The sequence below is a fragment of the Lagopus muta genome, chromosome 10 (assembly GCF_023343835.1).
Source record: "Lagopus muta isolate bLagMut1 chromosome 10, bLagMut1 primary, whole genome shotgun sequence".
Taxonomy (NCBI): domain Eukaryota; kingdom Metazoa; phylum Chordata; class Aves; order Galliformes; family Phasianidae; genus Lagopus; species Lagopus muta.
This window is the reverse complement of record NC_064442.1, coordinates 9,760,016-10,048,373: the sequence shown is the minus strand read 5'-3', so window position 1 is coordinate 10,048,373 and position 288,358 is coordinate 9,760,016. Positions and strand designations below refer to the sequence as shown.

Below are 288,358 nucleotides of genomic sequence, written 5' to 3'. Positions count from 1 at the left end.
AGGAGGTGTACCATCTTTAGGATCATTTTTGTGGCCCTCCTCCTGATGCCCTTTAACAGGCCCCCACTTCTCCTGTACTGAGGACTCCACATCTAGATGCAGTACTCCAGATATGGTCCCACCAGTGCAAAGTAGAGGGGCAGAATCACCATCCTTAACCAGCTGGCCACACTTCCTTTGATGCAGTCCAGGATATGTTTAGTTTTCTGGGCTGTGAGGTTATGTTGCTCTCATATCTAGCTTACCATCCACCAGTACCTGTAAGTCCTTTTCCTTAAGGCTGTCTCAATCTTTTCATCCCTTGTATTGATAGAGGGAGTTGCTGCAACCATATTTGCACTTTGATTTGTCGAATTTCATGACACTCACCTTGGGCCCACTGCTCAAGACTGTCTAGGTCTCTCTGGATGGCACCCCATCCCTCAGGCATGTTGGCTGCACCACACAGCACAATGTCATCCACAAACTAGCTGAAGGAGCATTCAATCCTATTGTCAGCGTCACTGATGAAAATATTAACAGCACTGGTCTCAGTACTGAGCCCATGAAGGACTCATCACTGATTTCAATCCAGACACTGAGCCATTAGTCATCACTTTCTGGGTGCAATTTTGCAACTAGTTTCATGTTCATTGGGCAGTCCAGCCACCAAATCCTTATCTTTCCAATTTGGAAAGGACATTGTGAGGGACAGTGTTCAAGGCCTTAAGTGAAGGTAGATGGTATCAGTGACTTTTTCCTTGACCACTGATGCAGTTATGCCATCACAGAAGGCCACTAGGTTGACCAGACAGGACTTGCCATTGGTGAAGCCATGCAAGTTTGCTGGCAGCATTCATTATTTTCTTTTCAGCTCTACTGATAACCACAGAACATGAAAAAAATTAAAGATGTTCAGACTCTGAATTTTACATAAAAGTAATGACAGCAAAAGTCAAAGAATACTGAGAAGACAAGGTGTCAGACAGCTCAGCAATTCTCTGCCAGCAAGATCAGCAGCCAACCTCGCCCAAATCCACAAGCTGCTGTGATACACAGGCTCCACACTGCTGAAAGACACAGAGCCAGCCTCTACAAAGCATCAGACACAACAACCTAATTGGCTCACCCTGCACCTCCCATGAGCATTTAGCTCATGGAAAACACAAAGCGCAGGGGTTTGAGATGAATGCTGGTTGGTACATCCAAGGCTCGTACCGTCTGAGAAACAGAAATCAGTGCAACAAGGCAGGGACAGCATAACAAGGCTTCATACCACAAAATGAAGCTTGTCCAAGACTATGGCAACACTCCCCCAGTAAGAAATCAACTGGGCGTTCTTAGGGGACCTGGCTGTCAGACTCCCAGGTAAGTTAATTGAAGGAGGAAGAAGTACTAAGTAAATGACACTGCTCTCCTAACCTTTAACTGAACCTCTTATACTTATTCATTGTCTTGTTCACAGCTTTAATGCAATGAGAACACACTTCTTCCAGAGTTGCTCCTTTCACGGAGCAATAGGATGTATATGCTTTTGAGACATTTCCCACGGAGAGTGACCTGAAAAGCATACAAGTCACACAGTGAAAGAGAAGCCTAGACTGTACAAGTCCTGGCACACAGCCTCTTTCTTTTCCAGCTCCTGGCTGCAGTGTTTACAGCACAACACTTCCTGAGACCAAAGGTTCTTCCTTGCTCCTTGCTGATCTGAAACAACAAACACTAGAAGTCACCCATCACTCAAGGGTCCCAAATGAATCATATTCAACCTTGCTATTTCCACTCTACGCTAAGGAAGCATACCATGTATGAGTCCAATTTAAGTAATCACAACAGCCTGGTACAGAACCTGCAGCAGCTCCAGTCAAATCACACAGCCTTCCCAGCCTCAGCACGCTCCCATCAACAATCAGACGCAGAGGTCTCAAAACAGGCAGCAACACGGCACTGGGAGGCTGAACTGCCACTTATCTCTGCCCTTACTTATTTATTTTTAAAGCCAACAGCCAAACAGGGCCTGCTGGAGTCAGCTGAAGGAAACTCGCCCAGCTGGGAAGGCTCACACGCGGCTGCATTGAGTTAAGTTCAGAAATTTACAAAGCCTGGGCTACTTCCAGGGGAGCAACGGCTGCTTTCTACAGCCAGCACAGGGAGCTCGAGAGGCAGAAGGGCTGTGCTGCCTGCATTGTTTTGCATTTAATAGATGGTTTGTTATTTTGGTGGTGAAGGAATTCAAGCCGCGTTATAGGCACAAAGCCAAGGACTCTCTTGGGCTTTCTCCCTTTATGTTTTTTGTTGCACAACAACTCAAATAAACTGAAAGCCCCAGAGACATTGCTGTGCCTCCCATGAAGTTCTTCCCCAGCTCCACAGTCCCCGGTCCTGCCATAGTGCACGGGACAGCTTTGGGAAAAGCTACAGTGCTCAACTATCAGCACGTTTCCAGGGCTGGAAGGGAGGTGAAAATATCAGTTGAAATACCACTCACGCATGTTTCTCTGTTCGTATAACCACTGCAGTCCTTACGTTCAACCACAGGTTGTTCTTTTATTTTTTTTTTCATTTGTTGAAGCCTACTTCGCCATTCTCTTTCTATCTTTGCAGTGACTTGTTCTTTCTACCAAAGAAAAGAAAAAATGATTTAGGACAACCTCCTCATTGACTGAATATAAATAGAATTTCACTGGCATTTAATAACAATAACAAAAAATAGCTTAGACCAATAATCTTGCCTGACAGCTGAACACCAAAATCACACCCTGTGAGCAAAGAGTTTCTTCCTTGCAAGACAGGGCTCTACACTGCTGAAGAGCATCACAACCTAAACCCCTCGAGGCACATCTTAGCATCCCTGACACTCCTTCACTCCCCTGCACCCTCCCAATTACACCTCCCTCTATGCTTTTATTAAAGGAATTTATTTTTCTTCCTCCTTCTGGCTTGCCTCCATTGGGAAGCATACAGAACAGGCTTTCATGAGATGACTGAACCAAACAGTATAGAAAGCAGAACCATTCACCCTCAGATTGAGGTAGATAACTTTCTTTTGAAAAAGATTAATTAAAATGAATGTCTGCATAAGTTTATCATACATTTAAGTCCTCCTCCTGAAAATAAATAAATTCATCAAATTAAATCAACGGAAAACTTGGAATTCCCTGTGATAAGCTGATTCTTCTTGTTCCTTCTCCCAGTGGACTTTGGGTAATGAAACTTCCTTTTCAGCCTGCTCTTTGTTTTCTTGCTGCAGTTGCCTCTTTTTATTATTTTGGTAATAGAATTGCTGCATTTCTCCTTAGGCTCACTCCTCAGAAGGTTAAGATAATCTTCCTTGTCTTCTAGAAGCTCATCATAGTGGCAGGCAAAAATGAATAATAATAATAGATTCTTTTAAACTTGTTTTTAAGAAAAGGATAATAATTGGAAGTATATATATGCATAAACCTACCATACATGCATACATACAAATTCTCCTGAAAATAAATAAATTAATCAAATTAAGTCAATAAAAAAACTTGAAATTATGTGGTACAAACTCCACATAATAACAATCATCTATTTAAGTAAAGAAACCAAACCAGTCTACAGTTATAGCATTCTTCCAGGCATAACCAATTGTTCCAGTACAAAGCAGTGAGAGCTCATGAGACACATGGTATGCTCCTTTGCTCCTTTGCTCCTTTGAGTTTGTCCACTGATTTTGGCAACAACATTTTGACTGAAGATTTAGACCACATAAGAAGGGTGACTTTAAGGCTTAACACTAGAAGTTATTAATAGATGTTCCTCTATTACTCTTTAATAACTGCAAAGTGTTGCCTTTGGTTTTTCCAAAAATTGAAAAAAAAGAAGAAATATACTGCAGTGGAAATATACAAACAGTATCACTTGGAGTCCCCTTTCAAAACTGAGATTTTTTTTTTACCATAATTTTTTCTTTCTGGGGTTTTACATCATCAAGGTGGAAGTACTGCAGATGAATAGCAGAGCACATTGCCTACATTAAAACTACTTCTTTAGTGAATTTCAAGAACATTTAGTGTGCTGTCATCCATGAACAGTTCTTACTCGTACACGATTGCTTACACAAACTTACATTTTGACTATCAGTTATCACAAGATGATCATTCTACTTTCCATCTGGCTTCCAAAGCCAATGTGATCTAGAGAGAAACAAGAAGTTTAGTTATGGTACTTAGGTTAAAAAAAAACAAAAACAAAAAAACCTACTGAAGCCCACTTCATCAAACTAAGTAGTATCTACTTTGTTTCTCAAGAAGCCCCAAACACACTGCTAGTGGCAGTACAGCACCCCTTTTACTTAGATTGCTCTCATACGCCCAACTAGCTGAGATTTGGTTCCATTCTCAAAAGCACAACTTAAGCACTAATCGAGCAAAAAGCCTTCCTGCTTTTCAGTCTCACGAATGCTAGTCTGAATGCTCAGAGAGCTGGTCTTCACTGATCCTCCAAGGGCTGCTGCTACTGAAATAGAACAAGGTGTTACCTGCTTTGCAAATGAATGCATACTACCTCCTTCAAAGATAGGCAGGCACAGATGAAACAGACTGCCTGCACAAAAATCATGGTTTTATTTCTGCACTGAAAAGACATCATTTGTTTACAACACTGGAATTCACTGAAGAGATTTACACCACATAATGCTTATAAGACTACAGTTACTAACCTAAACAATTTTTCCTGGCAGCCTCTTTTTAAGAAATGAACCACACCAGAAAGAAGTAAGGGAAAATTTACCAGATAGATGTGTCATAGGGTGGACAGCTTTGCAAGAATAATCTGCAAACTTACTATGCTGAGATTCCTCCCTAAATAGCACGCAAGAAAGGTACTGAACATTCAAAACCTGCTCTCAAGAATCTGCATTAAAACCCAGATGAGAACACACAACTCTGTTTTACTACACAGAAGTCATCACTTAAATGATTCATTGTCTGTGTTCAGGAAAGTCATCAAGCAACTGGACCCAAACAGAGAATAATGCTACCATTTCCAGTTCATCAGCCCCAAAGCAAGATAACCAGCATTCAAGATCATTGTACATACAAGCATGGAGTGAAGTTAGTATTGCAAGCAAAAAATATATACTCTAAGAACTGTAGTTACAAAGGGGATATTCTGCATCAGTACCCCCATCTCACTTGTTCTTACAGATGGCAGGAGTGAAGCACATTAAGTAGATCTCCCAAGGGAGATGACTTAGAAAGAAAGAAAGAACATTTAATATACTGCTTTTGGCAACACCAATCTCTTTCAGGTCAAATACGCCATTCCACAGAAAGAAAGCAGCTAAGCATGAAATACGTGTTAGGTGCACCTGAGCAGAAAATCTGTCCAGTGTTCACTGGTGTGTAAGAAACAAGCAGGTCATGTTATATAACAACTCCTTGGCTTGGAACTATGTTTCAAACTTTGCTGAGGGCAAAAACAACTGTTTCAGACTGCTTGATTGCACTTACTAGTTCATATGGACTTGATAGGCAATATGTACAGTGGCAAATTAATAAACAATTTCAATTCAATAAATTAACAACATAAACTTAAGGAATTAACAACTTAAATTAAGGAATTTAATTTTCTTATGAAAACGTATAGCAGACTGTTGTGGTTTAACCCAGCAGGTGGCTAAAGCACCACAGTCCTCCGCTCGCTCCCCCGCCTTCCCAGTGGGAACCAAAGAACATTTAACTGCTGAGAACTCACAGCTTTTGTGCTTTATAGAGATTTTCAGGGCTGATAGAAACTTATACAGTGCTTTGAAACTGTCAGGAGCACATCTGAATCACTGCACCAAAATAAGATGACTTCATTTGTTCTGAAATTGTTGCCATCTTTGAGACAACAGGAGCACTTTGGAGGTATCATTTATTCAGGATCAAGAAGCAAAGCTATAAAAGGAACAAAAAACCAACATCTTCAGTTTGCTGACATACACTGTGTTCCAGAGCAGTTTAACCTGCCCTTCAAAAAGTTACTCAGTTCTTTTTGTCTACAGAAGTTATTTTAAGAAACAAAGACAACAACAGTAACCAAAATAAATAAAGATGACTTATCAACTGACTTGTACCAATTCCCACACAGAATGCAGCTCTTCTCTCAAATTTTCAGAGGCTTTGATATGTGGCCACATGCACAGCTTCTTGTACATCCCAGTAGTCCTTTCTGGCTTCTCTATTTGACGACTCAAGAACTACACAATGTATTCAGTTATTACTTGCAGCATTGGTACCCCAGTCCCATTCTTCTCTATCCTGTCAAAGCACGTGTTCATTGGAGCAAAAACATCAGCTGCTCACGTTAAATACTTTTTCAGTTTTTCAGTTGCAACACAACTTAATTGTACACAATTAAGACACAAAAGGCCCCTCTGGTGCCAGCAGAGGGTCATCTCCTGCCATCCCCAGCGCTCCAACACCTCCTCCAGCAGTCACCAAAGGTTTCAATTCCACAATATGGAATGTTTTGGTATACACCCATTGCCTCTTGTCACACCGTTAGGCCTAAGAGGAGCCTGGCTCAGTCTTCTTTCCATCCTCCCTTTACACACACTGATGAAATGATCCTTGAGCCTTCTCCTCTCCAGGTTAAGTGGCCCACTTCCCAGATTTTCACCACCAAAGAGATGCAGTTCTCAGCTCCCTACACTTATAACCCTACTTCCACACACGTGTGGGCATGATCTCTCTGCACAATAATTATTTCACTACAATTATTTCATTGCTTGTTCCCCATTGTGAATAAAAGCACAAAGTTTTCATCAGAGAAGAAACTTCTGGAACTGATACTAGATCCCCCACCACATTTGCAATAGCATGTTCACAAGTTGTACAGTCAGTGATCTACCATGCATTTCTGTAAATATTTGTCTTAACATTAATCTCTAGAAAGTGATTCCTTAATCACCATAATCAATTCCTTAGAGCTCGGGGAGGTTACCTAGCATGAATATCAACCCATAAGAAACAACTCTGTACATTCACATTAAACACTTTTGCAAATTCCCTATAAGAAACAGAAATAGAAGGAATTTCTTCGTGAAAAGCCACACTATATTCTTCTAGATATTAAACATATGCAATTTATAATCTGAATTCAAGAAGGGGGCCTCATTCTTTTATAAAATAAAATAACTAGATTTTCAAATGAAAGACAGTTGATGCTTTGATAACGATAATACTTTAAAAAAAAAAAAACATGTGGAAAAACATCTCAGCAGATTCAGAGCTCTCTGAAGCTGTCAGTGCAACAAAGGATACAACAAACATTAGGTTAGCAAGGAGCATGGTTATTTTGCAGATGCATACTTTCTTCACCCAGCAAAGGTTTCTGGACTAGCCCAAGGAATGGGTTAATCTGATAAAGTGGTTTAAACACCTGTTCAAGCACCACTTAAGCAGAGTTTAAGCATTTCGGTTTTTTTAGGAGTTTCTTTGTTGTTAATAAATCTCGTGCTATTTGGGGGAAATGTTTAAGCAAACCAAAAAAGCCACTCAGTATTGAAAAAAGAACCTCCCCATAGGTTTAAAGGGCAACCAGAAAAAACTTTCACCCTGCACGCAAGGCCACAGTCATTTCCTCAGCTTAGAGATGGGAATTTGGACCTCAAACAACCACAGCTCATGTTTGTGTAGGCACAAGCCATCTCTCGTGGCCTCATTTCGCTCCCACTGACGATGACAAACCCCTCCTTCACCAAAGGGGAAGTGGGGCTGCATTTATGGGCAACATTGAAGGTCACCAAGAAATTTAGAGCTCTCATTTGACCACCTGACCAAGCCTCCAGTCACAAAACAGTCCTGCTGACCATTTTGCCATTTCAGGCCAGCTGGCCTGAAATACAAACAAGCAGCACATTTTTTTTAAAGGGAGCTAAATGTTTTTCTCCCTAAGATTCCTCCTGGATCTCACACTCAAACACTGACAAGATTCTGAGATTAGGCAGTGCTCTTTGACTGTGAGAGATCAAATAAGAGCATTCTTATAACAGCTAAACGCTGCTACACGTGAAATGTATACACACCTCTTATGAGGAAAATATTCAGCCCTTTTCTACTGCTGCTGACATCGCAGAATAACGACAGGCTAAGTAGACCATCTTGGTTTGTTTTTTTTTACTGTGTTCTGTATTACTGTTGATGTGAATTGCTGACCAAAAACCAGGCAATTAATTGCAACAAGCATTAACTACACTAGGCAAGCAACACAAATAAAGCCAATAAAGCAAACAATATAATGTTTGTTTTTCGTTACAGTATCCCTGGAAATTAAAATTGTACCCCAAGAAAAACAGTGCATTTCATGGTGCTCTTAAATTCAAACAGGCTCCTAAAGCCAAGCTTTTAAACCATCAAGAAAAGAATTACAACACTTCCATTTAAAATTTGCAGCTATTTAAGGAACATCTGCAACATGTGGTTACCTTCATCTGTATCTTCCTCTGCCCAGTACAAAAAACAATCTGTTTTTTGCTGCATTCAAAAAAAAGTAATTGAAATTTCATTTCTGATAATATAAGTATTTATACTTATTATGAAGACATACACAGGTCTAGAGGGTGTCCTTCAAAATAGGTTAGTCAATTGAAAAACTCATTTCAAACAACACCTCTCATTGAGCTCTGAAGGAATATTCATAACCGTTTCAAATGATTACTACAAGCAACAGTAGGTTTGTTTTATATAAACACTGTACACTTAAGTTAATATAAAAATATATTATTTTTAATAAAAGTACATAATACACTATAAACAGCTATGAAAGCACTGTTACAGAGGTAAACAAAAGTCTACGTTAATATTTCAAGTGATTGCATAGAATTCCTTCATGCAAGTCTAAACTGTAACATTGGTCATGAAATGGACCCAGTAAAACGGGGTCATTTCCTTTCTTCACACTCACATTTATACTCACTTGAAAGGGAAGAAAATGTGTTATCACTGATATAGGTTCCAGTTGGGTTTTTTTTATTTTGTTTTTTATTTTAAGTGGGCTATCAGAATCAGAGCTTTGCTGAAGAGACTGGGGATCCCATGCCATTCTTTTCAAAGTATTGCTGCAGCATTTTTCTGTATTTCAGATTGGCAGCATATTAGTTTGTGTGTTAGCAGAATTTGATTTGTCAGACCCAAGAGATGAAATATGATCTGAGTTTGACCTCACTTGATCTCTACTGTAAACTATAGTGCTGTTTTTTAATTGAGATTCTTGACATTGCCATTAGTGAGTTCTTTCCAAGTACCACCAAAATTTTCACGTCCTTCACAGCACACACTCTGCCTCTGTTCATTGGTAGTGGGCTTTTCTTCAAGATACACTGCAGACTTATCAGAACCGCCCAGATGCAAACTTCCACTCGCAGAACTCCATTCACTGCAGCTTCCTTCATCCCTCTCAGGAGTTCTGGCAAAATCAAAGTCCTGAATTCTTTCATATGCGGTTTGCCAGGTCCCACGTGAGAGGACACATTTATCATCTTTCAAGGTTGTTCTTTCATTTTTACTCTTAAGCATGTGATGAGCTGACCCTGAGATGGCAGGGCCATTTTCAAGTCTAGCTGCATCTACATTTTCTAACTGTCCTTGACAAACAAATGAAGGGACGTTTGGATTTGCAAAATTACTAGTTGCACACAAGAGTTCTTTGTCTACATTTACGACATGGCTGTATTTTTCTTCCCTTCCACCTACATTTGGAAGAATCTTTGACAGTCCATCTCTTCCAGCATTAACAAGATGTTTATAGGTATTCCTATTCTGAATATGTGAAGAATCTGTTTCATGAAGCATATGTTGTGCCTCAGTCTGTCTTGCATCAAATTGTCGTCTCAAGTCACGTGGTATGTATTTCTGAACAACTTTATCATTAGCTTCTTCAGGTGTATTTTTGCCACAAGATTTGCTTTCCATATTGTTTGGCCTAGTTTGAGACAGGCAATCTCTTTTTGAGAATTCTACTCCAGTAGGCAGGTCAGAATTTAACAGCAGAGCTAGAAGAGTTGAGAAGGAAATGGATCAAATAAAAGAAAATTAACAACGAAAGATTAAAGAAAATAATAAATGAGGGAGGAGGTATTGGCCCTTTTAAAATATAGGTCAAACATTCTCAAAATAAGCAGCCTATGTTTACACATCCATTCACAAGCTCGTAAATACTCAGTACCTCCCTAAGCACCTGATTTTGGTTACTATGTGCATTACATCTATGTGGTGAAGAAGAAAATAAATACATAACCCAACATACCTGAGCAGGTAGTTTTGCACTGCAATGTGTGTCGAAGAGGTGTTTCAAGTCCTTTAGCCATTGTAACAAGCTTGCTGGCAGCATTCATTATTTTCTTTTCAGCTCTAACGATAACCAGAGAACATGAAAAAAAATAAAGATGTCCAGACTCTGCATTTTCCATAAAAGTAACGACAGCAGAAGTTGAAGAACAGTGAGAAGACAAGGTGTCAGACAGCTCAGCAATGCTCTGCCAGCAAGATCAGCAGCGACTCCACACCCGTCTCATCAGATCAGGCCAGACTAACACTTGTGCCAACATGGGATGAACAATGCTACTGGACAAACAATGCTACACTCAAGTTGACAGAACTCTTTCAAAACCAAAAGATATCCAGTCATGCTGGAGCTTACCCTTCCTGTTTCCCATTATCAGTAAGAAGCTGTTGAAGACATGTCAAGTAGTACTTCCGCATTTTCCGTGCCGTCTCCTGGCGCTCTCTGAGAACCTCTGACTTAATCATTGCAGCAGCTCTCTCCTTACTTTCACGGATGTAACACAGCATATCACCTACAGAAACATACTGCATAAGGGACAGCTCTGCCACAGAGGGGAGAGACAGGAAAATACCACCAAAAGGATTGCTGAGTAGACCTGAAGCAAGGGCCCACGTTTACCAGCCAACCTCCCGCCCAAATCCACAAGCTGCTGTGATACACAGGCTCCACACTGCTGAAAGACACAGAGCCAGCCTCTACAAAGCATCAGACACAACAACCCAATTGGCTCACCCTGCACCTCCATCAGCTTTAGCTCATGGAAAACACAAAGTGCAGGGGTTTGAGACGAATGCTGGTTGGTACATCCAAGGCTCGTACCATCTGAGAAACAGAAATCAGTGCAACAAGGCAGGGACAGCATAACAAGGCTTCATACCACACAATGAAGCCTGTCCCAGACTATTGCAACATTCCCCCCAGTAAGAAATCAACTGGGCGTTCTTAGGTGACCTGGCTGTCAGATTCCCAGGCTGAGTTAATAGAAGGAGGAAAAAGTACCAAGTAAATGATTTTGGTCTCCCAACCTTTTAACTGAACCTCTTGTACTTACTCTTTATCTTGCTCACAGACTTAATGTACTGTGCACGCATTTCTTCCAGCCCTTTCACAGAGCCACAGGATGAACAGGCTTTTGAGACACTTCCCTTGGATAGCAACCTGAAAATAATACAAGCCACACAGCCTAAGAGCAGCCTAGACCTTACAAATATCACCTTGTCCACATTGCTTTTTGAAATACCTTGGAGATGTGCCCATGTCTTTCAGTTTAGCCTTCATCTCAGTGTTTTCTGCAATTAGAGATTCCACAAGCTTCTCGTTTTCTAGAAAAGCCAGTAATGAACCATAAAACAATGTACTTTCCCACATTCAAGCAGAGTTCAACATAAAACATCACAAACTGCTGCCTTAATGTAGAAGACCCAAATGTCAACAAGCATCACCAGTAAACAATCAGCTGCACCAGAGACAAGCATGCAGGAATCAAACACAGCACATTTTGCAGAAGTCTAAATAAATGAACACACTGGACTTAGCCTGAGCAAAACATCAACATGCAAGGCCCAAAGCAAAGACTCAATTTACATCCATGAGAGCAATGGTTTCCACTTTATTTTGTTAAAGCATGCATGCATACACCATTACATCCACTGAAAACTGTATTGAGCAAGAAAGGAGGTAAATGCGGTCAGTCAGGCCAAGACATTCACAACTTTCTATTCTGACTCAGCATCCTTACCTTGGACCTGCTCTGACATTGCTCTCTGCTTCCTTACAGAGAGATGAAGACGTTTGTGAGCAGTCTCCAACTCTCTTTTCAAGTCCTGGCACACAGCCTCTTTCTTTTCCAGCTCCTGGCTGCAGTGTTTACAGCACAACACTTCCTGAGACCAAAGGTTCTTCCTTGCTCCTTGCTGATCTGAAACAACAAACACTAGAAGTCACCCATCACTCAAGGGTCCCAAATGAATCATATTCAACCTTGCTATTTCCACTCTACGCTAAGGAAGCATACCATGTATGAGTCCAATTTAAGTAATCACAACAGCCTGGTACAGAACCTGCAGCAGCTCCAGTCAAATCACACAGCCTTCCCAGCCTCAGCACGCTCCCATCAACAATCAGACGCAGAGGTCTCAAAACAGGCAGCAACACGGCACTGGGAGGCTGAACTGCCACTTATCTCTGCCCTTACTTATTTATTTTTAAAGCCAACAGCCAAACAGGGCCTGCTGGAGTCAGCTGAAGGAAACTCGCCCAGCTGGGAAGGCTCACACGCGGCTGCATTGAGTTAAGTTCAGAAATTTACAAAGCCTGGGCTACTTCCAGGGGAGCAACGGCTGCTTTCTACAGCCAGCACAGGGAGCTCGAGAGGCAGAAGGGCTGTGCTGCCTGCATTGTTTTGCATTTAATAGATGGTTTGTTATTTTGGTGGTGAAGGAATTCAAGCCGCGTTATAGGCACAAAGCCAAGGACTCTCTTGGGCTTTCTCCCTTTATGTTTTTTGTTGCACAACAACTCAAATAAACTGAAAGCCCCAGAGACATTGCTGTGCCTCCCATGAAGTTCTTCCCCAGCTCCGCAGCCCCCGGTCCTGCTATAGTGCACGGGACAGCTTTGGGAAAGCTACAGTGCTCAACTATCAGCACGTTTCAAGGGCTGGGAGGGAGATGGGAGCAGGGAGGAGGAGGAGAGAAGCATCACCTAGGGGATTCACATTTCCTCAGCAACTAAACCCTTCCTCAAGAGAACTGGAGAAACTACCTTGCCAGGTGAAGAATCATTCCTGACACAACAGTGCCCTTGATGCAAAGGCACAATTCCTTGTATTGCCTGACAGCTTAGATTTTGAGCTTCAAAGCTCTGCCTTAATACTTACCTGCTCCAAGATACCATTTGCTCCACATCCTGCTCACCAGGCTCAGCGCTGGCTTGCATACAGACTTTTATGCACCAAAGGTGAAATTGTTCCTCTGTCTACAACCTTACTATCAGACCAACTGTATCTCCCTCTACCATCCAAATGTTCACAAGTTCAAGCCTATCAAGCCTAACTGGATAACATACAGCTCTGTCAGAGTGAAAACAAACTCAATACCTCCATCTGTCCCACTTTTATGCCGTCTCTTCAGCCTTCTTTGTGTTTCTGATTGCTGTCCAATGTTGTAAAAAGGGGATCTTGCTATGTTCCCAGTTTCTCCATCACCTCCTTGCATGCAGGAGCAGGCTTCTTTATTTGCATTATTCAGTACCTTTTCATTTTTCTGCAATCGAAAGAACACTGTCTGAAAATCCAACAAAGAGCCAAACAATGCGTTCCACAACATACTACTTATTAAAGCTAGGATGAAGATGAACAAGCAACCCAAAGGACTGTATTAGCTCTGATTCTTGCATCCCAGCTGTATGTCTTGAACTAGAACTGAAGAGAGCAGCTTGAATAGCGATGGAAACAGGTACTTCTGCATAGAGAATGGTTACTAAGTGTAATTCCCTGCAATAGCAGTACCTGATAACACCCAGAGTTTGACTTTGGAACACCAGTTGAGTCAGAACAGAATATTAAAGAGTCTACAGAAGGCATAGCAGTGGATATCTTTTCAGGAAGCTAAAAAGTACAGACAGGGCTCTGATCAGATGAGATGTACACTTTTAAATTTGGTTTATGTTTATATTAGCTTGACTTTCCCCGAGGGCAGTTAAAAACACTAGCCAGAAGTATGCCACTGCATCCCTGAAGATGAGTTAATGAGTAGAAATGTGATATCCAATCGCTACTGTACAGTTGTGGGTTCCAATGAACTGTAGAGGAATGCCTCCATTTATTTGCCTATCCGCTCTGACACACAGAAAGAAATTCCTGATTCACAGTACTATAAACCTAAGAAACCACTATGAGTTTTTTAAGATGCTCCTAACTTAAGAGTGTGGATGTATGTCCTTAACTGATCAACATGGGCATTAAAAAAAATAAATAAAAGAATCACACTCCTAATCTGGTTGTATTCTACTACAAACACTGAGAATCTCACAACCATACCTTATCATATCCCCTAAATTGCTGGCCATAGATTTAGCCCTCTCTCAGAGTTCTAAAGAACTTGTTACAAATGACTGCAAACGATGGATTCTCCATTTCTCTGGATCAGGTGGATTTTACATAGTGAGGGAAAATGGGTACGAATCACCCATCTGTTTTCTCACATCTCTTCTCCAGCCATTATTTACAATTCCCTGAAATATTACCTCTTTCCACTCTTGCTCATGCTTTTCCAGAATTTTGTAAACTGTCCTTCTGTAGGCCTTTTGTAGGCATGCCTTCAGTTTGTCCTTGCAATGATGATTTAATTCAACAGGAGCATCAGAAATCCTCTCCTCCCAGGAATGCTGACTATAGGTGCTTTTAACTAGCTCTTCATGGACTTCTCTCAACAAACACTCAAGCTCAAGCTGAGTCTTCTCCTCGTAACGATTAATTTCATCCTGAAGTCTTTTTGTTTCCTGAGCCTCCCAGTCTCGCTGCTTTTGGTCCAGTAACATCTTCATTTCTGCCTCCTTCTGAGCAGAGAGATCATTCACCTGCTTTGCAAAATCCTCCTTTGTTGTTGCAAGTACCTCTTTAATCTTATTTCTGTGGTCATCTAAGAATGATCGGTAGTCTCTCTCATTTTGCTCTTGTATTTGTGCAATTTCTTCTTGCTTTTCTTTGTTCCACTGAGCACGGGCTTTCGCCACTGCTGCTTTGATAGTCACAGGGATTTCTTCTTCCTTTAGCTCTAACTCTTTCTTGAGAGAAACTACCTTTTCCTCAAGTTCTCTAACTATTGATCCAGATTTCTCTGGATTCTCACGCTCATTCTTCCATTTTTCTTCATCAGGAGAGAAAGCCAAAGCCAACTAGTTAACAAGTAAAATAGAGTCATTATAAATATATATATGGCATATATATATATTATATAGCTACACACACACATATATAAAATATACAGAACATATATAGTTCACTGAAAAGTTCCTACAGCCTTTAATAAAAACATCATTATTAATGCAAAAATAGAAAAAAATATCAAGGCAGTGCTATACTAGAAACATCATTCCTTAGTGATTCCCTACATACATGCATTCATCCATTCTATACAAGATTTGGAAATCCTGTTCAGAACTACTAATTTTCTGCTACCAGCTTTCAAGCAGTTTCTGTCTGTTCCCTTTTTTGCTTTTCTTGTTCTGTCTCTAGATTTACCTTGTACTCTTTGAGGTCTGTTAATTCCTGCAGCGACCTGGCACGTGCTTGGGTTAAAGCTGCCTCAACCTATGAAAAGATTAAAAACAAGAGTTCAGTTGGGACTGCTTATGTTTAAAGAAAGTAATACAATCAGACCAGCTGCATCTAATGGATCTCCACTCCAGATGCAAAAGAAGATACCAAAATGATGAGGATTAAACTTCTTTCCATTCAAACGGTGTAAACAAAATTTAGCTTTCCTCAGTTATGTTCAAAATTCCTGCAAAGCTCAACCAGCTGTGTCAAGTGATACGTAAAAAATTAGAGATAGAGAAAAAGCTATATGATTCTAATTATTATTTCTAATATAATAAGTATCAACTACTGAGCTTGAAAAAAAATCAGAGGAAAAGCATATTTTCTTAAAAAAATAAATAAATAAATAAAATTTGAGGTGACCCAGTGGCACAAACAACTAGACCCATTCAGCATATTGGCACCTGAGAGTCACACAAACTCCAGGCAAACAGGACAGTCATTTGTTACCTGGCTGGCAAGACGTTTACGGTATTTACTTTCGAGTTTTATTTCAAGTTCTTTTAAGGCCTCTTCAGAGGCCCTTTTTTCTTTCAGAGCCTTCTGGATCTGCAGCTTCTGATCCTCAACAATCCTTGCTAACTCGTCAGTTGAAGCATCATTCACACATGTTACTCTATCTGTTTGACTGCTGCAGTCCCTACATTCAAACACAGTTTTTTTAACTTCTTCCAGCCTACTTTGCCATTCTCTTTCTATCTTCGCAATGACGTCTTCCTTCTTCTAAGAAAAAAAAAAAATAACATATATGTGTAGACAGATAGATTTAAGACATTCTTCCCCATCATATAAATAGAATTTCAATAGTATTTAACAAATACAGCATTGCTGAAGAGCATCAAAACCTAAACCCTCAGAAGGGCACCTTAGCTGGACCCCTCATCCCCCGCCTTTCTCCTGCACCCTCCAAATTACACCTCCACTGTGCATTTGGTACAGAAGGAGTTGTTTATTTTTCTTCCTTCTTCTACCTAGCCTCCATGGGGAAAGACGTGTAACAGACTTCCATAGGAGGACTGAGCCCAACAGAACAGAAAGCTGAACTTTTGACCCTCAGATTAGGGTAGAAAACTCCAGTATGTTACAGCTGTGATTACATGCTGCAGTGTTACTTCATAAAGCCTAATTTTCCAAAGATCACAATCAGCTGTAAAACCGACTGACTTCAGAGGCTTCTGAAACAACAGCTCCTCATCAACCACTTCAAATGCCAGAAGAGCAACACATAAGACTACCACATATACATATACTCTTTCTCCAAAAAATAAAGAAATTCATCCAGTTAAATCAACAAAAAACAGGAATCCCAGTATAAGCTTCTCACCTCTTTTTCTTCCTTTTCCCAGTGCACTTTGGCAAATGCAACTTCCTTCTCAATCTGCATTTCTTTTTCTTTCTGCCACTGCCTCTTTGCTTCAGCAATAGAATTACTGTATCTCTCCTCAAGCTCACTTCTCAGAATTCTAAGTGATTCTTCTTTTTCTTCTAAAAGCTGTTTCTTGAGCTAGGACAAAAACCACCAGTAATTAATAACAATAATAATAAAATAGAACAGTTAAAGCAAGCCTTCACCTGTGAACGATCTGTCTTTAGGAGCCAATATTTTGGGGAAGGACAACTACATGAAAAGGAGTAGCTGCAGGAAGAGTTACCAGTACTGTATTTTAAACCAAGTCTCTGCCCTGAACCCTCACAAAGTTGGAATACACAATAGTGGATTTATCTTAAAAATACTTTAATATGATATGATGCAATAATACCTTATCTTCTTTCATCTGCTGCTCACGTGCAAACATTTGTCTTAAAGTAGTTTCCAAGGTGTCCTTCTCACCACACACTGCTATGTAACATTCCTTCACTGTGGTCATCTCTCTGTTCAGCTCCTCTATGGTAGCCCTTCACAGTACAAATCACACATTAGCAATCCATTTTTAAACTCACAGGATATAACTGCTTTGAAAGAGCATTTCAAAAAGCACAAAGGGCCAGACATGAAGCACAAATGTTTCACAGCATTGAAAAAACTGAAAATGCTTACTTCAGCTGTGAGACTGTCTCTTCATAACTTTGAATAAGCTGCTGTTTTTCTGCAGCATACCTCTGCATCATGTCTTTCTCAAACTGGGCTTTTGTATCCTCATGGTGTTGCTGATATGTTCTTTCACACCTATGATTTCAAAAAAGGAAAACACTGCCTATGTGAGGAATCCTCTTCAAAATGGGGTTCAGCTTTTGTTTCAGAACAAAGAAGCTACATTTCCAAAGCAGACTCTCCTCACGACCACACGCAGGATCAAAGTTCACAAAAGAAACTAAACAGTGTTAATGGACTTAACCTGTCAATGGCTTCTTGTTTATCCTCATCAAATTCTTGAACCATCTTTCTCATCTGACAGCAGAGATCCTGGTTTGAGCTTTTCAGTTTTTCCTCGTTTTCTTTCAGTTCTTCAATAGTCAAAGCATGGCTCTGCACAAAAAGGAGTCAAGTAGCAGGTGAGTTTTAAGGCATAATTGCAGGTTTGGGGGTTTTTTTTGTTGTTGTTGTTGGTTGGGTTTTTTTTGTTTGTTTTTTAATAGGAATGCGAAGCATTTTTGTCTCACCTGAACTTCTCTAAGCAAAGTTTCATTTGCCTTTCTGAGTCTCAAAACTTCTTCCTTAAGATTATCAGAATCTAACAGACTGGCCACCAAAGCATCGTTTTGATTTGTCACTGGCTAAAAAATAAAATTAAGATGATAACTTTCAAAGGTACGCACACTCTAGAAACAGATTCCTTAAAAAGAATTACAGAGTTACAACTGTATTTTACTTACAGAAAGCAAAACCAAGCAAGGACAGTACAGCAGTGCAATAACGGTATCACTGTTACTCTTTAGAAGTTTCATAATGCTATTCCTAAAAGTAGGTACTCGACATTGTGTTTGTTAGCTGACTGCTGTTATCCAGCTGAGAGACTACACCCCTGAAGCAAACCATATTTCTGTCCCACATCCAGGTCAGAACACACGGATTACAAAAGTGCATGTTACAACTCCAATCACATCACAATTTGAAGTTAATCATGTGGTCAAGAGACACACAACATTAAAGAGATTTTTCATGGATCACAGATTTGTCTGAGTTGGAAAGGGCCTTTAAAAATCTAGTCCAATCCCTGCCATAGACAAGGATACTTCCCACAAAGTCAGCCCCATCTAACCTGACCTTGAATACTTCCAGCAACGAGGCACCCCCAACTTTTGAGCAACTTGTTCCAGTGCCTTGCAACCATCATAAAGCAAAGAATCTTTTTCCTTATATGTAACTTAAATCTATTATTTTCTCAACTCAAAACATTATCCGTTATCCCATCACTAGGTGTCCTTGCAAAAATCTCTTCACCTTTCTTATATGCAACACTTACGTACTGAGAGGCTGCAACATATTCTCCTTGGAGCCTTCCTTTCTCTAGACTTAACCCCAGCTCTCTCAGCCTTTTTTTAAAGAGAAGCTCCAGACACAAGTCCTCCAGCTCTGAACACTTCTGTGGCCCACTCTAACAGGTCTATGCCTTTCTTGTGCTCCAGGTCCCAGAGCTGGATGCAACTGTCCCCCACTGAAGGTGGGGACTTACAATGGTAAAGTAGATTGGGAACAATCACCTTTCCTCAGCCTGCTGGCCGTGCCTCCTTTTATGCAGCCCATGAAAGGACTGATCAAATTAGAGAGCGAATGCTATGAGAAAGCAATTTGTTTGACATCCCATCAATTATACCACCACTATCAGGCAAGTAAATTATTGTATCAGAGCTCACTTAAAAAGACATATTCTGCCCAAGTTATGCTACTCAGTTTCTTTCTTTCTCACCACAGATACAAAACAAGGTATCACCAAAACAACAATATTTCCCTTAAGATCAAAGGCAAATCTACTTAATTACTATGAATTGCTACATAACTTTCATTATTTTTTTGTCTCGTTTTTATAAGAAATTTTAATGTTGCTTTGATTTACTAAACAACAGTACAAATTACAAGCACTTGAAAAATATGTGAAAGAACAAACCTCCAAATCTTTTGATGCTTTTTCTGCTTTCAACAACTGCTTGAATTCTTCTAACTTCTTCTGGCAATCTTTAAGATCATTTTGTAATTGAGTAATCTGGTTTCTCTTCATTTTATTACTGCTCAATAAGCGTTCCAGTTCAGCTTTTAATTCTACAATAATTTCATCTTTAGAAAGTTCTTTATCCATGTCTCTGTTCTGTATTATACTATTAGGGAGAACATAACCAGTTCAGTATTCAGAAGACAAAACACTTATCCAGAAGTCAGTCTTAGCAAGAAGAGCAAATGATACTACCACAAATACAGAAGTTCAGCTCTAAGGGATAAGAGCAAAAAGGATGTGAGAACATGAACACAAAAGCCTCATGCTTTTTCATTAAGCTGCAATTAACGTACACGAAACACCTTCATTCTGCTGTTTCTCCCAGAAGATCCATTCTCACATGACACAAAGTACTTCAGGATGACTTGCTATAGAGAAAGCATGAGCATGAAGTAGTCACATGGAATCTTTGAGCAAAACCATGCACACAATCCATACAATTGGTAAAATAGCTATCAGCGAGCATAACAGAAGCAGGAAAACAGAATTTTTCCACTTTTATGTCTGCCTGTTGTCGAGGAATTCAGTGGCACTCCGTATGCAGATCAGTTACTCAAGTATATTGCTACATTCCCTAAGACATATTTCAGATTTTACAAGAAGATTTAATGAAGCAGAGTTCAAGTCCTGAAGAACACAAGGCCAGTCTCCCATGCCATGCAACAGACTGCTTCTTAAGCATCACAAGTGAAAACACTCCTTACTTTGTTGCACATGTTAAACGCTTTCTGCTGAACTCTCATGGCAATTGATTAAAAGAAAAATCACTCCAGAAACACCAAAAGGAATCACACTCAAGGAACAATAACGTAGTCCTTAGGAAACCTAAGTATGCATTAAGCAGTGATGAGGCATTCAACATACACTTTGAATTCAAATTCCTATTTCCCCAGTTACCTGAGGATACAAGCAGTATCTATCACAAATAAAAATAGGAAGTAAAAAATTGAATTTACACATTGCTTGTGTAAGTTATGGAAGATTTCAGATTTTTTTTTCCAATAAGAATTACTCAGTACCTGCAGAACCTTGAGTTATTCATGGTGACTTTTTTAATCCCCAAATCTACACAGGAATCACTGAGGTTCGCTTGCAGCTCTCCACCTGCGTCACTCAAAAATACTCCAAGTTTGGCAGCAGATTCATACAAAGTTATTTCTTCCTTCAGTTCCATTAATTCATCCTTAAAAGAACAGACGAAAAAATAATAGAGCAGAGAAACTCTAAGTAAATGTATCAAGACTATGATTCTTACAAAGAAAACAAATACATGGAGTTATTCTTTCTATACACCAGTTGTATTTTCTTGAGCGTTCTATTTTTTTTTTTTTCCTTTTTAACACCCACCATTTTGATAGCAAAGCATAACACACAACAACTACAAATTAATCAGTTAATGTTTTCTGTTGCTCAGTACATTCTATTGATCTTACAGTTCATACATGAAATTAAATATTACTACTTCTTTCCTTGTGATGCCCCGTTGTTCATTTTACCATACAAAGAGCATACACAGTTCATACTCTAGTACCTGTTAGGGTTCCTTGCTTTAAGATGATAGATCTAAAGAGATCACTTACTGAACTGGAAACACAGACGCCCAGTGGTATTTAAGAGGACTCCTTAGTATTTCTCCTTGATGGCACATCAAAAAATTTCAGAAAATAAAACCCACAATCTTCCCTACAGGCCAACTTATGACATTCCCAACACACTGAATTTATGTGCTTCCTTTTCCACGAGCAGGTCAGACGCACGATGTCAGACTTGTACCTACATACACACAGGTATATGTACGAAACCACCAGCCTGTCAGCTACAATGCTCACCCCTCTAAAATCAAAACCTAATTAAATGTGAAATATTTAATAACAGAAATTAACCTGCAAAGCCTTGTTCAGGTTATTGCTTATCATGTGCGCAGACTGAGCTTGTTGCAACTGAAACCGTAACTGATTTGCCTCCTGTATGGAGCCTATTGCAGGGAAGAAAAACAAACAGAAAAACAGCAAAGCATAGATATGAAAGAAAGACCATGTGATCTAAACAAAACAAAACACAAACAAAAAAAAAACCCACAAAGAACAACAGCAAGAATACTCACTGCACCAAACAGGTGAACTTGGGCTACTACTGATCTCCAATTTAAGTGACAATTTGAATTCAACTTTGGGAACTACGCTGACTTAATTTTTTCAATTTTTATTGTAGCTGTAAAACAAATACCATGAGAAGCAAGATGTGCCAAAGGTTTGCTTTCTGTGTAGCTCATTAGAATTAAAAAAAAAAAAAAAAAAAAAAACCACACACAAAACTGTGCAAAGTGAGCAGGAACAGGACAGCGTTGGAAAACTTTTGGCTCCTCCAGAGATAAGGAACTTTGTTCTAAGAGTTTGCCAATTTATTATTGGTGTAAGGCTTTTGATGAATAAGGCATGGAGGAAAAAGTCATGATGGTATTCCAGCTGGCAGTTAAACTCTTAAAAATTGTTTATATAGTTTCTACATTATACACAGCTAATAGGTTTTTTCTCCTCCTCCATCCTCACCACCATGCTCTCTCTGGACAGACTTTTCTTCCAGATTACCACAGTTCTCAAGCAGAACATACACTTAAATCCAGGATCTGGTAAGAAAGGCATTTCAGTAAGTTATGTTGTCCTTTCCTAGAAAGCAAACAACTATTAAAACACTTCCATATCTACTGGGAGCCACAAGACATACACATAACGAGCAGAAAATTCTATACACTGTTCCTACTGATAGAAATTGTCCAGAAGCAGTCTCCAGCTGCAAGAAAACTTCTTAAACATTTGCATTTAGCATAGCAATTTATACTGAGTTTTTTATTGTACAACAGTAAAGCTCTGCTTCATAAAGACCTAACTAGTGAAAACCATGAGCATGGCTGCTCATGCTGAAACTTCCCAAGAATTAAAAGCTTCAGTTCTGCAACTACTATTTTTTTTTTACACCAGCTTTTATTTATTTCAACTACAGAATTTGTGAATAGACATCTATGCCAAATGAAACTTGAAAAGGCACATGAGAAAAATGAATAAATAGATTTTAACAGCACAAAATAACATCTACCCAAGCTTCCACTGATTTAACAGTGGATATGTTTTAAACGTGCTTGACAGTACAAGGTACTAAGCATGTAAAGGCTGAAATTGCCAGGCACAAGCTGACAGATCAGCTACTATTGACCAATTCATGTCAGATAACACTAAAGTATTCTTAAAATACTTTTAAATGAGGAAAGCATCTGTGGTAGCATAACATTTGTTTAGTAGTCCACTATACATTCAGCTTGATGTTGAGCACCGACTTGCAACGGCATGCTTTAGTTGTTTGTGTACGGGAAGATATGGTGTGAGGAAAAGACTGACCTGTTTGCAGTAAGTTTGCACACTGCTTCTGGCTTTCCTCAAGACTTCTTGTCAATCGATTTATTATTTCAGTTTTTTCACATTTGGTTTCTTCCAGCATTTTTTCAAGTTCCTTAACACGCTCTCCTAGATTTTGGCAAAGCTCTTTCTAGGAAGAAGAATTGTTTTTATTCATGCAACAAACACTGAACCATCCAAAATAAGTGACAAGTGACCTCTGAGAGCAACTAAGTTTCCACAAAGAAACGGTAAGCATACCCATGTAAGAACAAACATGGATGCAAACTGTCCTGTGCTTCCTAGAGCAGTGTGTTCTTAGCACGTCAGATAGGCCCTGTGATTAGTGACATGTACTTAGTTCTCAGCCCAAGCTTAAGTCAACAGAGCTTAAGCCAAGCCAGTAAGTTTCAATGCAGTGTAAAACAAGAAATGTAGCTTTTCATGTGATAGGAAGCCCTCCATATGGCAACACTTAGCTAGGTGTAAAGATGAGGTATTGTACCTCCTTTCAACTTATCTTTTTTTAAAACCAGAGCTCACTATAAGCAGTTAACTATAAGTTAACTATAAGATAGTTAACTTTCCAAATGCACAGCCCATTTTCGTGCATTTTTATGTTAAGATTCAAAACTACAGGCATAGAATGAAAGTTCTTTAATTCTATTTTCTTTATACGAAAGAAGACAATTTATCAGTGTCCGACTAGAGTGCATTGTTTGAATACACAAGGGCAGTAATACCTATTTTATTATGCTGGCTTACAGCAGAGGCAGATGTTGGTGATATGGCAGCTGAGGTTGAAACTCCCTGCCAGTATTCCATTACATTTTGTTATCATGTGACAGATGGCAGCTGAGGGGCAGCATGGCAAAATGGCATCTGATGTGGAAGAACATACAAAGCAAAGGTGTGTCACTGAGTTTCTCCATGTAGGAGAAAAATAAAATAAAATAAAAAATCACAGCCAATGACATCCACTGACACTGGCTTAACATTTACGGAGAACAAACAGTGGATGTGAGATCAGTGAGTGCTGCATTTCAGCAGTAGCAACAGTGACACGAAAGACAAGCCATGATCTGGATGGCCACGCGTAGCTGTCACATCACAAAACAAGGAGTATCTCCATCAGCACAAGACAGTGGTTTACAACCAGGGAACTGTAAACAGAAGTGAACAAAGGCACTGGAATCAAAGGTGGGAATATTAGAATACTGCAGTTTGTGCCTGGAAGGTCCTGTGAATGCTCACACAGGAACAGAAAAAAAAACAAAATATGCAAGTTTGTCAAGACCTACTGAATCAATATGAAGCTGAAGGTGACATCATTACCAGTGATGATACATACATGGTGTCACCACTGCAAGCTAGACTCAAAACAGCAGTCCATGGCTGGGGGAGATCTGAATTCCCCATCAAAGAAAAGGTCTGAGTTGCAGCACTTAGCAGGTTAAGTAATACACACTCTCTTTTGGGATAGGAAAAGGGTAATCATTCTGGATTTCTCAGAATCTGGACAAAGCACCAAATCAGATCAAAAATCATAGCACTGAGTAAGCTGAAGCCTTCAAGCTGGAGCCACACAGAGGAAAAAGAAGAAAAACTTTCCCTTGCAACATGATAACAGGAGGGCCCATTCAAATTTGAAGTTGGTTGAGCACATTGCCAATCTTGGCTACACTGTCCTACCACACTCACCACATAATCTGGGCTTGGCACCTTCCAGCTTCCATATGGTCAGGCCAATGAAGGACTACGTGGGTAACATTTTCCTAGCAATGATGCCATCATAGCATCTGTGAAACAGTGAGTCACCTTCATTGGAACAGATTTTTACAAGCACAACATGTATTTGCAGGCAGTTCATCACCTGCAAAAATGCATAGCTAATGGTGGTAACTATGCTGAAAAATAGCATTTGGTAGCTGAGAATTTGCTCTATCAAATTGTTGTTGTGCTCTTTGTATCTGCTGTAGTTTCTATGGAAATAAGCAGGAGACATTACTTTCAGAGCAACCTGCGCATTTCATGGCATGACAGACTGTTACTGTGTATCAGATAACCACATGTTGCATGATTATAAAACCCAGTCTAAGTAGTGCTTCTCTTTCCCAGATTTCCCAGGTACTCAACTCAAGAGAAGACTATGCGTAGAAATAATGTTCAGGAGGGACATTAAGACAATGAACTCTTGCCTCCTCTGGTAAAGCAACCTTCTTTGCATCTGCTATATAGGCCATTATAACTTCTAACTGTTTAGTGATGTTTATAAACACAGATCACACAGGCTTCATAACACTGAGACTTGCACAGTATTTTCTTCCTCTTTAGCTAATACCTTCCACATGGAGCTCTTCAGATTATAAATCCAGAGCATTCAGAAGAGTACTCAGTACCCTATAATAATTTCTCACCTGCTCTTGTAGTGCAGATTTTGTAGTATCAAGTTTCTGCTCTAATGATAGTACTTGCTTCTCATGCTTCTGCTTGAGTGCTGTAACAACAGCATCGTGCTGCTCTCTGGCTCGCTGAAGAGTGTCTGATCGCTGAAGTTCTAACAGCTGCTTCTGCATGCTTTCCATGGCTACTTCTGCCACCCTGGATTGCTTCAATATCTGTAGGAATAGTATTAGAGTAGCTCACAAACATTTTACCTTTGCTCCAATATTCTGTGTGTCAATTCAGTTCTTTTCTGCAAGAGTTGCTAAAATTCTTGTTGCTGCCTGGATTTTAATACAAACTATTTTTCCACCAATACACCCCATTGGTTCACCTGCAATCATCACGCACTGCGTGCCAGGAGACTGGCACTTCCTTTTAATGTGACTGCACTACAAATATTCTGTAAAGATCTTTCACAATAAACAGTTTAATAATGTGTACAGTACCTGCTCCTCATTGGTAGTAAGAGTCTGAATTTGAGTTTCAAGTGCCTTTATTTGGCCTTCAAGGTACACTTCCCGTTCTTTTCCATTCTGATAGAGTTTTTGAGATTCATGAAGACTAACAGCCAAACCATCCTTTTCACCTTGAGAGAGAAGAACAATAATTGCGTGATACTAAGTCAAAGCATCAGAACAAACAAGTTGTTAGATATGGATAAAATCTAAAATCTGATATCAGTACAATATTTTACCTGTGACCATTGAAAGCTGATGGCTCAGATACCTAATCTGCTGTGCACTCTTTTCTAGCTTTTCATTAAGTTCTTCCACTCGTCTCTCTCGTGCTTTATTTAGAGCTTTAAGTTGAAGAATCTGCATATTCTCTGAAGAATCTGCCAGAATTTCAAACAGAGCGTACCAACAAGTTAGGGCAGTCAATTAAACAGGTTGGGATCATAAGCAATTCTTGACACAATATATAGCTTTTCCATAAAGAGCCAAATCCATTGTTAGTTCAGAGAAGTGCATTATTTTCTATCCATGTTTGAGTCACATTACTCAAATAGCTCTGTTGGTTTTGAACTCCACTGCTCAGAGCAAAATAAAACATGTTTATGATCAACATCTGATATGTATAACCTGCTGTTGATTTCCAGCGGACTTTTAACACAAGCTTCAATTCTGTTTCAAGTCTACATAAAAACTGCTTACTTTCTTCATTGCCTGAGAACTCATGCTGCAAATCTTCATACGCTTCGTTTCTTCTCATTCCTTCTTGGGTTACTGGAATTTTTTTATGAACGTCATTTTGGTAAGGTTTATACATCACTTTGTAAGATTCTGCTGACTGGCCACTAACAACTTCAGATGTAACAAACGGCTGCTGTGACAATATATAAGAATAAAGAAATGAGAGCTACAAATGTAGATTCCTCAATTAAAATAATTTTCCTTTTTGTTTTACTGGTTGATATCAAGAAGAGGTTTAGCATCTCCTCTTCTCATTTACAGGATCCTATACAGGATATCATTCAACTGTGATAGAAACCGTAACAGAGGCTTCTGCTTTAGCCTTCAATTTCAAGTGAGTAAACACATGCTTCAGTGCACCGCATTCATTCCTCCTCATGGATTTCTGGCTAGCCAACAATGAGGAAAAAATTGTAATGTGGATATATGAAAACTCTGATGTTTAACACTTTCCTGTTTTAATATGCAAAATTGATTACAGAAACCTTATATCATTGTTTCAACTGATAATAACAGATTAAAAGCATCTGGAAATATTACTATCAGCAGCTAAAGCCTGTGAAAATTTTCACCAAGTCAGAAAAATACATCAGCTTCTAAAATACCTTAAGATGTTCCTTTGGAGCATCGGGAAAGTTTATTATTTGATTCTGTTGACTGTTAAATTCTGGATTATGGCCATTAGTGTATGGTCTGAAGTTCTCAGGAAGATGATATAAATTGCTCTGCTGGTAGCAACCTGGAGCATTAAATCCATCTCTATCAAGATAGACGTCATCTGGATCTTCTTGATTGTTCTGTCCAGAGTAATCTTCTTTCACATCGTATAAATGTTTCATCTGATCGCTGTTATGCAAGCCATTCCAATTCTTGGCATGTTTTTCAACATGGTCATTTTGCTGGTCACACAAGAATTGGTCAGGGTACAGATTTTGTCCTTGCTCATAACCCTATAAATGAATAAGAGAATTAACATTTGCTCTCTGAAAACTCAAATTTTTTCTTTCCAACTCTCAAGGGAGAACTATTTCAAATGAAAAGCAGAGCATGCTGCCTATGGTAGAACTACTTCTCTAGTGAATTTAAAGAATATTTAGTATGTAATCATCCACAAGTAGTCTCTATTCATTATATCGCAGTTTACACAAACTTACATTTTGAGCATCACTTATCAATAGATGATCATTCCACCTTCCATCTGGCTTTCGAGCTTCCTGTGACCTAGAAAAAGACAAGAAGGTGCTTAAAAAAAAAAAAAAAAGAAAGAAAAGAAACACGAACACAACAACAAAAGCTCACTTCATTAAATTAAGAGGTGCCCCAACCATACTGCAGTACAGCAGGTCTTTTACTTAAATTGCTTTCTGTACACCTCCTTAATAGGGTGTATGGTGATAGAACAAGTGGAAATAGCTTCAAGTTCAAAGAGGGTAGATTAATGTTGGATATAAGGAAAAAGTATTTTACAGTGAGACTGGTGAGGCACTGGAACAGGTTGGCTGTAGATGTGGTGGATGTCCCATCCCTGGAGAGACCAAACTGATCTAGCTGTGCATGCCCCCATTCATTGTAGGACAGTTGCACTAGATGATTTTTAAAGGGCCTTTCCATCTCTAAGAATTCTACGATCAGCCGAGATTTGGTTCTATTTTCAAAAGCACGACTTAAAAAATAATTAAAAAAATGTAGTACAAAAAGCCTTACTGCTCCTCAGTCTCATGAATGCTAGAGTCCGAATAGCTGGAGAGCTGGTCTCCACTGTCATCCAGCATATCATGGGGAAGGTCTGTCAACAGCTGTTGCAACTGAAACAGAACAAACCAACACACATTCAACTCAAATTTGGCAGACATATATTAAATAAGCTGCTAGCACAAAATCCTGTTTTTTTTTTCCTTCATTGAAAAGAAGTCACTCGTTCACAGCACAGGAATTCACAGACTTACACCCCACAAGGCTTCACAGACTACTGATTAACCTAGTGATCTTTCTAGCAAATTTTTTGGTGCAGACTTTTCCTAACAAGAGATAAGTGAAAGGTCACCATGTAGATGTGGCGAATAAGGAATGAGGAAGTGGTTCTTCATTTCTTTTCTTAGATTATCAGATTACAGCTGTTGCCAAGTAATTACAATGCATGAAAAAGCTATGAACAATGCAAAAAGGAGGTGACAGCAGCTTTTAGCATCCTATCTACTGCCTGGGCAAGAGATGATCAAGGCCTTCCAGCCTCTACACATAACATTACAGAGCTCATTAGGTGCATCATCTTCTTATCTCTTCAATTTTTACATCACTCTTGCAAAACACAGCCCACGCTGTTCTACGTTCTCTTTATAAGAGTAAAACGTAAATTAATAAAAAGGACAATAAACGGTGGGATACTAGTTACACAAGCCTTCAGATAACTTTTTTCTAACCTCTTGCTCTCTCGCATAGTCCTCTTGGTCATAGTCTTCATCTTCATGCTGAGTCTGCAGAGCCCCACTATCAAAGTCGAGGGACATTGTGCTCTAACAGTATTTTCCAGTACCCAGGGAAACCTTTCACAAAACAGGAAAGTATCACACGTGATGAAAAGGAAATAAATATATTCCAAAAAGCTCCTGAATTAAGGAGCCAAACAGACGAATGTCTTTCTGAAAGTTACACTGCACGTTAGATGTATCATTCACTTGAATTTGTTTTCCAGTATGAGCGATACTTATTTCTAAGAATTCACTATTTAAAGCCAATTAAATAGTTTAATTTGAACCCGAGCGCTTTTATCACGAAGTTACTATAATTAAGATACTCTTGCTTCGCTTATTCCTAGGCACGGATCGCGCTCTGCTCCAAGCAGAAGCACACTACAGCTCGGCGAAGGCTGGCTCCAGGTGAAAGCGCTTCGCGGCGAGACCCAGTAACCTCAGCATCACTCCGCAGTGGCTCGGGCCCCGAGGCGCTGTTCCGCCCCGCAGGCCGGCCTCATCCCGAGGCCCGGCTCTCCCTCAGCGCGGCGCCGGCGCCCCGCAGCCACGTGCAGCGGGAAGAGCCTCCCTGCCGGCCTCCGGGAGAAGCGAAAGAGGCCGAACAGCGGACCCGGCCGCCGCCACTCACCTGAGGCGCGGGGAGAGACGACGTCCGCCTCCCCTCCGACACAACGACAGCGGCCCCGCCGCTTTTCCGCATGACAACCGAACGTGCGCCCGCCGCTCTGACAGACAGCCGCGCGCGCCAACCAGCAGCCGGAGCAGCGCCGGATCGCGGCGCAGGAAGAGACGAGCGGCCTCCGCGCACCGCCTCGCCCCGCCTCGCCCCGCCCCAGACGCGCTCGGCTGCGCTGCAGACCCGCCGGTCTGATTGTTTGAAAGCAGGCGCGCGTGGCCGCGGGAAAGGGTCTGGCGCGCTGATTGGCTAAGCGACCGACCAATTGGCTGCGGCCTGTTTGCGGAGGGGCGGGCTTTTTCCGGAGATGGGGGAGTGCGCGCGCACGGCAGGCGGGCAAGCGGGCGGGCAGCGGCGCCATTTCGCAGCGGGACGTGGCCGTTGCCCGGCAACAGCGCGGTGGCGTCATCAGAGCGGTGCCCTCGTGACGTCACAGCCCGACGGCGCGACGTTCCATGATGGCGACCACGTCATGGTGCGAGCTGGCGGCAGAGCATAAGCATTTCTCACCGTAGGGCGTGTTTTGAGGGGCTGCTGTCACCCCACTCGTCACACAGCTGCCACATGCTGACCCTTTGTTCCCTTCGCCGTGCTGTGCTGGCAAGGTGGCAATGGCACAAGATGTCTGCATTGTCACCTGAAGCCCTGGAGGAGCACAGCCAAAAAGTGGCTGCGCTCAGGGGGCTGTGTCACATGGAGTCACACGGCCTCCAGGCCTGGCCACAATCTATCTAAAAAAAACAAGTTTCTGTGAGCTCACAAACTCCTTATGCAGAATAGCCTGCAGCAAACATCCAAAATAAATTTAAAAAAAAAACCCCACTTTTTTCAAACAATGACCGCTTTGTTCAGCAATGAGGAAAATATGTAATAGCTCCATCTGGTGACACTCAGCCTTAGCTGTGAAAAGTCCAACAGCTGAAAATGGGAGCTGGGTTTGGGGAGAGGCATCTCAGTCATTTCTTGTAGTATTTTTATTGATGGAAGCAAGCAGATACGTGTATTAATGTGTTTCAGTGAAATTTATAGACACTTTGAAATGGAATTAACATGCTAAGCCTTGTAAATGGGGCTTTATAGGCAACATTAGCTGTTTTTCCCAAGGGTGCTAGTAACCATTACAGCAGAGATTAACCAATGCTTACAATTTCCTCAGTATTTCCACTAGTAGTTTTAAATGAAGTCTAAATGAAGTTATTTTAAAAAGAAGTCTGTGTGTGCCAAAAGTTCAGAGTAACCTTCTCAAGATGGATGTTTTGGAAAAGTTTCCACAATTCAGATATTTTTTAATTTGGCATAACTGCATGGGAGATGCCATAATTTACAGGAGGCGATCCACAGAGGAGATAAGCAGTTAATAAGCAAGTAGAGGCACATAGGTGTTAGAAACTGAAAACCAAATTCCTGGTTCCACTCCAGAAAAAACGGATGCAACCCACGGAGGAACCCACAGTGCAGCAGTGGATGTGGCCTGAAGGAGGCTGCAGCCCATGGAGAGCCCATGTGGGATTAGTTCAGGAAGGACTGCATCCCACAGGAGAGACCTCATGCTACAGCAGGGGCAGAGAGTGGGGAAGAAAGAGTAGCAAAGACAAAGTGTTACGGGCTTATCACCGCCCCTGTTCCTCTGTGCCATTCAGGAAGAAGGAGGGTAGAAGGGGTGGATGGTGTTTTTGCCTTGATTTTAGTTCTCGCTTCTACAGTCTGTTATTAATAGACAACAGACTGCATCAATTGCCCTTACGCTGAGTCTGTTTTGCCCACTATAGTAATAGGTGAGTGATCTCCCTGTCCTTATCTCAACCCACAAACCCTTTCTCTATCATATATTTCACTCTCCCATTCTGTTAAGGAGTACTTAGCTGTGATCAGTGTTAAATCAATCACTACACTGTTGCAACACTACCCAGTTAATTCACTCTTCTTTCCCTTTTCCTTCATAGTTTTGCTTCATACACAAAAGATTCAGGAGCAACAAAATAAAGATTCTGGTCTTACTTTTGTTTCAGTTTGTGGTATTCATAGAGCAAGACTTTGTTATACAGTGTTCCAAATGTCACATACACACTCTGGATGTTTTTGCACTGGTAAAGTGAAAACTGATGGAGTGAAAAAGTTCTTAAGTCAGTATTTTGAGTGCCAAATTAATACAACTTTGAACTCAAGCTATCCCAACTCAAAACAGTATTATTCTAGTCACCAGTAGCTGTGATTTTTGTTATGAAACAGAGTTCAGCACATTTGCTTTCTGTGACCTGTCAGAAAATTCACCTTTGATGAAAACATCAAAGTCACCTTATGCAGGTCTTCCTGTCCCCTTGGCATACCACAGAAGTAGCTATTTTTGCTTCAGTTTGATCAGTGAACTCACATCAAGCATTTTACACTGTATGAAGTTCGGTAAGACCTAAGAATAGGAAGGAAACTATGCAGGCATTTACTATCCCAAACTTAGAGTTTCTGTCCACCTGACCTTGCGCTGGTACAAAACTTTAGCAAGAATTTCTGTTAGGGACCTTTTTCTTTTTTTTTTTTTTTTTTTTTTTCTTTTTTAATGCCAGAGTATTATCCAAGGAGATCGGGCACCAATATTTTAAAGCTTCTCACCTCTTCAGTTATATGTAATATCATGTTGTTCTCAAGGAATGAGGCATATTTTGTGCCTGTTTAGCTGAGGAAGAGTAAAGCTGATTATGGACTGCTCTAAATGTGGCTCTTTACATCATATTCTCTAAGAAAGCTTATGTCCTCAATTTTTTTTTTTTAGTCCAAATGACTCCTTTTGTTTTCCAGAGGACAGAGCTCTTACTATACTGTCCCATTTACCATGAAGATAATTTTTTCTTAATAGTCAAATATTTTCTTCTGCTAATTGGTCAAAAACTGTCTACCTGACAGAACTATGTTGGTAGGCTAGGAGACAGAGAATGTCCCTGCCAGTGCCAGAAGACATTACTTATCTTAAACGTACAACTTTCTCAGGCTATTACCTGGACTTTCAGTCTAATTTCCCAGATCTTTCTTCCCTTTTTTTCAGTTACCTACTAAATCAGTTTCTTCAACAGGAAGCCCAAGAAACTTCTGTGAACTGGGAATATACGAGTGTTTGTATTTAGATTATTTATTGTGACCAAACAATGGATAATTTTCCTTTAAAAGACTTTAGGAACAATTGGACTCTACGTGAATAAAGAGAAAATCATATATTGTTTTGGAAAGAATACTGAATAAGGGCACATGCACAGTTCAAACAGTCTTTTAAATAGTTTCCTCTCAAAATGTATCATTAGTTTTGTTCAGCTTTTTTAGCTTGTAAACAGCTATGTAATCAATGAAAATATATTTAGCCTACTTTTAAAAAGAGATTACTCTGGTATTAATTGGTAATAATAGTAAAATTTTATGCAAGACAAAAATATTAGGATCTAGCATGCTTGCCCCTTAGTAAGTTCTATTCCAAAATTATATTACACGTATCAATTTCAACTTTGTAAATATTGCATAATCTCAGTCTTTGAGTTGTCAGTGATAAAAAATAATCAAGAAACCATACAATCTTTTTGTATTGTGAACACCATTCATTTCAAACATTACTTGCTAGTAAAGTGCTGTTACAAGCAAAATGAGATTGTTAGTGTCTATCGAAAGCAGGTGATATTTTAGTAATATTCAAATTGCATTTGTTTTGGCAAATAGCGAAAAGGTTAGACATGTTTGTTTAACCATCCAAAACTAATTCAGTATAAATAATATTGGTTTCCAATAACTCTAACCTAAAAGGCACGTACTAATGTTCCAGTGGTTCATTCAAGTGAGCTTTTACATGTAGAGGTTTGATTGTGCTTTTAAATAGTTACTGATCCAGTATGACCTTGAAAGTGACATCTGTGCATGTCTAAAATATCCTCTCACAAATGAATCTCACACTCTGAAGGTGTAATTTTGTTAAGATTATATATATCTATATAACTATGCTTATTGATCTCTATAGATCTACATAGATATACACATATACATATATTCATATATACACACACACAAAAGGATATCTTCTGGAACAGCAGTAGAAAGTGCAGTCTATTCCTTTTGAATTGTCTTCGTAATATGAAGTTTTATAATAGTCAATGAAGTTTCCAGGTACAAATTGTCTTGGGGTTTGTGAGATCCAAGGGATTATTTGTGATAATGCAAGTGTCCCATATTACTCTCTTTCCTTACAGGCTGCTTCAAGCTCACTTCACTTCCAGAAGAGATGATTGGCAAATTATTTTCCATGTGATATTGAATAAGGTGACCCACGCTATCAAATATATGGTCTTTGGTTCTCACCTGATGAAAGAAGCAAAAGATTGTATTTAAGGTTATACTGTGCCTGTAAGTGGTTGGATGCAAGCCTATTCCATTGAAGTCAAAATGCATTTAAGCCACTGAACTCAATGGAGCAGCATCATTAGGCTGTAGACAGCAATTCAGACCTATCCTCTGACTTATCGAGAGACTGAATGTATAGAACTGGGCTGATTCTGCTAAAGGGAACAAAATAAACCTTTTTTTTTTTTTCCTCCACAGGAAGGAGGCATTTTTCCCTAATTCCTACTAAGAATTTATTTTTTGATTTATGCCTCATTTGAGGATTTTCACTTAACAGTGCTCTTTTAGCTCCAAGCAGAAAAAAGCAGAGTTCAGCTGACATCAAGCCAGCTCTATATTTTCTGTATCTAGAAGTACATTACCAACCAACTTCATTATTTAATGTTAGGGTTATTTTTCTAGCAATATACTGATGACTCAAAGGATACGTTAAGTGTGCACTAATTATCAGCACCTGGACTACAGCAATATTTAAGTACCTCAATTCTATTTCCATGGTGCTTCAGCACTTATAAGTTCTTGAACTTTAAAAGCTACTGAAGTCACCCGCTGGCTCAATTTAAATTAACTTGAAGGGAATCAGATTAATTCCATGTCCAGGAAATCATTTTGCAGTGAAATCGCTGAGCAGCTCTCAGGTTTCCATATATGAAATGTTCATACCTTGCCCTCAGGATCCACCAAGAGAAGATGCTTTGCTTGCCCTCCCTGAAGTCCACTGAGGACATACTGACCAGGTGATGATGTGCTCTCTCGCACCAAAAAATCCCCATCGTTGACTAAGAGGCTCTCTGCTGCTTTCCTGTTTAATTTGCCATGGTAACAATCTTCATTCCTTAGCTGTTGTTTTATTTGTGGCAGAACACAGAGACCAGCTGTGTTGCTTGTGGCACTCTGCTGCACAGTTTCTGGTAACTCTGAAATGAAAGGGAACATACTGAACACTTCTCCTAGAACTTTATCCTAAAAGGAAGAGGGAGACTATTTCTATAGCTTTTAAAAAAATCTAATGATTCAGTCTTGAAGCTGTGATCAAACCAACCTTGCAGACTGCAATAGTATTCAAACATGAATGCACACAATCCTCAAGAGCATTCGGTAAAATTACCATATGATCTCCTCCCATATTTTAGATGGATAAACATTGGGTTGCTAGGCAACAGGGTTTGGAAAACATGCATTTTTCTGATGCTCCACTGTTTTGGTTTTGTATTTCTTTGGTTCTATTAAAGTCAAATCTTCCCTGTTAAAAAAAAAATAATAAAATCAATCTGTTCTTTTTAGCCTTTAAGATCTAGTCTTTCCTTCTTCCTTAACAAGCTCTGAAGAGGTTGTCAAGGCTCATAGGGAGAATCATGTTGAGTGGCTCCAGCTATGTGCAGGAATGTAAGACAACATGGCCAATGTAGCCAGAAGGATTACAGCATGATGCATCTGCTGTGAAAAAACGAACAATTACTGAATGTACTAACAAAACTGGGTGGTTTGGGATATAGCCAGTCAGACTGCAAATGATTCACAAGCAACATTTTTCTAAGGAAAATAAAAAGGATACCACTTCTTCAATGAAATTGTGCAACTCAAGGGTCCTCAGGATATAGTCAGTTCCTTTTAGAGCATAATGCATGCCTGGGTTAGAAATGTCTCAATGGTTACAGATTTCCTTTACAGTGGATATGATCCAGCCCTCAGCCCCCTCGTTTGTGTGTGGAGCCAACAATGACAGAAAACACTCAGTAGGAAACCATAAGATGTGATTAAATAAAGTATTTCCAATAATGAGGATAATCAGCAGCAACTACATAGCCACCTAATGGATATCCACCTCTTGCAGTCTTTAAATCAAGACTTAGTTGGTCATACATTAAATAGATAGTACTGATCAAACAATCTGCTTTAGATGCTGTTGGATGAGATTCAGTGGTCAGATCACTTGTGCAAGAATTGGGAAAAGGCGGTCCTCATGTTCCTGCTTTGACCTTGCATGCTTATTGCCTGTGAAGCAAAAGCATTTGAGGTCATTTCCAGCTTAGAGTGGGTGAGATATGAGTGTACATGAGAGCCCTCTTCCTTGAGCACAGTATAATCCCAAGTATCTTAGAGACTTGTTCATTACCAGCTGAGGAAAATGTGATGCTATTCACTGTCACCAATCAAGATTATTACAGAAGATGGAAGATTATTCCACATACTCATTGTCTGTACTTTTCACCTTCAACCTCCTTTGTCTTGAATTTAAGAAACAAACAAACAAAAAAACAACAAACAAAACCCACTAGGAAGGACTGCACCCCTACTTCCTATATTTCTTATGAGGAAACCAAACTCTTTCTCCATGCACATGGCTGCCAAGTCCCCTCTTTTCAAAGCTTAGAAAGACGCAGTATCACAAGAAGAACCTACTTGTGTGACTCAGTGGGCTGCCAGGGATCTGCGTTGCTGCTGTACCCCGGGCTGTACAGACTGCAGATTGCAGGGCCTGCGTGTTGATGTAACACGGATCATCAAAAAGATCTGTTCTGTAGGCAGACTTCAGTAATGTTGCATCTTTCTTTGTCTTCTGTGATCTTTCACCACAACAACCTGCAATTAGTGTACAGTCTGCACAGATGCCTTTTTGTTTATTATTATTTCTAAACTCAAGTTAAAATAACCGCAAAAAAATGGAATATGAATGTTGCTGTTCTTGTATATCCCATGAAAGTCCTTTGTAAGGAAAACAAAAATTGGCAGATGAATTGTTTTTTTCCTATGGCACAAGGTACGCTATTCAAAGTTAGAATGAAATTTTCAAAGATGTTCCACACTGGCTCAGTTCTGCTTCAGTTAATGTCAGCACTAAATCCCCTGCTGATTGAAAAGAAATTAATACATATGACTCTACAGAGACACAAGCTGTATGCATTGTTTGTTGCAAAGTCCTTTCCTTCCCCTCTGTACCACAAGCTTTGTGGGAAACTGAACAATTCTCTCTTGCTATTCTGGTGGAGCAGAGAATGGGGAAGTCAGTGCTTTTGTGGCACTGCATGGAGAGCCAAAGCCACATCTGTCAGGTTAGAATCCCAGCCTAGAAACAAGTTAACAGAATATTCCCTGCAGGACATGAAAATAATGCCACTTCAGCTAGCCAAATAGCACACATATTTTTGCTCTTTAGCAAACATTTTAGTCAGAGATCTATTCATTTATTCTTTTATTTGTTCACCCTCTTGTTGCTAGAATCATTTGGTTCTCCTTTCCTTAAATCAGCAATAACACAAGGAATTGAACCATCCTCCTTCAACAGTGTAACCTGTCTCTTTATTGCAGTGCAGGTGGGTATTCAAGAAGAATGTCACCAAGCAGTAGAAGAGATGAGCTGGGGAAACACACTCAGGGCATCGGATGTAGCAAGTAAAGGCCAGAAGGGGATGGAGGGTAGTGATCCGCTGGGGCACCAGAGAGCAGGTTTCTCCAAAGCGGGACTGATACGGGCCACAGAGCTCCCCAAGGAGAGGGATGGGCACAGTTAAACAGACAACCCAGACTGGAATCCAGGCCACAGACTCCACTGGAACAGAAATTCAGTATTTGTAGGGGGAAGGGATATTTTCAGAGACTGTTAAAGCAAAGAAATATCCTCCTTCTTCAAGGCATATGAAAGAGAATTAAACAACAGAGAGCTACTGTACAGTGTCATGGCAAGTAAAATGAGTAATTCTGCCAGCAGACACAACAACGGATTAGTGCCCTTCTGAAAATCTGTAAGGCTTTCTTGTCTGCCCTTCATCTAGGAAACCAGAAGTGACCTACTCAGTGACCACTTTTCAACACTGTATTGAAAGCAAAGGGGCATCCCTTACAGCCAGACTGCTTTGGTTACTTCATGCATATGCATGTGAAAGAAAACAGAGCACATACCCATGGTTTTGTTTTCTTCTGGGCAGTTTTCATATACATTGATGGATGTTGGGCTGCCTGTCTGCAAAGAAATTGTAAAAATGGTCACATACAATAGTTTCTTGGAAACCTCACATAATGTTATAACATCTGTGCACCAGTTAACTGGCATCCAGGTAACTGAATTCTTCATAAAAAGACCAAAAAACTTTCCCATCTCCTAAGATAATATTTTACCCCATGGAAAGAAGGCAAGTGCAATTACATGTTGCAGGATAATTCCCTGTGACTCTGGAGAGCTGTAGAAACAAACTCAGGGTTGTGGAGACTACCAGGCCTACAGCAAGGATTTAAGATAACACTGGAAAACAGATGGAGCACAGGACAGAGCCTGGCAATAGCTGCCTCCAGAGACAAACCACACCTGGGAACAGCAGCCTCCTGAGCAACACCTACCAGCTGCCAGGAGGCCTGTTTGAACGTGCACCCTGTAAGCAAAGATGGTGCCTGCTTCACTGGATGGAGAAATGCTGGTGTTTCCAAGAACAGACAGAGCGGACTTTGAAGTCTGTACAGCAAGTCTGAACTCTGCTGGTTTTACTCCTAATGGTTTTCTATTCCTGACTACCTCAAGCAAAAGCCTTTTTTTTTTTTCCTACCATTTTTTGTAGCTACTGCAGCTCAATGGAGTCTCATCAAAAATTCCAGACTTAACTAGTGCTGCATATACACTGCAGTCAGCTAATATCATATGTATAGGTTGTAGAGCATAATAGATGGGAGGAAATATTTACTGGATCATAGAACTGAGAGTCAGGAAGTCCCAGATTTTGTAAATGTTCTCCTAGACAAGCCATTCAGGTCTGTATCTATTTCCTTCTCACAGAGAACAAGTTAACAAGGGGATATTACTCCATCTCCTAAAAGTACTCTAAGGACAAACCAGTTAATCTTCTGAAAGTGCTTTGGGACTCAATTATGTACTAAGCATGATTAAATCTCGCCTAAAAAAAACCCTTTCCCAGCATAGTCAGAACCTGGTTCTGATGTTAACACCAATGCTTTACACCACAGTAACACTTTATTATTCATTCCCATAACAGGCAGTGAATAGTTCTATCAGAAGATATACTTACCAAGCAGTGCTGCTTTTTGCACTGTATAAAACAGCCAGACCTTTGGTCTGTTGGCACTTTCATTCGCATGTCTAATACTCCACCAGTGGGAGGCTCTTTCCCTGGAATTTCATTGTAATATTCATGATCCTCCCTCTCCTGTAAATTCCCAGCTGATCCATCAGCACTCACTGCCTCACTGAAACAAATGTGGAAATAAAAGCAACTGATGTTATCAACTGCTTTCTAGTGTAGGCAAACATCCCAAGTGTTCATGCATCACACAGTGCACAGATCAGCCATACAAAGGTCGTAACAGAGATTGGGCCTCAACTGTCAGAATTGTTTACTTTAATTCTCTCCAAATTGAAAATGGAATCACCATGGTTCAGGCTTCAGGGGGATTGTCTTGGCACTAGACAGCCCAGATCCCTGGGATACCAATGTGCTGTTCACAAAGGTATCCAAAATGTCGACCATAAGAATGATTCTTCTGGCTTCTCGTCTCAACTATATAAATCTAGGGATGGGGGCAGGAGTGGGGGGTGACACGACTTACAAAAGAAAATTAAAACCTCATGTGGCATTTAGGAAGACAAGCCTGCAACTGTTTGAGAAAAACAAACATTGCTACAAAAAAATGTAGTCATCCTAAATGGAATGCACTCTGATTTTAATAATCAGAAACAATACGACTATTCAGCTTCAGCTTGAAGAAAACAGTGAATGACATGAAGGATGGTACCCAATGTTTTTCTTGAGCTAGAACAGAATCATGATAGCTTAAATGTACAGCTGATACACTGCAAAATAACTAGGTGCTTCCTGTACTGTCTCCGGTCCCGAAATAAAAAGCTCATCTCAAATCTTACTTCTCTGTTTAACAAGAATATAATTGGATAAAAGACCTCGAGCAGGAAAGAGATAAAGTTCAAGTAGTTGATTACGTGATATGCAGTGCAAGTATTTGATTATGTGATTCATAGTAGTTGGAGGTGGGTGACTCATTCACACAGCAATATCCGAGTTCTGTCTGAGGACCATTCTCCAAGACTGGCTGCGGTTTCAGCTCAAGGAGGGAATTTAATTAGCATCTTCCATTTCTCCTTTCTGTGATTTACTCCTGGCATAACTTCTCAGAGTTTCATAGCAAAGACTCTTCCTGCGGCTATTGTCTCCAGGGTAAACTGAGTATTAGCAGTGGAATGCCAAGAAACACTATATGACAAAATAAATATAACCTGGAGGTGGTACTGCTGCCAAGGAATAAAACCAATTTTACTGCATTGTTTCAGGCACTGTACCAGTGACACTGCCTGCACACTGATTCTGGTTTTCAGGAAGCAGCTAGGTGGTTTTACAGCTTTATCTGTTTCTGAGAGGTAGCAAGGGATCAAATTCTGCATCAATAAAGGAAAAATATGGCTCCTTAGAGAGAGCCATATGTCAGACCAAGAACTGTGCGTCCAGTGCACTGGAAACGGGGAACTGCAATCTGAAAGTTAACCTAAGTCCCACAGTATGAGCAATGGGCTGAAGACAAGACTTCATACTTTAAAACACTGGTGGTGGCTGGGTTGATTTCAGCATACGAGGCTGACTCAACTCGCAGCAGGTGGGACTGCAGGTCTCTGCCAGGCCACGAGCAGAAGAGCGGAGAGGTGAATTACAACTGCTTGCATCCCCAGCACAGACTTCCCACAGCTGCAGTAAGCTTAAATTTGGCACAGCTCAGGACTGAGCTCAGCGTGCACCAGATTTATAGAGCAAAACTTCTCCACTTCATTTACCCTGCCCAAGTAAGGACAGGATAATTTGAACATTTGTCCCATTTCCTTGCATCACTTGAAATACAACAGTTTTAACTAAGCACCTGTACAAATGTCACTGGAAACAGTGCCATTCACTGGAATAAGCTGATGTTACTCTACTACTCTATGTACACAGAGTATGTATTACAGTTAGCATACATTCAGAATGCATCACCTAGACATCTTATTTATGGATCATTCTTTGGAGTACAATTGTTCTCTGAGAAGTACTGAATAGAAGAAAACTGTCAGTGAAGTCAGTGACTGAGAACATGCTGACCTTTCATTAGAAGTCACCAGGCTGGATGGGTTCTTCAGGTACTGTTTGAACCGGAGCTCAAAAGCCTGCCCTATGGTGTTTATCACCTCCTGTGCCACCCCATTGGGACACTCCAGTATGTGGCATGCTGCAAAGAGACACTTTGCTTTAATTAGGTAAATGTCCTTTATATTAAAAAAGAAAAAAAATATATATCAATCTCTATTCTTTAGAGCAGAAAAGTTGAGCATGAGACTATCTAGGCAGCCTTAGGGCATTAGTCAGGACTGAGATTTTTCAACATGCAAAGGATGTTGCTCTGAATATATTTAAGGCATGATATCAACTCAATGAAAGAAACTCCACTTATGATTCCTGCACAGAACACCCCTGTATCTCCTCCTCAGGCAAGGTAGAACCCCTTTTGTCTGTGCTGGGAAAGACTCTGTCCCAGTGCAGAGCCAGCAGCTGACACAAGTTTAGTCTGACCTACAGATCCCCACTTAATGGCACAAAGAATTTAGAGCCACAGCCTGCATGCAAACTGTCACCCCTATCCACACAGCAAAGTTAGAAATTGTATAGAATCTTGAGCTGCTCAGTAACTCTCATCACAAAACTCAAGCAAGTCCTTGGAACAGATAAAGCAATCGTAAAGACATACATAATGATTTGAAAATTTCTTCCATACCTCTCTGATTAACAGGATCTTTTGCTACATATGCAACATAGTCCGTTGTATCCTTCAGCAAAGAAGAAAACAAATGTTTTTAAAGTTATCATTATGAACGACCTTATCACCATAACAAAGCAACTCAGTACACAGAGAGATATTCTTAGCTTTAAAAATAGGTTTCAGAAAGTGTGGAGGTGCTGCACAAGGGGGTAAGGGAAAGATCAGCGATGCAGTGGTGGATATTGACACAGTAACTGTGCAGAAATGCTTGTTCTTGTGATAAATGCAGGAGACCATTTCATGTTCTTTGGGTTTCCAGTAAACTGTGTTTTCATACTCTGCAAGGGAGAAGAAACTCAGCTGGTGCCTCATCAGAGGCATCAGGGCAACGTGACTTCCAGCCACATCTTTTAGCTGGAACAGCCCTCATTGATGTCCATGGAACACTTAAAAGTGTGAAAAGGCTGCAGAGACCATGTAATAATTTCACCATTTGTGGCATTGAGATTGACTTCCAAAGGCATCTTAGAGAAAAGATGATATTTAAAATATCACAGAAGGCAAGAGGGATTCCATCTCAACCACTGCTGCCTATGTCAGTGTGGTTAACATCAGGTTAAACTACTCCGGATCTGAAGGCCACTGCTGAGATCAGACAACCTCAGTATAATCAGTTGTCTGTTACAGATTCTCTTCACAGCTAGTGCCGAAATAGTAATCACTTTCTCCTGTGAAACTGAAACGGGATCTGAAATAGACAGATTAACATTTCTAGTCATATTGCAAAAGCAAAGAGTCGCTTGATAATTCAACATTACAGTAACAACGGTGAGGTAATGAATAACATTCTTTTAATTATTAAAGATGCATTTTGTTATTTTGGATCTTTATGGGGATGGGGAAAACACAATTGGCAGCTTAAAGGCAGAGCTCTCTTGGGGAAAGATGCAGTCAGCTGGCAGGAAACAAAGGCCCCATTTGCAATATGCACAAGAACATCCATTTAATAATTCACAATGAATGACACAGGAGGCACATCTTAGGGTCAGCAGATCTTGTCCTAGATCATTCAAAAAGAAAAAATCTCCCAAGGTAATATCATTAAAGCAAAGAAAGCTAAATATTTCTCTTGCACTTAGAAAACTCAATTTCCTTTCTTTTCCTCCCAGGTTTTTCTTAAGGTTTATAAATATTTTATGATATTTTACTTTTAAAATAAATTAGGTCTTGACTGTAACTGGAAAACTGAAGCAACTGGAGCAGTACCTGCTATTTTTATACCTTTACAACACTTAAGTGTCTGCATGGATGACTTTGCTTTAAAACAAAGCCCCCTCCAGAACAGAATCCTGCCATTCCTTAACAGTGCAGAGCAACACAGAACTGTGCTCAGACCTTGAAAATAGGGACAGTTGGAGAGACATGTCCTATGGAAAATACAGCTGGAAATATATCCCTGCCTGAATTATGCTGAGACGTGACATAAAGACAGACTCAAGACAGCCAGCTTCTAGGGCACGGTACATACTTCAGAGATAGGACAGTTCAAGGATATATATATATATATATATATAAACTATTTAACTATAAAGAAAACTGGACTTTGAAATGAAGCTTTGTGATGCTCAGCACGACAGCACGGCAGCACTTGGAGCTACCAGGAAGGGTCTGCAAAGCCGAAGGACTGTAATGCGCAGTGCAGTGTGTTAGGGTAGCATGAGCACCTCATGGTGAAAGTCAGACCTCTCAAAACGCCTTGGTTGTTAGCGGGATCCTTTAAGGATCTAATTCTTTGGCACCAGCTCCATGCAGTGCCTCCCCGCTGGGCGCAGGACTGGCAGCGCAGAGCCTGCACAATGTTCCATCCCCACATCCCTGCTTCGCCCCCCAGCTCCAGGAAGCTCCTGCTCTCAAGCAGCTCGGGCAAAACCTCACCAGCAGCTGGGCTCCTTACATCACCCCATGGCCCTCCACCCACCACACAGGGCTGATTCTCAGCTATTTTCCCCTGCCTGGTCATAAATCCAAAGAGGCAAATCTGTCATTTTCCAGTCAAAGCTAGATCTGGCTTCTACTCCTTTGTTTCATAACACAAGAACAAGGAGACATTTATCAAAACTGAAAGGCAGAAAATTCCAAACTGATTAAAAAAAATACAGTTTTCATAACACATAGAGTGTGAAATTCAGAACGCTGGGAACTTGCTGACGCTGGAGAAGGGAATAGGACATGTTTATGAATGACAAATTCCTCACAATAATTTCAATGAAAGATTTGGAAGAGGAAAGAAAACTTCTTGCATGATAACATCAGTGAGTTCATAACTATTACAGTGGGAGAAAACCCCATATCTGCAAGAAAAATAATGTCATGTCCATCTTATAGGAGCTTTGTTTATCTGAAATTCATCTAAAATTTAGAGAGGCTGATGCTGACCTCTTCTGTAACACAGCATTGGATTACAGGGACCTCAGAACTGATGCAACTCCCACGTTCATATATTCTTATTTTCAGGTTCCCAAGTCTGTGGTCTTGTGAGTGACCCTAGTCTCACTGATGGTCAGTGGGAACAATAACTCTACCTAACTATCAAATCCCCACTGAACCTCCATTCAAAAACTCCTGTGCCAGACTCCCTGCCTATTTTAGACTCCTGGTCATGATGCAGAAGCATGGCATACTCTGTTAGTGCTTAATGAAGTAAAGTATTTGCAGGTATTTCTATTCTCATAATAATTTCATATACCTGCAGAACTCTTACAAATCAATACTTACTGGGTCACCTCCAGAAGCAAATGAGATGGACTGCATGTGATGGTTGGCAATAATCTGAAAAGCATGACAAATTAGTTAAACATGCTCACGTGCATTTAGAAAACAGCAGAGCAAGCAATTCAGTTCATGACAACCCCATCTATTAATAAACCATGGGCGTATCATTTGTGAAGGAAAAAGCTTAAAATAGGAATATTTTTGGAGACTATCCATTCATGTCTGATAATATCTAGATCCTGAAAGGGTTTTTGAATGAATTCAGACACCGTTTCTAACCTTGTGAGTACACAGCTGCCTACATGAGAGTTTCATAGAAGAATAATGGAAGATACTAAATGCATTCATAAATTCCTGAGAAATTAATTCAGTTCAAAATGACCAGTAGTTAGTCTTATTTAAATGCACAGCATATATAACAGTGGCATTTTTACAAACAGTGCCCACTGATGCTCAGACCATCTTCTCTCCCAGCACTAGCACCACACTGTTATGTGATAGGACTTTTGCTAGCCAGATCAAGCGCAAACTTTGTTTAAAACACTCCCTCATCTCTGGAGACAGGCTGTTTTTTTATTATAAAATCAAGTGCAAAAGATTATGCAAGTGGGAATACAATGAAACATGGTGGCAGTGCAGGAATGGAACAAACGGGATTTTTCAGCTTGGAAAGGCCTAGTAATGAAAGACCTAGAAGAATTTCAAGACAGTCCTCCGAACACCTGTGTGCATGCTAACAGGACACGTCAGTACACTTGGAAAGAGATCTGTCTGTCCAGATTTTAGTCCTGTAGCAGAAAAGGAAGAGCTGAGAGGGCCAGACTTCAGCTGCCAGCTCCCAAAGCTTCCTCCAGTATAGAGAAGCCCTTTGCTGCTTGCTGCAGCTGAAAGGAAGGGAGACCTCAAGCCATAGGCCCTCCCAGCCCAGGAAAGCCACAGGAGCTTCCCAGCGCTCAGGACAGCATCAAGTCAGTGCAACAGGTCCTCAGAGCCAGTGAGCTGGAACTACCTCCCTGCTGCTCCCCTGCTGCAGCTTGTAAGGAAACCCACTGCTGGCCTGGCAGAGACCACGCTGGAGCTGAAGGAGGAATTTGGTGGGCAGCACAAAGCTCCTGGACTCATCTGCCAAAGGAACGGGCTCCAGTTCCAGAGCACAACCAGACTCCCAGGACTGTGCCCCAGCAGAGCCCAGGGAATCTACACAGTACAACTGATGATGCACATATATTACCCAGCTGTAATGTAGCTTTGAACAATAGCAAAGCTAAGCTCTAACTCATTATTTATATATATATATTTTTTACTCTAGGATTGTCAGAAACCCTAGTGAAGATTAGCACCTTGTTTACTAGGCACTGTACAGAGAATGACAGAGAGAGAAACACTTTGCCACGTGCTCAGAGATCCCTGGATACAAAAGACACCATCACAAACAAAAAGGGCATATGTCACATCTTGAATTACCCCAAAATATTCTTATTTTAAAAGTCAGCTTCAACAGGTGTGCATGGGAAGACAATGGGTGCTGCTTTCTGCTCAAGCACCCTGCATATCTTTCAGATGTCACAAAAAGAGGAGAATATGGTAGCAAGGATAGAAAGACCCTGGTTTACACATAGCCTACCTGCTGCGTGTCAGTGTTAATCAGTGTGAGGCTGTTTGTTGAAATGGTCAGCTTTATGTTCACACCAGAAAACTGAAGGTTACTTTTGCCAAGTACAGAAGACAGAAATTTAACCGGAGGCTTTAAACACAGAAACAAAAGAAAGACATTGTCAGCTGGCTTGGCTAGCAGCAGAAGTATATCAGAATCAAGTAGAATTTTACAGCATCTTATTGAGAATGTAATGGGAACAAGGATAACAGCTTGATTATGACAAATAGACCTTCTGACAAACATCAGCTTTGAATCACACTTGATTAAATGCTTTTTACGTCAATAATGGGGAAAAGAAGTGTTAAAGAAACAAAATCCCAGAAAGTTACATATTATAGCTAGCTAAGGAGTTCAGAACAACTAATTTTCCCAGTGAACTCTGCTTCATTTTCTGAGGATGAAATGTTCCTTATTAATCAGGAAATTTTTCATGTATTCATTCTTCAGGAGTGTGTTTGCTCATTCTGAGCTCCACACTTACTGAAGGAAACCAATAACTTCCCCTCAACACTGCCCCACAGCAGCCACTTCCACTGCCCCTCTCTGCATGCCAGCGGTTAAGCAAACGACAGGCCCATTCAACACTGCTTTTCTCCTTATTTGCAATACAAATAACCACCAGGTAGCCTTCTGACGAATGAGCTCCCTTTCGTTATCCAAAAGGCCTCCTACACTTTAGCGATCAGAACCTTAAAACTCAGAAACCGCTGAGCACTGTAGAGGTTGGCAGGAGCAGAGCTTTAACCCTGGAGAGAGGAAGGTCTTGCACAGCCCTGCCCCCAGAACGCAGCAGGCTAAGCTCTGCAGCACACTCAGGTGAACTGGCGCTCACTAACTCCAGCACAGGCTGAACCTCGCTGGGGAATCATGTATCCAGCTTATCAGAAGCAGATACAGAAGAGCAATTGTTCAGCTGAAGCGGTACTTACCTTCCGCTTTTTTATCGCTCCATTTGTACCTGATACGGCTTCACACAGTCGGCTTATTGCTTCCCTACAAACAGAAAAACACAGCACAAGCTGTTGGATCATTTAACATGCATCAGCTGTAACTGGGCCAGCAACCTTGTGATTTATTGCTGTAATTCCACTTAGAAACACTTAAATCTTCTGGAAAGTCTTTCACAGTTGTTTTTCCTTCTTTCTCCCTCCCAGCGTTAAAAAGAAAAACCTATTTAATGAAACACAATAATTCACCAGCCTGCTTTGGATTCATTCCTTTTCTTCATAAAATATACGAGTGTCACCTAATGACAATTCTTTGTTCCTAAATAAATAAATAAAACCAGCTAACCACAACGAAACTCAAAGGACCTCGTGCCTTCGAGTCCTTTCTCTCAGGAAGGCTGGCAGGCAGCATTCCTACCTGCCTTAATCCATCTTTGTTAGAACAGCAGGGGTGTGCTGAGTGAGCCCAGCTGGGTGCCCTTATGGGCTTTCTGGTGCTGGGGGGGGGGGGGGGGGGGGGTTCTCTTTATTAAAAAAAAAAAAAAGAAAGAAAGAAATCACAGAAGCAATGTTTCACCTGCACTTCAGCAAATTTCCCACAGTTTATATCACAAGGACATTCTTGCTGCCCAGCCTACGCTGTTTGGGAGTTATGATTGAACATTTCCCAGTTCTGCCCTTGCTAGGTGTGACAGTTCTTCCAGCATTTGATATCTAGGCTGTGCAGAGCATGTCTCTTTGCCAAGCTGTGATATCCTTGGCCAAACTGCGGGTTAGACAGCTACACACACAGCAAAGAAAATGCTTTGAGTGTCGCTGCCAGCAGTGCTGTATCCCTCTGGGCAGGAGATTTTTCTCTGGGAATGCTGCACAGACCTCCTCTCTTTTCAAGGTGCACGGTTTGCTCAGCTGAAGCTGGATTGCAAAGCTGCTTCTCTTAGGCAAGGGGTTCTGTCGTAGTGCTTTGTAATGCCACAGCTCACAGGGGAGGTTAGGAGGTTCAGCTTCTCGACATTTTTGCAAATCAGAGGTCCTAGTTCACCTCTAGCAGCTATTTCCCAAATCAGGTGTCCTATCCCAGCCACTCAGTAACCTCTATAGACGCTTCTCACCTCAGAAAGCAGAAATGTAAGGCAGAATGCATTGATGGGCTGTATCAAACACAGCTATATTTCTCACTGAATGTAACTGTTACAAGCTGCATCTCTTTTCCTGGCTTCAACAAAGCAAGTTCTGATGTATGGTCAGCCAGGTGATGCTTCCCACAGAGCGGCCTCCTGAGGGCAGTTAGCACAGCAGCTGGGAAAAAATCTTTTACTGGCAGCCATCAACTTTTCCCTGACTTACAGTCATTGTTTGGAAACCAGTGGAAAAATGGTGACCAACGGGGTTGGGGTGTGTTCAGCAGATTTCCTTAACATTCCTGGACATCCTGGAGATGAGGGAAGGTCAGCATGCCATGGATTCCAGGATCCAACCTGACAGTCTTATCTCAATAACCCAGCAATCACAGATGTTGCTGGGGCAAGTTTTCCATGTGCTATCCCTGCAGGATGTCCTGGAGACACTGAGCCACGCTGGCAGGCAGTGGGCCAGGTAGGCCCCATGCTGCAGGATGGCTGGAGCAGGTGGGCTGCCAGCACCCGTAGCTAAAGCACTGGACAGCACTGATGTTAAAAGGAGGCTTCCTGTCAGAGAAGGTCCTGAGAAATGAAACCTGGAGCCTGTCAAGTGTACAAACAGCAATCTGAGTGAAAGCAGTCAGGAGGAAGAGCAGCATCGCAGTGGACTGCATGAGATAGATCAGATTCAGTTTACAAACACAACCTTTTAAGCACAGCCTCTTTTTTTATCTTTTTAAAACAAAGCACTTTCCCCTGCACAACTGAAAATATGAAGTGAAATCCTGACATCTCTCCTGTTTAGCTTGGTGATATTATTTTGATGGCAGAAAGGGCAAAACTAACCGAAACAGGAATGGCACCCTGCAGGATGATCTTGCAGATTCCAATGATCTATTTGGAAAATGAAAGCTCATCTTCTCATTCAATATTAAAGGAGATTAAAATCAGAGACAAGACATTAAGGCTACCTGGGGCCTTCAAGTCTAGCTCTACCTAGAAAGAAAACCAGAAACTGAACAAACTAGAAGAACAGAGAAGTGTTCTATTGTGGTGACAAAAGAGTTCCCCAACACTTCAAGCATCCTGCATGGAGTACTCAGTTGCAGACAAAGCTGTCAGCAGCAGATCCCATTCTGGTACAAGCACATCTTGTGACTGCCCACTTCACCCCTCTGCTATGCAATTGTTCAACAAACAGGAACAAAAAACAGGCAAATCATTTCTAATTAAGTTTCTATTTCCTCTCTTTCCTAGGGGAAATCATCTTCTCACAGCTGTTCCTTGCTTCATATCATCAGATGGCTTTTCAGATGACTTAATAGACCTTCTCATATATTATTTTAAAGGTGAAAAGCAGGCATTTGATAACACCTTGCTGATAGACCTGAACATCTCTAATTTTCGGTCACTTCCATGGGGCAGGTAGAACCTGCACCATATATTAGGAAGAAAAGAAACTCTGGGAATATCCATGATGAAACTGGATTTACTGTATCCATGCCTTCTTCCTGGAAGCACGCTCTTAATTCATTCTTACAGCCGTTCACTGTCAGTCACTCGCTTGGGCAAGTCTTCTAGATCTGCCAGACAGCAAATACCTTTGTAGGTCTCACAGTTAACCTATGGATGAAAATGCAGCTCTGTGGCTTCTGGGATTTGCTTCTCCATTTTCCATTTGCCAACGAGAGGCAGCAGCAGCAAATGTGGCCTTATTATTCCAATCATGTTGCTGTTGTTCCTTTCTCTCCTCCTTGTCACACATCCCAAGGCAAAGCACTTTGGATTGTTTGTTTTCCTTTAAATCACACAGGCTGAGATAACTCCACTGGTGCACTCTGCAGCAGCTCCTCTCACCTTTGGGAGCCTCAGAACTAAATGGGGAAAGCCATGAGGAATTTAAATCGGTTTAGTTCAAGGCAAATCTTGCCCCTCAACAACTCGGCAACTTCTGCCATTTGAAGTGAGGTCCCTGCCTGCCAGTCCAGCAGTGTCCATGCAATTACACACACTGACCACTGGCAGCTGACACAGTTTTTGTTTCCATAGTGAATGGGAGAGATTTGGGTCAGCTCCTGCGCTGCACACCTGTGGGGCTGAGCCATGGAGCCCCGTGCAGCCAGCCGGTGCTGCAGGGAGAGCAGAAGGAAGTTGTGGTGTCTCAGCAGCCAGCAGCAAGGTGGGCAATGAGAGGTGACAAAGACAGCCCCCTTTTGGCACCTGTGAGCCTTTAGGTCATCTCAGCAGTATACTCAAACTCAGATTTCGTCCTCTAGGGCTGCACTGCTACAACAAGCCCTGCCGCAGAGGAGGCACTGGTGCTGACAGAGAGGCACTTTGTTGATTGTTTCCCCAAATGAGAGCAAAAGAAGAGCAAGGGGCTGATGTAAGCGAGCAAGCATGCTGCTGGAGATCTGCTTTTAAGCATCGAGGCCTCTGCCTACACCATTGAACAGAAAGGGATTGTGTGTCTCAACAAAGTTGAAATTAATCTTCCAAACAAAGTCAGCTTTCTTCAAGCACCCATCCCACCAGTCCTTTGCAATGCCCCTCGCCCCAGCCATGTTGCCTGGCCATTGCCAAGTTGGAGAGCTATTGCCTGGACCTGGGATACAGAATCCCTTTTCCCATACATGCCTAGATACAATCACTGAGCTTGATTTAACATAAGTGGGAGGTGGGAAAGAGAAAAAGAACTGAAGGGCCCCGGCAAGGGGAGGGCATGCTGGGCTCTGGGCAGGCATGGGATGGACAGGAAGACACCTCCACAGCACAGGGGCTCTAGTCCCACTGCTTCATCAGAATGCAAATGACCCATGCTGTACTACAGCTGGTGCAGAAGGGACTTTCTTAAACTGACCTTCCTTCCACATCACTTTCAAATAGAGCATGGCTCTTTGTTTAGTGAAATGCCGTCAGAGTAAAAATATGTTTTTATCCCCTGTAAAAATAACACAGATTATTAAAATGGAATCATTTCAAATAACTCCTTCACTGTTGTGTTGTGGAGGGCATCCATACAGTGACTTGTCTGGGAGAACAATGGGAGAATAATCAGAGTTATTGTCACCCAGTCAGGACATAATCGACCGAACTTTAAAGCTAGCATGCACACAGCCCTTCAACAGGCAGTCTGCAAACAGCTTAAGTTTTGAATTTCTCATACACAAAAGAGTCTCCCAAGGTCAGCAGTGGCATGGGGTTTTTTTTAGGTGGTGGAACTATTTCCATTGTTAACTCCTCACATAGCCTTGGTTAACAAAACCTTAAATTTGGCACCATTTGGGCCAAATTTAAGTTGGCAATTTCTCTTTAGGTAATAATTCATATTCAGTATTTTTCAGATAGTCTGACCAAAGCTCTGTCAGTGTAGCAACGTGCACAGACCTGGCCTTGCAAATGGGAGGTAACCTCACTTCTTGGCTGGTGCTGTTGAAGAACACAATGCATGTGTCCGAATCTACCAAACTGATTTATCTGTGCAGAAAGTCTACTGTGTTTCTCCTTTGGGTTGGTAAACTATATTTGTATCTCAGGCACTTCTTCACATACACATTCAGGAACGGTGCTTGTGCTGACTAAATGTAAACAACTGCTGACTTTGAATCTACAACAAATCTGACTGCTTTAGAGTGCAGTATATAAGCATTTAAGGAGTCAAGTTGTGCAGATTCTTCCTTTTAGCTGATAAGTCCGGGAGACAACAGGTAGATGTTTAACACTTATCTCGTCATGCACCTTTCCTGCCTCCAGACTCTTTGATATGAGCACTTGAAGAAGCAAAAGAGCATCTGTAAATCATCTGCCAGCAGGAAGGAAGAGCCAGGCAGCCACAGGAACCCTAAACCACACTTCTGGCATCCTCAGCATGAGCTGAGCCAGAAAAAAAGGCTGAGGAGGAGAGAACATGGACACAGCTGGGCAAAAATTCTCTGCAAAGACCATTTGGGGCCGGAGAGCAGGGAGCTCTGCTGCAGGACCACGAGTGCATTCGAGCAGCCCCTTTGGAAAGGCACTTGTGCTTCCTCATAGACACAAGGACTCTGCATACAGGGCAAAACTAAAGGTAAAAATAAAGCGGATTGTTCTCTTCTGGACCTGCCAACAATCAATTGTGAGACGACCTCACTACATGGAGGGACCCACGGCACCTTGCATCAGGTGTGAAGCAGGGAGAAGGCAGCAGAAGACAAGCCTGAAGCGCCCAGGCTGTGCCTTGGCCACAGCAGCAGCACGGCTGTGGCACAGCCTGCATGTTCACCTCGTGCCCCAGGTGAGCCCAGGCTCCTGGCCCAGCTGCCAATACCAAGCACCAGGTGTGCCTGTACCATGCTGCGACTGCAGGGCGATTCTCTCTGCATCCAGAACAAGGGCTGGGCAATAAATTCAGCCTGTGGCTGAAACAATCAGTTTCACAATGGAAACAGCCTATTGTAATGACCACGTAATTCAAGTCATTGCTTGGGAAAAAGCAAAGCAAACCATGCAAACTTCTATTCAAAAGAGTCTGAGGGTTTGGCACGCAGCAGTGGCTTTATACAGAAATAAGTGCTCAGGCTTTTCTTTCTCGTGCTGAATTCCCATTCAGGAGTGCCTACCTGGTGACTTGTGTTCGTGTGCCAAAGTCCAGGGACCTCATTGACTGCAGCACTTCAATACAGCCCATGTACTGTGGAGAACAAAAAGAGACAAAGGATGGCTATGTTAATACCTGCAGAACAGCTGAGAGGAGGTCAGAAAAGAAAGCAAGTGTGATTTCAGCCCACTGAATTTACGCAGAACTACAATCTATGTGGAAAATCAAATCAGCCGTTCCAAAGCAGCTTCATAAATAGATGAAGGTTTACTGAAAAGTGTGCAGAACAGCAAGGAAGATACCAGCAATTCCAACAACACAGCACAAAAAAGAGATGAAGCCCTCGGGGGACACAAAATCCAATCCTTCCTCTTTCCTAACTCTGCTCATTGTCACTGATTAACTTGTGCCACTGAGCCGGGAGGAACGCATCGATGCTGCAGCGAAATTCCCCCATGTGCAGAGAACACCTGCAGGACTGCTGCACTCAGGGGCCTTGGAGCAGTGGGAGGCATTACCAGGCATGAGGAAAACCACCGGCCCCCTGCTGCTGCAGGTCTGATGACAAATATCCAACCTCTGCAGAAGATGGAGGAGGCAGAGTTGCAATTCAAGCTCTTAGCAACAGCTCTTTAAGAGCCTGCACCACAAAGTGACTGCCTTAAATTAGAGGCTGAGTCCCACCTTTCTGTTGTATGGGGCACAGCTGAGGGCTTTTTCTATACTTATTTGGGATTTATGTAGGACAAATTTTCAGAAACATCAAGACTTGGATGATCTGTGACCATACAGAACCCTCTGACATTTTGCACAAACCTACGGAACATTTTCATCTCGATGAAGTGCACCAGGCTAACTCCAGCCACTGAGCTTACTTCTCTCCAAAACATTTTACCCATTCCTTTATCATTTCTGCTGATAGCCATCCCTCCGCTATTCAGATGCAGATCTTGCCAGCTTCCCACCTGGCATCCCCTGTTTGACACTGCAACAGTCACCTGGGAACGGAGCATCCTGCAACAGCCCGGCCCCACTGAGCCCTCCCGCATGGAGTCACAGCCTCTGGGATCCATCACAGAGAGCCCCAGGCAGGGGCTGCATGCCCTGTGCCCTCATTTTGCACGGACAGAAGCAGCACTGTGTGCAGAGAAAGGCACTGGCCTGTCTGTGAATGGATTCTCCTGCAGTGCTCAGGAATGCAGGTGCCTGCTCCAGCTTCAGAGACCTCCAGAAATGACTGTGTTAAAAAGAGAACGTGTGCGCGCAGTCAAGCAGGGATTCCACAACAATGGTATTATATCCCTGTTTTGGTTTCTTTCCAAATAGCAATGCAACCCTTGGGAGAACTCCAGAATTAGGTCAGAGCCCTGGAAGGACATCAATAAGAATCTGAAGGGTTTGCAGAACTGCTTCCCTAATGAACATTTAATGACTTTGTAAAGGACTCTGAGAGCTATCTTACTTGTTAAAGATATTCCTGCTTAACGGGAACAAAGCAAACGTGGAAGATATGCCTCAAGCCTCAGCTCACAGCACGGCAGAGACCTCTGGTCCTACAGGATAAGGTCAAGCATTCTGTGAGCTGGCTGGGTGCCCCTCGATCCTTGAGAACAGCAAGACTTAGAGGAGGAGGTGAGTCATGCACTGATAAGCGAGTCCCTGCTGCATCCTGAGCAGATGCGTGGGAAGCTGCTCTAAGCAAAGATGAAAAATCAATATTAGGTTTTTGCATAAGTGACCCTGAGTGAAGCTCAACTTATCAATGATTCACAAAAGGCCTTCTTTTTTTTTTTTTCTTCCTTTCTTTAAAAGCCTGAGTAAGGAAGTGCATTAACACAGTACCTCACTGCATCCCTCATTTATTTTATCTGAATGAGCACGGTCTGTAGGGCTGAACCCCCACATCCCTGGGCAGGGGGAAGCAGTGGGGCTGGGGAGGAGGACATCGGGGTCACGGAGCTGCGAAGAAGCCCAGGGAGCACTCAGAAGGAACAATGGGATGCTGGAAGCCTGGTAGAGAAAACAAAAGATATCTCCAAGGAAGAAAAAAAGTAGTGAAAATTACACAAGGATGATTAACCCCTCCATTGAAGAAAACACCAACGCAGAACAGAGCCAGCTGCTAAGGACCTGACCTCACTGATGAGGGTGGATGCTGAACCCACAGATGTCTTGCCCAGTTCCTGTAGCAGTGACGCATGGCAAAGCGTGCCCCCATCTCCCTGCAGCAGGATGGGGAGCGGCTGTCCTGCGGGAGCCCGGTCCCATAGCATCCAAAGGGAGGGAGAGCTGGGGATGGATTCTGCTTTCTTACACTGCCGGGGCTGGGAGAGAAGGCTGCTTACTAAAGATGCACATCTTTTCACATCCCTCTGCAAGAGATGATGGAGAGTGACTGCAGACAGGATGAGGGACTGCGTGGGAGGAGATGTGAATGCACCCGGCAGGGCTCGCGTGAATAAGCTTTTGAGGCACCCTCTAACACAGCCCCACGTCTCATTGCATTCCTTCCCACAACACAGTGAGTGGCTCCAGCTTCAATGACAGCCAGTGATTCACCAGGAACAGCGATACAGCTCATGGAGCTCCTAATTAAACAATACAGCTGCAGCCTCACGATTTGACTTATTAGTTAACAGGCATTAACTCATGCTTAATGCCAAGGGCAGCTCCTACAGACCCCACAGCCATCGAACAAAGGATCCAGGTGGCAGGATTTGCTAGTAGAAGCAATGCTGCTGCTACACAGCCTCTAACCAAAGGCATGTTAGATGCTGCTCGGATTCCCTAAAAACATGACAGTTACCTGGGCAAAAAAAAAAAAAGAGAAAAAAAAAAACATTTAAAAAAATCACAAGCAGCAGTATTGTGTGCAAATGAGGGTGTCAGGAATCCTTCTCCCATCCAAGCACTTAATTTTCCCAGCACCTGCTTTAACAAGGCACTTTTGAAGTAAGGGGAAAAGATTTCTGAGCCTCCCACCCCTCTTTCCTCCGGGGCTGCCAGGTGGGGAGCGGGGAGCTCTGCTTTGATTGCTGTGAATAACACCTTGATGGATGGGGCCGGGAGGGGAAAGCAGCACACGCATGCAGCAGCCATGAGCACGTGGCACCTACACACCACGGCAGGGCCTGAGAGCACAGGCAGAACAGCCTGGAAAACAGTCTGGGTTTTGCTAAATAGAAAATTTCCAGGGAGGGTTTGACCCTTTCATTTGTGAGTTTTCAATTTTTAATGCCCCATCCCTGGAGGCGTTCAAGGCCAGGCTGGATGTGGCTCTGGGCAGCCTGGTCTGGTGGTTGGCGACCCTGTGCACAGCAGGGGGGGTTGAAACTAGATGGTCATTGTGGTCCTTTTTAACCCAGGCCATTCTGTGATTAAACAAGTATTGAGGAGAAAAAAAAAAGCAACTAACAGGGAAAAGCTCCTGATTTTATGTATATATATACAGACATATGTACACAAACACATTTTCAATGAGTGTATACACACAAACATATACACATGCACACTTTCCCTTTCTTTTCAGTTTTGATCTGAAAAGCCCATCCCACACCACTGCAGCAGGACAAGGGCTGTGGCAGATTCGGTTCAAAGAGAACCCAAAGCAGCACCTGCAGCTGTAGCACACGTGAGCAGCCCACAGAGAACCACTACCCTAAGGCAGAGGTGGTGACAGCTGTGGGATGAGGGCTGCCCAGCACCCCGAGCCCTGCTCACCCCTCACAGCTGTGGCTCTGCAGCCACGAACCACCAGAGCTGATCTCCTTCCTGCCAGAGAAGTGCAAGAACAGCCGGGCCTTCACTCTATTCTTAAAGATAGCGGTACAGAGATAAGCTCTGTCCTGGCTCCTGCTTCAGTATTGCTACTTGGGCTCTTTGATATTCACACAGGCAGGCTGGAGAAGCAGGCAGGTAGGGGGCTCAGCATCTTGCACAGTCCAGGTGATGTGAGACACACGTGGCACCTCCAGCTGCTGTGCACAGCTGCAGTCACACCACAGGGCACACAGGGAATCCCACTGCTAGCACCTCTTGAAGCAACACCTGACAGATAATTTCTGCCTCCTTCCAATTTATGGGTGACAAGTTTTGATGTAAACTTCTTATCACTTCAGCAATTACTGTCTTTCTGAAATACCTGGTCAAAAAGCCACCGGGTTTGGACACAGCACATCAGGATGTGTCTCAGCGGTGCTCCTGTAGTCCTGGGTCTCCTACAGCAACAGAGCTGCAGAAGGACATCTCCCTGTTGTGCTGGGAGGCCCCTAATAGTCAGCCCTTCAAAGATGTTTTCTTGGGAAACAGCCTGACCTCCACAGCAGGAAAATGCACTGGAACAGTACCTGGGGAGCAGCAGAAGGGGACAGCCCCTTCACCACTTCTCTGGACCTTCCTGTCACGCTGGGCCTTGGTTTTGCTTCTCCTTTTCCTTTCTGGTTGGTGTGGTTCCCAGCAGGTAACACTTCACTGCCTCTGCCCACGAGCCCATACAGGACCTGGGAAATCCCCCTATCAAGGGGCATCCTGCAGCCCTGCAGGGACCTCAGAGCCTTGGCTGTGACTGACACCATACAACAAGCAGGTGCCACAGGCCATGCACAGTGACACCACAACACCAGCACACTGCCCACCAGCACTGGGAGCCCCAGCAGGCATTGTGCTGTCATGCCATGTACCACCTGTGTGCCCATTAACCCAGTGAGCCACTGCTGGTGCCAAAGTACCAAGTGCCCTTATAGGAAGCCAAGCACAAGAGGACAGGCACAAGGGTAGCTCAGAGAACCCCAGCCAGTACAAGCTCCCTCCTACTGCTGCCTTTAACAAGTCAAATGAAGATGACTGCACTCTGATTTCCATTTCCACAGCTGATGACCTGACTGACACCCACCCCACAGCTCCCACAGCCAAAGACCTCACCCACAGTAGCTTGCCTGCTGGGGAAGGGTGGGCACAGCCACGGCCCCATTTTGTTCTTCTCCCTTCTGATGTGCAATGTCAGAGGTTCAGAGTGTGGAGAAGGAAGCAATGGCCATTGGCTTTCCACCTGGCAAGGTCTGGGCACAGAAGTTAAAGATCCAGAGAGGAAAAATGGAAAACAAGAAAGCTCCCGAGTGTGACATGGGTGGAAGAAGCAAAGCCTTGAGCCCAGGGACTCATCCAGCAGCACGGTCCCCACAGCCAGCAACTGCTGACAGCAGCCAGCACCAACAGTGACAGCACAGTGTGAGAAACACCCAGAGCAGCTGTGGTTGGGTGTCCTCTGGAGGAACAGGCAGTGCTCTCTGTGCCCAGAGCAGTGGTTGCAGCCCAGCAGCACAAGTGGAGGGCAGCCTCGGCATCCTGCACCATGCAGAAAGGGCTGCAGGGCCAATGCTGGGCCCAGCACTGACAGATGTCACAGTGTGAGCCAGCACCTGCCTGGCACCAGAGCTGCTGGGAAGGACAGGACCTTGCCACAGTCCTTCCCCCCCAACACACATTTCAGAGTGACCTCATTTACAGCACAGCTCAGCTGTGCTTCCCCAAGAGCCTAAGGACAGCCTGTATGGCAACTGATGTTGTCTACCTCTGGGGATAGCTGTGCTCCTTTTAACTCCCTCGGGCCCTCAGCACAGCCCTACATCCATCATTAAACAGCAGACACACAGGGTTTGTCTCAGACCAGAGACTGACCAGTACAGCCTGCAGACCCCTGTGCCAGCGCCCGGTCCTCACGCTCAGTACTCACCCTCACACCGTAGCTTGTGCCCGGCTCCTCCGCACTCTCCCCGCTGGGCACGAGGCTGCCTCCCAACCTGCCCACCGCCTCTGCCGCTCCCCGCCCAGCGCAGCCGCCCGCGGGCCTCGCGGTCAGGTGTGGCCCCTCCGTGCCGGGCTGAGGGTACGAGGCCGAGAGGCAGCCGAGCTCAGGCGAGGAGGGGCCGCCAGGGACGGTGACGCACTCAGTCAGTTTGGTCCTCGGCACCTCCTTGCTCCCCAGGCAGAAGCTCTTCAGGCCGGGCAGAGCGGAGGGGTTGGCGAGTTTAATGTTGGCCATGCGCGGGATCAGCGCGCACAGCGTGGTGCAGGTGTCCTGCGGACCCAGCGGGACGTCCTCTGCCAGCAGGCTGGGTGCTGAAGGGTGGGAGGAGGAGGAGGAGGAACCTTTGATGTTTTGCGGCCCTTCGTCCAGAGACGTTACGGAGTCGTTCCTGAAGCGGCTGTACTTGGCCCTGTGCAGCATCCCCGGGTGTCGCAGCAGCCCCACGTACAGGACGTGTGCACAGAGGCTCTGCGGGCCGCGCTCTCTCATAGCCCTGGCAGATCGGTAACCGGAGCCTTGGGCACAAATCGCCTTTGTGAATAAATCAGACGGAAAGCAGGCAAGTCAAACAACGTTAAAAATGGAAACCTGACAGAGATTTCTGCCGACTCCCTCCCAAGCAGCGTATTTTCCTCGATGCGGGAGGCTTCCAGCCGCACGGCCGGCCGGCATTCTCCGTGCAGTCCCACGGGCAGCGGCAGCCCACGCCCAGGAATGCCACCCGAGCCCCTGTCCCCCCCTGACGCCACACACCGGGCGCTCACGGCCGGGATGTCACCGCCAGGTACTGGCCGCAGCGACGGCCCGAGCGCGATCCGGCCAGGGCAGAGCAGAGCACAGCAGGCGAGCCCCGCGCTCAGCCGCACCTCCAGAGCATCCCGAGCCCCGCCAGGTGCGCGGCTCTCGGTGCCGTCATCCTCAGCTGCCCCCGCGCCGCACCGCTCCTGCCCGCACACGCGTAAAGCAGAGCCCTCCCAGCCCGCAGCAGCTCTCAGCCTCGGGCTCGCCAATTCTTGCTCCAAAATCCTTCAGCGCCGGACCGCCGCGGGCTCGGTTCAGCCCCGCGCACGCCGTACCCTCGGCACACAGCAGCGCCCGAGCCGCTCCCGCCACGCCGAGCCCTGGGCGCCGCCGCCGCCGCCGCCGCCTTTTATGAATGAAGTTTTTTTTTTGTGAATGAGCCTCAGCGCGTGCAGGCGGGCAGCGCCGTGAATGGCGCTCGGCGGGCGGCCGCGGCCCGGCGGCCCCCGGGGTGCTCCCGGCAGCCAATCGCCGCCCGCCGCCGGCTCACGCGCCCTCAGCGCGCGAGTGCGGGGGGGCGCGGGGCGGGAGCGCGGCGGGGTCGCGCGCGCCGGGACTCCGCATCTCCTGCGGCGCGCGGAACGCTCCCGTTGCTCCCGTTGCTCCCGTTGCTCCCGTTGCTCCCGTTGCTCCGCTCCGTGCGCGGGACTCGGAGCGGCGGCGCCTTTGGGAGCGGCGCTGCACCTGCAGCCCTGACCTGAGGGCCTCCGGACGGTGCTGCCCCGAAGTCGGTGAGAGGGGCGAAAGGACGCCCCTTCGGGGGTAGGGCGGGAGGGGACGTTTGGAAGGAAAAGAACAACACGACGGCTCGTCCATCACCAGCAGCCCCAGAGCTGTAGCCCAGGCACTGCACGGCCGCAGCACCAGCAGCCCCGCTGAGCTCTCGGGACCCCAGCTGCAGGCAGCGGCGTGGCGCGGGAAGGGTTTTTTTGCTTACGGCAGTAGGATGCACATACAAGCATGAGAACAGAACCAGCAAAGAGCGGCATTGTCCGAGGAACATTAGCCAGGGAGGGGGTGGAGGGCAAAAGAAAAATGCCTTTGTTGATTAAAAAGCTAATTTTCTCAGAGCTACAAACAAGATTTCTGCTGAAGATGCTGGGAATCCAAGCTCCAGCCACCCCAAGAACAAAGCGCCTTTAAGCACTGGCACAAGCAAGTCTCCAGAAACCGGGCCTCTGCCTTGTGTGAGGCCCACACGAAGCCCGTGGGCGCTGCTCACGCTTGGTCTGCCTGCCTGCATTGCTCAGGGCCTCCAGGTGCCCGCAGCCTTCTGACCCCCTCCCACCGTGCTGCACTGCGGGGGAGCTGCCCCACACCCACTCTCATGGGGCTTGGAGGCAGCAGCTCGGTGCTGCTTCTGAGCTGGGCCTGCACAGCAGAGCTCTGCACCTCCCTCAGAACATATGGAGCAAATGGAGGATTCCCCCCACCCCATATAAATAGCAGCGGCAGCGTTAATTCATGCAGACGTGCACTGAGCACACTGCACACATCCCCCTTGACACGCATGGCTGCAGGCAGAAAGGAGCGAGCCCAGCACTGCTTACAGCCAGGTGGGAGAAGCTGCAGGCAGCCCTGCAATGTGCTTCTGTGCGTCCCCATGGTGCCCTGCAGCCAGCGACCACGACCTGGCTCCAGATCTGCAGCAGGAGGGAAGCAAAGGCAAAGCTCAGCTGAGCCCAAAAAAGCCTCAAGCTCAATCCCTGCAGAATTCCCCTCCCTATGAACAGGTTTCAGCAGCACAGAACTACAGTCAGCTTGAAAGGAAGTTGGAAATTATCACGCTGTTATGACATCAGGGGGCTCAGCATCTGTATGCCAGCATGCAGGGAACATCACCTACTTCACATAGCTTAGAAGTGTTTTTCCAGAGGGCAATGCACTGGCACACATTTGGGCAGAACAAACACAGCAGCACCACTGGGCCACCCTGCGCTGCCTTTCTCAGAGCCCCCAGGCTGGGCACTGTGCTGCCATAGTGAATCCAAAAGGAAGCTGTGGCACAGGGTCAGTTTTATTGCCTTTTACTGTGAATGTGATCCATCCCTCCACCAGCAGCAGCGCTCCTCCATGGGCTCAGCCTAGTTCTTGTTACCTGCAGCTTCACCTCACCACCTCTAAGAGCCCTCGCAGTGAAGGGGCAGTGACCCCTCAGCTTCAGCTGAAAGAACCACACTGGAGCTGACATTGCAAACCACAGGCATTGCAGCCCCCTCCTTGCCCCTCTCCATTCCCACACCATGAAGGGCAATGGTGGCTGCATGCAGTGTGCTTTGGGTCAGGCCTTTTCAGCCATCACTGATGAAGACCCATCAGCACAAACCCACCCTTTGAGAGCTCCCACTGCTGCAAGCACATTTGCACCTAAGGCCTTCAGCGCATCACTGACAATTTTTTTTTGCAGTGGTTGTTCTGCTTTATGCACAGCAGTGCAAAGTGTAATCCCCACTATAGTGTCATTAAAAATAACCATCAGTAGAAGCTGCCAAACATTTCTTAAATGGGGACAGAGAGGGAGAAGTCAGTGAGGCTTTATGGCGATTAACTTTGTTATTTCCATAGTACAAGTTACACAGGTTTCCAAAGTCTGTCTCGGGTTGAGAAGATGCATGCAGAACTCAGGTTTGACGAGCGATTCTGAGAGCAGCAATGCTTGCTGTCTAATGTTTGTCACAGCAGCACTTTCAAGAGAGGACAACTGCAGAAGCAGAACTGAAAGAGGAGGCGAAGGCACAGAAATAGAAAACTCAAAATTACAGGATGAAGCCGTGTCCTTTCTGAATCGCTACAAATATTCTCACCCGTAGGAGTTGCAAAACCAGCTAATGACACCGTTAGCAGCGGAAGCGTGAGCAGTGCCAGTGAGTCACTGCAGAACAGGGCAAGGTGCTCCAGCGCCCTGCTGCTTCCCAAGGTAATACAGCACACGGAGAGGGCAGCAAAGGGAGGCGACTCCAATTCTCAGAATGCGTGAAACCCTAATTTTGAGGGGGGGATGACAGCGGTTCATTCCTCTTAAGTAGAATGTTACTTTCACCACAATATCCCAGACCTACATCAGCCTGATGATCTCTGCAGGACGGCAGGTTCTTCTGTATTACGTTTCTCTGGTTATTGCACAGGATGCTGTGTGACAGAACAGAACTGAGCACTGTGCTGGGGGAAATCCCCCGCTCACACACCACACAGAGCTGGGAGCCAGGGCTGCTGCTCTGCCACCCCAACCTGAGCTCAGGAGAACCCAGTTGCAAAAAGACACATCACCCAAAGCCGTCAATTTCTACAATCATTTTTATTAGTTATGGAAGAATCCCCACTAGTATTTACATAGTGCAAAAAAGCTGTTATTACTCCAAAAAGTACGGTAGACAGAACAGTTATCCTTCATACAGCAAAAAAAAGAAATGGAACAAACCCCTTCATATTGTATTTCATAATTTTTCTACTGCTTTAACCTAAGTATTACCATAAATCTTTTAAGACATCAAAGATTAAACAGCTTTCCTAATTAGACTATTTAAAAGTAAAATATATGAACTATTGAACATTGAGAAGGTGGGCTGTGCCAACTGGGTTTCTATTTTCACTGTTACCATTCATTGGAGTGGAAGCTTGGGGTTGAACATTCTTACATTTCCTTACATAGGCAGGGAGGGGCAGAGCCCTCTGTTACGTATTTTTATGGCTTGCATCTGCTGGTTTTTGTTCCATCAACATATCACCACGTCTCGTCTCGACATGGCAAACACTGAAACCAATTCAGTGGTTCCATTAGTTGGCACAACTTCACAGAAAATACTTAGTGACAGTTTCAGCAAACAGCAGCTTCTCAAACAATAATACTTTTTACAAACGTGTTTAAGGTAACGCCATTAAATGTAAGCTCGTGTTAAAGAACCAGACAGAACCACACTGTGTAAGCTCCCTCCCACCCAAATGAGCATAAGGACACCTCTTACCTTTACCATAAGAATACCAACAAGTGCATCTTTGAACATTTTCTGTAACTTTTAACACACAGGTCAATACCCTCAGTCACTGGCAGCAGTGCTCTTCAGTGTGTGCTGACAGGATCAGGTCCTGAACCTCTGCCATTTTCACTTGGCCCAACTAAGGACAAAAGCTCTTCAGTATTTTCCCTTTCACGTATTTGCAATCCACATTTCACGTCAAGAGATACTTGAAGTATTTATATAAATAGGTTGCAGACATAGCTGTCTCTATCAGCTTTAAAGATCCCTACCCCTACCACAGATAAGTCATTTTTGATTTTACCAGATAAATTAAGTGGTGAAGTCATCTCCATAAAGAATGCCTTCAGAAAAGTAGATTCATTTTCTGGATAATCATATCCACAACAAAAATATCTACATGCCTATACCTACAGAAACACCTTCTCTTGGGAACCATAACAGCCTGTATAATAAACTGTGTACTTGTATACCAAATAGAAATTCAGCTACTTTAAAAAAAAAAAAGTCATGGTACAGTAAAACATTTTTATGCTTTTTTTTTTTTTCCCATTCCGGTGGTAATAAAAATCAAAGTTACCACAGTGAGATACTATTCTCAAGTGCTTCGAAGTGGTAAGGAACTTCCCTAAACTCAGATGCAAATGGATCACTCCCAAAGGAACTGCAGTTTCACTCCCCATTATTGCTCATTCCCGGCTTATCAAAAAGGAAGCACTAGGGCCAGTTTCCTTTGCACCTTCTGTTCGCTCCTCCAAGGGTGATCTGCCACACTGAAAGAGACTAGTTCCTTATTTGCTGGCAAGTTAAGAGATATTAGAAGTGCTATGTCACCTTCAAGAACTATTAAATCTGTAGCAAAATTGCAGTTAAGTAGTGGGCTGAATATTACAAGTTTTTTTTTTTTTAATATATATATAAATGTCAAAAAATCTTAAAATGACAGTCCAAGTTCAAAAAGACATACAAAAAGATGCATTTGATGCTAATACTTCAAGATCAAAAGTCATTTGAATCACTGGCACTGAAAAAGCAAATGGAAAAGTTACAAACATCTTTTTTTCTCTTCTGATGTTCTGTTCTGCCCTCAGTGAATACACTGATCCCAGCTGATGCTGAGGCGTGCTTACACATCCAAGGGCAAGTTTTGCTTGTCAGCAGTTCAAACACCTATCATTTCCTAAAGCAAGAACTCTTTGCAAACATACAGACAGAAGTCTGCCATACAGAGAGTGAGAAGTTTAACATTCAGGAGGCGTCAATCCTCAGTCTTTGTTTTCCTACAAAATGCCTGTTCTAGTATCTAGGAAGATTACATTAAGGAACTAAGAACACGACAGAACAGCCACTTGTCCAAGCAGCTCTCTACACTGCTTATGTACATAGCATTTGCTATGCCAGTATCTATCAAAGCTTTATTTACATAACACACAGATTCCATTCTTCTCATTAGCATTCAAAAACCCAGGGGCAGACCATTTCTAAACCCAGAGCCTTTTTTTCCCAGTGCAACTCAAGATGCCAGCACTACTACTACTACTACAAGCGCTGGTCCCACGTTGATGAGTGTAGAACACCCAACTAGGCCAACTACTTTTGTTTTTTTCCTTCAGCTACTCCAGAGGGTTTTTTTTTTTTTTTAAATGCATTCTGATACAAGTGATGAAGAAAAATGAAGTGGAATTAAAGCGTATTCACACAAGTTACTCTTTGGCTACTCTTGTAGTGAAGCTCCCGCTGCTGGCAGTTTCAGTACATCTCTTGCCAATTTAAGACAAAGATGAAAAACTCTCCTTGCATGCAAGGTTTGAACATACTCCAATTTGAAATAGAGTCATCATCAGTTAACAAATTTCACAGAAAATCTCTACAAACGTATGGTTCAAGGTGGGGGGTGCTTCCTTCTTGTACCTCAGAGCCACTGAAACACCTCCCCAGACTGCAGAGCACTTCCCCTTTTCCTGGGATAGCTACTTCCTTTTCTACTCCAGAGGTCAACTCCTAAGGCTGCCACAAATGAGAACAGGCAGAAAGGGGTCCCATTTGGAGTACAAACTGTGAAGATCCATCCTGAATTCAGCAAGAAGGCGGCCAGGATCAAAGCATGCAGATGAGCTTATCAGTAAACTGAGCCACTGCATTATTTACACTTGCTGTTAAATAATTTTTCTTCCTTTTTGTGATGTTACATAGGTTACAATATGCAGAAACGGCTTTCCTGAGGTAAGTCAGAGGAGAAAAAGGAAGTCATCAGTTTACTGAAATCTCTGGATAGGGATTACAGTTAGTGATCCACTCTACGGTTTGGCAGACAGCAATTGCGGAGAGCATGGGCAATTTTCCTTTCCTGTTCTTATGCAATATTGCCAATTTGTAAATAAAATAATAATAAATACAGTAGTTACATCCCTCTAGCTCAAAGTTGTTCTGAAATCCAAAGTTGGCATAGCTTATCGTAATCATTTCATCTAATCAGCAGCTTTGTAACGATGCTTTCGCCAAGGCTGACAAAGAACTTGCATTTATGTCAGCATAAGAACCACATACAGATTTTCTCTTTACTTTCCATAAAGACTACAGATGGGTTTTTTCCAGCTTTTTTTTTTTTTTTTTTTTTTTGAAAACCAACACCTAAATCCTGCTTCTATTTCTAGACAGTTTCTAGACAGAACTAGAAAAAAAAAGTCACAGCCAAATACACTGCCATGCCTGGCATAACACCAGTGAGAAGCACTGGTAACTTGTCAGTCTTAAAATGCATGTTATCTCTTTGAGAATGAGCTAAATGGTCACATAAAAGAACTCTGCTTAAAACTGGTCAGTTGTAAGAAGTTTCCTTTTACAAGACGTCGAGTGATTACTTACCAAAAGATTTTCCACACTGTTTCTATTCTGGGAAATAGAGAGTGATTAAAACCTAAGCTCATTTTTAAATCAAACAAGTAACAGACAGCTACGAAAATATTGTGAATTAAATAAGCACTAAATGTTTAACAGTGCAAAATGTTGAGATGAAGCATACAGATAATGGCTGCAACTTTTACAACAGTTTTAATACAATTTCTAAAAAGTTCCTGAGTTCCTGCTGATTTTCACGGCATGTAGATGGAATCTGAATGCTCCTTGTTCAAAGAGCCGCAGATGGTGGGCTTATGCTGAACGTTACTTGCATGCTTATCATTTGTCCATTCCTCACTATCACCAGCTGGATCGACCTGCTCAGAAGTCTCTATTTCTTCCTCCTCGCTTTGTTCTGCATTGTCTTCTTCAGCACCACTGAGGGTCTTCCCAAGCTGAAGAGTCTCCATAGTTCTCTGGGTCTCCGAAACCCAAGATTCAATTCTGCTATTAAGCTGAACCTCTACAGAAATTGGTTCGTGGGCATAATCCTCATCATCTTCCTCATCTTCCTCGTCCTCCTCTTCCAGCATTCCTGGTACAAGAGTACTGGTGGTACTGATCATGGAGGAATTCAGAATATCTCTGCAGCTGCCATCCAGTGATCCTGTCTCCGTACTCTGCTGTGAGGCCCATTCCAGATTGTCATCTGGTTTCACCTCTTCTTTCTCACCTGGTGTGGCTTTTCCAAGATTTGTTGCTGAGGTAGTGCTGGTTGTAGCCAAGGGTGGCTGTTTATTAGGGGTAGATTTTGCAATTTGACCACTGCCAGCTTTTTCTGGTACTGCAGTCTTGGATGAGGATTCTCTCTCGTTTTCAGAGGTTTCTAACCCATCTGATGTCTCTACCATATTTCTCCAGTTAGTTTCTACAAGTTTCAAAAGAAATTTGTGTAGGAAACAGATTAATATATATATATATATTTAATACAATTATTTTTTCCAAACATTCTGGCTTAAATAGCAATTGGAAACAATCATTTTAAATATTATTCTGCATTTTCTATAAAAATTTTAACCAGAAAAATCAGTTTTGTTTAGTACAGTCTTACTACCAGGCTTTTCCATGCAAGTTGAGCAAAACTTGAAAATCTACCTCCACCAATGCAAGTTAGTTAATTCTAACACTTAAGAAGAGTGGAACTTACAGTTGTTATTTCCTGTATTGCTTAGGAGAAATGACTTACAAAATGAATCAATTTTAGTATTATCCCTGACAGCTGTAGACTAGATGAAGAAATGCTGTATTTTTAGCTGCATTTTCCTTTAAGTAGCATTTGGAAATCTCCAGCTTCTGGTTACAGAAGTAATTTTCCTTTTTTTAAACTTACCATATTCTTTTTCGTTCACTTCAGATATGGGTTCAGAAATAACGCTACAGAATGAGATAGCACTTGCTGCAGAGGGATTACGAGAATGACCCATGTGATGAGGAGCCTTCTTGACATTCTTCAGGGCTTCTTCTGCCTGCTCCTGTTCCATTGCAGCAACCATATCTCTGTATGCTTTCCTGGCCTCTTCAGTCAGTGATACCAGCTTATTAAATAAATCCTGAGTATGAAGACAGGGTGGGTTTTTTGGTTACTTTTTTTCCCCTTTTTCAAATAAATCAAGTTTCTGCTTTTAATCAACAGTATGCCACATAACGAAGCTTAAGCCTTCTAACACCAAACACCTTTACTTCAACCAAGAACTGGCTCTGCATTAAATATAAACACCGTTGCCCATTTACAAGGCTTTCGGATGTCCTTATTTGAAATTACTGCTTTCTTTACAACCTTCCAGAGAATTTCATGTGGTCTTTTAAGTCTACAGGAAATTTACAGAGGTGTCATGGAAAAGCATTTCAATACATTGGCCTTTCAGATATGAGGAAAAAAAAGCTGAATTTCAAAAGAACAGGACTTAAAAGAGATCAGGCCAAGGCCTCTATCAAACATGTTAGATGTGTTGCTCTCTATGCTAAAATAATTCTCAACTATAAGGAATGTAACTGTTCACTCCAGCCCTATACCAAGTGAATTACTCACCTCAGCACCTGAGTAGTTGAAGATACCCACTACACTGACAGGAACCAGCTTGTTCACACAACGACCAAGAGCTTTACGTCCAAGAGCAAAGACAAATGGAATTTCCTGTTCCCGTGCCATGGCTATTACATTATACAGAGCTTCATCCAATCCACCTTGAAGAAAGAAATTTAACAAGTATCCAGTCAAAAGTCACAGCATGGTGACACGTTCTGTAACCCAACTTTAACTGAAATTAGCCAGTAAAACTTCGAGAAACACTATCATAAACTACTGTGTACTACAGGATAAGCTGTAATCTGAGTGCAGCCAGTGAGCACACATCAGGGTGCTTCTGTTGTCACAGCTCTCTTACTGAACAGAGCTTTGCTCTTCTGGTACCTCAGAAAGCTTCTATTTGTGTTTCTGGTAGTGGCAAAAGTGTCTTGATGGCTAAAGTATTTCCTTTAGAGCAATACACATTCCTCTTAAGTAATCCTCCTTAAAAGGACCCAGAGCTCAAGATTTCAAGTATACCATAGACACACTGGAATCAAGTTGAAGTCTACTGTACACATTATCCGCTCATCTTCAGCTTGTTTTACTCCTCATGGAGAAGTTTATTTCCAGAACAGAAGATTAAGAGAATAAAATAAATATAGACTGGCAATTACACAATTGATTCTAAAGTGTTACATCATGGTACAGCAACTGAAAAGCGGCACTAACCTTGCTAATCAGTGCTATGCAGTGACACAAGAAAACCATAAATAAAATGAGTTAGAGACATCACTTGTTTCTATCATTCATACCTTTTGATTGGATTTTTTCACAGTTGGGAGATATAATTACACACTTGATCTTGTTTAGCTTCATATGCTTAGTAACCTCACGCAATCCCATCACCAGCCTTCTCCTTGCTTTAGCTCTCATGGGATCTTTTTGATAAATTCGTTCCTGGAAGCTGACAAGCTCTTGCAATAACAGAGTCACACATTCATCAATTTCTTTACTCAGAACTTGGTTACAGTATCTGTCGATTCAAGAGACATCAAATATTAGCATTGCACATACACAGTTTCCACTGAGTCTTTCTTACTAAAGAACTGTATTACTTCAAGATACTTGAAGGAAAAATAAAAGAAGCTATTTGAAGTTGTTAAAAGGGACTAGAAAAAAAAAAAAAAGACTGCATATGCGAAGTTTAAGTAGTACCTTGAAAAAATAATTATTTTTTCTAGTAACATCAGCAAGAGGATTATCTAAAAGTGCATAGAAAAACTCCAGGAAGTGCCACAAACAATCACTCTTTTCCTTAATTTAATGATCTTAAAAATAAAGTTAGTAAACAACATAGGAAGAACAAACATTACAGTATTTTCAACATCTGTAAATATTGCTTCTCTTTTCCATCCACAAAGCATACCCAGCCCTCCTTTAAAAAATTTCTCAGGATTGCTTTCATCTAGTTTTTGTTCCAGCAAAGTAAATCCATGTGTGTATGCATACACAATACACATCCACGCGTGCATGCATATATTTACACACCCAAAACACACATAGCTATCCATCTACAGGAAGACAAAGGGGCAAGAAAATACTTGCACAGGCTGAATAAAGGCTAGTTTATGTTCATTCACTAAATCTATCCACACTTAAAAATGAAGGGGACATAAAGTGCAAAACTTGAATTCAAAAATGCAGTGCTCTTACTCTCTGAATCTCTTGCTGTGAATTTTGGTTATTGCAGAAGATGCCATTGGACTGCCTATCCCAGAACTAGCAGGTGAGCCTTGGGACACCGGGGTCATGCAGTATGGAGAATTCTGACTTGCTGGTGAGAGTGAAGTATCACTGGGCATACTTAGCCCTGTTTCTGAAAGACAGGTTTGAAATACAAAGACATTTTCATGTAAAAGAAACAGCTTTACAATTCTTAGGTGCCTCTCTCACTCTCTCCAAATTATAATCTGAAAACACTGAACAATATTTTTCCCTGGAAGAGTAATTGAAATGAGGCAACATGACATAAGCACACAGACACTCAGCACCAGCTCTGAAGCAGTACACTGGAGTCTTTGTAGACACCTTCCCTCCCATCGCCAAAAATCTCCTCACATCAAGAACAAGAAAATTCCTCAGGGCATTCCAGCTGCTTACAACTATTGCAGCAAACTGACAGTCCAGATACTGCAGTTTATTGACAAATGTTTTCTGTACACAAGAAAACTATATATTTTTAACTAGTTTGCAAATAAAACCTAAAACAAATGTAATAAACATAGCATCATTTATTAACGATGCTAATTAATCCCACAGGTTTCAAATATCCACTCTAGCTAAATGAGGTTAGGTTAGTCATGGTACAGGGGGGGAAAGCAGGAGCAGAAGGAAGAGACACTGACCTTCTTGAGAGGCCAGCTCCTGAGACTGATCAGTAGGCAGGCTTATATGAACTTCTTTCTGCTCATCAGATCCCAAAATGCTATGATCTACTGATAATCGGCCTTTCTTCTCTTCTCTCTCTTTCAAAATGATCTAGGAACAAAACCAACAGCATCTAGAAATGATGACCTTTAACGAAAAACAGCCATTTGACTGACCAGAGCACAAAATAATCAATGTGTTTCAAACTTCCCTATTCATACCAGGATAAACAAACATTAAATCATTTAAGTTCCCTCATGGATCACAAGCAGTATTTTATTCTAGCATTTTACAGACTGTATACTCCATACTCCCATACTTCCACATAAGCAGTGCTTTCAACAATTTTTATCGTTAAATACTTGTACAGCTTCTTTCTGGGTATGTGATACTAAGAACTCCTAATTCCCATTTCTTGTAGAGACATCTTATGCAAGAGTAAGAAGTGTCTTTACGAAGCACCACTGTAACAGACAGAATCCTCTCTTTTAAATAAAAAAACATGCAAAGATAACAAGGGCAGTATATCTGTGGTGCTTACAACAAACAAGACAAAGGCTTTAATAACAGATGCTTAAAAACATTCCTGGACAGGTATCTGTCATTTACTTGAGTTTGAAGTTCACAGCTAACTCAGGAGAGAAAAGGAAGAAAAAGATCAAAAAAAAAAAAACAAAAAAAAAACCAGAAACCTATATGCAACTTAGCCACAACCAACCGTGTATAACACAGCTTTATCAGATGCTAACTACTCATGTTATAGGGTGGTCTTGAAAAAGTTGCTTGCTCTGCTACAGGTCTTCATCATTTCCAATTATTTTTTTTCTGTCTTTTATTTCAGGGCTAGTTTTTGTATTTTGCCTTTTAATTTCAGCATATACTTCATTCTCCCTGTATGCACCTATTCTGCATGCACACATACATAAAGAAACAATTAGTTCCACATTCACTCAAAAAAAACATGTTTTGCTTCAAGTTAGACACCCACTGCTAAAAAACCAACAAAAACCAACAAAAACCAACAAAAACCAACAAAAACCAACAAAAACCAACAAAAACCAACAACAAAAAAAAACAGGGTAGGGAAATTTAGCTCTGCATAGTACACTACAACATAGGATTCAGCAACACGGAAACTATGCAAGTGTTTCCATCTGTTATAATGCTTATAGTTAAAAAAAATCCTTGAAATCCCTATTGAGATAAGTTTGCATGCCCTCAACTAGCTCCAGGGCTAGAAAAGTTATGTACTAATGCACTACATGCCTCAATCAAGGTATCAGTGTAACAAGAAACAGAGAGAAAAAGTCACGATTCCTTACCCTACTGTTATGATCACTAGTTCTTGGGTAAGAAAATAGCAGTTCTTACTTAGTGTGTTCTGATTCTGCACTCAATGGCTGATTGTTTACCTTTTTAAGTGCTGTAGGGCGTTTCAGTTTCGAAATCTCTCTCTCTTTTCCTCTTTTCACTTTTGGAGCAGTTGAATCTAAAGGATTAAGGCAGCCCATAGATGGCTGCCCCTTTGTTAAAGACTTTCTGTTGGCAGACTCTTTGGTATGAAAGGGAGCAGCACTGCCAACTAAAAATGAGAAAGATGTTAGTTTCACTAGAAGACATGTCAGATTTCGTTCAACAGTGCTTTCAGAATTTCCACCGATGAATTCTTAAAAGTACACTTTCCTTCCTTGGAAAAAAACAGTTTATAATGACAGGAAAATGACATCATTTGATATTGTCACTTCCAGATGGTTTTAAGCTTTCTTCAGTTTAGCCTCATGTTTTCGGAAGTTACGGATTCCAGGAAAATAACTACTTGATAACACTGATAACGGATCTCTCAAATGACTACATGTAACATCACAGTAGTAAGATAAATTGCAACTATTTATCCAAACAGTACATTTTCCTTCTGCTAACTAAGCTTTCAGAGACTTAGTTAACTGAAGGATAAAACAGATGAGCACAGCATGAAATTATCTTCTGTTTCTCACAGAACACAATAAATATTGTCTCCAATGAAAATGTCAGCCATTCTTTGTTGAGCTGCTCAATATAACTTCACTGACTTTAATTAACGTTTGAACGCAGATGAAACTCAAAGCAGGTAAATGAAGCAATGCACATGGTAACTGTGCACTACAATGGACTCCAGGATGTCTGCTACTGCTCAGGAGTGAGATTCAGGGGTTACAATAGACGACTATGAAAAATGTCAGTTCTGCACTCAGCAGCAAGCTGAGAAAAAGCTATTTTTGTGTTAAGCGTTGACAGGAAAAGCATTCTTAAGAACAATCACATTTTAAATTTACAGTGTCACAAAATGCATTTAGTGATAGAAATACCTGTGTATGAAAGAGGTCTGGTGTTGGTGATCTGACGAGCTTTCATTGCTTGCTGCTGCTTTTCAAGAGCTGCTAACATGTCCCCTAGATCTAACTGAACAGGAGTCTTGCTCTTCTTTCCAGCAGCTTTTGATAAAGCCTCCTGTAGGATGAACATCACATGCTGATAAATAAACAGCACCTGCAAAATTGTCTTCGAAAAGAAATTCTTGCTTTTACGGAAGGAGGCAGCTGCTAAAAGATACTCCTATCAACTGCATGCAGGGGAGAAGGGCAGAAAACCACATACCTGGAGTTTTTTCTGTTCCATGCTTATCTCTGAATACTCCTGAGCTGTTGCGAGTGCTGCTGCCAAGGCCTTCTTCTTCTGACTTTTGGCACGCTTTGGTACAGAAGTTGTAATGGGAATTGGAGTCTGGACTATATTGATTGGAGAATTCTCTGGTAAGTCATCTAACTGGAACGTTAAAACAGCGCATACAACACAATTAAAGACCTTTCTCTTCAAGACCACAGAAAGCATTAACAAGCTAGAAGCCAAATGAGTAATTATTTTTATCATCAGTAAGATTCAATAATTAAATACATCTAGATGACCCAAGTAAGGTAAGAAAATAAATCTTAGGTAATTATTTTTGATAGGAAAAATACTATAATTTTTCCAGTTATCTTCTGGCTACTTTGCAGTCTGATTGCTAAATGAGGGCGATTTTTTTCTCCACTCAAAACATTTCATGAGGACTTGCTTTTCATGGACAGCAGCCAAATAGGTTAAGTAGTTTACACAGAGGTGTGAAACAAAACGTTTAAGTAGATCACATGAAAAGCACATCCGCAACACTTACTTCTACAGTCTCAATGTAGATGTTTAGCTTATTTTCCTTTCAGAATAACCTATTCAAACTAATTCCTTCAGGAAACTGAAACACTATGTATTTGCAGATTTAACAATTCCACATCAATGCAAGTCCCTCAAGTCAAAGAATAGCTAGGATGTAATCCAGGCATTAATATAAATAAACCCATATAACCCTCAAAATCTATCTCAGGAATCCTTTGGCATGTACTATTCACTCAAGATTTAGCACACAATTTCACAAAAGCAAAAAAACTTATAAGAAACAATCAATGAAATGGAGAAGTGTTCAAACACATCATACAGTCTCTCTCATTAACAATCTCATCAACAGATAAGAAGCCAGCAGTCTTTTTACGATGGGTTCTACACTCCATTTAATTCACATTTTTTACACACCTAAAGCCAGCAATGCAAATATGCTCAGAAGATCACAATTTAGACATTGCATAAGTTTGTATCTTTTTAAAATAGATCTCTATTACTATTACAGTATTTCGTTTCAAAACAACTTCTGCTAATTTAAGAATAATTTGCTTTGTTTTAGAAGAATCACTTACTACTTTGGGTGAAATCTTCTGCTGGATGTTACTACTTTTGCTGTTGCCATTGTCACTATTTAGTTCTGGAAACTCATCTTCATCCTAAATAGTAAAAAATAATAATAAGAGCACAGAAGAAGTCATCACATTAAAGTATCAATTGAAATACCTGAAAGGACAACAGCAAGTTTAATGCTGAAGATCCACGTAAACTAGATGTGCTTGAGACTAACACAGAAAATGACAGAAAAAGTTAAAACAGTTCTGTATCTGTATAACCATTTTTTAAGAAATTATTTATCACCTCTTCAAATAAGTTCTGCTATATTTAGAAAGGAAAAAAGTCACAGGACAGTAGTTTTTATTTGCAGGCCAAAACAAAGTTTAGCAGCTTCTCCCATTTGATAACATCACTTGTTCTACATTTATCTCACTAATGCATTGACAGTTTTCATACAACGCTACCTCAAAATACAGAGGCTCAGGACTCTGCTCTGCTCTACTCGACTGACTCGTAGTTAGAGGCTTCTCATGTCGTTTCTGCAAATTCTGTCTCCTTTCTGAAGATGTGCTGTGGCCTCTGCATCTGAAACCAGACTACAAAATAATGAACGGGGTTGGTATTATGCAGTTTCAGCTTTTCAATATGTGTGCATGCATGTAGGACATTCATATTTGTTAATTAGCAATGAAGAAGGCATAGTTTATATGGAATTATACTTAACAAGCTGACTATTTTAAACATTAAAAAAAGCATTCTACAGATAGCATTAATCTATTCTAAAATTCATTGTTTTCATATTACAAGAAAGAAAATACTTAAATTCACATTTACCTGTGAACTATTTCTTTGCTCAGCTTGTCTTCCACCTCTAATAAACGTCTGTGTTTTTTCAATCCAAGGCTTCTTTTGAATTGCCTGGGAATTTACGTTAGTCCAACTTACACCAGCTGAAAGGAAAGTGCCAGCTATAAAAAAAATGAATCGCTATCACAGAGTACATCGTAGTGACATGCATGGAACCAGAGCCAGGAACTCCAATTTGATACAAATACAGTTCTTCGTGTAGTTCTAAATTCCTTACAACATTCATTTCTGTAGCTATTTACAGAAGTTACCTGAGTCACTTTTATGGAAGAGTCACACAACAATATTCAACTGAAGATATTCAAACTGTCATTATCAGCAAGCAGTCAGATAAAGGAAATACTGAATGCACATCCACAACAATTTCGGTCCAGCCATAAACAACTGCCACTAGCATTACCCACAACTACTAATCACATCTGTTCCTGCCCTTAATGTATGAGTGCTTCTCAAATAGAGTTCTTTACTTCTCAATGAAGAGCAATGCCATTACCATCCATACAAAAACTGAAGTCCAGAGTAAGGAAGTATGAAAATAAAGTACAATAGAAGCACAGCCTGGTGTGAATGCTTCCATTGTAAGCCCTGGATTTTTTTCTTCCTTTGAAGAGAGAGATTTTGATAAACTATTAGTAATAGCTACTTACACACTTCCATTCAACAAATCAACAAGGGAGTATTGATGAGAATGATGGATATCACAAAGACAAATCTTCTAAAGTGTCTGATGAGTTACAGCAGAGTCCTGGAAGCAGACCATTCCCAACAAGACAAAGTAAAAATAAAACACACACAGCTCACTACAAAAATGCTTACTTGTATTTATTGATGGCTCTACAACCTGAAAAGGAAAAAAAAAAACAATTGTTTTAGTAGCCTTCTTTTTGGTCTGCAGGATACAAATATAGTTAAATTACCCAGTTATGTTTACATACATTCATTGCACAAGAATCTGCATTTCTTGAAGTCACAGCTGCAGCCTGGTTATTGCCGTGCTTAGGACTACAGTAGCCACTATCACTGTCAATGTCTGCTTCGCTTGCGCCCTGCTCACTAGAGGACTCCGCAGCAGGGTGAGAAGCTCTTCTGCGTCTGCCTTTTGACTTCCAAAGCATCGTAGAGGCACTCTCAGAAAGTGACTTGTTAGCTATATCTAAAGGAAAGTCTGTGACACAGATTTAACAAAGTAATTAGTTAATAAGACACAAAAAGTCCACGTGATAAGAACAAAAGGAAAAAAAAAAGTCCTCGCACTTGACAAAAAATTCCTTTTAATATTAATGACATCACCTTTTTTTCTAAATATATATATCTATCTAGATGCATATATCTATGCATCTAGATCCAACTCCCTCAATAAGATAAAGGTGTTGTTGGCAATAGCAACATCTCTGCAGGAATACCACATCATTGCAACACTGTACTCTGACAGACTGAAAAGGTTTCTGCAAATACCAGCGGCCTTGAACTGCAAAGATCTCTCTCAGAAGCTACCTCTTAAAAGAAGATGGACCAGTTTCAGAAAGATCATAGCCGAAATGTAGTTCTAGTTATTTTGCACTCCCTTCCCCCCAAAAACAAACAAAAAAGGAGTTACCTGTTTGCTGTGATGCATCAACCAACAAAACAATCTTTGATCTGTTCTCAGGACCTGATGAACTTGTCTCCTTCTGAGTGGCTACATTTTTCACTGGAGGACGTTTACTTTTTATGTGCATCTGTAACTGCTGCTGCTGTTTTAAAAGATTAGCCAAGCACACACATAAGCCTATATAAGCCATATACTATTTGACTTCATAGTTGTAATCAAGTTAAACAAAGTTCCAGTGCTCCTTCCAGAAGCCACATATTTGAAGACAAGGGGTTAAAGGAGATATTCATAAATTACTTGTATCAATCTCATACACTGCATTTATTAATCTTTTCAAAGCATTTTCCTGCGTGAACTTTTTTTTTTTTGCTACTTCCACATCCTAACAAAAGGAAAAAGTATGAATATATTCCGTTCTCTCGGGACATAATTCAGACCAAACTAGCAGAGACAGTGGGAACTCCCCATATTACACTTACAGGTTTTAAGCTCACCATGTATTTTAGCCCCAAAATATCTCTGTGTGCAGCTACACAACACTCCAGTTAACATCTTTTCCACCCACCTTCCCTTCCATTGATATACTTCCATACCTGCTCTTGCTCAAATGAGAAGCATGTTTCTGTGCAGGTGCTTTTATTTATAGTTTTATTTTTGCCATTAAAACAAAAACCAGACTGTGCCAAGCTTACTTTTGGTATGATTGGTCCCCTGTTACTGCTTCTGCTTCGCTGGGTGGATATTGGGAAGACCTGGCCCGATGGGTTGGGACGCTCGGTGCACTCTGTAGTAACTGTATTCACAGCATTTGCTGTTTGAAATGGTGCTGAATAGGGGGGAGGAAAAGGATGATAGAAACCCATGACCTGAGCACAGGGTGCTGGCATCAGCTGATAGTATGTGTATTCTGTAGAAACAGGTGGTTGGGCAGGTATTATAGGATAAGCAAGGTACGGTCCTGCAGGATTTGGGTTGGGTTGCTGCCATCTGATGTCATTGTTATATAATGGAAACTGTCTGTAAAAATTCAAAAGGAAAGAAAAAAAGATTGTTCAGTAAGTTTTTCCCTGTCAAGAAAATTCTGCACATCAGAAAACCACCACTCTTAGGAAAAAAAGCCAAAACCATTACATAGACCATTAGTTTTTAGTAACTGAACTTAAATCTTAAAGATTCCAATTAAGTGATGTTCAAATCTCCGATTACACTAATGAGTAAAAACGTAGAAATAGTTTTGTTTCTCTTGTCACGTGCAAATTTATTCCTAATGTTAAATTTAGAAATTAGGGGTGGGCATTTCTCTTGAGAAATTCTTGGAACCAACTACAAACTAAGTTTTTTCAGCATCTCAGAGAATAAGCAACTTCAGAAGCAAGCTTCCACAGGTAAGCTAGCAGAAAGATGACAGTGACATGCCTGTTAGCAGGGCCTGAATATTTGACCCTGAATAAAAGGAAGCAGTCAATTCATCCTTGCTCAAAATGCCTATGAAAATGCAGGCCTTAAGAAACACCTGTAAAAGCCAGCTTCTATTTGAGAAGCTTACTAATAAAATGAAGTGTGGGTATTTCTTCCAGTGTTTATTTGAGATACAGCATACCACAAGAGCACTCCCAGGGAAGCTCTAAGCCCAGTTACTGTCCCTCTCTTCACACCCGAAGAAACCAGGAGAGCATCAACAGAGAATGCCCAAATACTACAGAAAGCAAATGACAGGTAAAGAGCCAGGGTAGTTTTACAGATTTGTTGTGGGCAGTTGTTAAAGGATTCTTTTTGTTCTTACCTAGGCAAACGCAGCAGTACTACAGAGTGCTACCCTAAGCAAACATTGACTACATTTATCAACATCAACTAACAAATACATGTGTATTCACATAATGAGCACAAAATAAAGAACATTACAATTGTGTATTTAACCAAAAACCTTCGGGCTAGAGTGATGAGATCCTAAACTCAATGTATTATAACCAGTTATTCAGGAAACTGGATACAGCTACACTGAGTGCAACAGTGTCAGGTGTTCCCTCATAGCAGGATACGCGTTGCACACCTAGAGCCTTGCTTCAGAAGCAGAGATTCAAACACGAATCTCCTGACTGCCTGGGAAGGCAGCAGACAGAAGATTTGTATCAAAACCCTGCAGCAAGTGAAAAGAGCAAAGAACACCAACTGAGGAAAGCAAAAGGAAGCAAACAAGCAAAAAACATTTCATCCTTACTAATGAGCGGAGGGGAGATTAAGTGCAGCAAACAATGAGTATACAAGCAGTTGTTAAAATTCCAAACTCATTCAGAATTTTTCTTCCATTAAAACCACAACCACATGTATTACCTATTGGATTGATTTTCCTGTACAAATGGATAGCAAGTGATCAGGTAGCTGGGGATAGGAGTTGCTTCCACGCCATTAACTCCTCCGCTGTCACTAGGAAGCGCCATCGGGATCATTAGTGTTTCTGGACCCTTCTTTTGAGGAATAAATGGTTCTACTTCAGCTGACAGCTTGACATTCTGAAGAAAGAGAAAGCATTGTAATTAAATACAGAATTAAATCATTTAGGAAAATTAAGTTTTTAATTAAGAGATTCATAAAGTTGTGTGGCAATCATCACAAACAGCAGGCAAAAGGGCGACAAGGCTACAAGCCTTCTGCAGTCAACTGAAAGAGGTGGAGAACAGTTGGTAAGTGGTTGTTGGATCCTTCCAGTCATAGGCTGTAACACAAATCAACATCTAGCATTTATATTAACCTTTACAAAGTGCTGTACAAACACCAATTAATTTAAAAGGAACTGAAGTTCTGATCTTGCAGAGGAAATGCTAGTCTGAACACAGAAAGAAAGAGACTTGCACTGTAGGTGGAGCACAGTTGTGTAGGCTAGCATAATTGAATTCAACATATGGAAGATGTAGTAATGCCTGGTGTGCACTACCAAACTGACCATGTTCCCAGGCAATTATAGAACAGATTTTTTAGCCACCATAGGTTTACTGCTAAAATAGATGGAACGTGTGTGGGGTTTTCTTCTGTGATACACCATCTGCACAATTTTAACATATTTTAAAGTGTTAGAAATATGATCACATTTTGTCATGATAAGAGAATTAAAGACTGCTTAGAAATAAGTTTTAAACTGTGCTCTCAAAGGAAAAGACCACCCCCAGCCCCAAAGGCATCCTTAGCAGCTTGTATAGCTTTTTTACCCACGGCTTTGGTCTGGTAATAGATTAGCTGGGCCCTACCTTTCAACAATGACAAACGCTCCATTCAGTCAGCTAAAGAAGCCCTACTCTGAGATGCAGATCCACTACAACCTGAAATTCCACCTTCTACATTTAGCCAGAACTGATCTAACTTTCCAAACTTTTCAGCTTCAATTCCCTTGTCTCACACTAGTTGCCAAGTCCTTTGGTTCCAAAGCAGGCAAAGACTCCACAGCTGTTTCTTTCTTTTGTCCAGGAAACTATTCCAAAAGCCACACACAGTCTGTAAGAGGACATGCTCTTGTTTTAAAAGAGGTGAACCCTGAAGGTTTGATGTGCAGTGGACAATCTTCTGTCCTTGTCACTATTTGTTCAACGCCCTCAAAATCAGGTAGACAACACTTCTGAAAACACCATGACAAGTAGTCACAACTACCTTGTGATCCTGAGTTCACACCTTCGCTTTGTCAATCCCACAATCCATCTGAAGACATTTCTGTTACTGCCCAGAATCTCCACGTAATAGCTTCTTTTACAATTTACTTTTGAAATAAAACACACGTGCAAATCACATGCTTCCTTTATCAGCATGGGGTGAGGAAGTAGGGAGAAGCTGGAAGGGGAAAGTCCAAAAGCATTTTGAAACTGCAGTTGTCCACTGTCAGTGAGGAAGCTATTCTTTTTCTTGATGAACAGGCTCTTTTAACACATCAGACTGAACAGGAAAGACTCCCAGCTTAAACATTTGTTCGAGCAACAGTGAAGTCAAGACACTTCAATAGAAGAAAGTTTAATTAATCAGTAAAAGATAGAAAATCATAACTAACAAAATGACTAAGAACCTGCGTTGCACTGTAATTTACCAAACAAATGAGCAGAAAACCAGCAGTCACTTAATTACTTGGTTGTCACAAAGAGAAGTGGGAAGAAGTTTGCACAGTAAATGCTCTAGGGCTTCACTTAAGTATTAAAACTTACTCTTAAGTCATCATAACTGCCAGTACTTGGTGCACCATTTTTATTATATTGAAATATTTTCTATATGTGTACATGTAAAACTTAATTGCAACATGCGATGTCTGAATTCCCTGCTCATTTCAGAAGAATTCTGCTCATTGAATTCGGTTAAACTCCATTTGACACCCAATGCTACGTGACCGCAGTCCGTAAGAGCCACCTAATGACTTGCTTTTTAATATGCATTTGATGCCTGTCGAAAAAGTTTGGTTCTATTTCTGCATCTGCCTGTTTATTTTATCCTTCCATTGTCAAATTGCTCATTTATAGTTCTTCCATGAGATTTTATGTAGTTTTAGTTCAAATTTCACCATTAGCTAGTTCCTGTATACACCAATTCACTTATCTGCAGAGCCACGAGGCAACTCCCAGGCATAGAAGTGCCCTGCTCTACCCAGGGTTCCCTCTCAGGCCTTGGGCTTATCACTGAGCTCAGTGACTCACGTACCCACCTGTGAAATTCCAAGTCATCTGCTTCAACACAGCATCACAGGACTATATATATATATATATATGTGTATATATATATATACACACACACACATATATATATACACACATACATAGAAAAATCAACTGTTTTCAAACAGTGATCATGTGGTAAGTGACTGAAATACCAACACTCTGAAAATGAGGAGATTTTTTCCATGACATGTAAAGATTGCCCTGCAGAACTGTTTGCAATAGAACTGTGGGCTGACCTACAAAACCAGGCTGCAGAAGTGTTAAAGCAACACGCTAAGGCTGTCTCACCCATACAAGATTCAAGAGCATAAGCAGGATGAGCTCTGCAGAAATACAGAACTCTTACAAGGCACTGAAAGCTCTCAGACAACTACACCTAACCCACTGGTCGGTGCCTCCCAGCTACATGCTGACTGAACTTTGGCCAGAACACCAACTATAAACCACTACAGAACTGACTAGGAGAACAGTCAAAACATCTGATATTTGTGATGCAGGTGGTACAAGATTCTCTATTTTAAGGAGCTTCCCAGTCTGCTCTTTCCCTACATTGTTTTGGCAGACTGATGTGGAAATATGAGAAAAATGGCTGGTATTTAATAACGATTCCCTCGTAGAGCTCTCTTAGTAAAGTGATCTTTGTGATAACAAATCTTACCATCATTGTTACTCTCACAAGGGAGTAGTCTTTCACATTTCATTTTTAACAGTACTTGACAAGTGATCAGCACAGGAGCTGAATGACTCCACCAGCAATGCTGCCACAGCAAAGGCATTTCTTGCCAATTGGCAAAGATCAACCCCACCTGTTAAGGTACTGAGTTTTGATCAGAGGCTTTAAATTATGCTGAGATTGCAGACTTCTTGATTATTCTAGCTGTAGTATTTTCAAGACAATACATTATCCAAACTGCTCCTGCAAAATTCAAAAAGTTACCTTAGTTTTCCAACTACCTCTGATAAGATGTATTTATTTCTTTATATCTTTCCAGTAAATATAGAATTCTCTCTTTTCAAATTTCCTCAAGAGCGACGGGGAGAAAGATTTGGGTATTTCATAAGTAAACAAATCTAGCAAAACAAAGTTACTTTGCTCCTTCCATGAAACACTGAGATAGAAGGACTAGAAGGATAACTTCAGTGTTTCCTTCCCTGTTGCCCTCTCTCTCAAACAGGTAATGATTAACTATTGCTATGATAGAGCAATTCGTTACTATATTTTCTGTACAGCTTATAAAGTATTGATCTTGATTATAGTACCAAGATAAAGAATATCCTGTAGCCACAAACAGGTAAGGGTGCATTTGAAAGTTAATACCCTTTTTTGTCTACAGAACTTCCACAGTGTGTTAAAGTAATCCAAACAGACCAGAAGTCTCTTACATGCATTATACTATTAGCCCTTTTCTGGCACAATCTGTACGTGCAGACTTGTTGATTACATCAACATTTTTAAGATGCTTCCTTTATCTTGCTGAAGTAACTGTTTTTTTAATTTTGCACTTATGCTGCAGACTATGTATATTAGCAAAATAGCAATCTCAGCCTTAATAAGGTGCTTCAAAAATCCTGCAAGCATAGAATAGACCAGACTCCTTTCTGAAGTGGCATGTTGTTTCAGAGGTAAACCTAAGCAAACGAGCCAAAGAGCACGGAGATGTGTAGTACAGCAGCTCCTCAAAGATGGCAGTCACACTGCACAGAGCAGCAAGTGCACATGAACAGAACCCTGCAGGACTGATCACAGAGCTGACCTGCAGTCAAGAGCAACAAAAGGTACTGACAAGAAAGACGCTGAACGCTAACAAGCTCTTGGTAATCTTTACAACAGAACACTTGTGATGCTATTTAATGCTATGATTGCTTCCTGGCCATTCACCCTGCAGCCAATAGAAATCAGCACTTCGCCACTGACAACAGCGAACACGGAGCTGGGCCCTACATAGTTAATATCAAAAAAAGTATGTTTTGATCAGGCAATCCAAAGGCAAACATTGCAAGACCTAATTTTACACTGGCATGCAACTTTGTCATGTTTATTCAACCTTCTACATCATGAAATTGAACAAAGCTTTATCGAAACTGACCTTTGATAACAACTTGTTTCAGCATGACTTAAATTCATATTTAGAATCCTCAGATTTTCAGCCACTTGCCTATGAACAGAAACACATTCCTTCAAAAGAAACCAGGACTCACACAGAAGTCTCTTTTGTAGACATCCCTAGCTTTAATTTGCAAGATGCTCTGCACTGTCTCATTACATATTTCGGTCCAACAATTACAACTCTTTCAAGACAGCATATATACTGAAGAGACCCTTTGTTTCCTATATAAAAGCTACTGTAGTCATCAACAGCTGCAAAGACAGAGGATGACACAAGCAGGAACAGACTGGTAAACTTTGTTCTATAGTTATAGCACTGTATGTTTAATCTTAGAAAAGTTTTTGTTCATTGTATTTAATGCCATTCAGCACTCCACATTAAATGGGAGCGCTGTCAGCTTGCTCTCTTACTGCAGAACACTTGGGTATCTATGTTACCATTTACAGGGTGAGAAAATAGACACAGATGCTGCATTTCAGTGGGCTAGAACGAAATCAGCTGTTTCACTGCCACAAAGTCTGGAAACTAGAAGTCTCATCACAAACAAGATAAAAAGCAGTGCTCAAATAACTGCTTCTAAAAACCCCATTTCTTAATTTTAGACCTCAAAATCCAACAGTACTACACCAGGTGACATTTCATCTATTTTAGATAAACTTTACCAATATGGAAGTCATTGTTTCTATAATTAGCTGCTTCTAAGTGGCAGATGATTCAGGAATGGTAAATATGCAGTCTGACTGGAAACACCAGCAGCGCCGTTTAACAGCACGCACCATTCCATCCAGCCTTATTTAAACACAGTAATTTTGATCCAACACTTCAAGCAAATACACCATCGAGTTGGTCTTTCCCCTTTCTCTTAGCTCCCATACACAATTCTCTTTCCTTTCACAAAAGAAAATACCCTATATTCAGAAACAACAAACTATTAAGAACTAATATTTTAATGGCACAACAGCACAAGTTAGCTTTTGTATCATTCAATAACAGAATATTCTAGGGGGAAAAAAAAAGTGGAAAAAACTCAAATGCAGTATTTGTAGTCACAAAGCTTGTCCAAAAGATAAAAAGCTATAAACAGGATCCTCTTCTCTTATCATACTTACAGCACTTGACAGTGCACATCAGCTTCTGAATTCACACTATCAACGTGAAGTGGGAGTATGAGTGCCTTGCAGTCTGCACACTGGAGGTGTCAGAGCAAACCACTCACCTGCCTGCTTCCTCACCACCACAAAACAGTCAGCGAGAAACATTTGTGATCAGAATACTCAGAAGACCTTCATGTATCACAGCATTAATATTTTAAATGCATTGCAAAACACATTCTGTAATAAAACAAAAGCCTTAGTAAAATCCAAATTCTTCTGTACTTTCAAGGTTCAAGAGAAAGAAACGTGCAAACCTAGGACCTGGGAAAACAGATCTTTTTCAGTCTGCTGACACTTGAAAAGTCTGCCATGAATAAGAATCAGAATAAAATAGGATAAAGAACACACAGATCTAGATCAACTACCACAGCAAGCACTTTATCAGGCCAACTGTTGAACAGTCGAGAATAGCAGAGGCAAGCACACCGGGCAGTATTTAAGCAACAGCAATACAAAACACAGGTACTTGATTTTGCAACTTCATCTAATTTCTCAACCGCATTAAAGAACCAAACGCCTTAATCACAGGGCTAGACAAGTGCCTAGCTCTTACAACGAGGCACAGCAGTACCCTGCAGAGGAGAAGTGGATTCTCTACCATGACCAGCTCAATAGAAAGACTGCTGAAGGTCACATACTGCATTTTCTCTCACACAGAGAAAGCCTACACTTAATCACTTCTCATCCACTTCTAAACAGAACAAGCTTCAGATCACAATAAATACTACTATAAATTTTTTGAGGGTTTATTTTTTTTAATGTTTTCTTCTCTATTAGCTGCCAAAAGATCACTAGGCACATCACAACAAGCAAAGCCACACCAGAGTGAAGGTAACAAATGTCAAGAGCAGTGCTCAGTGATGCTATTTACTCGTACAGGTGCCCACATGTTTTTGGTGCATGATGTCTCATCCGGATTTACTCATCCAGCACCCAAAACTGTTCAAATACTTTTCCCACCAAAGGCGCCTGCAATCCTCCCTTACTCTTGAAGTACTAATTTCTACCATAGCATGGTATTCCTACCTACCCATGTTCTAATTCCACAGTAATTATTCCTATCATCAGGAACAGTTACTTTACTGTGGTTGAGTGAGTAATCTGGGGGAAAGAGAAGAAGAGAATTAGAAAAACTGTTATTATGCTGTGATATTCATTTATCAGATGTCACACAATATAGATGCTGAAAGTACACCAAATAGAAGAAATCACAGAACAGCCCCCAAACTGATGCAACCTCACCCGCCAGTTACACTGATTATGGAGATTACAATCTATCTCACTGCACTAAAGATAAAAACTCAAAGCATTTAGAAATCTCTTAACTTGCTACTGCATTATTAGGAGAAAAAAGCAACAAGGCAGTTGAGCCATTTTAGAAACTTAACAGCTATTAATTTGCCTGTCTAGAAGCCTTAGTAGTGGACAACGAACAGAGCTAGATGTGCTGCAAGCAGAATGAACAAGATGATGGTTCCTGCTTCAGAGAGCTCAAGTTGAGGTACTGCAGTTAAGATAACTACACCATCAGATCCAGCACCTTACACTGTAATAGCTCATGAAAAATGAGAATAACTATTTCCATCAAATAAAAAGAATGGTTTGATTGTGACACGAGTATAAACCTTACAGTAATGGGGCAAGAAAGAGTTCGAGCAACAGGGAATAAATATTTCACAACTCTGCCACAGTCCTAGTTACGGTGGAACCAGAAAGGAAAAAAGTACAAGAGATGAATTAAGTAAAGGAAAAAAGTACAACAGATGAATTAAGTAATGTATTGTTTTCTACATTTTAGATCATTAAGACAACACACTGAGAGTCATACCATACTTTAGACGCAAGAACAAAATGAAGAGTATTGTATCTGTACAGTGCTCTATTCTAAGCTCATGTTATTTACTTAACTCACTCTACTACTAGAAATCCCTGGATTTCTAGCAAGGCACAAAGTGACAAAAAAGGAACACGTGAATTCAAAATAAGAATTTCCAAAACATTCTGCTGAACCTGGAGCTGAGAATTACAACGAGGCCACAAAGGAGGGCAGCGCTCACTTCAGAGGGATCATTCAGATCTGCCTCCTGACCATGGAAGCTCTCACTGTGTGCACGTAAACAACCACACAGACACCTGTGTTCCAGCACAGCCTTTTATATAGTTAAGAGTAACACAGAGCAATTACTTGGAGAAGAGCAAGTTCACTATTACAGAAAAGAGAAAAAGGTGATTTCCAGAATTAGTATGCCCAAATCTCTCGCTCTCAGCAACCCCTAGCACTAAAAACTTCAGCCATTTCCATCACTCCAACAAGTGCCAGGTCGCACACACCGCAAAGTTCCCCAAGTCCCTTCTGGTGAGCACACAGCCTCGAACCACCCCTCACAACCGCAATTATTCCACAAGCTTGAAACTGAGTATACCTATAGAAACCTGAGGGAGAGGCCCAAAATAGAGGGCACGGCCCCTCACGAACACCAAGGGGCGAATCCCACAGCGCTAGACGTAACGCGGGCAGAGCCAGCCCGAGATACAGAGGCTGAAGAGGGCACAGCCCCACGCCTCCCGCAGGCCGGCGCCCAGCCCCGGGCCGGCAGGGCAAAGGGCCGCGCCACAGCCGCTCCCAGCCGCAGGCCGGACGGGGGGCTCCGCCAGGGGGGACCGCCGTCCCCTCTCGACCCGCACCCCCGTCAGCCGCTGCCAGTCTCCGCAGGCCGCGGGCCGCGCCCCGTCCCCGCGCACGGCAGCCCGGGTCAGCACCGGCCAGGCCCGACAGCAGGCAGTCGCCGCTCCCTCCCGCCCGTCGCTGCCCCACTCAGCGTCGCAGCCGCCACCTCTTCCACCGCGGTTGTTTACGGCCCCCCAGCGCCGAGCCCGCCCCCCGCACCTTGTCGGCTTTGTCCATGGCTCCAGCTGGGCTGGGCGGCGGCTCTAATAAGGGCGGCGGAGGCTCCCAGCTGCCTCCTCCATTGCGCTCGCTCCCCGCACCGGGATCGCCGCGTTCCCGCACACGCCCAGGGCGGCGCTGGCACCGCGCGCAGCTATCACGGAAACCGAGCCCGGCTACGCCACGGCCGGGGGCGGGGAGGGGAGGGGGGACGGGGGACGGCGGCGGGGCGAGGGAGGAGGGGAGGGATCATCTGGGACGGAAGCCGGGCGGGCCCAAGCCGCGTCGAACGCCTGCTCGGCAGAGCTGTCCTTGAAATTATCTAGAGCGATGAAGGAAAAAAAAAAAAAAATACAAAACCCTACCATCAATTTAGAGGGAAAAACGTTAAAAATGTGGCACGGGGATGGGCTGTGAAACAGGCACACCGGAGTTGGGCTCACCTCAGCCCGGCCTGACATCAGCCGACCCGAGGCTCCCAGATGTCGGCAGGGCTCCTAGTCGGAGCCAGGCGCTCCAGGCGAGAATGGCACCCGGTCCCGGTCTAGCCTGGCACAGGCAGCTGCTGGAGTGGGCTGCGCAGCTGCCACATCACTACCTTTGCACAGGGAAATTCGAGGATGCCCATCTTTGGGCTTGTGTGATATTTATTTTGCTTGATTTCTACCTGAGTAGTCCTGAGCCATGGGACTGCATTCACCTGCCTACTGACCCACAGAGGATGGGAAGCAAGTTCAGCCTCACAGAGCACCTGAGGGATTGCACAGTGCAATCACACTCGTGGGCTCGGCCTCACCACTGTGCTGCTGCCTGGGGTTTAGTGAAGGCCAAGCATTGTTTGTTCCTTTACTGCTTTGTTTCTGGTGTTTTTATTGAATCCAGAAGGGAATTGAGTAATAGACTCAGTGCCTATGTAAAAGAGAAAACACAAGGGGTAGTCTGAGTGCTTCCAGTTAAAGTACATTTACAAAGTGTACTGATGCAAGAACCAGGCTTCTGACTGAGCTGGGTTCTGGTGAGAAATAAACAGTATAGGCAAGAGGATAAGCAAGAAAGCCTGTGTCTTAGTTTGACAGAATTAAAACTGAAACCACCGCTGTCTCTACAGAACGATCTTGGTAGAGCTTCTACAGCCTTTCCCAATTTCTGCTCAGTATGCAGTGTAACAATTTGTTAGACTTCATAGAAGTTTATTTGTTGGATTAGTCCATGTAATCTCTTTATATATAGTGGTGCTCCATTAGAACTTTCTGACATGGAATTTTGAAGATGGCTGTTACACTGCAAGGTAACATCTCATCTTGCAAACTGATTACATGAATATAGAACTTGCACAGAGACTGGCAGTGCCTTATGTGCTATTTCATAACAGCAGGATTGCTGTGTGTTACTTTCGCCTGGATGCCTGTAACATTACTTCGGTTCTGTGCATTAAGTCTTCATGGGGCTGCAGCCAACAAAATAATAATTCCTGTGGATCACTGGGGAAATGCAAAATTGTAGTCCCAATGAAATGTAACCACAGAATTTCTGTCCACTTCAGTGAACCCAGTGTTTTACCACAGATGAAGAGAACAAGATGGCTGCTCCTGACCTAAAACTGCTATAGAAGCTGCAGCACTCGTACAGTGGGTTTGCAATTCCATGTCTCAGCACTTTCCTTGATGAGATTAATAGAAGTCTTCATCCACAGATACCAGCTGTACACAGCTGACCAACAGGAACTGGTAGCATGCAATGGGCTTCAGCAGAATGAACACTTGTTCCTAACCTTAGGAAGCCATTTGAGTCACGATGTTATGCTCCCAGGGGCTTTTGCACAATGGCATTTATTTCAACACAAGAAGTCTGGAAAGTAAAACTAGGGATTAAGCTGGTTTTATCAAGAACTTTCAGCTGATGCAATTGAACATCATTTCATCAGTCACTCATGAACTTACATATGAGATGTAAATCTACAGGATAAATAAATAATTATGAAACATCAAGTAAGCCACCTAATCCTTAATCTCCACAAATCAAACAATGACTGAAGTGTATTTTATTCCCAATAAAAGAATGTGCTTCGCTTATTTTTGCAAAATTGTATTGACTTACTTAAAACCTAGTCACTTTTCATCTCCTGAGTAATGTGGGAGAACTGTGAGCCGGCCTGGAAAGAAAACAGTGAAAAAATCCCACTGGAACTAGTGTAACAATTGTCTTCTTGTATTGGTACACCAGCATTTTGGCGTGGAATGCAGCTTGATTTGTCTAAATTGGTGCTGACCATGGAATATATATTATGACATTTGTTTAAGATACTTGCTGTATTTTTTAAAAATAATGACTCTTTATGGCAAGGCTGTTCTTTATAAAATCCTTCTTTTGTTCCCAAGACACATACCAACAGAAAGGTCACACTTGAAAAGGCTGTTATGCATACTTGAACAACAGTAACAAGAAGTTCTAAGATCTAAATTGGGCAGTGATTAAATAGACATCAAATCTACAAAATCTATACAACATACATAGAACAGAAGGTTATGCTGGCTGACCTAAGTGGCCACTTGAACTCAAGTCTCCCATAAAAATTAACTCTGTATTATCACCCAAAAGAAAAACATGTGAAAGCGCTTAGAACCAGTTATGTTTGATCCTCTGTCCACAGCTATTACAACTACACCAGGCTGCTATCTGGTTACACCATCATCATCTTGATCAAGCGTTGTGTAAGTGTACTCAACATTGTTACAGTCTGTAAAGAAGCAAATAAAAACAAAACAAAAGACAACAAAAAAACCCTCAACCAACCTAGCAGCCAAATAAAATAACAGCTTAACACACCAGTAACTGCAGTAGCTGCTTTTGAATATTCAGTTCTATGGGTCTAGTTCTCAAATGTGTCAATTTCTAAGCAATTATTGCTATTTTTATTGCAACGTGGAAGAAATAGTTGGGAAGCAAAAATGCTTTAATCTAGTGGGTGCTCACTGCAGCTTGGTAATAAATTATTAGGTTTATTGCTACATCTGCAGGATGAAGTTATCCTTCCTGAATATGGTGGAGAACACCAACCAAAATGAAGACAATCTCAGTAGACAAAAATAATTCAACAAGGAAGTCTAAACCAGAATACCTTAGCAGTATGGAAAGGCACATGATAATGACTGTCTGAATCAAGATCACAGAACTGTAAGCAAGTCTAACAGCATGCATTTGGTCACTCATGCTCCCCACTTACATAGGGTTTATTTACATCCAGTGGATAGAAAGTCCTACAGAATGTTTTAGGATGCAATTAAGCAAATCTCAGTGAAATCAAGGCAACTTCTTATACTGAAAGCTGAATCCATGTGCAAACTTAATTGCACGGTAAAGTACGAAATAAAGGTTGCTCAATAACACCCTTCCACCTCCGTGGTCTCAGCAGGCTCAGCCTGAGCTCTGCAGCAGCATGACAGCAACACCAAGTGCAACCAACACTGGGTTTGGAGGATGCCACTGGAAGAAGAAGGGGAAAGGCAGTAGGAATGAAGCTGACTCCAAAATGATACAGCTTTACTAGCTCTACTGGACTGGAACTACAGTGTTCAGAAAAATTACTGAGGAAGACTAACACACAAAAAACAAACAAAAACAAACAAACAAATAACTTGGCAAACAAAACATTTGCATCTCACATGGGGAGATAAAACATGTCACATCCTGCACAGGCAGCCAAAGGCAAACAGAGCAGGGAATGCTTTGAAACCAAAGTGGGAAGGTGAGCTGGGAGCTCGTCTGCAGTCTGAGAATGACAACTCTGATAGCAACATGCAATTGCTTCCTGGCAGCAGTCAGAGTGAGCACAGCACTCCTACCAAGCTGCAAGGTGGCATCGGAGCCAACCAGGATAGATCCTGCCTTGCAATTCTTTGTGGCACAGCCAGAAAGGAATTAGTCTTCACTCTTGCCATAAGGCTTATAGTTATTACATCTAAACTTTAGTGCTAAATATGCAATTATTATACTGCAGTTGTAGTTTGCAATCTACCTTCGCACTGATTTAGAAGTATTTAAGGAGGCAATAATTCTTTTTTAAAGATCTTTATTAACACAGCTATTCAGCCATAACGTAGTATTTTTTAAAATCCAGTTCTCTAGTTTAGGTACATTCTGGCCCTGAAATGGTATGTTTAGCAATTTGAAAATGGAGTAACAGCTGAACTTTTCTAAGTCAGTATTGACACATATCTAAGGAAATTTAGCTCAGGTAATTGCTGTATGTCTACAAAAGCCTGTGGTACTGTCCAGAATGGTATCATTTTACTGTTAATGCAAACACCATTCCTGCTCAAACAAATTGGTTCAGCTTCTCCTCCAAGCCAAAAAAAATGTGAAAATACAATTTTCAAATAAAATTTACAGCTGACTGTTTCTGGGTAATTACAAGAATGACAGTACTAACAGACTTCAATCCAAATACCTTTGTTATATTATTCTGCCAGGTGCATTTCAGCTGCCTTGTCTTTTTTTCTTTCTTTCTTTTCTTTTTTGTTGTTGTTCAATAAGCTTCTAAGCCTACTCAATGTGAAAAGAAATTAAAATCCTCACCACATCACAGTTTCAGATCCAACTCAGAAGAGAACCTTAAGATAAGAATTGAATGAATTCCTTCAAAGTACGTTTGCTAAATATTAATAAAAATAATCTAACGTGCATGCAGATACAGCACCCAGATCCTCTAGGATTTCATTTGCATGACGCTCAGTTTTAATGCATAAGTTGCCAGCAACTCAAATGAGGGGTTTATACGCACAGCTTAAGCACTATTGTAATCTTTTATAAAAGAACATCAGCATTTTCTTTTGCAAATAGATAGTTATTGGCACTAGCTAAGGCACCGGTTTATCTTGTACCAACAGCAAGATGTATATAAAACCATCCAAAATTGTGACAATTAATGATGTTTGCAGAAATTTAATAACTGGAACTGAGACTAGAGATTGCAGTGAGGCCACCAGGTGAACATGCAGTGCAACCTTTCTCAAAAAAAACCAAAAACAACAAACAAACAAACAAACAGTTTTTCACCTTCTTGCTTTCAATTGTTTGTTCAGTTTTCCCAAGGAGGTGGAAATTACATCAGAGACAGATCTACCACATGGGCTATGGCAGCTGCTAGCACTTACTGTTGTAGCTTCATGACAAGACAACCCCTCCCCCGATACTCCCAAAGATAAGTTTCATCTGTGAGGCTAACAATGACGTGAACATAAAAAGACACAGACTATATAAGCCTTCATTGTGTCTGGAGCACATATGCAAAGTAAGAGCTGAACTATGAGCGCCTGTAACAATTTATTAGAGGTAGACTGATATTCTTCACTTTAAAAACACATTTAGCTCTCACTGTTCAAGCTAGCAGTCCTTCACTAGATAGCCTAGTCCTACTATAATTAATATTTCATAAGCAAAACCTTACAAAAGGCAACTAACTGCCTCCACAGTACATACCTGGGATGATAAGTTACACCACTTAAAACAGACAAAGGTGGGAATACTTGCTTTAAAAAAAAAAACAAAAACTAAATTAAGCACTGTTCTTTTTTTCTTCTCTCCCTTGGAGGAGAGGAGAGTGGTTTTTCCTACAGTAAGGGTGGCAGGAAATGGCAGAGAAAGGAGACATGCTGAAATAGCTGTTGAGGTTCCCTGTCCCAATGGGAAGAAGCAGCTTACTAAGCTGCCTATCCATATGAAAGCCTCTGGATCTGGGCCCAGGACTTTCAGAGGATGATGTTGACCGCCTGTATCACTTACTGTGAAGCATTATACACCAATTTGATTTTGCCAAGTTCAAGTTGGCACTGCCAGATCTTAGTGGAATTTTCAAAAAAAACCTGTTACACATCACAGCACTGTAAGGAAGCACAGTACAAACAACATCCTTCAGTAAATGTTACCTATGGATTTTATGAAGGTAAAAATCTTTGTTCCTGCTTAAAAACCTAAACTCAATTTACATTCATGTTTTAAGTGGGTAAATTAGAAACATGGATTTGTAAAAAAATGCATCAGTGAAGGAGAAATCCAAGATCTAGCACCATGCTATTCATGCAACACGTTAAGTTTTAATGTGTAAACACAAGAAAAAAAAGAAACCACTCACTTTGACAACTACAAAGCAAAATAATTTTCTAAGGGAAGTAACTATCCTTCAAATGAAAGTTACTTTTATCCCATTTAATTGTATGCTGTTACAATTTAAGTCCTGCTCTAGAACATTTAGTTTAATCATGCTGTCTTGCACATACGTGATGGACATGTCATTATAGGAGCTTTGTTTTTTGGTGCTAATTGCTTTATTTACATATTTTTCCTTCCACTGTATTGATGACTGTATGTGGTACTGCTTTGTGAAAGACTATATCTTACCCTTAGCTTTAAACAGGAGGACTCGATGTTATCTCAGACAACACTAAACAAGCTGCCACAGGAAGAGAGGTTGATGTGGCAAACACTACAGCTCAGTATTTTAATGGATGAACCTCAAATTTTAGGACGCGAGGCATGTGTCTACATGTTGTAGGACTTCAATAGACTACAGTAAAATCAAATAGTTGGGAAATAATGTATTCTCTTATTACCAAGTTTACTGTACTGGGTTCCCTCAGAGTGTCTTTTTGTATACACTGAATTTGGTCAGAGATCACTGATTGGGAAACAAGATAACAATGTCTTAGAGAGCGACAATCTCTTTGAAATTGTTACCCTTTGATAAGGGCAACAAAGCTTGTGAAGGGTCTGCACAAAAGTCTTATGAGGAGCAGCTGAGGGAACTGGGATTGCTGAGTCTGGAGAACAGGTGGCTGAAGGGAGTTGTTACTGCTCTCTACCACTCCCAGAAAGAAGGCTATGGTGAGGTGGGGGTCAGCCTCTTTTCCCAGGTAACTAGCATCAGGACGAGAGGGAATGGCCTCAAGTTGTGTCGAGTGAGGTTCAAATTAGATATTAGGAAGAACTTCTTCTCAGAAAGAGTGGTTTGGCATTGGAACAGGCTGCCTAAGGAAGCAGTGGAGTCACCATTCCTGGAGGTGTTTAAAGGAAATGATAGATGTACTCAGGGACATGGTTTAATGGGCAATACTGGTGGCAGGGGGACAGTTGGACTAGATCTTGGAGATCTTTTCTAACCTTAGTGATTCTACAATTCTATAATCAGTCTGCATTTCTATTCCCAGGGTACTGCCTGGAAAACTTGTATTCTTAAATACACCAAAATTAAAAAAGACCAGATTTTTGGTCAATGCCAAATTAATGCTCACCAACATCAACCAGACAGAAATAATATTTGGAATATTGCAAGATAAAAGTCAGTTAACTTAGACTGCTAAATGCCAGTTTTTGAACTTCTTAGTATTTATGTTTAGCTACTTCAAGGAAAAAAATAAACAGCACAGACACCAAAGTTTAGACTTAAATTCTTCATACTGTCCTTTGTCAGGTGAAAAGATGAAAATGAAGCAATCCATCTTCCTTTAAAAATAACAAAAGTAAAATCAAGTATAATGAAAGCACATCAAGAAACAAACTGTACAATCTCTGAACTGCACTGTTTATTTTGCTGCTTGAAACCTAAGTGACAGTATGCCACTGATTATGGGGTTTCTTCTAAACCTTTACTACACTGCAGGTACAGAAATATACGGACACATTTTTGGAGAATTGACATTTTTCAAAATGCAGCAAACATTTCAATTTATACATGAGAAAAGGAAGTGTTCAAAAGGGTATGCATTTCAAGTTATTGCAGGTTATTTCTGTGAGAATTTCTGCAAGTAAAACATGTTTTAAATTTAACCAACAGTAATGTGTCAGTGTATTTAAAATCATGACAAAAATCTTCTCTCTGGTCATTAACTGCCCTTTGACAAATTACTAGGATGTTGTATGTTTAGGGCAAGATGTCAATACAGCATAAATCCCGTGGCATTTTGGTTTTCTTCTGGAGATTAAAGCTGTTTTTTTCTTGGGATAAATGCAGCAGCAAAACACAAACCAGCTGATCAAAAAAGCACTTCTGCCATAACTCCAATAATTTCAGGGCACACCAACCGACAGTAGTTTTGCCATTCCCAGTTCTTTTAAGGTTTACATCACTGCACTGTTGCCTTAAGTACGTTTGTAAAAGCTTGTTTTCTGTTAGGCCAGTTTGCTGACTACAGCCTGGTTGAGAGAATTTAGTTGGTTGGTCCATTTATCTAACGCAGTATACCGTGCACCACCTCTCTTCTGATGATCCAGTTCTAGGAGCTGGTTGACTTGATCGATTCGGCCATGTATAGTGCTACAAGGGAACAAATAAACAGCCACAGTCACTAATGCACACAGCAATAGGAGCTGTCAATAATCAAGAGGTAAAGCAAGAGGTCTTCTTACGTAAGAGGGAGACACTGCCTATTTAGCTGTCATTATGGCTAGAAAGCAAATTAAGTCACTGAGCAATTAATTCATTGGACAACCTGCCTAGCCATATAAAGTTCTTTTGGCTCACAAATTACAAATATACTTCGCTTGTAAATCAAGCAAACCAGTAAAGTCAGCATCATTACCTTCTGGCTTAAGAGTCAAACAGTCTTGTTATAAAGCACAGAAATGCTGTTTTACTGCTTCTTATATACTTTGATTATTTCAAAGATCAGTAAACAAGAAAAAGAATACATACTTATCCAATATGCACTGCACAAGCAAGCTTTCCACATCAGCTACATCTATGTTTAATTCCTAAAAAAAAAAAAAAAAAAAAGAAGAAAAAAAAATGCCATTCTGTTTTGCAACATTAAATCCTTCCAGTGTTTATTTACATGTATATAATTTGGTTAGATTTCTGTTTCTTACTGTTTGAAAAAAATAATTCACCAGTGATCTGTCAAGCAAAAGATCTCCAGCCAAAATGAACATGGCCAACAATCTAGAGATCAGTAACCTCTCATAAAAGGCTGAAGAGGATAAAGAAAAAAATTTGGAAGCTTCAGAACAGTTCCTTTGTTGTATTTAAAATAAATACTTTTTTTGTTTTGTTTTAGATTTTGTTCTTTAGTGGTTAGAAAATGAAATCAATAGTTCCAGACTTATAATTTGTTTACTCTGTTACCACAGTTCTCTAACTTTCACTAAAGATATTTGAAAATTATCTCCTGAACCAGAGAGATTAAAACTTGGATTTTTATATCCATAAAATTTCGTAATTATGCAAATCTAACATTTTATATTTCTCTTCAGAAATGTTCTTTTCTACACCAAGTAGAACACAGTTATTGTGTACCATAGAAATATATCATGGTGCACATTATAAAAAGCATTGGGAAGATGCCTAAAATTTACACTTTCACACTACAAAGCTGCCAGCAATACATCAGTATGACAATACAGTTTACATTATAGTTTAGATGTTCTATTCCTGGATACACTGTATTTAAGTGTTTTTATTCATAATTAATAATTTACTTAAGCAAATACAAGGCTCCACTGACACATACCTTAGAAATAAAAGGAATATGTATTCTTGTGTAAGGCTTAATTAATTTTATAAGCACTTGTGTTCTGATGTTTCGCAAAAGCTCTGTAAGAAAAAACAGAAGTATAATAACATCAGTACCTATTAAATGAAGATACAATGAAGAAAGAAGGCCTAAATACTGCAATGTAGGTGGTAGGTTGCAGGAAAGCACAGCAAACTAAAGATCCTTTTTTCTCAGGGGGCAGCATGGCAATACATAACTCTAGCACGTATAGATAGAGCTGAAAATTCTTTAAACAGGGAGCAATATATTCCTTGGTTAAAACTAGAATTATTCAAACTAACTGTATGTCTGCCCCTCTAATTTGTGGCTGTATTGTTTACAAAGTAAGAAGAGGCAAGCTTAAGGCTCTGAAATGGAAGCCTGCATACATTTAACTTCACGAGTACATTCATATTTTAAGTCCAAGGTCAGAGCCAAATGGTATCACTACAATGAGGAGCAAAAGAATGATAAAACATAGCCTGTATGAAGTGACTGACTGTGGATAGGTACAATACCACAGTCAATGTTAAAGAAAGCTTGTATAAAATGAAAGCAGGAATTATCACTGTAAATTAACAGAAGCTAGATGGATCCTTAGCTAACTGGTAAACATGAGGACTTTTTATATGATATTACTGAACACAAGATTATGTTTCTCAATAAAACAGAAAATACTAAAATAACAACAAAAGGTTCATAAACTCTGTAACTATGAACATGCAGTCCATATCACTACAGACTAAAGAAAATGAATATCTTTTTCCCTGTGTATCACTAGTAGACTACATGTAAAGGGTGAAACTCAGATTCCCTCCAGTCCTTGAATTCTATTGTCCTCCTTTTTTTGTCTGCCAGTTCTGTTAGACTCCTTTCTTAAGCATTCATTTCTCTTATCTCACCGAGTTTTCCTACAAGACTTTGAAGTTCACCAGTAGCCTGTACATAACAGCAGTAGACGTGTTATATTTAGTTTCCTCTGCTGTTTGCCATGTTCTCTTTTACAAACAAGAAGTGCAAGAAAACCAGGTCTTCAGATTTAACTCTTTCTCTCGAGTAGCTATCCAGCTAATTGATCTGGCAATACCAGAATTAGTTCTACTCTTCATGAAAAGAGCAGTGAGTTGAGACTGGACACTGTGTTCCAGGGGAGAGGCTTTTAAAAATCTCAGATATGTGGCAAATGCAGAGGGTAACTTTTGTTTATCATGTGAATAGAACTAACAGCCATGTGCTAGTGCACTTTGGTTTTCTTTAAATATAGATAACTATGCATTCAACCATTGTTTTCAACATACACCTGGATGCACGTTGATCCTGATCAATATCAAGCTTGGAAACAGTAAAGGAATTATCTATTGTCTATTGAGTAGCAATAACAAAGAATTCTCATTCTGTTGAAGAGAAAGTAAACCATAACCAAGAAATAACAATAATAAAAACAGTAATTAAAAAAAAAAAAAAAAGAACTGAAATAGCCTGCAAAAATACCTTCAATATGTTCCCTTATGAAGGGATCATCCATGATGTTGCTGTGATTTGTTTTCAGAATCTTCTCAAATTCAGTAATGTCGTTATTCTGATAGGCACTTCAGAAAAAGTGAGAGATTAAGTTAATATTTTTGAAATTAAAACCAGACTCATTAAGGCTTCATTCTTCTTAAAATAATAATAATAATAATAAGTATTAAGCACTGGTGAAAAACAACTACATTCAGAATCTTTATAAGGAAAAAAATATTTCAAGATGAAATGCTCCAGAAATGACCTTTCTCTATTTTCAGTTGTTAGCATTTACAAAACTTCACTAAGAACATTTAGTTCTTCTGTAAGTGTACTCTGTTTTCCAAATTGTTATACTTGAAAACAAAATAAACAGAAAACCCTGAAGTCTAAAACCAGCCAATTTTGGACAGCATAATTACTTGAAATTTGGCTTAATGAATCCTTATATTATGTAAAATCAACAACAACAAAATAAGTAAAGAGATTCCAGTTTGATTTTTTTTTATTTTTTATTTTTTAATTCTTCCTAGAATGTCTTCATTAAATTGAATTCTAAAAATACTGGAAGACAGAAGAAATGTCTGACTTATCAGGACTAATCATCACTAATTTTTGGCATATTACTGTTTAGATTCTTACGTATAGTGAATTTTCAGTTTAATTGCTCAATCTTGTTATTCGAGAAAAGGTTACAAAAACAATGTGGATTCAGACACCAATTATTGTTCAGTAGAGGCATCTCAGCATCATTTAAAGGTAGGAGTTATAACCACCAAAACAACATTTTTCTTGGAACATAATCATCTTACAATCCAAATCTATCATCTTTTCTTAAAGGAACATCTTTTCTTAACTGCAACTGGGACTGCCCACTCAAACAATGAAACTTAATTAAGCAACAGGCTAGCAGCATTTAGCCTGAAAGACAAACTGATGGATACAGGTTTTCAATTTCTGCTTTGGATCTCCACCAAACATTTTATGAACAAATTCTATTCATGTTCTCTGTACATTTTCAAATGGTAAGAATTGACCCAAAAAGCCACCCCTTATTATCATGAAAAGGGACAACATAAAAACCGGTGACATTCAAGGTGGAACTTCAGTAGTTTATGAAGAGTCATGAGTAGACTGGACTGTATCACATGAAACCAGTAACTGCACTTCAAAATTAAATGGTATCTCAGTTAAGCATATTCTATTGCTTCTTTCAAAAGTCTCTTTTTACCATATGTAACACATTCAAGTTACCAATGTAGAGTACAAGAAGAATTAAAAACATAATTGTAGTGCTTGGAAATGATTTTTATCTTCTGCACATTTCTTATCTTAATTGCATTATTAAGTTTATAAAAGCAATTATACTCAAATGTCAAGATAAAAGATAAAAATTAGGAATATGAATAAAATCAGTTTGGGTAAGGCCATCTGGAGTTCCTTCTGTCTCAAACTCACACAAAACTATGAAAGCAAAGTAGAAAAGACACGTCTGAAGTGGAATTAATGGAAACATTCCCTTAACGAATTGCCAAACCATTTACTTATCATTATGTTAATAATGGATGAATATCCTCACTTTCAGAAATGATTTGTATGCATACACTGGTGCAGCACCACAGCAATATCACAGCAAGGTGATACGAGACTATTTCAAAATGCGAGCAAGCATCACTTCTTACAAATAAAGGTGGGAAGCTTTCCTATGTGGTGCTTTCTTTTTCTTATTATTTGATAAGGCAAAGAGCAGATGGAACAAGTTAGCTTCATATAGCACAGTACACAAAGGCTGCCTCAGTTCAATTTATTTTCCGTGATGATGTCAATACCCTCAGAGTTCTCAGTTGGCAGCTGTCTCTAAGAGGTAAAGAGGCACGCTTTTGATCTTCATGTGCATTTAAAGGATGCTGGAGAACACCTGAAAAATTCATTTCATATTCCTAAATTATGAATGTCCTTTAGTAATCACAAAACATCCAGGCATCCACTTATTCTACTGGCTTTAGTGTGAGATGTCAATCACCTCGGTTTATCACAAAGTCAGCCACGCCTGGAATTCAAATCACAGCACTAGGCAACAAAACTTTAAAGGAATTTGCCATTGCAGAAGAAAACTCAACTTAGCAGAAGATAAGAGCATGTTTCCATATTCCTACCTGGTACAGTACAGGTATCTAGGTATGTCATGGCAAACAAAAGTTGGTTTTAAAAAAAAATAAAAAATAATAATAATCACAACCACAACCAACCAACCTACAAGTACTTGTCCAATAACTGTTATAAGTGTTAGCTGTACAAAGAAAAGCCACCATTTAAAAAATTATTCCATTGCTGTCTGGATACTACAGGTGTTTTTTTTCTTTTCTCTGGAAAAATTAAAATCTTACCTTACTAAATTCGTCATTGCTAGAATCTCTGGATCATTTTTGTATGGTTTAGCCTACACAGAACAGAAAGCAAAACATGGATGTTCAGATTTTAAATATTTTTTTCCACTGTCGTCTTTTGGATAATATTCCTACAAAGTCAGAAAAGAAAAAGAAAAGACAAAAAGAAAAAAAGAGGCAATAAACCTGAATGATTTAATCATATCTCTTGAAGTACCTCCTGAGAATCAAACGGATTTATTCCAGACTTCATCAGCATGTTTGCCAAGACCAAGTATTTTAAGCAAGTGGTTCTTCTGGGGCTCCCTGATTCATCATAATTCTTGAATGCTTCAAAAAAATCAGTATGTGCCTTTTCAAACTCTCCTTCTCTTAAGTGCATTTTGCCTCCACATTCTGAAAAGAAAACAGAGATGAAAAGAAAAAGGAACACTCTGTGCTTGTTGCTGACTGCAATAATTGTACTCAAGAGTTCCCCACTATTTCTAAATAGATTACTGAAATATTTTCAGGAGTCTTTTCATTCTCCAAAAAATCACTAGGAAAAAAACCCAAACACTAGAGCCTTCACATAAAGCTTTGCCATTTGAACAAACATCTTCTAAAGAAGAAAAATACAAAACCAACCCACACCATCAATCTAAAAGAACCCTAATCCTCACAGCCAGTAATTATTTTAACTTTATGTTAAAATATTATAAAAATTGAATTTATTTCGACTTTAAAGGTAATGTACTTCCTGTATTTCTGGAATTTTCTCAATATGTTGAGCAAAACTGTACAGGAAAATTGAGAAACACTTCATTTCCCTTCATCTCTGAAGTACCCACTACTACCAGATTGCCTGCTCAACAGTAAGGGAGAAGGCACACCAGCACTGTGGAGAAAGTTGTTTTTCTTTTTTTCAAAGACACACAGAAGAATTTCACTGTAATTCACCTTTACTGATAGTACCACTTTCAAACACATCTTCAAGTTCTTCAGCTTCTGACAAATCTTAGTGGGGCAAGGCACTGCACGAATTTATTAAAGGTGACTACAGCATTAGCAACCCGCCAAGCCCTCTGCCTTTGTCCTTTGTTGTCTGCCATCAGTTCAAACAGATCAGGTCTTCCCATGTTCTTCTATTGCTTCATTCCTACCCTCAGTGTAGCCAACTGTCCTGCCTGGCTGAACAGTGCATCTGGTGCTTGGGCACTAGAGCAGCAAAGCTGGAAGTCCTACAGAAGGCAGTATTAAACGAGACCGGAGTCACAGCACTTGTAGTTCTTTATTCCCATTGGGTTTGCCTAACTACCAACCTACAGGATCCCTCTTCTTTCTAGTTCAAGCTGAGAAAATACTAATTATCAGATTCTCATTACACTAATCTGCAACAAGTTAAATGAAAGATTCACTTGCCTCTGATAACTCCCATGATCAGTGGATGAGGAATAGCTGACTTGATGTGCAATGACTGTTCGTATAGTGCTTTAAGTTTTTTGTTATTTTTCTGTGCTGTATACATTTGAATTTCCAAAGCATAAATTTCCAATAGTTGAGTACCTTTTTTTAGATCATCTTCCCCATCATCAGTCTAGGATAGATTAAGCAATAAATAATGTGAAGTTTTCAGGGAACAGCAATTTCAATTTTATACTAATAGAAAACTCATTAGTAAATACTGTCAGTAATTCTCTGACACAAAGATTTGCCTAGAAATTTGAAATACTGATATGAACACATACATAAAAAAAACTAATACTGAAGGAAGTTATAGCTGGCTGAATTCCGATGCTTTTGCTTTATAAAAAGCCAGTATTTTTGTTTAACTGTTTTTCTTATCACAAATTAGTTCCCGAGTTCTGCTCTTCATTCTTTTCCTCTTTTCTTAAAACAAACAAAAAAAAACAACGAACAGACAAACACACCACAACACTCAGTTCAGTATACAAATGCAATGATTGATACAAATAAATAAATTCTTCTACCGCCTGTAACAGAACCGTTTAACAGATCTTTATAACCTATTTTCCAGGCTACAGGAAGAAAGGGGGACAAACAGGCAGAGCAGGCTGATGGCTGTCTTTATTTTTCCCCCCTTCCAAATCAGAAAGTAACTGCTGTAGTTTCATACTGCATTGAAGCTCGTTTGGAATCTTCACTATATTTGAAACTAAACATCTATGGTTTTAGATTATTCCTATGTGCTTCTTCTTACATCTGACTAAAATGAAATTTAATCAGTAGTAGTTGTGAATTGCTTTTTAAAAATCATCCTTAAGTAAAGAATGAAACATTTTTCTCACTTTTAGTTAATATTATTACACAGATAGCAAATGAGAACAAGCACAGTATTTCTTTTCTCTGTACTAAAAAAGCTCAGCAACACATCTCAAATGCCAACAAAAGATATACTAAAAAATAAAAAAAAATAAGAAAACCAATGCTGTTTACCAAGCTACAGTGATTAGAGTATAAAGGTACCTGGCATGACTGATGCAGCTGGCGTAAAATCTTTTGTAACTTCCCATATTCTTCTCGTTCTAAATATAATTTGCCAAGCTGTAATAAAAAAAAGTTAAAGTACTAAGATCTATTAAGATTTCATAATTATTGTATAAGTTTAGCTGAGGGTATCACAAAGAAAAGCAAAAAAAAAAAAAGTTACTTATTTTACCTTTGTATTTGTCTTAAACCACAATCTATCGTTCTTAGCATCTTTCAGAGCTTCAAGTGTTGTTTCATAGAATTCCTGAAGCAAATCCATCTGACATAAAAAATCAGAATTCTATAATTGTAAACAGCAAATTTGTACCTGTTAATAAAGTTAATCTGATCAAACTAAAACTGCATGCTTGAACTTCAAAATCAGAAAGATCTGCATCTTACTGAATTGTAAAGAGCTTCTTAAATAACAAAACTAAGTCAACTTGCTTTCATTATATCAAATAAATAACATTAGGAAGTATTCACATTTCAAAATTTGCAGTCATCTTTCATGCTAGATGAACGTGAAAGCTACCTTACAGAAACCCATCTTATCTAACCAAGCAATATAAATTCTTACATTGTGTAGCAGAAGACAAACAATAACAGCCATTGCTGCTACTTAACAAAAACCTGTATACCAAAAAGGAAATAAATTTCTAGAGAGAAATGTTTGTGCCTTCTTTCTATACTACCAACACTGAGTGACAAAAAGCTCTATAGCACTATTTATTTGCTTAAGAAACAAACAAACAAACAAAAACCTGACAACATCCAAAGTGCAAATTTAAGTACTGAGTGTGACCTTTAACAAAGGTTCTACAGAGAATGCATTAGTATTCTTTTTGGGATAACAAATTTGCAGCTATCAGTGAATTTGAATTGGAGTTCACAGCTCCAGACTGTCCTTCCAGATTTGGGTCCATGTGCACTCAGACCAAACTTGCTGACCTCTGCCAACAAGGTACAGTTCCAAGCCAATTCTTTAGACTTCCAGAGTAAACCCAATCATTCATCTATTAAACCTCCCTTTCCTATGAGCGGCAGGACAGGAAGGTTTGTGATGACAGAGGAATCATCCCCAATGACCAACGATCCTCCATATGCAGGTACTACTTCAAGGTAGAGCTCTCTCTTAATCTGTGCCACATTATAAAACAAAAGGAGCTCAGCTGTGTATCTGTAAACATGTACCTAACTTGCAAAGAATTCACAAAGATAAATTATATTTAACACCAGCACTTCACTGCAAAATTCCTCAAAGTGCTTCCCCCAATAGTAAAATACTATAAATTTTAACTGAAAAGGCAAAGTGTGTATTCACAAAGCTAAAAAATGTATTTACTTATCAGCATAGAAATTCTGGGTGAATAACATACATACACACACACACACACACACACAAAATCAATCTACTTTAATTAGAAAGACGAATCTATGAAAAGTTGTGTGTTGATAGAAATGGGAAGTACATTCCAATATATAATGATAAACTCATACTGTAAATCCTCTCTAATACAATTTAAAAAACTCCAAACATCAGAGCACCATATACAAAGAAGTCCACAGTTAAGAATGCAAGAAGGAAAACTACCAAAATGGAAGAACTGATGATCTAACCTGTTTCGAAGTCGAGATATAATCAAGAATGGAATTGATGGATTTTTCAGAGTAATTCCTTGTGACTGCACTTCGTATGTAAGTCAGTAGCTGTTTATATCTGTTCATCATTTCAGGAAAGTTAGTCTATGAAGAAAAACACAATTACATCATTTTTGCCTTAATGGTTAAAACCTGGGTTACATCTTGCACATACAAGAAACAATGCCTAGCAGACAGATTATGTGATGGTGGCTGCTGTGAGGAACTTTTACTTCACTGCTTTATTCCTAAGTGACAAAATCAAGAATAACTTGAGTAAAGCCACATAAAATAGACATCTAAAATATTTGTCTCAACTGGGAAAATAGAGTTGGCTGTACAACTGTTTGAATTGTTGCACATGCACTGTAAAAACATTTTTCACTTATTTCGACCGGTGAAGTACCTACATAGAATACAAGTATTGAGATACAACGTTAGCAGTCTGAAAGGGCTTGATACCCCAGGATAGCAATGGCTGAGCCTCAGACTCTCAAAAGAGTCTTAGCCAAGAACTGTACTTGTTCTGCATTCATTTTGCCATTGACTTGCAACCACCACGTATACTGAAGACTGCAAAAAGAAAAGTTATGTCAGTCATAATTTTGAATAAGACCATAAGGCCTCCAGATCAAATTTGTATTTATGCTGTTTATTCAAGCAATAGCTGTAATTCCTACCAGTTTAAAGTTTATTTTAATCATCTGTTTCAGAGCTTTGAATCCCCATTCTCCTTTTTCACCTTCAAGCTCCAAAACCTGAAATAGAAAAAATTTTAAAACAGTATTTATTAAAACTTTATTGAAATGTGAATTGACTTGCATCCCCTTTTAAAATGCACATATCCCATAAAAGCATTTCCCCCCACAATGTCATTCTGCACAAAGTAGTGATTTACTTTGTTCTTCAATTCTACTTTTTCAATACTACTAAGGAAATTAAGAGAGGATATGTCTCATAAATTTTCACATCTTACCTGAGGCGTGGATGGCAAATTGTTATTTACAGTTGTGTTGCTGCTGTCTAATATCAAATACTAACCTTTACTGCTATTCCATGAGAACATATAGACAAAGTTGTAAGAGACACCGAAACTGACTCAAACTATCCTGTAACAAAATTACTTAAAAAGTGTTCACTTGAGATTGCCATACGTTCTTCACATATCATAAAGTTTCTAGGCAGGAATCTTTAACATAGCATAGTTAACTGAAGGATTTGCAAATAAGCATTTTATACATAAATAAATACAATTTTTCCAAAGTCATCTACTGTATTGCTTTCTGGTGACAGATTGAAAACTTAAAACTAACACCAAGGAAAGAAACTCTGTGTCATTCAGAATTTATACATGCAAACCTTGGATTCAGACAGCAAACCAAAAACAACACATTATGTAAGACCCAGGAGAAAATGCCATGTCATTTAAAAAAAAAAAAAAATAGGATTTGTTTTTTAAACTTGGCACACAAAACAACACTTAGGTTAATTAACTGACTAAATTCTGAAGATTGGTGCTGTAATTAAATAGCACTCTCCTGTCCTATGGATGCTCCCTAAGCATGATCCTGAAAGGGAGTCAGCCAGGAATCCAAGTAGGCCAATGATAAGCTTAGCACATTAGAAAGTTAAAATACAAACATGACCCTTATAATTCCAGAAAGTAACTCAAATTGTAAGCAAGTATTTTAAAATACCATACTTGCAGGCTAAATAATCAAAGTAAAAGAGAATATATTTAAAAGAAAACCTTCTGAAAACTGCTTAGTGCTGCTTTTGGATCATCTTCCTTCAAGGCTTTGGAATTGTAGTATTGATTCTCCAGATCCACATTGGGTTCAGAATTACTGTCCTCTGAATATTCCTACATTCAGTTAAAAAAAGAAAAAAAAAAAAAAAAAAGAAAAAAAGAAAAATTAACATTTGGAACATTCACTGAAAACGAATAACAGTGAGACGGATTGTTCAAACTGACATGGAACGACTACATACTAAAATCTCTAGTTCCAAAGCCTAAGAATGAACTCTGATGACAACATTCTCTCACCCCACTACCAGGCCAGCCTCCCATCCACCAACACTTGCCTCTCAACAGATTTGTTTCTGCACTAATGAACTCACAGCTCCACCACCTTTGCCTTCATGACAAGAACAGATGTATTATTAAAATTCAACTAATTCTGGTGTTTAAAGACAGACACCTAATAGCATGTGTCATTTCTGTATGGGAGAAGCAAACATGCTGGCCACTAGGCTGCCAAGAGGTGCCCCGTTACATGACCTTTGCTATGTGCAGGGAAGACGCTGGCTGAGCTGCTGCTCAAGTAATGATTCAGCAACAGAGAGTATAAAAAGCTTCTGTGAATCTCCAATCTGCCTTTTCACATCCTGAAGATTCATCCTCATTTCAGGAAATGGTAACAGTAACACCAGCTGCTGCTTCGCTGAGAAGCAGAAACTGATTGGAAAAAATGCTAAAAGACTGCCAGTGCAGGAGGGGATGAATCAAAGGCACAACAATTCAATCAAACAATTACCCACCACTCACACCAGCAGCAAGTAAATTGAAAAACTTACTTCTAGTGTTATTTTTTTTACACTAACAAAGTCAAATCTCAAATCATAATTTTGAGGTTTATATGACTCAATGATATCTGACAACTTTCAAGCCAACTTCCTTCTAAAGAGTGCTCAGCTATCAGCAGATGAACTGTTTAAGAGAATCTGTTTAAACCACAGAAGTTACTGCCATCAGAGTAACTTTCCCTTTTGACAGTATAAAACATGAATTTGGTTGCCCTTCTTTAAGCTGGCATTTCTTCTTTTATTGTACTTGCTCATCTGCACTACATATATTCTTTCATCCATTCATATATTGCTAATTGTTCCTTCAAAACTATAGAAGTGTTATAGAAGTTTTAAGTTCGCTCTCTAGTTTTCTTAAACTCCAATGGAAAAATTATGCAAACTCCCCGCTGACTCAAATGTTAACAAACACGGGCCTTGAGGAGTTTCTCCTCCAGCCTTCAGAACACACAGCTAATGTTTCCATTTGTCACATGCTGACAACTTGCTCACCTGTGCACTTATTTACACTTACCCCAAGCACAGCACTCAGTAACAATCAACAGACTGAAACGGCCAGCGAATTCTCCCAGCCTGTTTTGTGCATTCCCCTTTTAAATACTGTCTATTCCAAAGAAAGCATGTAGTTTATGTCATTGGTGAGACTCTCCTTCTGGTTTGCTTATTTCTACCAATTGATCCAATGCTGAAGGAGCCATGCAGAAACACACATACAAGGCCACCAGCTGTGGTACCTTCTGAAGGTTCCTACTGCCAAAGCTTAAACAAGCTGGCATTTAAGATGCATGCAATCAGTTGATGCCTTGTTTATACTACACCTGAACAAATACGAATATTTTTGGCAGAAGTATCTATTTATAAAGATAAAAGGAAGGCAAGCTGAATTAATTCCTTTTAGGAAGCTACGTGCCCTATAAGCCTACAGCCAGAAACATCTATGTTTTCATCTGGGCCCTGGCAGTGATTCCAGGTGTGGGCTCAAGCACAGAGCCCCTTCTCACATCATTTCTCTTAATGCTACTTAAGTATTCCATAAAACTATTTTCATTCTTTATTATGTATTAATATTCTAATAAGTGGTAATTTTAGAGATTAACTTCTCCTAATGGAATCACTTTGAAATGCATCAAAGGAAATGTTCTATGCTCTCATCATTGCATTTTTCCTTTACTTGGATGACTCTTCGCCTCATATTAAATTTAAGATCTTGATATTGCCTCAAAGCTCTAAGGGAGACAGAGCTTTCTGATCTCCTGAAAAGCTCTTCTTAATGGCAGACACTCCTAAAAACAGCTGGCGGAGGCCCTGCATTGGAATCCTTTGCAATCTAAAAGTGAGAATTCACACCCGAGTTCACGCTGGAAGCAGTGCTTGCTCCTGAGTGTGGTTGAGCTTGTTTTGAAGTAGTTTGTTAGCAGGAACGCATCTATCTGTGAAAGCTGCCCTAGGGAGGACGTGGCACAATGGGTTACGTACACCTTGACAAGTATTCCAGACAATTTAGCTTCTACAGGTACACCTACAGGTTTGCCTGCTATTTCATGTGAATTAACCTTACTGAACACTTTTAGAGTAACAGCTCTTACATTTGTCAGCAGTAGGCATCAAGTACCATGCTTTAAGAAAGACAGGAAAAATGCCATCTCCACATAATGAGTAAGGGCACTTCTTACATCTTACATCCTTTACATCCTGTAAAGCCAAGGAATAACACAATAAAACTCATTTATTGGATGCTGAACTTAACAACAAGATGATCAAGTTTCATTAATACTTGTATTATTGTTAACAGCCTTAGAGTAAAACAAAAACAAACAAAAAACCCAGCAACTAAGGCACTTACTTTAGAAGGTCTATTTAGAATTAATGGTTGTGAAGAAAACCTTTAAATCATGCTGAACTAAGTATGAAATGATAGAGTGAACCTATAGACAATCAAAACCAAGAAGATCAGCCATTAAGATGCTACATCTTAATTTAAACATCAATGTTAGTTATGCTGATCAGTTCAGAAGGAGCAACACTGTCTTCTACTGATGCAGAGACGGTTTAACAGTATGGAATGAATGCAAGAACATTCAGCTTTTGCCAAATGCAGAAGTGTGAAGCTGCCTCTTCAAAGTTCAGACTAAGAAAAAAAGATACATTTTCTTCTCAATGCCAAAACCAGAAACTCTGAATTCTTTAAACAATAAATTCTGTTACTGAAAACCCAACCTTTCCTCACCCTCTGACTGCCCTGCATTCTAGCTGAACTTCCGCAGTTCAACACCTTGCATAGTAAAGGACATCCATCTTTGTAACTTCAAGATACAAAAGCACTCCTATTACTCGTGCTACATTTTAGCTCCAGTCAGTGTTAAAAGTAAGCTTCAGAGTTTTTTAATGCAGATCTTGGTAACATTTTTAAATGGGCATCAATATCATCACAACAAATAAAAGCAAATGAAACCTAACTATGCAGGTTTCTGAGAACTGATCTTAGAAATCCCCTCCTGTGAGGAACAAAACAAAGAAGTGCTTTATTAATTTATTACTATTAATGAGATTATAAAGCCCTGATACAGCTTAAAAAGACCTGCAGCTAAAAAATAGCTATGGTATTACTAAGTATCATTCCACTACAAATATCAGTTATAGACGATCCGACCCTATCAGCCCACTTTTTAGGGAAGAAAAATTACTACTTCAGTTCATTTGTAATGTAGATAAGACCTCTGCCAGGGATGCAGTTCTTTAGTTTTAATAGAAGTTATACTGGTACCAAGGAACTAATTTAATTTACAGGTCTTCATTGCACTGAGCTTTTGCCAAATTCATCTCATCACACTGTTAAAATACTAAGCCTTGGCTTGTAGGATGAACGCTTGCAGAAGACAATTCACCTGACAGCTTTAAATATTGTGTTTACAGCACAGATTCATTCTCAATTTCCCCAGCAGCAAAGGCAGGTTGGCATTAGGTTAGTGCTTCACTACCCTCTTTTCATTCCTGCTCCCAGCGCTCCCTTTCCCCTTCAACATTTTATGTTGTGCAAGTCCTGGATGATGCCTCACTGTGCCTGGGCTCAGAGAACAGGTCCACTGATGTTCAGTGGCCAGGGAGGATGAGAAAATGAGCCGTGGTTGCAGCGGGAGCCTCAGTGAATGCAGGCTTGAGATTGCAGCAAGCTCTCAAAGCACGGTCCTGCTCCTCACCGACAGCATGCACACGAGCCTGGGGACCTTCACTCCATGCTGGTGACTGTAACAGCTCTTTGTGGCATGCAGGCAGTGACACACCAACCTGATAGCAAAGTGTGCACAAAAGCAAAGAAATTGGCATTTTGTGAAAACAGCCTTTAATTAGCTACTGATTTTCCTCTCTTGCCCAAGGCACTTCTCCATACATTTACACGTGGAGCAGCAATCTGAGCTTTTTCTTCCCATACATTGCTCAGCTAGCTGCATGGGGACCACACTCCTCTGCAGATCTGTTTTTGGAAAAGGGAAAGTCACTGTGCGGAGAATTACTTTCCACACACACAATACAGAGAGTTCTAGTTCTGTAGAAATGTGCCTTTTTAAGCATTGTTAACAACAATGTCCTTCTTACTGTCATTTTCAATTGCTGGTGACTTTACCAAATTTCAACCATCGGACTGATTCAAAGCATTCTTTTTTGTGAAGTTCAATTGTTTCTGAGAACAAGTCTGGTAAAAATTTGATTTTACTTCAACTAACTCTGTTTCATAACCATGGCATTTAGGAGGTCTACAAACTCATTTGGAGCAGGATCTGATATTTCACAACAGCGCGAGTGATGTGGGTTCGGTTTGTTGCTGCTGTTGCCCTTTGATTTTGTTTTGTTTTGTTTTTTTCTTAAACACAAAAATGCCCAAATGAGGCCAACTGAAGAAAGCCTTGAAAATAACTGCTCAATACATTATTCTCTTAGCTTGCCAGCAAGATTTCCTGAACATTTAATCTAAAATGAACACAGAGCTCAATGCATCCATCCCAAGACTGATCAACCAAACACAGTGGTCCTTGGCACCAGGGTGACAAGCGAAGAACAGTTTCTATGTGCATTTACCAGAGTGGACACTTGGATATAAAGAAATAAATGAGAACGGGGGGAAAAAAAAAGAAAAAGAAAAGAAAAAAAAAGAGAGAAGAGGGAAAAAACAGAACAAACCATGAAGGTAAAAACAACAGCGATCTGTGCCATAAGTCTGCAACTGCTCAACCACGCATTGGCAGCCCTGCTTTTCTTTTCTACATTCCAGGTCTCTGAAATCCTCTGCTCCTCCTCGCTACCTCTGCGAATCATCCAGTGCCTGCTGGCTCACACCATGCGGGTAACAGCCCGTTACTGACACCAGGAATAATTAGGCTGTGCAGCCAGTCATTTGCAATAGGGTCAGTACAGCTCTACTGAGCGACTGCTTCTGCCTTTGTGTTATCTTTTCAAGCAGAGCTTGAGAGATGCGCAGAAATGAGACAGGAGACTTCAGAAAGAAAAAATGGCATTACGACACGTAAGCAGTATCTGAAATAAGTGCCTTTTTTCCTACAGCTACCACACAGCTCTCCTCTAATTCTGGGCATCCTTTTCTAGGAGCCTGGCAGCTAACTTACTTATGTTTAACACAGAACTGCCCCTCAGGTCCTGGGGAGCTCACTTCTCAGCAAAGTGCTAAATACTTTCTCTAAAACATTCACCATAATAATAATCAGAACTTACATCAAGGTTACCACGATTCACAAAGAAAGAATTTACTCACTAGTTATTCTCATCCTCTTTGCCTCAATACTTTCGTATAAGACATCATAGTGATGAGAAAAAAAAGCCCTAAATATATTGATTCTGTGCTTATGAGTGAATCTGAAGAGAATGCATAAAATGGAACATCAGCACACACACTGAATCCATGTAAAATATGAAATGGTAATGAATTCAAAGAACAGTGAATCCCATGTCGTTTGTGAAATGCACAGAATGCTTTTCTAAAATCACATATTAATGTAATTAAATATAACAAAGAAACAGAAGAGTATAAACAGGACCTGCCCAATTTGGTATTTCCCTAGCTATGCAAGTTAGGTTTTGCTGCCTCTTGTTTGCATTGTAACTAACACACGTAGTTTTTTCAATGATGAAAATACTGAAACACAAGCACTGGGAAGAGGTGACAATCCACTCAAAATTTCAACTCTATCTATTAAAAATACATCAAAGTAAGGCAGGATATTTTCCATCTGCTGATGAGAGTGCTTATAAAGTTTGATAGCATACAGAAATTTCTTCTGAAATGGGTTTATGCTTCCTAGAGCTAAAAAGAAAGAGCGAGCCAATTCAAGCTTACTACCTGTCTGACAGCCTGAAATAAAACGTACAACTGGAAATTTCTTAATATTGCCACAGTCTGAAAAGGGAATCTGCATGTCATGAATCGTAACAACTTCCCTGGAACGAGAACAGACAGCTCTTCATGCAAACTGTACAGAGCTCTTCTGCTGAAGTCACTGAAATAATACAACAACAAAAATAAACACACAAAGTTGCCCAGCAAACAGATTTGGCTACCTTCCCCTGATTAATTTTTAAATTGAATTTCAGCACACAATACGATGTCTTATTAACAGCATGACAGGCAAATCCTTCTTTGCGTTTAAAGCAAAACAAAATTAAAGAGGGATTACAGTAACTGTCAATGTGCTGTCATTGTGCCTGGAATTATCAGTTTCTAGAGGAAGGCTGAGTTCAGCATCAAAGTCAATTCTAAGCACAGCTTGCTGTCAGGGGCTGAAAACAGGAACGGTGGTTACAATGGTCCTTTCTTCTCTCTCCACCCTTCAGCTGAAACAAGTAAAATGAACTTGGGCTGAAATCATGTAAAGCCCCAAACAAGCAATTAAAATTCAGTGGTTTTCCTAACAACCAGAAAACATTATCCTGTTTATTGAAGCATAAAGTGCAATAATCCGTGTTATAATCAAAGCTGTCAGCGTACACTATTAGCAAATTCTGAATCTAGCTTCATCCACCCATAAATAATTTTTTTTTTTTTTTTTTTTTCTGATCTGCAGATTGCCAGCAGATAAAGTTAACTTCTATGACTGTGTAAGGTCACTTATAGGAAAAAAGTTCACTTTTAACCCAGCAGAAAACTAAGCAGAAATAATAGTAACGTACTGTTATTGTCATGTAACAGGACAGCCTTCAGTTGTTTGGCAGTGCAGCAACTGCTCTGATTAGGCAAAACCTACGATGAAGTTGGGAACAAGCTCAGCCTTCAGAATATCAGTTCACATTTCAGTTCAAGTGCAAAACATTTGCATCCTTCAGGAAACATAACTGACTGTTTCTACACAGTCAGGTCAGAGCACATTTAAAGAGGAACAGTCATAACCACCTCTGACAAAATCAAAACTTTTTAGGGCTTTTTTTCCCTCCTTGGACATCTGATGTACTGCATTGTGACAACATAGCTGTGTGTTCCTCTTACCAATAATTCTCCTCAATTCCTGCCTCTCTCTCCCTACTGGTAACAAAATACTAACACTCAGCTGTGCTCCTTTGTTTTCAATTCTGTGCTATTCTGTACATTGCCCTGCACTGTGCTCTTCTGTTTCCAAACTTCCTGCAGCAGCACATACTCTGAAATGAGAGCTATGTACCCTCACACAGCCCTCTGTTCATTATTCATATCACCATGAAAGAAGAAACGAATCCCTGTCTTCATAAGAGGTTTACTCAACCATTTTCCAAAACAGTTTTGTTGGATGCTGCAATTACAGTCTCAAGCATGTCTGAAAACAACATCCAGTCACAGTTTGTTAGTGTGAGAACAGAAACTAGTTCAGCTGAAGTATCTTTATTCTTAAATTCTGGGTTTTCTTTCCTTCATCTGTTACAAATCCAAACAAAATGGAAAAAAAAAAAAGTTTTATTTAAAGATGCAGCTTAAGTATTCTTTGACATTTTACCTGAGAGTTATGCACTGAAAAGAAGTAGATATATTCTGAACTACCTGTAAATTCCAGAGTAGAGCCAATTAATGACAATAGAAATGTTGTGCAAAAATTAGCTGCAGGAAGGGGCTGACATTTGCCACAAGCAAGAAGTTCTTCCAATAATGAAAAAAACACTTAACATGAGAAAAAGCATCAAACCAGCAACTATCCTCGGGAAAAACTTGACGTAACACGCTGTGAGCACAGAGCTGCACTACTTAAAAACAGCGCATGGCTGCATTTAGAAACTGCAAAGTGTACCTCCAATGGTTTCTCTACACATCCAGTTCTCATGTTACGTATAGTCGACCCAAACTCTGTTTTTTGTTCATTTGACAGCATTGCATGAGAAAATAAACACAGTTTTAAATCAGTCTGCAAATTTAACCACAAACTCTCCCATAAGCAGAGGCCTGGTGTTTTCAATGAAACTGCATTGCTGTAAATACAGGTTTAACTGAAGTAAATGACATGTTGATTTGCAGTCCTCTGCTACAGAGCTTTTGGAGAATGTCTCAGTTCTAAAAAGCCATGCAAAGTTCAGAAAAGCAAAACAAACAAATACAACGACCCAAATGAAAACCAGAAGAGAAACAGCTGAACCTCAAGCCCCAATATGCAATGATGGCAACAACTGTAAATGACCAGAGAGCCCAGAACATATTTTGTTTTGAGTGACATTTAGTTTATTAACCTTCTCACAATGTCTGAGGGTTTTTTTTGTTTTGTTTTTGTTTCCCCATAGCAAAAAAGTGCTTTAAGTAAGGGAGAACCCTTAGCATAAATCCCATCACATTCCCATTTTTTTTTTTTTTTTTTTTTCTGGATAAATCGGTCTGTCTGTCGCTAACCGCGAGCGGCCTTCTACTGTTATTAACCTTTTCAACCGTAAAAGCTTAGCATGAGACCTGATGTCAAAACGCCACACAACCAATCGGGCTCTCTGCAATTAGAGGAGCGAGCGGCTCGGCGTCAAAGCAGACACAACAAGTTCAGGACGGGCGCACCCCGGCGCTCTGGGGCCGCCGTGCGCCGCGCTCAAGCCGCGCAATTCCGCAGGCGGACACCGAAGCGAGCACCGGGGCCCGGCCCCGCGCGGTCAGCCCCGCCGCCCGCCGAGTAGCGGCCCGTACTCGCCGAGCCGGAGCGGAGCGCGGGGCCCGGCGGACCGCGGCCTCCCCGGAGAGCGCAGCCCCTCCTGCCGGCGCGGGGCAGCGCCCAAGGCCGCTGAGCCCGCGAGGTCCCTGCGCCGCGCCCTCCGCTCCCCGCGTCCCGCCCTCACCAGGTCGTAGTCCTCCTCATCGTCGCACATGAAATCATCCTCCATGTCAGACATCTTGGCCGGAGGACGGGCGGGGGGAGGGAAGCGGCCGGCCCCTTCTCCCACAACCCCGCGCGGCGCCGCCCAATGCGGCTCCGCTCCGCCCGGAACCCGCCGTCGCGCGGGGGCGGCCGGAACGCGGCGGGTGCCGCCCGGCTTCCCGTGCGTGTGAGCGAGCGGCCGTGGCAACCGCGGGCGGCGGGCGGGGCTGGTGTGCGCCCTGCCGGGTGTGAGGGCAGCGGAGCGCCGCGAAGCGTGCCGAGCGGATGCCGCGGCACCGGGTTTGAAAAGCCCAAACCGAAGGGAAAAAGGAAAAAGAGCCTCAGAGGGTTGCGGGGCCGCCGGGCTCGCGGGAATATTACAGTGTAACTGCTAGTGTGAGGGAAACCGAGGGGCGAACGCGGTGCTGCCGAGTCTGTGCGGTGTCGCAGAGCCCGGCCGTTTGCGCTGCGGATTGCCGCTGGGGACGTTGGCCGTTCTGTGTTGTTTTCGTGTGTTTTTGTTTGGGCCGCTTGTCCTTTAAAACCTGCCTTCTAACTCTCTGATCCTTGCTGACCTGAGGTAAAAAACCGCCTCAGCAAGGCGCGCTAACCTGCGACATCAGGGCGTGACGCGGGTGGCGGTGCGCCTTTCCTCAGCCCGAGCATTTAAACCTTCCTGAGGTGCCGTGACGGCACTCGCACAAACAGCGGCAACCGGGGTAACCGCTGCCGAGGGGAAGCGGCCCGGCCGAGGCGAGCGGCAGAACCGCGCCTCGCAACCGAGACAGAAAAAACGACGTCGCGGAGAAGCGCTGCCCTCTCGGGCGGTGTTCCGTTACGCGCGCCGGAATCCCGGCGGCGGACCCGTTCGCTTGGCTCGTGCCGCGCTGGGCTCGGCTTGTAACGCTTCTCGCTGCCAGCCGAGCTCTGACGGAACGAGGCTACGCGCGCCCCTCCCGCGCAGCAGCAGCCTCAACACCGCGCAGCGGGGGCCGCGCGCCGGGAGCGGAGGGGGCCGGGCCGGCGGCTCCGCCACCCGGAAGGACGGCGTCCGCCCGTCTCGTGACCGCCGCGGCGAGCGCCCGCCCGCCTCTGCGCGGGGCTCCGGGGAGGGGTCGCCATGGCGGCAGAAGCCCCCGGTACCGTCCCGGTGCAGCTGGTGGAGCAGCCCAGGTGGGTGCTGGCCGGGCGGCCGCCCCGCTCCCGCCCTCAGCGCGAGGCCGCGTCCGTGACGGGCTGGCGGGCGGCCGCGCGAGGGGAGAGCGGGGCGCGGCCGGTTGTGTCATCAGCCTCGGCGCGGCGGAGCCCGGGGGCAGCCGGGCCACGCGGCCATCGGCGGGCGGTGGCGGGCCGCGCGGAGCCCCGGGGCTGCGGCCACGTGAGGCCTTTCAGCGCTGGCTGCCCGCTGTGTCCGGCCGTGCTGCTGCTGCTGCAGGCAGGAAATCGCCGTTCCGACACTTGTCGGGATTTGAATCACGTGGAAGGCAGTTCGGCATTTCCAGAGTCGAACGTGTGAAGCTGTGAGGGATGCGTTTGCTTCCTCTGATGTAGGTGCTTACGTTGCAGCACGTGTGTTGCAACGAGGCCGAAACCCGGGAATGGCCCTTCGTGAGGGGTTGTAAACCCACATTAAAAAACCAAGATCAGTCAGCGCTTGGATCAGCGTGCCCCTGTGGCTGCTCTGCTTGGTGCTAACACCACTGTGCACGTATCTGTGAAACAAGCGTGCTGACAGAAAAACATTAACATCTCGGACTCTGCCAACTGATCTATTTTACCATGGACTACAGCGTTATCATTTGTGTGATTTAGAAAAAGGGATTGTACAGTGAAACGGCAGAAGTTGCATCTGTTAATTGGAAGTGATAAACTAGTCAATGTTAGGGAAGATCGTAAGCAAATCAAAGAGGGAACACAGTTTTGTTGCTGGGCTCCAAGGGAGAAAAGTGCAGAAAGATCTATTTGAAAGTTCACAGCAAATATTGTTCTGTAGCTTTCCACCCAGAGAAATCTTACAAAACATTGGAATATATATACTGGGACAATAACACAGCTTTGACAAACAAGTACAAACTAAATAACTGTCTGTGAAATTTTGTAACATCTGTGTTTCATTGCTGTCTTCTTACTTAGCTTTGCATTGACCAGGCATCCAATTCTAGTTTTAATCTGAATGTGGAACGTTCCTGTTAATGGATTTTTGTTAGTACACAAAAAAACTAAATAAATGCTATGTGCTTTAAAGTCAGTAGGGCAAAACCTGTTCTAATGATTAGTTTTCTTCTTACTGCTTTATCATTTTAGTGTCTAGCTCACATTAATGAAAGTTAATGAGTCAGTGTGTAAACTAAATTGCATTAAGGTAGTTTTGAAGTGCATCACAACATCAAATCACTTATGCTTAAGTAATCTTATCACTTAAGATAATGGCTTAATTTCATCTTTGTCTCTTTTTACTCACTATTTCTGCATGACACATGAAAGCATCCCAAGTTTGCAAGCACTCAGTGGAAGTTAAATATCTTTACAGTCTCTTGAAAAACAACAATATTTCAAGTCTTTCTGTGTTCTGGAATTTTTATGCATCCAGAACTTCTAAGTGGACAATCTTAAGAACCTTCTGTTGCTGCCATACTGTCTGAATGAGGCACAGGGATAATCACGGGCTTGGAATTTGAGTTCTGCATATATGTATTGGTACTGAAATGGTGCAGAGTCTTTATGAAGTTTGAAAAAGTCAAAATGTAGAAGAAAATCTTGCTGAGACCTAATGTGATCAGATCCATCTCTGAAGGGAGTGCCTCTGTGTTTGTTCTTGTGACAAGCCCTGATGCCACGTATGAACCATCAATCCACATTGCCAGACTGCTGTAAAATAGTTTTAGAGAGCTGTGGCATAGGAAAATTAGGTGAAGGCCATGATATTTGGCTGCCACAAGCAACAGCCTACACTGTCTTTGGCTAGAGACAAGCTAGACAGGACTAAATAAAAGTAAAGCTCCTCCCACCCTTTTCAAACAAATTTCTTACTAATTCGGATGTTGTTTTCTAAGTCATCTCTGTCACAATGTCAGGTGAAGAGCAGGAATACACAACTTAATGTTGCTCCTGATATAACAGAAAAAACTCCATGTACTTCAAAAAGTTGAATCAAATTTACTTGAGAAGACAATTTAGGCTGTAGACTTCCTTTTATCCAACTACTGTCCCTCTGAAGGTTTCCAACTTGCCTTTCAGATTGCTGAAGCTGAAGGAGAGCTTTATAGCAAAATTTGGATCAGCTCCCAAGTTTTATGTTCGTGCACCAGGGAGAGTCAACTTAATAGGTAAAAGAGCAATATTAATCTTTTGTTACTTTATCTGCTATCACAAAAACATTGCAACTTAAAGCATATAATTTAAAATAATGTTTTTGTTGTTTTTTTTTCCTACATAAGTTGCTTAAGTGACTTCAGTTACCACATATAACCAGCCAAACAGCAATGCATCTGATAAGGCATGAAATGATTCTGCCATGATCTCTTTTTCACTCAGCCATAGAGACGTATCCACTAAACAGCACGTTGTGATTCACTGGCTGCCTGGAGAGACATATTATTATTTATCTAAAACTTACCTTTGTTTCTATGGCAGCCTTATTTTCTTTAAATTTTTCTATCTGTGTTAGGTTTTTGCTTTTCCTAGAGCTCAGTTTCTTGTATATTTATAGAGTAACCATATGCATTTGAAGACTTTGTAAGTTAAAGAACTCCAGAAAACAGAGCTTTAAAATTATAATTAGACTTTTGTGCAACTAATGATAGTTTTTATCTTGGTGTTCTGCGTACATCTAAACAGCATGTGTTAGCTGTCTTATTCATAAAGGCGTGTGTTCACTACATGCATTTCATGTCTGAATGCTACCTTGTGTGTTATATATATGTGTGTTAGTTATTATTTAAACGTAACTATAATTTTCTTGGAAAAAGTTCAGAAATTTTATGGAAGGAAAGGCCTCCACTAGCTTTATCCAGCAGCCAGTGAATCTGCCACATGTGCAGAGCAAAGCTCATACTGGGAAGTCACATACTGCCTTTATCTCTTCCAGTCATCAGTTAAATGTCACCAATTAGAATTATTTTTTCATACTGACACAAAAGTATACAAATAATATAGTTGTTCTCATTCTGAAAAATAGTACTTGTAGAGGTCTTTAATTTTCATAACCCAATGTTAAAAGTGAAGATTTGTAAATAGATGCAATAGATAAAGTCACTAAAGAGCAAAGACTGTGTGTGGAAATACAAAATGGAGGAAACATACCCCAAACTATCAGATGTACTTTAAATAGTAAGAATTGGGACTATACTCAGAAGTTGTCTAATATAGTAAACAACACTGAAGTCTGTACAAGCCCTGTTTCTCTTACTCTAGAATGACTTATGCAAAAATCTCTTTAATTCTCTGTCTCTTTGGTAGGAGAACATATAGACTACTGTGGTTATGCCGTGCTCCCTATGGCTATAGAACAAGATATCGTGATTGCAGTAGAACCTGTAAAGACTGAAGTTGTGCAATTGGCCAATATAAATTCTTCGTACTTGTAAGTAATTGCTTTGTTTATTCACTATTTCTTATGAACCTCTTTATGCAAGTGTATCATAGGTTAACTTTTCAGAGTTTTGACAAACTTAGATTGCAGTATGGAGTTTAATTGTGTACATGGAATGATACAATCAAATGGAATCCAATTTGATCAACGCTGTATATATTAGTTTAGAGCAATAAGTTCAATGCCTCTGTCTCCCACTCATTTTCAATCACTCTGGAAGTGCAACCCTCTCCTCTATTAGCTCATCATTCTTTATGTAACCTTCTCTACTGGCAGCAGTTCAGTTTCTCCTGGGGAAGGGAGTGAAATGTTTTGTAATCAATTACTGCATATATAAGCTAACACTCCCTTGCTCTGGAGAACCTGGGGCTGTATTTTCACAACACGAGGGCTTTAGCAATGATCCTGGATAAAGACACTCTATTCCTTCTTCCATTTCCTCCACAGCTGCTTGTACACAGAATCATTGAATAATTTAGGTTCTTATGGGCCCTTTGGAGATCATCTGGTCCAGTCTGTGGTTGACTAAAAAGTTACAGCAGGTTGTTCAGGGCGCTGTTAATGAAAGTTCTGAAAATCTCCAAAGGTAGAAACTCCATAACCTCCTTGAGCAACCAGTTTTCCAGTTTGGATGTCCTTGTTGTGAAGAGTATTTTTTTCATGTCTAATTGTACTTTTTTCTTGCTGCAGTTTGTTGCATCATGTCTCCATATATGTCTGAGAAAGGTTTGGTTATATCTTCAGTGGAGCCATGTGATGAGTGGGCAAAGACACATTAGATTATCCCGTATAATTTTCTTTTGCAGAATAAAACCAGCTGTCCTCACCTCTTTTTGTAAGTGATGTGCTACAGTACCTTTGTAACCATCATGGCGGCCTTATGCTGGACTCTCTACAGTTTGTCAATGTTTTTCTTTTATTGGGAAGCCCCCAAACTGGAGAGAGTGTTCTAGATATGTGCTCACAAGTACTGAACGTATGGAAATATTCCTGCCATTCCATTCAGATCTAGCTGCTTTTTTCCCACCTCCTTCTTTGTAAATGAACTGATATTTGTGTGGTTGCTCGATAGTTCAGATCAGGTCATTCATCAACATGAAATTTCACAGGCACTTTGCAAAAATCAAATCAGCACCAGCTTCGTTGGTTTAAGTCAATAGCAAATGACTCCTTGTAAGCACAGCGTATGGCAGCACAGGGACAGGAACACAGTGCCAAGAGTGGCAAGTAGTTATGTATATATTCCTGCTTAAAGCTCAAATCTTACAGAAATATGTTCTGAGCTGCCGCTTGCAAGTCAAGCAGTTAAAAGGAATTTTCACTTCCATACAACGTATAAATATTCAAATACTTTACCCTCACTTTGTGGAGTATATTTTCACAGTGTGACTGGGCTAAATTAAAGGTTTGCTGCTCCCAAGTGGGTATGCCCTGGTTTTGTTTATTTTATCCCTAGTTTCCTTGTCTGCACTTCCAACATCGATACACCCTCTGACTTTTACCAGGTGAAATACTTGTCTGTTCTTAGGATAAACTGCACGACTCACCCATTTTTTTTGCCTGGCTGATTTTCTGTCATTTTAGTGAGTTGCATGGCAATGCACCCAGCACAAAAAGCTAACTCAGGGCTAACAGTGGGAACACGCAGTGGTGAGCAAGGGGGAAGGAAACTGAGTGGGACCTTTACCTCTGAGTAGAAGAAACCTGCTGTATTGCAAAACCATTCTGCAAGACAAAGTTCTAGAACCTCAATAGCTTTGATTAGGGAAAGCTGTTATAAAGGATACTAAACAAAGCAGTAAACAAAAGGCATATGTTTTTACATGGTCTTTGGCATTTGGCACATTACACAACAATTGAAATGGCACTCTGTAGCACATGCAATGCTACCAATGCTTTCAGCGACACCTAAAGTTCCAAACAGATCTAGAATTACAGCCTTTGTATGCAAATCGTCTGCATAGTCACTATTTTTATGAATCTGCTTTGGTTTCAGTTTGAAATCATACATTTTAAACCATAAGTCAAGAAGAGGTTTCAGAATATGGCATTAAGCATTCTCTATTTTGTTGGGACGCTGTTGCTTAAAAACAAAGTGAAAACATGCTCATAATTTCATAACAAATGCTTTTCAACACTTGTAATGTTACATCATATAACAAAATTGTTGACAGTGTATCTTTTCCCCAGACTGTTGCACTGGCATAAACCTGTGGTGAATACCCTCCACTAACAAGGACCAACCATAAGGCTCTGTAAAATCACTGTTCTCTATTTCATTCTTGTTTTTGTTACAGTTCTGTAGCCCTCATCCACTCCCATAGCTCGCGTTAACTTTAGGAAAAACAAAACACTGTTGTGTTTGCTTTTCATCGTAAAGCATCCCAACTGATCAAATGAGTGTTAAATATTACTTAGATGAAGATGCTGTTCAAAAGTTAAAGACTTTTGAAATTCTGGATACCTTCCTTTCACACAGCATCTTTTTTCATGGAGAAAACACGTACAAAATGCCTTCAGAAATATCGAAGGATAGCATCAAAGGATAGCGTGAAAGCTTGACCTGAGAATCTTCTTTAAAAGGTCAGATAAACTAAAAAATCTACAGAACATGGAGGGTCTGTGAGAAAATGCCAAATTGGTCTTCAGTAGTAAGGATTAATTACTAATCAAGGAAGGAAGAACACATCACCCACGTGTTTTTTTCACATTATTTAAAAAACTGATCTCTTCTAATTATGCAGACCAATTAAATGCTTCTATCTAGCCTTGGAGGAGGGGATCCTCATGTAAAATAGAAGGTGTGGAATAAACAATATCAGGTTTTTTTACATTAATGGTAAATTTTGCTTTTTTTTTTTCTCAGAGTACTCATATCAAGCTGCCTACCTGCCACTATGAGGACAAAAGGCAGGACTGAAGATTTACTGATTTAAGATAAAGCTTGGACATTTAGGAATGAGTTTTTATAACAAATTGAATGTGATAACAAAAAAAATAGACTTCAGTATTCTGGGGACCTTGCCAGTTCCACATCCTGTGTTTGTATGAATTATGTGCATGTGAATCTTGCCAAATTCAAAGCCAACTTTTCTTTCTTTTTCTGTGTGAGAAGATTTCAGAAATATGCAAAATGCATTTTAAGAAGTCATTATTTTAATTTATCTAGAGAGCCAGCAACTATATCCCATAGTATATGTCTTTTTGTTCATTTAAGCTTAACTTTGTCTGATTGTATGAAAATAATTATGTATATAAAATACTTTAGAACTCTTTTTCAAGGAAAAGAGGACTTCAAATTCATTTTCTTTTAATCACTCCTACACATTGTTGTCCATCATCTTTGCTTTTTAAAAATACCATCATTGTGTAAAACAAGCTTAAAGAAGCATAGGATTATTTTATTGTTCATGAATTTTGACGATCATATTTTACTGTACTTTGTTCTTTTCCTTTTGTTTAAAAGCCATAAGAAAAACAATTTTGTTTTATTATCAGGAAGACTGCTCCAAACACACACGAATCAAATTGGAAGAACTTACTGCTACTCTTGAACTTTACTTGTATTGTAATCGCAGCACTCCTGTTCAGATCTTTCTCACTGCTCTGCAGTCACCAACAGTTTGCACTTTTCTTTGTACAACTCCTCAGTGCTGCACTGTTGATGGAGTCCTGTAAGTGGCACTATTCCGAACCGTTCCGACTGAAGAAGAGCAACTCATTAAACTGTACAGCAATCTCTGATAGCTTTGTATCATGTACTGAATACTGAAATGGAGTGTGTAAGCAGCAAAGTGGTCACTCTAAGTTGATACTGGGTGTGAGATCCGTAGGTTGTACGCTGCCAATACATAGCTAGCATCAGACTGTAGGTTAGCAGGAACACAAATTGCAGCCTGCCAGGTTTGAGTAATTTTTAAAATCTTTTTCTGACATTCTCAGTGCCTTTACTTTTTCTCTGTTAGACATTTGCTGTACTGCCTTCAGGTAGATACAGTTATTGGGTGTTTGGCAATATAGGCTTGTAAACAATCTGCCTTTTGTGATGATTAAGGCACGTATCTCCAAGGCACATCACTCCATGGGCATTTCCACAGAACCTATCTGTAGCATTGGTTCCTTCAGCAACATTCAACTTTACCATTTTAACACATTCAAAATTATTTCAAAATTCATTATCAGCATTATCTTGGAGATAGATGAAAAAAATGCTGAAAATGGATAAACTGTTATTTTAATTAAACCCTGTAACGTACGTAATAGAATTTTGCAGCAATATGCCTATTTAGTGATCTGCCATTCAGAGCAAATGAAGATGAATTCCTGAGCAGGGATCACAGGGAAGCCTGAAGAATATTCAGCTCTATTCTAGGTTTGACAGGAGCGATTACTTAGATTTATGCTTTTCAAAGAGATTCGGGAGAGCTTATACAAATGTGATGGAAGGCATGCTGCCTTGGCTATGGGTGCTAAAGGCAGTTTATTTTCCGAATTAAAATACACTAAAATACACTTTAGAACTGACTAACGAAGATCTGTATGAGAAACCAAATGTACTGAAACAAATGATTAACATAGAAATGCTTTTGTGTATCAGCAGGTGGCAGCAATAAGCCATGTTTTTTCACACTAGAGGTACTGACAAGTTAAAGCCACAAGGTTTTTCTGTTTTTGCAGGGATTTCACTACTAGCGTCAATAACATTCAGATTAACAAAACCAAACCTCAGTGGCATAACTACTTCTTGTGTGGACTGAAGGGTATTCAGGTAAGCCAAATTCATTTAACTTATGAAATTAACACAGAAGTAAAATATGAAAAGCGTATCTGTTCACCTTCAACCTACCTCCCTGCATTCTCTTTTATTTTAAATATACAATTATTTGAAGAGATGAGTGGTTTTGTTTTAAAATATTGCAGACTGCTATATTCATACTTATTACATACATTATTATAACAAATAGTTTCTTATTCAGTATAGTTACAATCAAACTCATGAATCACAATGGCATTTCTATATTTTAGAGTAAAGAAGAATGTTTCCCAATGGAATCACGTAATTAAAGTTTGCTTTTGAGAGGTTCAGAGGCTTGTCTGCCAGGACACAAAGGTCATATTTTAGTCCTTTTCCTCCCTTGGAAACATTTTAAAAAATGCAATTAATTTCCATTAATGTTGGAAACCTACAACTCATGCTCAGCAACGGAGTGAAGCTCATGCACTAGGCAAAAGAAATCATAAAAGTAAATAAATAAATTGCATACAGAAGGAATAATCCGGTAAGAATCACTACTTATTCAAGACTTACAGTGTGGAATCTGAATGGGAATTTCAAAATTTCCTAAGTGAGTTAAGAGTACAGCTATGCAGGAAACGGCACACGTACAGTAAAGGCTGGAACGCTGAACAGACAGACGTTTTCCTGTCTGCTCATTTGAGTTTTATCTTCTCCTCTGTGAGCTAGCCTGTCTCCGGACTGGTTTGAAGACTGAACTGCTTGTGAAACCAACTGCTGATCGTCAGTATTGTCCTGGGAGGCAGCCTGAACTTAGAACTGGGACTTCTTATAAATCTCATCTGCCCTTTGCAAGTGATTCATGGCCCTCTGAGTTAAAAAACACAGTAACTTCTCAACTTAGTGTCAGTCCAGTGACTTTTCTGGAGGGGCAGGTGGGATAAACAAGGTCAGGTATCCACAACCAGCTCAAATTATGGAAAAATGTGCTTTTGAAACTTTCCTCTGGGTAGGCCATCTAAGTTACCCCACAGGATGGTCCATAGGTAAGCATTGCAAACAGCCAAGAAAGCCTGCATCAGACCTGGCACTTATATCTTCCAAAGAAGATATTTGGACCAAATCACTTTTTTATTATCCACAGCTCCTAAGTAAACCCCTCCCTCCCCATGTTTAGCATGCCCCTACCCCCCATAAAAGAAAAAGACCTATGTTTGCAGTAACATGAGTATTCTCAATTTTGTATAGCTCAGTAATATGCATTTAAATTGCACTGACTCTAGAAGTAAAGATACAGATTAAGTTTCTTTGCAGTGTATCTTTTCATGTATTAAGGCTAGCTTGACAAATTGACTTGTTTTGCAGCCTGCTACTGAGATTTGTTTCCTAAGGACAAACTTTTACACTTGAAGGTTAATTTGCAAAGCAGGTTTTCAGTCTCTAGTACTGGCAGAAAATAAGCACAAATGTTACGGACTTAAGAAACACTGAAATACAAGTATTTAGAGGGTCCAGCGGGATAATCTGTTTATATTAAGTTGAACATGCTATCCTTTTGGGACAGAACTATTGCAGAACTTGGCAAAGTCCATTTTCATTTTTGAGACTGAAGTACATTTTCTATTTAAACATCGCGTGATAAGTTTGCAAGCTTGATTCACATTCAAGACAGTCCAGAAACTGTGGATCAGTTTCTGGTTACTCAAGCATTGTCTGTTTTTGAACAAGCCTGTCTAGTGTTCTTCATGAAGGGCAGAAGTAGTATTTCAGGTATGAATTCCCTTCTATTTGTAGAAAGGGATATTTTAATCTGAAGCGATAACTGAAAACATTAAAGGAGGTGCTTTGTGTTTTCTGATCTCTACCTTTGGTATTTATGGTTAGGAAAAGTAGAAATCTTTTGAAGGTGGGCATTTCTGTACAGAAACACAGCCATTTCTCTGATCATTGACAGTATTTTTCTGGTTATTATGAAATAGTTTATCAACATATCAATCTATATCAGAATGTAGCTATTCATATATCCTCTATATATATTTGAAGATTTTTTGTATGTATTTTGCATGTTTTCTTCAAAGTAACGAGTAAAATTTTGGAGTTATGGCAAATTTGAAAAAAAAGTAACTAAAGAGTAATTAAAAAATATGTGCACAGGACTTACGACTTCTGTGTTAAGTGTATCATCTCTCATAACTTCTCATATATGTAAAAATGTGACACTATTTATTCTAGAAATAGCATGACAGATACTATCACTGCTGGTTCCTCCCAAAGCATGACGTCTTTCCAGTACCACTGTGGTTTTCTCAGTGCCAGTACCATGGGTAGCCCAGGAGATAGGAGTATTTGGCTTTGACCTCAGATAAATGGCTACTACTTCCTGATCAGCATGACGTGGCTCTAATACCACGTGTCTGCATTAGAAGTAAGGCATGAAGTGGACTTTATGCACTTCGGGATGCATAAAGTGAGGAGCTAAGGACAAAAGTAGAGGTAACCTCTGGTACTGTCACCACGACAGCTTAGAGCTGAGCCAGTGCTGTAAAACCCACCCACGAAGCTCGGTAAATTCTTGGACATTTAGCCCACCCTGAATTCTGCTCGGGGTACAGTTCTGTCAGCCCATATATGTTTGTGCACAGGAATTGCAGGCATACCTTTGGCTGAAGCCCTACCATTGGCTTTGTTCTTGAAGAATAGAATGAAAATTTTGCTTTATTTTGAAGATACCAGAAGCAGGTCCTTGGTTCCAGCAACTTAGCAGAAAGATTCTCTTTCTAAGTATCAGATAATTGCAAGCCTGAGCCTGTCTGTACTTGAAACTGAGATTGTTTATTTTTTCATTGTTAGGAACATTTTGGTCTTAATAACCCAACTGGAATGAATTGTCTGCTAGATGGAACCATCCCTCCAAGTTCTGGTCTTTCTAGCTCCAGTGCTTTGGTGTGCTGTGCAGGACTCGTGACCCTAAAAGCTAATGGAAAAACCCTCTCCAAGGTAATTTACTGTAAAACACAAGAGTGTCAGCAGTAAAATTCTACTTAAAATTAAATATTGTTAATGCCTGTAAACATTAAAAACACGATGCAATTGTTTTTGCAAAGAGTTGTTGGATATAAACTTAAGATATTGCACAATTGAGCAAATATCTTTGGCCAAATTTTGGCAGGATTTGAATTTGGCAAGAAAACAGGCTTACATTAAAGCTGAAAAAGGAGCATTATTGTAAGCCTGTGTTTTGGACAACCATCAGGTCCATGCCTGGACCAGATGTGCTATCTGCAGGCCAGGACTGAGGATATATGTGCTAAAGGATGTGGACCACACCCCCGAGGCCTTTACCCTCTCCCTGAATGACTTTTCATGGCTCTAACAGCAGAGCATCTGTTGGAGGCCTGTGAAACAGTTTTTTGGTGGTTTTTTTTTTTTGATAAATTATATAATCAGCACAAAGTAGAGGTAAAATTCTTCCATCTGATTCTCCTTATTCTTTTCACAGTTTTTTTGGAATGAACATGCTTATAATGCAAAATGTATTCCTCACTTTTTTAAACAAACATTAGTCTAAAAACAAACCCCAAGTATGTGACCTGTTATCAATACAAGTGCTAGCAGAATTTGGCTCATGTCATAAGAATTTCTGGAGGAGTCATGGTTCTTGAAAGTGCTGTATGGGAATGAAGTTCTCTCCAGTAAAAATGTCTGGTTAAGTGAAACTAGGATCTTAAATTAGAACATCATCAGGAAAAGAACAGATCTAAATATGACTGTTATGCATATTTTTGCCTATTGTCTAAGTAAGTCAGAAATTCCCAAATTATGTTACGAAGACAACTCAAGAAGACACCGTGGTACACGGTGATGGCAGCTGTTAACTATGCTTGTATACAAGCACTTCTCTAAGCCATAAGGTAAACAGTTCCACACAGAAAGTTTTTTCTGATCAGTTCTGGCTGGCTTCTCAGTGTGGTTGTAGTTTCAATAATCTGCTCAGCGTTAAGTTCTCCAACTCACATTGCACAGCTCAACGTGGGTGCTTCAGGAAGGTATCAAGTAGGGCTAAGGCAACATGAAGCAGAGTTCATAAGATGGGGTGGCTTTCCAAGAAGCAGGATGCAGCCACAGTCACTGTCACCTTGCTTTGTGTTGTTGCTATGTATAGTCAAAAGGTAAGTAAGGGATTACATGTTTAGCAGAGGCTGTAGTTTGTAAGGTGAGACACAGTGCAATGGTATTTGAAGGTATGCAACTGGGGATCCCAATTTGATGGGTGAGAGTTTACAGGAATAGGTTGGAGGTGACAGATGTGCTTCTTTTATACATGTGTACCTGGCCTGCCAAGAAGCTTCTGCTTTTGCATAGGTGCTCATATCACAGGTCAGCAGCATCTCTGGTGGTGGTAACCAAATGAGCTAAGCTTGGGAACTCCTGATCAAAGTCACTGGAGAGCATCTGTTCAGAGAGAAACTGGGTATCTGCAAAGTCCATAAAACTGACAGAGGTTAGAAAGCCCAACTTTTACTATGTAGTAGAGATCTGTAAGTGGAAAACCAGAAGCCAGGTTTCATTATTCCAAGAAATACTGCAGAGCTTTCTTCAGAGAATAAATGATACAGTGTGTATCTTGAGCTGAATTTACCCAAGGCCTGTGAGTAATCAGTGGAATTATGTCAGACTTGTTCTAAAAAAAGGTGCAAAACTCTCTTCAGCATTTTTGCGGTGGATCAAAGGGAAGACAGGGACTACACTTAATGTCTTTCCTTGTCCTCATGTGTCCCAACATTTCTCTTGCTTGCTGGTTGAAAATGGTGCTAAAAGTTAATGTGTCTCAAACATAATTGTGCATACACAAGAGACACAATCCCACATTTTTGCCAGGAACTCCTGCTGTCTGCAGCCAAATATTTAGCACCTGTGATGAAAAAGAGAGCAACTCATCTACAGATGAGGATTCCCAGTAGTCAACACAGGAGCAGTCAAGAATGTATCCAAGGTTTTGTGTGCTTAGATAGACACAGAAGGAGACTCCACCACTTCTCTGCGCAGCCTGTCCCAGTGCTCCATCACCCTTACTGTCAAGAAGTCCTTCCGCATGTTTATATGGAACGTCCTATGTTCATAACTGCACTGTATAAGGCAGTGCTTGTGGGAGCACAAATTAGTGCAGCCGCGGCCTGTCGGCCTTCAGAAGCATAGAAAGCGCTCTGGTGATTTCTGTGGGTCCTCATGCGTCCTGTGCCGGTGTCAAACGCAACCCGTGCAGGATCCAGGAATGCTGTCTGTGTATTGGCTGGGAGCTCCCTCATGGCAGTGGACTTCTTAGCTAATCAGAACTGAGAGCAGTCCAGAAACCAAACCAAGACCTTGCATTTTTAGGGCTCTGGATATTTGTTAGCTTATTTTTATGGAAGAAATAATCACTTTACCTCTGCCCCTCAATTTATTTTCAGATACTTACATTTTCAAAAGTTGTATATAATAGTATTTATAAGTAACAACATCTGGTCATTGGGGTGTACTGTCTCAGTAATTTTATGAGAAAAGATTGGCTTTTTGCCCCTCATTAGTCTGATGAACTTTGCAAAATCTTAATACTACGGTCCGCAGCAGCAGGACGTAGAACTTTTGGCTTTGGAATCAAATTTGGCTGAATGGTAGTGCTTCTGTAGCCAAAAGTATGACAAATTGACCTTTTACTGAATGGAACATTTATCTGTTTTGCTTCTATGAAACTATTTTTATTAGAACATTTGAGTTATGTGCTCTCTTTCCTGATAAATGTAAGTTTTAAATAGCAGCTGCAGAGTAAAAGTTGTTGAAATTTAGAGATTTTATGAGATAACACTTCCAGTGTGAAGTCTGGGCCTAGAAGATTAAGAGGCCTGAAAAACCCAAGCCCCAACACGAAAAATATTGTAAAAACATACTTAGAATTTCATGGTGGCTTAATTTAAAAATAGCACATTTTGACATTGGAAACAAAATCAGGAAGAAATGTGCTCTCTAATTATTGTGTGTAGCAGTCTGCAATAGGGCATTGTTTCAGTCGGCATACAGTATTTTTTAAAAAACCCATCACACACATACACAATGGTTTAGGGAAAAGACGAGTGAGACAATTCAGCCAAATGTGCAGTGCTAACCAGTTGCAGCAGTGCAAGAGCATTCAAACAGCAAGATGGAAAATCTAGAATGCCATCTTTAAAAAGAATCCATTTTCCTTCTTCAGACAGGATACCAGTCTGAGGCTGCTGGCATCACTTAAGCAATGGCAGTGCTCAGTATTAGCATTTGATTTTAAAGTGATTTTTATTTTATTGTTACAAAATCAACCTTTTGTATATCTTTTCATCGGGAAAAGATACTTTTTGTAAAGGAAACAGAATAATGCTCTAAGTTGTCCCAGCTTTGTGTTTCACGGTAGGAACTAATGAGTACAGAAAATCATTTAGTACTTTTGAATAATTAGATTTACTTGAAAGATGTGATGATAGCGTTGCTGTCCAAATGTTAAATCTTGTGGTTCTAAGTTCTCTTCAGGCACCCTAATATTTCTTTTCTGTTGCTCAAGCCTGGGCAGCTGTGCACACACTTATTGTGAAAAGTACATCAAAACTAAATAAGGTTTATTTAATTTAATGTAAAACATTGAGCATAGGAAGTTAACTAGTTGGAATGTGGGATTTTCGAAATACTCAACACTGACCTCTATTTAACAGTTAACTTACCTGGTAATGTCATTGATTTCAGTGGGAGAAGAGAGGAGCCATCATCTCTCTGTCTTGTTTCTGAAACCTGTGTACAATAAGGAAGGATACGATAATTTTTCTGACGCACAACAGGGTTTTAATATCTATGTATTTAACAAGAAAACCTGAATATTCATATTGAGAGCGTGACTTTGAAGTTAATAATGTGTGCTGATAATTCTGATTAGGATCATTTTATACTGTTGCCGCACCAAAAATGTTTGACAAATCCATACTGAGGTTATTTCTATAAGAAACTCAAGTTGCTTACACAGAAAATGGCACGTAGCTGCTGTACTTCAGAGCACTGGCAAATCTGAGAAATGCTAAAGATCCATTCTCCCTATGGAGTTAAAAATCAGGCTTCTATGTTAAATTTGACTCTGTGTGTTTGTAATCAAGGGGAAACAGGGTACTTCATAGCAGTGGTAATCAAAGGCTGTAATCTTTCATCAGCCAAATTGATGATCTTTTATTTGAGCATGTGAGAGGGCAGACAAAGTCAAGCTAAGATGGCTGTGGTTATGAGGACATTCAGATGCTATCTGACAAATACTTTCTTATTTCTGAAAAAAGTATGCACAATTGCCTTGCAAAACATATATGAACTTTAGCTAATTGGGATTTTGTATGCAAACTGGAAGCAGATGGTAACTTCTATCAGGCTATTCCCAGTCAAGAACAGGTATTAAAAATAAGGACATTCCTGGTAGTAGAAATAACCTCAGAATTGGAACATCATTCTGTAATAAATGAAGGTATTTCATGCATACATATACAAATAAAACACGCAAAGATTGAAAAAAAAATCATATCTCACGACTTTAAATATGCCTTAAGTGATGGAGAATGTTTTCTTACACTTAAATGGTGTCTTCTCACCTTTCAGCTCAATCCCTGCAGGATTTCATAGAAAATCTACTGGGCTCTAAATTTGCCATGAAATGACCTCCGACTCAGAGTTGTAAGGGGAAGGAGCAGAATGAGTCTGACTTTCCAGACAAAATATTAATGAGAGCCATTACTGTATTGCCACAGAGAAACCAAATGTACATACAGGAATTCTGGCTCAATAGAGATTGAAATATCAAATCAGTTAAATCTCCTCGCTGAATTGATTTTTTTGATCACTGAAAATGTCAGTCTAACAATAGCTCTTGAATGCATTCTCTTCACAGAGCTTCCCTTCATGAATTGTAAACTTTAAAACAGGAAGAAAATTGGTCTTTCATTTTAAAGATCAGCAATCACGATTCCTGTCTTGTTCCATATAGAAAATGTTTAACTGTGGCTGGAGTGAACTTACAAAAAATCACTGAGGTAGATGTAATTTAATGCTATCGTTTTATAGAGACGGCTGCTTCACTTTGGTTGCTGTCATTCTGGGTTTGTATATATCGAGTTTCTGCGTAATGTAGGATAAGCTGTTCCAAAAAAGTACTAAGCAACACTAATTCTGTTTTACTAACAAATATTTGTCTGTCTCCTACTCACTAATTGTCTTACTCTTTTAAGGGGTTTAATCTTACACAAGTTTACTTCTTTAAAGGTCTGTGTGAGATTGAAAGGGATTGATCACTGGTGTGGAACATATTGACAGTGACAGTTATATAGGGACAAATTCTGTCACAGTTTACATACTGTCCAGACCCATTGCACCGAGTGAAAATCAGAGCATTTGGCCCTTGGCCTCTTTGGGAGCAAGGGGACTATTAAAGTTGAAAGTCCCTTATCTGTTCTCACTCAGATAATTCTTTAGGAGGATTCTATTTTTAGGAAAACGTTTGTAAGTGAATTTTGTTAATTTTTATTACACATTTTATACCTGAACACCTTTTAGGCATCCGTGGTCATTATTAATAGCATCAAATTGAAATAAACTAAACTAAATTATGGAGCAACAGAGAATCAAGTGAGCTGTATTGGGTGGTTTGTAAGTTATCACACAGCTGAATGGCCAAACATAACACAATGTTGGATCGTGCCTGGAAATAGTCAGAAAAATACTTTTATCAGTTCTTCAGCATTTCTGAAATACTCAGTTGAAAATTAAAACCTGAATGTTAGGTGTTTCATATTGAAAAGTAAACATGCAGAGAAAAATACACACTAGTGAAAAGTATCACTTCACTGACAATCCACTTTTGCCATTAAAAAAACAAGAAACTAACACAATGCAGAGCTATTGATGAGTTCTTATTACAAGTAATCTCTCTATCTAGAGTAACTACACATAAGGCTACTAATAATAAAAAATCACAACCCTTCTTTGTTGGACTAAATTATATCCCCACTAATATGATTTCCTAGATAGACTTTCTGCATGCTGGATAGGAAATCTTGTGGCTCAAAGATAAAACAGGCTTAAGTGGTAGTAATTTCTTTCCTTGTAACCCAAGACTGACTTGCTTCTTATCAGAGGGAACCTTAAATTGTTTCCAACAAAAAGCAGAGGTAGGTAGTAGAGATCTTAGATCAAAGGCATGGCTAGGCCTGCACATGGGAGCCAGTTGCCTGATAGGCAAACTTGTTAAGTGCTGCCTCCTGCAATAGGATACATTCTGAGCATGATTTAGAATTAAGCTTCTGAAGAGAATGAAGAAGAAGGGGACAGCCTGAAAAAGACACGTTTTATGTATTGTTAGTTTTCACTTTTTCCAAGTGCTCCAATTAAAGTTGTTTAAAACCTAATGGTTCAGTTTTGAAACTCTCGAGAGACAGCAGCTTCCTTAAAGAGATTACTGCTTTAAATATATCCTACTGCTTAGTGGTTTATCGGGCAAGTGAGTGAAAAGTGCACTGTGACTCTACTCTGACTGTTGTCGCTTTTTGTTGTTTTAGTTAAGCATATTCTCATTTAATGTGCTGTATCTTTTACGTTGGACAAACAGCAAAAATGTTAAGCTTAGTATCTCATGTAACTCACTGATACTAAACATTCCCCGCTCATGCACAGCCAATCTGGCATATGTACTTGCCAACAGATATAAAAGTACTGCTTGTGTTTGTGTGCATCATATTGGGTCTGGCTTCAAAAGTTGCAATATTTCGTGTTTCCTGACAGATCAGCAGGGAGATTGCAAAATTTAACTACCAGCTACTACTACTGCCATGTTATGCTCATCCCTTCTCACGTGTTCAGAGCCTAAACCGACCAGCTGTACAAAACAGCTTGATATTTAAGTGCACACAGCAGGTATAGGCAAAGGGACTTTGCACAGCAGTGGCTGGCATGGTCACAAGATCAGTGAAAGAGGTGCAATAATAGTACTGAACTGGCTGAGGCTGCATTATCCTCTGTCTGCATAAACACATATGGACACATTTTTTGTCGCTCAGTTGCCACATAAAAATCACAAATTTTGTCTCCGAAAATCTTAGGAAAGCTGGAAGTCTGCCTCTGTTCTTTCTTAGAAACCAAGATAATAAACCTGAAAAAAAGTTCAGGGAAAAGCCACGTGGATGATTACAGGAGATAACAGAATGACCTGAATAAAAGTGCTAGAAATCTCTGAAAGATTGTGCTTTAAAAAGAGGTGAGAGAAGTCCATAAAATATTAATGCAACTGATGCAGTGGATAGGAATCAATTGTTCATTGTCTCACACTGTAAGAGCCAGAGTTCAAATGAAGCTAGCCAGGAGCATGTTCAGCATCGACTAAAGGAGATGCTTCTTTACCTGAGAGGTTGTGGAAGTCTTTGTTACTGGATGTTCCACATGGGAAAACTTTGGATGGGTTAGAGCAGAGTCTGGACAAGTTCATAAATAAGAAATCCATCACTGGTTAGTAAGAGCACAGACCTCACGTTCAGCTCAGGAAGCTGTTTGTCGAAAAATCGGGCACTGGGGAAATGTCTTCTACACTTGGCTTTTGCTCAGTACTGAGAGCCCACTTTCAGATACAAAATACTGAATAGATGTGGATTTAGTCTGATCCACTGTGGTTTTTTTATGTTAGCATATGCTATGTTTGTCTGTGTTTTTATTCTGAAACAAGGTTTTAAATTGGTTTTAGCTAACTGAAAACCTGCTACTAACTCAGGAGCATTATGTTATACTTCTTGGCTAGTGTAGGGCTTGGGAGGGAAAGAGGAAGGGTGCATTAAATATATTGCTTTGCTTGTTAAATAGTGCAGGTGACAGCTTAGGATTTATTGTCTACATGATATATATTATTCACAAATGAAGTTCTGGTCTAGCCTGTCTTGTTAGAACAACTTTCCTGGGAGAATAATAAATCCAGAGGCCAGTAGCATACAGATCACAGAACAGTTGGGACAAGGAATTTCTGATTCATCTGATGAATTCAGTCATTTGTTTTTAGTTGAAATGCTGCTATTCAGACCCAACTGTACTTTGATTTCAGTATCTTTTTGTCCCACTTTTCATTACCGTCACCTTAAAAAGATTTTAAGCCCAACCAGCAGACGTTTCCCTGATACCATTTTCTTTAGAGAAATAAGCTGCAATACTGGAAGTAGGGAAGTTTTTGAATTCTTATTTCAGCTTTGTGACCGATTCACATGACTTTGAATATATCATGTAAATATCTGTGCTGTGTCTAAATTGAAGATAACAGGAATTATAGGAATGCTTTTAAGGTAAAGTATGTAAAATTCTATGAAGACTTAAATTAGGATTTATTAGTGTTTTTGTAATAGTAGGGATGGGAAGATCATGCACGTGTCTTAGGTGCACAGAACTATTTATGTTTTATGGTTAGCAGAAATTGACCTCAGTGTGGATCAGAGTACATGGGATGGAAGTATAGTCTGTGTGCAGATGGGGTTTAGTCTTTCAACAGTATTCCTTGTAGTACCTCATGAAAAAGGAATGTCTGCTTCCACCCAGCCCTAGAAGAACACCTATCAGGACCTATTCCTGCTACTCAGAATTCCGTAGGAACAGAACTGTTTGTTTTATATGCGTTGTAGTTGTTCTTTTAGCCTAGTGGGGAGTGGCTGCTGCCTCTGAGCCACTGCCCTGGCAGGTGGTGCTGTGGTGTGGCCTGGGTGAGTTCCCCCAGATCTGGCTGTGAGCACTCCGATTGCTCTGCAGCAGCTGTGGTACAGCCAGGGGAAAGAATCATGCCTGCCTAGCTGCTGTTCAGCCATACACTTGGGCTCCTGAAAACTGTGCAGTGAAATCTGGGATCTGAGAAACTCTATTTCTACAGGTGAGACCTACCTATAGTGAGAGACGAATAACAAAGGAGTGAAACAGCCCCTGCCCAAGGTCTGGGTGTTGTGAGTTGAATAGAAACGAGGCACTGCTCTGAGACGGGCACATGTTAGTTCCTCTCACTGCAAGGTTCTGGCACTTTTCTTCCTTAGAGCAGTTTTATGTGGTTGCCTTAAGAGAACTCAAGTACCAATATATGCTCTTTTTTTTTTCTTTTTTTTTTTTTCCCAATTTCTAGGAATGATCAAATGTATTCATAGGAATCCCAAGTAGAAATTGCTAATTACCTAGAAAGGGAAGATACTCCTCATTTTATTGAGGAAGTAGAGCCACGATGAATTAAAAGGACTTTTCCTGAATCGCAGGAAACTTAATGTGGAGCTAGAAATTGAGCCCAGACTTCCTGGTTCAGTTCACGGTTTTAGTCCATCCTTTTCCAAGTATCAAGTATGTACACAAGACTCTCCAATTTAATCTTCATATTAGCTTCCAGTGCTACAATTCAGTTCCTCTGAACTTTGCCCTCTCATTCATTTTAGCAAAAAGGCAAACATTTGGCCATTTGTTTCAATAGTGAGTAGAAGCTGTTTTATATACAGATGACGCTCTCCCCTCCATTCACATGCTTCTCATCCTAGTATTAGAAGGCCTGCCTGTGTCAGCAAGGGCCTGTTTAAATTAGAAACCAAATCATGTTTCAGGGAAGCCTTGGGCTGTCTTGTGGAAAGGGTTCTTCTCAACCCTTGCCAGTTACTACTTGGTGGTCCTGCCAATCCTTGCTGAGTTTCAAAACAAAAGTTGCTCAAGCTCAAAGAGCACTGCTAGCCCAGCATAGGCAGCTGGATGGCTGGTGAGCTGGGATGGAGCAAGGCCCAGTGCTTAACCAGGCACAGCTCACCAGGCCATGTAAAGGGACAGGAGAGTGGCACTGTCCTCACTGTTAACATTCCTCTTCTGTGAGACTTTTCCTGATATTTATTTAATAAACCCAGGCTCAGAAAGTCTAAATGATTTGAGCAATCAAGTGGTTGCAATTTGGATTTGTATATGGAGAGGACACGCAGCCAGGCTAAGTGAAGGCTGAAATGCGCCACTTCTGACTTCTGCAAAACCAGCTGTGTCCAAGAGTGGAATATGCAGTGACAGTGCTTAGGAGATGTGCTTCAGGCCAGGTTTGCAAAGCCACACCTCCTATTTAATTGTACATCACCAGTATCTGGTATGATCACTGTGGAGAAGTTTCTGTTGCTGCCAGTGAATAATATTCATCAACTCCAGTTTGATGTCTCCTGCCAGTTGCTGCAAAAGTCAAGGACGTGGTAATGCTCTGTTCTCAGAGACAGGTTCTACTGAACTGTCTGAAATATGCCTGCATTCCCATGTCCCAGCAACAGATGCTTGTAAACAGGCACTCCTTCACATGTAGGAAGGAATTCATCCAGAGACTGCTTTCTGTAAAGGTTTATTCTTCCTTTCTGTAGAAACTTGCTGAGAATTTTCGCATGAAGTGGAGAAAAAAAGCAGCATCACATGCATTACCACTGCAGAATTATTTCCAACTTGTAGTGAAGCAGGAACAAATGCTGAGTGGATGAAGAGGTCCAAGGTTCAAACTGGAAATGGAACTTCTTGCTATGGATGTGGGACAGGAGAGGAAAAACAAATGCCGATTAACCTGATCTTCAGTAAAAGGCACAGAGAAATTATTTTCACTAAAAAGTAAAAAATTAAAATGAGTAATGTTTTTGTATGTTAGGAAAAAAAGTATTATCTGTACTTCAGTTCATTGAAAAAATACACAAAGGAAAGGCAGCACAGAAAAGAAGAGCATTTTTGCTGCTTGTACTTGCCATGTTCTGTCATTGGTGCTCTTGCTCTTGTGAGTGGCCCTTTACCCTGTACAACATCCATATGAGGAGGACGTATTGGTCTTTTCACCTGTATAAGGGGATCTGCTTAAACAGAAACACCAGCATGAGAGATTTGATGACGACTTAAAACCCCCTTGATGTTTGATTCAGAGAGATGTAGTCTGCACAGTTTTGGAGTAATTTGTAAATGTTCTTTTGATAACTTTTGCTTATCAGCTTTGAGGTTTATTGACCGTAACTGCATTGTGATCTGAGTAAAATGGTTGTTACTGCATTTGCAAGCAGCTCAGCCTGATTACACTCATCTAAGCACCACATTTACAACTTTGTCTGTGGTGCCATTACAGAAATTAAGTGAGCCAGCAGGAAGACACACTGCACGTATCTCACTCTTAGCATGCTGATTTACTGCCTCTGTCTGCTGTCTTTTACAGTTCTGTACTGGCTAATGTCCCTGCCTTGCTGGTTAGCTTGTTTAAGTCGTGTGATGCTTCATCTGGAGTGAGGAATCTGAATCTGACTTTGCCACCAGACTGAGAAACAGACAGCAACTTTATTTCAAAGTTCTTTTTTCATCTTTCCTGTGGTTACCTTGCACTTAGAAAACAAACTGGTACGGGTCACGGTATGGGGATGTGTGCTTTCCTTTGACTTTCTTCATTCTGAAAAAGTCTGTGTTCCTCAGCTATTCTCCACGGCTTCTCTCGCGTTCTGTTTTGACTTGGCCTGATGGCTGAAAGCTTTCCTGTAAATTATTACTTTTGACAGTTACGATAGTGATATTCCACACTCCCATAGTATCCTCTGACCTGCAGGTATCACAATGCACAAAGATATGCCTAAAACGTCACAAAAGAATGTGAATCACATACACTTACAAATTATGTCAGATAAACAATGTAAGCGGAGTACAGTATCTCAAAGAGAAATGACAAGCATCACTGATTAGAGTATTTACAGTGAGAAAGGGTTTCTGAGTTAGCTTCAACCCATAACTTCTGATTATTGAGTCGGTGCATTAAAACAGTGTAATTTGCCATAATTCTGTAAGCTAACAAGATAAGTGCACATATGGATTCAACTAATAAATCAACAGAATATTAGTTATTGGGGTGGAGGAGTGTGAGGTGAATGAGGAAGGTGGGTGAGGACAGCTACTAGTGTTAAGAATCTAAATAAAGTTACTCTGAAAAGCTGGCTGTGGTGGGCCCAGTGGAGGCTGCATAGTTGATTCTCTTCTTCTTTAGAATAAAAGGAAAAAGAGGCCACGTGGCAACCTGGTTCATACCAGCTTCTACTACTCAGCGTGTGAAAATGGTCTCAGAGCTGTCATTATCTCCTTCACTTTCTGGTTCATATGCAAGCAGTGCAAAAGTATCATCATTCATGTTGGCTGAAGCTTCACACTTAATGGTTTTTTTTCAGGTGGAACTTGCAGAAATTTGCACCAAGAGTGAACGTTACATTGGCACAGAAGGTGGAGGAATGGACCAGTCAATCTCTTTTCTGGCAGAAGAAGGAACTGTATGTGAATCTTTGTAATCTAAGACAACAGTTTAACATTAATTAATGTAAACAGCAATGTCTTCATGTGTACCTGGCAGAATGACAAGAAACTGGAATACCTTGGCAAGCAGGATAAGCACCACTGCAGATGAAATAGGAATGATATGTATAATCTTTTGTACAGTTGAGTATGCCAGTTTGAAGGACTAAGATGGTAAAAAATAGAAATGGAGAGAAGGAGGAAAGATGTGGGGAAAGATGCATGAGGTCCAGGTTCCACACTATTCAGCTAATTGATCACTGAACTTAGAAGACTTCCCATATAATGAAATCTGAATAGTCGGTATGCCTTGTATTCAGTGTAAATGGGATAATTATTACAAAAATGCTTTCTTGAAACTTTCTGTAACCGAACATTTCTAGGAAGTTTTGCCAGGTCGAGTTAGAAAGACAATGGAGATTTTTTCCCCAGTTCTGCTAATTCCAGAATTGGCTGAATTGTGTCGTAGAAGGTATTCAGCTGTCTTAAATGTGGTGACAGAAGGTGGACTAGCCACCACATGCAGGACCTGCCACGTTATGCACGAGTGCTTGCAGTTGAATTTACAGTGGTGTACATCCACGGCTGCAAGACACACAGGATTGTGAGTGTTGAAAACTAAAATGTGTCAAAATACATTTACTGAAATTAATGTAGCTTTTCATAGGAGACCTTTACTTTGCTTATAAATTAAAGTAATTTTATTATCTGTACAGATTATGTGCCCTAATGCTGTATCTTGAATGAGTTTACACAGAAAACAAGCTGTTTTTCATGTAATTCATCATGACATATTTCCTTTCAATTTCACATTACCCTTGCCTATGCTACACCTTTCCTTCACACCTCATACTGCTCCTCGTAAAGTGAAGGAAGTTGCATATTTTGCTGGCATACACACAGAGGATCATGTAAGAGGGATTTTCCTGATGTATGTTGGTGGTGGTTAACAAAACAAAGGAAAGATTAAAAGAGAAATTGTGAACCAAGCAGAAAACATCTTTGCTTCAGTACAATTGCAGATGAATGCAGTTCTGGCCACCCATTTCAAAGAAGTTACACTAGAGCTAGACAAGTTGGAACATTGGCTGAAAAATTTAAAACGTCACCTTGGAAAAACAGTGTCTTGGAGGGCGGTATTTTGAAGCCAATGTAAGATAGTGAATGGACAAGAGAAGGTAAATTGAGAATGCATTGTTTTTCGTAACCAAAGAACTAATAGAAACACAATAACATTAACAAGCAGCTTGTTCAAAAACAAACAAGGAAGTTGTTTTTTCAAAGCATTCATTGTTAAATTGAGAAATACCATACATTCTGGAAGACAAAAGTTTAAAAAGGGTTCAAAAAGGACCTTCTTGGGTGCTAATAAAACATTGGCCTACGTGTTTCTATTAAACAAAATGTGATGAATCTTCCAGTAGAACTGCCATAACCTTTCCTTATGGGAAGCTGGAAAAATACATCGGAAAAAAGAAGAAAAGGAAAAAAAAGGTTGCTATATGTATGTCTTATTTTCATATTCCTTCTAAATATCAATTCAAGGCTGCTGTCAAAAACAGGAGACTGGACCAGCTCAGAGGTACATTCTGAACGTTGTAGCTCTTAGAGGGTATACTGAAATGTAAGCAAGCTTGTCTGTCTTGATAGTAATTTTGTGACGTGGTCCAGAATCTCAATGGCAGGGAGTAACACACATGCTGTACATAATGTACAAGCAGATTTGTCATTGTTTATTCAGCACTCTAGCTGCTCAAGGAACTCTCTGGGGGTGAAAAATGCCAAAACCAGTAAAGGCATCCTTGCTTGCAGAGTTACAGTCTATACTAAGTAGCGAAAGCAGGGCACATGATTTACAACTTGTCCTAATGAGAAACCAGATGTGAATTTAATCTCTTGATTACATTACATCCTGAATTATTTAATTAATGGATGCCTAGCTTATTCCATGAAAAGGTCACAAAATGTTGGGAACATCTTGCACGGCCTATGTAAAGCATCTGTGAGGCAAGACAGTCTCTTATATCAGAAGAAAGAAGATAGCAACTACTTTTTATATAGTTTTATTTCGTTTCTCTGATTGTTGGTATGTAACACGATCACCATCTGCAGTCAACCCTACGATTTTGGTAATATGCTGTACCTCAGTGAATTAAATCTTCTTGACATAGTGGAAAAATAGAAAAATAAGGGGGAGACAGATATTGGTGGAGGGAAGGGAATGTGAAGCTGCTTGATTCTAGTAGCACACACATTAGCTTCAGCCAGGTCTGGTACTTTTCTGTAGATCAAAGGAAAACTGTTGTCTTAAACAGGCAAGAAAAATAGGTTGGGTGGGGTTCTGTGAAATGCTGAAGAAACCCAAAGACTTAAGGGAAACATTCTAAAATCCAACTACAAGGGAAGGGGTTGAAATGTATGTGCAACTCAGCCAATGAGGTTAGATCTCTTTTCTTGCTGTTTCATGTCAGTTTCCTTCATTAAGTGTCCCTGGATTTCCAAGAGAAAAAACATGCAAATTTGTATTTGATTTATAGAACTAAGTGCACTGCTAGCTAGTAGTAAATTAAAACTAACCAGTCATTTTTCTTTCGATAGGCCAAGTTGATAGAGTTCAGTCCTCTGAGGGCAACTGATGTTAGACTTCCAAGCGGAGCAGCGTTTGTTATTGCTAACAGTTGTGTTGAAATGAATAAAGCAGCAACTTCTCATTACAATATTAGGGTAATGGAGTGTCGTCTGGCTACAAAGGTAACGTATGGCTTATGTCAAACTCTAATGAAACCTTCATCTAAATATGTGCCTTTCTCCACTTCTGACCAATCATATCTTTACTTAACACCTGGCTAGATGCTATGTTAAGGAGCATTTTTCTTTCCAGCACCAGACACTTCCATCTCTGCAGAAACAATTCCTGCCGAGTTTAATGGAAGTGCAAGGACTATGCCCTTATATAGAAGATTATGTGATTTTAATTCTATTTAATTTATTTTGTGTTATATTTGAATGGAGGAAATATGCCTATTTTTCAGCAAAAAATGCTCTGAGTTAATGAGATAGACTGTTTCTAATTAAAGCTGAATAATGACAAATAATGGAAAGCAACCAGTGTGGTCACATGTTTACATGTATATATGGCAATAGATGTGTATTTTCGAGGATTTAGAAGACATCAAAGCTACTAGTTGGAGGCCTGGAAGTAATACTGGAAATGCTGAATAGCAGCATGCATGTTAGTGTAAAACCCAGCATTTAAGTTAAACTGCCTGTTTACAGTTGGCAATTATCTCTAAAATATATGGAATCTGAGCATGACAAATCTAAGTTCTGCTTTAATTGTGGATTCTGTAGATCATACATTTGGGAATATGAGGATGTAGGGTTTGATTCGAGTCTGTTATAAAAATACAGTGGATTTTTTATTAAGTTAAATGAGGACTAAGCATAAAGATTCACTGCAGTAATAGCCCACATGGAGTGCTGCGTTAAAGAAACAAATTTGGGTCACATAGCGTAGATGAAAGTTTTAAAAAGTACAGTGTGGAACTCCTTGTCACAAACCGGTTGGCCAAAATACAGGTTAGACTCTTGCACTTAATCTAAACAAACAGGTACTTTAAGCACCTGTTGGCAGAATGGTTCTGTGAAAGAAAATGCCATAGTTAATGTTAAATAATGAAAAAAAACCTGCTGAATACCTTAAAAGATACTGACAAAATGTAATGTAAAATATGAAAGTTGGGATATTTTTACAGGAGGGAAGTAAAACAGGTGGCTTTTAAAATGGGATTTCAACTCAAGTATGAAAAACAGCTACACTTTAGGTGTATATTAGATATGGAAAAAATAATAGCACCAATGAGCACATTTTAAGTTGTCAATGAAGTTAATAAAAAGACTCCTATGCCTTTAGAAAAATGAAGGTAAAGACCTCACCGTGTGCTAGATCATGCATAACTGATAAACATCAAATTCAGGATAATTGATTGACTACATCTTTTAGGAAGAGTTTATTTTGGAAATTATTATGCATAAGGCACAAGGAGCCTTTGGAGATGGTATGTTTTGAAAGGCAAACTGTAACTGTAAATGCCTTGGAAGACCTTTTAAGGTATTGTTCTATATGCCTTTATTTGCAAATCAAATCACAGTTTTCTAAATTGCTTTAAATTTATTGAGCCTCTTTATTAAAATGATGGCAATGAACAATTTCAATTTTTTTACACTACTGTTAGCTATGATGCAGTCTTTAAATGGGTACCTTTAGCAGATCCATGACTTTAAGTAGACTAACAACATACACCTGTCTATTTTAAAACATATGCTACCCAGATGGAAAGTTGCACACACTACAAAAATATTTTGAGTCAGGAAAAGACTGTCTTTAGGAAGAGGTCACAGTGGGGTGAAGGAGGGCAGGCATGTAAGTGGAAGCAGGGAAGTCATTTATGCACCATTAAGCTAATGGAAATATGAAATAACATTCTGGACTTCACAAGTCTTTTGCTTTACAAGAAATTCTCATTGGATTTTTCTAGGATGGGCTTTTTTTTTTTCTTCTTCCACTTTAGGTCATTCTAATATTGCTTACTTGTTTGCAGAAAGCTCTCTGTAAGTAAAGATGCCAACACCATGTATTTCAACTGGCACTGGTGCAGAATGTTTTGATATCAATCCGTCTTACAGTAAGCTCCTGAACATCCTAACCTGTCCTTCTCAGGTTCTGCACCCTTCCCTTCTAGGCAGTCATTCATTTGCTTGCTTCATTTGTTCTGGGGAGCTTCTTCTTCTTCTGTCTTTGCTTTTGTCTCTCATCGCTTTCCTGTGCACCATTAAACAGTATGTTTAAAGTCAATTATGTTCCTCAGAACACTCAATTCTACAGGAAATTAACTGTGCTTTATGTATCAGAGCACTTGTGCAGTGCACACTGCAGGATGACTGAGCATTAATGCATGCTCTGCAATCCCCATACTTTACAGTGTGTGGTTCACTCCAGTTTCAGCTAGAGTGGAGCCAAGAATTTCTGCAACTGGGATGCCATGTACTTATTGAGCTGATGTTTGCTAAATGTGGAAAAACACTCAGGTGGTATTACAGAAATGTAAAGTATAAGAAAGGGATGTTGCTATAGAAGGGCGAAGCATTCCTATACTTACTCTAGTCAGGCTTTCTTTTATTTATATTTGTCCCATCATTCTCTTAGTACAGTGCTCCAGTGTGCCTGTGTTGAACAATAAAAGACAATGATGACTACAGATGCTATATCCTGACAGTTAAGAGCCAGCTGGATGCTGTCCACATCTTTAATTCATCTAGTCAGAGATCAGCAAGAAAATATCCAATTCTGGGATCAGTACTGGGTTTACTTTTGTACATAAAATAGATGGGATTGTTCCCATCTCTGTTCTGCATCCATTACAATTTGAGCTGCTGCAGATAGATATTTGTTAAAAACAAAACAAAAACATTTATTTGCTCATAACGTTTTTTCCAATGCTGTTATAGTTGAAACTTTGTTATAAGCAACATGAAACTTTTCCCAGCAAGGCCTGCTCACAGAGCTGAAGGGATCAGTTTCCATCTGGAACATTTTACCTGTAAAACTCAGTGCAGTCAGCTTTTCTAAACTGCAGCATCTCCACTGAAGAATAGAAATGACAGTAGATGCTACAAAACCTGTGACAAATACTCTAACTGGATTATGTGTTTTACAAGTAGAAACGTTTTTGTTGCCTTGTAGAACATTATATTATTTTTTTCTAAATTCTTATTTCTGTATAACTTGTGATAATAAAGTCCAGGGGCTGCTGAACATTAGGATTACAATTATTAGGGAAGAAGTTTTTACATTCATATCATAAACACACACCAACACAGGAGGTAACGAATATTTACATAAAATAACTGAAGCAATAATTGTTATTGTAACTGAGCCATAAGTAAGGTAACATACCATTAAGTTGAGGCTATGGAGTTCTAGAAGCTCTATAAAAAAAATAGGCCAGAAATAACTAAATCAGTCTCTCACAAGAAAATTGTCTCACCTTGATTTCTGCATTAGTCACTACACACTGCTGCTGCTTCTTTCACTACCACTGAACACAAAACTGTTTTAAATGGCGTCACAGTCAGATGATTAGGATTTTGATTGGATTTTGTCCTGCCCTATTAAGTTTCACATAAATCTTAGCAAGTCACTAGATGGCACCAAAAGTAGTTAACTTTTATGTACCATAATAAAGCAAAACTGGAAAAGTTCCTGCAACGGTACTGCTGGAGGAGAGCAGAGGGTGAGAATCTACAGCAGAAAGCTGGGCAATAGATTTGCTTAAACAACAACCTCGTGTTCCAACTTCAGACAAAGCAATGTAGATACTTTTCAGGCACGTATGTGAATACAGGAAGTTACACATGTGCTAAATTGCTTTGCTGGACTGAGACCTAAAGGATTTCAAACCAATCTTACTCAAACCCACTGTTTATTGAAATGAATAACAAGACACACTGGGTGAAGTTTGGGCTTTGCTGATGAGAAGTTTCAACATGGATTTGAGTGGGAAAAGGATTCCATTCTCTGATTTTGCTGCAATGCTTTAAACTCTCTGCAAACATTCAGCCTGATCTGGTACACATAGAAGCCTAAATCTCAATTAAAATGATGAAGGATTAGAGGCAGTGAATGCAGTCAAATGATATTGGCACTTTTCTGCTAATCTATCTCAGTACTGATCTGTTAAAACGAGGGTGTTGGGCTCCCACAGCGACCACTTAACGTGTTTCTATCATTAATAATGTTAAGAACATTGCACCTCATGAAAATAGGAGTTGTTTTGCTCAAGTTTTTTCATTAGACACAGGGGAACATCATCGCATGCTGCAACTTTCTAGAGAAAAACCTCTTTGACGTATTTCCTTTTAGGATTCTGGTGCATTAAAGTAACTGCCTTCAACTGCCAAGAAGTCAGAAAGATACATTACGCATGACCTACTTGTCTGGAGTGGAAAAAACAAGTGTACCTATGGCTAGGTACACTTACTAGTGTAGTTAGCACATATAGCACTAGTTATACTAGTTAGCGCAATGGAAATCGTATAGGAATGGAACAGATTCTAACTAACACATCATAACCTTCTTATAGGGCTCAAAACTTTCACTTTTATGTTTAAAAAATGGACTTATTTAAGTTTACATTGAACACTGCAGTATGGGAAAGGCTATTGTTAATTCTCTACTGCAAATATATATTTTATATTTTTAGGGCTATTATGAGAACAGTTTGTAGTGTCTTCCTCGAGTTCAACTATAGGAGCATCTTAGTCTTCAATGCTAGAACAAATTGTAACAGTGTAGAAACAGACTCCTTGGGGACCTGCAGTGTTACAATACTGTAGCATTTGTACAAGCAATAGTCTGAATGTGGCTTTGAAATTGTAAAAATTGTTTGAAGTAATGACATCCATAGAAAAGGAGGAATCACTGATTTGATATCATACAATGTCTCACTCACAGACCTTTCATAAATATCTACTGTGCAAGGATAGAAAGTGGCTATGGATAATTCCCAATTAATAAGTTGAAAGAGCACTTGGGTCTTAAAGCTGCTGATGGTCAATTTAGTGTTAGTTTTAACCTGGGAAGCACAACATGTTTATTTTTTAAATTTCAGCTTCTCTCAAAGTCAAAAAGTTTGGACTGGAAAAAAATGCTGAGACTCCAAGATGTGCAGGCCAGCCTAGGAGTTAGCCTGGAGGAAATGCTGACCATTGTCGAGGAGGTATTGCATCCGGAGCCGTACAGCACAGAGGAAATTTGTAAATGCCTGGGAATTAGCCTGGAGGAGCTCCGCTCTCAGATCCTGAGTCAAAACACGCAGAATGGTAAGCATATATGAAATGCTGTTCTTTGCTTTACAGTGTTTGTGTTATCTAAAATTGCTCTTTATTAATAAGTGGTGTGCAAGTCTCGCCAGAATACTCCAGAATCGTGAGAATCTAAATAGTAGAATGGGTACACAGTGGAAGAAGTAGCAGATTAGATTTTAGATTAGTCTGTACTAGTTTAGAGTCACCTCCAGATAGATTCAAGAGAAAAGTCTTAAGTTAGGCTTCCTTTTTAAGCCAAATCTCTAACAAAACCAGACATTTTGGCTGGTTACGGCATCAATCAAATAAGTCCTGTTTGCTCTCTCTGAACTGGTGTTCAAGGCTAGCATAGGTAGAGACTTGTTTCTATTTTTGAATGGACAAATACGTTATCACTTCATAAACCCTACATGAGGATGCAAGTCTCCTAGGTCACTCTTTCCTGAGAAAGAAGTTCCTGTTTCTGTATATACATATCTACCTATCTAGATCTAGATATAAAAATGTTGGTGCAGGTAAACAATTTACTATGTAAAGTATTTCCCAAATATTCTTGCATATGATTATATATTATTATATATAGTTTTGATTATTGGCACTAATGACTTCTAAAAGAAAGAACTGTCTTAGATGTATATAGTAGGGTTGCTAATAGTACCTAATAATAGAGCATTTATGAAATCGTTAATTTGCATTCATAGTCATTTCCAATTTAGATTAGGTTCTTGCTTCATGAATTTTAAATAACCCAGACTTTTTTGTTTTCACTCTGTGGCTTTAATGCCTCTACTGTTTTCCACAGCCAAATTATATCCTTGCCAAGACTGGTTTCAGGGAGGTATATATTTGTTTGCATGTATATCAGTAACATGTATATACATACTGATGCATATATTTAAAAAATATGCACATCTGGAACAACTGTAAATGTTATACATTGACCAGGAACCAGGTCCTGAACCTATAACCTTTTTTGCAAGCCAGTGATATCAGAGAGCATAAAATTATCTTAGTGTCTAATTACATTGCCAGAGGGGTACGGCATGGAATATGGTGTCTTAACCCAGCTCATTACCTTCATAGGAAGAGCTCTGTTAACTCTGTGCTGTACATACAAGAACAGACTGATCTGTGTGTGCACTCAGCAACGTTTTCATGGGAAACTACAGAGTTCTGAGCGTGTTGTGCTGTGCCCTATCTCTCCCCTTCATGAAGGTGTACAAAACTCACAAAGAGGTTTATAATCCCTACACCTGGTTTACAGAACACAGTTCTACAGTTCTGTTGAACTGAATTGTTTTTTACAGATTGTTTTTTTCCACACCCCTTCAGAAAAAAAGGTCTGGATAAAAAGTTGAAACACAAAAGCTACAGAAGAAACTGAAGGAAATGTTATACTGGCGCTCTGAATAGTGTTTGCAGATGTTTGCTGAATGGAATCTCTTAAACTTGTATGACCATGATTTCATTTGATAAGGCCAATTACAATGGTTATGCTGCAAGTCTCTTTGCATGTACAATATAAAATTAAATAAGGGATTTCTGTAAAACTATACACAAAAAAGAAACGAGACAGACAAAGAAATAATCTAAATCCACTGCTGTGTGTTTTGTTAACACACTGGACAAATTGCATTTTATGTTGGCTTTGGAAAACCAGAGGGTGTTTGACAAAAATATTTTTCTTATCTGCCCCCTACTTTCCGACTGTTCTTTAATAACAAAGCCTCGCTTCTTCATGTGAGAAAACCTACCGGTCCAGTATGTCATTTCTGCAGAGTATTTCTAAATATCATTGAACTTTTGCTCAACGTGAACAAAGAGCCCTAGCAGTTAAAGGTACCTTTCTTCCTTTGTAAAGGTTGCCTTAGCTTTCCTGTTACAGGATTTCAATGTTAAATGTAAAATACCTGCATAAGAAACACCAGGTAAATCATTTACTGGATTCTGAGTTTTCTCTGTGACTGAGTCAATTCGTTTGTATTATTCAAAGTCCAGAGTTAATGTTTTGTACAGACCCTGTATCTCATGTTTAAGGATATGAAAGTGCTACATCTGTTACTTTAGCCTGAAGTCAGCTTTCCTTCATCTGCTCCTCCAGTGATGACACTGTGTGCTTGCCCAAACTTCCGTACATATGTTAGGCTGACCAAAGAAGAACTCCAGATCCCAAAGAAGAACTATATGGGCAGGCTTTGGGCAAGTCTCAAGCTGTGGCTGAATATACAACAACTTCTAATCTCTTTTATAGGAAGGTACTCAAAGACTCCTGCAGGGTCTCACTGTGCAGCTCGCTTGTTCCCCAGGTTTGGAGAGGTACAGGTGCTGCATAGTCTCTGTAAAGCCTCATGCAGCTGTTCCTTGGCCAACTCACAATCCTGAGTTTAAATCCCCCTTCCAAATGTTTACACATGGATTGCACTTGCGGCTTCTGAACATCTCTAGAACAAATAATATTTCTTACATTTGAAGATACGCTATACCATAATTTTGTCTTGGAGTTGAAGGCTTCACAGAACATTTAGTGTGTGGTTATTGTGGGACATGAAGTATTTATAAGCCTCACCACAAAAGGATACTTGCTTGTAAAATAATGTATTCCTTTAACTATAAGATGTTTTTTCCTTCTTAGATCAGTTATTTTTAAAACATTTTTTTCGTTTTCACATATAAAATTATAATCTAATTTTGATATTTAGATCTGGGAATGAAATCATCATCAGAATAACAGGTATCTGTTTACCATCAAGATTTGGCTGTGTAACTGCCCTCTTGTTTGTCCCCTGGGAAGACAATGAATCTTAAACCTTAGCGTAGTTGCAACGAGTGGTGTTTGAATAGCATTTCATTCCCACTGCCAAGTCATCTGTATTAATGGTGATCTCAGTGCAAGAACAATTTTTACTCTCTTTGTGCAGAAAATAACACACGACTTCATGTGAAGGTGGACACAGATGTGCTGCTCAGCAATATGTAAAGCTCTGCCTGTGCATCAGTGGAGTGCCCTTGTCTTACAAGAGCAGAATTTATCTCTGCGTTGGTGACCTCAGAGCGCTTCCCAGCTTGGGGGTTGGGGTGACAGCTTCATCCTGATCCACGCCATGGAGGAAATTGAGCACATACCATTCTCCTCCCAGAAAGACACGGATTGCTTGGGATGAGCCCCCAAGCAATGGGCCGCTCCTGGCAGATCCCATACAGGTAGAAGCAGACATTTTGGGTGGGCCATAGGTTAGGCATAGGCATGAATGGTCTAGGTTAATTGCAACAGTTTTGCTAAGGCTCGCATTTCCCTGGAGAATTACTTTCAGCTGGTAGTTACTGTTCTCTTAGAGCAGGTGTCTGCTAAATGGGTCACTGAATCCAGCAATGACTGGTCCTTTGGTTTATTTTCAGAGAGCCAGATTACAAACAGTTATTTGAGCAGTCCCAGCAGAATAACTGTTCCCCACTTTGAGGAGGGGGTTCACAATCTGGCTCAAATTAAAGCCATCTGGCAGCATTTTCTTATGTACATTATGAGCCAGAAACGTTCACCCTCTTCATGTTCAATCAGCAGGATGCCTAACAGAGAAAGGTACTATTCCATGTGAGTAACGCTGGTAGAAACTGTCCCCTACATGATTTTGTATTGGTGAATTTTTCCCGTTGTAAATTTCTAACAGTTCCATCAGCCATGTGTAGCTCATTAATCTACAGTGAAGCAGATCATAAGAAGCTGCCAAAGCAGCTAGAAAAAAATACACAGCCTGAAGAGGCTGGTCTTTTGCTAAAGGTCAGACAGAATTGTACAGGAAGCCCCTAAAGAAAGGAATCTGCTGAAGTTGAAGTTACAGCAAATAATGTGAGTTGCTGGGAAGCCACAGTGTTTAATTATAAAGAAAAAAAAAATCCATTTAAGTGGAGAGTACAGGTTTACACAGTTTTCATTAAGTTAAAACAAAAAATATGACCGTACAGTTGCAAATGCACAGTAAAGTTTTGTCTTACATTTAACTAACATTTGCTTGGGACAAATAGCCCAGGATTTTTGTTTAAGAGACTGTATATGGATTTTGGACTAACTTCCATTAACATTAGTCAGTTGTCTCTTAACAAATGTCAAGGTTCTCCCTGCAGTGTGAAACATTATTGCACTGGAAAATGTCACTGCTTCCTTCAAGGGCATTTAGTGGCTGTAAGGGAACTGCATCTAGCTGCTCATGGGTCCTCTGTAGAGGAGCAAGCGGAGGTGCACAGAGTACACAGAGGGTCAGCAAGAGCTCTGACATTCTAAAAAACAGAAGTGGAGTGGTAACACAAAGCAGTTAACAGTGGATGAGATTCCTTGAGGATCATGTCTGCTTTTTTTTGTAGAAATGCAATTAGTGGAGCAATGACCTGAAGGTGGGTTAGTGACAGTGACTGCAGGTGAAACGTGCTAAAAACTTTACAATTGGGCTTATTTTGACTTCTTGTGTTTATGTTCCCTGAGCTACATGTGTTCCAATCCATAAACAACATAGCTCACCTTCACTTCAGTCCACAAGAAATGTTTTTTAGGTGTGCAGCTGATATCGTACAAAATAAATCAATCTCTATATTGTCTCTTCTGAAAGAGACAAAAAGGACCCCAAGATTCTGATCGTGCCAGCATGCCTAGGTCTAAAATCAAACAGCTCTCTGTTGCATGGCAGTGAGCAACACAGAAAGCAGCAGAGAGAAAATACATGGTGATTTTCAACAAACAGCTTTTGACAGCATGTTTCTAGTCAGAGGCTGGATCCCTCGCTGATACAAATCTCCATCAGTGCAAATGGTGCTACATCATTTTAAACAAATAAAACATCAGAACTGGATACTGCAGAGATCCTTTTATGGGAGAAGCATTACTCTAGACATGTGCTGGACAATTGCTCTCATGCCAGCGTGGCATAATGTCACTGCAGCAGGGATTTTACATTCCTCTCCATTCACCGGAGAAATGGGTATCAGAGGGCAAGTCAGGCCTCAGGTGGGACAAACATTTCTGCAGGCTGCCCTTCCACTGTTAGGAGAGCGAGCTGAGGATGTCTGCACCCCTCATTTGGAAATTAAGTGGAGAAACCAGGACATTACACTTTTCTGTATTAGGAAAATGTATGTATATTTTTAGTTAGGTTAAGTACCTGATTTCCATAAACAATAATAGATTTAAGGACCCAAATGCTTTTAAGAATCTGGCACTGGTTCCCTAAATCCTGCTTTTTGGCTGTCCTTTGAGCCCAAGAGGACAAGATCTTATAAGCCAGTCCTGCGTAACACTGCATGCTTTACTTCTAGGGCTTCAGTTTCTCTTCTGCATAGGCCCTGCAGGCCTAGCTCAGATGTAAACTAATCATTTTTGCATACTTAAGTTTTCTTTTAACCGTGACAAAATGTGACTTAGGAGATTTATTTTAATTGTAAAAGATGTGGTACTTTTCCCATGAAGCACACAGATTCTGATCAGCTCCCGCACCCTTCTAAAATCATGGGTTCCACAGCTCCTTGGCATGGCCTATCAATTCGCTTAGGTGGGTCTGACGTACAGGCAGTGATGCAAGCAAGAAGATTCAAATATAGATGTAATTTCTGGAAATAATGTGTGTTGTGCTATCTTTTGTTATATGGAGATGGTTTGTTGGACTGCCCATCCAAACAGAAGAGATCCAGAGTTTCTCTATTACCAGAAGCATTTGGTGTTGATAGCTGAAAGTATGCGAATTGTTTCATTGCTTTAGAATAGGACTTGCAGAGAACAGAGGTGTTTGCTGTCCTGAAGAAAATTCTACCTGAACAGCAAGTATTCTGCCAGAGAGAAAAGCAAACTATACTAAACCTGTTCCAAACACAAACATTGTTTTCTGAAATAAAACGCTGTCTGTAAACAACCATCAGCTAACGTAACGATAGCAGACTTTACCCAGTACTAATTCTGTAAATCTCCACAAAGGACAAGTCTGAAAATAGCACACAGCCACTCTTTCTCATTTGAGAACCGCTTGCCAGGATTGCGCTCGCACTGAGAGAAAGCCAGTGTCGAGGCAGCAACTTCTCCCCTACACCCACTGAGTCTCCCCCTCGCCCAGGACGCAGCTCAGACCTCCGGCACACCGCCAGCACACGGTGCCCACTGCAGCTCCAATTCGTAACATGACCAGCACAACACAGCCGCAGAGATTTTAAAGGTAATCTGGCCAGTAGAACATTGCTCTACCAAAGGGTGGTCTCTGAATCAATCACAGCTTTTGGCAAGTCTCTTGCCTTACAATTGAAAACAGACACGTTTTCAGTTCATTCTTTGGGTTACTACTGTTCAATGGTGATTTACAAGAGAGTGTGAGCTATGGCAATCTCTCACGCAACTTTAGATATTCCCTAAATGAATGCACATTTAGAAATCTCCTTGCTCTAAAACAATGGCTTATAAGAAAAGCATATTTAAAGAGACACCATCCTTAAAAAATGCCAAGCAGCCTTTCTCTAACAGAGCAAACACCAAGGCATGCCCCACAGAACACAGCGCGAGTAACTCCAGCAGTAACAAAGCACAGTGGGGCGAAACACACCTCTGAGCAGGAAAAGAGAGCACACCTTTCCCCCGTGATACTCACAAGAAGACGTTTCCTGGGGCACCCAATTTTGTCATTTCTGTTCCATTCTGTTCATTCTGAGAAATGCAGTTGGAGGCCTGCTCAAAAGGCAGCATCAGAGCGTTTCTCAGTAGCAGGCTGTATTGAGTTACAAAATACATAGCACTAGAAGCATTATGACCAGTAGCAGAAAACTCCTGTGTCCAATATTTCTCCATCATTTTAGACTATTTATGTCCCTCTCAGCACTGTATTTTCAGCATTTACAGTTGTGAATTACACTTACTCTGGAAAGATAAAAAGATGTTATACAGACACTGTTAAGTTTTAGTAAGGGATGCAATCTGGAGAGCACATATGAAAGTCTTCACACTGGACAGAATATTATTTTCAGTCTATCAAGGAAGACTTGAGTGTACAATTGCAAATGTTGATTGCCGCAATCACTGAAGTGGTTCCGGAATGACTGTCTCCACAGAACAGCCCAACAGGAACTGCATGTGTCCAGGTCAGAAGGCAAGTTCCAAATCTAGGGCTTGTTTGTCTCTGTTTGCCCTTTTTCCTCTGCTGAAGTGTTTCATCAGCCATCTTAAACAGTGAGAGGCACCAGAAACCAATAGCAGGAAAGGGTCTTTGTTCTGGATGAGAACTGACATGTAGAACCAAACTGAGGGATACTCTGAGGTGCTTGAGCTACAGTGATGAAACATACTACAGCCGGTGTTCCAAGTCTTACGTTCACTTACCTAGTGCTTACAACCCCAAAAGCTCAAGTAAAGCAATTTTATCATCAGTTGTCATACATGCTTCTGTAATACTTCTTCAATAGCAGTTACAAGTCCATGGTATTAAAATAAACAGAAAGGTACTGAGTGAGGAAAAATAATGACCTACAACAGCCTAACCCTCCTCTAAGTCACAGCAGTTTGATGGGCTTTTAACCACAGACATTCTCTTTACTGTGCCCCACTGTCCAGGCTTGGCAGGGGTCCCTGCCTCGATGGCCACACAGGTTTGAGCTCCCTCCCACCCATCCCAGAGGAACTGCTCCATTTTTCATGGCATGATTACAAAATGTTAGCCAAAGTCTTTGCACCAGCCTTTGATCTTAGGTCAGTGCTAAGAGGGACTTGTTTGGGCCTCTCTTTTTATGTCTACACAGGCAGCACTGACACTGGACACTGGTAACATACCAAAAATAAACCCTCAAAATCAAACTGAAAGCACCTGCTTCTTTCAGCATACCATTAACACAGTATTATCTGCAGTCGAGGTGAGACTGCACTGTGGAAATTAGAGAGGGCTTCCTTACCTAGGCACCAGGAAGAATGGATAATGCCATTTCAATTAGTCTCAGTAAAAAAAGGGAAAGGGAAAGGGAAAGGGAAAGGGAAAGGGAAAGGGAAAGGGAAAGGGAAAGGGAAAGGGAAAGGGAAAGGGAAAGGGAAAGGGAAAGGAAAAGGGAAAGGGAAAGGGAAAGGGAAAGGGAAAGGGAAAGGGAAAGGGAAAGGGAAAGGGAAAGGGAAAGAAGGGAAAGGTCTGGCTGCACTGTTAAATAATTGATGCAGTCTAGGGCTGGAGAAGTTGCACACAGTGCCCAGGGCAGCAGGTTCAGGCAGCCTGCAGGGCACCAGGCACTCTCCAGTGCTCTTGTAACTCCTCTATAGCTTGAATCTCATATTTTCCAAATGACACTCTTTCTGATATGTGCATAAAGTCATAAAACTAGAAAAATACACACATCATATTTTGATGAAATCTAAATACCACATTATTTGGGCTTTTAAAGATGTGGGTGAGGTTTTGGCAGAAGCTTTTGGCAGAGTTTCAGCATAGAGTGTTCGATTATGAAATATTAACTCTAAAAATAATTCTTTTACTGTGTTTTTATATTTCATTATTCCTTTCCTAGTAAAAATTGATAACTGTGGTGCTTCGTATTTTCATTCTGTTTAGTTTCCACCTTCAAGTTACACCAGCGTGCAAAGCATGTGTATAGCGAAGCTGCCAGAGTGCTGGAATTTAAGAAGATATGCAGCGAAGCACCTGACAATGCAATCCAGCTGCTGGGAGAATTAATGAACCAGAGCTATATCAGCTGCAAGGAAATGTATGAATGCAGCTGTCCTGAACTGGATCGGCTGGTAGACATCTGCCTGTAAGTTCTGACCACAAGGAAGAGTAATCCCTTGTTGAGAATATTGTTTGAAATGATGAGAAAAGATGACGTTGTTGGCTATTGCAATTTTAAAATGAAAGTATTCTTGTCTCTTATTACAAAATTAATCTCCTGCAGGGACATTACATGGTCAATTGTTTCCCTACTGACATCTGTGTAATACTTTCAGATGAAAGCTGCAGTTTATGGCTTTATTACAGATTTTGCTTTTGGATTGATTCATCATCACAAGTGCTATGTTAGAATGTGTTAGCTATTCTTTTTTAACTTGTAGAAGTCATAACTGGTTTTCTTTAAGCATCATCTTAGTTGCTTTATTTGAACTCTCTCTCTTTTCAATATTACTTAACCATTTCAGAACTGTCACCATGGGACTTCTAGAGCATAAGTTAACTGTTAGGTTGCTTTGAAATCGTAATGATAACTTGTTAGATGCTACTGCATCTTTTCCTTTTTACTTGAAAAGACATCTTAACTAGTGCACCAGATAGGTTGGAAAGTGGCTGGCCATTTAAATGATGAGCATGCTTACCAATGCAGTGGCTGACACAGCTTCACCTAAGCCTTCACAGTCTTCAGCCTCCCTGCCCCAGCCTCATTCATTTACTGCATTCCCTAACTCAGTTTGGCCGCAGTAAAACCAGACCTCTCAACTCTAAAATGCATTCCCTGTCATTTGCCCCTTCTCTTCTCTCTTTACTCCTCCCCAAGAAGCAGGCCATTATTTTCATAATTCTACAGTCACATCTGGTATAATCGTGTGTTAACAGAGAAAGTAAAAATGAATACTTAGTACTCACATTTGATATGGTATTTCGTCCACACCACAGTAACAGCACAAAAGGATGCACACACTTCAGTTAATCCCCTTTTTTTTTTCTGGTACGTTTAATCACAGGACAGACAACTTATGCTAACTTTGATCTAAATTCAGTGAAAAGAAAAGAAATCAGTGGTTGGTAATCACTTTAACAGGGGCATACGGGAATAAATAGCTGCCCAGCAAAGCCATCTCCCTGCTACTTTATCCCTGCCATTGCTCCAGCCAGCTCTCCCAGCTGCTGCTCTCATTCATTTCATCACAGATCCTGGAGATGCCACCTCTATACTTCTGCTCACCTTTTACTTTTCCTGTTCTCCATGGAGAAGGGCACACATAGTTTGGGATACTCTGCCCTAAGACAGAGCATTAAGAGGTTACTGCCATTCCAGGAAATGTAGTGTGCCGTAAGTGTTTGCAAGCCTGAGGTCAAGGAATGCTGTTTCCCTGTTGTGCAGAGTTAGAGACTATAAAAGTATCCTATCTTTTCTCCAAATCTCTAAATCTGCGAGAAAACAGAATCTGCTTCAGTTCAACATCAATAAAAGGAACACCTTACCATTTAAAAATGAAGGTTACAAAAGCACTTGCTTACCAGCAATTAATTATATATAACTAATACTCATCAGTCTGGCTTATAATGAAAATGGGAATTTTACAAAGAGGCAACATGCCATATACATTCTTACTTTTATAGCCATACACATTTATTAAGCTGTAATACCCATTTACCAGGTTTGTAAATTGATACAGTATGATACTGATGATTATTTAATACATCAGGTTAGTCTCATTAATTTGGCAGATAAAATGGAAAGCCAAAAAACCACAAACTTAAAAACCAAATGCAAGACTTTTGGACATTCACAGATTGTTTTGCATGTGGGATGCATATGCTGTTTTGTGATAAAACACAGAAGTCCTGATAGCCATTGGACAGTCTGGTAGTAATTTAACAACATAATTTTTGTTCCTTCTCTCGGGAGCCATTCCTGTATGCAGCACACAGGCCGTGTTCAATCTGTTACATCACACAGCAGTCACATAACACAACGAGCTCCCACAGTCCCTCCGTCAGTGAGGCGGTTGCAGCATGGCTGTCCCAGCCACTCAGGGAGAGCGTCTCCACAGTCAGCTGGAGACATGGATCGTGCTCTGCGCAGTTATGGAAAAGCATGGGCTGCAAAGTCCAGATCTGGTACCAGCCATCAGCAGCCTGTTCTGTGACTCCACAGACAGAGGAAAAGCCTTACAAATGAACCCCTGTGTTATTGTTAGTTACAGTAACTTCCAGTAGTGATTTCTTGGTCAGCGGTACGGGATAGCTGAGCTCTGCAGATGCAACCAGCCACATCAGGTGCCTTCACTAAGGTGTTCTAATAGGGCAGGTTCTCAGAAATGCTGAGAGAAAACTACCATTTCAAGTAGGTATAAACTAACAAGTTCTACACCACAGCATGGGGTTACCTGTGCTATATGGAATAGGCCAGCACTGATGTTTGGAGCAGTGTACAGCAGAACGAATCCCAGTACAGGGATGGAAATTCTGTTTCTCATTTGTGCTGAGCTCTGTGCTTTCACAACTCTGCAGCCTAGCTTGAGTGTTGTGCCACTAGCTCGTAGGCAGCAGCACTGACAGCCACAGAACCAAAAGGAAAGGCGCATGCAGTCAGCATTTCACTAAATTGAATTGAATTTAATCAGACCATTTCGGTTCCATGGACCAAAATATAAATAGCAAAGAAAAAAGTGATGTGTGTGCCCATGTTACATCAGATTTCTAACTTATCAACAGAAGTGCCCATGGCTAGTGTGATGGGCATAGCTGCGTGCCACAGCAGAGTGCCATTAAATAAAAAATGATTTCTAACTGCTATTTTTTAAATGATTGCAACTGGTTTTTATTATATTCATTGCAAACACCAAATAAATTATTAGTTTATTCTTTACAGTCTTATCCCATCATGGATAGTCCTTAAGAAATACCTCCTTTCTTAGAAGTTCAGTACTCAATAATGACTTTCTGATTAGAGTTGTAAAAGCATATAGCTATTGTAGATGCACACAGCTTAAGCCAGCATGTCATTTTTAAAACTATTGGGAAAAAAGCTCAATTTTTCTCAAGTTGTGCATTAAAAAATGAAGGCATGTAAAATCTCTAGTCACTCTAGGAAACCTTGGCTGATGTGACTACAGGAATGGCCTGCAACTACATAAATTACATTCTTTACTTCAAATGATATACAGCTGCCCTGTAACTTTAAAAAGCCCTTCCAAAAATACATTCCACAGAATTGCCCAAGTCTACTGCTGCTCTCTCCTTACAAGGTTTAAACTGTAAGAATAATCTGCATATCCAGATGTTTTCTGTTTTGCCCAGATCTTTATGTTTTACTGTACAACATCTGCCAAGAAGGAAAGGGATCCATACTTGCTGTGGTTTGTAGTGCTGAAAAGCGTAACCGCCAGTGGGTCAGTATTTTATTCTTCGTGAAGACAGAAGATTTGTACTTTGTCTAACCTCTCTCGTGCTATTAATAGCTGTTTTACCTGTTGGCCTTTTAAAACACAGGTGGTTTACTAAACAGTTACGGGACAAAAAGCTGAAACTGAGCTCGCAAATTCCTTAGGTGCTTTCTCCCGGACTGTTTGAATATTGGAAATAACTTTCATTCCCCTATTCTCCATCTTTTGGAGGTACAAAAGCTGATAATTTTTGTTACCTGCCATGCCTCTTCCAGTGGAAGATGGCCAAATCCTCTGTGATCACTTTTTAAATGGTACAGTTCTTAGGTTATATCCAGGTGCATTATTTTCTTAAGTCTGGAGCTATGATACAATTTGAAAGATCAACTAACAAAAAAACCCAACATGTTTGCAGCACTTTCAGAGACAAAAAAAAACCCAACAGAACTTAAAGATGTTATTCAAATGCACACTGAGCTACAAAACAAGTACACACCACATCACCCCTAAATTAATACTGAAATCCCATCGCGTTAACTCCATGCTTTCTAAATAGCTGGTTCACAAATGCGAGCATTTTGAATTAACAACATTGCTCAGTGTTTTTCAGCTCTCCCAACAGAACTGTTTTTAAAATGAGTTACTTCTGTGTTTTACCTATTGCTGCTATATCCCAAACTGTGTGACTTCCATTCTTATTCATCTCGCACTTGCTATAGCATTTGTTTTCACTCTCATGTGCACACAGTTCTCTCTTTAATCAGTGAGCACTGGAGCAAGGTAGATGAACTCTTCAAGAAGCAAAGGACTCAGCTGAGTGCCCCCAACACCGGATGACTGACATCCATGGCCTTTCTTTACGTGCTTGTTCTCACTCCCCACTACTTGTCCTTGTGGCTGCCCTATAGTCCAGGCAGTGCACTGGGTACTTTCCCACATCTTAAATCCACATCACCCTCTGTGTGGGTGAGTGCTCCATCCACAAGATTATTGTTGGAAGAGTCACTGTTTGCTCTTACTGCTCCTTTCTTCATAAATGCATACTTTAAATGCTGGTGCACAAGAAAAGAATGTGCGGCTATGAATCCTGCTTTACCAGCAGAGCCTAACACAGGACTGAGCTGAGCGAGACTCAGTGGAAGAGGCAGTTTCAGACTTCACTTTCTCACGTTTGGCACAGGTGATTCCCGTGCACTGCTCCCCAGTGTGCAGAATCAGATGCTGACCTCTGCTCATCCCAGGTGCCCGACATCCAGGTATCAGAGTGCCAAGCCCGTCAGCGTTACGCCCTCAGCATCAGATCTCATCACATTTGAAACCGGTAGCCACAGTATTTTGAAACACAGTGACTTCAGCTCTGAAACAGGCGTATTTTCTGCCTACATAATGCTTTATTTCAACTGAGTATTTTAAAATGACTCAGTAAAAATGAGGCATGATCATGACCACAGAGAATTATGAAATCAATGAAAGGTTCAGAACAATTCTGAAGGGATTTCGATTGCCCACCAAAATAAAAGCCAGACACCATCTGAAATACAACGTTCTGACTGAGGTAACAGACAGAATGAATACAGACAGCTGATTTACCGCTTTGAAAAGAGGATTGGGCTTTACAAAGTCAATGGGAATTTCCCTATTGATTGCAATTGAGACTGGATTGGATCCTGCTCATTTTAGGAGGTTGCTCCATGGACCATAAACTACAAAAAATTGCATCAGAGAATGAGCGGCTTACAGGAATAATAAGAAAAATAAAACACCAACAGGAAATAAAGAAGGAACATAAAATCGAGTCAATATGCAGGGTGGCACCACACAGACACACTGAGGAAAGTGTTTCTATTCAGGAAGATATGTAAGCATGTTTAGAATGAAACACATATGCAAGTACTTGCTTGAAATATGACCTAAACTTCTACTAACCCAGCAGTATACCACATTCATTTAACATAAAACGCACATACAAAAAATCAGTACAGCCTATTTGGAATGAGCTGTCATTTTCTAATACATTGTTCACATGATGCTCACTCTCCTAAAACCAATTCTAGGGCCAGGAAGGCTCACAAAAGCATGGATCTTAGAATCATATCACAAGTACTTGTTTGCAAATCAGATTAGACCTCCCATGAGAATAAAGATTTTGAATGAGTTTTCTGAACCATCCTGTTCTGACTGTGTTAGAAACGTCCCAAAGGCCATGTGGTATTTTCCTACTTTTTTTGAATCTAACTAAAAATAAGCAGCACAGGTCAGCAAACTAACGAAAGTAATTAGTCTAAATTCTAATGAGGTGGCATCTGAATGTTGCACAGTGATGGCACGGGATTTGCTGCAGGACATTTCTAGCAGGCTTGTATGAGGCTGGGAATAGTTTATATTTCCAGTGTTTTATTTGTCATTGTTCCCTCTCTTCATCCTCCTTATTAAGGACATTTTTCTTCTCCTTTTTGACAATATATTCTTATTTTACCTTTACTGCTGTAAATCTGTTAAGTTCACGTGGTTCCTCTAAAGATGGATACCTATCCCAGTCCTTTCAGCTTTGACAGATGTTTGACTCTGCGTATGACTTCTGAGGAGTTTCTGAACTCTCCTTTTCTTGACTGGCCCTCTCAGTCATTCTGTGGAAGAAGCCTGTGAATCTTCAGCATGTTTTAGTTCTGTCCTGGAAGAATAGAGCTATTTGTCTTTGCCACATTAGAAAATGGCTTGCATGCCTACATCCTGTGCAATTAGCTTGTGAACCCTCTTTTGTTATTTTTGTCATGTATTTCTGTTTTCACTTCTGATGCCTTATGAATTTTGCTAGCAAAATCCCTTTTTCTTCCCCTGCTTTCTTCATCTCAGCTATGCTGTGATCCTTAGAACAGCTGATGTTGAAGCATTGCAAAAGAGGATGACTCAGAACTGACAGAAATGACTACATTGCAGTTTAAAGGGTTAGAATTTTTTTGTCCAAAATTGTAATTACAGATTGCTGGACTATCATGTGCAACCAAGTGAACTTCAGCAAGTCAGGCAACACTGATGTATTTTTTGAGTGCAGCATTCACTAATTTTCTATAGGAATTTTATATGTGACAAATTGCCCCCTTCTGGTCTATTTTTCATTATTTTTCCTATTATTTTGTTTTAGGCAATTCGGGGCCGTCGGGTCACGTCTGACTGGAGCTGGATGGGGCGGCTGCACTGTGTCAATGGTGCCTACTGACAAGCTGAATACTTTCCTAAAAAATGTTAAAAAAGCTTATTACCAAAATGATGGCCAAAGGTTAGCGCTGGAGAATAATGGTCTCTTTGCTACCAAACCTGGAAGAGGAGCTTTGGTTTTTGTTGAGGCCTAAAGAACATAAAAATTGTAAAGAAACTATGTAGAGCATTTATAACTGGCAGGACTTCCCACGCCACAATAAATGAAAGCCTTTTCTGGGTTTTATTATGAGTAGTTGCTATTATCAGAATATATTTCTGAAGAAGGAATTAATCAGGAACACTGATTACAAAATCTATTTTTCCCAATATTAAAATATTTTCAGTGTAAATGCTAATTTACCAAAATCTATTGACACACTGTAATTGAAAAAGTGATGATTGTTTATTACAACAGATCTTTTCTTTTTCTTTTTCTGCCATAAAAGTAAGAGCAAGTAGAGCACTGAACTGTTCTCCTGAAGGGCAGGAGCCTTGCCATGTGTGCAGGGCTGCTCAGTGCTTACATGAGTGGCCAGATGTTGTTTCTGGAATCCTATGAAAACGGAAGATCAACCTGATGAATTAAGAACAACAAAAACGGATGGGCCTTGCTGCACATGCCATGTTTCATGCTAGTCTCAGATACAATTATTAGTCTTGCAATTAATGACAATATTGGAAGGGAACCTGCGGGCCACATAAAACATTGGGAACACTTTATGTTAAGCAGGAAACCTTAACTTCTAGCTATCGTTCTGTACCTTGGTGTAAGGGTGACTGATGAATGTTTCAGTGAGAATGCTGTTTGTGACCCATCCAACAAGACAGCACGCTCGCCTTACCAAATCAGTGAACAAAGCACAAAGTAAAGGTTGGCTGTGAGTTGTCCAAGTACCACACGCTCATTGTTCAGTCCTAGCTGCGTTTACAAGGTCGATGAATTTGCATTTTCAAGCTGTGGAGGATTAAATACAGCCACAAACTGCACTTTCCTTCAATTCATGCTGTGCCTAAAGAAGCTCCTGACAGGCTCCAGGTTGCAACCACAAATCACTGGAAGCGTAATACCCACAGTTCATTGCCCTTCTCAGTAGGAGAAATTACGATGGTCACACAGAGAGGTGATGTACATTGAGATCTACCTCTGCTTCCAACCAGAAGATCAGCTTCCTGTGCCCTGTTTCACAGCACACTAACTGGCACTTCTTTGCTGTCTACAATGAAAATGCTGAAGTTTTGCTCATGTCGTAACCCTTTCAGCCATAAAAGTCATAACATGTGCATATTTTTATGATGCTAAGCACATGTGAATGTCCAGAAGTCTGTATCATATTAGAGATCTCTCAAAAGAGATCATCTGTACATTACCCACACTAAGTCAGGCCAAAAATGAATTCTTAGAGGCTACTAATTCTGTGAGAGGACTCTGCCAAATTTGAGCACAGCAGATGAACAAGAGCCAACGCAGACAGCCAGATCTTTTCAGGAATCTCAAGGGGACATGTAATGGCAATAGTATCACTAAAGAAGATTTTTGTATTCTGACAACCAGGAAGAGTGGAACAGAGAACGCTGTAGATCAAGCAAATCAAGCACTTGAGAGAAAAGGACAGGGTCTGGGCACAAAGGGAAGAAGTGAAGAGATGGGATTTAGAGGGAAGACAGTTAAAAGGATGCAGTTGAGAAGAGGAAGACAAGGGATAAGGGAGACAGTAAAGAACAGGAGCTAGAATTACAGAAGGGTTTACTCTCTAAACATTGCTAACACTATCAATGGAAATGTAATATCTTGTAGTCCGTTTGTAATGTACAGCAGATGTGCTGTGCTTGCAACCAAAGCTGTAAACGTAAGACTCCAAAAATGAAATAACTATTGGTAAACATCTTCAAGAAATTCCAAGTTAACAGAGAGATTTCGAGGAAAAATAAAGCCATGGCTTTACGACCACCTGTCTTAATAAATACCATCCTTCGTTTGAGTGAGTTCCTCCTCATTGTCCTCTCATGGAAACGGCGTACAACACAGTGCATACCAATTCATTCAGTAATGCACTTGAATTGAGCTTCAGCTGTATTAATGGAAGCTCTAACCACTGTATGAGAAGAACAAAGATATTTTAGATTCTTTTCTATTTCTTGAGAATGTCACACACTGTCATGGTAGCTTCCCAAAAACATGTGGGCAAGTTTATGGGCTGCAGTGCATTTCTGTGAATTGTATAAATTATATTCTCATTTAAACAATTCTTAAACAAAGAAGAGGAAAGCAGAAAACTGGCACAATGTAAAAGAGTAAAAAACGAACCTTCTAAACTTCTGATTCATTTCTTTCCTTTCTCTTTTAATTGCTTCAATGTTTTTACCATAATTTTGCTGTAATCTGCAATTAATAAAAACAATTTTTAAACAAAAAATTGAATGAATCCATGTCTGTTTTATTGTTATTTGCTTTTAAAACCTTTGAATGCTTTTTTAAAAATATAATTGTTTTACAAGAAAAAAAGAACGTAAGAATGAAACGTCAACGATGTGTAAAGTAAGCAGCAAGAACTTTGGTAGCTTTTCTCAGAGCAAAGCAAAACAATTTCAAATGAGAATTTCTGCACATAAAGCAGCAACAACTGAGCATGTTAAGGATTTCCAGATCTGTACTTTAAATCACTTTTTCTACCTATATCTCTTTTGCAGTTAGAAATAAAATTATATAAAATAATACCACTTAAAAATAAAAAATAACACCTGGAAAACAGATAAAATCCAGCATCAGAGAACGGATGTAGAGGTGACTCATACTACTAGCACAAGCCATGATTATCACTGGAGTGTGATTTCTTTTATTGTAACGTCTGACTGTAATCCATTCAATCGTGAATTTAATCTTACTGTGCAGTAAATGGGCCCTAAGCCTTTCCAAAAAGAATTTGGAATAGAGGCACTGTCAAACATCCAACTGCAGCAACACTGCCTGGTGCCATATTAATACTCTGTATTATCTTAATCCCATTGACATGTACTTCTTCATCTCAGCATTTGCTGACTCCATTATCTTGTATGTAGGGATCTACATACCTACGTGACCTCAAATAGAAGAGTAACTTTGCTGTCCTTGATGATGACTTGATGGGAGTGGATCACGACTGTCTATTTGACATTAGCTCCCTGGGACTTGCTCTGTACACAAACGCATAAAACTAGCTTAGAAAGTAATATAAAGCAATTATTTGCATAACACCTTCAGGAACATTAGTTTCTAAATGAACACGATCTGAATGTCAGCTTTCACGTTAGTAACTGCTGTGCACTTACTCTATAATCCTCTGAAATCCCTGAGTCCATGTGCCCCTTTTATAACATCTTGAGAGGTCAGAGCAACTGCTGTGCTACAATTTCAGTCAAAAGAAGGTTTGTGCTTTCAGCTAACTTAGAAGTTGTTTGTGTGCTCAGGCCCAACCAGACACAGCCATACACGCACTGAACAATATTCACAAGACCTTGTTCTAAAAAAAGACACCATGCCACGCAAAACATTCCTGTTGTGGAAGGACTGAAGTAGTTCTTCCTGATTCTTGGGACTATTGTGCTTCAGCAAGAGGAAGGAGCTCTATGAAATAACTTAATGCTGCAGCAACAGCATGAAAGCCAGAGCAGGAAAGCTTAACATCACTAAACCTGTGAGTCTTACAGCATATTATATTAGATTTTAAATGCTAATTTTGAGAGGGGAGCCTTGCTGTGGACAAGTCACTTGTTCACGCTGTGGCTGCAGTGCAGAAAGCAGGACGAGGGGATATGAAACTGGCTGAGAAGTGCTCCCTGTAAGCACTGCCAATCAGTACTGCTGTCACATACGCACTACTGCAGCTCTTCCAGCCCCGCTGGGCTTTCTGCTGCGTAAAAACCGTATCACATAAATGGAAGGCAAAAGTTGAATGGCATTCTTGATCATCTGTCTTATAATTTGCCCTCTGGTTTGGAACGTGTATCAAAATTAGTTAACAGGATTCTGCAAGACACCACATCACAGCCTGTGATAACAGCACCGCAATTACTAAGGAAAGGAATCTTCCACGGCCCTATCAGCAGTACCTCACACCTCTGCAGGCTGTCTCACATGACTGCACTGCTCATTCTAAGATGGGAGGACCGTGCTGTAAATGATACCCTGGGAACTGGTGCTCTCAGGGCAGATTTTTTTCCCCTCAGGTCGTCCACTCCTACCAGGAAGGCCTGTAAAGGAACGTTTCCTGGAACCCTTCGGTCTCTGCAACACTGAGTTCAGCAGAACCTGGCTTCCACCCCAGCCCATCCGCCCTAACAACCAGTTCATTCTGTAGGGTAACACAGAGCATGAGCTTACATGTAAGACTGCCTTACCCAGAATCTCATATGCTGTTAAGGAACGCATTCCAAATTTATGGTATGTGAAAGATTACTAATGGAAAAACTGCAAAAGAGTGCGGAAAAAAACAACAAAAAGAGTTAAGTGAGAAGACACTAAGAAGCTTTCAGAATTAACAGACAAATAAAACGTTTGAAATCCATTTCCAGTGGCAGTGGTTCATGCAGAAGCAACAAACTGGATGAGGATTTATACTAAAGCATTTGGTATATTTATTGGATTTTAACTCCAATGCATTTAGAGAATTGCTATTGTCTCCTAAGCTCTACTCCGTTGGCCAAAATCACACATTAATATTAAAAGAAGAAAGAAATTCTCTCCCCACAAAAGCATGCCTTTCTGCACTTGGCACACAAGGCTCAAATAACTCAATAAAGATTAGATGTACTTCAAACTGAAGCACACTAGTGCCCAAGCAGCTGTCTTCTTTCCAACCAAGCTGCGTGTGATTTGGGATGGGAGTAGAATATGCTCTATTAGCCAACGACCAAGCCAAATGTGGTTGTTTTTTTTTTTTTAAACCCAAATTCATTTTTCAAGTAACACTGAAGCAGGTTTGTGTGAAACTCTTATTGCAGTACCCAATAATTACGGAAGGCCTTCTTTTTGCCAGATTTCATATAATGGAGGATTTTTTTAATGTTTGGTTTTTGTGTATTTTTAATTTTCCAGCTTCTTACCTGTCCCTTACATGTCATACACATATCTAAGGTTGGCTGAGCTGCTCTGAATTCAAAGGGGATTTTTTGTGTGTCTTTCCACCGATTAAACAGCAATAGCAATAGAATTTAATAATTAAATGCTGAAGAGTGTTCCATTGCTTTTCTCCCAGTGAACATCCATCCTTTGTTGTAACCATTCCCTTCTTGTCCAGGCATCTGTCTTAATTCTTCACTGTACAAAGGTCTTAGGAGACCTTATCCCTGAGGAAGGATTCAGAGAGCCACTTTTAAGCAGCAACAGCAGCTGCAGAAATATATATATATTTTGAAGGTCTAAACCTCGCTTTACGATATTAAAAACATTCAATTCTAATTTTCATAGCTGACTTACAAGGTCAAACAAGAAACAGAAGCTAAAGTCAGACCCCAAAGAGTGTAGAAAGGCCTCTGCAGAACTTCTGCCTGAAAAAGTTAATGCTCCACAGTTGAATCATGAACTTAATCAGAGCCAAATACTATGAATGGAAATATTGGGGGACAAAGAGTTAATGATCAATGGAGACATACCTCCTGAGCTGCTTTAAGTCTGTTATAGGCAGGCCTACACCCTGTAAAGATATATTCAGTTACATTCCTGTGTAATTCTGTGTAGAGCACATCCAAGTGTAGCAGCAGCAGAACAGATGATGCGCTTTCACAAGACCTTCCCTATTTTATTTTATTTTTTTCCATTTCAGAAGGCCTTCTGAGAGAATGAGAGGAAGCCTGGGCCTTTTGTTTCTGAAGATCTATAATCTGATGATGGCCAATGGGGAGAGAGTGGGGCACTGTCAGAACTGATTTTCAATACTTCCTCTAGAGGGAATAGGATGGCCAGTGTAAGCGGCTTCAGAAGTCAGACTTACAGGCCTCTCACTATTGTTGCTGAAAAATTCCACTATTTATTGTCTTGCCTGAAATTCATAAAATATTCAACTTCCTTGACTATGAGATTTCAGGGTGCTGCCCTCCAAAGCCACTTTGTAGTGAGTCCTTGTTAGGGGCACAGATCAAATGGTCGAGCTCAGCCTCAAAGGCTGAGAAAGCAGGAGGAGGACCACCGAGCCAGCAGCTCCACATGGCTGGACAGGCAGGGCTGGGACTTGCTGGGGACTATTGGAAAAGCAGTTCTGAAGCTGCTTCTCTGACTCACAGGCTGCCTGAATACTCTATCCGAAATTCTTTTCCACCACAGAACTGTCCATACTACGAAAATAATTTGTTGCATAGTTAGTCACAATAAATTAAAATTTCATGTCTGAAGATGAATTCTATGACCTGTGTCAGCTGGGTAAACACAACTTCACAGACAGAAAAACAATGACTTGTGAGATTTATTAGTGTTACACAAAACTAGTGCACAAGAGGCCTTGCACAACCAGCTCTTGGCAGCCTCCTTTCTCCATGTGCTGAATGAGTGCACCCAACAAGAAAAGTCTCTTCAGATCCTCTGAACAGGGCAAAATCAAACTGTGAGGCCAATGCCAAGAGATGCACGTGGACATAACTGCAGCACACTTGAGTTGGTGGACGTGAGATGGCTGTACACATCCTGTGCTGCTGTTCCATCACTAACAAAAAGGCAGGGATTTTGTAAGCTTTTTCATGTAAGCCTAAGGGGCTTCATTAACAGAATCCGAATCTCAACTATCTGCTTTAGCTCCCCTAATGAGATCGTTTTTTCCCCCTATGTAGGTGGTCTTTCATTTCTTAAATGCAATTAGCATACAGTTGTTGCCTGATGTTTTTATTTATTTTTGAAAGTGCCGACTACTGGACTTAGTTTCATAGTTCTAATGTTTCCAGAACTGACTTTTGTGCTCCACAGCCTATTTTCAGGAAACATGTTGTAAGAGGAATGATATTTGGAACTCTACTTTTATGGTTGCAAACACTTCTCCGGTTTGGGGTTTGGTTTTTTTTTTCCTTTTTCTTTAGTTCTTTTTTGTTTTTTACTCCCTTTGTTTGTTCATTAGGGGCCACTTTTAATTCCTAGATGTGTTTTTTGGAGGTAAGTTCTTTCCTTTGAAATCCATACCACTAAAACAAAATGTTAAAAACACGTCTTTAGACAAAATACTGGACTTCTTTTCTGAGATTCTGTGCAGTGTTCTGAGTGGTGCACTGAACTTTGAGTATTTGTCCGTATTTAGATTTCCTCAAGACACTTGATGACATGTTCATTAGCTGCCTTCAGTTCGATACGGAGAGGCACTCAAGAACCTTTTGTTTAGCTGTAAAATGCATACAAGGTTTCAGACTTTTAATCAAACTGTGAAAAATTTCAACCTCCTGTGTTTTTTGGTGTTGGTTTTGTTCTTTTAAGAGAGACACAGAGGAGTGCTGTGTAGTGCTTTCAACTTTTAAGTTCTATTACAGTCCTGCTTTCTGTGATTCATGAATTTATAACTCACACTCTCAAAAAGAAAATGGAACATTTTTGAAAATCAACATCAAGCATATTGCAAATTACAATAAACATGTCAGCAAATGTGGATATACTAACAGTTTATGGTGGCTAGTTTGCTAATTTATTCTTTTTACATAAATGGACAAATTATAACTGCCCATTGTGGTCACATTAAAGGGAGAATGGTGTGGAAATTTCTATTCTCAATCAACCCATAAAGAAGTGGACACAACTTATTTTTAGACATAATTTTGCTGCGAACAGTCACCTAAAATCTGCTGAGAAAAACAATCTGTTTCACAAGACATCTAAACTTCTCTTTTCATCCCATTAGTCAGCCTAATAACAAGTTTTACAATTTTTTCCTTGTAAAGTTTGTAAAAAGAATTTGACAAATATAAAAATAACACACTGAGAACTTGAAAAGAACTTTTCCAGTCTCCCATACGATGATTTGCTAAAGGCCACGAAGTTAAACTACTGTAACAGAGAAGCTGACACCTAAATTCATGGAAGTCCTGGGAATCATCCTCTTGTAACAGAGGTCTGACAGCCTCCTTTAAGCTGTGATTTCCCTGTGCTGAACACTTGGTACCAAAAAGCAGTGGCAAACTGCACGCACACGTTGTGCACAAACAGCTCTACGTAGAGAACAGCAATGCTGAGAACTCTCAGCAGAAAGTATCTGGTGGGAACCGCAGTAAATTTTAACTGGATGTACAACTTTATAGACATCAGGAAAAATACAGAATCAATTAGGGAACCCCTAATTTTGAAAGGCTCTGAATATCTGTACTACACAAGAGATAAATCCCCTCTATATTCAGAGAAATATGTCCAAATTCTGAATAGACTTTAAACCTCCCCAAGATTTGTACATGTTTAGGTCCAAAGCAGGCAGTTCAGTGCAATAACAGAACCGAGTCAATCCATAAACCTAGAATCAGCCACCATAGGAGCTCCATTACATTTTGTGAGGTTTGATTTGTGTTTCTCATTCAGCCCCTTTCTCCCCAAAAAACAAGAAACATAAAACAAGTAAGCTGAACTGCAGTCTTACTGAAGACATTTCAATACTTATTTTAGGTTAAAGGAATAATAAGATGAACATCAAATCTTTTTGTTGTATTTCTAAGGTTCTCTCTTTCAGGCAAAACACTTGCCGAGACCGTCTGCATTACTGTGGTCTGCCTCAGTCTAGAAAAGAGAAAACCATCTCAGCTGTTGTGAGCATACCAGAAAAAGAAACGAAATAAAAGAGTGAGATTTTAGAAACGCATTCTTCTCCTTCTTGCCCCAGCTAGTTTAAGCCAATTTGGCAGAAAGTTTTGAAGAAAGGTCTTAAAATGCTACATTCTGGGAGTCAAAAAGGATTTGGTCATTTGTAAGCTTTAGTACGATCAGTTCTGCCACTCACGGAATGTGAACCAGCATTATCTATTTTATGCTTTTTTAGACAGTAGGAGACCAAAGGACATCAGCCAGAAAGTCTGAAGAGAACATGGCTGCATTCTGAACCAATACAGGAAGACTAAAAATGAGAGGAAAAATCTGTCAAGCTTGTTATCAAACTATCTGCAAATAACAGCAGAAGAGAAGAGAAAGTTCTACGTGTATATTAACAAATATTTCTGCTGAAAATATGCTGTTGAAAGAAACTCTAGTTTAAAGGAGTGCATCATTATACTGGCGCTGCCCATCAAAACAGGGACCAGAAACTGTGACAGAAACTGGTGATGTTCTTATCTCAGAGATTTTCTCTCCTAATTTGAAGCAGAAAAACTGCAGGCATGAGACCAAGTCTTCTGCATAGAACAGACACACCTGCAAGTCATCTTGAACTATTTTAAATCAATGAAGCATTTTACACAAACCAATTTTAAAAAATAAAATACAAATCAAGGTGTATGATGGTTGTATTGAGAATACACACAGTAATTTCATTTTCAACTGCAGTTCAGCACATAAGAGATGTCCCCATCACCTGACTCGTTAATTCTCATGTGAAGCTGAAGTATTTTCCTTTCATGAACACTTGAAAGCCTTAAAATGCAACAGAAAGGAGAGCTAAATTAAATAATAAGATACAACCTAGTATAAATACATTTAATAAAAGGGAAATCCAACATGAATGCAGCAGGACTCAAAGCCACCAGTAGTATCATCTGTGCAACTTAAAGATTACATTTCTCTGACTTTGTCGTTTTTAAAAACAAACCGCGGCTAAAATTACTGCAACTAAGATCAGTAGAGAAAAACGCTCTCATATTTCAGCTCATTTTCTCCAATTACACATCATGTTTTCTCTCTATGATCATCTATGTTCTGACGTTACCACTATGCAGATCACTGCTGTGTAGACCATTTTAATAACGTAGCGCATAAATATTAACGGAAACATGGCTCTTGTTAGTGAGCTACCCTCAGTGTGCTCCTTTTAGCATCAGAAGTAAATAAAGCAAACCTCTGTTACAGTTTCAGATTCCTTTGGCATATCATTTATATGTTCACAGTCCTCACTTATTTCTTCATCTGCCATATATTTCCTATCTTCAAGTAGATCTTTGCAAATTATGTCCTCTGCTAACAGAAATAGAAAGAACATACTGTTCCATTAACTGCCACATGTAGATACTGCTGTCCTATTCTTCTGACATCCTTTTTGCTATTAGAGGATACACATCATACTCTCTATGAAGTGTTCAGCAAACCCATTATCCCTTTAAGACACCAAAATGTATTTTCCATGCTTTTTTTCCCCATTAAAAATTCTATACCAAAGAGATTTCACTGCCGATAATGAACCGGTTAATGCAAAATGGTGCTGATTTACTACATTGCTGGAAACTACTGATCTGTCAATTCACTGGAAACAAGACATCTTACTAACGTCAGCAATAAAACACGGATCCCTAGCTCCATCTCGTCTGTTTTAGAGAAGTATTATTAATAATCCTAGACTGCTATGCTAAGGTGGCACAAGGTGGAGAGTAAATATCCAGTCTCACCAGACTGATGCCCTGCTCAGGTGCAAAAAGAGGCTGTAAAACATGGGTGTGTAAGTATTCAGCTTTGGGCAGCTTGAACAGGAAGCTGCTAACGGGATTTTGACTGTGCACCCTGTAGAAACATTACACTTCATGTAATGCACACGTATGTACATGTTTTCTAAGTGCAAAGCTTATGTACTGCAAAGCTCCCTTTATCATTTTCTGTGGCAGAAATAAATAAGACGACTATTGGACAGAGTATGTAAGAAAGACATGCTGAATTTCTTTTGATAGTTTGCTACCCTCATGTCCATTTAGGAAAGCTGCTAAGGAAGCCATATGCTTCTTGAAGAGCTCTAAAGCAACTCACAGTTTTACAGTAAATAGTCAGGCATCCATGAAGACAAAGCCAGATCTTAACTGGGCAAGTACGTCTTAGCCACAGGTCATAAAGCAGACACAGATGTACAAAACTATCAAGACAGGAAAACAAAAGTTTGGAAGAACAGGGAGAAAAGCTTTACATTTTTGCATAACAGGAAACCCACTGAACAAAATAAGAATTACAAATAACCACTAACATGCCCCATTTGCCTTAAAGAAATACAAAAGCTCCTAAAACGAGAAATAAAATCACCAAATGAATAGAACCACAAAGTGAAGAATTTTCTTTAAGAATGAAAACAAAACAAAAACCCACCAATTTCTCTTCAAACACAGCTACTCAGTACACAGAAAAGATGATGGAGAGCAGGACAAAGAACTGCCAAGCAAAAAGTGAAATGAAATTATCTCCCCCAGTTCTGATGTGCGCAGACAAATGCCATTCAAAAATGCTTTCCTGCAGTGACAGTTATGTCACAGGCCTTCAGAACAATTCATCTACCGCCAAGCAAACGTGCAAGAATGAGGTTCCAAAATCCTGAAAACTAGCAGAAGGAGAGGATGATGTACCAAGCACATCCATATCAGCTAATCTGAATTCTGAGAAAGACAATACAATGCTAATAGGAAGAAAGGTTACTTAACACTGAGATATGAGGTTTATGGGCATCTGCTCAAACATCCATGTCAGGATCTTGTGTTTACTTTCTACCCCAGTAGTACACATTAGCAGTACAGATTACATAGAGTCATCCACCTTTTAAATGCTACTGCACATAGCAGGGCTTGCAAGAGACTTGTGGAAAATGAGAAAAAGGACTGTGGGTAGTGAATGTGACATTTGGGCAACACATCTCAAATCTGGAGTTACTGGAAATTACTGTTTATTTTAACTTGTCCTTTTCTACATTATCACTGGAGATGCACTACTCCACTGCAGAAGCTCAATAATAATTTCAAAAGATGTCTGAGTTGTGGCAAAGCGAGGATTCCGGGACTGTGAATAAGGCACTGTACCCAAGTGCAGAGCTTCAAGGAGGTGTGAATGGAGCTCTAGCTAGGTCTAATCATCAGTGAAGAAAATCATTTTGATTGTCTGGACAACTCTCTCTATGGCCCATCAGTTAAGTCTACGTTCCTTCTGCAGAGATATGCACACTCTTTATGTCTCAGATTTAAAATCAAATGAGAACATAATTGAAAAGGCTTGGTTTTACAGACAGCTGAAACCAATAAGCACAGCAACATTTTAGCCCTCAGATATGAATTTAGGAAAGAAAATGAAGAAATTAGTCTCCAGACTCAAAGTGAGCACAATCTGAACCTTGTTCACAAAAAGGTGGCAGATGTGTGCTATCTGGGACATCTGTGTGCCACAGGAAAACCTCCCACCACTTGCAGAAGTGACGAGCACAAGCAAAAATACTCTATTGGAACCATGCAGCAACAAGTAGATGGACAAGGGCCTGAAAGGCTGAGCCCAAGAATTCACCTGACATTTAAATCAGATTTTATTGGTGTGCAGTGTCTGTGAGGAACAAATACCCTCATAATGGGAGTAGGGAAGACTGGGAGCTCTGAAGGTGTACCAAGGCCAGAAGTTACACTGATTAAAATCAGGAGGGATTTCAAATCCTTGTGGTCTCTTGCCATAGAGTAAAAGAATAACCACTGTAAAGTACAATGCCAAAAGACTGGACAGGAGGAAAAACTAGAGAAAAATGCTGCCAAGCACCACAAAGACTCTCTCCTCCTACCTTGATCCCCAAAGGATCCTACTGTGTTGGTGCAAGTGAGACAGAGACAGACAGTGCACATACCAGCTCACTAGCCCAGCAAGAAGATGGAGCACAGCCATGGAACAGCCACATCTCAGAATGTGGCCGAGCCCTGCAGCCTGAGATGGCAGCTGTGAGGTCTTTGTTGACAAGATTTCAGTACATGCTGAATGAATGTGTATCTGGCAGAAACAGAAAGGAGTGAAGCGTTACTGCTGATAACGCTCACTCCTTTACTGTAATGACCCAGGTCAGCAGCACTGTTATATAAGCACTGTCTGAGGCCACACTTACATTAATCTCAATGTTTGTTGAATTGTTAGCTCTATGTCTGATAACATCTCATTACAGCTGGATCTAAACAACCTGCACATCTGAAAGCTGATGTATTCTAAACTACACCACTTGATTTAATTAAAACACAGCTCCTTCCTACAACCTTTTCTCATTTGTGCTACACATGAATGCTAGGTACTCTAACCTATGAGAAACCTGTGCTCACACCACAGTCAGTAAACCAGCAGGGCTTTTGTAACTCCTGTCACCTCACCCGTGAATCTATAACAGCAATGTGAAATTAATAGCACAGTGGGTTATTCCTCTTCTTTCAACATTCCTCCACAGTAGGTAGGTCCAAAAGCCATTTCAATAGAGGTATTAAGAAGGAATTAATCACCAATGATTAAACAAAATTGAAATTCATTTACAGTCCACTGACGGACAGTATAACTAAAAGACAATATACCCTTAAGCACCTTTTTATTGCTGACAGTAATAGCTGGGTTAGAATTAGCACAGCATGGTTTTTAAATCTCAAACTGGGACTGCAGAGAAGGCAGTTAAAAAGGGTTGTTTGTTGGCGGGTTGGTGTTTTTGGTGGGGTTTTTTTGTTGTTTTTTTTTTTTCCCTTAACTTGCAAACTGAGCAAACTCTATCTGGAAGTCATTAACAGATAATAAACATAACCTTCCCCCACTCACTCCCAAGATGCCATCTCAAGAGTCACTTTTCAGAATACAGTTGTATTTTTACAACATGTCATCCTACAGAGAAGAGCCCCACAGACATTCATTTTATCTGATTTCTCCCTTACCGCTAAGGAATTAGTGCATTCTCTACAGCAGGACTCAGTTCCTGGCAAGGAAAACGAAAAGGAGTGAAAGGAGAAGGAAGTTGGAAAAGAAGTAAGAGACATTCAGGAGTAAGTTACATCTTCGCAAAATTCTCACAGTGATTCTTCATTCTGACAGGTCTTTAGGCATAGCATTTGTACACGTTGGATGCATTTAGCATGACAGTAACTCCATGCCGACCGGTTTTGTTTCATCGTTGCATATGCTAAATCTTCACAGTTAATAGAGATAATAGTAATGGTGGCAGATATGAATCTAACACGCACAAGAGGTTTTCGGTCTGCCACGTTGCATTTACAGATATGTAACTATAACACAATAGTGAAAAACATAGAACTATTATCTGTTTTAAAAGAAAATCAAAATCATATTTTGAATTTTGAATCAGCTGAAACATATTAAGTCTTGCCGTTTTCATTAACATCTAGCTGTTAAGATTATTACAGTTTCTTTTTTACGGCTTTTTTTTTTTTTTTTTTTTTTTTAAGCCCTTCTTCCAGAGGTCTGGATAATGAAGACCTTACACAGATGAAACTCCCACCATCAAATACTATTTTGTCTGGATGGAGTCATTGCTCTTTTATTACAGTTTGTGCTCAGGTGTTTTGCAAACAATCACCGCAATCTTTCCAACTTGAAAGTTAATTGTTCTTGTCTTCAACACCAGTGAATTGGTAGTGATTGCCTAAATTAAGGCTTGCAAGCATAGCTATCAGCAATTGTGAAAAGTGCAGAACTTCTCTCTAGTTTTCCAGTCCTTTGTGGTTTTGTGAGCACAGACATAATTCTTTTTTGGAAAGAACTTCACTTCAGTCATGAAGATGCAAACAGAGTTGTATTTTAAGTGTAGTGTGTAGATTTAGTTTAGTTATCCCTTTTCTTTAGAAATATAATACTATACCCACCCTTTGCTTTTCTATACGCAGCTCTATCACTCTTCAAATTAACCTTTCAAAATAAAGCAAAATACGTTAATGCTTTTTTATTTAAACTTGCCTCAGAAATGATTCTGATGGTGCTAATTATGAAAGTTCTACAGTTTTTGGAGCACCCTGATGCCTCTCAAAAGGTCTCTATACTTGTTTGTGATTCTGAATGTAACCAAACATTGTATTTCAAAAAGATTCTCATGAAGTGTCAACTAATACAGTTTTGAAAGTCAGTAAAGTTTGTGCATGTATGTTTGTACTTAAGTATATGCCAAAGTATAGAATCAGAAATGGAACAAATGCCCATTTTATATTACAAGCAGTATTATTGTACTGTGAAACTTCAACAGAGAGATATATTTGCAGCTTAGTATGAAAATAAGGACTTCAGACAGCTTCTCATTAACAAATACTACATGGTTTTGAGATCGAGGAGAAGCAGAATGCATATACATTCTGAACAGTGGAGAGGTTAACATTTTCTGTATGGCTCAAAATTATTTGCCAACAATGTTAAATGGACTCAGCTTGTAAATGAAAGTTGGTTTGCTTACTGAATTCTGTCACTAAATTCTCTATAGGACTACAAAATTCATTCTGAAAAGTGAAAAAAAAATACAGCAGGTTGACTTTGAAGAGTGCAGCAACAGTCAGTCTCAAACTGATATCTAATACAGCTAGACCATTATCTAATAGACCTGGTAATAAGCAGAAAGACCAGCTGTTACTTCTTAAGAAATTAAAGAAGAAATCTTTAAAGCAATCTTTAAAAGCACATTTGGAGATTTTTAACTATTCTCATTCCACGAAGCACCTGCATCCTTTCGCTGCTCAAAAGCAACTACCATACTTGGCATGACAACCTCCCAAACTAAGCTGAAATCTGTTTTCATGTATCATGACTGGCAGCACATTGACATCCAAATAGGCTCAGAGATGCACCTCTCTTCACTCACTGTTTCCCAAAGAAATCATTTGAAAACAGTACCATTAGTAGGCTTTTTAATTGTTCTGTTAACTCTTGCAAGGAACCTTGTGGCTGAGATCTGTGCAAGTTCTTGAAAGCCAGGGCAACATGGGAAAAATCAGTCCAACCTTTGCCATTAAAATAAGAAACACTGCCTCTGATTAGACAGCAGTGCTGCTCTTTACTCAGATGAAGTGTGGCAATTTCTAACTTTTGAAGTTTTCTTTTCCAGATGTGAATGAATTACAAATAATGCTTTTCAAAATCTGACTTCAATTTAAAAAGAAGAGAAGATCCTTTGAGAAGTGCTGCTCCTGCCATCGTGGCCGAAGGGTGTGAAGAAGGGTTTCTACAGAGGAGATTCTGTTCCACCTCATTGAGATTCATAAGCCTGTATTTTGTCAGTGAAGAAAGATGCACAGCTTATCACCTCCCTAATTAAAAAAGGAACTCAAAATCAGGGATGGTACAAACACAGTGAGCCCTGTTTCAGTGAACTGAAATTTTCTACCTTACTGGTCCTGCGAGCCTTGGAGGAAAATGGATTCGTTAAATAAAGAAAGACCTGGTGACCCAAGGAAGATTACAAGGAAAGATATTCAATACTAAAGGGATTAAGCACAGGATAAGGAGACCACAAAACAACACATCAGACAGAGAATGGAGATTGAAAAATTGGACACTCAAGAAGAAGTCAATGATGGAAAGATATTTCAAACTGTTATCTAAATGTCATTATAACATCAAAATTAAGAACAGCTTTGAGAAACCAGATACCACTTATTTCTACTGACTCTTCTCAAAAACTTGCAGAGAACACAAGAAAGAGATGCTTTTCGAGGCAGGCCTGTGGAGTTAAGAAGTATGGGCTATAAGAATGGAATTAGAGAATTAAGAAAAAAACAAACAAGATTTGCTATTAATTCTTCCTTATTTAAATACAAAAATGTGTGGATTAGACTTTCTGATCTCAGAAGAAAATTTTAAAAGACAAAATGAACGTACTGAGAGCCTGAATATCAGAGAAATAATTACTGTATCTGATATACACATAATGATTTAAATTCCAACTTCTCTTAACAGGAAAAAAAAAAAACAAGCCAACATCTGGATGATTTCTTTGTATAACAGAATGTAAGAATAGCTCCACTCAGTCAAACCAAAGGTACATGCAGTGCAGTATCCTACTTCCAACTCTGACCAATATGAGATGCCTGAAGATGACTGTGATATTTCCACAGAAGTCTCTCCTGGCCACAAGCATTTTGTGGCTGAGGAACCACAGAGGTGGTGACTGCATTTTAGAGTTCTCTATGACATTTTCTACTAACCAACTCTGGAATCACTGAAGTTTTAAAAATTTGGTATTTCACAGCACCCTTTGGTGCTTATGAAAAATGTATGAAGAGCCGTTTCTATTCTGTTTTCCTTTTTTAACAGTTTAATCTGATGTTCTGCTGGTCTCATTTGTTTTAAAATTAGAAAGTAATCAGAGAACTTATAACACAACATCTTGCAATAGATAGCTGAAGGCTTTTGTATATTAAAACATCTTGCAAGCAGAAAGCTCACATGACATTCTGGGAGAAGGAACTGAGGTTCCTTTTCCCAGTTCTGCTCATTTAATATTTCCAAACTACTGCATAACAACTCCTATTTTCTGAATTCAATATTTTCAAGTTTATATACTATAACCAAAACTTCTAATATAAGTTTTGTAAAACATTTTATATTACTCTATAATGTTCTGAGAGATGATTTTACAACACAATTTAACCAGATGAAGCTCAGCTGTGCTGCCTCTATTTTTTTTTTTTTAATCATTGGAAAAATGAGCTTCTTTACAGACTAAGATAGCAAGATGTTCAATGGAGTGCACCTCACTTAACTCAGTCCTTAAGCAAAACAGAAACCTGAAGGTTAAAGTAAACAACTTTTCTCAGTAGCGATGTATTCAGCCAACATCAGCATACAGCTGTTGAAATTCTACTCTTGGTAGAACTCTGCCCAGCGGAAGGAAGAGGCAGAAAAAGCAAATGAATTCTACCAGAATAGCAGAGCAACGCATTAACAATGAAGAGTTCTGAAATGTTATTTCAGCACGTAAGAAGTTTAGTTTCCATGATTAGCATTAGCATCTTCAGAAGTACATTTAGATAGTACCCTTCTGCTGATTTCAGGGCATAAGCCTCCATCATCCATCAACTTGTGCAAAAAAAATCAGATCTCATTTGTACCCCCTTGTGCCTGCACATCAACAGAACATCATGGCATATAAAAATGTAGCACAATTAAGGAGATGTTTAGGGTTTTCTGTTTTTTTGTTTTTTGTTTTTTTTACACGTGCAAAATGTTACAATAGCGTTTATTTCTCTCTTCCTTGGATTATTTCAAGCATTCTGCTCCCGACAGCTTTAACATACCAGCCTGTCTGGTAGATTTCTTCGCTTTAAAGTATTTTTAATTAAATTAAAAGTATATATTATTAAAATATTCAGCTGTGACTGCAATTTGTACTGTCACCACCGCCACAACATCTGGTGTGCCGGACGTGCTCCCAAATGAAGAGTGGTTTTAAGAATAGGGATGTGGTTCTTCAAGAAGACTGAAGCTGTCAGACACTGCAATCTATACACAGCATAATGTTTAATTACTATTCACATGAGCTGTACATAATCCTTACCTCACAAATAAGTGTTTAAGCAGACACATAATAGCTGTTTATCCCATGACCACAGTGGCAATATCAGCAATAACTAGAAGTGCATACAGTTTGCAGTTAGCACAGAGTGTTTTGAATCAGCTGCTTCTGGTGAACAAGCAATGATCTGGGGAGTTGCTGTTCTTTCAATATTATTTCTTGTATAGCACCTTCAGCGTTAGCTTGAAGGTAATTAGGAATTACAATTAGGAGGCAGCATGGACATTTTCCAGATAGCTATATTTTGTCCTTAGAAAACAGAGCAGCAACAACAAGAATTTTAAAAGTGTGACTGTATCAGCTCAGATACAATCATTCTCAGTATCTTGCTAACATCTTACCTCACCAATCTCTTAATGTGTGGTGGGAAGGAACGACATCTGCTGCTGCTAGCTCAAATGACCTGAAAGTGTCTTGAATAGGATTTAGAGCGTATCGGCTGAGAGGAGACAAGCAGGCCACCCAGAAAGACCAAATGTCATGACTGGCCTCCAGAATATTTCTCCCCTTCTGCGGTGCAAGGTAATAATTTGATCAGTTTGGCTTTAACATCTGCTGCTGGTTGAGATCTCCGACGGGCTTTTCCAACTGAGATACATTTTGAACATTATTAATTCCCATGACCTAGTGTCAAAGTCTGATAGAGAAAGTGATCTGGTTGCCTTATCTTCCAGTATTTAATAACAGTACTGGGTAGAGACAGCTGGAAACAATATCACATTAGCTATAATAAATTTTCAGAAGACTGTTGAAAATAGCTCAGATCTGGTAGAGCCAAATCAGAAAACAGCCTTATAAACCAACAGCGTGTAGAGGAACAGCCACATGAGCACACTGCTCAAGATGATTACCTAATCAGGCTACGCTGGTCATAATCAGAAGTAAACTGACATCTTACAAAGTCATATGGAAATCCAGGTACAGTTTTGTCCTAAACTTAAAATCCAATTTTTTCCTCAAATAAAATACTTATTTCGTAATCTTTAAGCTGTGAATGGGCTCTGCAATACCTCTTCACATGCAGCTTCTGTTGATTTTCATAGAAGCTTCGCATGCAGAAACTTAGAACAAACTCTGAGCCTGCTCTGATATCATGCACAAACTGCTTTACTTAAGTTTTTACTCTGCTGTTGCTTTCAGCTTAAATAAAAGCATTTAACCACAAAAAATATTTTTGATCATTTTGGTAAAAAAAAAAAAAAAAAAAAAAAAGTGTCTACAGAATCATTAGTTATCATGGCATGTCATTAAATACTTACAAAGGAAAGTAAGAAAGAAAGAATTGAAAGTGAGGCTATATCCATAGCTAATAGTAAAAAACAAACGTACAAAAAACCCCCAAACCCAAAACACAAACAACTATTTCAATGTCCTCCACTCCCCAACTATTCTACGAGATGAGGGAAATTATTACTGCATGCATATCTAGGAAATTCCACTAGAGCTGTGTGCACTGTCAGAGAGATTACATGGTTGATGAATGCTTCCAGAACCTTTCTGCCTGCACGTTGGAAGAAAACAAACTCTCTTTATTTTCAGCTATGGAAATACTAGCAGAATATGTGAACAGCCTTGGACAGTACATTTTAGGGAACAGAAATTGGCTAAGTACACAATGAAAATAAATTTGCTGTCTTTTTTTTATTCACCAAAGAATCTAACTTGAATTTTTTTGATATTGCAGAAGTGTTGTGTACTGCAACACATTTCTAAAAAAAATATTTTCATTGCACATCTAGGCGAGGAAATTTTTCATTCATATCGTGTTTCTGTGTGGAAGAGTTGAATGTATGTACGTATGTATACACTTTATCTGCCTTTCTGATTAAATACTGCATGTAACTATGACTAACAACAGTAAGAGCATTGGCAGAAAAAAGCTGATGGTGGCAAACTCTTGAGAAATGGATGTTGATATCTCAGTCACTCCAATTGATCTTATGCACAGAAAAACCACCCACCTCCAGCAGCCAAAGAACATAGGTACAAATGCTCTGTTCTCCATTACTGCTATTTAGATTTCAAGATACACTTGGCTGAAAGAGCAGATTTCCAAGAGGCTTTAGGAGTTCAATTTGCTTCCTCTCCCCCCAGTAAATGATTAAATACTTCAAGGCCTTTCTACCCTCCATTATGGTTCTAATTATTACACTAATTTTGAATACAACAATCAGCTGATGAGGACCTGATAAGCACTTAAATATGTTCCCAATTTTTCTAAAATGGAGCTGTAAATTCTTCTGAAATTCTGATGTAAATTCATTAAAATTACTAGGAGAGCACACCGCTTTCCTGAAAGATACAAATTTGGCTTTAACTCATTATTGAATATCGACATCGATACTTGAGCAAAAATAACACACCCATCTGTATCAGTATTACTGGATCTTGTGCTTGAAAAGTGTTAGATACTTAAATAAAACACTGATCATATTTGTGTTCAGTTCTAAACAAGGGAAAAGCACTGTGATGAAGTTAACCAGCAAAGATTTACAGACTTGTGAAAGACAGTGTGGTGGCCGTGACAGTTAGCAGCTTAATTAGTGCAGTTATCAGCAGGGACAACACAATTCCCTAGAGAGGAAAAGGACTCCTCCCTTTGAGCTCTGCTTTGACTTGGACACACATTTCAAAACAGCAGCATTAGAAAGAAAATGCTTTTACCAAATGCTAGCATCATTACAGAGAAAATAACTGGGATTAGAATCTATCACAATAAGACTATGAATGTATCCATACAAGTTTCATTACACTGAACTGCATGTACTTTTCATTTCCCCAAGTTTCTTCTAAATGACTTTTCACAGCAATTCAGGATATCAATGTAAAACAACAGACTAAAAGCAATTACAGTATGCTGATTATACAGCAGCTGATTATATTCATAAAAACCTTTAGAACACAATAATTCATACACAATTAAGATACTTGTGACTCAATTTTTGTGAGGTCCTTTACACAGCACATTTACCTTCCAGAGAAAAGGATTAGCAAAGACATCTCCTTTCACCTATGTATGTTATGCCAAGTTCACCTAGGTACACATTACACCATATACGTAACAACTTCTACCTCAAATCAACTACAAACTGGTAAAACAAGGAAAAAAGGATTACTAGAATGACTGTTTCTATGAACACCTTCAGTTTCAGGCTTGTCTCTGTCTTGGAACACATTGAATCCACCCAGCATATCTTCAGAAGCACAGTGGAGAAGGAGAAAGGCAGTTTCAGTGACAGAGAGCAACAGCTCTTGAACATGTATGTTGGTCCATTTTCCTATTTAATTACTTTTAAGTTGTAATTACTCTAAGTTGTACATGGCTGAGATTCTTCAGTACTGCCTATCTATACCCCATTAAGTGCCTCCAATATAGTTATCTCTAGCTTGGAAGGACTGCTTCCAAAATGAATACCCAAAGAAAATATGTAAGTTGTTTCTGAAGAAAAAAAAGTAATTATTTACTTCAGGCTGACTAGAGTACATCATAAATGTATTTTTCTTGAATTGAATGCAACTGCTTTTATAGACTGAGTTGGTTTACTTCCTCGTTCTCATCATTAAAGTGGAGACACCTGCAAACAAACACTTTCCTGTAAATTGTAACATGAAAGCCATGTGAATCTGAGAATACTTGGATCGGTTAATTCCTGAAAAGTCACACCACAGCTGCACTCACAATAACTACTAATGATATTGCTTATCATCCAATGGCACCCAAAATTTAGAGTCAAGACTAGTGCTATTTCCTCCAAATAATCCAGGCAGTATTTTGTTGGTGGGTTGTTGTTTGGTTGGTTTTGTTGTTTGTTTGGTTGGTTTTTTTTGGCTTGTTTTATTCCCTCTCCCCCCCATCTGTCTGCAGACTGGCTCTTTTCTGATGACTGACATAGTTTTCAGCTAATCAAATTGATGGTGAGTGGAGGATGTAGTAACTCATTCATATCATTTCCTATCTGCTTAGAGTTAATCTGTTTTAGTGTGCAGAGGAAACCGATTCTATAGAAAGATAGGCTGTCTCCTTTGTTCCTCATTACTGCACTGGTCACTATCAAGAACTTTCCTGGGTTAGGTGTGAACCTACACCTTCTTCTCACAGTTTCCAACTTGTATTTTACTACTCGGGAACCCTCTCTTTGTCCTTACTTCTGAGTTGAATGGAAAGTCAAAACTGAAATCCTCCCAAAGATGGGCTGTAAACCACAGATCATCCTTCTTGGTTGGGCTCGATGATCTTTAAGGTCTTTTCCAATCTGAGCGATTCTACGATTCTTTTCCCCCTCCTCCAGATGTAAGTATGCAAACCTGCATCTTACTTTCAGTCACACAAAATACATGTCAGCCATATGTTTCTAATTAATAAAAATGAATGGCTAAAATTAGAATTATGAGTAAGAAATAATTTGAGCTTTTCACTACTTTAAATCACAGCTCGAAAAAATGTGGTGCTGTCCCTGTCTCTCAATACACTGGTTCCTGGTGCCCAGAAGGCACTAGAAATTAAAGTTTATTTAAAGAACTGCCTGGGTGCCACACACACAGATGTATTCTCAGAATAGCAAAAAGCCTGGACAGGTGCAGGCAGGCAGGCAATTGCGTGTGAACTGCAGGCATGTGGTGAAGGATCTAGAAAGAGCCCAGCTCCAAGATACCAGGCATATTCCTACAGTTTGAAACTCCATCTCTAAATATTCAGTTTTCACGTTTACATCTACCTTTTACGGAGGAATATACAAGCTGGGGTAAATGTTCCTCACTCTGCAAGCATGGACAAAGGTGGAATTTAACTTCAGTTACAAAAGACTTCCTATATTATGAACTATGCAATAAACATTCAATGAATTCTCTATCAACTTGAATTCCTTGGACTAAGTATAAAAACAATGCATCGATTTTAGGAACTCATTCTATGATGATGTTTAATTTTGAGGTAAATCTGGTTTATTCCAAAAGCAGTTAATCAAGACGGATTGATTTCTGACAGCTGTTACTGTTTGAAACTTTAATATCCAGGAATTTTTTTGTATTGATTTGAAAGGGCGTCTGTTTCTAGAATATGTAAAGTTTTGATAAAGCAGAGATCATTTCTCTACTTTCATTTTGTACAATAAAGCTGCTCTTAATATTCTTATCTTCTAATATTGATTGCTCAATAGGGTGACTTTATCATACCATCAGTTTTTAAGAAAATCATTGAAGTCAGGTGGGTTTTCTGTTCCAGAACAGAGGAATCATATGATACAGTATAATCTCCATCTTTGTTGCAGTGAAAAAATAAAACTAATGATTTTTATCTATATAAGATAAAGAAGTAAAAGCTGTATTAAACCAGATTTTTAAGTAGTATGCTTATTAATGAAAGTGAGAAATTATAAATTTAGCTTTAGTGAATAAAGTAAGTTTCATTCTATTATGGATTTGGTAATACTAACCTTGTTTGATGAACTATTGGAGATTCATGCCAAAGATTTCTTTCAGCCTCTCTCCCACCCCCATGTTTCTTTTTTACCTATTTGTGCTGGAAAATTCCAGATTTTTATCTGGAAGACTCCAGGTCACTACTTTTGTGAGCCCTCTGTTTCACCAGCCAAAGGTGTCATGGTTCAGACAGAAGGCAAAAATTGAACTGCCTTCTCTAAATAAGACAGCAGTATCTTCCAAAGTGGAAGGTGGATCTTGTGATTGATACTGGGAGAAGGTGGAGAGGATGCATGCTAACAAAGTTTGGCAAGAAAGAGAGCACTTGTTCTGGTACTGATGTCCAGGATAAAGCTGTGAGAAACTACAAGCTTGAGTTCCAATTAGCTGAGAAATAAAATGGTGGGAAAAACAAAATGATAAAATATTGCTCTTAAAAATCAAAGATGTTCTATGACCCCTCATCATTTACCAAGGCTTTATCTCATTCTGGGAATGAGTTTTATTTTTTAGGAACATACTCTGTTCCTAAAAATACTATACTAATACAAGGAAAATCATGTGCATGTATTGGCCTTTTTTTTTTTTTTTTTTTTTTAATCTACACAGTTATGCTGTATTTTGAAAGCAATTACACAGCTCGTGTAAAAGTTCAATCATAACACACACGGGAAACACTCCAGAGGAAAGAACTACAGTCAAAAGAATATAGAAATTAAAGAAAGAGCACTGACAGACAGATGTGGTTCATATTCAGGTAATTTCAACACTGAAAGCAGTAGCCAGTGCAAACCATTTATGTCCTGAAAAAATTCCCAGGTTGGAAACTTGGTTTAGTACTCATAGATTGAGATTGGCTACTAAGGAAATCTAAGTATGCCAAAGAGACAGTGAAATTGGATTCTCCACCCCATTCCTTCAGCAGAATCAAAAGTATTTTTGTCTCAAGAAAATACTTTCAAATTGGAACGTTCTAAAGATGAGAACAGTTTATGAAATACAGCTGAAATACCTCAAAAAAAAAAAAAAAAAAGGAATAAAGGTCAAACAAAATCCAATTCACCAAAGTAACAAATCAGAGAATCTTCCATCTTTCCATTATTTACAATTCTGTAATTCCACTCTCCCTCCCCACTACACAAGAAAGTATCTCTAAAGTTTTTGTTTTTATATAAACAACTGTCAAAGAAATATAATAGCTACAAAATACGATGGTTCTAAAGGATCTTTGTAAGTAGTGGCTAGTAATATTTCCATTTATCTACCACTGAAATGCATCCATGCCTGGCAGCAATGTGGGATCACTTCCGACGTGTGCTGCAGAAACAATCCGTTCAGTATCAGCGTGAAGAATACTCCACTCCATAGATGTTATAAAAATTGGACTCAACCAGCAGGAGGAACCGTATCATTTTAGCAAGTCACTCCTTGAAGCGTAACACCAAGGAATAGCCTGTCACAATCTCTCTCATGTAAATGGGAAGTTAAAAATCTAACGTTCCATCAGCCTGACTGGACGTTGGAACAAAGGTATTCAAAGCATTTCTTTGGCCAGCAGAGTTGCAATAGCATTCATGCACTTGTTCCTAGATTATTTAAAAATGCAAAACAAAAGCATCAAGCAATGAGAAGTACTGTGGCTTTCCCAATTTAATGTAGACGCTGGATATCCATCACCCGATATTCTGACTTGAGATATATCTATACAAATGTATCTATATCTATAAAATAAATATGTATAGATTATTTACAGAAGTTCAAATAAAATTATAAAAATTTTTCTGTTCTGCAAGTTCTAAAGACTCCACTGCTTTGCTTTTTATATAATTTGCTCTTTTAAACCTGTGAGAAAAAAAAATAGCTTATTTTGCTCTCAGGAATGATATCATGGAAGCGTTAAGAAATTAACCATTTGTTGCTCATTCTCCTATATTAAGGCTTGCAATTACAAAATAAATTAAGATTGGTACTTCTTAATAAATTAGAGACACCAACTGCTGAATTTCATTTCCGTACCTCCTTCATGCTCTCCTACCAGGAGCACAGACCTTTAGAAGAATTCCACTGATGGTGGCTACAGTCACATTGCTCTCAATTTAAATATTCCTGTCTAAAAAGAGAATTTGCAGAACTTTAATTTTTTCTTTTTATTCCAGGCTTTAGCTTTCCTTAAAACCAGGTTAGAACAGGAAGTACTACAGGTCATGAGCCACAACTTTGACATGGAATTTTAGTCTCTAAAGTAATTAATATCATCCTGCCAAGAATGTCACTCCTGACTGAATCACACCGATATTACATTAGACCGTCAATTTTAAAATACACATCCTGCCTCAGCGAGGAACTTTGATGAACCAGAGAGAAGAGAGAAGCAGGAATATATTGAAGTGACAATTCCAAGAAATATTATGAAGGCTTAATGAGAGGGTTTGATATTCTGAAATTAGAGCTTACTCAACTCAAATACACATTCTCTCCACCTGCTAAAATTATTTCTAAAGGAGAACTTCTTCAGATTATTCTGCAATAATGTGAAAGCCTAGCGTTGACACGGCACCGTGGTCATACCAAGGACATACATGAAATATAACTGAGGTAGGTCAACACTTCAACAAACCTTACCATTTCACATTAGGTGTTGGAATCTGCTGTTTTACTGACTGTTACAAACTCATGAGAATTTCACAGATATCATGTTTCAGCGTTACATAGATGCCTAAAGTACGTATGTATGCATAACTCCAGGAAATGATAATAGTCTCCCATTGTCGCTGACTCAAACCAAGAAATATGGGAAAAAAATGCTACCACCTGAAGGTTGTTTGGCACCCTAGTTGAGCTGCTAGCACACAGCCTTGTAATAAAATAAGCACTGTCGCTTTCTGGCAGGCTCAGTGCATAGGCCAAGTACTAAATCAGCTAACAAAGTAAAGAAAAACATGGCTAAGACCTCCAACCCTACAATCATCTCTAAAAGCAAAAGTTCACCAGTAAACAAACACAGGGGCTGCTTCACCGATTCTCTTTCTCAACAGACTGCTTTGGTTTCCACAACCTTTGGTTTGGCACTTTCCATAAATACTAAAACATTCAGACATTTAAAAAAAACACCAGGAATTCCTGACGGTTCGCAGGGTTTGTCTATGTGGATGTCAGACATTTCTCTATTATTAGGACCCAGAGTGAGTTTAATCTACAAAGAGATCAGTTGGCCTACATCGTTAACACACTTCTACAAACAGTGGATAAAACAGTTTTAAATTACCAGAAGTTGCATCATTATGGATTATTATTTTAGCATTGTTAGTCTTCTATAATATGATGTTGCTCCCCCTGGAATACTGATTAAAATAGGAACCAGATGTGCTTTTCATGGCCAGATCGAAAAAGATAAACATCCAGAAAATCAATTCAAATAAAAAGGATGCCCTGAGGGTGTTTCTCAAAACTGAAGAGGGAGAGCATATGTATCTTCAGAAAGGTGGGGCAGGAACGAAAAAACCCTCAAAACCAGACCTCTCCTCTTTTACAAAAAGACCTAGGAAACATGGAACAATTCTGGGCCTTCAGACGCCTATTTTGGTTACACTCCAATGCACCATTATCTTAAAGCTCTGTCCACTGAAATGAAGAAAAAAAACCAAAAACCAATATTTTCAGTTTTGCTTACAAATCTGCAGGAAATAAAGCACATAGGAAAAAAAAAAAGTTACTACTTCATGTCTAAATCTCTATAATTTATAGTAATACTGCTTTGGCTTACTAGCCTGTAAATATGATACAAAAGTTCCAAAAATAATCTTCAACTCTAGAGAGCCACCAAATGGAGGCCTTATCTTCTTGCCAATCCTGATGGGAGCTCTTTTTGTGCTAAATGCAAGCTATTATCTGGAATCATAAAAACTGTGACTAAGACATAATGGCATTGTTTTGTGGAATAGACCAGCTGTTTTCCCTACATGCATTAGACAAGATCAAGATTTCCATTCACAAAGGAACAGGGATCACCCGTCACAAAGGGAACTTCAGGATCAATCCTCAATGCCTCAGTTTCTACAACAGATTTCGGTGTGGCTATACTAAAGCCAGATATTTTCCCCTCTTCATCTCTGCATCTAGGAAAGGAACCAAAGACCATGCAAAAGGGAACTAACTTTCCTACCTCCTTCGGTAAGTGTGCAGTTGAATGGGTTTCTTGAGCAGGAAAACAAGACAAAACAACCAACAAACCACAATACAAAACAAATGACATCGATGTCTTTGCCCTTATCTACCTATCTATCTCTTTCTAGAGTACTAGGAAAGAGTCCCAGGTTGACCCTGCTCAGCACCAACTCTAATCGCTACTATCCTGGTTACCTCAGATGAGAGGAACTTCCATTGGGAAAAGCAGGAAAAAACAGGTCTTGCAATTGGATCTGCTAAACATGCCTTGAAATAGTACAGTTTATAAAGAGAACTTATTCCTGGCTTCTAAGAACAAATATTTTTTGTGTGAACAAAGCCTTTTCCCTGTACAGTGCAAGTCTTTAGAAGTCTTACTGCACATCAGTAGAGTCAAAATACATTGAATACTCAATATATTTACACTAAACCTAAAAATGATTCCGCACAGTAGAGCTTCATACATATTTGATTTGTCAGATTATGTTATTTCTTTTCTAAGTTTTGAAAGAAAACATTAGACAGGAGGAGAAGGGATTTGTATGAGAAATTCCTTGATCCTTCCCTGCACTTTGGTAAAAATGACCCCAGGCTATTTGAGCATACCTACACAGAATCCCCTATTTTGTAGCTCTTGTTTCTTCTGACTTACTTTGTACATTAGGAGCTCCTTACTTTCTTCTTTCCCAGGATTTTTCTATTATTTCTTCTGTTTCAGTGATTTTAATGCCATTTAGTTTTCTTCATCCCTTAGCTGGTTCTCTGTTCTCATCCAACACTAACACCCGTAGGTACATTAACAGGCTCCTTTGGATACCTGAAGATGCTCAACTTTCTCCTCGTGCAGAGGCTCACCAAGCTTGCCAACTCAGACAATAAGCTGAACAAGAAGGTGGATGTTGGAAAGACTGATATTTGATCAAAGCTGCATTTTTTTTGAGACATCTGCTGTGTCTGAGATAAGTGCCTGTAACTATTACAGAAATTGTTTGGTTAGAAGAGTCTAAAATAAAATTATTCGCTTCTCACATTGTAGAAAGAGGCAGAAGCACCTTGACTCAACACTGCAAACATCCCTCTGAAGGAATAAAAACACTTCCACAGTGCAAAATGTTTCTAATTGAATAAATAAGCTTTTGCATTTTTTTTAAATGCTTTGTGATTCTACACTTCCTACTGCTTCGCGCTACAAATTGTGGACATCAACAAGTATAAGACTTCTGATATATTGATAGTAAGACTGCAAGATCAAAAACTCCAGGTCTGGCAAATCCAGCATTAACATTGTTCGTGCAAACTTGCTTCATCTTTTGTGGGCATCATCAAGTGCTCTTTCCACAACAGTAAAGGGCATTACTGACAAAATTTCACAATCCTCATACTGGGATCTAAGAATTGTAATAAGGTTTTAGAATATCTTAAGATATCTATCTTTTCTTGCACTGGCTTCTCAGTCAAGAAGAGATAAACATTTTAGGCACCAACAAGATTTGTCAGGAAGGGCACAGACCATTTACTTGCGTAGAAAAGTAATCTGTAACTAAAGATTATAGAATACATGGTAAATTTGATAAACTATTCACCAGAGACATCTTAGAAACCAAGAATTTATACTAGATGCTGCCAATGTATTGTTCATTCCTAACAATGCTATGAAACAAACAAATAAACAAAGGCATGATCTTTGGAGAAGGATTTTATTGCAGTGTGGTTAACTAGCAAAAAAAAAACTGACTGTTAAAATTCTTTCAAGTAAAGAAATAAATAAATATTTGAGAAAAGAGTGATTTTATTTTCTTAGTCTGTGTTTTTTTTGAGAACTGGATTTAAAAATAAAAAACACACTAGCTGGCTCCCATATTCAGCACAGTAACATTAGCACTGGAGCTGATACACCTACTTCCATGTTTGTAAAACATTTTTTTCGTATGTATCAGAAAAAAACAAAATCTGGTTTATATACACATGAGAAAGTTTTAAAAATGATTTCCAGGGTAGTGGATATTTACAAGACGTCATATGCACTTATTTTTTGTGCTAAGTAGTCTCCGAAATCACAAAATTCCTAGGTGAATAATGAACATTCTTATGAACATCATCCTCTCAAACACGATACATTATTTTTTTTTTTTTAAATATATGCCACAGTTTTTCATCTGTAATGGAAGAGGAAATTTAAACATTGAAGCCATTGAAGTAAAAGGGTGGTAGTCATACATTCTTTGTAGTCATACAAAGTAAGTTCAAAAAAAATGTTCTTTTAATACAGAAAAGATCTGCAGTAAAGCATGGTCAAGCATGGCATAACCTAGAGATGCAACAGCTAGAAACTAGGCAGACACTTCAGATTCATTCAGTCCAGTATCAAAAGTTGGTATGAAAAGCTACCACTGCAGTAGACAAATTGCTATCAAGGCATCAAGTTTTCTCTCCTCTTTAGTACTGTTTAAAATCTTGCCTGCCATGGGACAGAAAAGAATATTCAGGTGACTTAGTCCTTGGTTGGTTTCCCCTCTGCCTCTTTATCACCTCCCAAACATTCTGCATTCCAATTACACTTAGCAGTAATATTTAGGTTTGAGCAGATAAAATTTAGCTACAACGGACAGCCTTTGTCAAAAGTGGAAAAAAAAAAATTGCAACCAAAATGCTGTTAAAGCATAGAAATTATCTTGGTAATGTAATAATTTGGTGAGCAAAGCAAGCCAGGAGTGAAGAGGCAGATCAGACCTATATCAGTTCTGATTCAGATCTGTTCTAAAGCCTGACCTTCACCAGCTGCTGACAAAATTCTATCCTAGCTAATGCCATAAGCCCAGCAAATGACTACTTAACAGTGTAACAGCTGCACTGGGAGACATTTAAACTCAAGAAAGTACAGCTGTTCACCAACAGAATGGATCACTCCTTGAATCTACAAAAGAGCTACGTGTATAGAGAAGCAGGACAGTACCTTGGAATAAAACAAAATGTCACATTTCACCTAAACTCTCTTTCTGGAACTCTGAAAGGAGCTCAACAATTCTGACATATTCTCCATGTCCTCTGAATGCAAAGGCATTCTGAAACTTTACTCTGCTTGTTATATTCAAGCCACAGAAAATCTGGCCCGCTGGTCCATACCCGTGCTAGGTGCCTCCAGAACCATGCTGACACACCTGCTGTAACCCTGCACCTTGCTTGGCATCTGAGCACAGATCACAGCATCCTTACATTCTACTTTCACACTCTTATCAAATGATTACTCTTGCCTGAGGTTACGCAGATTTAGGAGGATGTTGTGGACTTCATTATCAGAGAGGGAATGGAGAAAAGTGGAGAAAGTGGTGGAGTACACACTGTAAATCAATTATTAACACAGTTTCTCTATTAAAGGCTCTCTTACTAAGTTCACTCAGTTCTGCAAAAGCTTATTTGTCATCCAAATGGTAAACAACTGGAAAGTACCATAACTGTGACTAAACTGTGTCCTTGTCTCTGACAGATATTTAATAGCATACAATTATTACAGAGAATTGCTCTTTTTTCTGAATTTACTCATGAATTTTTAAGTCTCTGCAAACAGCATAACCTCGCAGGGGGCCCTTTCCTCCCCCTCACTATTATTTTGCTATTTAGAACCTACGTAAAATAACACATAAATAGTTAACTGAAGGTTAGGAAAGGTCTTACTGTAGCTTTTTCCTACACTCAAATATTAGAAATAGTACTAATCCAGTAGCCTTTCTGCCATATACAATCCCATATTTTGTTATACTGCATTTGTTTTTCTTGATGATATCAACCTTCTTAATTGCCTACTTTGAACAGAAAAATGCAAGCTACTGAAGAAAAGCCAAGTTAAACCTTGACTTAAAACACCTGCAGATAACATAAAAGGAATCCCTGTTAAAGCTCAGGTGAAATCCTGGACCTGCTCAAGTGCATGGAGCCTCCCTTAGATATAGCCATGCCCCTTAAACTGAAGATGTCATAATTTACATCAGTGTTACTCTGAACAGTGACAACTTCAGTGCACGGTATGGGCAAGTGTTTATTTGAAAGTCTAAACAATACTGTTAAACTAGATGAAAGTATACAAATGATGTGATTACCCACATAGATATTTTCTATTCCTTTCGTTGTTCATTTATATATACAGCAGTTAAAGATCTTGCTGTTAGGTGAGTCCCAGTGAGAAGACTGTCCTTTCAGGAGTGCATGGGAAAAATCAAAATTTGAAGAAAGAAAATATGCTTGGGAGAAAGGAAAAAAACAAAAAACAAAAGAAGAATGAAATATGTGCTTTGCAAGAGCAAAGGCTAGGAACAAACACCAGAAAACCCACACACCTCCTCAGAATACATTAATGTGATTGAAAGCCAGATGTTCAGCTGTGTAAATCACTGCACTATGATAGAAATCTGACTCATAAATCATTCTAATTTATGTAAGAATATATTACCCATAATTTTATATCTTTAATGTCCTTTTAAAATGTAACTATTAGTCAGGAGATGACAAGAGTTTACTTTGATAACATTAGTTTGGCACTCTGTGTCAGTACGCAGTATGATACAGACTTTAATCTATCTCATCATTCTCTTCCTCACAAGTTCCCTCCCTAACTTAATGCACAAGATAAATAACTGGTGTTTTGTGCCCTTGGAGTACATTGCCCCACAGCACCAGTAATTTTTCAGCATGGAGCATGTACGTGCATGTGATTGTTTTTAAAATTCCATCCCAGGAGCGCTGTTGCATCCACAATACTCAACTGGAAGCAGTACACTTCAGATCTATCATCACTCTTTGATTACTGAAACTGCCAGATAAAGCAGGCCACCAGCAAATTGAGGTCCCCCGTATTTTGGGCCACACCAAAGATTTGCATTGCAGGTTCATGACCAACCAATAAAACTGCTCCTGTCAAAACCCTGGTTCCACTTTGTGTTTTGGAAGTATTCCTGTTATACTTTTCTTGCTTACTGACTTACTGTCTCTGTATTTCGGTCCCCATCCCTTGCTCAGCTTTCTGCAGTAGCCTTTCTGAATCATCTTCCTCCCTTCAGTGCCAGTTCCTCCTTCCCCTGCACATCCCTAGCAACGCTCAGTCCCACTCTCCTAATTAAATCCTACTGCTCTCTTACTCAAAGCATTTTATCACCAATTCAGACCACTTGCTATCTCTACTCCACACAGCCAGCTTTCAGATTACTTAAATGCTACAGATATATACCTAGTAGATTACCCACTGTTAAGTGACATTGCAAGTCCTTCCATTAAATACAAGTATATATCCATATAATTGCTGTATGTTCTTACTAATCCTTTCTTTCTGACTTTAACTGGTTGTATCTTCACATATCAATGTGCAGTGCTTAATGCACCCCTGTCTTACTATGAGTAGATACCAACAGGTAGTTACTAGAAATCTACTAATCACAATACCTTTATTGTGCTTTAATCAAAGAATGCAAATTGTGGTTAAAATCAAAGACAGGACCATATAGTTCACACAATCTAGTTCTTTTCCACAATGAGATACTGATTAGAAACACAAACAAATATTTGAAAAAGAGGATAATTTTCCATCCTCAATCTTTGTTCAATTAGGTATACATGCAGCATTAGAAGATGAATGAAGCCACAGGTCCTAATATCCAGCTTCTTAGGTTAAAAGTCTGACACTGAGACTATCATCTTACTGTCTCCAATTCTGAGACTTTTGGCAGATGTTCTAAAGCAAATTGGAAATGGATTGGGGAACAACGAGCAGTAGAATATCAGGTATGTGTTGCCCTGAAGGCAAGTTGGACAAAATGGAGAGTTTTCTTGTTGTGTTTTGTTTTTTGTTTTTTTTTTTTTTTTTTTTTTTTTTAAATAAACTACCTTTCTGACCAAATGCAAAACTTGGATGGCACATATGACACAATTGCACAATTTTCATAACTAAAAGCAAAGTTATTTTCACTTTCTTCTTTCCGGTATGTGCATTGCCCACAGCACTGCTGCAAGTGAAGGCGAGCAAGCAGGAAACAATGCATGAGTTAATGGAGAGAGGGCAGGTTTTGATATTAAAGCACATTTTGGCAATTTTCACGTGGCAAAGATACTTTGATTTATTTCTTCAAATACACGATTTGCTAGAGAAATACAGAACTGCTGGCATTTCAGGTCAACAATTTCTCTGTATCATTACAGACTTGCTTGGGATTTGATTTGCAAAACCTATTGTGTGCAGGTTTGCAAGAAGCTAAAGGAAGAAGTGCCAGTCAGGCTAAATATTCCATAGAAGTAAAATAATTTGAAAAGGTTATTAGTTGTGCTTGGCTTAAAAAAGAAACGAGTTAAGTTCATGCAACAAATCACAACTTGCATATGCAGATCAAGATGGCATCCTTTCATTAAAAATTAAGCAGTTGTACTTGTGCAACAAGACAAATCTGTGATTAAATAAAAATGCAGTAAAAAGATTTTTGAAAAAAGTTATATAATTAGACAATGTGAGAATGTTGAAACTATCAGCAGTAATTTAAGAATAATTACATTGTTCACTGACTAAGCTTACAGCTTGTGCCTTATTTAAACTTCCTTTATTCTAAAAAAAAACTTCATAAAGATCTGAACTGAAACACAGCATAAAAACACACAGAAAACAATTTATTTTTCAGACTCAAAAGAAATACATGTCTATGGCTGGACCATGTGCAGCTCCAGCTTCCTAGATCTGACAGCTCAGGTACATATCTTTCTCCTGTAACCATCAGAAACAGTAAGTTAGCAAGAAAATTTAAAAATTAAAACTCTTTTGGATCTGAAAGTGAAAGCTGTTACTGCTCATAAAAAAATCCATACAGAATATTTACAAAACCATTTCTACTTGCATCCTACTCTGCTGAGTACAACACAGTTCACATGTTACCTTTGGTAGCTTTCTTTTTAATACACAACAGATAAGCCTTTTGAATACCAGAGATTTTTTTCATTGCTATCATTCTGTAGTCAGACTGTGGAATAGATCTGAGAACACACCGATATAAATCCAGCAAATGTACTGGCAAAAACACAACTGAGCTAAATCATTGCAGCCCCACTTCTGGTCAGAATGGTAGACTAGACATGGGTTGACAAGACAAAGTCAAGGTGGAAACAGCTGTAATCACAATTTACAAGGGTTAACTTAATAAAAGTCTCTCTGTGTATCTACTGTGAACGTGGACATTCTGCCTTTGGAAGTCACACAGTGTCATGCACAGCCCTAGCTGAACTAGGAAAGCTAGGCTGAATCACAGAATGTAGACAACAGTCCAATACGCCGACTTGGAGATACTAAAAAGTTGATCACCCTTGGATTGTGAGTGAAAATGGTTATAAATAAATGAAATTAGTGACAAATGGGATTAATCCAAGGGAGCACTAACAAGGAAGTTGAGTACTTCAAGGAAGTAAACGGCCCATTCTCTGTATTAAGGAAAGGCTGTGTAATACAAGGTCAGGAAGTCATTTCTACCTTTGATTTTTACTTAGGATCATCCCTAAGTAAAATCCCTAAGTGAAAGCCTCAGTGTCACCTGTGCCCCCCTTACCACAAGGTGGCACATATGTACTCTTCATGGTGTTTAGCATTTTAGCATTAGGTGTTTAGCATCTGCAATGTGTAAAGCATTCCATTAATTTCTAATAAGTAACTGTTATCCATTTCTATAGAGTTGCCTGAGTGGCAAGGGAAGCAAAGCAGGTAGTGAAAAACCGCATTATTACATCAAGTATAGACAACTATAATTATTGATTCATGAAATCCAAGCTTTCCTTTGTACTATTATGTACAGAAGTGTTTGAGATGTATTCTCATTAAAAGTGCAGAAGTTAAACAAGATTAAGAGGTATTTTAAAACCTAACTTCTGTAAGTTTTAAAAATACATCCATCAGATCCTCAACAGATTTTACAGGTGAAATGGAACACAGACTTTGGACAGCAGACTGATGCTAGAGACCAATACAAACACATAAGCAGAAAGCCAGGAACATTTATCCATTGCTTCTATTCTGGGGTGTGGAAGTCTGCTGGCCATCCACTGGCTGGTGCATAAGAGTTTTACTTGTATTGCTACAACAACTTCTTCCTACATTGCAAGTTTCAAGAACTAAAAGCACCTATGCTAAGGAAGGCTGATCCCTAGTAGCACTTTTCCCTTGATGTTGATAAAGGTTGTGCTTTGAACATCGGTCTTTAAAACATCCAAAAATATTTTCATTTTCCCCCAGTGGAAGATCAAGTAAAATCTCAGTGATTTTTTTGTTGTTGTCGTTTGCAGTGGTCCCTCTTTTTTTTAAGCCCATGACATAAAAGCAGGCAGTGCCAATCTATAACACAAAATACTCTCTCCACAATACATAATGAACACGCATTTCCTACATCCATCAGAAAGGCAACAAGCAGAGTATGAATCCACTTAGCTGCAGAAAAGATCTGAAAGAAAACTGAAATAAGTGTGTGTGCCTAAAAGAGAGGAGAAATGTTTTTTAAGACAGAAAAATACTGACCTAAACCAAAGCACAGAAACACTAACTAGCACGCAAAGCAATTCTATCCACACATCATGGGATCTGTGTTTTTAGAAAGTAGATTCTTGGAGATTTGAAGTATAAACTATGTACATAGCTCCCTCTGATGACCATTGGACACGATACAATGCGAGCCTCCTTTTATTTTTGTTCGTGCATTCAACTGACAGCTGACTGGTTAAATTCTAATTGCTTCCAAGTGAGGTCAGCAAAGGTATTTATCGAAAAGGACTGAACAACAGGCTCTACACACACATGCACGCACACGCATAAGCACACATCTCTCCAGAGCGTTGATTTATGGAAACAATTATTATTTTGGTGGAGTCTTTCTGAGCTGAGAAAGTTTGTAGCTGCAGTGGTGTGTCTCATGTTGCAAAAAGCAGACAACAGAAATGGAATACTTGGGTATCCAGCTCTTATCAACAGGAACAAGTAAGTTATCTGTCCTTTACGAGAACGTTTAACAGTTTCTAACAGTTAATAGGCTTTATCTTTGTTTGTATATGCTAGATGCTAAAAATCATTAAGAAAACTGTTCATATTGATAAACTAAAAAAAGTATATAAGGAATAAAAACACAGGCTAAGACTGAAGTCTGTCTTGAAATTCAAACTATGGAAAAGTTACCTGATAATCATGTTAGTAGCAAAGATATATGCATGAAGTAATCAGCAAATTTTACCATGCATGAGAAAGTATTTCTACTCTATCAGTAGGGGATTTTTGGAAGGACTTAAGAGTGAAGATAGAACAATGTTTACAGTCTGTTTAAATGTCTGTTTATGTATTAAATAAGTTACGTGAAAGATATCTATTGTGTATACATTTGTATATTTGTAAGAGTCAGCTTAGCATGTCATACATTTATGTAAAGTACCTTTCAGTAGCATAATGTATCCTTGCACGTCTGTAACAACTGAGCATAAAGACTTACACATGCACCTTTTCTCACAGATCTTTTACTTTCAGTGCAAGCAGCAAATTCAAGTAGTACAGAAGGTTACAGCAACAAAGGTTTTTATAACTTGTGTCTTTAAAGGATATTCTGACTGAAGAGATATTTAAGAAGCTCTTCTATTTCGCCATTAACTATTAAGGAATAACGATCAGAATTCTAGAAGAGGGAACAATCTCATTTAAATGAATCTGTAACTCGTAAAGACAGAAGGCAGGTCGGTGACCTAAGAGCAACAGTCTACTTGAGATTTAATTTTCATTATGTTGTTCATGAACACCCAGAACACTGCACTATAATGCACAAATGGATACTGACATGGATCCTGCCAATTTTGCTCTACAGATCATACTTTTACATTATCTTTCTAATGGGCACTATATCTTTAGCTTGCAATGACATGACTCCAGAGCAAATGGCTACAAATGTGAACTGTTCCAGCCCTGAGCGACATACCAGAAGCTATGATTATATGGAAGGGGGGGATGTAAGAGTGAGAAGACTTTTCTGTCGAACTCAGTGGTATATGAGGATTGATAAGCGAGGCAAAGTAAAAGGGACGAGAGAAGCAAACAACAACTACAGTAAGTAGTATCTTTGCTTTTCCTATTTGACTTCTAAGTTTTTAAGAATTTACACACCATTGTTTCCCTATTCTTGATTTATAGTAATTTCAAAGAATTTTGTACAGTGTGCTGACCATTGTATAAGATGAGTTTGCCAATTAATTCTACAGCAGGACATTTGTTATTGATTTTGAAATGCGTCATTTTAAATACTACATGGTAGATCTGCTAATGTATTAGTTACAGCTGGTAACTATTAGCAAACAGAGAGCCTATTTTAACAAGTGAATTAAGGTTGTAAGTATGAAAATGTATAACCACAAACTCTGCTCATAAAATACTTATGGAACATTAACCTACTACTTAAAAGTTTGGTATGTTTGAGTTAACAATTAAGATATATGCAATACTAGAAAGTTCAATGGAAAGAATTATGTAAACTGTCTTGCAAAATCTTTCAGAGAGCTTGCCAAGCCAGGGATCAAATCTATTATAGTTTCTGCAGTTCATTATTACGATGATCATGATGATCAAAAAATATTCTCTCCTCTTTCTTCCAAAAAGATGACTCATCTACAGAGAATGGACATACAATATTTTGCAAAGCTGTAGCAAATACAACTTTAGTACAGCAATTCTTTTGCCAGTTCAAATCTGTATTTTTCACACATATACTATATATCTCCCATTAATGACTACTGATGGCATCAATTTTACAATCACTATTTTTCATATCTTGGCTTTCATGTTATTATATAGATTGCATACTTAAATGAATATGACAACTATAAAAAAGTAATGTCTTAAAATACAACAATAAAACACATAGGATTATATTGCATATTTCAAAATAAAATTAGAAGGCAGAGACATGCTGGTCTAGTGTTTATAGTCATCTGAAAGATCAAATTTCTTTCCAATGTGATGCTATTAAATACAGTTTTAATATAGGTCCCTCATACCATTGTATGAGCAAAATAAAAAAAGTAAATTAAGCACCCAAACTTTAAGAATTGTAGTGCAATTCATCTTGCAAGTGAAGCTGACAACTTATTTTCTATAAAAACAGCACTTTTCAATGCTAAGCACCTAGACAGTGGGCTTCTAAATTTATTTATTTCATGACTGCATTAATTACTTGTCAACTTGAGCATCTAAAGCTTCATTGAGTAATGTTACCATTTCTTTTAAACTGTGTTTCCATACGTCTCTTCTCTTCCTGCCCTATTATGTAGTGAACAGCTATATTGCTCTGAAAGACAACACATGGCCAGCAGCCAAATAAATTATTTGGTCCATATTCAAGAAGACTCCCATTGAGTTTCAGGAGGACATTGTTACAATAGAGATCCACAGTGCTAGTTTGGAAGTGAAATGTAGCTCTCAAAAATAACTGAAGAACTATTACTGGTGGGTGAAACAGTTGCTTCTGATTTTTGCAGAGAAGCAAATATCGGCTGTATCCATTTTTTTTTTTCCTATTTTTATTTACAAACAAGTACTCAAAATATTATGGCAGCATATAGAGCTCAGTAGTTATATAAATTTGCCTTTTGTGTTTCTAGACTGCTTAACTAAGAACTCTGTTAGTAATTTAGCATTATTTCAAATTCAAGTAAGGTTTCTCAATTATCTGCAGGATTCCCTGCTGCTGAAGCATACTAGTGATATCCTGAAATGTTTCATGGTAAAAGCAGCAGAGGATACCAGATCATCATGTGTTAAAGGCAAACCACTTTTTTGTAGAATTCCTGAGCACTTTATGAAGATTTACTGATGGTAATAAACAGCTACAAATTACGAGTTATTATACCCTCACCTTATGTGTAAAAACAAACAAACAAAAAAAAAAAAACCCACCAAAACACCAAACTCTGGTAAACATAATGAGTATCAGAAGAAAAACAATCAACAAACAAAGGTTTATCTGGTAACTGAGATGCACTGTGATGAAACGTCATCAATAAACTTACTAAAGTATATGGGAAGTTTCTCACCATCTTAAGCTTGGGTCCCTCTCCATAGTTCAGCTATTGTACAGTAGGAAATAATATCTGTTTCTGTTAGGTAAGTAGAACAGGGAAATACAGACAAAGGGAAACAACAGTATGAGCACTGGATTTCTGAGAAACTCAAAAATTCAGCCTAGTTTGTTTGTTTTGCCAAATACTCTGATCAACAGCATGAAGCCTTTCTGAATATGTGCTTAGGGCTCTACATTAAAACACACACACAGAAAATGATGGGAGAGGGAGGGGGGGAAAGAAGACAACCTGAACTAATCTGCTTTCCCTAAGCAATTTTTGTTTGGTTAACAGCAGATTAAACTGGCCATTTTTATCCAGAATTTCTGAAAAGCATCATTTAAAAACTGTATCCATTACTAAAAGATATTATCCTGTGTGTTCAAACATTCCTGCTTTGTGAACTCCAGTTCTGAAGTTTTAAAATCAGTAAAATGTAAATCAAACCTATTTCTTAGGATGGAATCCCAGTACAATTACAGCCAAATTAATCAACAGGTATGAAGAACTGCTCTGAGAAGCATCTTCAAATTTTATCCTAATTTGCCACTAGCATATTCTCTCTCCACTGAATCATCACTAACATGGACTACTAAAATGAAAATTAAAAAGAAAAAAAACCCACACATTTTTCCACCACCATTAAAGAAACTGCATTGACAATCTTGCAGAGTCAATGACTTGTGCTCCACAGTTCGTGAGCTGAAAACAAATACTGTGAAGAGCACTCTTCACAATTAGAAATTGTGAAATTAGAAGTGCCTGTAGAATGATACCTTGGTCATTCTACCTGATAACTTGGGTAGGTGCCAAAATTCACACGGCTTTTCTCAGTCAAGACTACATACGTAAGAATGCAAAGATGGTGAGGAATTAGGGTTTCAAATTTCTCAAGTAACTCACAGAATAAATATGCACCATATATACATAATGCAGATTCTATAAGAGTAAAAGCTGAAAAAAACCCTTAAGAAGTTAATTTAAAAGCTGATGCATTAAGCGTGTGTGGGTTGAAATTCCATTACATAACTCTGGAACAAATCTCAACTCACTAATAGCAATTAACCTGTATTCATCATTCACTTGTTTCAAATTGCGTTAGAAGTTAATTGCTTAGTTCAAGAAAGGTGTGTGCTTTATCAGTGAAAGCAAACTGATGAATCCCATAACAGTGATGGCCTTGTTATATACCCAAAGAAAGTTATTCTATGTATGTTTCAGAAAGCAGAGGAGCCTTTTGGTGGACATGAAACTGGTAACTCAAAAGTAAAATAAAAAACACAAGAGTAAACTAAGTAAATTTTCACTAAGTGCAGGAAATAACTTTGCACCTCACAGAAACAGCTCTGAAGACTAAAGCACGGAGTGAGAAGTGTCACACACTGACAAAACTAAAGCAAGAATTAGAAAGCAGCCAAAAGATGAGAGCATCCAGAAAAATTTGTTATTATTCATAACACATTTATCTCTGACAATCGCTAATTATACTGTCTAAGCATAACCACTGGCTTTATATTGAAAAGTAAGTTTTGTATCTTGTTCACATAAAACAATCTAAGTAGGCACTGAAAACAGACCTCCAGAATTAATGACTGAAAGAAGTGAGTGATGGAGCAGATCCTGGAGATAACACAGCATTTTAACTCCTCATCTTTGACAGAAAATAACTCTCTCCTAAATGCTGCTTAGTTTTTAGTTCAAGTTTGTGTCTATGAATTTCATGAGATTTTATTTCTGTTCAGAAAGAAGGAAAGCAAAAAGCAGAGTTCATACTGACTCTATCCAAGAGGATTTAAAACTACAACTGGATGATGCTTTAGGACTTTCCACGCTCTGTTGCCTTTGGAATCTCATTTTAAAGACTTCAAAGGGCCTCTTAGTTACAAGAAAAGCCTTCCCGGAACCTGAATCCTAACATGTCTGATCCTATCATATTCCATGTGCACTCTAAACCCAGAAAGTGTCTGTTTCCTCCTCTTTTCAGTGGGTAAAGAGGACCAAAAACATAAGGAGAAAAAAAAAAAAAAAAGCCTAGTGATATCTAGGCATGAAATGGTTGCAATCTCTATTCAAAATTTTATCCTAAAATAAACTTGTACTGGAAAACTATTTCTATTTTCATCAAAATCCAGCATCTCATAGTGTTCAGCAAAATTAAATGGAATCTAACTTGGTTTTGTGCAGATGTAATCTGTTGACAAAATAAACCTTATCTGCACCTCAATGATTAAACATTCAAATGTGCTTAGAATTGAAAAGTATTTTCAATAGTAGTTTTTATATGCTTCTTGGGCAAAAACAGGTACTGGTATGCATACTGTGCTTTCACATCAAATTCTATTTCTATGTTTATATGCACAAAGGAGAAGATTCAGTATTTGAAAATTGAATCCTTTAAGGCAGATATCAATGTACCAGATTCATTCGAGGGTTATTGTGCTCCAGCCATGCAGAATGCCTGCCTTTACAATTGCATTCTTGATTTTTGAAGAGTTTGTTGATTCAATCAATATGTTGGCCTAAGTAGAAAATAAACCCTCACTCATGTGAAAGTGATTTTGCTTCACATTAGTATGCTGCTAATCTTTTCAATTAGTATAACAGAAAGATTTCATTCAAATAGCAATTTCTGCATATCCTCTAGAAATAGCCTACAATGCAAGTGTGACATTCTCTCTAATGAGGTATTAACTGGATCAAAATACAAAGATTTTTTTAGATCTTCCCAACTTCTAGCTCTTTGTCCAGCACTAGTGATAATTACCAACCCTGAAGTTGAAACCTGTGATAGTCTGCCTATACTTTTATCCATACCTTATTAAAAACCCCAGCTTTTCACCATTAACTGTTGCTGATGACGTTTTAGCAAAGATGCAGTTAACAGAGACATCTGAGATATGTCTGTCCTCCAGCTTCTACTGACTTTTTGCTAACAGTGCCCTCTGGGAGAAGTAAGGAGTAAAAAGGAAGGGAATTAAGTCTTGAACCACTGCAGCAAGGTTCTTAAGAGTTCACCTGTCAGTGCTCAAATCTAAGTTCAACTGAAACACTGACAGGGATTCCAAAAAATACAATTAGAAAAGCATTACTTCTGAATTTACCTCTTGAATCTTCATCATCTTGTCCATTCTGTAGTATTTACCACAGAAAAAACAGTAGCAGTTTATACTCATCCCACTGTGAGCACAAGGTGATTGCTTAAGTTCTGTAAGGAGCTCTGAGCTCAGGTGTAGTCAACACCTCAGGAGCTAACACACATAGCAACAAGGCTGTGCCTGTCTGTGTGCTTCAAAACCAGGGGATGAGCTAAGAGAAATACGAACAGTGGAACACAGGCTGAGCCTACGTCTGCTGTGCATGAACTGATTCATTTGACTTGATATCTTTATAATTCAGGTGTGACTGCAGAGTTTTTCTGAATCACTCAATACAGGGACTTATCAGAAATGTGCAGTGTTTCATTTTAAAGGAACCATCAATCAAACCCAGCAGCTTACTGCAGAAGCAGTTGACAGATAAACTGAAAATGATCCCACATCTTTTCCTCCATTATTTACAATTCCTCAATGGAAAGAAAAAAATATGTCATAATCAGTGCTATATCAATGTTAATTACCCATCCTATAGAAAATTTGCCAAAGTGGCCCTGACCTGAGACTCAAGAGGCTTGATGCTAATCCAAGTTTTTAAGCAACTTGCTTACAGACTCTGGGAAAATTCTTCTAACTCTCCAGGCCCTTACACACACATACAAAATAATAATAATTCAACTACGTGTTAAAGAGCTTTAAAAAAAAAAAGATCAGTGAAAAAACAAAAATATTGCGTTAATATTATAGACAATAAGTACTTCTATAATAAAATAATATATAACAGATTCATAGAATGTAACTAGAACAATCAAAGTCAGCAGCTAGAGAAACAGAACTCAAATCTTAATAAAGCAATTTTGCAATATTGGTAAACAGAATTTGGTAGAAAACTTAATTTGTTACACCACATTTGCAACACAAAACAAAAATCCAGACATCTCCTTTCACAGCTTTCATCTTTCTGTATTTGAGTATTTTAGTGTGATTTTTTAGATTTCGAGGATCCTGAAACACTGTGCAAAGTTATTTCTTCCCCTGTATTTTCCTTAAAACTCAGAAAGATCAAGACATCTTAAAGCATGCAATTATACCTCTCCACACTGCAAGATGTACAGCTAGTCATATATTTTGGAACACTTTCTTCATTAAAAATGAAGAAGTTCAGGCCAGTGAAGGCTGTTACTCTCCTTGGGTGGCACAATGGTTTCATTGCATAATTGACTGCTTATGACTATATTTGGCAACAGTATTTCAATTGTTTTTGGGGTTTTTTTTTGACCTTTGACTTTATTTTTAATTTTTAATTCTGGATATGAGCTGATGGAAAGGTCAAGTTAGCCTCCTGGTGTACGTAATTTAGAAACATTATTAAGAAAAAGTTAACAGTGAAAATTCCTATGTCAATAACAAAGGTTAACAGTCATAGCACTGAATTGTCACACTTCAAATCTTTCATAACACATGACATCATTTACACAAATGGAAAATTTTTTTTGGTAACAATTGGTGTTGAAAAGTTGGAAATGGATATTCACAGATGTGGCCCACAACTTCATGCAAGCACACAAAAAGGCAATAAAAATACCAATGAAATCAATATACTTTCTTGGCTATTATTTAGCTTTGAAAACAACAAATGGGATGAGGATTAAATCATAATGGATTTTGTTTACAGCATTCACACGCTGCCTCTGCCACGAAACTTCATCAACAGAAGACTAAAATCTCCTAAGCTGAATTAGTAAAGCAGACAAGTATATCCCAGTTAGCAACAGCAGAGCTATGTCAATTTGTTCCAAGCAGGCACTTGCTCTTTCGATCTTCTAGTGGGAATCTGACAATTCAAACTAAAACCAACAAACTGAAAAGGTAAAAGAATCCAGATATTCCATTTAAAAACCAACATTTTACATCCGAATGCTATCCTTCAAATTTACCTACAGACGGAATGCTGACAGATGAATACAAAACTAAATGAAAACACACATAAGAGATCTATTCCATGGAACCTACTACCACAATAACTCCTGAAACAGGGAGAATAATAAACACTACTGAACTTCACCACTTCAATATTCTGTAAAAACCCCTATTATCTGTGAGGTAGCTTGTGTTTTTTGCAGGAGACTCTTAGCATTCTTAACATGACTACTTCTAAAGTTTAATTGCACATATGTCATATTCTACTACTATTTTTGGTAAGATGGTTTGCTTTCATCTGAATGTGTTAATAGACACTGGGAGGTGCTATAGACTATAAAAAGAAGCTGATCAGACTTGTCCTCAGTCATTTTGTTACCAGCAATTTTGATATTTGTCTAAGTAGAAAGTAAGTATTTTAAAATAAAACCAACCATGCTAACAAGACCTTATGTTCCTTAACAAGCTGTGCTAATTTTGTAAGTTTTTATCATTACTTTTAAATGTCAAGTGTGTCTTCATATTTCAATCAGAAGTGGCTGTTCAGAGTAAATACAGAGATATAGCTCTGTTAAGGACAGAAATGATTATGGGTGAACACATAATCTAGAGCTGAAGATACTGGGACACTTACACTCAACAGGAAATTTTTAAAAGGTTGCATGTGCATCAGTGCTGGGCTGAAATCCCAGGGCTGCACAGGTGCCACAGTTCTGTGGATTGTTTGTATGCACAGCTGTAAGCAACATGGTGGTAAATGTGAGGTTCTACATGCTAGTCAGGAATGCAAAAATATCTACTATGCAAGCCTTCTGGTTTCTTGAATACACTTGCAATGCTGCAGGATGATGTTAGATTCTCATTTGAGTGGTCTATGTGAACTCCAGTGGGGACAATGTTCAGGCTTTGCAGCTCGCCACTGAGCAGCTGGTTTGGGGAGGAAACGTGGGTGTAGCTAACAAGGAAAGAAGGCAGCACAGGGCAGGAAAGAAACCAATTACATTTGTAATTACATATAGTTTCTGCAGCAAAGATTTTCTGAAAACAGCAGTTGTATTACCTGATATAAACTTGCAAGGAAAACGGAAAAGATAACTGAATCCCAGAGGCTGCAGCCACTACCAATACAATGGAAAAATGCAATTTTCACCAACAAAACCCTACTATGCTAATGCACAGTAGAGTTGGTTAGCCTAAGCAGCTTAGGGGCTGCACGGTGGAACACAGACATCCAAGCAGTTGAGTACACATTGGTGAGATTTTACAGGGATTTAGGAAAACAGGTCTGTAAATCTGTAAACAATTCAAGCAGTGAGACATGCTAGTTAGGGCCACCTTGCAAAACAATCCACAGGTTTTCACTGTGAGAAAGGACAGTGCAAGGTCCTCCTAATTAGCAGTCCTTCACGCTTGCTTATACAGGGAAACGGCATCCGAGGAGCCCTGAAATCACCATGGACGTGTAATTTCCCAGCACTACAGCAAGAAAAATTGTAATGCTTCCCTGCTATAAGGACAGGGACAAACACCTGTGTCCACAGTGAGATTTATGTTATCCGCACCCAGTGCAGTTACTTTATTAGTTGAGCACATCTTATCAATATCATTCAATAACACCAAATTAGTACAAAAAAAGAAAACCTCCATGACATACTAAGCACTTGTTGACAACATACGAGCTGCAAACATGAAAAATAATTAAACAACATTTGTGGACAAATTAATGTTATTAAGCAAAAGCCAAACTGGATACAACTTCAAAAGGCTACACTCAAACTACAGGTGAAAAAAAGCCTTTTTCCTATTTCCAGTAGCTCCACTCTTCTAAGTGAGTCTTCTACATCTTTAACTGACCATGGACACGCTGGCCAACATTTCCAACACAGTTTTAAAACCAAAAGGAAGGTATATTACATTCTAAGGCAAGCAAGCAGTTTCTTAGAACACTCTAAAACACCACATGCAAGTCCGATCAAAATGAAGGAAGTATACTTCGTCTCCAAATTACAATTGAAAAAAAAAATTCACACACTCAGGAAATAAATACTAGCACTCACCTCATCAGATAAGAATATAAGAAATATGAAGAAAACCACAACAGGAAGCGAAGGAAAAGCCTCTTCACTTTAAGGAACTCCTTACTCAGTGTCGACCAACTAAATTGTGCCAGCTGTGCTATTACTAAGGTAGTCAATACACAGGTGTTCTGAGACCTCTACTCATTCCCATCCTACTACCCTTGCAGCACCAGTACCCTGTTTTCAAGTGCTGCTATTCAATCTGAGCATGTGCTCCAGCAGTTGTGAGGAAGGTTTCCTACTGGGGCTGTGAAAGACAAGTAGTCTGGTTTATTATTCTGCCTTATTACCAGTGTGAAGCCATACATTTGGGTGAACAAGTGCTGGAGTTTGTACTTAGTATCCTTTAGTTCAAAGGAAACCAAATGATACACAAATTTTGAGTGTAAGCTTGGGAGAGTCTGCACAAATAACAAAACTAAATGGCAAGAATCCTACACTTACACTTGTCTCTTTAAATGCCTCATAAATTGAGCAACAAAAATAATACAACCATTAGTAAAAACCATTCTTTGAAATTAGTACACACCCACTTCAATCAGAATGTTCAAACAAGTAAACTGGTGCCCAGACTACTTGATTGTAAGTATCAAACTAAAATGACTGTGTATGACTTCAATTCTGTCTGCTTCTTTGTGTGACTTGAGAAATTCAGAAATGCAAATAACTGTCATGCAACAAAATTAAAGAAAAAAAAAAGATTGCCACATTTTTCTAGGAAACTATTACCACATCTTTCAAGGAAATCATGCTCTGCTAATTTTTTTAACTAAGTAATCAAGTGTTTTGAATTTGAATTCATCTATTTTAATCATGTTGTTCTAGGGCATGTCCTGAATGATTTAATGACAATTTGTGCAATGGTACTTTCATCCAGATGGAACACTGGAAGCAAAATTAGTCTTTACTGCGATGATAAAACGAGCACCAATTATACCCAAAGCAGAATTTTTCATGTGATTCTGTAACATGTTTAGTAAGGTGGTGAACAGCCCAGCTCTGATCCAACCAGATTATTTAAGAGAATGTGATGTGAGTTCCAAGGCCTGTATTATGTAAGCAGAAAATGATCTAGTGAGAGAAGAGATATTTGTCATAATTGTTGTAGGAAAATATTCAAAATTGTTTATTATTTGGAACGTAATAAATACCTGTCTTTGTCAAAAGATTACTGAATTTTAATCCTAACTTTCTTCTTTTGCAACAAAAAACAGAAGCAGGCATTCTGTACTTCCTTTTTGGATAAGATGTGTGGACATCTCAGAGACAATTTTCTAGAAGTGTTCACAAGCACTCAGTGACATTTCAAGTTACATTTCCAAAAGGAATACTTATGCCTAAACCTCATGGCATATATATGATGATTTCTAAATTACCTCAAAACAAAAAAACCCCACCATTTCCTTTCTCTCTCTTCACATTAGCTGTTCACTATTTTTCTGTCTGTGACACCTTTCTGTTCGGGGTATATGAGAAAGTTAACAAACTTCAGTTTTACTCATTTACACAAGAAAGTATTTTCTTGTGAAAGAAAGAGAATTTTAACACAGGAAAGTAAACATTCTTAGTTCCCCAAAGAATTAGCTATGCCTATTCCAAAATTAGAATGTGTATCGATCCCACTGCAGTTGAAAGAAAATGCATGGCACTCTTGCCTGCATGCAGCGCTACAAACACTGATAGTTTGGGATCACAGATTATTGTAATGCCTTCTCATTCGCACTTCAGCAACACAGCTAGGAATACTTTCAGATGAAATCAGCTCAGTAAGTGGAACTGCCAGTTATAGCTCCTGTTCGTGCATCTGGGAGCTAGCTACAGCTCCTCAAAGAAGTTTGCTCTTGTCCAGCTCCATACCCATCCCAGTGGGTCCTTCTTTGTTTTCCTTTTAGCCTCTGTTGGGCAGCACTGGAGAATTATTTGTATATACCATCTATGGTAATCACATGTGCTGCAATTTATCACAGCGGTATTGTACAAAAAGTGCCTCATTTGAGCTGTGCCAGACTGTGCCATGTTTGTTTCATTAATATAGGTTTTGGCATGAAAAAATACTCCCTCATTAATGTGCATAGTATTTGATTGAAAACTCAAAAACACAAAGATGTAATCAACATGAGAAAGTAGTCATGGAGAAGTACAGCATTAACTTTCTTTTCAACGTATATTCAGGACACGGGTGTTCTACTGCTATTGACTCACTGACAAACAATAAAGAACTATAATTAATAGCCTAAATAGCTGCTTTTGAGAGTGAAAAAAAGAATACTGTAGAGCTGTGGAGGAGTTAAGTTACTGAGTAGTGGAAAAGCTATCTAACACTGTGATTCATCAGGAAAAGTTTGCTCAGGAGTTGAAAGATCCATATTAGGAGAGAGAAAAATACTGATGGTTTGTAAAAGCCTGGCTCTCCTGAAATCAGTCTGAGTTTTGTTACTGATGCCTACTAGAGGGCTGAGGAGTTAATTTAAAGGATGCCAAGTAGTAACTCTTGCTTCTGCAATTCCATGTTCTTTTACTTTAAAATACTTTTTTGTAACATTGGTGGTACAGATTAGGCATAAAGAAAAATAAAATTCTTGTTCCAGCATTAATCTCTTCCTGACCTTCAAGTCAGAATTATTTATCTGTATTTTACTGACATCTATCTCAGAGTAAAATTCCTATTTCTATCTACTCTACAGAAGATACAGGCTTAAGGGCACAATACATCATGATATACTCAATCTAGGATATTCAACTAAAAAACAGTTGTCCATTACTTCTCAGATTTATGTGCAAAATTACCCTTCTGTATAAGATATAAATAGAAATTTGTACTAAGTTTTCTGGAGCTATAATAAAACCACAGACCCACATATCTATACGGAGTAGAAACCATTTGCCTTATTTACTCTTACATTTAAGTATATATATTGAATAGTAGAATTATAAAAATCTATTTTTGCAGAAATTATTCTACAGAGTAACATCTGCATTCATGTATGAATCAAGAATACACTGATAGTCACAGATGAATTCACATCTCACAAAAAGAGGATAAGATGCACTTTGTTTCATGCTGAGTGGTACAAACAGACCTTCTCGGTCAGCTTTGGTACTTCATCTCCAGCAGTGTTCTGTTGCAATAAGCAGGAGTCACAAATATTTTAAGAAAGAAAAGGTTTATTCACCACATTAACTGCTTGGAACACTCATAATTGCTTTAGTTAGAACAAAAGCGTATCAAATTCTTTACCAAGAATAAGTTTTTTGTATATATTTTAAAAAGTATCAGTGTGGACAGAGCCAAGCTCTGTGCAGCAGAACTGCATGGTCTTCCAGGCTTCTGTTGAGTCTAATATTGCACAATAACTTTTATGTTATGAATGCTAGGTAAGAATCATACCATACAGAGAAGAAACATTCATACAGTATTTATAAACAGGCCTGCAAACTGAATCTCATAAGCTCAAATTTGTAAAAACTTAACGCAAATCCTCCACAGAATAAAAATCTGAGGAAAACACTGTTTGCACATATACCTTCTGCTACTCAGCCCATAACCTGATAAATCCAGTCATGTGAACCCTCTTGCTCTGTGATCCTGTAGAAGAAATCGCTGCCATTTTGCTTTACCCCTTTTCAGAGAACATTCTAGTTTTCCTGCTTGAACAAGGTCCTAGCTGAACGTCCTTTTCAAACATCTACATTTCATACACCAGCTGCTTTCCAGATTTTAAAGCAGTCCGTATAGTCTGCTACAGATTGTTTATGTATCCCCTCTATAGAGCCTGTCAAAACTCCATGACATCGATGCAAAAAAAGCAAAATAAGAATTATATGAATTGTCACAGAGAAAATAAAAAGTGAAGCATTCCCAAAAGCCCCTGTCTGAAGCTGTTATCAAATGCTTGAGTGGTATGAGATCTTCCATTTGTCTAAAGATCAAGAGGAAAGTCTGTCTTTATGCTTATGCCAGTGCACCGCACTGTAGTCTATCAAATCGGCTGTTTGATTATTGTCAGAGATGGAAATTTGGAATGCTGCCAATATAATAATATGGCTGTTGAGATGAATCTGAATTTAAGATATTAAATATTTTAATAGACTGGTCATAGACAACTTTATTATAACGAGCAACAGTGTAGTGATAACGTAGTACCTGTAGTAGCTGTGCGTTGAGAAACAGGACAACTAACTGCTGCAATTCACAGGTACAGAAAAGCTCACACCTTTCCTTCTGCAGTTCAGTGCCATACAACATATTCCTTACCTGGTATGGAAATTAAAACGTTTCTTTCACATTGTAAATAGTTTCCTATGGCTACTTGAGAGACTACTGCTAAAGCAGACCAATTTTGCTAATGTTTTAAAATTGAACTGAATCGTGTTGGGTTAATTTCTATCAAAAGGCTTCTTTAATCTTTCTAAAGGACTTGGTCACTATCAGCTAGGTGCTTAAGGAAGGCTGTGAGGCAGCAGTGTGTACAGAAGATCCCCTCTTAAACTGCCCCGCAGGGTGGCTACTGGGGTAACAAAGAACAAATGGCTGACAATGCAAGGCAGCTTTCCAACTTCATAGTTTCCCTTTTATATGTTCTCCTTATGTACCCTTTGCTGACTTAAATGATTATAATGCGACTGAAATAAACATAATTACACTGATTTACACTTGGGGGTGTAACAATTAGAACAAAAGCTAGAGAAACAGAAAATTGTGTATGCAAACCAATAACACATAACAGAAATGTGCTTTCAAGAAACTCAGTGTAATTTGGCTAAGGCTATGCTCTGTTAACTGTTTAGTCTGCTGTCTTAACTCCATGACATTTCACAGTTTAGCTGGGACTGATAACTTCTCTTGAGAAAATAACGTTACATTATTACATCACAACACACTGGCAGTAGTTCTAGAGCCCATTTTTTCTTCTAAGGGTACGAGTTAAGTTCAACTAAAATGCTGAATATTATTTCCATGTTACACTTGAGAAAAGCAGAGCGCAGAAAGGCTGTGCACCAGTGACAGATGGTGCAAGGTGCTTTTTACTGTGTGCAATGTGATGAACGATCCCAGTTGCTACTGGAATTGGGTTTCATGGCCATGGCCACCACAAGTGCTTTTATGACAGAATCTTTCTAGAAAAGAAGATCTGTCAGCACATACTATGAAAATGAAAATAATTAGCTATACGCCCCAGGCATGTGTGTACAAACCCATCGCATTTCAGAGTCTGCTGCAAATAGCCACAGATGGCATTATAAGGAATTCACTTTGGGAAATACTTACATGACATTAGCTGCAATAGTTTTCTCACTTACTTCACGATAATTACACGTGTGGGCAAAACTAAGTGTATGCATAACTATTTCTGTCAGCAAACTCAAAATGGTTAACACCTGATTTCCTCTACATGCTAACATTTGAAGTCAAGACTGAAAAAAATTTAAAAATGACTTTGAAACTGGATAATTGAGCTGCATTTAAAAAGGCAGATTACAAATCACAGCAATAAATAAATACAAAATAAACGAGAAATCTGGCTATAGCTCCCACAGTATATTTGCTCTGGCAACACTAATTGGTCCTGAGTCAGAGAAACAATTTTCTCCACTGCTGCTGCAGCTGTTTTTCTCAGTTTTGCTGTGAAATCATTGAGCTAGAAAGTACTAGAGATTAACTTGAGGAAAGTAACTCATCCATAAACATCTGGTCATGTAAATAAAAAGAGAGGTTTTAAAAACCTGCCTGTGTGTAAGTCAGAGGCAAATATCATACTGATTTTGATAGTCATGTTGATATACTGGACAGAATTTTTAGAGTAGTGAGTAACTCGAAGTAAATTAGTGATATCCGATGAAATGAAGACAAAGATTTATTAAGCTATTTTTTTAAAAAAGACAGAAAGACTGTTGGGTAATTAACACACCTGTTGATCCCTAATGTGAGTTAAGACAGAAGAAATATCAGGTATAAAATCCTTATTTATTTATGGGAATTAGATCAGATCATTTGATTGGTTTTGACTCAAGGTTTGAGTTTGTTGGTTTGTGGGATTTTTTTCCCCACTTTCTCTTTCCATTAGCTTACATTTCAGTGTTTGCTCTATTATATATTTTCCTAATTCAACCGAATTCTAAATTATTTGTCGGCAGCAAACAGAAGAATTTGAGAGATCACATCATATAAATATATGTCCAGCAATGTTTTGAAGGCAGAAAGAATGAGCCAGATGGTTTCTATCACTCCCCACTCTGGTGCAGGAAGGAGTTAGGATGGTTTTCTTAGCAGCTTCTTACATTTTGTACCTTGAAAGGAATTATATACTGCTTGCTTGTGTTCTTGTGGACAATGTAATTGATGTAATTTAGATGTTTGTCTTAATCTGTTCCTACCCCAGGTAGCAGATCTGATTTGGAAATCCAACTGAAATGTATTCAGTTGGGTAGCACTGGCCCTGTATTTGACTGAAGTACTTAGAGTACAAAAAGAGGTATATCTATCCCAGAAGAGATTTCAGTGTTTATGAATTAAATTTTCTTAGCTGTGTGAAACAGAATTGTTCAGTCCAAAATTAAAATCAATTTAAATTACTCATCCCTATGCCAGCAGCTCTTCAGTATAAAATTAAGCTCTGGAATACTTCCTTATATGTTCACTTTCTGAATTTTACTGATTTTAAATAATTCAGTTACTAGCCACATCAGGAAACATTTTCACTATGAAAAAACTGCATTTCACTGTATATTTAAAATAATAATATAGTTTTCAGCCCTAAGAATGCCATTATGATCCTTCTGTGAGCATTTAAAAATGGATCTCAGTAATGTTTGCCAACAATGTAGAGTTATAAATAATTCTGAGAGAATAGGGGGGAATTTTTAGACTCTTTTTGTCCCCAGCATGCAGCTACGCTATTTGTTTCCCAAGCCCATGTCAGGGACCAGAAAAGCTGGCATAGAAATGGCTGGAGACACTAGACTATGCAGAACAAAACAGCCAGTCCTCGTGAGTGAGGGGATACTGCATATGAAAAAGAGCAAGTTTTGGTTCAGATGTATTTTTGTCTCCTGTAACTGGACGAGCCCAGAGTGCCATGATACATTTATGCCGTCTTTCCAACTGCCTGCACCCCCTTATCTGGGTGATAAGTTGTAACATTGCATGAAATGCACCTGGAAATGAAATTCTTCAGAGCACAAAACAAACAAGTAATCAATTTCTTATTAAAAAAAAAAAAAAAAAGTGAATATGGATTATTCTTCTTAGAAAAACAGATGAAAAAGTCTCCCCATGAAAAGACATGACTAATTTTACATCAGCTATGATTGCTAATTCTACACAAGAAAAGGGGAAGGAAATTTAACCCACAGTGACATTGGGGGATATTTCCAAGACAGCAGCTCTTTATTACATGAAAACATGAAACAGGATAGTGACAAGAAGAAGTTGATTTATTTATAGATTTTTGCATTATATAACAATGTGAAGAGACAGGACGCTCTGGCCTAATGTGGAATTTTATAAGTTTTAGATTAGTAAAATAGCTGAAGGGACCAAAGCTCTGAATTTGAGAATGAACTCATTTAGCTGTGAAAAGGCTAATCAGCAGTTTCACACAGTTTTGCTAGTCTGAAGCAAGATCCTTAAAGTCTCCAAAACTAAAAGAGATTGCTCATTCTAGTGAAATTGCCACGGGAGATTTAAATACTAGAGATATCCTTGATATGACTGTGATTTGTTGTTCAGCACTAAACAATTAATTTTTACAGTACTTGGAAACACAATTACTTTGTAAACAGGCATTCCATTATCCTTTTTTCCATTTTTAATATCAATAAATTGTTATGCTATAATAAAAGAGTGCTTTTTTAGATTGGGGATTAAGATTTGGATTTTATAGGACACTATTAACTTGAAAAGATATACTGTTTTTCTCATTGAACCATACATTTAGCTCCAAGGCAATTTTTATTGGAGGGAAATTTAGTTTCCAACAAAAAAGAGAAACAACAACATATTGTATAAGATGCTGAGCAATAAACTATTTATATGCACAGTGGAGATCAGCAAAATTGAAGGGTTCTAAATAAGTTTAAAGAGAAAGTGAATGGCTGATTGGGACAGCAGGTTATTCCACTGCCAGTACTGCATACTGCTGCTCACAAGTCAGACCTTGCAACTGAGAAGTTCCATAGTTTTACAATCTACTTTAGAGAAGAATGTCATATCCTTCTGATTTTAGAGATCAAATCAATGGAAAAATTGCAAAGACAGTGGTTGCAAGCACTAACGTTCCCAAGAGATGTTTGTAGGAGAGGTGATTTTAAGTCTAATAGCTTAGCTCAATTCTTATTATGCTGTCAGTCAGAATGAAGAAGGAAGCATTTGATTTGCAAATCTAACCCACCAACATTAGCAGAAAGTCAACATAAAAACAAAGCAAAACAATACAGTGCAAGGGAAGATATTTTCAGAAATCCTAAGCTATTTCTCTTCAGCAGTAATTCACTCACAATTCAGTTACTGAAATCCACACTACTCCACTGCAGTACTCAGTGGAGGTAAGATTTACTGAGTGCTGCAAAACAATGAGCACTGCTTCACATGTATCACTCACTTTGAAAAGTAACTAGAAAATGTATTTTGGCTTTTAATAATTCTTACTGCAGATCAAATACGATAAGTTTGTGGGTAAAAAGGCTAGATATTCAAACCAGACTTCTTGTGCAGTGACACCAGTGCTACTTATTCAGACAGCCAGATGATACCTTGGATGATGCACATGAAACTCCAAATACTTTGCACAGCGCAGACTTAAGAGGAACTTAGCTTGCTCCTTCCTTTTCTGACATAATGGTAAACACAAGTCCAAGTACATATTTTGTAAGTAAAATAATGACATTTCTAAACAGTAATTTTAGGAATACTTCTCTGCCATTAATCGTGATCCTTTAAACAACTACGGTTGGAAATTACAGAGGAGGAAAGCAGGAGTTTTAAGTGCTTTGGGTATTTGCCCATGGTAACCAAATGTCTGGGACAACACTGAGACAAGTAGCTTCAGCTGCTTCACTGAAAATCCTTGGCAGACTTGTACATTGTTTATGTGCAGGTCATTCTTATAGTCAAGTGCATATCTAGAATGCTTCTCATAGTCTATGCATGCACAATAAATGCATGGATATGACACAAAGTCTCTAAATAAAAACTTTTTTAGTCTTTCATATTGGTCTCTGCCATAATAGCAAAATATGTTACATGTTTCTGCCATAAAATCCATATTTTGAGTATCACAGGGAGAAGCAAGTACACTGCAGTGAAAAAAAAGGGAAGTGATAGTGAATATACATACTGCTGAGACTTGTCTGGCACCTTGTTTTCTGTTACCATAAGTAATGGTTTATTCAAAACATATTAACAGACAGAAAATTCCTGAGAAGGGGGACAATCGAATCTCTGCTATGAAAACTATTACGATGTACACTTTCTGACCTATTTCTACTTACAGAGCATATGATCATACGTTCTACAAGGTATCACCTGGTAAACACTTTCCCTCTCTTGCTAAACAGTATATAAAATAAGAAAGAAAATTTGGCGTTCTGTCAGTTATAATTTAACAATGGGGGTATGGTAGAAAAACAACTAAATATTACAATATCTCTTAATAACATTATTACCATTAGATTTGAGAGAGAACAAGCACACACATTTGCCTGTGTAAATACAAACTTTTAAATGCATGAGTTTAAAAATAGTATTAGGAAAATAAAATAACTTAAGCACAATAATACTCCACACATACACTGCTATGGGTTACCATTTTTTGAAGCCAGTGACTTATAAAACTACCTAATTAAACTACTCATACGCTTTCAGAAATCCAGTACCGACAGATTTCTCTGCAAAAGCATTTCAAATGCAGTATGGCAGCTGATGAATGTATTTATTGTGCTGCCTCACTCAATGCACGCAGGCACTGGTGACACTGAGAACGCCTTCTGAAATTCTGTGATTAACCGTAGTGATTTGTGTTTTCTTGTTTTAGGAGGTACAAACAAACATTAAATCATTAAATCAGTAAAACCCAGATCAAAAGAACAAATTGCATTAACGACTGTCTTGTAAGCAGCGAGTGCTTTCTTCTTGGCCTTGAATCGTTTTTCGAAAAGTCACTTGGATTCATAAATATGTACTCCAAATTTAATTAGAAACACAAGTCAGACATATCTTAAAAGTTTCATTTTGTTTTTACTTATTCTCCATCCAAGTTTTTTTCTACCTTCTGTTTCCCCATTTGAAATTTCATGTTTTATCTCAAGAGGATCCTGACTAGGAAAGGATCCACAAGCACATTTGTCACAGCATTTAGCTGTCAGTGCCAGCCTCCTTCCCTCAAAAATTCAGCAGTAGAATGCTTTTTCAACTTCAGTACTCAGGTGTCAGTTAAGTACAGTAAATATATAAATTATACGTAAAGTATTTTAAAGGATTTAGAATATTTGTAAAAATAGTTTTAGATATATTGTTAGCTTTCTGAAAAAAATAGTAGAAATATAAAATAACAACTAACAACTGGACATTTTATTTTGCTTTTCTTTATTAAAAACCCTACTTTGCCTCTTCTTCCCTTCTTTTGAGCATTTAGAAGACTACAGAAGTCTTCATAGCAGTAGGCAAAAACATCTGTACCTAGCAGAACACAAAAATACTGGGATGAAATTGCTGCTGGCCTTGCTGAAAAATCTACTGGATGTAAACACTTCTCTTTGTATTGATGCCTAGAGACATTCTGATACTAACAAATAACAGTAGTAGTGACCAGAAATACAATGGAACATTCAGAGGATACCCACAACATACGACACATTTGGGAAAAGAGTCAACTGATGGTAGACTGAATACAACATTCTATAAAAGCTCTTCTTAAACCTCCCACAATCTCACCACCCAACGCACTGGGGCAGCTCCCTTGCGTGTGAAAAGATAACTCGCTGATTATTTTTGTTCTCTGTTCTTTAGCAAAGAAACCCAAGGCGATTCAAAACACAACTATCAAATAACACCAGAAAGGAAAAAGAAAAATCTCACAGGAGAATGCTCAATTTTGTGCTAGTGATGTATCTGATGTAGCTAAATGCCAATTTCTCTACTCAAATTTCCAGCCCAAGGCACTGTCCTGTTCGCCAAGTGACAGCCATGAAATAAGTTCCCAGGTACACAAGTGTATGTGTAAAGCACTGAGCAACTGCCATTCTAGACCAGAACGCATTTGTCTCCAAAAACTGAACTATATTCCACACACTAAAACTGCTCTGTTAACTTACAGGGTTGCTTTCTGTCTTTATTTTTTTTCTACTGGATTTTATATCAACTGTCTGATATTTAATTTGCCTGGTTAAAAAGACTGCTGCCAGCATCCATAGTCATCATTTCTAAAGAGAAATCATAGCCTGTCTCAGATGAGTGTCCTTTAGGTACACCAGGCAGATTTTCAGGTCTGCGGGAATCTTCATTCACTCTGGCAACTTCGAGCTATATTTGATACACTGACCATACAACCATATTAAATTGTGTGGAATTTCATGCTGATTTAATAGATTTAATAGAAATTACAGTTGTTTTCAGTTTTACATCCCCATTTTCAGTTGGTTGTTTTTTTGTTTTTTTTCCCTTTCTGGCTCTAATTTGATTTCTTTCCCAGCTAATTTGTGGTATATTCAAGTCTTCTTTTAAACCTTTCCTAAATTTTTACATGGATTCTTCAGACAGAGCAACTGGAAAACATGGTTTACGTTTTCATTTTTAACTCAATCCTGTATAAGACTTGTTTGAAGTTTGACTTGTGAACTCACTATCATCATCATCTTAATAATTTAAGCATGTCTTCAAGTAATTTTGAAATTATTAGAATTTTAAAACCGTACTCAGACGAAACAATTCTCAAAACCTGTGTACAAGAATTTTCTCTTTCCTCCCCTGGCTTGGTGAATTTTTCTTTTTCGTGAACAGAGATTGAAAAGATTAGGACTTTTTACTTCAAAAGGAAGCCTCAAAGAATGGACTTGCTGAAATAAGACAATGAATGCTGTACTATCACATCGAGCAGGTTATCCTTAGCAGAATTTCTGACCGTCCATTTTAGTTCTTCATCATTTCTCTGAAGTATCAGGTGCTAAACTAACATTTGGGAACCTACAATGACAGACCACATGTAAGACAGCTCTCTATTTTTTCTAGATATTGTGGTTTATATACACTTGAGGTATAAAATTACCCACAAAAAAACAGCACAACATAGTAGGTTTTCTTCTACTACCATTTTTCTGCAGTTACTGAGATTTACCCACTTCTACTGACTCAGCTAACAAGAACTGAGCACAAAAATTTAGCTTCACAGTGAAGGACCAATGAAATTAGCACGTTTTCTTTCATATAAACTCATGTCTTAAGTACTGTTAAAAATGGTTCATTAGAATGGCAAGGATTGCTTGACTGAGATTACTGTCCACATAAAGCTAATAAAACTAATCTTTAGAGAGAACTGCTGTATTGTCGCTGATTTAAATAACATCAGTTACTCAAAATCAAAGACCTTCCCACATTTATAGAACAATGACATTTCTGAGTTACTTTCCAGTAAACCAAATGTTCTTCCTGGTTTGTCTTATCAAAGACTCAATAGTGGTACTGAATTTCAAAGCAAAAAGGAGAAGAAAAAAAAAGGTGAATTTATAAAACAAGAAAGAAAGAAAACCTAAGAAGGCCTCATAAAAAGATCTCATTCACAGACTTGGCTAAATGTAATAATGAAAACTGTATTATAAACTATAAACGTTAAGAACATAAGGATAACCATATCAACTGAAATGCTGATTTATTTTTGCTCAGCATCCTTTTTGCAAGAATCACCAGTTACAGATGATTACAGAACTGACAGAAGAAATAGGAAATATCTGTAGTTGACCAAAATTCTGGTTGAACAGCTTTCTTAGCTCATGACAATTACTGGTAGACCAGGTTCCTACCCACAACAAAAAACCTTAGTATCCATTTGCCATCATGTAATTTCTCTTGTAGTAATGGAGTATCAGGAGCACACAGAAAAGAACGACAGACCAATACAACTATAATGCCATGTACTGTAATCTTGATATCTTCATATCTTGACTTAATACAGATTCTGAATGGAAGTTAAGTAAGGAAGGACAACTAAAATGCATTTTCTCTATTTTATGGATGTTATTTTATTTTTTTGTATATCCTCTAGCAATTTCCTACTCTATTGCTATAATAGAGAAATTCATTTTTATATTTATATACATTGTAAAATTATAATCTGAAGAGACAGTGATTTCATTATGCGTATCCCTATAACCTCAGAGTTTGTGTTTAAATCAAGTTGCATATTAAAAAAATAAACAAACAAAAGATTATTGGATGTTTTCACAGTGATATTACACTGCTTATAAGCATTATGATTCCTTTGATTATTTAATAGGTGTGGAGGGAAAAACAGCTCACCTTATGTCTTGTGTGCTCAGAAGCAACTTATAAAGCAATTAAAAAAAGTAATGACAACTCTGTCCATATTAAATTTAATATTACTGAAAAATCATTGCTCCTGGTCTGTGGAAGGCCTTTGATATTGAGCACCAAATTCAATCACATGACATAACTGTAGTGCTGGCTTGGATAAATTAATAAACCTTCAGCGTATGACTTCTCAACCTGATCAGCTTCTTTGCATGGTTTCCGTATAAAGGAAAGCTTTTTGATTTCTTAAATGTCCATGACACTTTGCAGTGAACAGAACAAGTGAAATCCATACAAAAGATAATATGTAATGTCTTAATTTTCCAAAAGTTTACTAGAAATGTTTCCCTTCCCTATATGATATAATTGAAAATTTTGATTAATTGTAATAATGATTTCTGAAACAAGTAGATAAGTTACTGAGGCAAAGACTCGAGAAGAAAAGGAGGTTTACCATATGCTGTCATCTTGCTAAGCAATTTCAGTCATATGTCTTCAAACAGAATGAGAAGCTTAGTGATGATTCAAGTTAAAAAGTAGATGTGAAATGCTGCCTCGGAAACCTAAATCTAATTAATGCTTTGCTAGAAAAGGAAAATTTCTCTTCTGGGGACTGGTTAAGATACAGCAGAATAGCAATGACCTAGAACTAGGAACAGAAAAATGAGTACATGCACATTCTGTGACAGGCCATGACATTCTCTGAAGAGAATCATGAATGTACAAGCAGAGAATCATGAGTATACAAGCACTGTTTCCAGAGAACTCTCACTGGTTTCTTTTCTTTGTCTTGAACGTTGCCAATAGTACAACAGTTTTAATGTGTCATAATTATCACATAATTATTTATGTCATATTCCTTCACTAAAATTTATGGAGAGGTGCACAGAGAGAATACTTGAGAAACGTGCCATTCAGAGGCTTAAGAACATCTTTTGGTGTCTCATCACCTCTGAGTCAGGGTGTCCGATGTTATTTATGTGAAGCTAGCCCTAATCCTGGGGGACATAATTGCTTACAATTTTGAAATGAACACAATAATATAACTAACAGTATCAAATATGCATAATAATTTATGAATGCAAACTTGACTTTAATTATAAATCCATGGCTTTTTATGCACAAATTGCAACAAATACAAGGTAGAGCCTGTTAAAGATCTCTGAGTACATCTATCACATAAACTGTCATTTCAAAGAATGTACAGAATTTTGATAGATAATGTCTGTCATTCAGATTTCCTGTGCGAGAGGATTTTAAAATCTTTCTGCTTCCCTTATTTCTACCCTGAACTCATCAACCAGAAAAACTATTCTGAGTTTTATTTAGATGGCGTTAAGCGTCCGAATTAAAGACATTTCTATTTGAACTGAATAGAAAAACAAATACCCAAAAATGAAATAAAGTAATTCCTACAGGTCAGTATGTCAATATCTACTTCATTTAAAAAAAAAAAAAAAAAGCTAAAACAACATAAAAATTCTAATAATAATATTGCCTTAGGCAAAAGCTTTTGGCACTTCCTTCTTAAAAGCAATAGTATTTCTTACTCCTGTAACTTCAGCCAACAGCAGCTTACTCAAAGAAATCTCCATTCCTATTACAATGACTTGTTTTACAAACTCATTCTGAATCTTTCCTTTTTTTCCAGTTCCATATAGATAGAAAATTCAAGCATAAACTTCAAAAAAGAAAAAGCCCTCTCCTTAAGATAACAGCTAGCATAGGCAGAAGAACAAATGGATATAAACTGTCACTGAAAAAATGCAGATTGCAAAATACTACAGAGTCTGTAGGCATTAAAATAAAACAAGCTCTGGAACAGCCTTTGGCGGAAACACTGGGGGCAAAGAAATAGCAACTCCAATTTAGTATTGGCAACGTTTATGAAAAGAGAATTATCTGATGCAATTCCCAGGCTAGCAGAGCACTGGACTTGATGACCCAGAGATCCCTTCCACTCTCATATTCTTTGTTTGGATAGATGCAGATGTTCATCTGTTTTTCAGCCTCGCTGTGGTTTCTCTCAAGTGAAATTTAAATGAAAGTTAATATAATTTTTGCAAGTTTCAGTCAGAATTGCCCTTTGTAAGAATTGTTAGGCCTGCAGCACAGTGAAACTTCTCAAAGAATTCTGAAAGCTTTACTTAAAGTTGGCTTACATTAAGAAGCGTAACTGTTCAGAGAAATGAATACCCAGCAGGGCACACACTAAGAGAAGAGGTAACTGATCTACAGATGGGGAAAACAGGAGTGAAAAATAGAAATAACAGGTCGGGATTGATAGAATGGTAATATGAAGGAAGGGAAGAAAGCAAGATAGAAAGAAAAGAAAGCAAAAAATATTAAGATATAGAGAAAGTATAGGGAAAGAAATATCAGCAGCATTCATGCCTTCTTAAAAAATAACTATTGACAAAAATATTATGTGAGGTAGCTGAAAAGACTCAATACAAATTTGAAAGGACGGGTTTTGCTCAAGAGGAAGGTCGCTGTTCAGGTGACAAGCTCACACAGTTCTCCTCCCTCACTCCTCTCCCTGTGCTTAGCTACTGAGTTCCTGCCTATAGTTGAACTGGCTGTGAAGGATTCTTTTTCCTACAATACAAACATACTACATAAAGTTCTGTATGTGACCCAACATGGAGAAAAGCCTCTCAAACTCAGAAATGTAAATCTAAACCATTGCTTAAAACAATAGTAACATTCAAGCTTGAAAACAACCTGGCATTCCTTAATACCTTACTTTAACCTAAATATACTTTTATGTTGCAAGTAACTTAAATGTATCATAGTAACTATAGAAAGCTATTGCTAATACATATCAGCCAGATATGAAATGCTACAGAAATATATAGAAAAACACTAAATTTTTTCTGATTTTGAATAAATAAGCTCTCTGTGCAATGTTTAATTATTTTCAAATACAGGTATCTTTGCCATTCCTATCAGTCATAAAAGCATGCAAAGGTCAAACAAATACCTTACATAGAACACCGTGGTCTGTTTCCTATCGCTTGCAAGTTGTAAGGTTTACACTTGTTCATTTGTGATACAGCTACACTTGTCTTGAAAATAAAGGCTTTAAATAAATTCTTTGAACCTTGATGGCTACAGATGTAATTCTTCTAAATGAAACCCAGAGTCTGATACGTTCTAAGATACACTGATTCTTTGAAAATACAAAAATTCTTTATATTGGCATCTCAATTTCAGTAGATATTTAAAATGCATCATGCAAATTGTAAGTGGCTGCGTGCAGACATGATCACATACAGAAAATTTTTAAAATCTAGCCCTTTCTTCACATGAATAAAGAGGATAAATATTTTTCCTAATAAATGCAAATACGGATTTTCAATAAGCACAGAATTATATTTGTTTAAGTAAATCATACAGGTTGACTGGAAAACAGGTATTCTGCATCAGTGTGATTTTCCCTCTGTACATTTGCAGGTATTCTAGAAATCCGAACAGTGGCAGTTGGAATAGTGGCAATCAAAGGAGTGGAAAGTGAATACTTTCTGGCAATGAACAAGTCAGGAAGGCTCTATGGAAAGGTATGGAAGTTAAATTCTCCTCAATCTTGTAAGCAACCACCACACCAACTTCTCCAACGTCATCAACTATCTTATAAAAAATGTGTCACATTTTGTGTGAAATAGTTTGTCTGAACTAAAGCCCTAAAAGTTAAAATGTGCCCCACGTGTGTATGACTTTCATACTCACTTTGGAAATTCAGTTACTGGAGCTTGTGTTCTTTTTTAAAACGTGAAACATTAACAGGGAATATATAAAGTTGAAGAATTCAATACTCAGTTTCAGAAACATAATTTGTTATCACTGTTAATGATATTCTTTGATTATTACTAATATATCAACTTGTTTAATATTCATAGTATTAAAAATATGTAGCTTGCATGATGAACCTTTTTCTCCTATCTCCCCCAGTCTAAGTATTCTCTGACTGCATTTAAAAAACCCCTGTACTAATTTTACTCTGAATTATTTATTCTCAACAGAAAGTATGCAATGAGGATTGCAACTTCATAGAACTAATTGAAGAAAACCATTATAATACATATGCTTCTGCAAAATGGACACACAAAGGAAAAGAGATGTTTGTTACTTTGAACCACAAAGGTGTTCCCATGAAGGGTAAAAAAACAAAGAAAGAACACAGAGCATCCCACTTTCTTCCTCTGGCAATATCCTAATCATACATGATCTGTACAGAACTAGTTCCAGCAGGAAGATTATTTTTAAGAAGATTATTTGACAAGGTATCAAGAGAGGCTGGAATACTACTGAGAAACTGAACAAGCTGGACTTGCGCATTTATGTTTATTTTTAAGAGACTACGTGGAAAAGATTTGAAAATATACACAAAACCAGATTTCCTAACTAAAAGCTGTAAAAAATTCTAAAGAGTTGTACAATCATTATCTTAGTCATTTTAACTGGGTAGTTTCTTAAATTAATTTACCCTGAAGAATAAGTCATGACTTGATTATCTGATAATATTTAATTTAAATGAAAAAAACACACACACACACACAAAAAAAAAAAACCAGAAAACAATCTGCTTCTTAAATATGGCTGCTATAATAATAATAAGCAGATGATAATGTTGTGTAAAATATGTCAGACTTTAAGGCTGCTGGAACGAGTTGTCAGATTATCAAGTCAATAGTAAGCGTGGAGGCTGAGCAGTATTTTAAATACTTCCCCAAGAAGCCGCTATCCTATACATAAACTATATGATCAGAAAAATATATAATCTTGTAAATGTCTATTGTTGCATTCAGATAAAAGAGTTAGTTTGGAAAAAATAAGTTTACTCTACTACAAAAATGTTCCTATCTATTAATGAAACAAATACTTAATGCTGCTCTAAAAGACGTTTCAAAATAGTGTATGTAAAATAATAGGAATAAATAACGTACTTCATCTCACTTCTCACAAAGTAACAATTTATATAACGACGAAGCAAAAATTCAGACATATTAAGGTATTTTATGTAACATATCCTATCTTTTGTATAATTCCTGTTAGGGCATACAGCTTTTAATTTTTTTTTTTTTTCCAACCTTATACATGCTTTTTCTGTTGTTACAGCATTAAACTTTATTTTAAGTTGTATTTGAACTTTATTGTTTTAAGTTATTTAAATGTTATTTATATAAAAAAAAAACTTATTAAGCTGCATCTGTTTCATATGCTTTTAATTCTAAAGGAATAACAAAATGGTCTGGCTGAGATGCAATGAATTTCTTTCTGTGACCAGACACAAAGTCTAGTACACAACCCTCTTGCCAACATACGTTGGATGACAGACAAAAACGACAGCCTGCAGCAAATCGCACAATGGACATCTCAAAGGAAACAATGCAAAAACATAAAAAATCTTTGCCACACGCTCAAGTTGATTTAATAGCAGCTCAGAGTTATACTAGGTAAAAGAAAGTTGCAGAATAAGTCCTCAGATGGTGGAAACAATCCTCAGAGAACAGTGTAAGAACCCGTATGTCTACTCTGAAAGACCAGCCGAGATCCAGGTGACGTGATGAAGAGACACATTACTTTTCTAGGTATCAAAGTGTTTAAGTAAGCCCTATATGGCTGAAAAGTTACTTCATCCTGTTCAGTTTGCCTACAAGTTTTCTCAGCATTGTGATCTGTGCTCAAAGATCACCAAAATTTAGCTAAAACAGCTGTTGCACAATCATTACCAACTTGGGATGGAGTCAAGTGGAGTTAATGGACTTAAGTGCTCTACTTTTCAGCACAGGTATCTAGACACAATCTTTTTTTTCTACATATTGAGACACCTTCTTTGTAACTGCACTCACACAGAACTGCCTGCAACAATTCTCTTTAAGAAATATATATATATCCTTTAACAACTATTTGCTTATTAAATACTATAATTTGGAAGTTACTTATGGAGTTTGACTTAGTATTATCACAAACTGAAGCGTAGATGTGAACCAGACCACGCAGAAAATTTGTCAATACAACTACATGGGTAAACATTCACTGTGCTTCTGCTGCTTGATCTATTGCTTGTTCAGGGAAAACAACAGACTGTACTATCAAGGAATACTTCTTGCTGGAAACTGTCTGCACTTCTCTGTGAATATATTAACACTGAAATAAAGCTCCTATTCACAATTAACATTAATATACTAGCACAAGTTTCTAGATACAAATTAGCTTAGTTGAAGCTTTGAAATAAAAATGGAAAAAGCAAAATCTCCCAAAGATTGTGTTTTAAAGCTCAGCTGAAGTTTAAACTTGTGTGCAAGTATGTATGTTCATATGCAAATATATGCAAAATAGTGCTTAAATTAGATACATATCGGTTTTTCTAAAGATCTTCTGATTATGTTGTTCAAGAATATAAGCATACAGTCAAGCAATTCTTGAGTCCCTAAGGTAATTTCCACGTACTGCTCTACGTTTTATACAATGCATTATTACACTACCATCCTCATTAGGTCAACCAAAGCTGGTTTGCATTTTACTGTTATATCTGACATATAGCTACAGGTGAATGGTTCAGCCCAAGCTCAAATCCCTGCAGTAGCACAGAGTCATGCAGCCTAGCATGTTGCAGTACCTTCCTTATGCTGACCTAGCAGTGGAGGTACTGTAATAGAGAAAAAAAAAAAATCAGATTTTTCCCTTTTCTTCATGGTTCTTTTCAATAATTTTCTGGCACTCTAACAAACAGTCTTAAAGGCTAAAACACATCCTAGTTTGTTCTATTCCAGTACAAAGTGGAAAAGATTAACAGAAAGCAAGATGAGATCCATCCAGTGTATCAAACTTGAGAATACCTTTAATTTAGAACTGCCTTCTAAGCAGAAATCCAGAAACATTTGAACAGTCTTATATAAAATAGAGCTGTAGAATTTGATTAGAAAAATTTGTAAACCAAACTGACTGCAAATTGATGGATTTGCAAATCAGTCATATAGCAATTAAAAGCCACCAAGTGTTAAAGCCTGAACTCTGTAAATAACTTCACAATACCTGGCTGAGGAAAGCAAGCTTGTAAATCTCAAGCATTCCAGACAATTCTAAACCTGCTTACACTCCAGATGTAAAAAATAGGAGGTCTTCTCCAACTCTGTTTAGAAGGCAGATGCTAGTTTACCAAAATAGGCTTCTTTCATTATGAAATGCTTTTACTAAGAGTCCTGGCACTTGAGAAGACTGACTCGTAATATAGAAGAGAAAAAAAGAATTAAACTCAGAGAAAATTACTTCCTGATGAGAATGAAGAATAATGCATATACTTGGCACAAAGTTTACAATGTTTTCAAACTGAAATCCAATCACAAAATGACAGAATGGTCGAGGTTGGAAGGTATCCCTGGTCCAAAACCCCTTACTCAGCAGGGCCACCTAAAGCAGGCTGCTCAAAGCCACGTCCACGCAGCTTTGGAGGATCTCCAAAGAGGGATACTCCAAGGAGAGTTCCATTGCTCAGTCACCAGAGCAGTAAAGGTTTCTTGATGTTAAGATGGAAGATATGTTTCAGTTTGCACACCCTGTCCTGGCACTGGGCACTACCGAAGAGATTAGCACCAGCTTCTTAGCATCCTCCTTTCAGGTTTGTATAAATATGGATAAGATGCCTTCCAACCTTCTACTTCTCCAGGCTGAAGAGTCTCAGTTCTCTCACAATTCATTATTACCTTGGACAGCATCAGTTTTGATAGACATAAAGCAAGTCATCAGCTAGTGACTGCTGAATTATCATGATTAATGTACTGGCCTTTGAAATTTGGTTCTGCTATAAATTTCACACGTAACTTTAAGAAAGCCATAGTCAAAGTCCTACTCCCTATGTAAGTAAAAGAGGTGCAAGCCTGACGCATGCTGCTAATACATTAAACATATTTCCATGCTATTTTTAAATCACCATAATAATTTTAGCAGGGCACAAGTCAGCAGGGGGGATATTGCTGAATTTATGCCTAAATTCACAGTGATTTCGGTCAACAACACAGGACACCATGTTGGCATGGTTAGATTGCTGTCTGTGTTTAAGCTAGCTAATGAAATTAGCTTGTTTATGTCTAACTGAGTTGCTGTAATATTACTGCATAGCACAGCAACATTACATGAGACCTCCAGATGAAACTGAACATGTGGAAACCATGGATGCTCAATTCTTGTGTAAGATACAACACACTGACAGCTAACTTGCCTACACACCCTTTTCCTATTGATTTTATGGGACATTGCACATCAAAAAGGATCTGGGCCAGTGACAAGCATCTCAGTGTTCATAAATGAGAACAAGAGACTATTCAACAAAACTGAGAGTGCCCTGAGAGCCTAAAGCACTGTGGTAGAGCACAGAATAGGATAATAATAGGAAAACTAAAATAGAAAGGCTTCTCCTTTTATTATATTTTCATAGGAAAAAATAAGTCATTCTATCTTCTTTTGCAAAGAAGCATTAGGACCACAATAGCTTTAGTGACTTCAAAAAAGTACTGTCATTGAAACAAACTCAGGCCAGAAGTGTTACTATAACCAACAACTGAGGTGATTTATTGAACCTGCTCTGCAAATAACCACTTTCTACTGAGTTTCATACACTTATTTTTCATGTACTAGCAAAATACTGTAATGACTGAACTTCAAAAGGCAAAGGAAACATGATTATACCAGAAGGAAACCATTGGAATTTATAAAAATCATGCAAATGTTTTCCACTGGCTTTTGGTTTTGTAAAAGCATATTATATTTTAAACCCACATGTTCCTCTGACAATTGTCTTCAACAACATAATGCACTCTGTTTCTAAAACCTGTACTGCAAACAGAACAACAAACAAAAAATGGATTTTATAAGCAAGAATTTCCTTCCAAGACTGCAACACAAAGACACTGACTTTCAATTTAAAAGAAACAGTGGTTCTTTTTTTTTCCCCCTTCAGTTATACTTGAAAAGAACTACTAAGGAAAAAAAGGAAAATTATTCAGGAAAGCTAACAGGCAGTATATAATGACAGTGAACCAGTTCATTTTACTAAGCCACAGAGGTGCGTAGCCAATCCACACACAGATTCTGCAAAGAATTCATTGGTAGAGAACAAATCCTTCAGTGAGCTCTCAAGAGCAACTCTTCCTTGTTGCTCACAGTGCACTGCACCCATAAAAATTCACACGGTTGTCTTACATCTACATTACAGGAGCAAGTTTGTGGGGAAATGATGGCACATGTTAGAAGACTTCCTTGCCTCTGATATTTCTGTGCTATTTCACTTAATTTAGGATTCCCTGAGTACATCATGCTCCAAACATTCTCTCCTTAACACTAATAAGTATGAGAGAAGCCTCTATCTTTTCCTAAGCATTTAACATAACTGTTGGGAAAATCTGTCAGAGTAGTATCACTGAAATCGGCAGAGGCTGGGGATCTGCACACAGACATCTTACCCCATTCAGGTTGATTCCATCACTAAAGAATTTCTGAATTTTTTCTTCAGCTTATCTTTAAGACTGGCAAATCTATGAGTTTTCACACAGACATTTTCCTCTGAATTGTTTTACAACAAAAATCAAGTTTTTTTACCTTGATCATGGTGGAGTGACCTAAATGCACAAAAGCACATAATCACATGAGCACATGAAAAAAAATGATAGGAAAAAAAAAAGGCAAATATTGGAAAAGCTTTGGGGGCAGAAGGAAGACTAAGAGTAGCAAGAAAGGACTGGCAGAATAAAGGAGGAAGGAAAACAGAAACTTCAGGCATGGGAGAAATGATAGAATATGGAATAATCACAGAAACACCAAGGTTGGAAAAGGCCTACAAGATCATCCAGTCCAACCATCCACCTATCGCCAACAGTTCTCACTAAACCATATCCTATAATCACCATAGTCTGGCTAACGTGAAGAAACAAAACATTCAGAACGGGAACAAGTGAGAAGCAGCATCAGCACAAGAACTGTGAAGGAAGATGTTAATATAGCAGCAATGAGAAAGGAGAGCCATCTACCACCATAGAATAATACAGCCAAATGTCTGATTCACCGGGACAGGGAAGAAAAAGAGGTAGAAAACAGAATGCAATAAAGAATGAAAATGAGAACCCTGTGCTAGAGAAAGCAGTAGCAAAAGAACAGCTGTTAACAGGATTAGAGGAAATGACCAATCAATTAATTTTTAATTGATATGACATTTCTATTCTGTGCAAAATTAAAGTGAAAATATTACTAATAATTTATGTTGACAATTAGATTTTGCAACATACTGTAAGTTGCAATACAATATGCATAAACGTGCACTGTGAGTTTAAATATATTTACAAGACTTACGAGCTGCTGTGGATCTGGCAGATTCACTTGTGGGCATGTCAGCAGTAGCACCTTTACTGTCACGATTGACAGTGGTATCCTTGCAGCTTTCAAGACACTATTTATTCCATGCATGTTTCCTTGGTTTTAGACCTGAAAAAGAATAAAATAAAATTTAGAAAAATACTGATGTTACTTTGAAATGCGCCCTGTGATTTATCCCAATTTAAATTAAAATTACTTTTTTTCTCGTATCCAATGTAAACAGCATTATGCTTATGGTCAACCTTAAGCTAAGGAACAAAGCCCAGTAACTGAAATAACTATATTCATATATTTAAATTCAACCAGTGTCTTCACAGAGATTTTTTTCTATCTCCCTTCTACTTCTGCTTGATTTTCTACATGGATAAATATCCTTATTTTGTGGTTCTTCCAATTCAGTAATTTAATACATTTGCATATTTTTTGTGAGGTTGTGAATTATTCTGGCAGCAATACATAATTTACTTTAGCCAGTGGCTTTCAGTATTCATTCCAGTAGAATTCGCACAGCTCCCACACTATAAATTTCATGCAGATACAGAATCTCTGCCATAGCAGCAATATCCTTGTTTCTCAGGATTTTTTTTTCAGTCTGACTAGATTTCAGTTAATTCTATCCATTATCTATTCCTACACATTACAGATTTTACTGCGGGTTTATGCAGCTCTTTCAAGTCAAAGGCCCACTTGAGGTTTGGTACATATAACCTTGAAATATGTAAACCTTCTCCAAATTAGATTTTTTCAGGGTATTTTTATTTCTATACATAATTTTCTCAGTCTGTAACTAAAAAGAAAATTCTGCTCAAGAAACACTGACTGACATAGAGAAAGGTTTTGAGAAAATATTTTTGTATTTTGTGCCTACTTCAAAAACACATTTCTATTGCATTTGTCAATCAGCTTCAACATACAAGATAATGAATTCCACATTGCCATGAAATCTAAATAAACGAGAACTAAAGATAGAAATCTGCTCTAAATCTAAGTTTTGAAATGGATATTAAATAACGTGCATGATCTAAGAATCATCAACACTGTTAAGACATGGTGATATTTAATGGTAATTCCATTTCCAGAGGAAGCTTCTAGGACAGGTACAGTCAAGAATCTTGTAAACATATTTATACCTTTCTTCTGGTTTGGGGTTTTTAATAGACAAGTAACTTCAAGGCCAGCTACAAATAAACAGTGGGGAAGACCTCCCAGTCTCCTGTTTAACTACAAAGCAACCTATGCTTACCATGTTCAGCAGCTTTCTCAGTAATTAATACAGTTTTTCTTGCACATTATTTGAATTATATGACTTCTACCCTGACTGCATTTATGTGCTTACTGTAGATTCTTAACGATATAGAAGTAAAAACTTCCATACTGTATCACAAAGAAAGCACTGAAATCATCAGCATTCATCAGTTCAATTATATCTCCAGGTAGGATTACATCCTCACTGGCTAATTTATAATATTTCAATACTTTTATAGCTACAAGAGCTGTGCCAGAACAGAGTCAACTGCTGTAGAGCAATAATAGGACTGGATTAGAGCATATATATAACCTTCAAAATACTATACTTTCTTTTCAGCATTATCCTGATAACCCCCAGCTCTAAAGAGATTATCACTTGGACTCTGAGACACACAAGCTTTGCAACACTTGGCAACATCAGAGCTCTCACCACACTCATAGTTCTAATGCAACATTCATATGGGGATTTTGCCCCAGAAATAGCTTAATTTAATGGGGAAAAATATTTAATTCTCAATCTGATACAGAAATAGTTGCAAAACTGTACCTAAATTGTATTACAATAGAAAGATAGAAAGGTAATCTGGTTGTCTGAAATGTCTCATATTCACAGCAAGACTTCATCATTATTAAACACTGGAAGGTCATGCCCAGCTAATCTCACTGCTCAAGTAAATAATTAGAATGCAGAATGCTTCCACAGTATCAGCAGACAACAGAATACTAAACTAGATTGCCAAGGCATTGATACAGCACAAGTTAGCAATTAAAGTATGTTGCAGACATACTTTGATACATTTTTGGCAAAAGCATTTTGAAAGGTCAAATCCAGTTTTATTTTTTGACTAAAAAGAAAGAAATAATGCCAGAGATAGACAGCTTCCTTTCCAGAGTACTGGTTTACAATGTTTAATCATAGTTATTTGCCAACAATCAGAATAAAGATGTTGGTATCATCATCGTTATTACTAGATCAGAGCACAGAATGCCAGCTTTGACTATAGCATTTCCAGCACAGATTTTTTTTATATATTTATGTATCTTACTATTATGGGGGGGAAAAGAAAGCAGTAGGTTCTCACTGAAATGCACATCTGATGGTCTGGACACAAACAAAAAAACAGTACCTGATATCCATTGAAAAATTAAGTCTACCAATTCGTCCATAAAATCACCATCAAATCTTCTAAGGAATTCAGGAAACGCTTCACAGAAAGTGATGTGAAGTATTTGTGACAAACAATCAGGATACACCTGCCAACACAAGAATAACACAGTATCTACCAAAGCTACCAAAAGAGCTTTCATACTACAATATCCTTAGCTAATGTAAAAACACTCAAGTGAAGTGCAGTAATTGCAAAGTCATTCTTCTAAAAAAAGAATAGTGCTCCCTTCTATTACTTATGTGAAACATTAGGCAGCTGTACCAACAAGTGAATGCACTTCTCTATAATGTGCTTAGCCAATATCAAAGTTCCCAGTGAAGATGGAATTGGAGGGCAGTGATTCAAACAAATTACATACTTTGAACAAGACACTTAGGCCTACAATTAGGATAAAGTATTCTTTAATGATATTGAGCTGATCATGGTCGCTAATTAAAAACAAGAAATTTACAAATTTCTCATCTTTTAACATTGTTTTCCTATTCACACATTACATGAGCCAAAAAATCAACTTCATGACAAAGAAGTGATAATTTCTAGATTCCCTCAATATTTCTGACTGCCCTCTCTCTTCTACATACATGCAGCTCCCTTGTGCAGCCTAACACTGTCAACCTGGATATGTGTAAATTTGCTTATGTGACATGTTAATACTTTTATGAGCCAAAATACAGCATCTTTCTGTATACCAATGGAATTACTAAATGTTTATTTACCTGAAAAAAAAAAGAAAAAAACCCAACCATCTTTACTATCCCTGGGAACACGATGAAAAAGCGCCACAAAGCTTTCTGTAATTCTGTCAAACTGTGGTGATCTTTCTGATTGGGCTTCAAAGGGTGAAACATGAACCCAAGAAGAAGGCATCAGCATAAATTCATATACTGCTGTGAGCCAATATACTGATGCATGAGATTATTAGAGCTCATCCTTATGTATCCTGTTAGGGGCGGTGCTGGCAATACAAAGAAACAATACTGAAATATATTCTTAAAATAATTCCACCTCTTACTCTAATATCTTCTTCTAACTGTATTGACAGATTTTTTTAAAGTATACTGCAGTAGTTACTGATTCAGAATCATACTTAAGAATGTCTATTATTTGAAGCATATGTGGTGCACCAGCCAATAATTAAGATGGAATCTAAGTGCTGCACTGAATGGAAGCCATTGTATATAACCAGAGTCTCCGACCATCTGAATATTTTTCTTCTCTTCTTAATAAAGAACAGAGTGATCACCTGAGGTAATAAAATATATACATTTTTAATCTATATTCTTAACCTAAATACTGCAAAATCATACCTTATGCAAGTCCTAGCATCAGTACACAAAGTAAGCAAAGTAAAACAAACAACTCTGATCTAAATGCTTATTGTAGGCACCATGGTATAAACCTGCTAACTAAATTAGCTGTTTGTGTGTTCAACTACAGCTGCTTAAAGTTGTACGTCAGTTAGTCTTGGGCCTGTAATTGACGTACTGCGCTTTGTCTACAACCAACTTGAAGAATCTATAGCTTATTTCTTTGATAATAACAGACCAGGAATGCATCAAGTCCATTTATACCTTACACTTTTGGAGGAACCAGCACAGAAAAGAAGTCCTGAAATGTTGCAATAGATAATTTTGAGAGAAACAAGTTTCTCCAGACTTCAAGAACTTCCTTCTGTCAAAGCAACAATGAAATATTTATTGCGCTGAGTGCTGCAATTCTAAAATCTTAAAACCACAGAACAAACTGAAACTAGGCAAGGATAGGAAGTGCAAGGGTTTTCATTTGGAACTCAATCCAGAAGAAAATGGGAGCCTTCTTTCAGACTGAGGAAATACTGAAGTAAGAAAAGCTTGCAGGGAAATGTCCAGCTTCTACTGAGAACAAAAGCAGATTCTTTGGGCACCTCACCGTTAGGTCATCATAAATGATGGGGACACATCTGCATTTGCTGGTTCCCAACAACTCTCTCAGCTCTTCAATGCTTTTTTGTTTTATTCTCTTTGAGATTTTTTTTAGTTAATTTTCACTAAACTTACCACAAAATATTTAAATATATAGAGTTAAAACCACAAAAACTAAGTTACACAAAATTAATAAGGCAGCAAATCACACTTGTTGCGTTTAAATTTTAACATAATTAAAAAAATGCAAGAGCACAAATACTGCAACTAATCCTAGCAACAAAGCAGATACAGGCACCAGATGAACTTCCATTGACATTTGGACACAAGCACTGACTCGAAGTTGTTCCAGAACCAATGCAGAAGTGCTAAAAGGATTTTGATATCACTTGTAACTTGGCTATCTGGGTACGTTTGCATATATTTAAGCAAAAATAGCCAAAGTTTTTAAACCCATCAAAATTTACCAACACTTGCTGAACATTTATGGAGACCCAACAATGGACGTGAGCACAGGGAGGCAGGGAGTGGTGCACCTGAGCAGTGGTGGCAATGACACTGGTTCACCTCCACAAATGGACTTTCCCAAGGAAAATGTTATCCTGGGTCAACTAACAGCTTACAGGAACAGAGATCACCATCTAAGGCTGATCACAAAGACAGCAGAGACAAAGCTCTAAATTATCCCTATCTTTTCAACCATGGATTAAAGTACTGGCCACACAAGAAAAGACTATGCCTTTTCATTTGCCCACTAATGAAGTAACCAAAGAATTTGAAGACACTGCTAATTCCCACTGAAATAAGTAGAAAATTAGAATAGAAAGGTTACAATTACAATAATACTTCAAACCGTCAACTGCAATTTTCCTGGCTCATTTAGTTCCAGATGCAGGTGTGAAAGCTGTAACTTTAGACAGAATAAGGATCCCTCATCAGTGGCAAAAGATGAGTGCACACATACTGAAGGAATTAGCATAACATCAAATAAATCTTTCTTCGCCTAATGAAAAAGAGCCATTAATTAACAGGACACCAAGAAGCTCCTGAACACTGTCTTCATTTTTCTTCTGTGGTCATATGAAAGAAATAAGGAATACCTTCATTTTTATGTCTCCAGGTGAGACATGAGCATACCGTAGCTGCATGTGCAGTGAGACCCTGTTTATATGCTAATGCAAGATTTCATAGCCACAAGGTTCACGCCCACCAGCTACAGAGTATGAGCATATGATCACACACAAGAAATTCATCTGGAATTCATTTGCATAATAGCATCCAAGTGTTTTACATACTTGCTGCAAATTCATACGTAAACAAGATTATAATTCCTGCAGTAATTAGACTGAGGTGTTACAGGCAATCATCTCTCTTCATCCTCAATGTTCAACCATTCCCTGAGTGCTATGAGATACGAGGAGTCAATGATACGGTAAAAAAACAAAAAAAACCCATGCAATTCAACATGATGTGTAACACACATGCCAAGGAGTCTGTAAAAAAAATTACATGTTCTACATTGTAACTCTGGGCTTACTTGGTTTTTGAAATTCTTTTTAAGTTCAATGTGAATGTTACATTATTTGTTTCACTATCTTAATTACTGGCCAACCGCAGGACACAGGACAGGGCAGCTAGAAGAATTCTTCAACAATAATGAGTTAAAATCAAACAGCTCCTACGTCTGACAGTTTTGTAACTTCAATCAATGCTAATAGTGATACTAAAAACTGTACAAAAGTGGAACATACAAAGATGAATGAGTCAACGTATTTTGCAATACTCTCTATTGGCAGCTTGTGATCAGGATATTGAAGCAAAGAATACATACTTACATCATTCTTTCATAGCTAAGTCTTAGTTTTGAAGCTTCCAAATGTTTTCATAATTCTAAAAGTTGGTTTTTGAAACCAGGGTAACCACAGCTCTAAAAAGAAAAGAAAAATCTTCAGTAACTAAAGCTGATAATTACATTCCTGATGTGATGCTGCACTGAGAAAACAGCATTTCAAACTCACAAGCAGTTTTTTTCTAAATTAAAAAACCTGCAAAGGATTCTTCAACAGAGCTGGTGACTCTATTTTATAAAAATACTTTCTTTGGTAGTTGTTTTCTTTTCTTACCAAAAGTCTGTCAAAGTACATGAAATGATCACTTCAATCTTTGACACACTTTGTTTCTTGCAAGACTTCTCAAAAAAATATTTTCTGTTAGAAAGAATGAGTAAACCCATCTCAATTTTTCTTACTTGCTGGGCTTTTTGCTTCTTTTAACCTATGCATATTATTTTTTTCAATTTGAGATGATAATGTTTCTTGGCCATTTTGGATATATTTGGCATATTTGCTCCTGTATCAGTTTCCAGTCAAGTACAAACTTCTGGCTGGCCATACAGCCCATACAGTGACTTTCAACACTGCACTATGTGCAAGAGTCTACCTAGCGAGTAGCACTGCTTTGAAATGAGCCGACTGAACTACTTAAGGTATTTCCTTTAGCCTACAGCATCCAATGCAGAATGTACATTGTCTGTATTACCACCATAGTTACTTGGTGTCTTACCAACTGATACCAATATTACAAGAGCGTAGGCTAAATCAAGGCTTTATCTTGCATGGTCTTGAAATTTTCAAAGATGAAGACTGCACAAGCCCTTTGAGAGATCTACCCCATTGGCAGATACGTAAGGAGCAACCATGCGTTGTATTTATTATAGTTCCAAGATGCCCCACAAGAATCTAAAAGAATTTGTTACATTTACATGTCTCAGTAGTTTCTTTAACAGAACCTTTAGCTGAGTTTTAATAGACCAAATAACAAATACAGTATGGTCTGTAATTTTTCATCACTCAGCATATTAACTCACTAGCTTATTAGTAATTTATGGCTTAGTTCTGAGAGTATTCACATTAATATTAAAAAAAAAAAAAGCACCTGATTGCGATTAACATCCAACCATCATTCAAGACATACCTTACCAGAGTCAAGATATTCCAAACTATGACAGACATCTTTTCTTCAAGTCCCCTTTCCCTACTGGAAAGTCACAAACAACACTCCCAACAGTTGATGATAAAATCAAATGAATAAAACTACCCAGTATATTTATACCGTATTTGGAATTTCCATTATGCAATACATCTAAATTCAAGTAGTCTAGAAAATTTAATATTGAATCTTGAATGGATCTCAGTTTTTCTTCCCTTGGATTGGTACCAGAGGCATTTCTTTGACTTACAGCTCAAAATACGTTTTAAAGAAAGAACGCCATGCAATTTTAAAAATGTAATTAACACAATAAAGCTCACCTTCACATTTCAACCCTTTGACTCCTCAGCAATGCGTTTGGCAACCTGGAAGTTATTAAGTTCACAGTTCAAAATAAAGGTTATTTCACATAATTGTGTAAGTAATATTTTCAGCTAGGAAAATTCATACTATGAACTTAGAGTGTGATTCAGATTAAGAGCAACCACCTAAAACTGACGTTAGGTGACGTATATTAAAAAATACCCTTAGAGAAATAAAGAAAAAATACTTCAAATATGGCTGTTTGTTTTGTTTAGTTTTTTTCCCTACCCAAAAATACACAAAGGTAAATGTAATCTAAGTTCTAACCAAGGAAAAGACTTGCAGATTTAGTCTTCCTCATCTAACCCACAAAGAGAACTAAAAATACATAATTAAATAATATACCTTTGTTTTTCTCGTCTCACTTTCCCAAGTCAGAAGCTCTGAATCAATTTGCTCAGTAGGAATCTCTCTAAAAAAATTAGTAAATTTATCCAGATATAGAATCTGGATTGATGACTGTATGGACTAAAAGCTCTAATCAGACAAAGACTTTTAATTTATCCATAACTATGTCAAAATGCATGCATGCATAAAACAAGATGCTGCATCATCCTACTGCACTACCGCATGGATTGGAAGACTTGACAATCACCATTTTTGTATTTCTACACCTCTCACCCTTACTTTATAACACCAAGGTCTGTGGAGAACACGTTTTCATAGACACTTTGTTAGGTCTGAAACAAAATGTTCCTATGTTCTAGCCAGAACTGGGACTTCAGCTTATTAGATTTTTTAAATTATAAAATTGACACTTCGTACTTGCAAATGAGGAAAAGCTGTAAACACTTCTCTGGAACAATAGCTTTGTTTTAAATAGTACCTAGGAAACTTCAAACATGCACCATTAACTTTACTTAAATTTCTGGAATTTTGCAAACTCTAAACCTACAAATTCTACGTACATTTACATTCCTTTCTTTTTCTATTACTCTACAATGTTACCAAGAAGTGGGCAGAAATCACTAGTTCTGTACATCTTTTGAAGGCACTAGGATTTTTTTTCTCATTTTCTACTTTAAAAATGAGAAATTATTATTACTCTGTCCAGGGGCAATTAGCTGTTCTTCTAGAGACGCTGGTCCGCACTGTAATGAAAAGATTCTTGCAGCATGTTTCTTTAGTTCAATGAGGCATGTGTTCATTCTCTTCTCCAAATCTGAGAGTGAACTGACGGTCAGTGGAGCATGTTCATACAGCCTCTTAGAGATCGCGCTGAAGGAACAGTCTTTTCTTAAGTTATCCACCAAATAAGGCTCATCCAAACAGACATATCTCAGCCAGTCCTTCTGCAATCAGTACACATCAAAAAAATAATTATTGCTGAATACGAGACAAATGGAAAGATTAAATTTGGTAACCTGTGAAATTCATTCTGGATAAAGAGTTACAATAGCAGTATAAGCACGTTTTACTTACACATTTTAAGAACGTCAGATCTTGGCAACATTGCTAACATAGACTGCAATTTCCTGCTGCTCCATGTGCCGCATTCAGAGATGATTATATCATCTCAAAAAGAGGGAAAATCAGACATAGGCCAAGGAGGCCCATTATAGCGTACGCAGAGCAATTAAAAGGACTATAACTTTTTAGTTAGAAAAAGAGATAACTCAGGGAAAAAAAGGGTTGTTATGTTTCTAAAGAGACAAATAAAATCATGTGCAGTTTAAGTTCTCTGAAAGGACAGTAATGTCTTCCATCTGTTGAGAACAGCCTTGGAAGCATAAGAAGAAACTGCTCCTTGCTCAGTGAAGAATTAAAACTAGTAGCTTAAACATTCGAACAACCTGTTGAAACCAATGGTAGTCATTTGAAGTAAGTCATCAAATTGGTTACTTCCCTGAAACAACTTTGCAAGCGTTAATATGGAACGATCAATTTGTTTTTAAAATCCCTCATACAGCTGAAAAACAAGGACATGTTCCACCATAATAGCTGGACAGAAAAACAAATTATTCTCTCCCTTCTCCCTGCCAAATCAAACGAAGAGCAAACCAGTAATACATACAAGCATTTCAGGATAGAAAAGGAAAAAACAAATAAAACCAAGTGAAAAACTAGAATATATTAATGTTTTGTTTTGATATTATTCAAAATTATAGTGTTTCCATCAAAAAATTATAATGCTTCCAATTTGATATCAGATTGTTTCTTCAAATAATTTGTCTTCAAGTAAAAACTAAATTCTTATAATGAAATGTTCCACTTCACAAAACATTTTTAAATATTTTTATTTCATTGTTTACATGAGATAAAAAGCTTTGGTTCAGTGCAGAGGAACTATTTTCCTCATAGCTCTGCAGTTAGAGGCTTTGAGTGAGTCAATACTTGCAAATTATGTAGGCAGGTCAAAAGAAATTTTCTGTTTCCTTCAAGAATAATGTAATTTCGAGGAATCATTGGTATTCACATTATATTAAATTATTTAACAAAATACAAAAGCGTATTGAAAGATTTCCCTTAACATGCTTCCCAGTACAAGAAAAGAAAGCAACCTCGTTAAAAAAACAAAAGTAGCTAGCTGTTCACCCTGCCATACTCATAAGCACGTTTTGCCTCAGGGTTCAGCACTTTGTGTTATGTTAGTAATGCTGTGGTCTGATCAAATATTTTAAACAAAGCTTGGGTCAGTATCATCATTCAAGCATGCTTCCAACAATACAAAAGCGCTGTACTGCAGACAAAAACTTTCTCCGTGGTTTACCTTTCTGGAAAAAGGAAGTTAACAACAAGGCCACTCTTGATGAGCTGCCATTGCTGCAGACCTCTTAGTTTCCAATGCCTGAGGGTTTAGGAAATACAATCCATGTTCAAACTCAGTTCTCGATATTTACATGGCTTTGCTCACGATCCCACTTCTGCATGTTCACTCCATTGTACACATGGGTTATTAAAACAACAAGTAGTCAGTCAGACTCACCAAGTCTTGAGACCGTAGGAATTCTTCAAAAGTCAAAGGAGGCTTTTCCATTTTCGACTGACACACAGTAAGAATTGTTCTCACCAGAATGCCCTAAAATCCATAAGACAACACGTCTGAGCATACATTTAAACTTTGGATTATTGAAATTTACAATTAAGGCAATCACTGTAGCTTATACACAGCTCATTCGTAGTCATTTCTACAAAAAACAGAAGAATCACATTCCTAAATGTTGAGAAAGATGCTAAAGAAGACACAACCACAAAAGCAGAACTTCCCTTTTCCTCTAGACGTATCCATGCAAAGTAGCAAGATATTTATATCACTTATGTACTTTTAAAATATATACAGGGAAAAGATGTGAAAGTTGCATCACCAAATAGGTGTGCTCTGCTTTTATGTTCCGATTTTGTTTATCAATTGGAAGCAACGCAAGGATTGTGAATGAGCAGAAATCTGACTGAAGTCAGTCGACTCGCACATCCCAGGTTGAGTGTAATTAAAAACTCAACTTACACTCTTACTTCCAAGCATGAACAAGATGTAAGAAATGTTAATTCGTGCCCTAGGGCTCCTGCAACTAAGACACCACAGACTGCCTTTGACTCAGCCAAGATAAATATTTCCTATACCAAAATTACTGCTTTCGCACAGGCAGTTCAGCTTAAAAATGAAACCAGTGACCACAGGACGTCACAGCAGGCAGTGCCCTCACTCAGCCCGAGCTGCGTGGAGAACCTTGCAGTCCTGTGGAGAGAGATGAAAAACAACAGCAGCAGCAACAACAAAGAAATACCGTGACGAAATTCTCCAGCCCTCGGCGTGAGCCGTAAGCATGGCATTACGTGCACTGCGTGGAAAAAAAAAAAAAAAAAAAGGGCAGGAAACGCCGAAGAGCTGAGGAAGGACGGCCGCGCGCTGCAGGCCGCCGCGTGCCGTTGCTAAGGGCCCCTAGCAACCATTTCCCGCCAAACCGCGATGCCGCCACGTCCTTCCGGCCCCGCTCCCGCGGCGCGCAGCCCGCCCTTGGCGTTCCGGGTCGTTCCGGGGCCGCGGCGCGCGCTGGGAGTCGGCCCGGCGGGGCAGGGAGCGGCGGCAGCTGCGCGACTTGCGGCGAAGGCGCGGCGGGGCCGGGGGCCGGGCGGGCGGCGGGAGCCGGCGGCTGTGAGGAGGCCTTGGCCGTCGCGGAAGTTGTGCCCGCTGTCCTGCGGCGCTGGCCGGGTTCGGCCTTTCGCTGCCAGCTCCCGAAAAGCAGATCGCAGCAAGGAACCTGTCCGCGCCTTGGGATTTGACTGTTCAGTGGGTTTTCCTGACCTTTAAAATGCTAAAGCTTGTCGCTGCGGGAGGGAGAGGTATCGAAGCACGCACAAATATTTAATTTATCCGGGATTTATTTTACATTCCTAGTGTAAAGCTTGCTGAGCGTTTTATCTTTGTTGTTTTCCAATTAGATTACGCTCGGTTTTATCTAAACAGTTCCCTTCGGACCACATCTGGGGAATTGCTGTTGGTTTGCTGTCGTTAAGCGGGCCGGTGGGTTACATCGCTTCTCCAGTGCGATCCCCGACACGAAAGACATCTCGGTCAGCCAGAAGTAAACACGGGGATTACTGCTCTCGTGTGAAGCGGGGCAGCTCGGCACTGGCTGAAGAGCGGCGGGACTGACCCGGGCAGGCAGCGTCCCGGGAGCTGCGGCACAGCTGTAGTGATCCAGGCTGGGCAGGCAGAGCTACTGAAAGCAGAGAGAAAGCTCTGCACCGGCTGCAGAGTCTGTCGTGAAGAAAGCCTGCAAAAAGGCCGTTCCGTCAGTGTTACTGAACAAACGTTCACCTGCGGGATGAGTTTAGACTGTCAGTGCTTACTAGTTACTATATGGAGTGCCACAGCCCTATTTTAGCTCTTCTGAAGCGTTAATCTAGCCTCAAGCTTTGTTCCAGGAGGATTTCCTTTCTCTCACAAAGCTCTGTCAACAATTTCATTTAGTTTGTTTGCCTGCCTATGCACAATACATTGCAGCACAAAGATTGAAGTCTAGTTACAGTTAGATCTTACAGCTTTCTGTCTGTAGACGTTTAATTCCTTACTAGTAGCCATGCTGAAAACTGATGGGACTGCTCCTGCAGGTCTCTTGTATCTGCTGTTACCTTGTAGACAGATCCTGCCCCTAGGGGAAAAAAAAAAAAAAAGCTATAAGGCTGAGTTATCTGGGTAAAAGGATGAGCATATGTGCATTAAGAACAGACATCTCAAGTTCTGTCTGGTTCCTGAAATCTGTTTGGAGTTCTTGGTACTGCTATAACTGGGTCAGATGATTGTGCTATTTTTTGTTATAGGAAGTACATTTGTTGATAGGATCATATAGAATAATCTCTTTATAATTATACTATGATGGATCTTTGTTTTGCAGGTAAATCACATTGTCTCTTTCAGCTAACCATGTCTTTAAATTCATCTACAATTCTAAATGAAGAAAACTCTCAAGGACCAAAAAGAAGTCTAGAACAGCAGACTCCATCATCATTTCAAGATAACCCACTTCAAAAATTACAGTTAGCGTCACAGGAAGTACTTGAAAAGGCAAAAAAAAGTGGGAGATCAAAATGCCCACGATGCAGTAGCTCAAGGATGTTTTATTGTTACACATGCTTTCTTCCTGTTGAAACTGTCCCTATCACAGAAATCCCAATGGTGAAGGTTAATATTTCTTACGAATCTTTTGTAATATTCTTGTATCTTTTAGTTTCTAGGGACATAAAAAAGATGGTCTATGATCATTTCTTTTCTAATTCTGTTCTTTACGAACAGTAATTTTTAACACAAATGATAATGAATAAATTCCATTTAGATAAAATTATTGTTCTTATTTGAGAAATTACATGCACAGGCACTGACAGTGTGTCACTCTTCACATAAATGTTTATGTGCCTAATTGTTGGGAAGATAAGCGAAGTCACTCATAAGTGTGAGTTTACTTCGTTTTTAAAAATTTACTTTCATTCAGCTTGTAAGAATTCTGGCCTGTACAAAATGTACTGTGAATAAGGTATGATTTGTCCATAACCAAGGGTGAATATGTAATACAGATGAGTATTCATGTTTTAAAACCATTATATTGCTTAATTTAAGCCCATATCTTATCTATCATTTGATGCTACTTTTAGAGCTTTGTTAAGCACACTAGTGCTACAGCATTCCAAATTGCATTCATTGCATTCTTAGGTATTTACGTGAAGTCAGAGAATGTGACAGGTGCTTCTTGTCACTTGTGTCTGGTTTAGTTCTAAACAAGAAAAAAAATAAACTATTTAAAAGAAAAATGTCTTAATTACATGCGCATAAGGATTTATCCTGAATTTTGTATAAGCTTTTGTGTATTTCTATGTTTTTATATGATTTTTTTTTCTTTATTGCTTTAGTTACCTTTGAAGATTGACATTATTAAGCACCCAAATGAAACTGATGGCAAGAGCACTGCTGTGCACGCTAAGCTCCTGGCACCTGATGATGTTACAATTTACAAGTACCCTTGCATTCCTGAATACAAAGAAAAAAGACACGAAGTAAGAAATTCCATGTAAATAACAGGGCTTCGCGCTGGGAAAAAAACAGAGCTATCTTCCATGCTTCCCTTCCTGAAGCTGATACCACTCCTCTGGGAGAGAGAGTGGGAAGCACTATTCTGTTAATCTGGTCCATTTCATCTTGAACATCTCAAAGCATGGGCCTACAAACGTATAACGATTGTGGTCTGTCCTTCACAGCTTGAAGATATTGCAGCACCATCTAAGCACCTTGAATTTTCTGTTTCCAGCACTTTAGGTTGTAGATAATGTGATACCATGTACCATAAGAAGTGTTATATCCAAAAATACTCAGATGGGTATTCTGCTCATCCTAGTCAGCATCTGCCAGATTTAAACATCCTTGAAATATCTTTATTCATTATTTTAATGCAATCCTTTAGCCTATTAGAAAAATACATCAATAAAATATTAATATTTAAAGAGAAACTCTCCCTCTCTACTGACTTAAATGCTTGTGGGCGGGGAAGTTTCTATTCCTTAACTAAATAATTCCTACTGTTTCATTAGCATATTGCTCAGATCTCATTTATTTTCTTCATTTAGGTGGCACTTATCTTTCCCGGCCCCGATTCAGTTTCAGTAAAAGACATTGCTTTCCATCTCCAAAAATACTCCAGGAAAGGTGTTGGTGACACTGATGATGACTGTTCCAAAGAGCCGTTTCCTAAGAAAGCAAGAGTAGAACCTACAGAAGAGAAAGATACAAATGAATGCATCTCAAACAACATGAATGAATGCACTAAGCTGAAGAAAATAATATTTATTGACAGTACCTGGAATCAAACAAATAAAATAATAACTGATGAAAGACTTCAAGGTAAAAAGAAAAAAGTTGTTATTGCTACAGAAAAGGTTAAGTGAAATAGCTGTATATAAAATCATAAAAATTCCCTATATCCTCTTTCGCTGATAAATCTCTTGTCCTTTTCATCTCTCTTCTTCCCTCAAAATCAAAGGTGTAGAGCGCAATGCAAATAAGTGGAAATTCTGTCACAAGTTTCCACATATTCTTTTTAAAATAATGTAAGTTGATTTGTTATTCAGGGGTCTACAGTAGAGACAAGGTAAATCCAAGGTATGTGAATCCTTTCTGCCTCAACTTCAAAGAGGATAAAGGGCCTGGAGCTTCACCCATATGAGGAAAGGCTGAGAAACCTGCATCTGTTCAGGGTACAGAAGACTGAGGGGATCTGATCAATGTTTATAAATATTGAAAGCGTGGGAGTCAATTGGAGGAGGCCAGACTCTTTTCAGTGGTGTGTAGTGATAAGGCAAGGAACAATGGCCAAAAACTGGAAGACAGGAAGTTCCACACAAATATGCAGAATAACTTTACAGTTTGGGTGACAGTGCACTAAAACAGACTGCCCAGAAAGATGGTGGAGTTTCCTTCTATGGAGATATTCAGGACCCATTTGGACACCAACCAGTGTGACATACTGTAGGGAACCTCCTGTAGGAGGGGGTGGGACTCAAAGATCTCTTCAGGTTCCTTCCAACCTCTGCCATTCTGCAAACCCAACTCTGAAAGATACTCATAAAACTTGTGAATACAGAAGATTAGGGGAGGGGTGGAATTCCTGCCTCAAACAGCATTTTCAAGCTGCTACTACGACCTCTTCAGAAAATTAACAATATAGTTATAATAACAGCAGGCACAGTACTAAGACAATAGAATTACTACCATAGGCACAAGCCATAATTACTTATTACTTAAAATTTTCTGCTCTGGAGTTTCTTGACTTGTTCCATCAAATTTCAAAGTGAACCACAAAGAAAATGTTGCCATTTTGCAGCTGAAAAAGTGAAGATGGAGAAGAGAAATTATTAGCATGCAGGCATATAGCAAGCTAGCAGCAAAGCCAAAACCAGAGCAACTGAAGGCTTGTTTGGCATCCTAACCCCCAATCTTCTCTAATCCATGTCAATTTTCTGTTCTTGACAGGGTTACTACAAATTGAATTGAAAACAAGGAAAACTTGCTTTTGGCGTCATCAGAAAGGAAAGCCAGATACGTACCTTTCCACAATAGAAGCAATTTATTATTTCTTTGTGGATTATCACCAGGAGATTTTGAAAGAGAACTACAAAGGACAATATGATAATCTGCTTTTTTTCTTTTCATTTATGTACACATTGATTAAAAATGCCAAGTGTGGCACAGGAAAAGAATAAACTGTCTGTCCATAAGTAACAACCTATAGGTAACAACCTTTTATTTTGTTTCTTTTGTAATGATGATCTACTGTAATAATGTAATTTTACCTGACTGAAATCTGGAAACAGGTTGTACTCTTAGTCATGGCTAAGGGTTTTCCTCTAAAAGTAACCTTATGTGTGCAGAACTACTCAGATGAGCAGTCTGATTTAAAATATTTGAATAGAATTAACAGTTTACTGAATACTGTACTGTAGTGTTTGAACCTGATCTGCTAATCAGGGAATTTTTTCAGGTGGGGATTGGAGAAGCTGGCCTTTGTCCCATATGGATCTAACTCTAAAAAAGGATTTTGCATGCTAGCTTCTTTTGTTATTTATGTTTTGGATGTTTCGTATGTTTTATCTAGTCAGATTGATTTCAGTTACATGACTTCAAAAAGGTCCTGAAGTTATTAGGACAGTATTTAATAGAGGACTGGGAACAAATGAAAAGCCACATTGAGTAAATGGAGTATAAATTACATGCTTGATGGTTGACTCCAAGAATTGTCCTTGTAATCAAAAAGCAATCTCTTTAAATATCATTGTACAGTGCGTGATTTCTATAGTACCATTCATGTACTGTTGTATTAAAATTATTCTCAATTTCCTGGATAATAGTAGACTCCTTCAAACAGAATTCAAGTGTTTGTATAAGTTAGTTCATTATTATTTTGGCAAACACTAACTTCTATCATTATAGGATATCATGGTAAAATTTTGTAGATGCCATCTTCTTAGAATATAAGTAGCAGAAAGGACTCATTGCACACTTGGAGTTACCTGAAACCGTAGATCTTTTTTCAGGACCTAAGCTAAATATACAGAGACAAGAAATATGAGAGATTGTGGTTCTGATCTCAGCGTTCCTGACAGGACTTCCTTAAGTTAAGCAGAGTGTGAATCCACTGTGTTATTTCTTTTGCAACACTGTGCAAATTTGCACGGCATAAATAAGACTGTCTTTTCTGATTTAATTTTTCCTGATATGCATAGGACTGCTGGCAGAGCCATCATGTGTGAGTGTAATTGTATGTGCCTTTGCCAAGTGCTAGCAGTAAAGGTACTGCTGGCAGAGGTACTGCTGGCAGAGGTACCGGATGTATTCTTTTATGAGCAAAATTGTACAAATATGTATATTTTTAATCATTCTAGGTTGTTCTGCCAAATAAAATTATGTTGGTAAAAAGTATAGCCTTAAGATATTGACATATATTTGATTACAGATAGAATATAAGGTGGATGCATATTTCTGAATATTTTCATAAGCCTTACTGGCAAAAAACTAAACCTTGTGAAAGTGACACAGATTGAAGAACTGTAATAGATCATTTTTTAACAGAGGTTCCAAAGTTTGTTGTATATTTTACTCTAGAAATCTGACTAAGTTATCATCTGTACCATACTCTCCAGAAGAGTGCCCTAATATCCCAGTAAGCATAGAAACACTACATTGAAAAAAACTTCATGTAATTTTTAATTTTTTTTTTTTTTTTTTTTTTACTATTACACAGGAATCCATGCAGAATCAAACAACTGATTTGCAGTATATGTATATAGATATTTAACGCATCAAGATATTCATGAAATCCAAGTAAATATTGCTTTAAACAAGCTACAGCTATACTCCCTGCAGGTTGTACTTCAGATTTGTAATCTCATCTGCATAAGTGAATGCACATAAAACCCCATCTCAATTGACAGCCAAAGCAATCTCCGTTTGCAAGAAGAAATGCCAGTTAAGTTATATGAGTGCACATGAAGTGTGCGAATTGCAACAGCACTGCAAGAAGCATAGGTTTGAAGTCAGAATAAGAAAAAGCATTTTTAAACGTGCGTATGTATGAGTATATGTATATACACACATACATGGCAAAGCTGTAAATGACGTGAATTCATGTGTACCAAGCAGTTAGAAAAATCAATCATGTCTCAGTGCTACTGAAGCAATGCATTTCTTATTCATTTTACCGCTACTGAGAGGTTATTGGGGCTTTTTACAATGATTAATGCTATCTCTTTTGGTTTGAATTCTGATAGTTTATTGACGCGTTCATCTGTTTCTGTTTTATGAAGATTGCCGTAATATTTTTTAAATCATTGAAGTGATTTTAAATCACACAAATTTGAGATGGAAACTTTCATTCACTTCAAGCAAACAGAAATAAAATGAACCCGCTGACCTAGTGTTTTACAAGAACCAGAGAGAAAAAACTTGGGGGGAGGGGAAGGTACTTGCAAGACACATTTCCCCGAAAACATGTTTTTTTATTTAAGAAGTAGAGGTCAGATAAAAGCTTATATAAGCTGCTCTGGTACTTTCAGAAAATAGTTTCATAAGGTTAAAAATGGCTTCCAAATTTAAGTTTTCTGTACCTCACTTTATTTGAGCAATGGGAATTAAAATTAATTTACTTTTGAAATAGATTCTTAATTCCCAAGTGAAAACAATGTGCAGAAAAGATTTTAAGTCTGGAATCCGCATCCAGGAATTGGTTCAAGTTCTTTTTCATCTACTGAGACTCTTGCATTACACTGAGGTTCTTCTCACACCAAGTGATACAAGCACATCTAATATCCATAATTAATATATTGATATTCCTGTGAAAACCTTCTATATGGACAGAGAAAGGAGGTTGTTATCACTCCTGCTCCAAGTCTGTTCTGAGCACCAGATGTACTTCCCCATCTTCTGCTCTCCCCTCTACAAAAAGATTGTAATCCTCTATTTAATTTCAGAACTGGTATAAGCCAAACCATCTAGGTCATCAACCTCACACTGAAAATGTCTTGATACCTCTGATACATTTTTTCAACTTTAAGATTAATGAATAGTTTTTTTCCACCAAATGAAAGCAATCAAGTGGTTAATCCTTTCAAGTGCAATTAGCAGCACTGACCTCCCTGTTCTTTAAAATGAAGGTCACTGGGAGGTAAAGGCCAGTTCTGGGCCTTTCCTTTCATATCAGAATACCCCTTCACTAACTATCTCTTCTCTTTCCAAAAACATCAGAGAGCAAGGGGGAAAAACAGGCTTCTTCTTCCATTAGCAGTAACTTAAACAGCCATAAGTTAAAGGGGGAGGAAAAGGAAGAGCATCTCTATCTATCTCCTTTCACAACAGAAGACATCTGGCCTCCAGTGGGGAGGCCCCAGATAACAAAGAACCTGTCATTACAAACCTCTGAGATGTGTTCAGAAAGCCATTTTACCTGCAGTCTGGCTCATTCATTTCCTGCCACTGAAGCCATCTGCTTTTGCTTATTGTGGGTATTATTGTTCTTTGTTTGGCTAGGAGCGTGAAGTGGCTTCACTTTAGCATGCCTGTATGCTTGGTCAGAGGAAAGATTTAATCCTTTTCTCAAAACGAGTAAGAAGGAGCTGCAAAAAAACAGTTCCTTTCCTGGAAGGTAGCACGAAGTCATCCAAGCCTAGGTTGAATAAAAGGTCATGTCAGTGCATGGGGTAAAGATATATTGAGATTGAAAAGAGATGACAACTTTGAGTCTACAGCAGAAATGTTCCAAAGTACTTGTAATCCTACCTGATTTAAGCTCTTTGCCACTGCTTCTGGCAATTTTTTTTTCACCTCAAGTCTCTCTGCTTTTAAGTTTCACTTAGGCGCCTGCAGATGCATCATAATCCATTTGTACTTTCCTTTTACACTGAGTTTCAGTATTTACACTCTGGTTTTTATCTCAATGGTTTACTTTAAAAATCATATCTCTTAGCAAATGAAGATCCTAGCATTTTATATATGAAAATCCAGTCCACCTATCTCTATGGTAAGTTTTCCATCACTCTCAGGTACCACTGACTTCTGTGTCTGAAAGGGCTGTGTGCCAGCAGAGGTTGTCCAGATTGTTTTGCAGTAAAATGGTGAATGGGGCAATGTAAAAATAGGAAAGCTTACCTGCCAGAATGAAAAGACTACATGCCATTAAGATGCTAATCTATTGATACTGAAATAGAAGGTTGCCATTAAGGTACTGAATGACTGTCAACATAACCTCTACATGGCTATCCCCTGTTTTAAAAGGCAGTATTTCAGTTTAATCCCAATAGTTAAAAATGAACACGGATTTTGGTTCATGACACTTCGCAATACCCACAATCAAAGTGTTTATTGTGAAGAAAATACGGCCTTCTTCCTGCTCCCTTGTTGTGAAGGCTCACATATTACTGCCATGGTTAATGGCTTCTGAAGGCAAGACAGATGCAGTAGAATTTTCAAAATTATGTAACACAGACTTTAAAAACACCCATTACTGTGTGGTGTCTTCACCACTACCTGCCAGAGGAAAAAATGAAATATTCCTTAAGCCTCACAGCAAGAGGTAGAAACCTGGTTCTCCAGTGCAAAGCAACTTTGTATTTTCACCTCACTGAAAATGGACATTTGTCTAACTGTGCAGCATCTTTTCCGCAGAAGAATACTACTCTGAGTTGCAGCAAAAATTTGATCAAGCTAAAACTACAGACTTCATATCAAACGTTGTTGCTATTGCTAAATAAAAATACTGTATTTCAAAAACATAAAAAATACTTTAAGCTTCATTTTTGTGACTAAATTGTTTGCCAAACACAGCATGAATTCTGGCTGACCTGAAGCTCTGTTTTCCAGTGATCGCAATGCAACTGAAACATTCTATCTAGCTTTTTCTGTTTACAGGCTTTCAGACAAAAAGCAATGCTGCAGTCTATTATTATTATTTACAGCAGACAAGCAAGCTTCAATTTTCAGAAACTTCATGTAAAGCACCTCAGTCTACGTATTCAAACAGAAGTATTGCGATACTTCCTCTCGATCTTATAAAAGTCTATTTACAGTTATTGCCTTCAGTTAGTATATCTATGTCAGCTAAGAGCACAAAAATGCTTGCATTCTTTTCAGTCAAAATTGTGTTGGCAAAAAACCATAGAATAGAAATCTTTGTATTGCCAAAAGCTTCTTCTTTTCCTTGAATATGGCTTATTCTATCTGGGGAACTGATCCAAACTTAATGACTGGAGCAGCTGCCAGGGTATTTGACAATAAAACTATATTGCTGAATTCTTAAATGCACAATGTCTAATACAGGCACAGCCTAACAGTGACTTTGCTCATTATAGAAAGAGAACACACTGAAAAAATATATTAGACTAAGAAACAAGATCATCTTGAATCGTTTCAAGACCACGAAGCTTAACACAGTACATTCAAGAAAGGAAGATAACACACAATACTATAAACTCCTTGATCTATGGATGGTCCTATGGAAATGGATAGGCTTTCTTTTCCTAGGACCCTGCAGTATTCTGTTTTCTCTACATAGAGAATGGACATTCGCAGTTAAACTTGTGCTGATGTATATTCATCTTGCGTGTCAGGTGTCAATTCAGAAAAGACATTTCTTGTTTATCATTCTACGGGTTGGCACTTCTCTTGTGAGCAAGAAACACCCTGTAACTAATGCTGGATACGTTCTGCCACTGTTTTCTAGCACCTTTTTTCCTTTCCAGAGTTCTAGTACTGGTGTGATAGCAGTAATAGAACTGGGATCTGCCAGTGCTGCTGAGCTCGCTGGGCCACTTGCACCAGTGAACGAGACAAATATGCATCTGAGACAAAAGTAAGTACAATAAAATGTATCACTTATGAAAGAAAAGCCAATGTTTCAAGTTACCAAGACAATGCTGAAGTACATAAATCAAGCATACAATAAATTATAGCAGTTTGTTGTTTCATCTAAATAAAAAAAATTAGGTCCGTGTGTTGATATTGAAATCTGGAATCGCATCATGGCAGTTACATATGCAACATTAATATTTTTTGTACCTTCTCTATGTAAGATATAAAAATAAATACTCAAAGAGGCAGTCTAACACAAGGCCCTTGTGAGACTAAATAGAGCACATGCAGAATCTGAGGATGACATCCATTACGTTACAACACATAGTTTATTTCAATACTCCCTTTTGCTCCAAATCTACAATCTCTATTTTGCTTAGTTCCCTGACTCTGCACATGAGAAAGACTGAATTCACACACGATCCATTGTCGGTCCAGAAATCAACACTTTCAGTAATTCAGGAGATTCCACAGCTTGAGTTCAAGCGGTAGCACAGAGCTCTAAAATTTGTTAGTGATTCCTAAAACTTATAGCCACAATTCTCGTGTTTAGCTAGTATATTTCTATGTTAACTCTACTAATAAAGAAATGGGGCTTAGTTTGAAGGTACAACAGTGCCAGTAATAGCAACTAGATTACCCTTATTCTCATGCTCATTGAATCCATCAAAAACTCTTACTGGGTTTTTGAAAACTGGCATTTGCAAAAGCAGCAGTGATCCTCTGCCAGACATACTTGCCCATGCGCCTCCCAATTCCTTTTATTTATTTTTTAAGTAGTTCTACACGTTTGCCCAGTAAAGTCAAGCTGCCTGGTCTGTAGTTCTGTTCATTCTCCTAGAGTCCATATTAAATCAACATCACGTTCTAGTTCCCGTTCCTCTAAACCTTTTCAACCACCAGACCACGCCACCAGTGACAGATCAGCAGTTTCATATTTGAGTACAGGTAGAATATCCAGACAAATAACATCCAGTCCTAGCATCTCATTGCGTCTTCATTTAACTAATCTGATGTACAGCTTATAAAAACCTACAAGTGTAGAAGCATATTTGTGTACCAGCAAAGAGAGAATTAAACGCTATTAAAAGTACATCTTGAACAACCCCTATCAGATATTCTTACAATAGAGAGGGAGAGAAAAGAAAGGGCTGAAATATTTTTAAAACTTTCTTTACCTTATCCTCATATTCTTATTTCTCTACCTTATCCTTATCTTTTAATAATTATCTCAGAAGTTACTTGAGGAAATTGTTCAATGCAGAAGCCCTACATAGATGGACACCATCTGACATGTATACTACATAGAGCACAAAAAGCATTTAGAGCTGAAGGCAAAAAGAGTTTAAATCTACAGCAAAATAAGGATTGTTTTGAATAGCTAAGTTATGGTTCAGTCAATATCTGAAGGAGCCACTCTACCTTTGAAGACAAAGGGATGTTTAGCTCTTAGCTGTTGTTTTTGTTTTGTTTTTGCTTGTTGCTTGTTTATTGTTATTTGCTGGCTTTATTTTAAGACAACTGAAAAAGTTACAGATACTGGCTTCAATCAGTTTCTCTGTAGAGCCACATTTCAATCATTACCTCCACACATGGCTGGCTGTGGCTCCCAGGAGCCTGGCAATTAGAGAGAGCAAGGATATTCTTGCCACACCATTTTTATACCTTCTGCAAGAGCCCTCCAAGTGACTGAGAAGCATAAGCCAAAGGAATTTAGTGTACCAGTACGCAGAGAACAGCCTTCAGTTACCAGACAACCATAGGTCTGCTTTGAGAAACTGGGGTCTGATAAAAGCAATCTTAAACACTAACGTCTGCTTTCCCTGGTGCTTCTAAGAGATTCTAAAATGCAGGCAAATACAACAGCAAACTTGAAGCGTTGGATACAATTACACAAGCAGATTAGTTTCATTTACAGCAGTGAAGCTACACCTATTTTAGAAAACTTGATGAAACATAGATGCATCATCTTGCCTTTCCAAACTGGGTTTATAGGATGGACAGTGAGTCAAAACTTAAAATTGCTGAAAAAAATGACTTTGAACTCTTGTATTTATTGTCTCAGAGATACCACAGTACTAAGTTTTACTATATTTAGCTTATAAATCCTCTTTTATGAACTATCATCTCTGATTTGGCTTGGACTAAAAGCATTTGAGTTTCAATCTCACCCTCTAAGCTGGGTTCAGTGAAGAAGAGCAGCCCTAAAACAATTAAAGTAGTGAAGAGTTTTTACATGAAATAAATATGGCTTGCACAAGGGGACTCGAAGGTGCTGCTGCCTATATGGCCTCTGGAACCTGTGGTTTAGTAGTCAGCAGCCTCAGAGCCATTTTGTCTCTCTCTGGAGATGCATGTGACCTATACCATCAGGAAGAAAGGGCTTTCTTTACTTGTGCATCATGGAATATATTTAGAGAGATCACCCATCTTCACAAACTCAGGATTTATGCAGCAAAACAAATAAGTGAAATCCAAAACCAACAATTAAGTGAATATTAAAACCACAAATCATTAGCACCCTGAACATTGCTTTTTTGTTGTCGGGTTGTTTTTGTTGGTTTTTCTTTCCCCATACTTTACACTGCAGTGTTCTATTTAGAATTCACTATTTTATTGCACATAAATCCTTAGCCTTTTGAAAATAATTTCTTTAATTTTTGGAGGAAGAATATATAAGTATCTTGACTAATAACATTTCTTGTACTTGATGTTTTCTGTTGGACTTTTGCTATTCAAAACCAGCAGCACTTAACATGACTCTCTATAGCATTCTGCTCTGCTGAAGGAGGCTCTTTGGCAGTTCTCTTCTCCCTACCATCTCCTCTCCTTTTAGAGGCCCCTTGTCATGATGACCCATCCATTTGGCTAAGGGCTGCATGCAGCTGCATATGAGAGAAGCCAACTGTATTCTTGGGTCAGCTGGGGAAATTTGCTCAGTTACAAATGTAGGTACATACCAAGCTTTTACCTCCTGTAACTCCAGGGAGAAAAGGTCTAGGTGTCAACTCAGGTTCCAGCTGAGGCACAAAGCAGATCCACTGGCTACACTGCAAATGCTCAGCAGTTTCAGAAAATCCAATGCACAAAAACTGTTTTTATTAAAGAATTTCCTCCTACATACGTGGAACTGCAGACTTTTATTCACTGAAGTCCGCAAAGTACTATAACGTTTTGCAGTTTATTACAGTGAAGGAAAATGATTAACTGACATATTAACTCATCAGCTATGCTATCCTATAGATATGAGATGTGTGAAGACAGAGCTCGTTCAAGTTGAAGTTCCAACAATTTGCATAGGTTTACATCCTGCAGCAGGTGCTGGGCCATATCCCTTCCCCCAGTGACATTTGGCAAAGACATGCCTTAAATGTGAAAGTATCAAATGAGCATACGGGTCAAAAACAATAGTTTTGATTCCATTAAAAGAAAACCAAAATAGTTTTCATGTAGTTTGCTTAGGAAGGCAGACTGTATTATTCTTCAGCTCATTAAACTTTACTTTAACAAGCTGTGAAGCCAACACAGTGATGGTTCAACAGTTCAGTATTGCTTTTTTTTTTTTTTTTTTTTTTGCAAAGCTTGGCATAAAAATCACACATTTTGAAGCTTTTGAGAAAAATCTTGTTTTTCTTCCATTAAAAAATCTTCCTCCCCAAACTACCTTAATACTTTTCCTTAGCAAAACAAAGATGTTCTTTGTTTAAATAACATCTCCCTTCGTGCTTGTTATGAAACAGCACATTTCTCATTTCCTCAAAGGTGGTTGCTGGGTGAGATCTTAAGTAAAGACCATTCCCTTTTTTATTATTATTTAATAAATATTAAAGTATGTTGTTGGCTTTACCAGTAAATCATACAGCTATTATTTCTTCTAATTGTTTTTAAAGTTCAAGTGCACTAGGAACAGTTTACATGCAGAATGGCTACAACTCCTGCAGAACTACACAAGCTCTTTGATACGAGACCTCCACTATGATCTGACAGCATCAGCTCTCATAGGCAGTAGTTGAATCTCAACGCCCATGTGTGAGTATCAGTCAATGCCCATTCCACCTCGCCTATAACCGGCAGGAAATGTCTGCAAGTTTACACAGTGCAGTGAAGAGCCATGTGCAAGTGCCTGAGCTATGGGTAAAGGAATTACTAAAAAGCAGGATAAAAATATTCAAGTGCTGCTCTAGTGCACATGTACTGCTTGCAATCCTTATGTTAGCTAGACGGCTCTACACAGCTCCTCACCCTGCACACCAGCCATCCAGTCTCTAGAAGCATCTTATTTTTAAGTTTTCGGAGTCTATACTCTAGACTCTCCCAAAATAAGGGTCCAAATTCACAGTACTTCCTTTCCCACATGTTGCATGACAGGAGCTCCCTCCAGAGGAACCAATCAAGGTGCTTTTAACTGTGAAGAGCTGTCAGGAAGAAATTCTGCGCACACAGTTCAGCCAAAGTACTTCCTTGTTATTTTACTTAATATCTGCAGGCATACCTGTCCCACCTAAGTTGCTGTCCGCAACACTCAATGCAATTTAATAAAAACTGAAGAGAAGAAAAATGAAATTTGCATGCAATTCTTAAAATATTTCTTAAAAAGTGAAACACAGACCAGAAGTTGACTCATACACCCAATAGCAGAAATTGGTTAACCATTATCCCTATTCACACATTTTCAGCTTGGTCTAAAAGCCTTTAGAATTTTTGCTGAAAGGTTACGCAGACATTATGAAAGCTGAAATCATTTGTTACTTTGCAGGATAAAACTTATACTCTTATTTCTTTCCTAAACCGGCCCATAGTTACAGCAATGGCTAGGAATGCATATACATGACTAGTTAAACATCCACAGCTTATTTTACAGCAGTACTGCTGGCTGAAAAGTTTTGGATCTCTGAATTGTGGTTTGTGGGATCCTGCAAGGCCTTGCAGACTTGTTAGAGAATTTCTGTAGGGCTAGATAAACATTCTGCAGAGTGCTTTGTTGATTCTTCATAATTTATGCCAATTTTTTCAGTTAATGCACAAGATTACATTATGGCTAGCATTCAGCAACTGCTGGATATGAATGCAAAAAATCTTATGTTACTATTATTTGCAAGTAAAGAGATTCAAGAATTGCTCTCTTGTTCCTATTACCATAATTGAATATAATGTTTTATCACCAAATTTGCACAGTAATCCAGCAGTGTAGCTCAGATCAAACAAATAAATTACCATACCAGCCATTGATGCTGTCAGGAAGTCAGCATCTTAAACACATGGTGCCCAGGTAGAAGCAGTGTCAAGTTCAGCAAACTTGGATGGAAGTTTGGCTGCTGTATTGAGTTTAGCACTAAAATATTTTAATGTCAATGCACTGGAAAATAACACAAGCTGCAGATACAGAATAAAAATACTGAAGATACTGGTCTCCAGGGAAGAACTGGTCTTCCAGTTTAGCTGGAAGAAAAACATATTGCAGATGAAAGACAAATGTAGGATTTTTTCTTTTTTAAGAAGTTCTCAGAAATGGAAGTGCTTCAGTTCCTGCCATAGTCCACAGTTCACAGAATCACAGAACAGTTAGGTTTGAATAGGACATCTGGAAGTTACACGGTCCAACCCATCTGCTCAAACGGGCACCTGGAGCAGGCTGCCCAGGACCACGTTCAGGCAGTGTTTGAAGATATCCAAGACTCCACAACCTCTCTATGGAATTTAATTGAGTCTCAAATTCTCTCACAAATCCAGCAATCAAGATCCTTAAAGCCAACATCAATATATTTTCCAATCAGTGCTAAAGTCAAAATCACTATTGTTCTCTTCCTTGTTTTCTAGGGGAGTAGGGAGTGTTAATCTAAGGAACTTCATCCAGTTTCATACAACAGAGTGATTACCTAACAGTTCTGCATCAGTCACGACCCAAGCACTGAAAGATACGCACCAGCATAGTGCCCAGATTTCGAGAACACTGGCTGAAAGGTGAACATCAAGGCGTGGATGTGCAATCACATACTCAACAGTACATGAAAGACCCACTGACAGACCAACCAGGCTGAAACGTAGCTACAGTCTGAGGAAGATCAGACATTTGAATTTGTTTTGCAATGATAAGACCTGCAAAATGAAATGATTTAGATCCAAGATAAAGCAAGCATTACATCGTGTTTCATACTCAAAGCGTAAACAGACTGTTGAGCAAGAAAGGACTGTTTACTTTCTAATGTTGTTTTGCTTCCCTACAATGAAATAGAAATATAATAGTTATAGGAAAATTTAACCTAATTAAGTATTTTCCAAAAATGCATTGCTAGAACATTTTAGGATGACAGTTTGTAAGAAAGTAAGCCAGAACTGTGCTTTTGAAGCAACAGCTTTTTATGTAGAGCAGTTTTATGGATGCATCCGTCTGAGTTTCCAAACACATGTTCCCTACAGGGAATCAAGCATGCAAAATGCCTCTACAAGCATCAGAAAAGTGGCATAATTCTAATGGACAGAAGGGCTCAAAAAGTAGTGCCTTTCCCTTTTCTCTCTTACCAGATTTCAACCTCAATTTTTGAGGGTTGCTATGGACCTCCCACAGCATCAGATACAAAATCTTCCTCAGAGAATCAGTGTTAAAGCTGAGCTTTTCGAATATTTATTTTCCTTTAAATTCAAGTTCACATCAACTGAAACAGTTTACTGCTAGAGATACCTGTGCAAACACTTCTGGTGAGGGTTTCAGTGCTCCTGCTGTTGCTTGCACCTCACCCTCCAGCAATACCAGAAACACCAAAAGCAATTCTCAAGTCCAGAGCAGAAGCTCTGTGGCTGGATGTCCCTGGCAGCACACTCGTGCACGCACATCCAAGATGAAATACATCATCCAAAAAAAACCCACCTGTAAACAGGTGTATAGATAGCATAGATATGCTTCAAGCTTTTTTCTTTGAAAAGGAATATAAGGACCCTGAAAGACTTTAATAATCTCTGGAAAGACTAAGAAATAATGTTTTACATTAAAGGTTAAGAAATTTCTTCCTTGTTAATGCAAGTGAATAGTCTTCTCTGATTATGAGAATTCTGCACAGTGCTTCTTTCACTGTTTTCTGGTTTCTGCATTTCTTTATGACACCAATAGAAACCATGGAACTAATTAGCATCCCAGCAACTCAGTTCCAGGATCCATTGAAACACATTTGAGTATGTTTTTAATTATCACAAACATTGATGTATTGTTTTCTAATATTAGTCTACAATGCCTCAATTACTGCCTTTTTCTTTTCTGTTCTCATGCTTAGTTCCTCATATCCTGTCTTAAGAGAAAAATACTTATCATATTACCTCCAGCTGAAAGATATCTTACCTTTGGCAGATTTTTGCTGGTCTGGACAAATGTAAAACTATTTTATTAAGATCCTTTATGAGTAGAAAGAGGTTTATTTAAGTCAAGCTGAATACAAACTCCCATTTTGTATTTTGAATTTTAAAATATGTTGTTACAAAAACATCCTGAGGTTCCTCTATGACCACATTTAGTGAACTCAGCCTTTTTTCTGCTAGTTAAAAGATGACTTCATTTCAAATAATATATTGACTATGAAGCTACATTGCTAAATGAGTTGAAAGTATATTTACTAAACTATTTTTAAATGTAGATGTTTATATGACAGTATACAACTGATATGTTTAGCCATTCAACAACACCCTTCAAACATTCAGAAAGGCCAAAGATATCTGGCTGATATCTTCAAGAAATACTTACAGGCTTTTCAGATGTTTAAGTCCAAAGACTGAAGTGTGACAAAAGGCAAAATGTCACCTACAGATACTAACAACACTCAGGTTGAAGCAAATTGGTAGATACTGCATCCTGAGAAGGTATTAAACATAATAGCTGAATGATTGTATAGCTGTGGCTCACCTGTGGAAAGAGAAGCAACAGAAGGAAGCAAGAAAGAACAATCTTCCCAGAACAGACTCCAGAAGGAGCAACAACACAGCATATTGTTTCGACCCAGTATTCATCTAATTGTTAATCCAAGCCTCACCATTAATCAGGTAAAAGTCTAGGAATTAGTAAATCCATCATTTGTGTGTAAAGCATAAATTGAAACTATATGCTACTGTTTTCAGTATTTACTTTTTGAGGCACTTATGGCATGTTAGATTGAATTAGTCAGTTACTTCAGCATGTTACAGCACAGAGGGAAATATTTTACTTAGGTTTTTTAAAATATGCATTACTGTTCTATTGTGTCAATATAATGCCATTACAAAGAATGAAGATTCCATACAAAAATGTAAAACAATAGCTTGGGAGATAAATTTTGTTATCAACTGCCATGTAACCTTCTTACAAGTTCCAGGACATACATGAGATTTTTCTTCAGGGATGATTTTGTATTTTAATAAATAAATAAATAAGAACCAACTTTGAAGAATAAAGGAATGTGACACCTCACTTCTCACAGAGTTGGTACTGAATGGTTCAACAGAATGTAGGAAGCCTTAAGGGCAGGTGAGAAAACCAGTTCAGTTCTGATTATTATCAGATTGTTTTCTTCCCCAAATGCTTCCTTTCTGTCTTTACTAAAGATAATTGCCAATGAAATTCTGCCTCTCGTAAGAAATTGCACGGTTTTAGTAAGTTTTGAACAACACACATCTAGAGGCAGATTTAAAAAGAACAGTAAAGGTAAACAGGGTGACTTTCCTGATGTTTTTAGATACAGATTGGTACTTCTGCAAATTTATTTGTTGTCACTTTGTAACTGACTGAATACCAGGGAATTGGAAATGCAAAGCTGTTTTCTCTTGAATTAAGCATAGCAAAGTCACAAAAGAATATGCTCTAATAAGGACAGCAAAAGACCAAAAGCCTATAATATTGTCTCCCTGGCCCCAGGGATAAAATATTCCATGACCCTAAAAGGGATGACAAGTATTTGCCCATATAAGTGGAGAATTTTCCTCGATGGCCTGATTCTGCACATGTCCCTTGTTCCTCACTACTTAGAGCATTAATGTCTCAGCCCGAATCAGACCCTTTCCTTGCAGGTGTGATGATCTTTTATAGCCAAGACCACCCTGCTAGTTTTGGATTACTTAACTATTGAACATAAGAAAATATTGACTAACCTGTTTAGCATTACATCCAATGGATTAGAGGTGTGATATCCTCTTCTAAACACTGCTTTAAGGAGAAAGCAGAGATAGGAAAAACTGCAGGTGATTTGAACACGTGCAACATTCTCTGTATAATTAGGAAATTACCTGTTGGGAAATAGGTTTTAAACGTCAGAATGAGCAAGTAAATTCTTGTGAGGGCATTTTCTTACTCTGCGTATCCCTTGTGTTAAAACTGGTGTGACTGCCTCATTCTGTATTCTGCATCTTATTTCAGTTGCAAATGCAGTTCTAATGCTGTGTCAGACTTATTTTTCTTTCAGTAGAAACATTCTATTTCAGTGATGACTTGTCCTTCTATAGATGGCTTTCTTATTCTCTTTCAAAGTCAGGCCTTCCCGATTCATTGCATTTCCTGATTTTATAGCATGATGTTGTGTATGGTATATTTGTTTATTTTTTTTCATGTTCTACTTAGAAGTCTTTGAGTTGACTATAAATGTTTTATTTTACATTACATTCGTGAAGTTCTGCCTCATCTTTCTTCAGAGCTACAGAAATTAATTTTAGATTATGTGATCTATGTCCTGTTGTCTTTAGTTTTAGAAGCTCTCCTGTTAAGCTTTGCAATAATAATTTACCAACAGTCTTTCATCTCCCATTATACAGAACCCATCCTTCTGTTGTAAGCTGCATTTATTCCATAGGACTCCCATTTCCTAATAAAACTAAACACTTTTTAACTCCTACCCACGCAGATTTTATCCCTACACATGGTTTGTGGAAGTATTCTGGAATACAAATATTGTCTTTAATCACTGAAAAAGACAAAAGCTATGGATCCAGCATCTCTTTTCTTTATCCTATCATTGGCTGAACACAGATGGCAACTCAGAGCTCAGAGTCTGCCTAGTTAGTTTATAAGATCTGCTACATTTGCACTTGCAAACAAGATGCTGTGAGTTCCTTAGCCAGCGTGACAAATATAGTGATCAAAAGAGAATGGTAAACAGATTATCTAGAACTAGAGAGGTTTCCAGCAGGAACCCCATCTGTGGAGGGGTAATGTCAGTGCAAATATGGTCAAACTAAAACAAAGTGGGATTTGTTGTCATTAATTTTGTTATACATGATATCTGGTCATCCTATTGCTCCCAGAAATACATAAATTTAATATAGATGAAGTGGGTATAAACAAGAAATTAATGTTTATGTCAGTTTTCCTATATTTAAAAGCAGTGATCATTACACAACCTTTTGGTTGGCAGTAAAATTCCTCTGTACAAACACACATCTAAGTAAAGATGAAAACAGCACTACTTTGTACCTGGAGCAAAAGTTCTGAGACAACTCCTTATCTCATTTGTAATTCACTTTGGGTAAGCCATTAATCTCTTTCTGTTCCCATGTCTCTCCTAATGAAATTCAACCAAAATCTGACAGAAGGAAGCACAAGTGAGAAGAAAGAAACAGTTAGCACATTTAATAGAGGTTGCATTTTTAACTGACATGAAAGGCAAACAGAGGGCAGGTGGGACTCCTTGGGTAATGTGATAAGCACTGTTTCAAGCAAGAACAAATATGGTCATCATTTCAGTAAAAGCAGGATTAGAAGCAATAAGTCAGTCCTAAAATACCTGCCAAGCTTATAAAAAAAAAAAAAAATAGACAATGAGAAGAAATACTTTTCTTCATTAACAATTAAAAAAAAAAAAACAGGCATAGAATCCAAGCTTTCCTCTGATTGAAGCTGTGTTACCAACACTCGTGGCAGCAGAAGGCATTTCCTGCCCTTGTTTCTACATGCAGAATTTGTATACCTCCTTGTTGCCAGAAAACTAATTTTGGAATAACAAAATCACTGTCAACCTGGGATGAAGTGGGGACACCGAGGTCTAGAAAGTGCATTTGGGACTACAAAATAATGTTTCTTAAAAGTAAATAAAGAAATAAATCCACTTGGGCAAATATGGAAAAACAGTTCCTTAGAAAAGAAGCAAAATGAAATATGTCAAATTCCCTAGTGACTTCTCACAACCTTTACTGCATTAGGAGGAGAACAGACCACAGCGTAGCATCTGAACACTATTAAAGGATGCAGACCACACAAACAGTTCAACAATGCTTCCTTGGGATAAAATATTATTGCTCCCAGTACCAGTCTTTCTGACCATATGTGTTGGGGGTTTAAGGAAATGTTTTTCCCACTTTAGGAAAAGACTAGATCATTTCATTAAGCCAAAAATAAATTAATAAATTAATTTTACTTGGAGACACATTTTGTCATCACTTGCACAATGTTTTGTTAAAAGGTACCCAAGTAAGCACTGAGCAAATCAGTGTAGCAGTATGAATTTCTCTAATCAAGAGAAAATCTGAAGCAGCAAGAATATCAGTCTGGCTCCTAGAGCTCACAGGAGATTAATTTTCAGTTTGATTATCGTTTTAGGAAGCTGTTATAAAAACTTTAAAACTTGCCTACAAATTGCCTAACAATTATTAAAGAAAACAGATCTTAGCAGTAGGGTATTAAAAGAATACTTTGAAACATTCCATGTCAGTGACTGCAGGTGGAGGCAGTACAGAAGGTCCTTTGGATGTTACACATAATTTAGATATGGAATTGTTCCCTAACTGAAGCACTCTTCTTTATTCTTTAAGAACAACCTCTTGTATTAAAGGAAAAAAAAAAAATGTTTTTCTTGAACAAATAGATATTTTTGCTGTTACTTACTTTGTAAAAAAGTTTTAAAGGTCACAAACACTTGAAAAGGTGAGCTGTCTGTATCCTTCCCTGTTAACATTTGTGTTGCTCTTTTTTCCATTCTATCATTGTTTTTAAAGGTAGTTAAATGTGAAAAGCATAATCTTGTTTACGAGGAAAATGTTATTCAACATAATCAAAACCTTGCTATATGATTCATTTTCCATTTCAGACATACATTTCAACACAGACAGTGACATCTGGAGTTATACAGTACGCGCAGGCCCTGATCCAAAAGCTTTTGAGAACAGACTATGTTAATTTCAATTGGCCCTGGATTGGGTCCCTAATCTATATCATATTGGCTCTCTACTGCATGTATAATTAACATCAGAAGTTTCTTTTTAACATAAGGTATACAGCGATTCACCAAGGATCTTAAAAAGTTGAATTTTAAACCTTTCATTCAATTGGTAAGCAACATGATATATTAGCAATCATGGCTTACCATTGCCTGCTACTTTTCAATGTAAAGCCATACTAGCTTTCAGGAGCTCTTTTTTTTTTTTTTTTAGACATTCTTAGCATCATCTAGGTGCCACGTGGACTACAACACTACAACATACAAAGGATAAATGAATTCCCTTGCACCTTCTATAAAAAGATACAGAAATGGTCACAGAACCATAGAACATCCTGAGTTGGAAGAATGCACAGGCAGAGCTGAATCCAATTCCTGGCTCCACAAAGGACTACCCAAAATTCTAACCATATTTCTGAGAATTATCAAAATGCTTCTTGAAATCCATATTTTGGCACTGTGATTACTGCCCCAGAGAGCATGTTCTGGTGCCTGCTCACTCTTAGTGAAGAACCTTTTCGCAGCCTAACATATCTCCACGTCATTCCCTCTGATCCTATTCCTGGTCACTAGAGAAAATACCTTCCTAGTTCAGAAGAATGTGGTTATTATCATTCTTCCACCCCCCCACCCCCTCCCCCCCCAATGGGAATAGAAGGTGATGTTGTTTGAGGAGAAGTCTCTGGAAATCACACCCTACCTTTCAGTTACAGAACAAAACTACCATTAAAATGGATTTCTACAGTATGTTGCGTTTCCTTATGTTATGACAGACTGATCCTTCAGATAAGCTAGTCATGATTATCTGTTCTTCTGAAATTAGTGGGATATAAATTGAGTAAATACAATGGTATTTGACCCTTACTTGATAATGATGATGACAGCCCCTTGTCTATAAAATAGTACTGATCACTGAATTCAGTCAGTTGTAAAAACTATCTTGGTGTTCTTACTGCACCAAATTTGGCTTAACAACCACTACTCCCACCCCTTCCTTAAAAGCTGATCTCGTAAGCTTCTCCTCACAAACATTGGAATTACTGTTTGACCAAGACAATCTGCTAATGTTTCTTTAGCAGGAATGTACTTGGGTTTAATACTACCTGTGGGTAGATATGGACTCAATCTTAACTCACCGTTACAACAGAAATTAATCCCTGCTCTCTACCACATCCAAAATGAACATAACTCATCAAGACACTGTTAAGAAATATCTTGCATGCAGAAAGTCACAATCACCAAATCTGTTTTCGTATATTTCGTATACAAGGCCACCTCACAGTTTAACTGCCTATCTAGTTTTTTCTCTCTTCCCTAGAATAAGTGGTCAAAGGGTAGAAGGTTATTGCTTCTACAGAGACTATGCAGGACATAGTCTAATGTTGTCATATCAGGCTTGAAATCCATTTCAGATTTCGAGGCTAAAAAAAAAAAAAAGTTTGCTTCAATAGAAAGCCTGTGTCCTTATAAGCAACAGAGCTGTACCTCTCCTGACGTTGTCTGAAAGACAAAGTAGTACCAAACTACGAAGTACTAGATCTAGTACTGAAACTATTCAAAATCCTTTTGAGTCTCACATGCAGCTCAGCTATTCCACTGCACCTTTGTTCAGTGCATACTGATGAATCCATAAAGAAGCTGGCAAGTTCTTATGGCACAGTTCAGTAGCTCGGCAAATGGGCTGATTTTCACTAATGCATTCTTTAAAAAGTAGGAGGTAAATATGCAACATTGATTTTACAGTACCAATATTTTTATTAACCTATTTTAGTCCTATCAATGCCTTGTTGGTGCTTGAAACAAATGAGAAACTGTTGATATTACCAATGTAGATATTGAAAGAGGTTTTCATTGAATACTGAAACTCACTAAGAAAACCTCTGCTTTCACGCAATATTTTATTTGTTAAAAAAATGTTTAACTGGTGTTGAAACTCACCTTCACCACCAAAATTTGTCTAGTGACAAGATCAATAGTTCCATAATCTAAATCATCCTTTTGTTCAAAGTGAAAATATTCTGTCAGGAGAAACAGCTTTAATAATTTCAAGATGTTATTGGAATAAATGCTACTGGCTTGAATAGCCATTCTACTTGGCAAATTTGTGTAACCAGTGTTCACCACACCCTGATGAGAAAGAAAAATAAGTAGTTGTCAAAGCTTTCATGTATTATCTTGGAAACACTTCACATGTTCTCCACAGATTCAATGCCTGTTTTATACATGCTAGTAAATCAAATTTGCATATTACTGTAGACATGAGTTAGTAAAGCTTTGTTTCACAAGTTAAGGGTTCTGTTTAAAACTAATAGCTTACTCCAGTCTATGGCCAAAGAAAGTCAACAATTTTGTCAAAAAGCCAGAGACTAAATGAGCTGAGAGGCCAGTCAGGGAACTAGCTACAAAACCATATGGTGCTTATTTTTGAGAATAAGAAATCAACTACTACTTCAAATCTGAAAACACCTCATGACTGTCTGATCACACTGTACAGTGTGTTTCACAGTTTGACTGTACACTGGTCAATCCCAGAGAAGGAAAGTAGATACCTTTAAACTTAAATTCTTTGCAAGTACAGCTAGAGAAAGATCAAGTTTCTTTTACATCCTTTCATATTATTATGAATGCAGACCATCAAAAAAGAACAAAAGAATTCTAATGCCATGATATGAAATCAAATCCTATTGAATTCTGATCTTGAACACTGTGCCCTAAATGACCATTTCTTTTCGTTGCGTCATTCCAAAATGGCTATATTGATGTGGCAATTGCCAGTTCATCCCAATTTCCAAGGTATAATTGAAACGCTTTTAGTTGGAAGGTTCTTTTCATCTAGCTTTCCAGAACTGGACAGAGTACTTATTTACTGTTTTGAGGAAAACATAAAATGAAAGCTGCAAGTATTCTGTTATTACTTTATGCCCATCTTCACAAGTTGTTTTCTAATGAGATACCTTGCCTCAGGAAAATTCTCACATACTTACTGAATTACTGGCATTTTTATTGCTTCAAATAATGGCTCTTTACAAAGGAAAACAAATGAAGTGCTGCAAGAGAGAAAGGTTGCAGCATTACATTTATTACTAATGAGGGAAAGGCAGAAAGCAACAGGTGCCTAAAGGGTTTTTCTTATCACGTATAACAGAATTTGAATTATTTTTATGCTGCAGGGATCTCACAACTTTGGTAAGTTTTCCCACTCTGTAAGCTATTTAAATGAATAGGTAGAGCAAGTCTTTGAGCCCCACACAGGTCTTCTGCATGCCTAAAAAACCCACTGCAATACCATCGCAGAGCAATGCGGAGGACGAAGTCTAGGAAGAAAGCCTAGGCAGGGCACATAGAGAGGAGATGCAAGCAATATTCAAGCTACTGATTATACGTAATACAAGATAAGCTTTGGCAGATACAGCCTGAATGAGAACAAAGAGTAAAAGGAATATTTAAGTTTGGAAAGAGATGCATGAAAATTAAGTATTTCAAAATTTCTACAGAAAAATAATATAAAGATTTCTTGGAAAAAGGCAAAACTGGTCATTTTTTTCATTAAATTAAAATAATAATAGCAAAGTTCTCATTACTTCTGCAAAGTGTGGAGTTGGAAGTTACACAAACTTTGCTATTTTTAATCAAGACCCAAAAATCCTGATTTAAAATAATGTTGGCAATTAATTTAGCAAAAAGCTCTAGAGATGCAAAATCAAGGGACAAAAAAAAAAAAAAAAAAAAATCAAGGCTCATCAAACAGACCATCACTTTAAACTTGCAAGTTTATGAACTGCCTTGATTTCAGCACTTTTATTATGTTTCTCAAACCTGCCAGCATGTTTTGGCTTCTAGAATTAGATCATTACAGAAAAATAACCTTCATTTAAAAAAGAAAATTATCCCTGTAACTAAGTTGGAAATGTGACACCTGAAGGGGATCATAAAGAGTAAGCTGATCACACCTTCGTATGCTTTTAAAACAATCTCACACTTAGGACTGCACTGTTTTGAAGAAATGAAAAATTGTATGACTTGAATTGCTTAGATGGCATTTCAGTATATATTGATTCAATATAATATTTTGGCAGTAGCAAAAAAAATTGGACCTTTGTAATACCATTATACACTGTATGACTTTATCAGATCATATCCAAACTTAATCTTCATCTAAAAATGATAATTTTTTTTAGTTTAGTTTTTTATATATTATAAATAATTTTATAATATAAATATAATATATAATATAATTATAAATAATTTTTTTTAGTTTAAAGTTTAATTCCACCATGCCTCTTGTAAAATAGTGATACAGGATGAGATCTTTCAAAAATATTGAGAACAAATGTCTAAATTGAATTCACTCTTCTGTACTTGGATTTGGAATGCTTAAAAGTCTTGCTAATAAAGCTCTAAGGATGAATTTAAGGGCACGTTTGGTATTATTGTTAAAAAATGATGTTACCATGCTTGTAAAAGTCAGAACACATAAAATATTCAAGGATGGAATGGTGTCTGGATAACATTCTAATTTGTGGTTTCATTAGTTAAGAAAGAAAAGACTCTGCTTTAGGACTCCACAACACATTGGTAAGAATGCATGGCAGACGTACAGTGTCTTCAAGGAAAAGGCTGTCTTCATTATTATAACACAGATTACTTTTCCTTTGTTACAATGGTATTGTTTATATTTCCCCTGCACCTCAATTTGCTGATTTTTAATCTACATACCTAACAAACGTGAAACTCTCAAGGATAAGTCATTTTCTGGTTTAGCTTCATCCTAGCTCCCCAATTACTTATTCTTTCAATGATTCCATCATGCTGTTAGCAATTTGCATCTTAGCTCTATTTTCCAACTGCACATTTACAAAAGTAAATGAAACAAGATCAATAATTCTAATCAGAAAAAAAAAAAAAAAGGAGTAATTGGGTAGATATGTAGTACATGTGACTCTCTCCAAAAGAAAACAAGATAATAATCACATTGTGTCTGAATATCTAGATACATGCTTAATTTGGTAAGCGTATTATATTAGTATGGACACATGTTTATGCTCTGCAATAGTTATAAGTAATATATAACTTGGTATAATGGTATAATATCCACCTCTTTAGGCTGTTTGGCAAACATAATACCAGTCCTGCTTCAAGACATTCTTAGGACATTTCTTTTGAATAATTTCTAATACCTTTCCTGTTTCAGCAGTAATTCCTTTTAGAGGTTCTTCTCAAAGGAGTTTGAACTGCTCCAGTGCTGGAGGCTTGTGCAGAAAGAGTGGAGATTACTGTCATGGAATCTCTTACATTGTTTTTCTAAAGACAGTCGTTCAAGTATTAACAGAGGCAAGGCAATGATGGTTAACAGATTCTCTCATCATAACCAGATCTGTTAAAGGAAAAGTGACAAACCCATCAATTCTGCATAAGGAAATCAGGCTGTGCGCCAGCTCTACAGCTTTAAAATTTCTGTATGTTTTTGAAACAAAAATTTCAAAAACAAAATAATCACCTGACAAATTGTTTTCAAAGGACATCATTCAGTACAAATGACTGCATATATCTGACTGCAATATTTTATAGTGTTAAGCAGTATTCTAGATTCTAAGCTGTTCTCTTACTTTACCCTATAATAAATCCTCTCTAACACCTCTCACTTGGTAGCTCTTGCAGCAGCCAGCTCAGTAATGTCACCAGCAATTATCAGCATCTAGAGAGATCAAACAGATAGTAAAGTGCATTCTATCTACGCTTATTCCATCATATGCTCTGTCTGCAAGACGCTTTATCTTCAAAAGCACTTTAGAGTATCAGCAGCTACAACCTCCAGGGAGGCAAAAAAGAAAAAGTCTTTTCTCAACAGTGCAACATAGTTAAACAGCTGATTTTAGGCAGTAAGAGCAGGTGGTCATCCATACAATGTGCCATATGTAAATAAAAATAAAGTTAAATAAGACCTCACTAGGGCCACTTTCCCATTCCATAGCATATAGACTTCAACTGTGAAACTTCAGTAACAAGAAATGCTAATCCTGATTTGATCAGCTACACAGTGGTTCTCCTTTAATATAGCTCTTCTCAGATATGAATTCTGACAGGTGCATTGAAGTGGGTATCAGAATGCAGAGTTCAGCCTCAGAATGAAAAAAAATATATATATTGTTTGAAGATTCTTTATACATGTTTCCAGCACAAAAACCTACTGTGTAAACATCTGTAGCAACTATACCTTCACAAGCAGAACTTGTCCTGACAGCATTATCTGACCAGTAAAATACCTGCCAAAATGGTCAGCAGACCACATGATTGATTTCTATCTATAACCTAAAAACAATAGATAGTAAGTAGTTACGTTCTTATAAGAGAGAACACTCAAATAAATGCATCAGAATTGCGCACACAAAATGTTACAAACTCTAGAGCTCAGATGGCAGTACATAAATTACAGAAGCAGAGTCAAAACCTCTTGAGGTAAATGCATGAACCAAGTTAATTAGATAATTAATAGGAGCCTCTCAAACAGTAGCTATAAAGGACAGATTAAAGCAACAAGTCTTGAAACAATGCATTGAAACACCATTCCAATTTATACCAGTAGTTTGGAAATTAAATGCTTGATGGAGAACGATTGCTGGGAAAAGAACACATATCAAAAGTGTTGGGACATAGCATAGATAAAGCGCTACCTGAATCTGCAATATCTTAATTATTTTTTATTCTGCAGAACAGCTGATATGCCTATACTTGACTGTCATCCCACTTACACAGAATGTAGACATTGCACAGAGCTGCTCCCAGCTATTCCAGGAATTCACAGAATAGATTCCATTGCTAAAATAACCAGTTGATGATTATATGAACTTTATATGAACTAGGAAAAAGGGTAAACCTTTCAATTACCTCCCAAAGGAAGCAAATGTTTGAAATGTGTAGGTTCCATACATAGATATATGCTTCTTAAGCACTCTTCTGTAACTTAGTCCTCCCAATAAGCTATTGCTGAAAAATCTTTTCAGTTTTCACTTTTGTTCTGAGAACAGGAGGTAGCTCAGAAAATATTCATTAAATATTTTTCTCATCTTTATTTTCAGTCACTATACGGATCATACTAGAATAAAGATAATATAGAAAAAAAACTAATACAGCAACAACATCTAATACTTGTCTTTTTGTTTGATTGTTTCTGACTTACTGGGGAATTAAGGAAAGAATTCCTGACTACTTCACAGTGCTGCGAGTATTTAGTATTTTGAAGAGGGGGCTGGGGGCTGTTGTTTTCATAGAATGGCTTTGATTGGAAGGGACCTTAAGGATCATCAAGTTCCAACCCTCACTGTCAAAGACAGGGTTGCCAACCGCTAGATCAAGTACTAGATGAGATTGCCTGGGATCCCATCCAACCCAGCCTTTAACACCTCCAGGAATGGGGCATCCACAACCTCTGTGGGCAGCCTGTGCCAGCACCTCAGCTCTCTCACTTCTGAAGAACTTCCCCTGACATCTAATCTAAATCTCCCCTCCTTTAGTTTAGTACCTCCTTCCTTCAACATTTAAAATAAAACTAAGATCAAGAATGAGGTAAAACTCTTAAACCAAAGAGTAACAGATATAAAACCAAATTCACGTCATTGGACTAAATATTATAGCTAACTGCACTCAGTGCAACATTTGATTGTCCAGATACAGATGGCAGAGAAGTTGGCCCACTGTCAGGTCTGCAGGGCAAGATAAGCAGTCATTCTGGGAATTCCTACAAAACCATACAAAATAAACAAGTACAGAGTGATAATTCATCCCCATTTAAGTTAATGGCAAAATTTGTACTGGTTTCAATGAAATGAGCTTCTGCCCAGAGGAAAACAAGAGATCAGTGAAAATTAGTTATTCATCGCACGTCTCGCCCTGAATCAACGTGGATTTCTGTAGTAGTAAAAAACTATTTTTCTTCTGTGGGTACCGTTTGTTTAATAGTTGCAGACATACAGTTCTGAGATAATAATTGACTTTGGTTCACAGAAAAAGAATAAATGTTAAAAACAAATATTTCAAGATAAGTTTATATAAAAAAAATCAGCATTGTTTATAGAGCCCTGTGTTAGAACCACTGGATGGAAATCAGAGTGCTTGACACTAGGTTAATTAGATTTGAATAGTTTCACAGACAAAAAAGATAGAATGCATAACAGGAAAATACTATTCATCCCTGTAGCCAGATTGATTAAATTTACTAGAGTTGTCATCAAGACCTTTTGGAGACTGCATTCATGATTTTGTTTATGGTTCTGTAAAAAGAAACAATATTGACTGCTGACATTATCATGGCTTGCAGTTTTTCCCCCTTAATTTCACTGTAGCTGAATACATAAGAACTGATGCAACTTCGTCTCCTTCTGAAAGCAAAACAAAACAGCAACAGCTGCTTCTAGTAAAGTAGGAAGATGCATCTCCAAGGCACACCTTAAGTCATGAGGTTCAATGTTCTTCAAAGGCAAATGCCACACAGTCTTTACCATGAACTTGATTCACCTTTGGAGATTTGTAAGCAGGAAATGTTTCCTACTGTAGGCCTTACACAGATACCAATGAAGGTACACATCTACTGAACCAAATTTTAATGGTGTGGAAGATATTTCTTCATCTGACATTAAGAACTTAAAACATAAGGTACTAACCTTATCTGCTCCCTACCACAGTCTTCACACAGCACAAACACTCTCAGAGTAGAGTGCGAGGCTGAAGGTCTCAAGGGAAACACTGGAAACTGAATCTTCATTGGAAACCAGGGTGATAACACTGATAGTAAAAAGAAATATAAAAAGATGCCTACAGATGACTTTTGAACAAAACATCAGTGGCAAACAAGTGGCAGTGAAAATGCTTTGTTCAATGAAGCACTTCTGTTTGTTATCTTTACCAGATTGATTCTGCTCAAGATGAACTGGTTCAAATTTTAAACCATTTCAATATATAGTCTATGTACATAAATAATTGACACAGTATTTAAATTAGGTTTTCTTAATGAGTTCCTTATATAAATCTAAACAGCCTTGAAATAATTTCCAAAACGGAACTGTTTCAAAATGTGTCTTGCACTGAATATTGACTTGATGCATTGGCCAGTAGTGCAATGGGATACTATGCAGGGAGCTGAAGCTCAAAACTAGCAGGGAGAATATTGCACCTTCGGTTGTCAGAGGCTGTAAGTTTAGGAGCAGTAGCAAATTATTTTATTCAACTTTTATTCACACTGTCCCTCAAAATCAACACAGCAACTTCAAAGACAGCTTGGAGTGGAACCCATAATCCCAAAGATAATCCTGTCTGCATGTTGTGACCAGTTCACACTTCTGTTTGCAAACAAACTTATGTTACACTTCAATTTACATAAGAGATTATCACAGAAAAATAATGAAAAGTAATATGTTAAAGCTATGACAAATACAACACATTTATCATGCCACCAATTGCATTTCTTACCATACATTTTCCTGGTAACTCCCACAACTGGGTCTTTACAGCGTACACCTACAAAATAAAAGACAAATAAATACAAAGACTTTTCCCTCTAATTCATAGTCAATTTTTAATCAGGTCCAAGGGTACAGACAGCATTTCAACTTTCAGTGGATTTCAGTATATACAAGTTATAGAATCATAGAATCATTTGTGTTGAATGGCAGCTTTAAAGGTCATCCTATCCAACTCCCTGGCTGTTCAAAGCCCTGTCCATCTTCACCATCAGTGTTTCCAGGAATGGGGCCATGCACAACCATTCTGAGCTATCTGTTCCAGTGCTTCACCACTATCATCATTAAAAATTGTTCTATTTAATCTAACCTAAATCTCCTGTCTTTTAGTTTGAAACCATTTCCCCTTGTCCTATCACAACAGACCACAACAAAAAGTCCATTTCCTTCTGTCTTATAGCCCTCCTTTACATACTGAAAGTCCACCATCAGGTCTCTCCAGAGCCTTCTCTTCTCCAGCCTGAACAGCCCCAGTCATCTCAACACCTTACAGATTTTGAAAACTCCATCCATGTATCAATTCCAGTAAAGTTTTATGTACATAAGTAATCCTTACAGAAATATAATCCCTGGCTGACCTTAGTAGGATTGTTAGCGTGAGAGAAGGTGGCAGGATTGGTCTCTACGTTTTCATAAATAACATAGAACATCTCCAGATGAACGTTCCGCTGTTAGTTTTTATAGTGTCTTCCACAGCCAGCCCACATGGTCTCACATTTGTAGCTGCCAAAACAATAACAAATTAAAGTTTGGTTTGTAAAAAGGCCTTGGCCCAGACTCTGCATATACAAGTTCATATGCTGTTTACCCTGAAAAAGGTGTGGAACTGACCACAATGAGGTGACAACCCTAATTCCACTCACACACGAGGTGGGAAAATCAATAACACAACTGCACGAATGAGGAAAGGACACTTTGTTTTTCCTGGCTCATACGTGAACAAGCTGTGTTGTGTTAATAAAGAAATGAGGTCATTTTGTAAAGCAGACTGTAGAACCTCTGCCTCTTCCCCCTTTGTACATATCTACATGTAAATATAGGGTTTGATCAAAAAGTAATGCCTCCTATTTTACTGTGTTGGCCCAAAAAGCAGAGGCAGATAGCGGTGATATGACAATAGAGACTGAATAGAGACCAGTAGTGTTTTGTGCTCTTTGTATCTGTCCTAGTTACCATGCAAGTAGGAGACAATACTTTGATTGACCTACATGCACGTGTGCACACATTTCCATGCTATGTTCCAATTGTTCAATATACAACTACTGCACAAATGACCACACATTTTAATTCATTCAGTTGACAATTTTGTTAGTCAAGAAAAAAGCCCTGTAGATCAGCGTTCCACAGAACATGTATGAACTCATAGCTGTCAGGAAGGTTCATGATCTTACCTTATTTGCACTAGAATTTGTAACTGAGCATCTCTAGTTCTTTTCCTTCACAAATGTCACATTTTACATGTCTAGAGCTTTGGTAAACATGGTATGGCAGGTGTAACTTAATTGCCAGGTAAAACTTAAATGCCAGAGTATCCCAGATGTAGTTCTAAATTCTTAATACTCTTCTACCTTGCTGATTACAGGATTATTTGTATGTGTAGTAAGTGTAACATCAACAATTTTAATAATAACACTGCCAGATTAGAAAGTTTCATATTAATTTTTGAGAGGCACTGATGGTGCAAGGCTAAAGGGACCAGGTCAGTAGGCAACACTGCCAGCTCATGGATGGGAGACAGATTTTATTTGAATATCAATTCCTGAAAAAGTCTTAGTAAAGTGGTGGAAAACTAAGAAGTCTTACACAAGAAATAAGAGCAGCATCTCAGTACTGACACATTCAAAGGTGGCTACAGATGGTAAACGCACAAACGGATAAAAGTTTCCTAAAATACGGAACCTGCTGGCAGTTGTTTCATTTTGTTTCTTTTTTTTTAAGAATATATTGAGGAATTTTGATCATTCAAATCTCCAGCATTTCTTCATACTAAAATAAAATATTCAGAAATGATGAATAAAGGCACTTTTATACATGTTGGCTGGTCACCTATGCATAACTGATTTTTATTTTCTGTGAACTTAAGAGGTGCTGGCAAAGGAACTTTGAGATTATTTGCTTTGGTTGCTCAAATAGAAATTAAAATTCCTTATAATATGACTTCCCCTATAAATCAGATAGGTTACAAGTTTTCTGGAAACTGACATCATTGTCAGAAAATTACAGTCAGAAGCACCGTACTAAAAAGGCAAATAGGTCAATCCTTATGTGCATCTCTAATGTATTCATGCTGTCTGTATTAAGTACATTAAGTAAGCTATCACAGAATTTGTTCAGAGATTTGCAAATTGGGATTTTTCGTTTTCCCAGATAACTGCTTATCTTAAAATCTTTTGAGAAAAGAAAAACATACAGAATTAATCTGGGGCTCTTGCCATTAGACTTTCATCTTTACCATCATAGTTGTAACGTTATGTTCAAGGTAATCTAGGGGTAAGGCATGAGGTTTGTAGAGTCAAATTATTAGATCAACAGGTATAGCTGAAAAAATGAACACCCAGACACTGACAACCCACATTACAGTCTGAAATAGAGTCAGTCAAAGCCCATGCAAAAGTCTGTGCATTAAAAAAAAATCCTAAAGAGGAATCCTAATGTGTAGTGATCACTTCCCATAATTTAGTTTTAAAAATTCTTCCATTGTTTCACATACCAAGTTCTAACAAACAAGATGCAAAACTGAACCGTTTGAACACGTATACAAATGCAGATATGAAGTACTATTTTGCTTTTAAATGCCAGTAATTGTTGCTACATTTCTGGTATACAAGAAGTGACCTTCAGACAGCATTTGAATTTGTGTTCAGATCCATTCAGTTAAAAAACAAGACAATATTATTATAAACCCTTTGTATTCACCATTATATCAGATATAACGTATGTTTTACGGTCTGTCAACTTCACAAGGCTTGGAAATTGCTTAGATTGGCATCCAGTTTCTGGGTGCAGTATCTGAAAACTAACACTGAAACAAACACTGAGCAACTGATAAGGCAATGCAGTGAAGTCACCCGGCCTGTCTACTGTAGCCAAAATAACACTCTTCAGTGCCCTTTCTCTTGATCCAGCTATCTTGTAAGCTTAAGAACATTAATTAAAAAGCTACTTAGTTAAACCAGATGACATCTATTTTATGGCCAAAGAACATATGCTACATGGAGATAGGAAAGAAAGGAAAAAGCAATCAGTTATCAAACGTCTATGAGAAAAGGGAGCACACACTGAAAATAATAGAGCAATGAGTACTATGTGAGCATTCTTCATCTGAAACAACAATGTGAAGATACAAAGCTTTGTTATAATACAACATCCAGGCACTTAAGATGTCATCAGTAACTTCTTCAAGTGTTAATTTAACATTCTTCATGCACCCTTGTTTCTCTAAAAACTTACAAGTACATCCACGGTGAAAGTAACCTCTTTAGAGAACAATATTTCTTCATAAGGACTACCAAAAAACCATGGAAATCTCTGAACAGAGATTTTAAACATTCATTGCGTACAATAGATTGCTCAGCCAGCGGACGACAGAACATTACTCAGCTACTTAAAAACGATATTAACTGACATCAGTCTGGTTTGCAGCAGAAATGGGGAACTCTTGACCTACCAAGTATGAGACTTGGTTGTGGTTTGGGTTTTTTGTTTTGTTTTCTAATTATTACATTGGAAAGTCTGAGAAGAGCCTTGACCAAAGACAAATGAATACTACATTACTACAACATAACCACATCCTGTGTATTATTGTACAGTCTAACTTCTGAGACGTTGCGCATATATTTTATGAAAGTGAATTATAGCAAGATTTCGTTTATTCTACAAATAACTTAGCCCTCCAAAATATTTTAAGTATACAGATTTCATAGCAAATGGTCAAGTTAATATTTCCTGTGGGTGCTGTGATGATACAAGTATGTTAAAAACAAAAATGCAACTTGCTTATCCACTATAAATTCAGTGGAAAATTTTAATACAAATCAAAATGAAAAAACAGTGCAAAGATCAACTGCATTATTTGACAAGTGCATGTGCAACTGATGTGGATTACACATTTATTTTTAAAGTAATTTACCCTGATTTATAAGCAACTTTTGGCTAAAGCTGTTATTTGGACATCCAGAGCTGCTAAAGATACAGCAAGGTTACAGGATTGAGAACAGAAGCATTTCAAGGAGCTGTACATCCTATCCATGTTTCTACTGACATCATCTTTTCCTCATTCTCAGGTTATTTACAGTACTTCCACTGATTGATGTAAATATTTTACTTTTAGGAATTAGTGAGCAAACTTGACACAGTTCATCTTTATTTTATTTTAGCTGGCACCCCAGATATATTGATACAGCTATGCATGTATATCACTACAACTTAAATGTACTTTTTTTCACCTGGTGAGCAAGTTGCATATAAATCATCATCACTAAAGGTGTTGCTTGCCTTTAAATACCTAAGAACCATCAAACATTTCCATATGAAAAAGCTTTGCCAACAAAAATCACACTTGCAAGATTGAAACCAACTGTTAACCAGCAAAATCAGTAAGTAAATAAACCAGTTTTTCATGGAATCTTAGGACTGGGAAGGATTAGCAACTTCCTCTAGACTACTTTCTACCTCAAAACAGTGTAAGGTCTACCTAAAAAATTGCTGGCAATGCCAAGAATGATTATTCCACCATCTGAGAAAACATATACAGTTCTCTATTCTCTTCATTTACTAAGCATCTGATTCAGCTATAACTACATGTGCCCTATTCACAATTGACACGGAAAATCAATTTTTGTTTTCAACAGCTTTTTACATACCTGAGAGCTGATACGAAAGTCCAGCTTTCAGTGAAGAGTACCGTTTCACCTCTCCTTCCTTTAAGTCATGCTTTCAAAACATTTAATTGTTCTTCTTCGTATTTCTTTTCTATTGAGAGCCTGCACTGACCCTCAAATGTAACAAACAAAACCAATCATACTGAAGTTGAGGATACTGGTCTTAATAGACCGGATAGATTACTTGATACTGGACTGTCTTTTTAAGCACCTTGAATAATGTCTCCTTTTCCTTACAACTTCATTCACTTTTAACTCACATTAAAATTTAACACAGCATGGCACCAACATCTTTTTCTATAGAACTGTTACATGCTAAACTGTTTCTATCACTGCATTTAGGCAAGAAATCTCCTAGACTCTGAGAAAAGATTTAAAGACACAAACAGGTCCTTAAACCTTCAAATCTGAATCAAACCAAAACTCCAGGAAAAAAAAAAAAACAACACACTCACGTACTACGTTTACTAAGGTGAGCCAAAACAGCAAAAATATCCATGTGAAGCATACTGTTTTTTCTAGTGTTCATCAAAAGCTTTCCAGTACTGTGTAATTCTAGAAATTGTAATCAAAGGTTTAATTGCTGCAATTATTGAAAAACATCCCCTTCTACAGACATGGAAAGGTTATTTCCCAAGGCTCAGAACACTAACATATTTTCACAATTATTCATGCTTTTACACAATCCTTGATTCTCTGTTTTCTGGAGCTGTGCCAGCAGCATTAGGAACTGTTTCCTCTTCTAAAGTTACCACTGTGTGACTTTTGGAATATACAACGCAGCTGCAGTTCAGAGTTTTCTCTCAATTCCTCTACCTGGTTGCAGGAGTTATGTGTGGACAGAAAAAGCTACAATTCAAGGGATTCAGGAAAGACATCTCTTTGCCTTCCCCCTGCCTGCTAGATCAAACTGCCTTAAAAGCCAAAGCTATCTACTTCTTTCTTATCTGCTTTTCAGCATGCGAAGATCTTGCAATCAGCTTTTAATTTTTCAGCAGTAATAACTAGACTACCAATTTTCAGCTGAACAAGAGGTGTGTGTAGAAGAAAGGTGGCTAAAAAATCATGACAATTTCAATGACACGAGCTAAGGAGCGTTAAATGGAAGCAGCAGACAGCAGGCACAACAGGGAAAGGAATACTAATTTGTGAAACTCCTTGCTGCAGGATATTGTAAATGTTGGAAGACAAAGCCTTTGACAAGTATTAAAGCACAACCTTTAGTTAAGAAAGTCCATCAGCTGTAAATAGTTGGAAGTGAGGACATTAACATGAGAAAGCAACACTACACACTTGCCCAAGCTCTATAGTCTCTATAGCTGTTTCTTGTTGGACACTTGGGACAAGGTTCCTGACAAGACAATATAATTTGTCTGGCTTGTTTGGCCATTTTTAAGACCTAGTAAAAACTTCCAAACAGAGTGTGGAAGATTTTGCCCAAAAAATTTACAAGAGACACAACTGCCAACACATGTACAAAAAAAAAAAAAAGTTGTTAAACTAACAAAGATGGAAAAGCTGACTTTTTTCCTATAGAAATATATTTTTCACTAAGAAATTTGGAAAGGAAGAATCTTAAGGCTCATCAATAAGGATGATGAAAAAGGTTGGACACCATAGTTCTTTAAGTCATCATTCTCAAAATATTTGAAGTACTCAATAGACAAAGTTCAGGATCTGTGCATTAAACAGCTCTAACTATCATCTCCCCCACTGGTGTCCCTTAGCAACATATTAACTTAAAACATGTTCAGCTTGCAAGGACTCCACTCTCAACCACTCTCAGCCCTCTCCACTGCTTCTTAAATCACCTATCGGTTTCCTGAGGAAAAAAGGCCATATATCAAGCATTACAAGAAGATAAGAAATATAGATTACGTCCTTAAAAAAAAAAAAAAAACACAACAGGAAATCAGGAAATTCCAAGATAGATTTTACCTTGGTATAAATGCTATTGGCCATCTCTTTTGGTGAATATACTTTACTTAGGTAGTCATGTTGTCAGTGCTTATCCACACACACCTTAAAACCACAAAGAGAAGACCTGGGATTTACCTTTAAATCAGAACACATGTTTCTCTTCTCTTCCTAAGTATAAAGTAGAAGAGTATAAAACGAAGTACGTCTCAACCAACTTCAGAAATGAAAAAGATCATTCAGCGTAGTAACTGATAATTCTTTTTTTTCCATAGTTAATTTTTTTAATGAATCTCAGTAGTGAAAAAAAGTAAACATTAAAATATTTAGGTGCATTATGTGTAAAAAAAAAAAAAAATCACTTTTCTTAATTTACAGGCTTTGAAAATACAAACTAACCTGAGCAGAGGATTCACAGAAGATAAACTAGAAATCCACAAATGGGAAAGCATAGATTACGTGGAAGAAATAACACAAGTACTGGCACCTTTTTAAATAAGGATGCTGAAGTGCTGGGCAAAGCCATTGGCCAGAACTGTTTCTATTCCCTCCTGGCCACTGATGCCAAATCCTGTGTGCACACCTGAAAGCAAAGAGAGTAAATGTACATCTGCTGAATAGCTGAAAAACAGCTGTCAGCTTATCCAGCTATCACATAGACAGCAACAGGCAACAGATATAATTTCTAACAATGGAAAATGTTGCCCTAGACTAAAACAGACATGAAATAGAAGAGGGAATGCTCTCATTAACACTGATGTTCAGTATTTATACAGTATTTATATAGTCCCTCCAGCGTCAGTAGGTTAAAAAACTCCCTGTGCAAGCTAATTATTTTATTGTGGTTATTATATAATCAACAGTTTTTCTTTATCCTTGCACATCCTCTTTAATTTTTCTCCTTTTCTGTTGTTGCGTCTAGAAGACCACGTCCCCATTCTCCACAGCAAAATAGACGAACAAAGGTATTTTTATATATTGCTAGCCAAGTTTTTCTGGGTTTAGACAGCAACAATAAAACTGTTAAATTAAGTTGATCTGTTGTATTATCCTGTGAATATTCAGTGGAGTCTTTCTGCTGTTTTCCTACTTCAGTAACATGCCATTGGAAGATGTGGTTCTGGGTAGTTACAGGACAAGGCTGCTTACAGAAAGATGAAAATGTGAACATGAAACAACCATTATAAGGAAGTTATCTGACTATGAAATGTTTCAATTTCCCACCAATTAATGACAAAGATTTCTTTACTATATAGTCACACATACCCATTATGTGTTAAAGAAGAACTAAAGAAGCACATAGGTTGCTCTTGAAGTAATACCACCTATTTATTTCCATGGAAACTACAACAGATGCAAAGAGCACACAGACCACTATTTGACTGAGCAAGTTATCAGTTACAAAATACTTTTTTCCAAAACAGCCATCCCCACTAGCTATGCATTTTCCCTATGTTCAACCTCTACTGCCACATCTCCAGTATCCACCTCTGACATCGTGGGCCATAATAACAAAATAGGAGGCATTATCTTCAGAAAAGCCTTCAGATAACCAACTTGTTCAAGTCCTTCAGTCATATTCTATTATCAGTACTTAATGTAAATATTTTTAACTACAGCAGCAACCACGCATTTTAGGGGAAAAAAAAAGCATTTGGAGGGCATTGTGAAAAAATACACTTCCCTACAAATTTGAAAGATGACTAATGTTATAGGACAAGAAATCCATCATGAACTAGTAAACACAAAGATAACACATCTTCCTGAGAAAGAGGAATAGAGTGGACAAAGCTGCACAAGCAGTTTTGAACGGTCGCCTTATTTCTTCTGCTCTTTCCCAGGCGTCTGCTTTTGGTCACTATTAAAGATAGACCCTAGATTAGACATTTAAGTCTGATTCAGGTTAGGTTCACCCCACACAAACAAATAAATTTCTTTATCACAGTTCCTTTCAAGTGACAAATAATGGTATCAAGGCAAGTCTGATTTTTCTTCCTCTTCAGAAATGGAAGAGTGTTTATCATATTTCTCAGTAACAGGGCTGGCTCTGTTTCAACACTTTACTTTCCAAATTTGCCATTACTTTTGATAACGCTGTCAGTATCTTCATCTCCTATTATCTTCCTGTGCTTCCTAATCAGCTCTACAATTCATGCATTTTGTAAAGGAGTGACTTACCAGGAGTTTTACACCTGTAGTCAACTTGCAAAAAATTTCTCCTAATTAGTTCTAATAGCAGAACTCTGAAAGTTTCTGGTAAGTCACCTGACTTTGCAACAACTATAAAGAGATGATGTGATGTTGGTCATTTCTTGCATTTAATGACTGGGGTGTTGTCTTTTCCAGAAAAAAAAAAAAAAGTCAAAGGAATTTTTAAGTAACTGAAACTTCTACTAGAAAATCTCATTCCTACTCAGTATCACAACCCACCCTCTTACACAAACATAATCACACATACAGCATACTTAATCACAACGCACACAAGAAGATTATAGAATTCTTGCAAGATGATTTGATTTCACTTTTATCTACTAAACACTAAAAATAAAACTCACTGAATTGGCTGTTCAAGAAAAACCTTGAGCTTTC

General features: G+C 38.8%; 7 protein-coding genes and 3 long non-coding RNA genes across 24 annotated transcripts; 3 read left to right on the top strand and 7 right to left on the bottom strand.

Annotated features, from left to right (window-relative positions):
- Nucleotides 1–8,042: 8,042 nt before the first annotated feature.
- On the bottom strand, nt 8,043–30,062 carry CEP152 (centrosomal protein 152). Its single transcript, XM_048956657.1, is given in 29 exon segments — nt 8,043–9,194; nt 9,197–9,985; nt 10,240–10,343; nt 10,633–10,789; nt 11,330–11,436; nt 11,519–11,600; nt 12,017–12,196; nt 13,376–13,541; nt 14,524–15,174; nt 15,521–15,589; nt 16,049–16,321; nt 16,923–17,102; nt 17,359–17,494; nt 17,637–17,765; nt 17,935–18,065; nt 18,200–18,313; nt 19,645–19,852; nt 20,769–20,932; nt 21,633–21,724; nt 23,142–23,289; nt 25,556–25,756; nt 26,030–26,169; nt 26,278–26,418; nt 26,738–26,909; nt 27,382–27,726; nt 27,931–27,997; nt 28,481–28,581; nt 29,197–29,319; nt 29,876–30,062. Coding segments are annotated over 28 exon segments (5,256 nt in total). The 5' UTR covers nt 29,284–29,319; nt 29,876–30,062; the 3' UTR covers nt 8,043–9,072.
- A 3,416-nt stretch (nt 30,063–33,478) lies between these two features.
- Nucleotides 33,479–60,085, bottom strand: SHC4 (SHC adaptor protein 4). Of its 4 annotated transcripts, none has more exons than XM_048956684.1 (13): nt 59,990–60,085; nt 58,839–59,444; nt 53,130–53,200; nt 47,393–47,456; nt 46,431–46,550; nt 44,810–44,863; nt 42,050–42,101; nt 41,380–41,506; nt 39,310–39,487; nt 38,195–38,255; nt 36,698–36,877; nt 34,958–35,211; nt 33,479–34,252 (listed from the first exon to the last, which is right to left on the bottom strand). In XM_048956684.1, exons 2-13 carry the CDS (start codon nt 59,400–59,402, stop codon nt 34,097–34,099), a joined length of 1,881 nt encoding a protein of 626 aa, XP_048812641.1. In that variant the 5' UTR covers nt 59,403–59,444; nt 59,990–60,085; the 3' UTR covers nt 33,479–34,096. The 4 variants fall into 4 exon arrangements, with proteins under 4 accessions (XP_048812641.1, XP_048812640.1, XP_048812642.1 ...); XM_048956683.1 differs by lacking the exon at nt 59,990–60,085 and adding an exon at nt 59,780–59,889; XM_048956685.1 differs by lacking the exons at nt 36,698–36,877; nt 59,990–60,085 and adding an exon at nt 59,780–59,889.
- Nucleotides 60,086–62,990: 2,905 nt separating this feature from the next.
- Nucleotides 62,991–88,266, bottom strand: SECISBP2L (SECIS binding protein 2 like). 3 transcript variants are annotated; one of them, XM_048956664.1, is made up of 18 exons: nt 88,058–88,266; nt 79,555–79,733; nt 77,916–78,240; nt 77,230–77,365; nt 76,568–76,797; nt 76,449–76,473; nt 75,600–75,733; nt 75,230–75,361; nt 74,783–74,866; nt 73,656–73,823; nt 73,367–73,508; nt 72,434–72,603; nt 71,000–71,132; nt 70,308–70,470; nt 69,407–69,627; nt 68,616–68,770; nt 67,917–68,136; nt 62,991–67,454 (listed from the first exon to the last, which is right to left on the bottom strand). In XM_048956664.1, exons 1-18 carry the CDS (start codon nt 88,073–88,075, stop codon nt 66,781–66,783), a joined length of 3,309 nt encoding a protein of 1,102 aa, XP_048812621.1. In that variant the 5' UTR covers nt 88,076–88,266; the 3' UTR covers nt 62,991–66,780. The 3 variants fall into 3 exon arrangements, with proteins under 3 accessions (XP_048812621.1, XP_048812623.1, XP_048812624.1); XM_048956666.1 differs by having other exon boundaries at nt 75,600–75,715; XM_048956667.1 differs by lacking the exon at nt 88,058–88,266 and adding an exon at nt 87,594–87,710.
- Nucleotides 88,267–95,612: 7,346 nt separating this feature from the next.
- COPS2 (COP9 signalosome subunit 2) lies at nt 95,613–116,578 on the bottom strand. 2 transcript variants are annotated; one of them, XM_048956696.1, is made up of 13 exons: nt 116,448–116,578; nt 107,332–107,445; nt 106,262–106,339; nt 105,561–105,686; nt 104,131–104,241; nt 103,938–104,015; nt 102,873–103,047; nt 101,689–101,867; nt 101,472–101,524; nt 99,073–99,170; nt 97,558–97,640; nt 96,744–96,802; nt 95,613–96,365 (listed from the first exon to the last, which is right to left on the bottom strand). In XM_048956696.1, the coding sequence occupies exons 1-13, from the start codon at nt 116,499–116,501 to the stop codon at nt 96,221–96,223; spliced, it is 1,353 nt and encodes a 450-aa protein (XP_048812653.1). In that variant the 5' UTR covers nt 116,502–116,578; the 3' UTR covers nt 95,613–96,220. The 2 variants fall into 2 exon arrangements, with proteins under 2 accessions (XP_048812653.1, XP_048812654.1); XM_048956697.1 differs by having other exon boundaries at nt 104,131–104,220.
- Nucleotides 116,579–117,484: 906 nt separating this feature from the next.
- On the top strand, nt 117,485–166,662 carry GALK2 (galactokinase 2). The gene is made up of 10 exons (XM_048956695.1): nt 117,485–117,640; nt 119,705–119,793; nt 120,926–121,049; nt 125,736–125,826; nt 128,644–128,790; nt 141,021–141,119; nt 143,740–143,892; nt 148,812–149,022; nt 157,557–157,758; nt 164,208–166,662. The coding sequence occupies exons 1-10, from the start codon at nt 117,588–117,590 to the stop codon at nt 164,413–164,415; spliced, it is 1,377 nt and encodes a 458-aa protein (XP_048812652.1). The 5' UTR covers nt 117,485–117,587; the 3' UTR covers nt 164,416–166,662.
- On the bottom strand, nt 143,915–211,501 carry LOC125698417 (uncharacterized). The gene is made up of 3 exons (XR_007379182.1): nt 211,403–211,501; nt 146,301–146,365; nt 143,915–145,963 (listed from the first exon to the last, which is right to left on the bottom strand). It is a non-coding gene; the product is annotated as an uncharacterized LOC125698417 (long non-coding RNA).
- On the top strand, nt 201,023–229,523 carry FGF7 (fibroblast growth factor 7). 4 transcript variants are annotated; one of them, XM_048956703.1, is made up of 4 exons: nt 201,023–201,220; nt 202,133–202,327; nt 228,399–228,502; nt 228,965–229,523. In XM_048956703.1, exons 1-4 carry the CDS (start codon nt 201,181–201,183, stop codon nt 229,157–229,159), a joined length of 534 nt encoding a protein of 177 aa, XP_048812660.1. In that variant the 5' UTR covers nt 201,023–201,180; the 3' UTR covers nt 229,160–229,523. The 4 variants fall into 4 exon arrangements, with proteins under 4 accessions (XP_048812660.1, XP_048812659.1, XP_048812657.1 ...); XM_048956702.1 differs by having other exon boundaries at nt 201,828–202,327; XM_048956700.1 differs by having other exon boundaries at nt 201,743–202,327.
- A 5,775-nt stretch (nt 229,524–235,298) lies between these two features.
- Nucleotides 235,299–241,557, bottom strand: LOC125698419 (uncharacterized). Its single transcript, XR_007379184.1, has 3 exons — nt 241,464–241,557; nt 237,686–237,812; nt 235,299–235,418 (listed from the first exon to the last, which is right to left on the bottom strand). It is a non-coding gene; the product is annotated as an uncharacterized LOC125698419 (long non-coding RNA).
- A 5,442-nt stretch (nt 241,558–246,999) lies between these two features.
- On the top strand, nt 247,000–253,315 carry DTWD1 (DTW domain containing 1). Of its 5 annotated transcripts, none has more exons than XM_048956281.1 (6): nt 247,000–247,260; nt 248,316–248,602; nt 249,325–249,468; nt 250,036–250,309; nt 251,438–251,696; nt 253,206–253,315. In XM_048956281.1, the coding sequence occupies exons 1-5, from the start codon at nt 247,230–247,232 to the stop codon at nt 251,665–251,667; spliced, it is 966 nt and encodes a 321-aa protein (XP_048812238.1). In that variant the 5' UTR covers nt 247,000–247,229; the 3' UTR covers nt 251,668–251,696; nt 253,206–253,315. The 5 variants fall into 5 exon arrangements, with proteins under 5 accessions (XP_048812238.1, XP_048812240.1, XP_048812237.1 ...); XM_048956283.1 differs by lacking the exon at nt 253,206–253,315 and adding an exon at nt 247,360–247,758 and having other exon boundaries at nt 251,438–252,236; XM_048956280.1 differs by lacking the exon at nt 253,206–253,315 and having other exon boundaries at nt 251,438–252,236.
- Nucleotides 253,316–253,639: 324 nt separating this feature from the next.
- LOC125698232 (uncharacterized) lies at nt 253,640–286,346 on the bottom strand. 2 transcript variants are annotated; one of them, XR_007379127.1, is made up of 7 exons: nt 286,169–286,346; nt 279,551–279,695; nt 278,923–278,970; nt 278,118–278,238; nt 267,723–267,831; nt 266,408–266,542; nt 253,640–255,122 (listed from the first exon to the last, which is right to left on the bottom strand). It is a non-coding gene; the product is annotated as an uncharacterized LOC125698232 (long non-coding RNA). The 2 variants fall into 2 exon arrangements; XR_007379128.1 differs by lacking the exon at nt 286,169–286,346 and adding an exon at nt 283,835–283,959.
- Nucleotides 286,347–288,358: the final 2,012 nt, after the last annotated feature.

Bases quoted from the DNA above. Each gene is read 5' to 3' on its own strand.
- SHC4 (XM_048956684.1), bottom strand. From the start codon at position 59,402: ATGAGAGAGCGCGGCCCGCAGAGCCTCTGTGCACACGTCCTGTACGTG. The intron at 41,507-42,049 runs GTATGGAAGAAA...GTCTCTTTGCAG, and splicing joins AGATCCTGTTAATCAGAGAG to CATGCCACATACTGGAGTGT. The intron at 34,253-34,957 runs GTATGAACATTT...TTCTTTCATCAG, and splicing joins TGGTGGATCCTGAGGGCAAG to GTGAGAACCAAAGACCATAT.
- SECISBP2L (XM_048956664.1), bottom strand. The intron at 77,366-77,915 runs GTAAGCTTGGCA...CTTTTAAAACAG, and splicing joins GGGGACCAATCATACCAAAA to CAGCAGCAGTTACAGATGCA. The intron at 73,824-74,782 runs GTAAGTGATTCT...TTAACGTTCCAG, and splicing joins AGAAGATTTCACCCAAAGTA to TTAGATGACTTACCAGAGAA.
- COPS2 (XM_048956696.1), bottom strand. From the start codon at position 116,501: ATGTCTGACATGGAGGATGATTTCATGTGCGACGATGAGGAGGACTAC. The intron at 107,446-116,447 runs GTGAGGGCGGGA...AACTGAATGTAG, and splicing joins ATGAGGAGGACTACGACCTG to GAATATTCAGAGGACAGTAA. The intron at 106,340-107,331 runs GTTTTCTTTTAA...TTTCTATTTCAG, and splicing joins CACTAAGCAGTTTTCAGAAG to GTTTTGGAGCTTGAAGGTGA.
- GALK2 (XM_048956695.1), top strand. From the start codon at position 117,588: ATGGCGGCAGAAGCCCCCGGTACCGTCCCGGTGCAGCTGGTGGAGCAG. The intron at 125,827-128,643 runs GTAAGCCAAATT...TTTCATTGTTAG, and splicing joins GTGGACTGAAGGGTATTCAG to GAACATTTTGGTCTTAATAA. The intron at 143,893-148,811 runs GTAACGTATGGC...TTTAAATTTCAG, and splicing joins AGTGTCGTCTGGCTACAAAG to CTTCTCTCAAAGTCAAAAAG.
- FGF7 (XM_048956702.1), top strand. From the start codon at position 202,042: ATGCACAAATGGATACTGACATGGATCCTGCCAATTTTGCTCTACAGA. The intron at 202,328-228,398 runs GTAAGTAGTATC...GTACATTTGCAG, and splicing joins AGAAGCAAACAACAACTACA to GTATTCTAGAAATCCGAACA. The intron at 228,503-228,964 runs GTATGGAAGTTA...TATTCTCAACAG, and splicing joins CAGGAAGGCTCTATGGAAAG to AAAGTATGCAATGAGGATTG.
- DTWD1 (XM_048956281.1), top strand. From the start codon at position 247,230: ATGCTAAAGCTTGTCGCTGCGGGAGGGAGAG. The intron at 248,603-249,324 runs GTTAATATTTCT...TTATTGCTTTAG, and splicing joins CAGAAATCCCAATGGTGAAG to TTACCTTTGAAGATTGACAT. The intron at 250,310-251,437 runs GTAAAAAGAAAA...TGTTCTTGACAG, and splicing joins AACTGATGAAAGACTTCAAG to GGTTACTACAAATTGAATTG.